The sequence below is a fragment of the Ambystoma mexicanum genome, chromosome 3p, assembly GCF_040938575.1.
Source record: "Ambystoma mexicanum isolate Mex_15411 chromosome 3p, UKY_AmexF1_1, whole genome shotgun sequence".
Classification (NCBI taxonomy): domain Eukaryota; kingdom Metazoa; phylum Chordata; class Amphibia; order Caudata; family Ambystomatidae; genus Ambystoma; species Ambystoma mexicanum.
The window spans coordinates 1179123221-1179411578 of NC_090925.1; positions in this window are offsets into that span (position 1 = coordinate 1179123221).

Genomic DNA, 288358 nt, shown 5'->3' on the forward strand with positions numbered 1-288358 from the left:
TCCCCCTCTACATCCAAAGCATAGTCACCCAATTCCTCTTTATCATCCTTGTGAGTTGACAAGTTCATTACCTGCGGACTCTGAGTATTTACTCTTTGGAGAAAGGTAATATAGTACTGCCACCTGTGCTACTCCAACTCCACCCCCTTAGTTTGTCTGCCTACATTAAAAGGACAGTAATAAGAACACTTTGGTGTGTGGTGGCCATTGTAATGACAGGGATGTCTTTGAAGAACTGGTTCCCAGCTGAATCCCAACAGAATGTTCCTGCTCCATGTAGAATGTCAAAGTCTTTCGGACTTGGGACAGTTAGGAAGATGAGCTTTGCTCTTCCTTCAGCTCAATGCCTTCACCTCTATTGTAGTGATCTATGGAGAAGACTGTACTCCCGACAGAGTTCCAGGTGAATCCTTGTTCTTTCAGAGACTAAAGGTGAATCAAGTAAGTCCCACATATTTAATAAGATTCATTTGCCTGGTGATGTCATGCCCAGAGTGCTCCGTTTACAGGAAGAAGGGAAGAGTACAGGATGTTTGGCATTTCTAGCAAAATGTAAGATGGTGTGACCCCTCTGTGGACTGAAGCTCTCTCCTATGCTACTCTAACTCCACCCCCTTTATGTGTCTGCCTTCAACAAAATGACAGTAGTATTCACACCATAGTGTGATGCAGCCATTTAATGACAGAGCTGTCTTTGAAGAACTGGTTCCCAGCTGAATCCCAACAGAATGTTCCTGCTCCATGTAGAATGTCAAAGTGTTTCAGAGCAGATTGAATAGAGAGGATTTCACAAATGGGACCCAAATGGTTGTTTTGGTTGAACCCACCAATACAAACTGAATACACACCAGGCCCTGTCATGAATGAGTCACTGCCCACCAAGCTGACGACGAAATGACATCAATTTCTTGTGGCTGGATAATTGTGCTGCTCCAGTAGCTGCCATGTTAATACCAGGCAAGGCTTATATTTATTTATATATATTGCCACTAATTATAATATTTAGAGTCATAGGTTCTCATGGTTAAAAAGTACCCCTGCCTGTTGGAACATTGGGTACCAGCAACTGTGGGTTCCAGCACATGTTTAGGAATGCACATGTGACCTTTGAATGTTGGAACTACGAGGCAGCTACTGTGGGATGCCAGTAGACCGTCACAGCAGAGGCACATATGTGCACTATACATTTTGGCATTAAGCTATATGAAATCGAGCTTGATTAGCAGAGCTAGCTTTCAGAGGAAGGATTACCCACATCCATTTGCTTGTAAAAATATATTAAGCCCAGGCTGTACTGCCCTCACAGATGGCATTCACAGAACCTGCTGGCACACAACCATGGGATTGGGTGCAAGACTTGAACCATCCATTTTAAACAGAGAGGCCTAGTGGTGCGGTGTCCTCTGTTTTCTATAAACCAAAATAAAGAGGAGGGAAAGCCCTGTCTTTTAAATGTTATGAAATCATTGTGTCAAATCTTTCCCTTTTTCTTGGTACAGGCTCTGAGAGATGCTGTTGGAGGTGGCGATAATTCTATTTTCAGATTTGTATTAATTGTATATGGTTTGCATGAACTCTTTACAATAAAATCCATTTACAATAAAAACTACAATACATGTCACATAAAACATCATGTTACTAGCACTTCAGAGAACAGTTCCATAATCATTGATAACACGATTTACAGTACAGAGCTAAAAAGGTAAAAAGAAAGTTCATGATAATACGCATCATTTTTTTAAAATTGAACTATCGCAATATACTGGGAGATGGTAATAATGTTTCCAAAGTTGTTTGATGTCAGTTGTGTTATTTGAGAAATACACGCCACACTTTTGAGTCAGCAACAAATGGAAAGAGAGAAATAATAATACCAAAAGGATAAACAATTCCAAGATATAATCTATTTGGTTTGGCCATCAAAGGTCTCCATAGGCTGAGAACATACTAGATGCATACCGTGATGAATATGTGCTTGCTTCTCCACTTGTATAGCATAGTGCTGCCTTATAGACTGTGAGAGGGGTCATTATCGCGGGGTAATGATCCAACACAAACCTATGGTGTGAACAACCCCTCCAGGGGTCTATTACCACATTGTGCTAATAGTAAAACATGTTTTGGTGATGCAATGAAATAAATTACTTTGTGGGTAAAGTAAATAGGCAAACTGAGTTAGTAAATTAAATGTGGTTTTATTTTGTAGTATTTAAGTAACATCTTTTTCCTCATAACGTAAGCATGTTAATTGCAACTTGGATTAACTGGAACAGGAAAAGGCTTACCATAAGCATGCATTAGGTGTCATGTAAAAGTAAATTGTTTCTCTCTAAGAAAGTGAAAGCAGTTTCCAAGGTTTTGGCTTCCTATTTCATGTCTTAAATAGTTTTTTTCAACAAAAAAGTTCTGCCGAGACAAGGTGGCTTGTTAAAGAAACCTCTTGACTGTAAATTACGTTGTTGTTTCCCTGTCTGCTTCTGAAGACAGAATGTTCAGAATGCAGTCAATACCAGGAGTTATTGACTGAACCTTAAACATTCTGATTGGCTGAGAGGAGATCAATAACATTCTCCATGTGGTAATTCATAATTTTCACATCTTTAAGCAGAGAAAGTCCACCTTATGGTCTCCTTTACAATCACACAGGAGCTCGAAAGCACCACTTACTAAGGTTGCGCCTTGTCTTACAGGTACAGCTCTATAGGAGTCCAACAGAAGGCAGTAGCATAAAATCCTATCAGATAAAATAAGAGGTATGCTTTAGTTGCAAAAATGAATAGTGCTGGAGCAAAGAAAATGGTTTTAAGAAGTAGTTGAACTACGAGCAAAACAAAAATATAAGTAGTGGAACTCATTTCCCATTTGTCATTGCTCACTATGAATTATGTTTTTTGAACATCCTCACATGCAGAAGGAGCAGTCATGTACCTGGAAGCAAGAACAGTGAGGGTGAAAAAGGAGGATTCTGGACACATAATTGCCATATTGCAGCTGAGAACCTGCAATGACTCTGTTGGTATGAAGACAGGTGCTAGACGTTTGTAATCCTTCCCGCCTCCCGCTAAAAATGGTACTTTAATTAATTAAGCACATCTGTACTTAAACATTGAAATGGTACAGTCCGGTTTCCCCTGGGCTTCACCTGCATAAACTGTGCCACGTCAGGGACAAGCTGAAATAATAATAATGAGCTTCAATGTATTCTCTGGTACAAAGAGCCATTGGAGCAGTTAGTTTCCACCCTCCAGTCTTGAGCGCTGTACAGCAGGTGCACTTTCAAGGGCTGTCAAGGGCCCCACCTTGCTGCCCTCCAAATTGCCATAGAGTTACCTGGATGATCCTGCCAACGAGTGTGGCAGTTCGCCATGTGCTGTAGAGGGACCGGATACTTTACCACCATGACTCGGGACTCCTTTTGCTAACACATCATCACATGGGCTGAAGGAGGCTGCTCCACAAGTTAATACCATTTGCTTAATACTCTGGAGCTCCAGTGCAGCACTCCCTGATACCATTGCAGTGCCACTGCTGGGCCTGTCATTGGCTCACCTCTTCCTCTTCTGGCCGGCACCATTTCCAAGTCTTCACCGAGGCACTCTGGAGATGTGGCCTAGGATATACTGCACATTGGCCTCACCTGCCTCACCCTTCACCCTGGCTGCACTAGGCAAATGTGCACGGGGCTTGAATACTGATGGGCCCCTCATTTGGTAGCATCTTCATCAGGAATGCCCTCTTCACGTGGCCCAGTCCATTGTCCTCTGGAGGAGCCTTGCTGCTGTCCTTTACCCGGGCCGCCCAGCTCACATGGCCTGGGCTACTCAGACTACCGCCTAGCTACTGTCTTAGTGGCCCACCACTGCCAAGAATCTGAAAGAACATGAAAAAGAAGACACTGCCTCAGACATACCTGGCCAGGAGGCCTTTGCCCAAGCAAGACTCTTGAACTCTTCATTCAAAGACACTATATTTTTAAAAAAGTGCGCACTCCATAATTTGAATATATTTTAACCGTTTTCTAATTTCAATTATTCAGATACGGTGAGTATGTTGTTGTATGGGGATTGTCGGGATAATAGGTGTTTTTAAAAATGGACTTGTATGTTTCTGTACCCCATATTTTATAAAACAACCAAGTACCAAGATGGTTTTGAAACACTGGTCAACAACCAAATAGCCCTCTAACTGGTATTTGCCAATAAAGAGGCAAAACAGAGTGGATAGTGGTATGCCAAAAGCAAGGTAACCCAGCTTTAATTGCAATGTAAAACTGGGGGAAAAACAAGATTAACAGCCAAACTCTCACTCAAGATTCTCTCCAACTCTCAACAGGAAACAGCACTTTATATAGCTATTCTGATGTCACAGTTATGACAACCTATCGCTCCTTGTCATTTGCTCCCTCTACTAAGCTAAATATATAATTCTATATGTCCAAATATTATGATTGGACAATCCTTTATCTAAGATCCCACCCATAAACCATCCCATAAAATGTGCTACATCATCATTCTTGAGTATTATTGGTAGACTCAAAATTACTTTTGTTGTGAAAAAAGACATGTGCTTATCGATTAACATGCATTTACACTCTCCGTGAACTGGCGGCATGATGACATATTTTATGTAGATGGGAAGAGAGGAAAAGCGTATCTTCTTTGTTCTTAATTAAATTAAACACCCCATGTTATCTCTGCCATGATGTCGCTGAGTCTCAAGGACCACTTCTAATAATTCCTGTCCTCCTCATCCTTGCAACAGTACCAGCGCCATTCTGTTCTTGACACATTTATTAATACTGTTATTATGAATCATTCTCCTTTCACCACGTGCACGGTAATTAGCCGCATCCGCATTTCGCTGTAACGCCTAGCTGATCGCTGAGACAGTAATCTGCCAACTACTTATGATATTTCCTGGGCTATTCAGTTCGCCCCATAGTCTTCAAGTAGTCTGCTGTGTTATCGTAACTTGATTTACCTTGACAGTTGGGTGCACACAATAGTATCTTGTTCCACCATGTAAACATCCTCTACGGAGCCTTGGGTTTTGACATTCCTTTGAAGCAGCGACCATTTAGCTGGCCACAGCATTTTTCTGAATTAAATGTATTTGTTCAAATAGCGTGCTTAACTGGGTCATCTGTTAAAGCTGCAGTGTTTAATTATCTGCTGTGTTTGGTGAAATTTTAAAATGGTAATTGCTTGTCACATTATTTTCCTCTGCAGGACACATTTGCTTGTTATTTACTGATTTCCGGTGCATGCCTGTCACATTATATCTCCCAATAAGTAGCAGCAACCTTATCCTGCCTACAACTGTCCTGCCCTACTTGTGTAGTCACTCCCTATCTTGTGTACATGCCTTCCTGTCACCTATTCTATTTTACAACACACTAATTGTGCAAGCTAATGACTTCTCTCTCCCCTACTTGTGTAACAAAAATAACTATCCTTTGTGCCAGCTGCATTTCCAGGAGCATTTAAAGTGTAGTTTAAAATGTGTCTTTTCTTATCTTATAATTTGGTTTCTTCTGAGGAAGGCAGGGGGACAGAGCCTTCAATAATTGCCCCACTACAGGTTTGACCAGTTAGACTGAGGGCAATGCCAGAGAATGGATAAAACAAAGAACAAACTAGTGGTGTCTAATGGTCAGTGTCTTATTTGTGTCACCACCTGTATATTTTATCTGTCATATTGTATAATATAGTGAAGAGAGGGTCCCTGGAATGGCCATTGTGTCCCCTATACGCATGACAGCCCGAAGAATGCCAAACGAGAGATCCCAGTCGCTGTTTGGCCAAAACCCAGGAGAGCCAGAAGGTCCTACGTATGTGAGTAGATATTCTCTTAGACAACCGTTCAAACCCTATCCAGCTGATGTGCTTGTGGATACAGGTGCCCCATCACTGGACCAGGTTGACTAATGATAAATATCCAGCCGTGCTGACGTCATTATTGACACCATGACATAGTAACGTTAGTCATGAAGTTACACAGACACGCACATGCACACACGAAGAACATGCATACACAGTTCTGCAGACAGAGGACAGATAGATGTACATACTGTCAGAAGCCTATTTCCCTTTCTCTAGCCAAATGCAGAAACACAGGAAAGCGAAAAGTCACACTGAGCAGGCTTCACCGCAACTTACTTTTTGGAACTACAGGGACGTATAAGGAACCTGGAAGGGTCGAATACTACTAACCCCTAAAACGAATAATAGAATATATATGTAGGGAGACCATATAATGACTGTAGTGATTTCACATGAAGCAATAGGCCTCAGAATAAGGAACAAAGAGATCCAGACTGCAGCATGAAGCAAAGGGCCAGTGGTCGCAACCAAGGACAAGGGCAGGTGAAACATCCCTGGATATCAGGGCAGGGAGCCACCTGCAAAATAACAGAGTAACTCCTCACTAATTGCAGACCGGAATGCTCAGTTTTGCAGTCCTCACCCACGTGACTCAGCCAATCTGAACAATAGCCCTTTACCCATGAGGGGAAGAGAAGCGGTGTCCTGCGAAGGCAGGTGGAATTGTTACATGTGTTGCCCAAAGAACATTGCAACTTGCAGGCACTCTATCAGGCTAGGTGGCTATACCAATGGAAACAATCGGGACACACAGTCTTTCTCATCACCTTGAGAAGGTACACTGAGTGCTTTCAACAGAGTAGGGTCCCCGCTCTGGGGCCACTCACTCCAGCCACCAATCAGGGAGCCCAAATCCTGGGGTGTTGTGTAATGGGCAAGGGTCAAAGGCAACTGTGCAATGTGGGAGCCCTATAGATAATAGTACCCGAGCTACGCTCTTAGGTTTTTGTGGAAGTGTTTGGACCTGTGATGTCATCTGGGGATAAAAGCTCATGACATGGGCTCAGGAGCTGTGAATTGTATTTTTCCTGTATGATCCCTGTCTTTTTGGAAAATAAAGGACAGTTCTAATTTGCCCTTGACTGACTCCTCTGTCATTTTCCAGGGGAGGGTTTGTTGGGCCCTGGGTACTCTGCTGAGCTGTGATTGTGTAGCACAACCCTGGTCCTCTGGCATGCCTTTACAATAGTGTTTGTTTTCATTCAGGGCAAGTTGGGACCATTTCCGCAGCACCCCACTTTCCTGCTCCTTCCTGCTACCCTGCCTCCTGCACCTTCTCTGCTTTTCAACATGGCACAGCCCATGGATGGTCTCCAGAGTGCAGGACCAACCAGGCAAGAGACACAGCTAAGAGATGGGGCAAGGGAAAGTAAGAGTGGGTGAAGAGATCATCACAGGTCAGGTTACCTGCCTGGGCAAAACCCCATATCCATTTGTCCTAGGTTGCTACATCGTCTGTAAATTCAACACTGGCATACTGCCTCTTACCATTTCCAGCACAGGCGTCTTCGTAATCTAGCCTATCTAGTCATTGACCACCGGGCCCGGGTTTCAGGCTAGCCCATACCCTAATCCTAGCCTGTGCCCTTCTTAACCAACTGCTGCTCAACCTTCTGAGGGTCTCTGGACTTCAGGACAAGCACGCAAGAGAAACTGGTAAGAGGTTGTATAAGATGGGATAACAGTGTATAAAGAGTGGGTACCTTACCCATCTACACCTGTCTCTGGCACTGAGTGCCAAAGACCAGCCTTCCACTACACTTGGACCACCTCTGCTAGAATTGGAGCAGCTATTCTGAGAAAATAATCATCAACAAAGAGAGTTTAACTTAACAACGTCTGCACAAGAACACATCGTCTATGGCCTGGCTCCTCGTAGTCGTTTTTCCTATTTCCCCTGCTGTAGTTGGGAAAATTAGTGGTACTGAAAGCTCTGCATTGCGCAGGGAAAGAAAGAAGGTGGATGCTGGTAAAGAAATGTCATGGCCGCAGGTGATTGGGTAGAGGCAGAATGTAGCAGGAACAGCTGATGGCAGTCAGTGGCTTGCAAAATCCTGAGTGCCATAGGATCTATGAAAATACTAGTGAATTTGGCCCAGAAGGCCTGGATTCCAATTTTCTCTAAGGAATGCAATGTGACAGGCCAGGTGTTCTTGATATATGAAGCCGGACATTTTAAGGCTATTATCAATCAATCAGTGTCTCTTGTCATTTAAGGCCGTCTTCAGCCAAACCAGTTAGCAACACCCCTAATCTAGGCAATTTCCTTCCAACTGTATTGACGGAAAGCCCTGGCAACATGCCATGGCAGCCTAGTATGGGGAGACGGGCCAGGCATGCACTGAGGGTCCACCTTCCAGTGCAGTGCAGCAGTGACATCATCCAGTGGAGGCTTAACAAGAGTGGCTCCTGGAAGCAGTCACCATAGCCTCCCCTCTGTTCCAGTGCAATTCTGTGCTCACCTTGCTGCCATCAGAGCTGGCAAGCAGGTTGCCATCATCACCCATTGGTGTCCCTGCCTCATCCTTCCAGTATCCAGTCTGGGTCAGGGGGCATATGACGTTCAACGATTAATACCCTGAGGCCTGGACATGGATCACAGGTAAGGTGCGGCGAAGGGGGCAGGGGGTGGAGTGTGTGGGTGAGTATGGGCAGTGGCTTGCATGTGAGGCCCCCTTTTTTGGCCTGCAGCATGGTGGACTCAGTGCAGGACGGTGTTGCAGCAAGTCGGATTTGAGCAGGGGTTTTCAGCTGGCTGGGGGGTATGGTGGTGAAGCACTTATGAGCCTGGGCAGAAACGTAGAAGCATTCTGCGTGCTAAGATCTGCACAAGCAAATAGAATTGGGAAATGATGAGCTATTTGGTTTTTTGATCATTATCATAAATCTCTGCCATGCAGGGATTATCTCTTTTCAGAGGTGCACAATTGTTACAGGATGTTGGCGAGGTCTGTAGGCATGCGGGAGGAAGCATCCAATCAATTTCTGTATGCTTTTTTGGCAGCCATGCGCTTGATAGGCCTGGGGATGTCTTGGCCCAGTTACAGGCCCCTGCAGGAGTGTCTGCGGAGGCATTTATTCCAGGGGAAGAGAGAGTATACCATAGGGTGATACCACATAGGCCAGGAGAAAATGGATACAGCCCAAAGTGGTATTCCTTACTCAGTGAAAAAGAAGAGTGTATCTAAGAAGGACCAACAGGTATGGGTAGGGGTGAAAAAGGTATCAGGCGGAAAAGGCAGGGGGCAGTAGCAGAACAAGGGCCACCATGCTGGTTGTGTTGGGCACAGAACCTGTGGTTCATTCACAGTCAGGGGCCTGTGATGCTGCCATCAGTCCCTCAAGCATCAATTGAGGTGGAGGTGTCCGGTTTGGAAGGGATTGACCCTAATGGATCTGGGGTTCTCCAGTCAGGCATAGGTCCAGCCCCTCAGGTGGGAGCGGGTGTGACAGGCCAGCGGATGAGGCCACAGGAACCATGGGCTTTCCCATGGGGCAATGGATGATGCCCGCAGCCATTGGCCAGCAGGGTGGAAGAAGCCATGGGGTGTGTTTTCAGGTGACTTGCAGGGTATCACACTTACATTGGTACTGGGACAACGGGGACCCCTGGGGACACTGTAAAATTATACTTCTCTCTGTTTGACCCTTATTTTATTGTAATTGATGGGTGAAGCTTCAGGCCCGTCCTATGGCAGTGTGCCAGCAGTCTCTGAGACAGAATGCCATCTGTGAGAGCAGTACAGCCTGACCTTTTTTTTATTTTTAGTAGCACAGTGATGTGGGTAATCTTTCCTCTAAAAGCTAGCTCTATAAATCAGTTGTTATAATGCGTCATGCAAAAAAGTATAGTACACACATGTACCTCTGCAGTGACAGTCTACTGACATCCCCTAGTAGCTGCCTTCTAGTGGCAACATGGCAGCTTTAAAAGTCACATGAGCATTCCTTCTCATGTGCTTGAACCCCCAGTTGCTGGAACTCAAAGCTCCAACAGGCAGGGGCGCTTTTTAACAATGAGCACTTCTGACTGTAAATATTATAATTGGTGGCAATATATACAACTAAATATAAGCCATGCCTGGTTTTAACATCACAGCTTCTGGGGTAGCATAATTATCCAGCCACAAGCAATTGATGTCATTTCATTGTCAGCTTGGTGGGGAGTGACTCATTCATGACAGGGCCAGGTGTGTATTCAGTATGTGTTGTTGGGTTCACCCAAAACAACCATTTGGTTACCATTCAGGAAATTCTCTCTTCAATCCCCTGAGAATGATTTTCACATTTTACACGGAGCAGGAACGCTCCCTGTTTTTCAAAGACAGTGCTATCATTACAATGGCCACCACACACCAAGGTGCAATTACTACTGTCCTTTTAATGTAGGCAGACAAATGAAGGGGGCGGAGTTTTAGTAGCACAGGAGAAAGCGTCAGTCAACAGAGGGCTCCCACTATCTTAGATTCTGCTAGCAATCCCAAATCTCCCGCACCCCTGCCCACCTCCAGCAGACAGAGCACTCTGGGTATGACATCACCAGGCATATAACTCTTGTTACAGATGGGGGGATTATTTGATGCATCTTTGGTCTCTGAAAGAACAAGGATTCCCCCAGAACTCTGTTGGGAGTACAGTTTGCTCCATAGATACCTCCCATAGAGTTGAAGACAGAGAGCTCTAAGGACGAGGAACACTCATCTTCCTAACCATCCCAAGGGAATATTTGGGGTGACTGCTGGCTGAAAAACACCTACTGCAGTTGAGACCACTACTGTCATTGGACCTGCTAATTGAGATGAAAGAACCCTGCAAGTGCTAGCTGCAAATCCTGTACAGAGAAAGAGGAAGAGATTTGACACATGATTTCATGATCTTTAAAATTCAGGACATTCCCTCCTTCTCTCGAATTTGATTTATGGAAAACAGAGGAGACTGTACCACTAGACTTCACTGTGCTTGACCCCACTTTTTTTTTAACATTGATGGTTGAAGCCTCACAATGCACCCTATGGCTGTGTGCCAGCAGTCTATGTGAGAGAATGCCATTTTTGATGGCAGTACAGCCTGAGTTTATTCTTTTTTTTCAGTAGCAAAATGTTGTGCGTAATCCTTCCTCTGAAAGCAAGCTCTACTAATCAAGTTCGATTTCACGATGCTTCTTGCCAAAACATATACTGCACATATATACCTCTGCTGTGACAGTCTACTGACTTCCCCCAGCAGCTGTGTTATATCAGCAAAATGCAGCTTCAAAGGTCACCTGTGGATTCCTTTACATGTGCTGGAACCCACAGTTGCTGGAAACCAAAGATCCAACAGGCAGGGGTGCCTTTTGACCATGAGCACCTCTGACTCTATCAACTCAGACTATCAGACGCAGCCCAAAGCATGTAGCCCACCTCTAGATGCTTTTTGTTTGTTTGTTTATTTGTTTGCTAATGCGCACCAAACCCTTACGTAGACGGGCGCAGCAGAACACAAGAAATCTTATAGCTTAGTTACAGTACATAGTAACAGTACATAGTACAAATGATTGCAATAGTTATGGTATATGGTAACGGTACACGGTACAAATGATTGCAATAGGCACAAAATAGAAAATCCATAAAATACTATATACACATAATAATACACAACAATAGCCTTGGTAAGTCCAGGAAACATTCATATGCGTATCAGTATATGCACACATACATATGCACATGTATGTACAACCTTGCATGTATACGTCGTTGTATATCCCTAGTGCGTACATATATGACAGAACAGACAACCATGCGTGCACGGTTAACCAGAGTACAGTGTGATTTAGCAGAAGCAGGGGTCAGACAGGGGCAGGAGAGGTGGAGGTGTAAGTCGTCAGTTAAGTGTCATTGGTATGTAGCCAATTAAGTACCTTATGACAGAATTTAGGGTAGGGTTGTTCTAGTCTCAGATCGACTGGTAGTTTATTCCAACATTGAGCGGCTTTAACAGGGAAGCTGGTTCCTCCCGTTGTTGCGCATTTGAACCTGGGAATCTCCAACATAAATGAATTGGCAGATCTCACGGGGCAGGTAGCTGTTCTCCTAGTTATTTTATCCACTAGGTATCGAGGTGCTAGGTTATTCAGGCATTTGGAGGTGAGGGATACTGTTTTAAGGAGGATTCTGTCCGTTATTTTCAGCCAGTTAACCTCTTTCATGAATTCGGTAATATGCTCTCTGTAGGGGATGTTCAAAGCTGCCCTCAGGGCATTATTCTGCAGTCTTTGAATTTTATCTGTAATATATTTGTTAGCTCCTGAGTACAGGGCATTGCAATAATCTAATCTCGACATAATAAGAGCATTGGATAGTGTGATACAGCTAGCACTCGAGAGGTATGGTCTAGATGCTCTGATGAGTTTGCAGGTATAAGTTGTGGATGAGGCGAGGGAGTTGACTTGCTTTTTGAGAGTGAGAGAGGAGTCCAGGTAGAATCCTAGAGTTTTAACTACAGGCATCACCTTGATAGGGTTGTTATCAATGTTGAAGGATGTGTAGTTTGGGCTAAGTTTTTGGATGTTGACTTCAGATCCTAGGATTAATATCTCTGTTTTTTTGTCATGCAGGCATAGGCCGTGGGATGCCATCCATGCCTGAATGAGAGTGTAAACCTAGTTTTTGACCTAGCTCAACTACTTTTGAGCCGCTACAGCAACTGTGGTGCTTCCTTTGACACACAAAGTACTTTGGTCCACTTACCGGCTTTTCGAGCCATCTCGATGCTGACTCGACCCATCGGAGCAGGTTATCCCTACTTACCTCAACCGTTGGCTCAACTAACTGGAAACCATCAACTCATCCCATCTTGAATGCAAATTTTGGGGGTTGTGGTTTTACATTATGTCTTTCCTACAACAGCGCAGTTGTTGTTTGGTTTGCTTCTTTACCAGCTCACACCCTTCCTGAAGTATACATCATTCCGTCTGCCCATGTTACTATAAGAGGCAAAGGAGGTATATCTGTTGGGTTGTGCCTGCTTCACCCTTATGACTAGGATCACTGCTAGTTTAGTAGTAATTCACGACTGTATAGGAGTTTCTTTCATGACTCATCCCTGTACTCCTATAGAACAGTCATTTAGTAACAGCTTCATTGCCCAATCTAAAGGGCAATATGGGCAATTGTCTGCCCTGAGCCCTCCTTATGTGTCTTTGGTTGGCTCAGTCAAGTTAGTTCAGGTTCAGGCCAATAACTGCTCATATTTGCCCCTGGGAATCTGCAATAATACCACTTGCTTATATTGCATTTCTAGCTCGAAGGGACAGTGTACCTTTACAGAGAACACTTATTCAAGAAGATGCAACTAGCACATACGCTGCAATACAAACAACAGTAAAGACAGCACACAGTACAGATTCTAGTTTAATAAAGCATGCAACTTTCCAAAGGAAAGTGCTCTTCCCTGCATTACAAACCTTTTCTCAAATATGTGAAAAAGCAAGAAAAATAACCTAAGTCTCATTATGAGCTTTTGATTCAGTGGACATTATAGGTAATGTTGGCAAATGTGACATGAATAAATAGCATTCTAACAGAACTTTTACCGGGAGGATAGCTCAGGGGCAACATGCTCGCCTGGGAAGCAAGATGATGCAAAGCAGCACAGGTTCGATACCCAGGTCTGTGGTTAGAAACCTCTGGGTATTAAGCGTGTTATATATAACTAATCATAACTTCAGATTAAATGATCACTCAGATCAGACCTCTATGGGGATCTTTTCATTGTTCCAGTCAGAAACCTGTTGCTCCAAGCAACACAAGTCTACGTGTATCTGATCAAACATGTCCATTAAACAAGTCATAATAACATTCAACAAATCATGCAAAGTCACTGAACCATTCCATTGTTAAATATTTAATGAGGCATCATTGTACAACTGAAAAACAGTATGTAAGATAAAGGTAATTATTGGAAATCATTTGAAGTATTCTGTGGGAGTCTTTTTATCTCATCAAAGGGCTGGTTAACACCACTATGTCATCAAACTAAATTTGCTAAAACAAGAACTAAAAGATTGGCTGAGTGGGCGCCGCTTTTTTATTAATGTTTTAAAGTAGGATTGTTTTAGTACATTTTCAATAGGATATTTGGTACTTTAGCCAACAGACCTCACATGCACTATGAGGTATGGTAATACTAATCGAATGATGGATCCTAGGTTGAAAAGCTAAGCAATTTGGAAGGACCCTGTGTGTATATTAAGACATTACATTACTGATATGTGTACTCATTGCACTCATCAGACAATTGTTGTAACTAAACTCCATGCCTGTGTTATGTTCACAACGATTGTGTATTAATTTTTTAGATTTGGGTCCCTGAAGATGGTCAGATTGTGTCTTTGAAATAAACACCTTTCTTGAAATTTTACATTGATGTCATGAGAAATCCATACAAGAAAAGACCATGAATTGTTGGAATGAAGTACAAATATCAATAATGAAACAGGGTCCCTCCAACTTCCTAGGCTTTTTACCCTAAGACAAAAACTACCCACATTCTGACATCCTTATGGAAACGGTACCTCAAGGAGTATGGGTCAGGGGCAATGGGACTCATTCTGAGTTGGACAGTCTGATAAAAAAAAGTGCTGGTATTCGTGGATACCAGCACTTTTACTGGACCACCCGACTACAGGATTGCCGGTGGAGCACCTAGATTACCTCCAGCTAAATGCTGGAGGTAAACCAAGAACCCTACCAGCGAAAAAAGCCCTTGTTCCGCCACCAGCTTGCCGGTGGCGGTAATGATGGAAAATCCCATGGGGATTTACAGCGTACAGCAATGCCGCTGGACCGAGTGCCGGTAAAGGTGAGTACCAAATGCCGGTATCCTGGCGGCTCCACCACCAGGATACCGGAAGTGTTGAAATGAGGCCCAATGTGCTCACCTTGAGAAAAGGGCAAAGCTGTGAAACGTGAGATGGTTATAGGTCAAAGGTTCGAATCAAAAGGTTCGAAATACAATAGGTTTGAATCAAAAGGACCGAAAACAAAAGGTTTGAAATTTCATTTTTTGGGGGGGGCCTCCAACCCCCGTTTTTGTGGTAAAAAACACTTTTTACCTATACGGAAACCCAAAAAAAATATATCATTAAAAAAAATTAAACCTTTTGTTTTCGATCCTATTGACTCTCACCTTTTGCATTCGAACCTTTTGTATTCAATCCTTTAACTGGACACCACGTGAGATCATTCAACGGTCTGGAGTTTAGCAGCTATATAGACATCAACAATAAAATAACTAATATGTAAAGATTCAGGTAATACACCACGTGCTTTGGGAATTACATAAAGGGAAGTACATATTTGTACTAACCAAACCTGAACCAAAGATATGCCTACATCAACCTCAGGAAAGTTGTCTTCGGGGTGGCACAATTGCTCCGACCCCTGAGGAAATCTTCCCTGAAGGCAACCAACCAATGGGCGATACAAATGTTTGCTTCAGTGCCAGGAAACAATGGAAGTGGTGAATGTTACACTCCACAAACACTGCTTTGCAAACATAAACAAGATCAACATGAAGAAATAAACCCACACACTTAACTTTAAAGTCATTAGTCTAAGATACAGGCATATGCCTATAGTTTTACTGATGTAGAGGAGGTGCCAAGTCATGGACCTTTGCCATACACAATTGCCTTAACTTTCCCAGACCAAGAAGCAGACTAGAGGCCAACCACAAAGAAATAATTGACACATGACCACTGAGGTGATGATTGATTGTAACAATAATTGGAGGGAAGCTGGAGTGCAGATGAACTCCCTGCACCTGACCGGCTATTCTGCACGCTGCTAAGCGCAAGTGGAAAAGTATGAGTGGGGTTGATGCCAACCCAATCATAGTGGACCGTGTAATCTAGGGTCCTATAGTTGGCAGACCCAATGGGATGTCATACTTTTAGTGATGTTTACAGTAGCCATTTTGAAGGAAGGCCTTAGTTGCCCAACCGACATTGTTTATCCAATCCCCTTTCCCCGTTAGCATATGCAGATGTAGTACCTATACTATATTGCATGCTAAGTTTTGAGAGTTACACGTCAGTGATGATGAGTTTTTGGTATAAATGTTATGTTTTTTCTGAAATGAATTGGAGTTGAAGCGAGAAGGAAGATCGAGCTATGGCTGATATTCATTGAACACCCCGTTTTTTGTACTTGTCATTTAACGGACTCCCTTTGCCCAACTACTGAGTTGTCATTATTGATTTGGTGCAAGAGTATGAATCTGCATCCCCATCCATCTCAAGGGTGCTGCTGCTCATCTTAAAGTGCTGTTTGGAAACACCCAGTCCTATGGGCCGGCTGGGGTCCATCCTGCACACTTGGTAACAGAGATTGATGGTTATCAATTAGAATAGATTAGATAGTACACCCATTGGCCGTCAACATAAGTAACTTCGGGTCCTCTGCAATATCAACGGTCCTTTGCCATTCGGCTCAGTAGAACGAGAATGAGAGGCTCCCCGTAAATAGTAGTTAGACTAAGAAAAAACTCTGCAGGTTAGGTCTGAAGGGACCTTTGCTTTCCCACATAAACCCCTTCCCACTTCTATGAGTAGCTAATCAGACGAACGGCACGGAGAGGCGGTAACAAAGGCGGTGATCCTGAGTGTCTGGAGAGGAAAAGAAATGCAAACGGTGAGTGAGAAAAGACTGAATACTTTGGCAAAAAGTTGTATGCCTTAGAACAAGTAAGGGAAGCTAACGGAGGGAGGTGGGACAAAAATAGCACAGAGTAAGGGTATAGTATATATATAAGGGGAAAATATTGACTTGAGGGTGGCCGAACAATAGAGAGATACCGGGAGAATACCCGAGAATAGAGAGAGGTACCGGGAGGGTACCCGAGAAAATGAGAGAGGAGTATACGCCCAGATACCTCGGTTTTAATATAGCACCAGAAGAAGCCTGTATTCAAAGTCCTGAACTAATAGGACGACATAGACGACCAGAATCGATTAAGAGGCGATCTGAAAGAAATGGGCTTACATTTCATGTCGGAATAATGATAAAGGAAGAAATGCATCTGAGGAAGCAGATGGCATGAGATTTATGTAGCAGGCCGGAGTCTGTCGTGTCTGTCTTGTGTTTTTCTTTTTTCTGAAGTCACGAGATAAGAACATTTTTGGGGGAAATAGCATGAAAATTGTGCGATTGAAGAGACAAAATGTTGTATGACATGAATTGATGGTTGTTTTTTGAAAAAGTAAAAGTACAATTTTTGTTAAAAAAAAAAAACGGGATTGGAGCTTGCCACGATTGGTGCTCGCTCATATTGTTGATCTTGTTTGTGAAATGTATAGCATAACAAAGTGTTATATATAAGGAGAGGACAAACAGATTTAAGCATGGAAGAAGTTACCCTGTCAGTACACTTGTGCAAACAGTTGACAAAACATGCACCTAAGCTGAAGAAGTACACTGCAGAATGGGTTAAAGAAACCACAAACAAAATGTTTATGCCATGGCCCCGGGCGGATCGCTATCTAAAACGGTCCTGCAGCACATGGTGACATATTTGCACGCTGCTTATACTGGCAAAAAGTTAGATAAACGCCTAGCTAGTTTAGAGCTTTGGAAGATGTACCAAGAGGAAAAGGAGGAGGAACCACCATTAGATTGGATACTTAACATATGCACAGAGGGGGGTGAAACGCCTTCTGTGCCACCGCCGCGTCCGAAACAAAACACAAAGCTAGTAAAGATGAAGGATTATACCCGTTGAGGGTGCTTAAAGCAGCCGTGGGATACAGCAACCCGTCATATGAGTCACCTACGGAAAGTAGTGATGAAAGCCCAGACAAGGACATAGACAGAAATATTACCTCCAAAGTCCTGAGGAACAAGAAGAGATGCGAAAGGGAAAAAGGAAACCAAGCGCAAGCAAGTACATCTCTAGATACAGGTAGAGAGGGAAAGCGATGGAAAGGAGATGAGGATAGGACTGATGAGATGACATGTACACAGATCGAATGGATGGGAGGTCAGATTTAATTGAAACTCGATGGTAAAGACATTGAGGACGTGAGACAAAATGGAGAGCTAGACGATTCAAAGAGAAAAGAGAAGCAAAAGGAAAAAGGATTGAGAGACGAAGGAATCAGAAAAAGGACAGACAGAAACGAGAGCAGTTATATCGTGATGAGCAAGAAAGGAAACATGATCATAAGCAGAGAACAGCTAATGATCAGGACAGGCAGGAACAACCGAGAATAGAAGAAGAACAAAAAATATGAGAGAAGAGAATAAAAAGACAAAGGGATGAGGAAATACGAAGGGCAAATGAACAAAGAGATGTGAGGAAAAAAGAAGAAGATAGGGTCAGAGAGGAAGCGAGGAAGTGAAGAGAGTTTGATTACGACATAGAACATAAGCGAAGACTGAGAGCACAGGATCTTGAATATCTGGAAAGAGAGGTTAAAAAACCCGATCCAGTAGTAGACTGGAAAGACATAGAAGAATTATTTCCTGAGTACGATTTAGTACCAGGCACGTCTAGGGCAAATATGGACGATGACTTCGACACCAGAAGCATCGGAGAAACAATCGATAGAATATATGATGAAATGGGGCTAAAACAGGTAACGCAAGGGAAGGGAGAGGACACGTGTCTGGAAAGCACTCAGTTGTACAACCCTGAGGATGCCTCCCAAAGTAGCAGAAATAGAGAGCTGTCCCTAGATAGGTTGACGCTAAACAGAAATGAGGAGGATGAGAGAAGTTGCACCGGTTAGGCACAGACAATATCAGATGCAGAAAAATAGGAATGTGAGGAAAGAGAAGATGAGAGAAGACACAAAAAACGATTCTCTAGAGGAAAAGGACTAAAATGGTCAGATTCTAGTGGATTTGCACCAAAGATATCAGAGTCAGACACATAATCAGACCGACACCAAGGAGTATTTTACGGTCAGAGGGGGGTGTCTCCACCACCCTATGTGAGCAGACTAAGGACATTGCCAGGTAGACGGCGATGTGGGAATATTACCCCTGTAATGGATAGAAAAATGATGAGGGAGGAAAAGGAATGCCATGTGTTACAGTTCCCGTTAAACGAAAAGGGAGAGAACGAGGGCACAGTACATACCCTGGCCACACATGGATCGAGAAAATCTGAAAAATAAGCTTCCAATGCTGACATCGGGAGCCGGAAAATGGATACATGAGTTAGAAAAGATGACGGGAGGGAACACGTTAGCTATCAGGGATATTAAGGGTCTTTTAATCGCCATACTTGGTGATAGAGCTGACGATGTGTGGACACCTGCATGTTACCCTGGTGTGACTACAGTTAATACCGCGCATGATGGAGCACTGTATAACAATTGCAGAGTCGCGGTATGGAAAGCATTACGAATGCTATACCCGGACACTTCAGACATGGGAGCTATAATGACTCGTAAAATGAAGGAGTCAGAGGATCCTTTGCTTTGAATCCAGAATTTCCAAGACGCCTGGGTGCTGGAAACACGTGAATCTTGGGGGAAATCTATACCTGTTTTTTACCATATATTATTGCAAGAGCTGCCAGATCAAGTACAGGAGCAGCTCAAGAAATTAGTAGGAATTGAGGCCAAACCGTGATCTGAAATACAGTTGACCATAGCACACTATTGGAGGCTGCTGCAAGAGAAAAATCGCAAAAAAAGAGGCTGCAGGAAAAGCTGAAGAGGCTAAATTAGTGCAGAAGAAATTGTCAAAATATGCCATTATATACTAACACAGATGGATCATTAATCAAGGGCAGGGTGATCAAGGCAATAACAGGTTTTACCCAAGGGAGAGGCTTTCAAGGATAAGGATGGCAGAGTAATCAGAGAGGTTTTCAAGGTAATCAGGGAGGTTTCCAAAACATGCAAAACGGAAATCAGGATTTGTCAAACGGGAAAATAATCAGACCACCACCAATATGTTGGAGGTGTGGAATGACAGGGCATCTAGCATGCACATGCAGAAGTCAAGGCATGGTGCAAAATGACCAAGGAACAAGAGTAGGGATGGCAAATCAAGCTGTGTTTTTACAGCAGGGTGGAAATGGAGTTGCACAAAATCACATGGTGCAGCAACAAGCGCCAGGAGCACAGCAAAGCTTGCAACCTTGGAATATGACACATTTTCCACAAGGACAGTCTCAACAGTCGCCGATGCAACTGTTACAAACAACAAGTACAGGACAGATACTGAATTCTGGAATAAGAAATAACACTGGTGATGGAGGAAGTCCATTCACTCAACATGGGACAAAGTTATATATGGATTAGGACAGCTCACTGGAAACCTGATGTGTTCTATCCTATCAGTGACACCAAACCCTCACGAGGAACCAAGGGTAGATGTCCTTATAGGGGATAAAGAATATTCTTTCTTAGGTGACACAGGTGCAACACGCTCGTGTATACATGAAGGCAAGTTTTCTTTTCCGGTTATGGCATAAATAGTCAGGGCTTCACAGGAGCAACAAGTCGTGTTTCTTTTACAAAAGAACTTCCAGTTTCTATGGAAGAATGTGGCATGAATGCGCCACTGGTGTATTCAAGGCAAACCCCAATAAATATATTGGGATGAGACGTAATGACAAAGTTAAACATGACAATCTTGTTCACGGAGAGGGTCATAGTATGTTCCACTCCAGGCATGCATTAGTTGAACGTATGTAAAATGATTAGAGCATACTCAGGGCAAATGGCTAAGAGAGCTGTTACATTGGAACCAGAAATATTTGCGTATGGATCGCACATATTGATGTCATGGCTATCAGGCCTTGCAGACAACCAATGAGAACTCCAGATGAGTTTCTATTCAGGCCAAGAATACCAATGCATCAGGAAAAGGGACAAGTGTTTCCCTTGGCAATACACACAGCCATAGTGTGAGGAAAGATTGTATTGAACGATGGTAGTGATGACAAAGGCAGACATTGGTGCACAGTAATCACCATTGAGGAAGGATACAGATTGATTGACGTCACTGATGATGATCTGTTTGAAGCGCAAACAGGTGTAGATGAAACAACAGTTGAGGTTAATCTCACTTATTGGGTGAAAATGATCAAAAGAGAATTGCCCCAGTGAATGATGCTGGCACAAAATCGTCCTGAATATTTTGATGATGACATGGCAAAGGTGCCTGTCTCAGTGTGGACTACAGGCCCTTATGACGTAGGCTTGTTTTAAGGGGACTGAGTAGTAAAAATTAAATTGAAGCCAGGAGAAATTTTACCAAAAGCACGACAGTATCCCATGTCTAGGGAAGCAGATGAAGGGATTTTTAAAACAATGGCCCTCATTACGACCCTGGCGGAAAGTGACTGACCGGACCGCCACAGCGTAAATAGCGTTTCCGCCATTGCACGATGGAGCAAAGTGCGGCCCATTCCGACCCATCGGGCACGAGCACCACGGCATGGCGGAAGTGCAAAGTCCGCGATGGCGGAAATGACCCCAAAACGGCCCACACCGCCGCCGTACGGCGCCCTAGGTGCAATACCGCCACCCATCATAGCGGACACCGCAGTGAGCGCCAACCGGAAAGTACGGTGACCGTAAATATACGGAAACGGAAGTAAAAACATGGGCCCGGAACGGGAAACAACACGCCGTACACCTATAAAACCACAAAATCCACACAACCACTAAAAACACTACCCTGAGACACATCCCAACCCGTCATCCAACCTAGTGAAACCAAGAAAAATGGGAAAAGTAGCGAAGAAAGCAGGCGACCGCAAGCGGCAGGTCCACTTCTCCCGTGAGGAACTCACCGTGCTTACAGAGACCCTCCAGGAGAATGCCGCTGCCGTCTTCTCCACGCAAATGACCAGGACGGCACTTGCGAACAAGAAGGCCATATGGGCCCTGGTGGCACAGCGGGTAAGTGCGGTGGGGACCGCACCCCGCAACCCACAGCAATGCAGAAAGCGATGGGACGACCTGCGGATACGCGTCCGTAGCATACTTTCTGCCAACCGCAACATTGCCACAGCCACCGGGGGAGGATCGGAATCACCCATCAAGTTGACCCCCTGGGAAGAAATCTGTGCCTCCACCATTGGAATGGAGAGCATAGAGGGAGTCGGAGGGATGGAGAAAGGAGTGCAGACATCCGGAGAATCAGGTAGGTGGCCCAAATAAAACCATGCCAAATCCACAATGTCCAATCATGTGAATCACATGTGTCCACATAGCGCAACAGCAACACATGGCCAGGAGAACGTCCACACACATTGGCCTGATAGCGCACTTTAAAACTCACAATAAATACATAAATAATTAAAAACCCCAAAAACACCCACTACACGTGCAGCAGGCACACCCTAACTGCAGGCTGCCAAACAACTGCACCCTCACTCCACACACAAATGAAAGCACCTCCGAGGCCCCGACCCAAATCACCCTCAGGTACCACCCCAATGCATGTGATACATTGCCATTCCAATTCCCACAGACCCATTAATAACGCTCGCCCTCCTTTACTCCACCACAGGGTCCGATCCAAACGACGAGCTTCAGGACACCCCTACCAGCACACCTGCAAAGAGGGCCAAGACCGACGGCCAAATACCCTCCACCTCAGCTGCACGCATCAAGACACGGCAGCAGCACAAATCAAGTGGCAGCACAGAGGAGGGAACATCAACAGGCACCCCAGCAGCCAGCATGCCCACAACAGCAGCACCACAGGTCCCCCCAATGGATGCCACAGAAGGCACTGCCTCTGGTGGCAGCAGCACCATAGGTGACACCCCATTAATGGCAGCATGCTCCGACACAGAAGACGGGGATGTCGAAGTCAGATCCATCCATGACCTGTCCCAATCCCCCTGTCTGTTCCATCCCGTACACCATGAGGATACCACGCAGGGGCACCCACAAGACGACGACTGGCCATCCCCCACAAGCCCTGTGGCAGGGCAACATGAGGCGAACAGCCACTCTGTGACACCACCGCAAATGGCCATGGCCCAGCAGAGGCAACAGTCCCTCGACCAGTTAATCTTGCAACAGCAGCAACTGGCCACGCTCCTCAAGGACCATGCCGATGAATGTGGGGGCACTAAGGCAGACATAGAAACATCAACTGAGACACTTAGGGCAGAAATGGAGAGAATTACAGAGACACTAAGGGCACAAATGGAGAGTAGCACCGAGTGCCTGAGAGTACAAATGGAGAGTAGCACCGAGAGCCTGAGAGTCCAAATGGAGAGAAGCACCGAGAGCCTGAGGGGGGAACTGCATGCGACGTCCAAAGACGTATGTGCCGAACTTGCCGCAGTGCGCCGTGTGCTCACTGAGCTCTCACAAACCCTTAGGGGCATGCATGGACGTGAGCAGGCAGAGACATCATCCGTTGCAAGTTCCGTCCAGGGCAGCCCCCAACGTAGATCTGGGAGGAACCTGCGCTCCACAGGCAGGGGTGCCCCTGATACCCGCAGAGGGGGCTTGCAATAGCGACTGCCCACTGACAATGAGCATCTTTGGACACTGGTGTTCGGGGGGGAGGTAGGAGGGTGGAGGGGGGGTGTTGGGCTCACTTGGGTGGCGGGTCGATAGGGTGTTCAACATGATATCACATATGCCATAAACAATGCACGATCAACCAATGAGATGTGTGGACAATGATCTTTGTGTACTAGGCCATCATAGGCGTACAGTCCATATTGTGCATGTACCAGACACACACAGTGCCACGAGTCCCGTGTCCATGTATCAGCCACCAGGCGTGAGTGCTAGAAGCATGCATCAATGAGATGCTGACGAATGTCACGGCCCTCCTGTGCCTCGCGGACTCCTTGAGGTGCTGCCACATCCCCACCCTCATCATGACCATCTTCAGGTGCTTGCAGTTCTGCGTCAGGGGGCATGGGCACATTTCTACGTACGCACATGTTGTGTAGCATGACACATGCCATCACCATCTTTGCAACCTTCTCATGGCGGTACAGGAGTGCCCCGCCAGACCTGCTGAGGCACCGGAAACGTGTCTTCAGTAGGCCGAATGCCTGTTCAATGACTACACGGGTACGTGAGTGGGCATGGTTTTAGTCCTCCTCATGCTGGTCAGGGGTACTGCAAGTCTCCTTCGATTTTCAACAGAGTCCTGCAGATGTACTTAAGCAATATTACATTAGAGAGTGTTGTCTTGCAATATGTGGATGACATCCTAATTTGCTGCACAACCGAAAAAATGTGCAGACACGATTCTATTCAGCTATTGACTGCATTGGCTGGGAAAGGATATAAAGTTGAAAAAGAGAAGTTACAATATTGCTAACAAGAAATGCTGTACATAGGCCAGCTAATCTCACATGAGGAGAAAAGGGTTACCCCTGAAAGGGCTGAAGCCATATTAAACACAGCTAAGCCACACACGATAAAACAAACGCAGAGTTTTCTAGGATTATACAATTATGTCAGCGCATGGGTCTTTGTCTACAGCTCTTATACCAAGCCCTTGTTACAAGCCCTAAAGAAACAAAGGTGAAGAAAGAAAAAATCGAGTGGACAGAGACTATGGAAGAAGGGTTTGTTGAACTAAAAAAGGCTATTTGCACGGCACCAGTTTTAGGGATTCCTAATTATGCAGAGGAATTCTACCTGTTTTCACACAAATGTCAGTGTCATGACGTCAGTACTCACACAGAGAACCATGTTAGGATACAAGCTGCTGGTATACTACAGTGGGAATCTAGACTCAGTGATGAGGGGTCACTTACTGTGCGAACACAGTTTAGCTGCCACAGCGTTCGCCATAGAGAAGGCTACAACCATTGTGATGGGATGCTCAATGAAGTTTTTCGTCGGGCACGCACTATTTGCCATTCTAGAGAAACCGAAAGGCACATTTACATCTCAGAGAGCTTCAGCTTATCAAGTGATCAAATCAAATCCATCGATTAAAATATTTCGATGTAAGATAGTGAAGCCAGCTATGTTTATAGCAGAGCCAGTCACTGAAGGAGAGCAAATCCATGACTGATCAAACTTATGAAGAATTTTATGATGAGATTCCCAGAGTGAAAGAAAATGCATTAGCAGAAGCAGAAATCGTCTTCTTTGACAGTTCTTCGAGAATCGATCAAAATGATGGACAGAGATATACAGGCACCGCTGTGATGAAGCACATGGCAAATGGAGAATTTCGAGTACTCATTAGTGCACGATTACCATCTCATTATTCAGCACAAGGTGCAGAATTATTGGCGTTGATACTCACACTCGAGAATGAAGCAGACCAGAAGTGACAGTGTACAGTGACTTCGCCTATGTGACATCAACAGTACACGCAGGCCTAGCATGCTGGAAAAGGAGGGGCTACCTCCGAGCGGACGGCATGCCAGTGCAGCACACAGCCTTATTGGACAGGCTCATTAAGGCACTACAACTCCCAGTGGGCATAGCGGTCGTGAAATGTGCCGCCCACACAAAAAGGACAGATTTGATTTCACGAGGAAATCAAGCAGCAGACACGGAAGCCAAACTTGTGGCAAACAAAGATGGAATAATAATGAATGTGGAAATAACTGATGTGCATGAGAGAATGATTGTTGTATGAAGTGAACCTGAAGGTTATTGTAATATGGAGAAAACCCAGTTATTGGAGCTCTAAGGGGAGGCACCACAGGAAGAGAAGACCCTCTGGAAGCGGCGAGGGTGTTCTTTAAACCCCTCCAAGAGCTTGTGGCGACAAGACATCACTGGTAAACCAGTGATGCCTATAGACTTATTAAAGATAGCACTGGAACAGTTACACTTTCCAGCACACATGACAAAGGAGAATCTAGCAGCGACAATTGCAGAAGTTTGGTTCATACCGAACTTGGCAGAACACGTTGCATTTTTTATAGTGAACTGTATAATCTGCCAACAGTTCACGGCTGGGCATACACTATGTGTAATTAGAGGAGTCATCTCAAAGCCCAATGGACCTTTTCAGCACTTGCATGTCGATTATGTCGATAAGATTCAAGTATGTAACAGGGACAGGTACTTGATTGTTGTGGTGTGTCCATTCTCTAGATGGATAGAAGCAGGTACATGTACAAACCCAGACTCTACCTGTGTGGCCAAATATATGGTGAGGGAGGTATTTCCCAGAATATGTGATGTCATGAGGTCAGACAATGGACCTCACTTTGTTAATGCAGTATTTGAACAGATCAGCTTGTTGCTTGGTATAAAGCACAAGTTTTCTTCAGTGTATCAACCTCAAGAAAATGGAATATGCAAGAAGCTCAACGGTTTGTTAAAGGAAAGGATAGCCAAGTTGAAGCTTACTCTAAAGAAGGGATGGCTACACTGCCTTCCACTGGCCCTGTATGCGCTCAGAATCGGCCTGGTTCTGACCGCCATCTCATGCTGCATGAAAGAAATCATGACAGGCAGAAGGATGCACACACCACTACCACCCCGAGATAGAGCTGGATGTGATGCTCAGCCGACAGGGGAAGTCTTAGGATCAGAAATGCAAAATTACTTGCATTGCATGACATCTTGTCTTACTGTAATTTCAGGACAGCTGCTTCGATGACAAGAAGGGTGCAGGGTAGCACAGAACACAGAAGGAGATACTACAACAGACCAAGTTCAGGGTTTAAGTGTACCACAATTATTCCCTGGGGACACGGTCCTGGTGAGAAACCACATGGGAAAAAAGTGGGACGAGCCAAGGTTCAACAATCCTTTCAGAGTGGAGGACGTCACTCCCTCTGCAGTCAAGTTACAGGGAAGAAGAGCTTGGATCTTCTTTGGTGACATGAAGCCATGCAACGGAGAAGACCCTCTGTCCTCACCCCAATGCGTAGAGACTACACAAAATGGGAAGAACCACAGCATGTGCCCGACGAGATCCATGACGAGGAAGAAGGGCGCATGACCAGCAAAGCAAAGGCAAAGAACTTTTGTGCAAAGTTGTGGCTTATTTTGGTCATTTCCTCTGAGTAAAACAATGGGATAAGGACATAAACACGGACACTGTGTGCATCCTAGTTGCAGGGTGAAGAAGAAAATTAAACGAATAAGCCCCAACATAGTCTGTTGACTTTGAACTTGGGACTGAGGTACACTGAAGCCTTGATAAGAAAAGGCTATGCCAAATTTTGATCGAGGACATGTAAATTGGAAGAAAATACAGTATCCAGACTCTTTTAACACAGAGATTTTATTCGGCCTCACTTATGGTGTCACTCATTAGTGACATCACCAAGGATGTATTGATCTTTTTCAAGTTAGTATTGAGATCATACCTGTAGTAGGAAGGCTCATTAGCATCACTGAATGTCCCTGTCACCAGAAGATAGTAGATTAGCAAGCAATGTGTTTTTTCGCCTGATTGAGGACTTTCCAGAGCTTGTGGGGAGACCTGCCAGTGTTGATGTCTTCATCTTCATCAGAGAAGCAGCAAACTCTACACAGATGAGCATGCTCCTGAATGGTATTGTAATGCAGGTCAAACCTTCTAATCATCATCACAATTACCGGAGAAGATTGTACATTTTCCGTCGAGGGACAGATCGCGAAGGTGTTACCAGAGGACTTCACTCCTGCTTATGCTGACAACGAAACAACATGCTGTCTGGAGTGAAACATATAAGGAGCTTGTATATTTTGAACACGCAAATTAAAGACGTGCTGAACTTTTTACCTTTTTTGACATTTTTGTATACGGAAAAGAGAACTTTTTCCAGAGACAAGAGACAATCTATTATTCAGGCAAAGAAAATAATCATTCCAGTATCTGTAACCTACAAGCAGAAACTGCAGAACCCGGATATAATGACAGTACCTAGAATGTATTAAAGAGTTTGGGGGTCATTACAAGTTAGGAGGTAACCATGCAGCTATTAGCGGCATGGCTTCCCCCTTACCGGTCACCGGGTCTGGGTTCCTTGAATGAGGAATTACCGGGCCATTCCGACCTTGGAGGGCCCAGTAATTCCTCATTCAAGGAACCCATCCCCATTCCCATTCGCGCCCCCATAGGGCTCAATGGGAATGGGGAGGGTGCTAACAACGGGCCCGTTAATGACGGGTCCATGTTAGCACCCTGGTCTGCTCGCGGGACCCGCTTAGTGCACCTGGTAAAACCAGGCATCCTTAGCGGGTTCCCGCGAGCAGACACGTAATGGGGCGGTAAGGGGTTGACAGCACCGTTAAGCCCTTACCGCCCAACTCGTAATGACCCCCTTAGTCTTATTTCCTTAGATGATCGAGATGGGCAACCAAAATAGTAATCTTGTCCTCCCTCAGGAGAGAGGTGCTCATATTGGTCCAGAAGTGCTGTAAATTGGCCTAGAGAGGAATCATTTACCTATACATAGTATTCATTATTGTCTTACTGTCACTGATGATTCGAACTGCATTTTTGATTGGTGCACAAAGTGTCCTGATGTCAGTGCACCCACCTAATGAGGTATGCATGAAACCCATTAAGGTGCCCAGACCTTACATAGTCATTTCAGTCCCTAGAAGGTCTGATAGAGGAATGAGTGAACTTGAGATAGATGTGATGATCAATGATACACACACAACACACACTTGTGGTAACAAACAAATTGAACTGCCGGAGACAGGGTCAGCAGAGCAAGCATGAGAGGGGGTTAATGAAAAACACACACATGCAAACGATGAGTGCACATACACCTGGTCTAGTTTCTATAACTGCAGAACCACAGTCCAAAGAATGGGAGAAGTTTGGACAACCTGCGCTGAGAAGCTCCACACCAAGAGAAGTCAAAAGATACATGGAGAAAGCTGAACTTTTAAAGAGACAAAAGGAGTTGGAGAATAAACAAATGGAGACAGCAGTGACAAGCACCCCCAATCCAGCAATGAAAGGGGCAAGTACAAGTCCTACAAAACTATCACGTGCAGAGATGATAGCAGAATCAATATGGCCATTCATAGCCAAAGCCAGGAGAAGACACAGAGATAAAGAAGGACTAACAGAGCTTTCTACTACTCAGAGAGCCCGGATGGAGATACATGAGAATGCTCCAGCAAGAAGAAGTTATATGGATGCAATTAAGGATGTGATGATAGATAACTACAGAAAAACCTTAAGAATCAGGAGAAGCACACAAGAAGACAATAACAAACTAAACGACTACTTGGATAGGTCAGCACACTTGGGAAATAACATATGGTACCTACATATGAAAGAAGTTGGAAGACGAACTTCAGAGGAAGAATGATTTGTTTGTGCACTCTTACCATACAGCATGGGGAAGTCGAAAATCTTAGTAGCTGTGGAAATTGATGCCCAGGCAGCCCACTGTCTATCACACATAGCAATGTGCAAGACCAGAGTCCAGTTCATGGGAAGTGATGCTTCACTGAAATGGGCAACTGAAGCAACTGATCCAAATGAAGACGATTATGTCCAGGACATAAAGACAAGAAACAATGGAAAAACAAACAACATTGTGATCAGATATGGGAAGCCTGGAGTTAAAGGAGCAGAGATCAGAAGAGAGACAAACCAAAGACTGAACATTCAAGGAAAAACTCCAGAAGAAGCTTGGAGTTGGAAGAACAGAGGTCAAATGAAATTTGGGGAACAGTGCTTTCACCAGACAGTTTGGGAGAAAGGAATAGTGATCTGTAGAGCATGGATGGTGATTGGAGCCTGCAAAGAAGCAATTGAAAATGCGCAGAGGATATCCAAGCTATTATGGCCGAGGCTTGCAAGACTGCTAACATTGGTCGAAGACAGAGGTGGACCCTTGCAGATAGTGCCATTGGAGAATTCCAAATTGTGCTTCAGAAACAATGGTACAAGAAAAAAGGGAGAACATCAGAACTGTGGACACATCTTTGATGCTGCAGGAATGATACATGGAACTACAGTGATCATGGATCTTTATTGGGCATGTGGATCCAAAGCATATATCAGACTGCAAAGAATTGTGGAGGTATATGCACATTAGTAAATGTCCATGTCCCAGCATTGGTGATTCTAAAAAGTGATCTGAATATTTTAGTCAGTTTCCCGAAAGAAGATGCTCACCTGAGAAAGAAGAGATCTGTGGAACTGATGAGCCGAATGAAGAGAGAGAATGACTTTTCTGCTAAATCAGAAGACTTTCATGCAATCCCATATGAACATAGGTTGTTCAGCCTCACCTCATCAGTGTTCACGACAATTTTGATGCCAAGAGTTCAGGTTGGAGCAAATACTAAATGGTTGCAGATAACCAGATGGGAGTTACTGCAGACCATTAACACAACCATAAAAGGATTCAATGCAATCAAGGAAGAGTTAAGGGCGATTCGACTAATGACTCTCCAGAACAGAATGTCCTTGACATGATCACAGCTATGGATGGAGGTGTTTGTGCAATAATTGGAGAATCATGTTGCACATTAACACCTTCACACGGTGATGAGAATGGAACTTTAACAGATGCCATAGGTATGCTGACAAACCTAGAGAATCAGATGATAGACGAAGTTGATGAAGCTGATGATGACAGTTGGTTTGGATCAATGTTCTCATGGGTTCCACAATGGATGACAGATTAATTCAAATTCCTAGGAGCCCTGCTAGTGATGATATTGCTTGGATTCTGTTTTATCAAGATCATAATATCTCAGTGCCAGGAAACTGCAAAAAAGGACGTAGGGAGGAAGATCATGATTGATGCCGAGTCAGGATGGAAGCCCAAGGACCTGACTGATGAAGAAATAAGAGACTTTGTGAAAGCCAGCATTTATGCAACAGAAGGAACAAAGTTTTGGTATCCAAGGAAACACAGCTATTATGTGGGAATACGGATCTATTGTAATCCTAGTGGAGAATGTCAATTAATGACATGGAACAAAGATGAGCACGTAAGGACAGCAGGAAGCTTGAAGGGAGTTATAAAGATATGGACCCCAAAGAGATATTTCTTCAGACCTCTATGTATGGATCCAGAGGATGAAGAAAAGGTGGATACAAAGGAAGAAGTGAAAGTGGTCGATGAATCGCCCAGAGGGTGGAGTGTAGAAGAGGTGCCAAGCTCGATTCGCACTCCAACCGCCCATTTTGAAGTACCAGAAACGTTCACGCCGAAATATGTGACATATGATGAGCAATTAAACCAGCAGAGAGCCGCAATTGGGCTCTGTCCAGTACCTATCAGAATAACAGCACCTGTTGAAGTACCGACACCTAAGAAAACCTGGACAGTAAGGTACCCATTGAGAAAACCATATTGACAAGTGAGACAGATCGACTATTGTCAGAATGTAATACCCGAAGAAGGTAAGAAAGTACTGAAGGAAGACAAATGATGTTGTCATGAGAACCCGGACTGACTCACATATAGAAGATATAATGACCTGAGAATGATGACAAACGAGATGAAACACCATGGATAAGTGACATCCTAAGGTTAAAGGGAAACAATTGATGTCAAGATGTCAGAAACGTATGTCATATGCACAATGAAGATATTCAGTTAGTTTAAATGTGTACATATGCAAAGTAACCACAAGAAGCACAGAAATTGTGAGGCTTGCTTATGCTAAGTAGTAAGATAGATTGCGGCAAGCACCACCTATACATACATCTACCTCAAAAGAGCACTTTATATAAGTATACTTCTACTACGCACAAGAGCAGATTCAACCAAAGGTTATTAAAGGACTCAAGAGGAGAGTTTTGCAGCAAACAAATTGAGAATTAAAGACAGAGAGAAACTCAGACGAAGGTAACCATACCAAGAAGCCAAGGTCGTATCGGCTGGAATAGGCCAACAGTGGATACAATTAAGAGAAAGAAGAACAGAGTATCCTGTTCAGAAAGGTCAAGATAAGCCACAGATGGCAGACAACTGGCAGAATTGAATCAAATACACGAAATTGCATGAAGGATAAGACGATTTCACGGTGTCGGACTCACTTGACCAGACCAGCAGGAAGGGATGAAACTTTCACACCTATGCATAGTCCTTTGCCATACACAGACGCCATAACTTTCCCAGACCAAGAAGCAGACTTGAGGTCAGCCACAAAGAAATAATTGACAGATGACCACTGAGTTGATGATTGATTGTAACAATAATTGGAGGGAAGCTGGGGTGCAAATGAACTCCCTGCACCTGGCCGGCTATTCTGCATGCTGCTAGGTGCAAGTGAAAAAGTATGAGTGGGGTTGATGCCAACCCAATCATAGTGGACCGTGTAATCTAGGGTCCTATAGTTAGTAGAACCAATTAGACATCATACTTTTAGTGACGTTTACAGTAGCCATTTTGAAGGAAGGGCTTTGTTGCCCCACCTGACATAGTTTATCCAATCCCCTTTCCCGTTACCATATACAGATGTAGCACCTATATTAAAGTTACCTTCCTAGAACCAATCAAGTTGCATGCTAAGTTTTGAGAGTTACATGTCAGTGATGATGAGTTTTTGGTGTAAATGTTATATTTTTTCTGAAATTAATTGGAGTTGAAGCGAGAAGGAAGTTCGAGCGATTGCTGATATTCATTGAACTCCCCGTTTTTTGTACATGTCATTAAACTGACTCCCTTTGCCAAACTATTGAGTTGTCATCATTGATTTTGTGCAAGAGTACAAATCTGCATCCGCATCCATCTCAAGGGTGCTGCTTCTCATTTTCAAGTGCCATTTGGAAATCCCCAGTCCTATGGGCTGGCTGGGGTCCATCCTGCATACTGCTACAAATGATACTTCTATTCATAAAACACATACAACCAAAGACATATACCTAACTGTGCATCAATATCCCTATGGCTTACAACGACTGTTCAGTTAAACAGCTGCAATTCATTCAAACACCCCTCCGGGTAAATAGCAGGGATCAGAACAACCTTAACTTTGATACTAAGGGGCATATTCAGGGATTCGCCATGCTGCCACCATTAATGTGAGTAGGTAAATGCAGTACAGGTTGGGCAACATACCGGGAGGAGCTCACATGGCATCAGGCTCAACTGGGAACATACATAGCAGGGAAAATATACATTGAATCGCATTGTCATGATTTCTTACAAACATACAAGGATCAACCAACACAGGGCACATTTGTGCAGCACTCCAGCTGGAGCAGTCACTTTCCCTCCTCCCCTAACCCTTCCCCCTGCTTTTAGCTTTCTGTCACATTCACTTGGGGCTTACATGACTATACCACACAATGTGAACCATTCCTCTCACTAGAACTATCATACACATATGGTCAAACCTAAATAAACTTACCTCCACCACACTTCACTGCCTTTGTTTACCTACCTTCTACTTAATGCTTCTTGCTCCCGATGTCTCCAACTCTCTCTCACCCATTCTCCTCTTCTCAACATTTAAGAAGATCTGGAAACAGAGCTCTGTACAAAACACAATGGGCCTCATTCCGAGTTTGGAGGTAGCCATGGCTGCCTCCAGAACCGGGTCCGGCACCGGTCTGGTTGAATGGGGACTTACTGGGACATTCCCACCTGTGCTGACCTGGTAAGTCCCCATTCAACCAACCATTCCCCATTCCCATTTGAGCTCCCATAGGGCCCAATGGGAATGTGGAAGGCGCAAATTACTGGCCCGCGAAAAGCAGGCATGTAATTAGCGCCCTGGTCCCTTAGCGGGACCCGTAAAGGACGTGTGATCAGACCACTCGTTCTTTGCGGTTCCCGCTAAGGGACCTCGGAATTGGGTGGTAAGTGTTTACTGGCACCGGTCTCTTTACCGGTGCCCGGTAACCCTTACCACCCAACTCAGAATGACCCCCAATATCCACTTGGGGGAACCTCTGTGCCAGTAGAACACTATGGTGCTAATGGGCAGAGTATACATGACTATTACATTACATAGAATAATATATGTACCTGCATGAATGGTGCAAAAGAACCAATTAATTTCTTTATTAATAACATTCCTAACATACTTTCAAGATATAGGTGCATGAAGCATTGCCAAAATGTTTATGAGTGTTGAACAAATTGGCCTTACTGCAGCTATCACGTCCGCCTGGGAACCTTGAGGCAGTTTCAGACTTCATTCAGGAGTATGACTTATCTGCTGTGCATGCCCAACACTTATGTGCTAACGTGAACATATAGCTAGGCATTTGTTTATTTTTTTTATAACGATTAACAGAGTGTTTCGAAGGAACACATGCTGTCCAATGAACACTTTAGAGCAATGCAGTGCATGTGTATTGAATTTGTCTGGTTCTAAAATTTGTGAGGCCCTGTTCGGCAAAATCCATGCAGAGCCTCTGATTTTGCATGCGTGTTCACATGACCCTAAGTAACATCACAGAGCATGATGCCACCGGGAGTGACAATAGCCGTGATAGTCCAGTGAATCATGAAGAAAGTTCTGCATATAGTATTGTTACAGATAGTCCAAATATTTATAGGTAACATTGTTTCTGCTTGAAAATTAAGCCTCTTGAACTTACTGGTAATTATTGCATTTGTTTGATTAAATGAGGGCCCATAACAAGTAATAGACATATTCTCTTTCAGAAAGAAAAGTAACAGAAGAAGAAACGTCCACTCATAACATCCTGAAAATAGATCCAGGACACGTATTGGTAAGAATCACTGTGCCTGCAAATTGGAGGTGGTTGAAGACACTTTCCAATGATGATGTGGCAAACACTCACTGACAATCTTGTCTTTATACTCCCCCACAGGATATCTCCTTCGAGACGTGAATCAAACATATGGAAGAAACGGTATTACCCAAATTGATCGTTTACAATTGTTCGAATTAACAATTGACCGAATTTAAACAATTGACCTTCACAATTCGGTCAATTGTGAAAAGGTCAATTGTCATTCGAACAGTTGTAATACGAACAATTCGTATACAAACGAAGAAACACTGAAAACGTGTTTACTGTCGAGAAATCTATTACCACCTGTTTTATTGCATATTCTGGCCTCATGAATGTCCGCAACTGGTTGTTATACAGTGCTGGAAGGGCGAAAACACTGTATTGATGGTTCCATGTCTTAAAATTGCGGCAAAAATGGCAATGTATACAAAGAATTGCTGCAAAAATGCTGTGGTTTTGCCGCCACAATCATGTAAACGATGCGGGGGACACCCCTGCAACCCCTGGACCTATTATACCATTTAAGAGGAGCGGGGGACACCCCCACAAGCCCCGCTCCCCTTAAATGGTATAATGGGATACACCTTTACCGGGTCAAACCACAGCATTTTTGCCGCAATTTTATTTACCGGCAACATCTTTGCTGCTATTTTATTACCTGATATCGTATTGACAACTATTTTAACATATACCATATGCCTACAGCTTGAGGTATATAGTCATTCTACACTGCACTCTTCTCAAGTGATAACAGTTGGAAAAGAGAATACCTTACTAGCTGTCTCTGTAATAAGACAGCGTTATAATACAGTGAATATTTAAAGGGTATATATTTTCCCTTATGGTTTGTTTAAACATAATATCTGAAAATAAGTATGTGTTACACTTTCGAGTTGTTTCTGTTTGCTTTAGAGAATTTGTATCCACTTATAATAAATACAGGTATCTTTAGAATTACATTTGTAAGGTATACTATCAATAAAAAGATGGGGTGAAATGGTATGTTATGTTATTTGGCATTTTTTTAGCGCTCCATATGTCATTGGTATGACCTCAAAGCGCTGGTAGGTTGAATGCCCTCGGGGACCCTAGTCCAGGTCAGTAGAGAGAGTAGGGTGTCATAGGGTGTTTGGGTGCACCAGTTATATGTGCATCTGATGTGATTGCGTGGTGGAAGCTGCATCCTAGCACTAGGTGTGGTGTAATGATACCGGTTGAATGTGTGCAGTCAGGCGGGTGAACACCGAGACTGGGTTCTGGCTGCATTAGGCCTGTCGGACGCTTATGTGTGCAGCTCGGCCGGTTTGTCATGGGGTATTGCTGCATTTTTTTAGAGTGATGAGGTGTTCATAGGGTAATGTTCGTATGTGAGCAGCTAAGCCGAATTGATCGAGGGGTATAGCTGCACTCTATGTGAGTGGTGGTGTAGAGAATAGAGTAGGCACAGTGATATGGGAGGAGAGCATTTGCATGGACTAATGATCTAAGGAGATCGATATTCTGCATTTCAGATATGCGGTTGCTTCTTAGCGAATTGATAAGCATATTCAAGGATGACATTCTCGGGATCTCCTTGAACATTACTCATCAGGTTGCTATGGTTCTGTTTATTTGGGAGGACGTGGTTTGTGTTACGGAAAGAGCCATGTTTTTAGAGCTTTGTGGAACGTCATAGCATTGAACATTACTCATCGGGTTGCGATGGTTCCGTTTCTTTGGGAGGACGTGGTTGGTATTACGGAAAGAGCCACGTTTTTAGAGCTCTGCAGAACGTCATATAGTCTGGGGTGTGTCGAATATAAGGGGGAAGTGAGTTTCACAGAGTTGGGGCCAAGGTTGAGAGGCGGATCCTCCGATCCTGACAGAGCTAGAGGATGGAATCACTAGAAAGAGTGCAGTGCTTGATTTTATGGTGCAGGAAGGGAGGTATGGTCTAATCATATCCTGTAGGTATATTGGGCCTGTCTTGTGTACTGCACGATTAGTGATGCATAGGGTCTTGAAGGTTGCCCTTCATCCAACTGCGAGTCAGTGGAGGGTTAGTAGGGCAGGTGAGATGTGGGCTCTTGGGCCTAGGGCAAGGAGCAGTTTTGCAGCAGCGTTTTGTGCTCTTTGTAATTTGTTGAGGTCGTATGTCGGTGCTCCTAGGTAAAGGGAATTGACATAGTCGAGCCTCGACATCACAATAGACATAACTGCAGCAAGTCTGTTAGGGTAGGAGAGGTAGGGGAAAATGCATCTCAGCAGTCTTAGGTGGTAGTGACAGGATTTTGACACATTGTTGATCTGACGGGAGAGGCTCAGGCTTCAGTCCATACTGCAGCCTAGGTTTTTCACTGAGTCGGAGGAGGCTGGAGGTGGGTCAAGGGACGAAAACAAAGGGAGCGGATGTGGTAGAAGGGCAGTATTGCCACACACCATAATTTCTGTTTTCACAGGGTTCAAAAGGAGGTGGTTTTTTATCATCCATCGATCAATATCGCAGAGACAGGTTTCAAGGTCGGGAGGGGGTCTGTGTCTGACTTGGGAGTTCTTAGGATAATTTGGGTATCGTCAACATAGTTGTAATAGGAGATGATGTGCATATGGATGATTCCAGGTAGAGTGGTCATAAAGAGGATGAACAGGAGAGCACACAGGCAAGCGCCTTGGGGTACTAAAATGTTCACAGGGCAAGCAATTGAGAGATAATGGGCGAGGAGGGTTATTTGTTTCCTGTTGCTGCGGAAGGAGGCAGAACCATTTCAGAGCAGTGCCACAGATTCCTAGGGAATGAAGGAGGTCAATGAGGATTGAGTGGTTAACCGTGTCAAAGGCTGCGGAGAGATTGAGGAGAATCAATGTTGCGCAGCCTTCAAAGTCTGTAGTGACCTTGAGATCATCCCAGATCGATATCAGAGTGGTTTCAGTTCCATGTCGGGGTCTGAAGCCTGATTGAGCAAGGGGATGAGGAGGCAGTTTGATTATACAAACGAGTTGAGCTTAGAGTATGCAGTCCGGTCAATGAGTTTTGCGAGAAATCTGGTGTTAGAGATCAGTCTGTAATTCTTGGGGTAAAACGAGTCAAGGGATGTCTTTTTTAGAAGTGGGTTGACATGCGCAATTTTGAAGGCATCAGGGAAGATGCCAGAGGTGAGGCATTCGTTCAGAATGGATCTTGCATGTTCGCCAGTGCAAGTAGACGAGAATATTTCTTTCAGGAACGAGACTGGGCAGGGGTCGAGGGGTGACCCGGAGGGTTTACTGGCTGATAGTACGTCAAGGAACTCGTCTCTGGAGATGGGTTTGAAGGAGTCGAAGGTAGGGATGTCGGGCGTAGGGTTAGTCGGATCGGTGATGGGGGGGCGGGAGGAGGGACAGTTTGGTGTTAAGAAATGCCGTCCTGTCAGGAGCGGTGTTGTAGAAGTGTAGGGAGAGGGAGTTGCACAGTGATTGTGTGGGAGTGGATTGGGTAGAGGAGTGCGTTTGACGAATTCAGATTTGTTCATGTGGACTTCTTTGCTGCAGTTGCCACAGTGGAGAATTTGTTTATTGTAATAGGCTTTTTTGGATTTTCAGATTTCGGCTTTGTAGATATGATGGTGCATGGCGAACATGGATCAGATTTGGATGTTCACCATTTGCATTAGAGAGAGTTGTTTTGTTTTTTGGCACTCCTCAGGAGGGGTGGGAACCATTTGGGGGACGGTTCATTGCGTGAGGAAGTGGGGCCTGAGAGGTGAGAGGAATTAGAGAGTCATTAAGCCAGAGTCAAAGCAGTCAATGGTTTAAGTTTTGTCAGGGGGAGTTGCAGGGGGGCAAAGAAGCAGGGCATTGGCTAGGTCTGGGAGGATATTGGGCCTCATCACGACCCAGGCGGTAAGGGGTTTACGGCGCCGTAAACAGCGCCGACCCTTACCGCCTGAGTACGAGGTCCCTTAGCGCCATGGCGAATTTAACACTTGCTTTTAGCAGGTGTTAAAATCCATGGCGCTAAGGGACCATGGAGTTAATTACGCCACCGTAATTTACGGTGGCGTAATTAACGCCTTCCCCACTCCCATTATGCCCTATGGGGCAAAAATGGGAATGGGGAAGGGTAAATGGGGATTGGGGACTTACCGCCCCGCCAAGGTCCGAATGGGGCGGTAAGTCCGCCAACCACCATGGCGTAAACGTAGTTAAAGTCACGGCCCAGGCGGTAACTTACCGCCTGGGTCGTGATGAGGCCCATTGACTTTGTTCCAGCTTTTGAGATCCCTGGGGGGTGCCTGGGTAGGAGTCAGAGGAGGGGCAATGGAGTGGATAGAGATGGCGTAGTGGTCGGTCCAGATGAGTGGTTTGGGATGGATAAGTAAACCAGGTCATGTGAGCTGAAGATTGCATCAATGGTGTGCCCACCTGAGTGGGTTGGATCAGTCATATGAAGGAAGAGGTTGAGCGCGTCAAGGCTATCAATGAGCAGATGAGTCATGGGGTTAGTGGGGATATCGAACCAGATATTGAAGTTTCCTAGGAGTGTAAGAGATGGGTGATTTACTTGAATGGTAGCTATCGAATCACAGAGGTTGTTGGCGAAATGTCTGTTGTATCCGGGGGTCTAGAGATGAAGAGGAAGCAGTGGGTGAAGGTCAGTGGAATAGATAGTTTTACTAGTAGGGATTCACAGGAAGCAGTGCATGTCTGGGATTCGACGAGTGAGACGGAGAAATTGTGATTGAAGAGGACTGCCTTTCCCCACCTCTGAATTGTCTATTGTTGGTGATGAGCGAGTAGCCTTTCTAGGCAGTGACATGTTTAACTATGCTTCAGACATATTATTAGACAAGACCCTGACCAGGGGTGTTGAAAAGAAGTCCCCTACTGAGAAACCTCTCCCAACTCTCTGTGAGAAATATCAGCATACAGGTAATTAGTGAGTGCAGAATGGTAATCAATGAGAGTTCCTTTTTTTATTACAAGCATACTATCAGTACTCTCATACTGATCATGCTCTTTACTCAATAGAACTTCTCCCCTTTATTTAAGTCAACTATGGTATGGTTTTGGTTTTGGACCCCTCTACTTTGAAAATCAATTTGACACATATCTCTCTGAGGTTAGGGGTTTGCACAAGTGGCTATTCATTAGGAAGCTCCTTGAATCAGAAGATTTTTGTAGAAGTATTTCTCAAGAGACAAATGTCTTTTTGGAAGCCAACACTGGATGAGGACATTCTAGAATGTTCTAGTGCATGTGCATATCATTATCTAGAGACGCTGTAACTAGCCTTTTGTCTCCCAGAAAAGCATATATGTCAGTGTTCAAACCAAATCAAGTTAAAACTCTGATGATATCCTGGAACTGGAAACTACTCTTCCTAATACATGCCTTTCTGTCATAGTTGGTGATGGTTGTTCTGTGTTATATCAACTCTTTAGTCTTGGTTAACTTTGCAAAGGTAATGGATACTAGCCTTAGGCATTTTGACCCCCTGGGCCTTGTCATTCTCTTTGTGTGGGATTATCATCATTGCATCCTGATCCCCCCCAAAAGCTCTACAATGTATTTGAGCTCTTATCTCCCTTACCAGGTTTCAAATTAAAAATTAAAACTCAATGCTCTCACGTTTCATATGGAATTCTCAAGATTACCGAAGAGGTAACAGCTCACAAAGAAACCTTTGGTTTGCAGTCTTCAATTGCTGGATCTCAGATTACACAGGTGGACATCCACTCAGAATCCAATTAAAAGCTTCTGGCAGACACATATTTCACCTCATATTCAGTCACTCTGACACAGTGACTCATCACATTTAGTTTTCTTATCGAAACATTTTGTGAAATATATTCAGGTTAGGAGTGTCCTGAAAATGAATTTTGATATTACCCTGTCCACAAAGACACTTAAAAACCTTGATCTCATTTGAAATCTTTAGTAACAAATCAATTGATATTTGTTATGCATTACTCAACAATATGATGAATACTGTTCCAGCTAAACTACTTGATAAGTGGGGTACAATCATTCCAGCAATAGATATTCTGTCTACGTTTCTAAGGAATCATTCTATTTCAATTACATTGTGTGAGTGCTTTATAACAACCATTCTATTCTAAGGTACTTCATTTCATGGACTACCCCACATCTCTAATTAATGTACAGTTTCCAGATGAACTGTCTGGCTGCCTCAGATGTAAACAAGTCTCTGCTAGTATCATTTGTATGTTCTTGGAATGTCATCTGCCCATGCAATCATATTAGCATTCCTGTCACAGGATGAGGGATTAGATCTCTATACAAAAAATTGATTGCATAAAGCTATAATCTTAGCTCCATGTCAGAGTCCAAAGTGCATTAAATATGCTTGTCTCAAAATCACTCCTCTTGGCTATTAGATTTGCTGGGGATGCATTCAGGCACGTTAGGAGATTTTGAGTATTTGATGATTTTATTGTTAAGGAGTCCTGCTTGTAATAAAAACAATTGAAAGTTTAAATGCTATGGCAATTTAACATGTAGTCCTTCTATTCCATTGAAATATTTTTTTTATAATTGCATATTACATTTTATATAAAATGTGGTATGTAGCAATCCTTTCATGAATAGAAAATAATCTTGTTAGCTGGACTGCATTTATGAACCTTAAGTGATTTTGTGTGTTTGATGATTGTCTGTTGAGGAACTTTGCTAACTAATTATAAAAATTGAAAGCTTAATCAAATGCTATTTAAGATAATTGAACAGGCGAATGCTTAGAGGCGAGAGCATGAAGACGAGAGAAACTCGACACGTGTCTGTTATTTAAATATATATGTTATCTTCAGGAACAATTTTTTAAGGTCTATTTCTGAAGGATGAATATTTACAATGCAATGGCCCTCATTACAACCTTGGTGGAGGACCATGGTGCTATTAGCACCATGGTCCATGCCGCTAAGGTTACGATTCCGCCATGGTGGATGGCGGAATTACCGCCCCATTACAAGGTGAATGGGGTGGTAATTCCCCATTCACCAATGGCCCCTTCCCCATTCCCATTTTTTCCCCATAGCACATAATGGGAATGGGGAAAGGCGCTAAGTACGGTGCCGCAAATTGCGACACCGTACTTAGCACCAAGGTCACTTTGCGGCATGGGTTTTAACGCCTGCAAAAAGCAGGCGTTAAAACCCGGGACCTCTTAATCAGGCGTTAAGGGTTAACGGCGCCGACGGCGCCATTAAACCCTTAACCCCTGACTTGTGATGAGGCCCAATATAATTTTAGTAATATATGTGCACTTTAATAAGGCCGGTACTTAGGCCTTGTCATGGGGAAGAAGAGCCCTTCTCAGCTAGAGATGGGAATCCTAGCGAGAGGTACAGTGACTTGGGATTCCTCAACCCTAAGAATGTTAACAAAAAAAGTATTGTAGGAAGGAAAAGTATTGCCTCCTCTAAATTGGCCTTACAAAATTACACAAAGGCCTGTCCATTTCTACAGAGAAATCACATTTCCTACAAAATAAAGTTAACAGTGCAATTAATAGACATAGAAAACTGTTTGCCACAATCAGGAATGTAAGCAGTGCTCACAATATAACTCCTAAAGTTCGGCCTGTGATTAAATTGGCAAATTAATTCAATATTTCTTTGTAGATAAAACCAACGGAATTATGCAAGGAATTTTAAAAAATATAGGCACAAGTTTCATTTTCAGTATCATTCATATGTGGATGATACAAACATGTATTTACATTCAATAATTCCACAGACTAATTTCACAACATAGTCTTCTGTATGGAGGAAGTCAGATGATGGATGTTTCTTAACAACTGCATACCATGAAAATAGAGATTATTGTGTGCGGACCCAAACATTTTGTTACAAATCCCTTAATAAATTCCACCTTCCTTACCTTTATTTGAACATTCAACCTCCTTTGCTCTCTCAGTGAAAAATCTAGGCTGCTATCAGCAATCAGACCTGAGCTCTGACAAAAAGGTTTGTGAGATTGTCAAGTCCATTTATTATAGAATTCCATTGCTACACTCTGTCCTTCTCTTTGTACCAGTTACTGATTGTTCCACTGTGGTTGGGGATGTTATCAACTCTAAGCTGGACTATGCCAATGCTGTTTTAGTTGGATTCTCACCACAGCAATTGGCTCATCTGCCATGTGCGAAAATGCAGCTGCCAGACTTATTTACCATCTACGAAAATTCACTTATATTTTTCATTTATGAAGGTCCCTTCACTGGCTGCCAGTTGAGTACAGGATAGAGTTTAAAATCTTCTGCCTCATTAAATGGTTGCATGGTCTAGCACCAGGTTATCTTGCTAAAATGATTCATCCTTATTGGCCTACACAAAATTTTCAATCTGCACAAAATCTTTTGTTAATAGTGCCTACTTCCTGCTGTGCATCTCAAGGTGACCTACACATTGATGTTCTCAGCCCTCGTCTTTGAAATTCCCTCCCTATTAGCTTGAGAATTCTGGAGTCTCTGAACTCTTTCAGGATAAATAGCTAAATGACGTATTTGTTATATAAGCGGTGTCTGCGCTATGTTCTCTTTACTGGAATCTCACATCGTCCAGATGTAGATGTTTCTGCTTGGCTATTCGTGGCATACATTGATTAAATCAATCCTAACGCTGAGACTGGAAGCAGTTGAAATGGTCCCAATTCCACCCTTTCCTTTTGTGCCAGCATAATTCTGTGTAGCCCCTACTTGAATTCTTCCATACCTCACGGAGATGCTCGCCAGACATTTTCTGTTTATTTCAGAGCCTGCAAAGCCATCTTGATACCAAAATCAAACACCGTTCGGCAGCTCCGCATTGCAGAGCCTAGAGAGGCTAAGAACCGTCTGAGAAACAGCAACCCTCTAGAGCTTTGTGACACCGACATCCCACACCGGGGGAAAGGAGATCAGGAGTGAGAGAATGAGGGTCATTACGAGGTAGGGGGTAACCATGGCTACCCCCTTACCGGGTACCGGGTCTGGGTTCCTTGAATGAGGAATTACTGGGCCATTCTGACCTTGGAGGGCCCAGTAATGCCTCATTCAAGGAACCTAGACCCTGAACATCCCCATTCCCATTCGAGCCCGCATAGGGCTCAATGGGAATGGGGAGGGTGCTAACAACGGGCCCGTTAATAACGGGCTCGTTGTTAGCACCCTGGTCTGCTCACGAGACCCGCTAAGGGCGCCTGGTAAATTCAGGCATCCTTAGCGGGTTCCCACGAGCAGACTCGTAATGAGGCGGTAAGGGGTTGACCGCTCTGGCACCTTTACTGGTGCCATTAACCCCTTACCGCCAGGGTCGGAATGACCCCCAATATGCTGACCAAGCACCTGTTAAATGGTGGTAAGCTGAGCTGCACAGAGCGTCTCAGCGCCTGCTTGTATACCTTGCTGCCAGAAATATGGCTACTAGACAACCAGACACATTGCATTTAAACAAACAAGGACATTAACCTTACTTCGGGAAATATCAAACCCAACAAGACTTGGACCATCCTGGGTAGCCATTTCTGTTCTACGGTTAATCAGCTTCGAGAAAGGGGTGGGGCTTACACTACTTTTTGAATTTCTCGGTATTGATAAAAACCAGAAGGTAAAAGGCAGGACCTGATTGGACAGGAACAGAGGCCCAATACAGATCGAGAAAGGTGGATGAAAGAGCCCTGCAGGAAGCACAAAGTGTAGGTTGTTCGGGTGAGGTCAGAGGAGAAAGAGGGCATAGACCAAGAGACCAGCAAGAAGAAGGCAGGAGTTGCATAGTGTGGAGGTGTTAATTGGAGAAGGGGAAGTATTTGCTTATACAGAGCAAGGGTACTTCTGTTTGAGTGTGTGTGAATATGTGGTGAGTGGGTTAGGAGGGTTAGTGTAAGGAGCGAATGTGAAGTTAATGTTACAGAAGGACAGGAGGGTGTTTGAGTAGCTAGGTGGGAGGAGGGTAGTAGTGGGCGAAGGAGGGTAGTAGTAAGAGGAGGGGAGTAGTAGTGGTGGGAGGAGAGTAATAGTGGGCAGAGGATAGTAGTAGTGGAGTGGAAGAACAGTGTAGTGAGAGCAGAACTAACATCAAAGGGTGGAGGCGAGAGACAGGAGAAGTAACACTTCAGAGGGACAGCAGAGTTGTGCGGGGAGAGAGAGAAGGAGTGCTGTAGTGACAGTAGAAAGGAAGAATTGAGCATGTGTTTGAATGAACCAACCTGAATCCAACCCAGGAAGTGCAAGGCACGATCCCAATTTCCCATTAGCACACATACCCTTAGCTAGTGCAGTAACAGTTGGGAAGTCCCTGAGGGAGTTTAGGTAGCCACCAGTTAGGGAAATACCAGAGAATAAGATACGAGATCAGATAGTGGTCAACATTTAGTCTTTGACTGAACCTCTCCAACTCTTACACTCTCATGCAAACGCTCTGTTCATAAGCAACCAGTGTTCTCACAGTGCTGTTGGGTTGGGCATGAGGAAAGAGGTTGACAGAAGTGAGCTCTCCCTTTATCTTACCCATTCGGTACATATACAGTAATGCTGACATTCATAGCTGTTCTCTTTATTTATAAAGTTCCTACCAAAAGTACGGTACATCGATGCTTACAGGAGGGTATGGAATGACTCTCGGAATTGTACAAGGTGTTACATATGCCACTGGCTTGAGGTATCAAACCATGAACAGTGGCCTGAGATGGAATAGGACACAAAGGCACACATACAGCCTCACGTTCTTGAAATCATTTAAGAAATAAGCAGTCTCAGCCTGAAGGAAGAATTAATTTGTATAGGGGCATGAGGCATGCCACAAATCTTCCTACGTGCCAAGGCTGCCTGACGTCAAACAATGTTGTCTCGGAGGGATAGCTCAAGAGCAATGTGCTCGCCTTCGAAACAAGACGACACGGAGCAACATAGGTTCGATCCTTGGGGCCGCGCTTAATGACCCATCATATCAATGTTCAAAGAAAGTGTCTCAGAGTAAATCATTTTATAAGAAAATGCATAACCATTGATTGTTGAATTTCTGCAATTTGTATGTGTCCAGCGGGGATATCCCTGAAATGGAACATGCTCCCAATTTTGGTTCCAGGTGAGACAAATCCTTGTGAGGTATTTCTTAATTGGTTGGTGAGCAGTTGCTCTTGGTCATGTGACATAAGCCCCACCCACCTGTCAATCACTGCAAATATGTTGTCTTCTTGGTTTGCCAGCCTTTCCCCCTACTTAAGCATCCCTCCACTCTCTTTTCCTTTGCAGTTAGTGAGCAGGTGCAAGTGGATCTTGGACATGTTACCTAAGCTCCACCCACCTTTCAATCACTGCTCATCTGTTAGTCCCTTCTTGATTTTCTTACCATTTTCACTACTTAAGCAGACCTGAGCTTCGTTTCCTTTGGTGTTGGTGAGCAGGAACTAGTGTATGTTGATCATGTAACCTAAGCCCCACCCGACTGCCCCTTCATTCCCTTTCTTAACTCTTATATTAAGTGTGCCTCTCACCCGGGCTTTGGAAGTGAAGGGCAGATATGAAAGGGTAAATCCTGTTTGGATATGTGTTAAGAAGGATTTCTGAACTCTGACCAGGAGGGGCAGAGGTTCAGAAGACCAACCTAGTTTCTTGGAACAGGGTAACCTCTGGACAAGCCCGACAAATCAGGGCTTGTCCAGCAGGCGGTCAAGACTAAGTCTCAGAAGGGGCAAGGGTGACTGAAGGACCTCGATGAGCACACAGAGTAAGGACAATTACAAATGATTCCAGACAAGTGCTATATTCAAAATATAGACACATTTATTACAAGGCCTTTGTAACATAGACCATAGCAAAGAATCACAGTAACACTAAATAAACCAATACATCACACTCAATACAATATATATACAAGACCAGGGGGGGTCTAAAAGGGTGACTGCACAAAATATGTCGACAACCTAGAGGGGAAGGAAACAGGCAGTGCAGTTAATCTTTAGGCCCAGTTCAACATCAGTTATTCACCTAACTAAGAGGCAGTCCAAGCCCTAAGAAGAGGGGAGCCTTGTGCTCAATAGTACATGTAGTGCCAGTGCACGCGGTTGTTCCAATGGGCAAAACAGGGTCTCTTCAGGGGTTTCTAGCAGCTCGGGAAGGTGGATAAGGTGATGAAGAATAAGTTCCCACTATTCAAGAAGGACCTCCACTAGAAGGCAGAGGCAGTTTGAGAGTTCAGGATGGAGTCGCTATTTCACAATAGCAGTGGACAGGAGAGAGCCCCCCCAGGGGCCACTCATGCATAAAAATGGACTCTTGCGCTAGGGGCCACCGGTTGGGCTATTGATTACTCACCGGTCCCTGATGCAAAGAGATCCAAATTTCGGCAGGTTAGTCCAATTCGGTTGCAGGTTCGAATGTGGCAAAAAGGACGTCTAGGCACCTTTTAGTTCCTGAGATCCAGCGAGGATTCCCAAACGGGACAGTGCTGATTTCTCTGCTCCGGTTGGATGAATCGCCCCAGTTTCACTGCAGCAGGCTTCAGAGGCAAAAGGGTCACAAATGCAGTGGACTTGCCAAGGATGTTTCCGCAGCAGGGCAACACGGTAACCGTGTTTACTCCGGTCCAGGTGCACTCGTCTTACTTCAGACGTGGGAATGCCAAGTGTACAGAATTCAGTGTGACGGTGCCGTGCACACAGAGCTAGCAGTATTCCAAGTTTCGACTGCCTCCTCGAAATGACGGCAGAGACAGAGCAAAGATCCTGCGTAAGCTAGTCAGCCCACTGGTTGACCCAGGGACACTTCCGAGAAAGCTGACTTGCAGGTTTTGGTGAAGGTGCCGAGAATAGTTGGTCCCTCTATTCCAATGGGTCGTCGAAGCGTCTTTGCAGACCTTCTAGGATGACCAGATGCAGAGGGGTCCCACAGGACGACAGCTGGCTCAAGGTGCCAAACCTTCCAGCGGGTCACCAGCGGTTCCTCGACCCAGCTTTGTAGTTGCAGGATACTTGGATCCTATCCTTTGTTCAGTGAGAACTCAGGAGATCGACATGGTAGTGGTGTTTCCAGCCTCCTCTTATCCAAAATTCTCTTTGTGCCAAAACGGAGAGGACCCAATGGGAGATCTGCTCACAAACCCTCACTCCATACGTGGTCAATCACAGACCACGGTGGTCTCAGGCATTCAGGACACTCCAGTCTCTCTGGCACCCAGGATGTGTATTGGGACCAGACATCCCAGCCCACATCTTGGAGGCACACACACAAGGCATGCAGAAACCCGCTAAAGTATTGGGATTCGCGGGAAAATGCATGACCAAATAAGGACTGGCCCGGGTCGACTTGACCTGGGGAAGGTGAAGGGGCAAGATGGCCAAAGGACAGGACAAAGAACCTTGTGGCATGGCCCTTTTGGAGCATGGCCACCTATTTGTGCCAAAAGCGGTTAACGCGGTTAACATGGCAGGAAAGAGTGAAAAATAATGTGAAATGATAGCTACCACCAGTCCTGTCCCTGACACATCTGCACAGTTCATAAATAGTCCAGCGAGAGTATCTAAGGCCTTTGGAAAAGACTATAGACCCAAGCGTGTTGTATGGTAAGATACATTGCACACTTGTTACATGTTGCACAAAAGTTGCAACATGAGGAAAGGACTAAGGGAAACAAAAGTCTCCCAGTACTGACTGTCTTAAGGGCATGTCAATGTCCCCATTAAAAGTGAGCGAAAGCCCAGAGGAGTGCAGCTGAAGGCTGTGCTTCTCTGGCAAAGTCAGTCAATGGTGTCTAAACAGCAGCAAAAAGTTTGGGGGTTGACACATGGAGGGAAAATTACATACAATTATGAAATCTTTCCTAACAACCTGTACGGAACGAAGGACCCAGAACCAGTAGCCCTGCTCTTTTAACATCAGGTAAGCTCCTTTGGATATGTGTTTCACTCCTCTGTCCCAACAACTCATCCCTACCATCACCACTCAATGTCAACCACAACTCTCACCAGCAAAATCATAGAAACTACATCCCAGCAACCTTAACCGGATCACCACAGACCGCATCAGCACTCCAACATCCACCACTACACAAACACGGAGTCTCACCAATATCCACTCAGCAATCAACCATGCAGCAGACATCACTGATTCCGTCACCACACATGACCTGGATGCCATCAACATTACTGACACCTGGATGACATCCACCTCCACTCACAGACTAGATGTCCTCAACCTCATTGGCTACAGAATTCTACAACAAGACTATCCCAAAAATAATCTGCAGTTGCCTTGCCATCATTCACAAGTTATCATGGCCATGCATCGAACTGGACGTTACCACCATTGGCTCTTTTGAAAACGTTGGATGCAGCCACTTTTCACCTCATCTACACAGCACCCAAGCCCAACACATACTTCATAAAAGACTTCATGGACTTGGCCACCCCAGTGTTTCTCACGCATACCAACATCAACAGCAACTTCAACATCCCTGGCAACCCAGCAACCAAGTCAATGAAGGAATATCTCCACTGCCTACATGACACTATGACCCTCACAGCACACAAAAGACCCACCTCACAGAAAAAGGTAATATCCCCAACCTCATCATCACGGCCCTGCTCCTACTCCACCACAGCTCTCCAAACCCGCTCGACAGATCAGACTATCTGGCAATCCCCATTGATATTAGTCACATGACACCAATCACACAAACCCATTGGTAACCCAACAAACAAGCCTTCATATCATTCAAGAACTTCCTAGTGGAGTGGGGGCTCTCACAGAGGACCTCACCAAACTCCACCTCACTGTCATACCGCCGCTTTCAAGGTACTTTCCCTGGCGCCTCGGAGACCGTTGGCCACTTTGTCGCCATTAGAATGTTCCATTCCGGAACTTCCTTTTCCTGCATCTGCAGTCTAGTCTTTCTCTCATTCCTTTCCCTGTTTCCGTATTTAGCCCCTCCTTCATGTTTCGTTAGGCGCGTTGCAACGTTTGTTTGCTGAATGCTCCGTACCTGCTGTGAGCCCGCTCTTAGCTGTTTTTGCACTTTTTGTTCTCTGGTCTTTCACCGGTCTCAGCCCGTTCCTTCTTAACTTATTTTGTTTTATCCTTCACTGTCGTTTTCTCCCGCTTTGCCGCTGTTGAGGCTTTCATTTATCCCACATTTATTTTTCAGCGGCTTCGGCCCGGCTTTCCTCTTGGCATCCTTGACGCTCTCTCCTCTCGTGTCCTTCTGGCAGTCCTTACCTGAGCTCCTCCTGGTCTCTCCCCTTTTTTCTTCTTTGCCTGCCTTCCTTGGCCTCATCTCTTTTGCTTCCCTCTTCAGCCTTCTTTTCGCAATCCTTCCTCCAATTCTTGCTTACCGTCTGGACCATTCCAATGTTGTGGATACTCTGATGTCACATTTTGAACTGCATCTTCCGGAGATGCAGGAGGAGAAATTCCCTTCCATCTCTGTATGTTAAAAGAGATATCCTCTGCATCGATTCAGTCTACAAGTGACTCTTCGCTCCATGGTCACCGAAAGCCTGCCTTCCAACTAAAGATTCTAACAGAGAGGTTATTTTGAGCCTGTGCTTTTTTCCTCTCTATTGGCTTCTTCGGTGGGAGGTCCCTTGCATCCGTGTGTCTTCAAGGAGACAGGGTGGCTTCCAACTGCAGAAAGCCGTATCTCTTCGCAAAAAAGAAAATCACCAGAAGAAAGGGGCGAAGACAAGAACTCACATCTGAAGAATCAGGTGAGGAGGAAGGGGAACAGGGTTCAAGCAGTTCCAATTCTGAGAAAGCCTGTAAAACTGGCAATAAACTTCACAGATTGCAACGCCAAAAACACCCTGCAATGGCAACAGCCAAACAAGTGCAAGAGTTACTCACCGCCGTTCATAATCTTACCCAAGAACTCCAGACTGTTAAGGCTGAAAATGCAGTACTAAAAGAAAGGGTGGACAATCAAGAAAGGGGAAGGGCGGAACTACCTCCCATGCCTCTCGTCTCAGGCAAATATGACGGATCACCACACAAGTTTGAAGAATTTATGGAGGCGTGCATTATCCACTTCACTTTCAGACCTCAAACCTATGCATCGGATAATTCCCGGATTGGCTTCCTGATCTCCAACCTAACAGGGAATGCCTTGGCCTGGGCTATGCCTCTTGTCACCTGCGCAAGTCCCTTGCTCCAAGGCTACAGTGGTTTCACCGCTCAATTTAAAGAGACATTTGAAAAACAAGAAACTGCATTGGTGGCCAGCACAATGCTGCTGGATATTCGTCAAAGAACCTCCGATCTTTTGTCAAAATTTCACGCTTTAAACGAGTCGCCGAAGAAGCTGGGTGGCAAGAGTCAGCCCAGTACACCATTTTCCGCCGGGGGCTTCGAGAAGATCTCAAAGATGAATTAGCCCGAGTGCCCAGACCCGCATCCTTGGCACATTTTTACAACTGGACTTCTGTCTTTCCGAAAGACGGGCCAAACGCAAGAATGGTGGAGTTACCGTTCTGCCTTCAGAACACTGTTCACCCGCTTCCTCTGAAATTCATCAATCCAAAGAAGAACCTATGTAAATAGGTACCACTCGAGGGCCCCTAACCTCTGAGGAATGAAAGAGAAGAAGAGACAATATTCTATGTTTATATTGTGGGTCAAGTCAACATCTATTAAGAGACTGCCCTAAAGTACCTCCACGGTGTTCAGGAAAAGCCACCCCTCGGAGCTAATAGGGACTACTTTCCGAGGTAGAGTAGTGGGTCCCTTCGTTACCATGTCCATTACATCAGTGACTCCCGCAGAAGACACTCGACTGATGGTGGTGGCGATACAACTCATTCTGCATGCGAAATCCTATGACGTACTACCATTATTAGATTGTGCTGATGCAGGATGCTTTATGAACATAATGTGGGCTAACAAGGTTGGTATCGAGCAGGTGGAAAAGTATGAAGACCAGAAAGTCAAAGGGGTAGATGGCAAGCCTCTGAGTTCTGGCCTGATAACTCATACTACTCCCCCGATGACCATGAAGCTACTACAACACCCCAAGGTCATCCAATTTGATCTTATCAGAGCAGCTCACTTCCCAGTAATTCTAGGTGTATCTTGGTTAAGAAAGCACAACCCGGCCATCAATTGGAAGACCAACCAAATGTCTTTCATATCCGACTAATGCATAAGATCTTGTCAATCAGTGACCACTTATACTACTGTCCGTGTCTTTTCCGATTCTTCATCCACATCAAGTAGCCTGAGAACCCATACCTTACTGGTGGAGTTTTCCCAGTACAGCGATGTCTTTCAAGACCTGGAGAGAACTACCCCCACACCATCCCGAGGACTGTGCTATCGATTTGGTACCTGAAGCCTTGGTGCCATTCGGTTGCATGTTCTCCTTGTCTCTTAAAGAAAAAGAAGCGCTGAAAAGATACTTGGACTCTAACTTGCAAAACGGGTTAATACAGCCATCTCGCTCTCCGGCAGGCGCTTCTTTGTTTTTCATCCCAAAGAAAGATACCACCGAATTAAGACCCTGCATCGACTACCGGGAATTGAACAGAGTCACCATCCGGGACCGATATCCAATGCCCCTAATCACGGATGTGTTGGAAGCGGTCCAAGGGGCCTGTGTTTTTTCCAAGATTGGCCTAAGGAATGCCTTCCACCTACTACACATCCGGGCCGGAGATGAATGGAAGACCGCATTCAGAACCCCATTCGGGCACTTCGGGTATCGGGTGATGCCTTTCGGCCTGATCAATGCCCAGTCTGTATTTCAACAATTTATGGACCGTACCTTCTCAGACCTTTTGTTTCACTCTACGATCATCTATCTGGATGATATACCGGTGTTTTCCAAGACCCCGGAACTTCACGATCAGCATCTCTGACAGGTCATTCAAAGACTTAAAGAAGCTAGCTTGAAAGCCAATCCTGACAAATGTGTTTTTCAGGTATCCTCAGTTCCATACCTTGGTTTCATCCTCTCCGCAGAAGGCATACAGATGGATCCTCGCAAAGTTGCTGCCATCCTGCAATGGCCAAGTCCAACCTCTATCAAAGAAGTACAACGGTTCCTCGGGCTGGCTACATTTTATCGCAAGTTTATCCCCGGTTTTTCTCAACAGGTACTGCCTATTACCAGTTTGTTAAAGAAAACCTCAAAACCATTTGTATGGTCAACCTTGGCAGACGCGGCATTCAAACAACTCAAAGAGGCTTTCTGTTCAGCCCCAGTTCTGCGTCAGCCTGATCAAGGGAAACCTTTTTTTGTCGAGACGGATGCTTCTTCCGCAGCGGTGTGGGCTGCACTGCTGCAGGAACACAATGGGATTGAATATCCCTTAGCATATGTTTCCAAGACTCTGACAACTAGTCAGAGTCATTACTCCGTGATAGAGAAAGAATTGCTGGCCATGAAGATTGCGTGCGAGGAGTGGCGACACCTCCTACAGGGAGCCACCTATCCATTCGAGTTACGCACTGACCATAAGAACCTGCGAGTTATTCAGAATATGGAATGCATTAATTCTCGACAGGCCCGCTGGGCCCATTTCTTTTCTCAGTACGACTTCAGTCGGACCTACCTACCTGGCACAAAGAACATCACCCAAGCCTTATGCTTCCCTGGACCAAGGTGATATGTACAGCAAATTCTTTCCTGGAAGAAGTTCACCACACCTCGACCTCAATCAATCCCCCATCTCCCAAAGCCTCTTCGGAGCCTCTTATCCTGAGAGACGGATGGTATTTTTTTCAGACAATGATTATACCTACCGGAAGTAAAATTCAGACAGCAGAGTTGAGCAGTCTTTGCAGGAGACACCCCGGCTGCCTCTCTCTCTGTGCTCCATTCTACAGCCACCATTTTGTGGGAGGACCTACAAAAGCTTACCCAGCACCGCGGAGCAGTCGCAGACTTCGAGCAGAGTTGAGCAGTCTTTGCAGTCCTTGTCAGGACTGAAAGGCTGTCAGGCTGCAAGAAGAAATGAACCCAGAACCCGCGTACCCCGCACAATCTTCGCAGGGGAGACCAACAACAGAGGTCGAATAACCGGAAAAAAGATATCTGAGGAGTACTGGCCCGGCTCCACCAATACTTAAAACCTCACAATCAACAAACCAACCAGCCACAAAACAAGCACCTAAAGCACGCTTACCAGCTCAAGCAAATCCTGGCCCTAAATCCCCCCGCCCTACTCTCAACCACCTCAAGCGGGACTCCCAGCGGACGCTCATACTGCATCTTTAACCCTGCAGCACCAAAAAAAGCCATGTCATTGGCTAAAGACTTTCAAAGCATTCAGTCGTCACCTGCGACCGAAGCCGGCGTGACAACGCACCATAATTCGGCCTCTCAGCCGCAAATCACAAAAGAATCAAATGCGGAGCCGAACGAAGACCCGACCTCGTGCCAACTCCCCCCTGCCGAGACCAGCCCATTTCAGCAGGTCAGAGGACAGGCAGTGAGGGGCTTCGCCCCAGCGGGGGGAGAAACCGCGGATGAGCCCGCTCACAACAATAACACGAGCGCCGCAGGAAAACCGAGAAATCTCACCGGCTCCCAGCACCACCTGCGAAGGACGAACGCGGAGGCTTTCGACCAGGTCGCCGGCAGCTCCAGCTCCCGCGGAGAGACCGGCTCGCAGCACTGTTGCAGCTATGGTTCACGTGTTGGAGACCGCGGAGGAAGCAGCAGAAGCTGAGGGCTGGGAGAATCACAGCATGCCTCCCCGGCCCCTCGCTCCAACACCCCCGCAGTCTGGAAGAGCGCCCCTAGAGGCGATCGACGGAACTCAACCAAACAGTGTTTGGGAAGAGTTCGCTCCAGGCAAAAAAGTCATACCTGAAACAGACTCAGCACCCGGCACAGAAACTAACAAGAAAAAAAAATGTCTGACACAGCCTGAAACACAGAAAACCAAGCAGGCTAATGGCTGCCAGACAAAAAGAAAAACAAAAAAACCCAGCAATCAGCAAAAAACGATAAAAGGGAAACAGGACCCCACAAATGAAGCACTACTAAAAATCACCTTCTGCAATTCCCTGAAAGACTTTTTCTCCAGACAGGGGAAACGTAAACACGATATTCTCAACGAATTAACTGACGACGAGATACTGGAGGCCCTAACTGACCCAGGGCCGACAACTAAAGCTCGCAAAACGACATCCAAGGCCCTAGACTTAGAGGAAAAAACGTTAGTCATCGCCAAACAAGGTGACCAGCCTAGTCCAAACTCCAACCGCATAACACAGGACCCGACAACGCCAATTGGCAAACTCATGGACAAACCACCACCAAAATCGGCAATCATAGATGAACACCCACAGCACTCTATCTACCCTCTGCCTCAAAAGGAAACCAAGTCACAGCTGGACGAAGATGCACCCTCCCAAGCCAATGGAACCCACTCAGAAGCAGAAACAAACATTGGATCCCAAACCAAGCCGCCGGAATCCCAAACTCCCAAAACAGCAACAAATAAAATCATTTATCAAAGACAAGACCCACCAGCTCCAGCAGTCGGAGCAGACTGGGAAATTTTGCTAACGCCAAGACCCATGAGAACAAGTACCCTAACAAGGGACCAAAGAGGAAGTTACCTGCCACACAATCAGACACAAGAAAGATCAAGATCTGAACAGCCCCAAACATGACCGGCTAGACCCGGCAGAACAAGCCTCCCTCAAACAACAGAAACTCCGTCAAGGAAACCAGACATGATGACCATAATGTCAGCGATAACCATAGCTCTAGCTCCTTTCGGCAAACTTTACGAGACCCTGAATGACACGCTAAAAGACAACACAACCCTAATTGCTCTCATGCACACGAAACTAATCTTTCTAGAAGGCTTCATCACGGCCAAGGAACAAGAAATAAAAACTAAAGACCATACTTCTAGAGCTGAAAACGGAGAACAAAAACAGTACTCGACTGCAGAAATGCAAACAGAGCAACCACTATGCGCCCAGAACTTCAGTTTCCGAAGCAGACTACCAGAAGAGCCCAAAATAAAGAAAATCCTTGGAACCAAAGGAAAAGAAACACGCAAGAAGAATCAGTCACACAACCAACACAACAACAGATCTACCGACCCAATTCTCAGAAAAAAATACACTGGCAGAAAATCGCACAATGACCAAAGATTCAACTACCGATCGTGGCAGACCAGAAAAAATACTTCTTCCAAAACAAACTACTTCTACTAACAAGCAACCAAAATCACCCCCCACTCATCAACTGGGACAACAATCTATTCAAAAATCGCCAAGAACAACGGAAGACTTCTTGGCGGATACAAACTTAATGAACCTGTCCATACACTTAACGCCTGATCAAGATGCTGAAGAGGTCTCAACAATCAGCATCGACTCAACCCCACCAAAATCAAAGCAACAAACAAAAAGAAGACGAAAAAGCGCAACACCACATCGTACCACCCCAGAGTGAATTTACGATATCCGAAAGGACCGAACCTCTCCTCCCAACCAAAGCCAACCCTGCAAGTATCCCAAAAAAGTCAAGCCCTAGTCTTGGATGAAAGATGCAACGTCAACAACAAAGACACCCCCAACATTGAAAGAAATAAAACCAGGAGGTCAAAGGAAAGAACCCCTCGACGCAGACCAATAAGCCGATCCCGATCAGGAAAAAAGGCCCCTTGGAATAAGCCCAGAAAAGAATGGACCTCCCGCGCATTAAAGAAAAAGAATGATGAAAACTGCCAGACAATAATCCTCAAAATGGAACAAACAGATCACAACTCTGAAGCAGTATCTCTAAATAGAGGAACGATAATGAAAATTTTCAGAAACATCAAGTCCCTTAGACACCTGAAACCAGAAGACATCCATCTAGTAGAACCATACCACAAAGCCCACAAAGCAAAAGCATACATACACATAAAAAGGAATGCAAGAATCACCCAGCCTAAAGAAACGGACACAGATCTACGACAAATACGGAATACTGGACCGACAACCAAACACCCAACCAGCAGATCCAGTCCAGCCCGGACAACTTCCAGTCGCACCGCCTCAGAGCTAAGAGAAAAGGTGATAACACCACCGGAAACACCACGCAAAAAACCTGTCATCTAACGCTGAAAACCAGTCGAGAAGGCGAGAAAGAAATACCCCATCAACTGAAACAGAGAGAACCCAGAAAGATAAACAACGACGCCGGCAACGAAACGACAGCAGAAAAGCTCCCAACACCAAGAATCAACCTTAAAGACAAAGAACATAAAAGGACAACCGGACTCTCCCTTGGACCAATAAAACAGCTATGGTCCTGGTTTCCTAAAACAACCCCAAACAGGCCTACTAAATAGCAACGACCAACGAGAGCAGAGAAAGATTCACCCTTAGGAAAAACAACAAACCTGCTCTCAACGACAACAACTTTGAAAATGGCATTGTGGAACACCCGAGGATTCAAACACCTAATGAAAACAGGAAAAACTAATCTAGGAGACTTCGACATTATAGCACTACAAGAAACCTGGCTTACAACCTCGCCAGCTTTAGATGGCTACGAACTGACAACCTCAAAAGCCGTAAGAGGAAAAATGGGCCGTCCATCTGGAGGCCTCCTGATCGCAGTTCGAACAGGAAGCCGTCTGGAAATAGACAAAGAGCTATCTTCCTCACAGAACCATCTAACAATTAAGGTGAAGTGGACCCGACAAAACACGATCACGAACAAAAGCTGGGAAACCCCGATCGTAATAATAACAACGTACTGGAACCCAGACAAAATCTCAGATGACGATTTTCTTCGTATAATTGAAACAGAAATAGACGAGACCCAAATAAACTCCGAAACCACCGAATTAATTATCTGCGGGGACCTGAACGGTAAATGTCCCCATAAAAGCTCTTACCCAACAGCACCCAACAGCGAGACAAGAGGAGACTCAAGAGGCAAAAAATGGCTAAAATTAATGGACTCCAAAAACCTCCACAACACGGCATTGCTGTCAACAACAAAACCCCTAATTCCAACTTGGGAAAGAGCATCTCAAGCGGGAACAATCGACTATATATTCGCTTCAGAAGGTATGTTAGAACTCTTAACCTCATTTGAGGTCCTACGCACAGAGGAAAGCGATCATAACATCCTTCTAATATCATGGACCACACAACGCCCAGTCAAACACGTAATGTCGGAAGAAGTGGAAGTAACAACCCAAGGCAATCGCCTAAGACTGAACGCTGAAAGGATAAAAGATCTGGCACAAAACTACAAAAAGAAACTTGCCAAAGAGCCTAATCGGTGTAAAACTGAACCAGACTACCAACCCCTGTTAATTCAATACCAGACAAACCCCACAACGGGTCAGAAAAAAGACAACCCCCAAAGACATCATAAGTACGATAAACTATTGGTACTCAAGCGCCGTGCACTAAGGAAACTAAAACACCTTGCAGCAAAATCAAGATCGATACTTATGGAAAAAAAACTAAGAGAAGAAACAGCAAAATATAAAGCTTGATTAAAATCTTACTGCATTCTACCATACCAACAAGACTCAGAAGAAATGCTCAAAAAGGTAATGGGAAGAAACTCCAGAGATTTCTGGTCACTCATAAAAAAGATAGACAGCAACCAGGCCAACAACCTAGCCAACACAGTGAGTGAAGAAAGATGGACGACCCACTTTTCCACCCTATTCCAAAACCCCAACGGACTACAAACCCTAAACACCGCCAATGAAAATTCAAATTGGGAAGACATCTCCGACATTGAAGATATAGAAGATGCAATCCGCAAACTAAAGCCTAGTCGTGCACCCGGACCGGATGGAATAACAAATGTAGACTTAAAAAACAACCCAAAAGAATGGGGCGAGTTTATAAGCCTTGTTTTCGAAATGGTAACAACCTCAAAATTGATACCCCGCTCATGGACAAAGGCCACAGTAGTTCCGATCTTCAAAAAGGGCGACAGAACTGATCCCACTAACTACCGCCCAATAGCACTATTAGATACCATCGGGAAAATCTTTGGCTCACTGGTGCTAAAAGGCTTCCAAAGGTGGGCTTCAACCTCATCCAGCTGGGAACCCCTCCAATCAGGCTTTACGAAGAACACTAGCACACAAGTAAACATCATGATACTCAATATCATAAAGAACAAAACTCGAGCACAGCAACGTAAGGTCTTCATAGCCTTTGTGGACTTAACACAGGCCTTTGACAAAATCGACCGAAGCAGGCTATGGGCAAAACTGGAACAATGGAAATGCCCACCCCAATTACTAGAGCCTATAAAGGCACTGCATCAAGACACATCAATGAGGGTAAAACTAAACCACGCTGGAACTCTATCAAAAGAAATCACAATCAGCAGAGGCGTAAAGCAAGGATGCCCGTTGGCTCCAGCACTTTTTACGGCTTTCATTGGGGATTACAAAGACTCTGGTAAAGATCTCAGAACCTTCGCACCAAAACTGGGTGATATCCCAACTCCAAGGCTTCTCTACGCAGATGATATTATACTCCTTGATCAAACCCCTGTTGGGCTGCAACGCCAACTAAACAATTTAGCAAACTATATTTCAGAAAACAACCTCAAAATAAACAAGGAGAAAACAAAAATTCTGATCCTCGAGAAATCAACTGCTAGAAAAAAAACATTCCACTGGTCAATCGAGAACACTAAAATCGAAGTGGTAAAAGAGTTCAAATATCTTGGAGTACTAATTGACAGCTCAGGCAACGAAGTAAGAATGCAACACAATCTTTGGGAAAAGACCAGAAAACTAACAGCCCAGGGTCGAGCAACAGACAGGAAATTTGGCCGCTTCTCTTTGCTCCCAATCATAAAGTTTTTCAAGGGCAAAGTGGTTCCAGCGCTGACATATGGTGGGGAAGCCTTCCTGACAATCCCAAAAACCATCTGGGACAAGTTGGAGGGCTACTTTTGGCGAGAAGTAATGCGATTCCAAAAATCAACAGCGATAGCGGCAATCCGAAGAGAACTAGGACTAACTTCATTGAAAGCGACAGTGGATGCAAATGAAATGTTGCTATACAGGAAAATAATCATGCCAGACGCTCCAAGTCAGTACAAACTAATCAATCAAGAAATTCAAAGATGAAACTGCAAATCGTTATCCGCCTGGACGAAAAAAAAGGAAAATACTCTGATAGAACTCGGTTTCACCAAAGAAGAACTTTTCTTCACTCCCAACAAAATCAAAAAGAAAATGGATCTACAAGACTGGATACTCATGCAAGAAAAAGCAACAACGAATAAACTTCTCACCCATTTGCTGCAACACACAAAAAAACTAAACGATCACCCACTAATCGTGAGAAGATTTGCTGACAAAACAACAAGACAACTGTTTTTAAGGGCACGACTAAACCTCTTACCAACAAATGAAATTAGAGCATTGAGAGGTCTGTCCAACGTGAGTACTTGCAGACTGTGCAAAGACTGTGCAAAGATCCCACACAAACCGAAACAATACGCCATCTTTTAATATCCTGCACAAAAACAATCGACCTAAGGCAAGCCTTTTTACTCCCGCTACTAAAGCCCTCTGTTTTACGAGAAGAAGAAGTCTGGTGGAACCGACTCATAAGTGGAAACAAAACATCTTGGACGATTGCAGCAGCAAAGATCATAGACTTATCCTTGGCAAAATGCCTCAAAGAAGATAACCTCCAAGCATCACAAAAGAAAAAGATCTTTCCTGCACAGATCGAGAAGCTTTTTGTAAAATCAAAGAAATTTGATAAACACAAAATAAAAAAATAAAAAAATAAAAATAAAAAATAAAAAATTCAGACAGCAGACTCTAAGATGGTGTCATGACAATCCAGTGGCCGGGCATAGAGGGGTTAGGAATACTCTTGATCTCCTGAAACGCCATTTCTGGTGGCCCAATTTGAAAAAAAGATGTTGAGGAGTACGTATCTACATGTCCAACCTGTTGCAGATCAAAATACAGCACCCAGAAGCCTGTGGGACTTCTTCATCAAGACAAACCACCTGGAAGGCAATGGGAGGTCATCTCCACGGACTTTATCATCAAATTTCCCCCTTCGAATGGGTGTTCTTGCATCATGGTAACAGTTGACTGTTTTACCAAATTGGCGCATTTCACCCCTTTGGCTGGTCTCCCATCCACTTCTGAAATGGCTTCAATCTTTTCTAAGGAGATTTTCCGGCTACATGGAATACCGGATAAGATTACCTCTGACCGAGGCACTCAATATGCGTCTCGTTTCTGGAGAGACCTTTGTAAGACTCTAGAAATAGAAAGAGCCATGTCTCCTGGATTTCATCCGCAGACCAACGGCCAGACGGAGCGGATTAATGCATTATTGGAACAATACCTTCACTGCTTTGTCAACGGCCAACAAGACAATTGGGTGGCATTACTGCCTACAGCAGAATTCGCTTACAATAGCTCTTCCCACAGTGCCACCAAACTCAGCCCTTTCTATTGTAGCTATGGGTTTCATCCCAGATTTTTACCATCCTTACCTATCACTCCCAGTAATACTCCGTCAGGTGAGGCATGGCTCTCTCACCTATCAGAAACACACAAGATGGACCTGGATGGCTTGCAGGCAAGCTAACTGCTCTACAGCTCCTCAAGACATAGCCAACGTTTGCTGTCACCACAGTGGAAAAGAGGTTCTCAGGTCTGGCTTTCCACCAAGTATCTCCCCCGATGGTTACATACCTCCAAGCTAAGCCCCCACTGTTTGGGACCTTTTACCATCCTGGACAGAATAAATCCAGTGGAATTCAGACTTCAGCTGCCCAACCACATGAAAAGGATTCATCCAGTGTTTCACTCATCTTTGCTGAAGGAGTATCGTGAGGACAAATATCAACGTCCTTTACCTCAAGGTCTCACGCTCAAGGATACACAACCAGAAGAGTATGAGGTAGAATCCATTTTGGATTCCCGTTACAAGGCTAGCAGGTTGGAGTATCTTATACACTGGAAATGATAGTCACATTCGGAAGATTCTTGGGAGCTGGAGTCTCATGTACATGCTCCTGGTCTGGTACAGAAATGTCATCGCTACCACCCCGGCAAACCAGGGGGGTTTCCCCTCAGGAGGGGGCATACTGTTATACTTCCGCTTTCAAGTTACTTTCCCTGGCACCTCGGAGACCGTTGGCGACTTCGTCGCCATTAGAATGTTCCATTCCAGAACTTCCTTTTCCTGCATCTGCAGTCTAGTCTTTCTCTCGTTCCTTTCCCTGTTTCCGTATTTAGCCCCTCCTTCATGTTTTGTTCGGCGCGTTGGAACGTTTGTTTGCTGAACGCTCCGTACCTGCTGTGAGACCGCTCTTAGCTGTTTTTGCATTTTTTGTTCTCTGGTCTTTCACCGGTCTCAGCCCGGTTCCTTTTTAGCTTATTTTGTTTTAGCCTTCACTTTCGTTTTCTCCCGCTTTGCCGCTGTTGAGGCTTCCGTTTATCCCACGTTTATTTTTCAGCAGCTTCGGCCCCGCTTTCCTCTTGGCATCCTTGCCACTCTCTCCTCTCGTGTCCTTCTGGCAGTCCTTACCTGAGCTCCTCCCGGTCTCCCCCCTTTTTTCTTTTTTGCCTGCCTTCCTTGGCCTCATCTCTTATGCTTCCCTCTTCAGCCTTCTTTTCGCAATCCTTCCTCCAATTTTTGCTTACCGTCTGGTCCATTCCAATGTTGTGGATCCTCTGAGGTCACATTTTGAACTACATCTTCCGGAGACTGCAGGAGGAGAAATTCCCTTCCATCTCTGTATGTTAAAAGAGATATCCTCTGCATCGATTCAGTCTACAAGTGGACTCTTCACTCCCTGGTCCCTGAAAGCCTGCCTTACAACTAAAGATTCTAACAGAGAGGTTTTTTTTTTAGCCTGTGCTTTTTTCCTCTCTATTGGCTTCTTCGGTGGGAGGTCCCTTGCATCCCTGTGTCTTCAAGGAGACAGGGTGGCTTCCAACTGCAGAAGGCCGTATCTCTTCACAAAAAAGAAAACCACCAGAAGAAAGGGGCGAAGACAAGAACTCACATCCGAAGAATCAGGTGAGGAGGAAGGGGAACAGGGTTCAAGCAGTTCCAATTCTGAGAAAGCCTGGAAAACTGGCAATAAACCTGACACTCACATGGGGTGATATGCCTCTCATAAACCAAGATTGGCACACATTCTCAAAGTACTCAACAGAACCCTGACAACATACATCAACCACCATGTCCCAGTGAAACAATGCCCATGAAGCATAAACCTTCTGTCCTTTGATGAGTAAAGGACTCTGCAAATTCGACCATATCATAACAGCCATTGCAGGGACGTCATTTCACCAAAATGCCAGGGGTAGCGGAAGTGACATCACATGACTCTTGACCTCTGATGACATCACAGGAAGTGATGTCATTTGTCCCTAACCCAAAGAGACATCATGGGAAGCAATGGAATATGACCTTTTCCCCCTTGACAAAACAGAAAGTGGCATCACATAGCATTATTTAAGAAAATATAATATTGAAGAAAAAACATTTAAGAAAAAAACTTTTCTAAAATGTTTTTTTCTTAAATACAATATGTTGAAGACGACACTGTACAAAATTGTTTTGTTATTTTACTTTTATTGAATTTATACCAATGTTAAAATTGACTGAGGTAGTCAACTGAACATTTATTTATCTAGTAAATTGCTGATGAAAGATACTTAATAAGATTCTGGTCACTACTTTGATACATAAAAAACTTCTGTGGAAGATCTTGAATATTATTATAACACAACATTATTTGACTGAAACTATGTTTCATTAAAGATAGGTGTGCATGGGATGGGAGTGTCCATTAGGTATCATCTAGAAGGCTGTCACCATGAAGTCCCCAAGCTACCTCACTGAGAATCTCAGCATTTTAGGAGGTCTACGACTCACTAGAAATATGGACATTTGCAGACTTGAACTCCACTAGTGCAGGAAGGACAGAACCAGAATACAGGCCTTCTCTTTCTACACCCCAAAATCCTGGAACCCACGGCCCCCTGATCAACATCAGACACCCCCCTCGCTTTTACAGTTCAGGATGGAGCTCAAGAGACTGCCCTTCAAAGAATGGCTCTTCTCTGAAACCTAGATTCACACACCGTACATTACAGTGGGTGATCTGCTCCCCAGAGTTTCCTCTCCTGGTTGCTTGTAGATCCTTGTTGCCAAATTGCCCACCCATTCCCTCCCCTATTGTTACCTCCCAGCTGTTTCTCTGCTTCGTTAACTTAGTTTTCCCCCTTATGATAGTAATGCCCTTGGTTGCTTCCCAAAGCTAGGTTCGCTCTCAATACATAACCTAATAATACAAATAATTAAAGACTTCCCACATGTCTGCTTTCATGTAAGGAACAGTTAACATAGTTATATGCAAAACTTACAAAATATTTTGGCCAAACCTTGCACCATAGAATGTACTTTCTGTCAGCAGGACAAAGAGCAGCTGACACATATATGAAGAAAGGTGAGCTGTGCACACTGGGAGGCAGTTTCTAGGTTTTTAACGCAATATAGTGGGGATGTTTTCCTATTAAGGTTTTTTTTTCCTTTGCTTACACAAAGGGCTTATTTAACCCTAAGATGAGTGGCCCCCCCTTTTGGCACACTTCAGGTGGAAGCCGCCCTATAAGCAAAATGTTAAGACAGTCGGGAAAACGGCTACGAGGTTTATAATATCATAATCCTGCTTTCAAAAATACACTAGGAATAGACTGCAAATCCTCCACATTACTGAGTGTTTTTTTATTGCTATTTCTAGTAGTATTATAATTGGCATGCAACTTTCATTTGATAACATAAAAATAATTCAACACATAATTATGGTTCACATGGCTTAAAACACACCCAAAGTTACATGTAGGATGGAACCCGATGGTGCTTAAAACAAAAATAATAGCATTGTGTAGGCAGTCCCTCCGACCATGTTAATAGTGCAGGACCAAATGTATAGTACATTTGATATTTACATTGAAACACCGTAGGATATTGGCAAAGATCAGCCACAGGCTCAAATTCCTGCAGGGCTAAGAATGGGGGGAAAGAGAACTAAAAGGTATCGCGGGGCAGGTGATAGCAGAGACATCTTCTACTTTCAGGAGTGGGTGGGCCAAATATGTGCCCACAATGTGAAATGGGTGGCATTTACCTCTGATCCACCTTATCCACTTCCGCATGCTTCACGGAAATACTGATATTGTGTGTGCCGAATATATACATATTCTTGCTGTCACAGCTTTACTGGCTGCATCGCTCTGTACTCTCCCTTTCACACTCTGCCTTCTGCCTCGCTGCCCATCCTTTCTAATCCCGAAACCCTTCTGCTCTTTCTCGCTTCCACTCCCTTGCAATTGCCCCCATTCGCTGGAGCGCTCTTCCCCGACCGCCAAGCGATACCACCAGTGCAATTGCTCAAGACCCGGTGCAAGCTCCACCTAAAGGTCACTGGCCCTCATTACGACCCAGGCGGTAAGTTACCGCCTGGGTCGTACCCTTACCACCATGGCGTAAACTACGTTTACGCCATGGTGGTTGGTGGATTTACGGCCCCATTCCAAGGTGAGTGGGGCGGTAAATCCCCATTTCCCATTTTACCCTTCCCCATTCCCATTTTTGCCCCATAGGGCATAATGGGAATGGGGAAAGGCGCTAATTACGCCACCGTAAATTACGGTGCCGTAATTAGCACCAAGGTCCCTTTGCGGCATGGGTTGTAACGCCTGCAAAAAGCAGGCGTTAAAATCACCATCCCGCAAAGGGACCTTGGAATCAGGCGTTAAGGGTCGGCGCCGTTTACGGCGCCGTAAACCCCTTAACGCCTGGGTCCTAATGAGGGCCACTGAACGAACATCTCTTGCTCACCACTACACTTCTCAAACTCATGTCCAGCCTGTCTGTCGGTCTAATGCACATTAATCATACATAAACTCTGGCACCGGGCCCAAATTGTTCATCTTATATAGGTCTGCTCACTAGTCACTGCCTGCACTCTATTTTCTAATATATTACTCCTTCATCAGCTGGTTTTAACCATGGCGCATTGTAAAGGCAAACTATGAATGGAATTCCTCTGTCATCTGTAATGTGTCCTATGCACTTCATTTATGTTAGAAATGACATTACTAATGTTCAATACATAACAACCTAGACGAATACATGTGTGCCTACTGCAAACGAATGCAAACTTTCTAGAAAATGAATCGTAAATTAATCTAAACGATGCCCTGCCACTGACCCCCATTAGCACTGAAGCCCACGGTAGTACAGTACGTTACTGTATGTGATTATGTGTGCCTCTTGAGTATTGATGTAGTCCAATTAACAAGTGTGATAGCTAATACATTGCAACACATGAGCAATTTGTGTTAGCTGTTGTCATTAATAATCACAACCCTAAGTCAACCAATTGTGTAATGATGCCCTTCGCCTTTAAGTGTTTTAAATGTGTGTCACGTGACAGTACAAGGAAAATACACCCTGAAAGGTAGAGCCACTCACTGCAGTATAATTGCCGCCTAATTGACATTAGAGTATTATATTATATCTTTCTAGACCTGCAGCAAGGGCCGTACTGGGCGTTATGGGCCCTGAAGACCGAGTTTAACGAGGTATGAGGGACCATAACGCCGGGTATGGCCCGAGCTGCAGGTCTAGAAAACTATTAGAACACCCTCACTGTTTAATTAAAGTTGAATAAATGAGACATGCTTAATTGAAGTACAAAAATTTTCAAAATGGTAAATAAATTTTGCAGACATTTTTTGTACTTCAATTAAACATGTTTCATTTTTTTTTATAGGGTAGTGGAAGGTCCCAGGGTGGGAGTATTATCATAGTAAAGTGGAATTGGGTGTGGGTGTGCCTGCCCCCTGTTCTAATTAAATTAACTTCAGGTGTGCCCCCGCCCCCACTACACAAATGTTAGGCACTAGTTCCTCTACACAAACATGCAAGTTAATAAACTTCCGCATGCACATACATTCCATTTAAAGCCACTACATTTACTTTCTGCACATTCAGAAGTGCCTGCAACATTTACTCTCATTTCCTTGCTGAATATAAAGTGCTCCATATGTTCTCGGTTACTGTACAGCTCATGTCGTCCTCTTTTCCATTTCAAACTCTGTGAAAGCGTTTCCTTTTCTTTCATTTTCTTTTTTATGTCCGTGACTGTGGCTCCGAAAGCGTTTCCTTTGCTTTCCTTTTTGTCAGCCTTGCATGGACACGTTGGTCTAGGAACGTGTATTTCGGAACGGAAAGTTAACTCTTTCCGTTCCGCAATACACACGCAAACCAACATCCAATTCTGTATGCTTCCACTCCCGCCCACAGCTCTGCAACTCCTTTCAGCCCGAACTACGGGCTGTAATCAATCTGCGGGCTATACCAGTGTGTATAGCCCGCAGATTGACAAATCCACTCATGGAACACACGCTAGGGTGTTCTAATAATTTATAGTTTAAAGAAGTGTTGCACACAAAGAACACTTATGCATTGTGAATGCTTCTCAGAATAATCCTATTGTATTCAAACAACATTCGTTATGTCAGTGCAATGTATTCACACTCAATTCGTCACAGTATTTCACAGAATGCAATAAACCATGTCCTGCACAATAACAACAATGTTCAGTTGTAACACCAAGGTTCTCAGATATTGTCGCTGTTTCATCCAATGCCCTACACAATAACAGTAAAGTTCAGTTGTAACAACAAGGTTCTCAGATCGTGTCCCTGTTTGGTCCGAGACGTGTTTCTACACATGTGGGGTGCATCAGAAGGACTCCTACTTTTCAAATTGTGCATAGTGCTTAGTCAGATGCAGAAAAAACTGTGTTTCCCATCCTTTGCCATTATAATTAATGGCTACTGTTGTAGCCCTCCTGCGGCTTCCTCTGGGAATCCTTCATGAAGGGACCAAATCAGTGTGTACTGGTCTCAATTGTATGCAGATGCCTGACTAGCAACGTGTTTAGGATTATTTTTAGTGTATTTCTGTGCTGATGCAATTCCTTCAGTGGAGGTGCAACATGCCTGATGACTGAAGGTCTCAGACGCTTGGAACAGATGGCGACATCTTTCTTCTTTTCACACAGTCTGACAGGTGCTCATCTCGGCGAAGCTGACGGGCCTAGTTTCTTCATGTGTGTCCCGTTCACCAGCGGCGTAACACAAAATGTGGGGGCCCTCCTGCGAGCCATGCTGAGGACCCCCACCCCCAATCTCGTTAACAAATCACAGTCGTGTCACACTCTGGGCAGGCCTACATTATCACGCTTGCACAATACGCAAGAAAACGTGCTGCTGGAGGGCTATGCCGCGCTGTACTAAGAGAAAGATATAAATATGTGTTTTAATGCAATATACAGCACACTTTCTGAGAATAACTGGCTAAAAAGCCAGAGTGTTTGCAATTGTTTTGTAGGGTAACACCAATCCAATATATGCAAGTCACCAATAGTGCACAGGAACATTAATGCTTTGCTATTAAAAATGCCATGCCACATTGAAAACATGTCCCACTGGCTGCACAATGTAGACCAGCGTAGACATGTTATAATATTACAGTAAAGCATGGCAGGCTACATTTAGACTTACCTAGACTGGTTGCACAAAAATGCCAGTCGAAGCAATAACACTCATCAAGAAGAGAGCACACATTGAAGCCCGCGTCTCTGCTGCCTCTAACAACACATCCAAACTCTTTAAAATCTGCACGCAACTGGTCAATCCTATTGTGGTCTCCACCTCTCCTGTTCCCTCCCAGGCCCTCTGTATGGCTCTGGCCTCTCACTTCTCAGCTAAAACCCAGGACATCCTGTCCACTATCTCCTTTTCCTCTCCCTCTTCCTCTCTCGGCCCCCCTTTGGCCATCTCTACTTTTCCTCATCCTTTCTCCTCTTTCTCTCTGACAACACCTGACAAGGTTTCTAGACAAGTCCGATCCATGAAAGTGTCATCCAAACAGGTGCTCCCCTGCTCCTCCAGAACCATCAAGGGCCATATTGAAACCTTTGCTGCACCTTGGGCGATTTCTGTAATCACTCTTTCACCAATGGAACGGTCCCCTCTCCCCTTAAGCACACCCTTGTGCACCCACTCCTCAAGAAGCCGTCTGCCGATCCTACCTGTCCGGCAAACTATCGCCCAATCTCCATCAACCCTTTCCTGGGCAAACTCTTGGAAAAAAGCTGGCCATCTCCCAGCTTACTCTCCACATTTAATCTGTTGGTTGTCTCCATGACCATAAGTCTGGCTCCAGAGCTCCCAGACGCACGGAAACATCTCTCCTGAACACCTGGGTTGATCTGCTCTCTAATCTTGATTCCAGCATTCCTTCTGTCCCAATCCTCCTTGATCTTTCCTCTACTTTTGACACAGTCAACTACGCCATCCTGATCAATCGACTATGTGAGAACCTGGGCATCACGGATCAGGCCCTAGAGTGGCTGACCTCCTTCCTCTTGGACTGCCCCTCCCAAATCCAACTTGGTCCCTTTTTTTCCAGCCACCTCTCTCTCTTCCTGTGGCATTGCCAGGGCTCTATCCTCTCACCTTGGTTTTTGAACCTCTACTTGGCCTCTTTGGCCCACCTGATCTCTACCTTCTCCTCTAACTTTCAGTGTTATGCAAATGGCACTCAGCTGTCCTTCAGGATCCTCTCATCTCTTGCTCATTCCTGACTATCCATCAGTAATTCTGGATTGGTGGACCTCCAATGATATCTACGTTAGTGCCATTAAGAAGGAGGTCCTTCCCATTGGGACCCTTGCCCCTGCTTTCCCTCTCTCAATCTGGCCTCCCGCCTCGGGCCCTCTTCCTTCGCTCTTCTGCGAGGCAAAAAACGTTTGTGTCATCTTCGACTCTACTCTCTCTTTCTCTCCTCGTTTCTCGGATGTTGCCAAAAAGTCCCACTCCCTACCAGCTGCTCCTCCTCAAAGGGACTCTTCCCTTTCTTACTTTCCCCCAGAAGCTCACTGTCTCCAGAGCCCTGTTTCTCTCTAGGCTGGACTACTGCAACAGCCTCTTTCTCAAGCTGCCTTCCTCTACTCTCAGCCCTCTGCAACTAATCCAGAACAGGACAGCGAGAATTGTCCTTGGCCACAAGCCCAGGGATCATATCTCTACAGCCCTGAAATCTCTCCACTGGCTCTCGGTGGTTGCAAGAATAAAGTTCAAGGCCCTTTGCGTTGTTCACAAGGCTTTCTGCGGTCGGGCCCACACTACATCCAACGCTCTCTTCCAAAATACCTTTTTTCTCGAGCCCTTTCCCCGGCTACCTCTAACTCTCTAAGGGCTAGATGCTACCTCAGGCAGAGAGTGGGTGGGTAGATCTCTCTCCTCTGCAGATGCCTCCCTCTGGAATGGCCTCTCTGACCCTCTCAAACTTTAGCAGACCACCTGATGTCCGGAAGCAGCTCAAAACTTCCCTCTTCTTCTCTGCATTCACTTTTTCCCTCCCCTGTTGACCTACTTGACCTACCTGTCTGCTGTACTGACTGTTTGATTGGCTACCCTGAGAGTCTCACTGAGTCCAGGCTCTTTCTTGATCAGTCACCCTTGCACTGCCGACGGCCTACCACACACTTAGGGACTGTAACTGTAACCGTACAGTCCTTTGTTCTCCTTGCACTACCCAGAGAATGTCCTGGCTGCACTTACTCAGAGCATTACGGCCCTGTTTTCCCCTCCCTTCTTCCTTGCACTCCCACCCTCACTTTCCCCTTGCATTTCTCATTCTCGCATTTGCACGATTTGAATGACACAAGGCCTAGTAAGATCATTTGTCTTGTCCACCCTCTATCTTCACTCCATTGCTTTTCGCGCCAAGAAACACTTGTGTACAGGCGTGTTATAATAGACTTCTATCATATCATTTTATCACAGATGCTCAAAAAAATATACAATGCTGCAGTAAGAAATGGCTAGACTGGCAGCACCAAATGCCAATCTAGCCAGGTAATTACACTTAGCAGGACTGCTTTATTAGAAATGCCCAGTTAAAAAAAAGTCAACTAAACTGAGGAATAACTAGAATGGCCACAGTAAAATGCCTCTCTAGCTACTAAGCCCACATATCATGCCTGCTTAGCCTGGATATGGACAATCATTATGATTTATCACACAATCCCACCCCCCCACACATCCCCTCTCCCTCCCATGCCCTACCCCAACCTCCAAAATCAGCTCCTTGGCCCAAAATTACCTTCACATCCCTCTTCCTTGTCCCAGAGCTTACGTTTGAGGCTCTTTGCCTCACAGGTAAGAATTGGGATGAGGAAGAGTGGGATTTGGAGTAATGGAGATACCGGTAGCTAAGTCAGGCATTATCTCCATGTACCTCTACCTCATCCCAGTGCTTGTGTATGAGACATAGTGCCTCATACACAAGTACTGCCTCATACACAATTACGGGGACAAGGAAGAATAGGGCTAGGAGTAATGACGATTACCCATAAATAATTTAGGCATTAAACACAAGTAGGGGCTTAACAATATTCAGTTGACTGGGCTGCAGCACTTGCCCCCAGAAATTGTGGGCTATGTTGACTCAACCTGGCTGACCTTCAGAGCAGTTTCCAGACACAACAGGACACAGATGTTAAACGGCACCTGGGTTTCGCTGTTAACAAGGGCCAAGCATTTACTAACGTAAAGCATTTTACTGTCAGTACCTGCATTCAAATGCTACATGTTTTAGGCATTTGAAATTGTGATGTGTGTTTAGCACTTTCATGCCAGCGAAGTGATTGGAAGTGTAGAAAGAGAACAGGAGACCGTTCATTCTCACAACAGTTCATAAGTGGGTGCCTTCACACTTAAAGGAGAGAGTTAACTGCTTGTAACATCGAAGCCACACTAGAATAGTCCATTAAAATGCATAAAGAAGTTAGATGCCCCCACACAAATAAGTTTGCATCCCCCACCACCATTTACCATATACACGCATGCACACCAGCCATATTTACATTTAAGTGTGCACTCTTTCACCATGCAGGCACACCCAGGCAGCCACCTATACATTTAAGTGTGCACCCTTTCATCGTACACGCACACACGCACACCCAGTCACCCATACATTTGTGTGCACCCTTTCACCATACACACACACAAACACACACACACACACGTCATGGGGTTGAGGGGAGCCCTATAACTTCAAAAAGAAATTGGGCCTCAGTATAACGTTGCCGGTCCGGTAACAACGGTACTGGTAAGCTTGCCGGTACTGTTGTTACCAGACCGGCAAACTACGAGTTCTGCTCGAGTGTGCTTTCCTGCCCACCTGACCTGGCGGGCGTACAGGCACCCGTGAGCAGAGCATGTCAGATGCACCGGCACCATTCTGAATGCCCCCACAAGAAGGCATTCTGAATGGTGCAGGTGCATCCAATCACCCCATTCCCATTGAACCCTATGGGGATCAAATAGGAATGGGGAGCATTTTTTTCTGGCGCCCGCAAATGGCCAATTACCAGGTCCGGCCGGGCCGTAATGACCCTGTAATTGCCCATTCACAGGTGCCGGAAAAAAGCGCAAGTTTGGCGGCAGCCTGCCTATTTTACCAGCAAAGCTAACACCAAACTTGTAATTAGGCTCATTGTTTCTTTTTGAAGTCACTTTGACTTTATAAAGACATTATTTCTATTACAGAAATAATTTCTTTATGGAGGCAAAGTTATTTCAAAAAGAAATGTAAAAAAAAATATTTTGAAAAAATATATTTTTTTATTTTTTTTCCAAGTTGGGCCCCCTCCCAGGACATGTGCTAGCGGGGCCACGCGCAACGCGGGGCCTGCGGGGGCCCCTGTTACGCCAGTTCCGTTCACTCCTGTTCCTTCCAGACGGCCAAGGAAAAAATTCACATAGCAGTACAAGCACATTGGCACTAGTAGGGACATAGGTACAATTTAAAGCCATGTTCTGTTGAATTCTTGGGCGCCACTCCGTAGCACTGTGTTGACAAAAGACGTGGCGTATCCTAGTGGAACTCTGAATGCATTGTAAGATGAAAGCAAAGAATGTAAACGCATCTTTTCTGGGTCTGCCATCTTCCAAGTCCCAACAACAAGAGTCCCTAATGTAGCCTAATGTTGTCTCTTGCCCTGTTTTCACCTCATCTCCCTCACAGTGAACAGTGCCAGGAGAAAAAAAATACAGTCGTTCTGCTGGGCTGCGACAGTGAAAATAGGGAGTTAGAGTGAGTCATACAATGAGAGAATACTGACCTTTTCTGAGTCTGCCATCTTCCAGGTACCAAAACATAGTCTTCTTGTGGGGGCATTAACACTGCCATGACACCTCTCCCTGCCACTTGACTCTTCCAGGGAGAGTAAAAAGACAGTGTTCATTTAGGTTGGGACATAGGAGAGAGTGAGTCAGAGTGAGAGAGTGGGAGAGAGACAGAATATCTATGAGTGGGAGAGAGAGAATACATATTTGTTCTGTGTCTGCCGACTTCCAGGTCCCAATGACAGGGTTTACTGGCAGAGCCCCAAAACGGTCCATTTCTCCACCATTACCACCTCTCCCACCCAGTTGACTCTGCCAGAGGGAAAAACAAGACAGTCAGTGAGTGTTGTAATGGTTTATTGAGAGACCACCCTCAACACAGGGAGTTCCTTCCCTCCCCACTCAGGGTCACGCAACACACTATTTAACAGATTATTTTATTTAGCCCTATCTCAGACACATATCATGCCCCTTGGATCCCTCCCACTGAGCTAACAATAAGCCAAGAACCAGGCCTGTGTACGGGAAATATATTGGTATTTATTTAAATTAAAAGTCATAGGATTTCGTACGAAAATGTCAAAAACCACTTTATCTGTGGCACAACACAATCAACTTCTCTCAGCATAAATAAATCACAAAAGTGAATGAACACAATCACAATTATACACTTGCTCCAAGTTTCACTTTGTGAAATAATTACACTGATCAATAACAAAATTAATTCTCATGTAGTGTGTGATTTTGATTTTCCTGCAGGCGTAAAAGTAGGATTTCAAGATTGGTAAAACTACATATGGCAATTAGGATTTTGCCCACACTTTTGCTTTGAAATAAACACAGGGGCCCTCATTAGGACCCTGGCGGAGTGGGTTTCCGCCAGCGCTAATCGCGGCGGACCCGTCCGCCGTACTACGAGTTCCCTTAGCGCCATGGAGGTTTTCTCCGCCTGGTTTTACCGGGCGGAGAAAACCATGGCGCTAAGGGACCTCGTTGTTAATTACGCCGCCGTACTTTACGGCGGCGTAATTAACTCCTTCCCCACTCCCATTATACCCTATGGGGCAAGAATGGGAATGGGGAAGGGTAAAATGGGGATTGGGGATTTACCGCTCCGCCAAGGTCGGCATGGGGTGGTAAATCCGCCAACCCCCATGGCGCTATCGGCGGCTTTCCGCCATGCTCCGCGGTGCATTTAGCACCGCGGATTCCGCCAGGGTCGTAATGAGGGCCAGGGTGATTTAGCGGTTTGTTTTTTAGACCCCCCCCCTTGTTTTGGTCTATGTTGGGAAGTCAGACAGAAAAATTGGAATGGTTTTGGGCAATTCTGGATTTCATACCCCCCTCCACTTAAAGGCCTGTGTTGGGCAAGTTGGATAAAAAGGTTGGACTGACTTTAGAACAAAGACACCCGTCTTCATTGAAGAAGTCGGGTCAGCTGGACAACAAGGATTACCCAATTAATGTATAGGCTAGTTTTCAGCACACACTGGGAAGTGAGCTTTGTTAATTAAATTCACCCTGTAGTCTTCTGCTAAATGGGGAATTAATAAAATTAATATTTTTGGTTTAATAGGCTAAGGATCTACACAGTTATGCCCCCCACCCACTATAAAGGGACAGGAGTCAAGGCAAGCAGACTCCCCACCTTTTGTTTCCCAGGGCTCAGTTCTACTTAAATAGAAAGCATCTGTTTACAGTTCAGGAAAGTCAGCTGCATCTCAGGACATTCTGGAAAGATAGGACAAAGGTCTGGTCACTTCCCTCAAAGATGGCTTGCTGCTCTCCACCATAGGACCAGTCACCTTTGAGGCCTTCCTAGAGATAGAGAGCTCCACCCAGATGCACTCTCAGCAATCTCCTCTGGTGTTTACATCCAGCTGTCAGATGGTAATTTTCAGAAGCCTTCCTGATGGTCTGTCTGTCCCTGTGTTTCTCCCTCTGTCCTAGTGCAGTCCTACTTATATAACAGTGATGACACCACCAATTTTATACTTCTCTCTGCTCCCCAACCCAGCCTCCAAGTCAGGATTGGTTTAGTGGTCTCGAGCAACATATGGCAATTCCCATTTGTAATCCCCCTTTGTTCTCCTTTCAACTTTTTGGCAACAACTTGTTATGTATCACAGCTTTGTAATTTTACTAGCAACTGCCATGATAAACATATTTTCTGATTCAGCTAATTATGGAGAATTAGATAAGCCAACCACCAAGTCTGTACCGTGTAGCATGGCCATGTGGCACCTTTCTGCCGTTTCCAAAAAAACACAACAGTTATGGATATGTAAGTTATTACGCATATCTCTAATTTCATTTTCCACCCGCTCACAAACTCTCATATTTCAAACATGTTCAGATCAGGCAGAAACCTAGTTGAACTGGCCATTACAGTTCCCTGTGTCGCAGGTAGATGAATTTCATATCTCCAAAATCTCCTGGAAATCCATCCGCCTTATGATGGCTGAAAAAAAGGCCTAAATGATAATAGTCCTTTTAAATGAACTGTGAATATTCATGTGGGACAAATGCCTTATGGCCATTTGTTTTCACTGGGACAGCCTGTACCCAGAGTTTTTTTTGTTTTTAAATCAGTCTCCTTTGTGTTGGAAGCTTGCTCTACGAAGTGGGTGCCCTTATTTTCACACATATTAGTCATGCTCCAGCCAAGGGAAACTTCTGTTCCAGTCAATGCTTTTATAGCCAGCAGATCTGGAGGATACAGATTTTCAACACCTTTAGCAGGACACCTTATTATGGTTGGTCATTAGATGGGAGATGTGACATCCAGCCTGGGAGTGGGAGATTTCTTTGTGAAGTTTTGCCCAAAGCCAGCAAAAGGGTCTGCCTTGGGCTGACATTTTTTCATGAAGACAAAGTGGCTCTTCAAATGTCACTGGAGTTTTGTAGGTGAACCATAATATACATTGCTTTTTGTCAACCAGCACATCATGTTTTGGTTTCCTGACATTTTTCTGTCAGCAGTGATACTTTTCACTTTTAAAACTGCTTTTATTTGCCACACATGTGCAAGCCGTTTTTTGTCAATGTTTAAAAATCCTATTTTGCATGTGACAGAGATCTTTGATTCCTCCTTCCTTTGTAAATTAAAATTCTGTTTATCCATTGGTAATGACAGGTGGGCCCCTTTCCACAAGGCTCTTTAATTTAACTTGAAAAACAAAAACAAAGGCCAGGTCTTTTTTGTTTCAGTGTTTAGAATCTTCTGTTTGGGGCCTTTAAATGCACCCCACATGCCCCCCCACCCCTTTTCTTGACTCTTTGTTGGGGAAGAGCAGGGCAGATCAGGGTTTTATTAGGCGTAATCTCCTTCCTCAGGGAGTGGGCACTCCAGTCTCCCCTTCCATCTCTGGTTTGGGGGGTATGGCATAGCACCCCCTTTTCTTCCTTCTTTTGGGAGTGGGCACCCCAGCCTCCCCTTCCATCTTTGGATTGGAGGGTATGACACAGGCACCCCCTTTCTTCCTTTCCAGGTCCCTGAGGTTCCCACTGCACTCCACTCTCACCTCCAGGCTGGAAGATAAGGAGGATAGTTCTCTAATAAAAAATAGAAAAAGTGTTTCAGTACTTTTTACACACGCATTTCCCCGGTAGATTTATATAGAATTTACAACAATAACAACAACCTACAATTACAACCTAACATTTTCACCATCTCACAAAACACATTTTATTTTCTTCATTTGCACAAAACACCAAGTAAATTACTCCCTGTTATATATATCTTAGTTTCCATCTGATTTTTCATCCTTTCTTTTCATTCTTCAGATGGATTCCTCTGCTTGACTTTCATTTGGCTCATTGTAAAGCATGTCTGGGATAACAGCTTTTCAAATGATTGATCTGGACCCATTTTTCTTCTGTCTGTTCTCCTTTTGGGAAGTGGATCTTGTAAGCAGCAGGTGATAGTTTAGCTACAATTTCAAAGGCACCACACCAAGATGGGAGGAATTTCTGCTCCTTGGCCTGATTCCTTTGAAACTGGTAGAGGTAAACCTTCTTCATACTCTTTTTTAGTGGTCTTTAGATCGTAGTGGGTCTTTATTCCTTCAGCCAACTTTTCTAAATTGCTCTGAGCATAAGCAAAAGCATGCTGGTGGTGCTTCCTTCAATTTTCAATGTACTCACGAGTAGTGGACGCATTTATTAGTGTCTGCTCCTGAGTCCTGAGTCCTATAGAGCAGATGCTGTGGTAACATAATTTTCCATCCGGTCATGAGCTCAAATGGAGACATCTTTGTTGCAAAAGATGGCATAGACCTAATAGCCATCAGAACAAGCACCAATCGGATGCCCCAACTGGGTCCAGAGTCTGCCATTAACGTTTTTAAGATACTCACAATTTTCTGTTGTATCCCTCCACACCCCGCTTGAGGCCCGGTGGTAGGCAATGCAGAGTTTTCTTTTTACCCCTAGAATCCCCCACATCTTTGCCATCAACTCACTGGTAAAATGACTTCCTCAGTCCGACTCAATCATTTGCGGGAGGCCGAAACGAGAGAAGATGTGGTTGATCATTAGTGCAGTAGCTGTCTCTGCCTTTCAATTCGAGGCTGGAAGACATTCTATCCACTTTGTGAACAAGCATGTCACAGTCAACATGTACTTGTTTCCTCTGGGGGAGCAAATCTCTGGCCCCATGAAATCGACTTGCAGATCTGACCAAGGGAGTGTCATTCCCCTTTTTTGTGGGGGATATCTGTGTGTCAGTGAACTGGGTTGGAATTGAGCACACACAAGACATGACTTTAGGTAAATGTTGGCCAGTAGGCAACCTTGCACAAGCTTTCCAATGTCGTATGAAACACCCTATGACCACCAGTGGCGGCGTCATGGGCATGGCTCAAAATTAGGCTTCGGAATGAGGTAGGTACCAGTGCCAGATAGGGCTCTCCTTACCAACAAACCGTCTTGGATCCAGAACATCTTGGAAAACATCATCAACACCCAGAGATCCTGTTTACCGGCATAATCCGACTCTGTTAGAGGAAAGATTACGGGGCCTTCAATGTGTCTATAATATTTTCCAATGATCGGGTCCTCTTTCTGTGCAGTGATAAAATCTGCATCTGGGGTATCTTTACTCCACTGGGCTGTTCACAGTTTGCTGTTAGCTCTAGTTGTGACATGGTGAAGCTGCCATTTGGATTTCATCCAGCAGGAATTTTGCTTCTATGAAATCCCCCTGCAAAGCTCTGGTTTTAGCCAGCTAGTCAGCCAGGTCATTCGCAGTCTTATCTGGCCCCTTTATCTAGAAATTACCTCTTATCTTCTTCCAATAGATGGTCATCTCATTGGAGGTCACCAGATTGTCGATTGACTGGATCACTTTGGCATGCTTTAGGGGTTTGTTCTTGGCAAAAAGCATGCCTTGATTCTTCCAGTTAATCAGGTGCTCCACACACCCATTCTTGACATAATCAGAGTCAGTGATTTTGACCAGTTCATTGAGTTGGTGGTGCATTGGAGTGAGGATGGCTTGATGAACAGTCATTGACTCTGCAACCTGACTACTTTGGAGTCCTATTTTATAACCAGCAAGGTTCTGGGGTATTATTCACCCAGGCATTCCCAAAGTCAGCCACCAGTTATTTTTCCCTGCTGTTATCACCATGGTAGGAACACCCATCCACATAAACTGTGAGTATCCCCTAACACTTGTCTACTTCATAGACTGTGTGTGGGGAAGTTAAGTATGCCTCCATGTTGTTGTTGGTCATTAGACTTTCGTCCTCAAGACAGTTTTCTTGAGCAAAATCATGCAAGTCCACAAACCCTTGCACAAGGGGCCATATCTGACCTCCATAGGAAAGCCTTGCATGGACACTATCCATGAAGTCATTCTGGAATGACTAACCCGAATTCTATCAGATGTGTTCCTTCTGCATGAATGGGCAGTCATTTTTCAGCACCCACACCATTATAAGGAGTTCCTTCTCACAATCATTGAATTGTTCCTCCAAAGAGGACAAAGTCTTGCTCGGGTATGAGATGACATTGTTGACCTTGTTATGCTTTTTGTACTGGACCAAGGGTTGAATGACATCTGCATAGTCTTCACTGAACTTCAACTATAATTAGTAAGTCCAAGAGGGCTTCTTAATTCTCACAGTGTGGTAAAGTCTTTTAATTTCAATAAGGCTTCCACCTCCTTCATCTGGGGATTAAGACCCTCAGGTGTGATCTTGTGCCCTAAGAAGTTCACTCGGGTCTTACACCACTGTGCCTTCTGAAAGGACAGTTTTGTTCCGGCCTTCTGCAACTGGGTTAGAACTGAGTGGATTTCTGCTATGTGTTCCTCCACAGTTGAGCTCTTGATCAAAACATCATCCACATAGGCAAAGTTTCCCCTTTCGCCTAAATCGTGCATTGCCTTATGTAGGAAGATGTTGAACTCAGTTTATGTATCCAAAGGGATTTTGGGTCCATGTATATTGCTGGTCTCTGAAGGTAAAGGCAAGCTTGCACTGGTCTTCACTACTCACGTGTACTGTCCAGTAACCATTGGTCAAGTCAATGGTGACCTTTGACCCTTAGATCTGGGCCAGTCCCTGATTGATGTAGGGAAGGGGACATCTTGACATTTGGACCTGTTTCTTCAACTCCCTCAGGTCTGCACATAGTCTCCATTGGCTGTTTGGTTTGAGGATCCCCAGTGCCGGGTTGTTGAAGGTACTGTGGATCGGACAAATTATCCCACAGGATTCTAAATTCTTAATAATCTCTGTGAGTGACTCCATGGATGCGAGAGGTAACCAGTATTGTTTCACAAATCTGGGAGCCATCTTGGGGTCAGTGGGAATGGCCATTGAATTAATGGATGTGCGTCCACAGTCATATGAGTCCATTGAAAAGATATCTTGGAATTCCAAGAAGACCTGTTTTAGCTTGTGTCTTTGCTCCTTGGTCTCACAGGCATCAGCAAGATTGATCCTTTCCTCAACCATCTGCTTGAAACCTGGAAAGACCTCAGGCTTTGCAATTTCAGCGGTATCCTCCTTTTGGGTGGGGGGATCTCTTTGAGGGTGTTGACGTGGACAGGGGATTCTAGGTAGTGGTCCCTGACTCTGAACACTACCTCCTCCCTCCTAATGTCACAGGTCACCTCTTCCACACCATAGGGGCAGGAAGAGTACACCAGGAAATTCCCCCCATGCCTAATACAAATCTTTTCTGGAGGAATAACGTTGCTGATGTCGAAACAATAGTTTGGGGTTGGTCCCATGATTTCATTACCTAAATTAATAGAAACATGTTGGGCATCAACCACTATTCCAATAAAAGTGTCGGCGCCCAAAGTGATACCCACCAATACTGTTATCCACCAATATTCAAATGGTGTTGTGTTATAGATCTATTAGAGGTGTCATATTAAAATATTAACCTTGTTGTTGGAGATGGGAATTTAGATTTATATATTTTTGCTGATGTTTGAGGTTCTGTCCACGCTTAATTTGAGGGGAAGAGTAAATTGGCGCACCTGCCTTGGGATGGTAACCTCTTCTCGCACTTGACACCTCAACTGCATAAGACAGCAATTGAGCTGACCCGAATACTTTTTCAATGTTGTCAAAGCCCATGGGATAAGTACCCCAGTGGGGACCAGGCTTTATTATTAATTAGGTCCAAATTGATTGCGAATCGTTTGAGAATGTCACTTCCCAGATAAAAGGTGGAATGGACATAATTCTGTTGCCAATAGAAATGTTTAGCATACACCTGTGAGGCAGGAGATGTTTTGAATTTGGGGATTACAGACCTACTTCCCATTTGTCAATCAATTTAAATGTGGGAATGGTCTGATCTTTTGGGAGTTTCCTGAATAATACTTCGCTGAAGAAGCTCCTTGCATTATTCAGGCATACTCCTCCCCCTCATTTACCTGAATGGGAAAAGACAACTGCTCGCCCTTTTTCTGAATGTCCGTCAGACTTTGAGTGGACTCTTCCTAGTCTGGTTTCACGGGACTCAAGTTTTCTGCTCAATTTGGACTGGTGTACAATTTTAGGGTGTTCCCTTCCAGTGTGGATTCCCTCTTAAAACTGCGAGAAAGGTTGATTTTCAAGAATGTAGAAGGGTTCCCATCACCAGTTTGTTCTACAAAGGTGACTGTGATGTGTGGGACTTAGTTATCTTTGAAATGGAACTCTACATTCTCAGAGCGTTGATAAATTACATGACAGGTACCATTCAGGCTTACATAATTGGTACTCATTTTTAATTTGATAGGGTGGTTAGTCTGAGTTCATAGGTCCTTGTTTACACAGTCGATCGGAGGTGGTAACCTCCTCAGGAGATTTTTCCCCAGTAAACAAGGTGTGCCCTCTCCATTCACAACGATCACCAGATGTTTCAGCCGCTGCCGTCCAATTATTATGTCCAGATCTGCAGTCCCTTCGAAGGAAATAGCATTCCAGTCGACATTTTTGGAGTTGTCGGGGAAGTGGTGTAAGTGGAATGTGGTGGCCTTCCCCCCATCGTGAGTTTAGTTGGTCAAAGACCCTTTTTGACAGGAATATGGCTTAAGATCCAGTGTCCACCAGAGCTGATAATTCACACTGACCTTGAACCTTAACCGGTTCATAAAATCGGCCTTCGTTCTCCTCCAAAGAACAAAGAAAGTGTGAGTTATTTGACAGCCTAGTGGTCATTTTCTTAATATTGAACTCCAACACTGTGTGATCTTGGGCAGTTTTCTGTGTCGGAGTTCGTGAATCTGTAAAAAAAGCTTTACAACTTGCAATGATTGTTGTTGGGGAATCCTTCGTTTCCTTAGCTCCTTGGCTGAACCCTGTTACCTGGCAACAGTTCTCAGAACCTGTTTGGAGAAAGGACACCCCCTTTGTTTCCCTTCAGTGTGGTTCACATGTTTGGGTTGAATAGTTTCTGGCTCTGAGTCAGTCCCACCCAGGGTCTTTTGGGACCCATTTTTCTTTGGGAGATATCCCCCCGTTTATGAAAGAGAAGGTCTACTTACCTGAATCTTCTAGGGATTCTTCTCTTTCAAAGGGGAAAATCCAGAGTTCCTCCACAAAGTGGGTTCTTCTTTGGCCTCTCCTGCGTACCCTTTGCTCTTTGGGGTCAATCTTTTTGGGGGTATAAGAGACTCTTTCAGGCTGAAAGGTTTTTAGGGGTTCTGTTTGGGTGAGAAAGGAAGCTTTGTCAAGGGCTTGTTATCTCCCCTCCAGCCGGGACCCCTCCTCAAAACCTGTGGTTTGGCAGAGGTTTCTTCCCATCATTTCCCCCTGCAGCATCAGACCTGGGTGTTGGGGAATTCTGGGAAGCAGGGTTAGGTTGAGAGTTGGAATGAGCCTTCAGCATCCACCCCAGATCATTATTCAGTGCTGAACATGTCGCTCCAGTTGCAAGACCTTGTCTGGGTGGTAGCGAGTTCTCAAGTCATACCTCTGCTGCTCCTGAAAGGGGTAACTTCCCCTTCTACTTCTTCTTCTTCTTCTTAATTATCGGAAGCGTGGGCGGACTGAAGTGGCTCAGGCACTTGAAATTCCCCCCATAATTTTCCATCCTGAATCTCCCCTTTCCCGGGTTCCGGGATCTATTGTCCTGGAATTGGGGAGAGAGAGGAGGATTGTTTTGGAAGTTCTGGTTTGGGGGATACATGGGGAAAATGTTCAGATTTGGAGGTGTAGTGATACTTCTCTGCTGAGCAAAGTTTGGAAGGAAGTTTCCCCGGGCAGTACTTACCTGATTAGCCCCCCACCTTGCGCCAGGGCATTCTATACATACCCCAGGATTAGTTTACTACCCTTGTACCTAGGACTTATATAGGTGGCAAGCTCAGAGGGATCCTTGTTCTGGGTCCCCATTTGACTACCATACAATTCAGCCGGATTGTCGGGTCCCTTCTGCTTTCCATTTTGCTTGTTGGCAGGAGGATTACTGTTAGGCCCTCCCATCTCCAGATCCAAAGGAGGGGTCGTTTTTCAGGTGTGTTAGATGGTTTAGGGGTTTTGTTGGTATTTTTACTCTCAGCAGGCTTTTGGACCTCATAAATCCTGGTGGCCTGTTCAATCACCCAATCCAGAGTCCTATGCTCATGAAAGTCAAGCACCAACTAAGTCATTATGTATTTGGGGAGTGCATGGAAATATATAGTTATAAACTCCCTACTATTGGTGTTCACCTGCCGGGAAGTCTGAGCAAATGGCCCACTTTAACTCCTGCACAAACTCCCTAGGCACCTGATCTTCCCCACACTTCAAGTTATATGCAGCCTTACGGGCCTCCTTTGGGTTCCTATGGGTGGAAAACGGTTTCAGTATGGCCACCTTATTTGTGGATCATTTATGATGATCCTGGTGCTCCAGTCCTGCAAAGAAACTGAAGTAGATAGGTGTGAACGTACATTTAGTACATGCTATGCAATTCACATTCCTGATCGAGAATGAAGCCATCATCTGCTCATAAAGTTTCACGTGCTACCATAGCGAAACTTGGTATTCTTACGGTATGGGGTCAGGAAGCTCTTTATGGCCTTGATTTGTCTTATTGGGTATTTCACAAAACCCTTGCTCTGCTTTGCTGTCTTTTTCTTCCTGTGCACCTGAGTCCATTTACCTTCTGACTCAGAGCTGCTAGTGGTACAACCTTCCCTGTCTTCTCTGTGCTCCTTATCTCTATGAGTCTGAGAATACCTCCCAGAACCATGTGGTCTGAAATCCTCTCGCCTGTACCAAAGTGAACTCTCAGTGTCCCTCTCCCTGTAGTTACTTTCAGGCCCAGGATAAAACCTCGTTTTCTCATCCCTTCTACCTGGGAGTCTGGGGAATTCCCCCTTCCCCTTAATATACAGAGGTTTTTAGAATGCCCTTCCTAGGCTGAGGGTCTGGCTTTTCTCCTTCAGTGATGCGGGCAGGGTGATCTCTTTGTAGTCACATCTTCAGCCAAACTATCTCCCTGACTTTCTCCACATAAGAGTTTTAATGGTCTGAAGTACTTACCGTATTATTCCTTACTACCCGTGACACACTGGTCCGGCCACTTCCCCTTCTCTGTGGTAGAGATTAATACTCACCAATATCAGACAGAGACTGCCCTTCTTGATCAGTTGCACTAGCCCTGGCTAAGTCTAGCTGCCTCATGTTACCATGCTCTGGATAGGTGGCATGCATGAGGTCAGTTCCCATGTGTGCATGAGAGGTTGTAAATGACTGGGATGAAGCCCCTGCTGGGAGGGGCACCATACATTGACCAGTGGGCCTTGTCCCATATCATGATTGGTCAGGGTGCCGCAGATACTGTTTATAATTTTCGATGTCCTTGGTGAGGCTCTCATACCTGTGTCTCTCTTTATTTATTTGCTGTTGGTAGTCAGAGAACTGACCTTTTAATTCAGACACTAAGGCCTGATTAATCTCATGCACCCTGCTCTGAGCTACCAACCAAGCCTTTGTTTGCTGCACCTCATCCTGAAGTGATTCATTCTCCATCTGTGAGCCTTGTAAGCTGCATGCATATTTAAGGCACTTTTCCTTCAGGAGACTAATCGCTTTCTCTTGTTTATCCCTAACATTCGCTGCTTCTGATAGTTCAGCCTATATTTGTCTCACTCTCTCTACAAGCTCATTCCTTTCTTCTCTCATTCTGGTCAGTTCCTGAGACCCTGACTGACTGTTCTCTAACTCCATTTCCAACTGATTTATCCTCTGTAATAGAATACTGTTATCCTGATTAAAGAGGTATTTTTCCTGAATCAGTTGCATCCTCTGGTGTTTCAGAGTACTTACCTGCTGATATATCTGATCAAAGTAATTTTGGGAATGAACCCCTTTGATAATTAATTGACCATTTTAAGCTTTCAATTGGTTTATTCCGGATTGGACTGCGGTAATGTCCTCCAGGAAGACTCTATTATGAGCAGACTGGTCATTAAGCTTGTGTTGCAGTGTGCTCAGAATTTTTACACACTATTTTTGTGCATTCTTCAGTGCAAAAAAACAGTGTTTCATGCTCTGCACTCTCTTGCTACAGTGTGTTTAGCTCAGCTTTGAGTTGTTGACAAGATCCTGGGCCTGGGACAGGTCTCCACCCTGATTCATCCTACTAGCCTTACTATTTTGCCAACGCTCTTCCACTAAAAGCAAATGAAAATGTAACTGAACAGTTAGCTGTGCCATTTGTATTTATTCATCATAAGCAGTTGTAATATACAATGCCTCAAGTGCTTTGTGCAATTTTCCGCCTTCAAGCCAAATATCATTGCTTATTGAGGTAAACTCCCGCACAATGCTAGTTTGCTAGTTTCCTGAATCGTCTTCAACCCATTCTCCTTTAAGAAATAATTTAGCTAGGGGATGCTCCCTGGCTTTACCAATTTGTACAGAATCCATTTTCACAATTAGCTTTTTGCACCTTAGAAAAACTTTCATTATGCAAGGGGAATCACCCTGTTCCTGCTTGATTTCCTCCCACAAATACATTCTTACACCATCTTAATTTTTCCTGTACACCTCCCTGGAACTCAGGGGTCAAGTCCTAGGGGCATTTTAACAAAACAAATGGCATCAAAATGGATAGTCTATCACAAAAATCCCGGTCCAAGCCCCCAATTTTTAACAGTTAATTAAGAGACCACACTCAACATGGTGAGTTCCTTCCCTCCCACCCAAGGTGTCATGCAAACAAAGTATTTAACATATTCTTTTCTTTAGCCCTATCTCAGCCACATATCATGCCCCTTGGAGCTATCAATGATCCAATAACCAGGCTGGTGTACAGGAAATATATTGATATTTATTTAAATTAAAATGAATAGGAATTTGCACGGATATGTCAAGCACTGATCAATAACAAAAGTAATTCTCATGTAGCGTAGTGCGATTTTGATTTTCCTGCAGGCTTAAAAGGTTAGCAGTAGGATTTCAAGATTGGTAGAAATACATATGGCAATTATGATTTCGTCCACACCTTTGCTTTGAAATAAACACAGGGTGATTTAGCAGTTTGTTTTCAGACCCCCCTTGCTTTGGTCTATGTTGGGAAGTTAGACAGAAAAACTGTAATGATTTGAGGAATTTTGGATTTCAGACCCCACCCCACTGAAAGGCCTATGTAGGGGAAACTGGATAGAAAGGTTAGCCTGATTTAAGAGCAAAGACGCCTCTCTTCCTTGAAGAAGTTGGGGTCAGCTGGACAACAAGGATTACCTAATTAATGCATAGGCTATAGTCTTCAGCACACATTAGGATGTGAGCTTTGTTAATTTTGAATTTTAACCAAATTCACCCCGTAGTGTTCTGCTAAATGGGGAATTAATTAAATTAATATTTTTGGTTAAATAAGCAAAGGATCTACACAGTTTTGTGCCCCCCCACCGCCACTATACAGGGTAAGGATTCAAGGCAAGCAGACTCCCCCACCTTTTTGTTTCCCAGGGCCCCGCTCTACTTACATAGAAAGCCCCTGTTTACAGTTCAGGAAAGCCAGCTGCATCTCAGGACACTCTGGAAAGATAGGACAGGGGTCTGGTCACTCCACTCTCAAAGATGGCCTCCCGCTCTCCACCATAGGTCCCAGTCAGCTTTGAGGCCTTGCTAGAGATAGACAGCTCCACCCTGATGCACTCTCAGCAATCTCTTCTGGTGTTTCCTTCGAGCTGTCAGATGCTAAGTTTCAGCACCCTTCCTGATGGTCTGTCTCTTGTCTATCTGTCCTTGTGTTCTCCCTCTGTCCTAGAGCAGTCCCCCTTATACAGCAGCAATGACACCAACAATTTTACAATCTTGGGGAAATACCCTTCAATAATTCCTGCCACTAGGATTGGACAGTTACCCTTCTTTTTTAAATTAATTTTATTTTTTATTTTTTTATTTATTGATACAGCTGAATATACAACTTTACAATACATGTATTATGATAAAACATCAGTTTTTTAATAATATAATATTTTAATAACCATACATATATGAAAAATTCGTACAAGCCTGTGTATGTTTAACTTCCTTACCACACAAAATCCAGATCAGATTCGACAAGCACTTTTAGAAACACTCTGCACATAAATGCCTCACAATCTGGCTCGAAGTTGCGCATGAACCCAATGAGGTTACTATAAGTGACAAGACAAGAGTTACCACCCTCATATGATGATCTTAGATTTTCAATTCTCAGTTTATGTTAAACGAGTGTTTGCAGGCTCCAAGGATACATCTAAAAGGACCTATTTACAATCGCATTCGTTAGTACGGTTCCAATTTCTGCAGTTAATTTCATGTTCTGTACAACATAGATACAATCATATGACAATTGCAATGTCGTGTCAGAACATGGGGTAAAACAACTTTCAATGTCAGCATGGTACTTGAGTTCAGCAACCAATTGTTTCGTTGTCTTGGTATTAGTAATCTCAATTTGAACCATCACATACCCAGACATTTTGATTCAAATCTTGATCTAATTTTCCCAACATTAATTTTATTGAGCCTCTGTAAGGTCCCTCTGATTCAATCTGATAACATCATTCGGGTTGTTGATGTCATTTACTTTATTTTAGCCTTTTATCAACTTCCTGTCACTCCAAAATCATAGACATGTTTGTGGCAAATGATTTATATTTAAGCTGTTAATGGCAATCGAGTAGATACCCGCTCAACTGATGTTACTCGCTGCAACTCTAAATTACAGTAGTGACAGTGAATTCAAAAAAGTTCATTACAGCAATTCACATAGAAATGAGAGTAGTTGAGAAAATCATCTTCCATTGTTCATCAGCGTTCAACGTTTGATATTGCACAAAATGGTTGGAAAAGTATTTGTCTCTTTTATCTGATAGTTCATGGCACTGTAATATGATGTGCATTAAAGATTCTTGTTGATTAATATTATTACAAAATCAACAATAGTTCAAATTTCCATTAATAATTTTACGTTTTGCTAAGAGAGATCTTGTTGGCCACACATTGAATCTAAAGCATAGTAGAGCTGATCTTAATAGTACTGATGGATAATGCATCAATTATGGTTCAGAAGCACAGAATTTCTTTTCCGGGAAAGGGTTTTCTCTGAAGTTCCTATATGAGGAGCATTGATTCCGTGTCTCAATCCAGTCTGCTAGGTAAAGTTTTATTTTAGCTCTGTTTGGATCGTTTATGAGAGTATCTAGAGTACTGTCAGCTGCAGCCATAATGCTATAAACAGATTTTCTCCAGTTAGTTACACAACTATGAAGAGCTAAATATGCAGCTAAATATGTAGTCAGATAAAGTTTTAATTAAAGTATTTGGATTGCTGGCTAAAATACATTTCATGAGCAGGGCACATAGACACCAATTATATAATGCATTCAATGAGATTAAACCAATCTCATATCTTAAATAAGTGATTGGTAGGCATTGGGGTAAGTTTAAGACCTGTCGCCAGAATTTACCCTCCAATCTTTGTAAAATCATTTTATTTAGAATAGGCCATTTGTCTAGGCCATATTACAGAATTGTGGTGGTGTTCTAGTTATAGTAGGTAGTCACTGGGAGCAGTGAAAACTTGCCATATTTGTACAAATTATTTTAGTTTGAGAAATTGCAGTTGTTAATCTTGTTGTTAAAATGTGTAAGTGCATTCTATTGTGTGGCTGGCTGTCTATGCACATGCCGAAGTATGTGTATTGTTCAACCAGTTGTAGCTCAACATCTTGGAGAATCCACCTCAATTTATTCCTGACTGACTTTGTACAATTACATAACATGATCTTGGTCTTTTGGATGTTAAAAGTTAATTGGTTGTTATCTATGTAGTTTGCTAGAGACTGCATTAGGCTTTGCAGACCTATCGGGGTCTTTGAGATCAACACCAAATCATCAGCATATACAAGCGCTGGCACCTTTTCTCTTCCTAGTTTTGCCGTGTCAGTTGAGATGTTCTTGAATGCTTCAGGCATGTCGGAAATCAAAACATTGAAGAGGGCAGCAGCGACAATACACCCTTCTATCAGCCCTCTTTCGGTCCACAAGGGGAGTGGGAGTAATCCTTTGAGTGTCAATCTGACCTGAATAGAAGTGTCAGTATAAAGCCCATTTATCATATCGATTAGAGTGGCGGGGCAGTCTGCTTTCTGAAGTTTATTGAATAAGTCGAAAGCGAGGTGAAAATTGACAAAAACTAGGTAAAATGGTTGTTTTGTCAAATAGGCTTGTTGTTTGATCGCTTGTAATGTCAATAAATTGATAGATGTCCCCATTCCCGTTAAAAACCCAGTTTGATGTGGGTCTCTTTTATGATTTTGCAGAGTCCATGAGTTGAAATCTCGAAGGGCAAAGCGGGCAAAGGCTTTGCCGGCCACGTCCAACAACGCTATTGGTCTATCATTTTCTGCCAATGATCGGTCAGCTTTTTTGTAAATAGGGACTATCACTGATTTTTGCCAAGAACTTGGTACAAGACGTTCTTCATTGATGTTACTGAAGATGTTATATAAAATTATAGACCAACTGTGAGAGAGTGCTTTTAGCATTTCATTATTTAGACCATCTGGACCAGAGGCCCGAGATCCACTTGATTTCTGAATAAAGTTTTAAATGTCTTCTTTTGTAATTTGTAATTGCCAGGATGTAGAGGGATTACTCGTGTTCAGAGAAGTCTTCGGGCTTAAGGCATCATATAAGGCAGAAAAGTTGTTCATCCACTGTTGCTCTGTGACCCCTTTAATTTGGGTTAATGTCTGAGAGTTATGGGTTGCCAGATTTAATAAGGACCATGTTTGTGTAGTATTCTTGTTTGCAAGACATTGTAACATATGTTCGCCATCACGCTGATAAAGAGTTGCTTGTCGACTACGGGTCCAATTTCTATAACTACATTTAGCAGAGGTTAATGCTCCCGCTCTCACTGCAATTGGTAGCATTCGAATGGTCCTCTTAAGTCATCGATATTCACTTTTTTTTCTTTTAGGCCAATATCAAAGCAGCGTGCCTTCTTTTTCAAGTTTAAGTTCCGGGCCTTCGTGCCAATTTTAAAAATGTTAAGGGCAGTTGCATAGGGTGTTTTACTCTGTTTCAGGTGGAATTGTGTGATATTTTCATTGAGTCTTGTTAGTTTTGATTCTGTCCATTGAAAACGTGTTTTTGCATTGTTAACATTTAATTCTTGTGTGTAACATTCTCTTCCTTCTGCAGGATTTTGAAGGTTCCAGGTCCAGCAGAATGTTACATATTATGATCACTGTGGTCCTGTTTGACTATTTCAAATGTATCTGCTTCCGAATATAATTGTTGATCCACGAAAAGGTAGTCAATTATGCTTTCCAACAGTCTGCGGGACCACGTGCTTCATGGTGATAAATCTCCTGGCAGAGACACGTTCATCATTAAAAGGCAGCTCTCGGTCATAATTGTTGTCCATTTGATTATGTTGTAGCTATGTCTTGTCATTGGACCAAGAGAACGCATATTCAAATCGCCAGCAATGATAGTGTTAGCAATTGTTGGGTCAATAGCAATTGTATCTAAGATACATTTCTGATCCTTGTAAAATCGATTATCTGATATTACAGCTGGGTTTTTGTAGATGTTTAACAAAGCCAGGACTCTTTCTTCATAGAAGATCTTGACCAGTTGCATAAAGTTTTTTGGTGAGGTCCACGGTTGTAGTGTTAATCATGTGCCTACTTTTACAGCTACTAGCAGCCCAGAAGTTGGTCGACCCTTTAGTGCAGCTATGGCTGGTATTAGGGCAATGTTGTGGTCATTCCAGGTTGGAGCATGTGTCAACCACATTTATTGAAATGCAAGTATATCAGATTTATTTATCAAATTGACAGATGAATCCATTAGATGCCCAAGATTGATTGTTCTTTTTTTGTATTGTTATTCTCTTTATTTGTTTGCCATTGTTTTTGCTTGCTTCTGTCGGATTGTTATGCCTGGATCTCATCTCTTCGCATCTGTGACTATAAGTTGCAACAGACACAGCTGGGTTTGTTTGATAGACAGATTTTGCTGGATATTAGCATGGGTATGGTATCTTTATGATGGTTATCTTGCATGATGGCAAATCCTAGGGTAAATAAGTCCATCCTTGCCAAACATATAGCATTCAAAACGATTCCTGAAGGGATCCATAATCTAACAGTTGTTGGATCATTTGGGTTTATGAATTCCACCTGATCGATATCAATAGAAGCAATGTCACCTAATGAGGGGGTATTGTCAAAAATGCTCAAAATATTGGCTCTACATAGTTTCAATGATTAATAAAGACCTGGTCTGCATTTCATTATTGAAGTGTGGTACAGTGGTTTCATTTTAATACCTTTAGAATGTATAGTTCTGTTATAAACCATTTAAATGTTTTGTAATTTCGATCTATTGCCCTTAGGTTAAGGTTGGGATGTCTTTATAGGCAAGGTGTGATGTGATTTATTTGCAAAAGTGTTTTGTTCCATAGTTAAGGTGTTTTGTGTACACTTGCTTTCATTGGATTGACTATTAGGGAGAATTCCAGTTTTATTCCCAGAAGGAGCACATTTTTGAGCATATTGAGTAGGTAAGATACCAGGCTGTTTTAGTTCAGAGGCTAGGTATGCATCAACTCCTTCTTTGATTTTGGTATTTCGTGATTTGGTTGCAGCAGACTCTAGACCGATACTGGTCTTTGTTTTTTTTCCACCATGAATGTCATTTCCTGCTCCACTAGTTGCTGTGTCATTAGGTTGGCCTGTGAGGGCATTTACTAGCTCGTCAAGGGGTGGATGTACTGGAGGGCTTCTTTGCTGTAACAGCATTATATCCTTTTTCTCCTTGAGTAACCATTTATATTTTCTAGCAATGGGTGACCTTGCATTTTGATTTTTCCTTTGTGAAGTCACTAATGTTCGTATGCAATGTCTTGTGGCCGAGTTCTTAGTAGAGCATATCGTTTTTAAATTCTTCATCATCTTTAGTTGTGTCGTTGTAGGCGTCTTACTCTTGTTAGATTTCACAGGCTGTTTCTGTTTCAAATCAGAGTCAAAAATTCCAAACGTTTGAGTAGGTTTCTTAGCATTCACTGGTATAGCTCCCTGAGTATCGGAGCTTGCATCCTCCGCACTTTTGTTCACAGGTATATGGACCGGTTCATCATTTAGTGGTCCGATAAATTGCTGGGAACAAAGGTAACGCAGATGTTATATTTTGTGCATCTAGAGGGGCAATTTAGGGCAAGCATCTTTAGGGCATGAGTAGTTGTTTATCCAGTCAGTGATGTGTTGAACTTGTGTCGATTGCAAGGTAATTCATTGATCCAAGGTCTCAAAGAGTTTAGTTAAGCTAATTATAGCCATATTAATTGCTGTTAGTGTGATTTCCAACTTAGAGTATTGGCTTGGGTTACTCTTTTGTTTTGAAGATGTTTTGAAGATGAAATCGGTCTACGCGGAGTTGGAGCAACAAAAGAAACTGATATAGCAGACAGATCACACAATACATGGTCGAACAATATAGGAGATTGTGAAAGGTTCTGGATACATGCTGAATCGAAATGGCTTGCATGAATAGATATATCGGATATAGAGTGGCAGGTCCGGTCAGTCCAACCTTGAGCAGGCGTTTGATGATTAAGAGGTGAGCACTTGTTGTTTGCTTGAGTATCTAACGGACATGCCACAGCAATAGCGGAAGTTGCTCATTCTGTGCCTGAATTTGGTTTGGGAGGCACATTTAGCGTGCCGATTTGTTTGCTGGTGCCATGAGCACAAATGTCTTCAATTGCTGAGATGTTGCATTCGTCCGGCGTACCACTGAAACCAGCAGAAATGAATGAGTCCATTGTTAATGGTTTTTCAGTGTACGTCTCAGCCGAAGCTATAGTTTTCTGACTAGTTAGTATAGGAGAATGCATGTTCGAATTAGCAGAGTCCTTTTGCAGCAATTCTTTGGAAAAGTTACGAGAAGTACAGAACCCACGAATATCAGCACGTGGTGTTGTGTTAGAAATCGCTGGTGAGAGCATTATGGCTTTTTTAGATACGCGTCTCACTGAGTGTGGGCTTGCCTGAGTTGCCTCTAAGAGAGCTATGGCAGCCGGCATGTTAGATTTTAGCATATAACCAAATGTGAATTAACACCATGCATTCCAAGTGTACCTTAACTTATATGATTGGTTTAAGATTAGATTCAAATGCTTATCATGTAAAGTAAAGGTGCGGGGGAGAAGAATAACAACCCTGACATATGGGCTGTGGACAAAGTAAGAACAAGGTAAGTTCCCAATTGGGGAACTCCCATCCCCTGCACACTATCTAGGGCTATGTAGCCAAATATTTCTCGGTAAATAGTTAGATGTGCACACTCTTTGTAAAAAATATATATGTATAGAGTAGTATAATCATAATTTTTTTTAGATATTACAAAGTAATAACAATAATTTTTTCATGTTGTACAAAATCAACTTGCAGCTTGGTTTTTTAATTATTCAGGATTTATTGATCCAAAAAAGGTTGCCCCACTCGTTTCGACTAGCACCTATAAGACCAACAAGATCACCAGGGCCCACAGATAATACTGAGAGTAACTACATCACAAGTGGAGAACATGATATTCCAAACCAGACACTGTCAACAAGTCAAGGAGGCGGAAGTACCAACACCAGCACACCCAAGCATGGCACCCATAACAGCTATAGACCCTCATTTTTTAGAAGGAGGAAGGCCCGAAGAGGGCAAAAGAAAGCAAAAAACAAAAAACAAATAACAGAATCAATTGTGCTAAGTATATCATCTAAATAACTAACAAAAACCCAAATCTACACCCTAAATTTGGGACTATCATTTATCCCGACAAATAATACCACAATTTTTGGGGAAGAAGTGAACTTGTTTAAACTCATAAGAAAAATGGAATTGAAAGTATTCTTTGATTCACTTCCAGAAACAGCTGAAAAAAAGAAAACATCAGATTATTTAGAATTAAGAAACAAAAGCTCATTTCATCCAAAGGTTAACCATTCTGTGATCAATATTTTTAACCTCAAAACAGCAAAAGATCTAAGACAACTTAAAAACATAACTACTAACAAAGCCAACATTAGGAAACACCAACTTAAACTAATTAAGGAATAATTAAGGAACTAGCTTAGATCCATCTATTACTCTAAAACCAGAAGACAAGGGCGGAGCATTGGTACTAATGGACACTGAATTTTACAATAAAGGATGCTGAACTTGTTGTATGATCAAAGTACTTACTTGGTTTTGGATGCTGACCCAATGCTGTCTATTAAAGACCTAGTGAAGTATATCATTGACAAAGCCTTGGAAATGGAATGGATAACGGATTACACAAGTGACTTTCTAACAACAAAACAATTCTGGTTACTCCAGTATTTTACTCATTACCAAAAATCCACAAGAACAAGACCAATCCACCGTTCAGACCTATCGTAGCAGGAACAGAGAGCATATTCCATCCTTTGGCAATTTATTTAGATCAAGCCTTACAACCATTCGTGCAAAAGACTTCTACGTATCTAAAAGACACGGCACACTTTCTCAGGTTGCTCAAAGAAACACAGATTGATGATTCACTTCACTGAAACTGCACTGATTCTGCAACTGGACCACTCTTAACGGCCTCGGTCCTGGGCCCAGCCACTCTCCACTTGCACTGATGCCCTAGAATCCCCTCTGCACTGCGGGACTGTCTCTGTATCCCTACAGCCCCCCCCTTTTCCAGCACTTGTTCTGCACTTACCTTGCACTTGCCACCAGCTGGCCCTATTTATTTATTACTTTACGCCACTTACCTTGTACTGCACTTCCCCCCCTCCCCTTGCCCCTGCACTTTTCCCCCTCCCCCACCCCTGCACTTGCGCGATGTGAATGACACCTGGCCTAGTAGGATCGTTGTCTGTCTCCCCTTGTTTCCTCCCCTCGCTGCCTCGTCGCGCCTTGAAACACCTGTGTATAGGCGCGTTACAAATGCCATATCATATCATATCATATCATTCCTCAGTGATTCTATTCACCCTAGATGTGAATAGCTTATACACTTTACTCCCCACAACCAAGGTATAGAAGCACTCGAATGGTTTCTCCTAAACCACCACAACATTTTCATTCACAAACTATTCGCAATAGAGTTGATAAACATCATCCTCTACAGCAATCATTTCCGGTTTGATGGGAAATACTACTTACAAATATCGGGAACCTCGATGGGGTCAGTGGTAGCACCATCATATGCAAACATCTTTATGGTCCACTTTGAGCAAAGACACGTTCTTAACAAAGACCCATGGAAAAACAAAATGATCTTCTGTAAATGTTTTATTGATGACATTTTTGGGATCTGGCAAGGGACGGAAGAAGAACTACAACAATTCTTCGATTACCTCAACAAATGCCACAAAGGTATTACTTTCACCTTGGAAATAGGCCGACCAAACATACATTTCTTAGACGTCAATATTGACAAAATGGGGACAGACCTCATTACTAGCATCTACAGAAAACCTACAGACACCAACAATACACTCCATTTTGGGAGTTTCCACCCAACACACCTGAAGGACAATCTCCCCTACAGTCAATTATTACAGCTCGAAAGAATTACCTCCGACACAAGAAATCTTCAAAATGAATATAAGGACATGAAACAAAGATTCAAAAAAGAGGGTTTCCTGATGAAATCTTGGATAAAGCCATTCAGCATACAGAACCTCTGACTCGGGCAAAACTTCTGGAGGAACAACCAAAGAAGACTACCACACAATTTATCCACACCCTCAAGTTCTCTAGCTAGAGTTTTAAGATAAAAAGAATCATTATCAAAAACTGGGATCTCATTAAATCTGACCCTATTTTGAACCGTTTGTTCCCAGAACCGCCAATGTTGGCATATATGAGAGGTAAAAACCTCAGGGACACCCTTATCAGAGCTGAGAGACCAAGGAAACCTACCAAAACCATTCTAAGAAAACAGAAGTCTGGGACATACCCATGTTTGAACTGTCAACATTGTGCTAATATAATTAAAGGTGATCACATAAGCCATCCAAGCAGTGGCAAAAATACTCTTGAAGGACTTTGCGACCTGTGACAGTAAGAATGTGGTGTATGCACTTCGATGCCCTTGTGGTAAATACTACATGGGCAAAACCATTCGGAAAGCTAAGGAATGCTGGACGGAACACAAATCAAACATCAGAACATCCAACAACAAATTGCCAGTGTACAGACATTTCAAAGAGAATGGACATAACATCACCCAATTGAGATGGGCAATACTGGAAGTAATCCAATCCGTTGCCAAGGGGCAGAGACCTGGCTAAAAGGTTATCCCAGAGAGAACGTTTTTTGGATACATAAACTTGACGCATTGACAACACATGACCTCAATGAGGAATACTATCTAGGCCCTTTTTTGTAATCATATCAACCTTTGATGTATATATCAGAAAAAGATATACAAGAATTAAAAGCAAACTATCACCTGTTAGGTGTCCATATCATACTTTAACTTGTCATCAGTATCCAATTAAAACTTCTGTTTCTGATGCAGCTGACTCAGGAACACAATCACACACAAATGGCCCTTTGAGAATGAATAAAGATGCCTCACAAGGATGGGTATCATTAGTAATGACTATGATCAGATGGTGAACCTCCTAAAGAAACCAGCATAGTGATAATACTTACCGTTATGTATTTAACAGATATCAAGGTATCTTATTGGACAATATTGTGGAAAATGGATTTTGATCATCTAGAAAAAATGTTATTCTTACTTCCTAGAGAAAAAAAACATAATGATAACAATGTAAGTTATGTAATTAACAGGCATCGAGGTGTCTGTATGTTCAAACATCACAGCGATAAATGGACTGTAATTATTTTTGATGAAGTGTTTCTTTGCAATGCGTATGACTAGACTGTGAACTCCAGAGGAGACACATTAAACAATAATAATTGTAGCTATGTATCAAACTATGCCATAATATGCATCTAAACTTGATTTTCTTATATATCTCAAAATTGACAATTTTTCATCTAACTAGGCAAATTACCTTAAGCAGCGCATATTGTATTGTACTTTTGGAATATTACAATATGGCACTATACTATGAATGTGCTTCCATAAAATTACTGAATCAGGTAGCATTAGCGCTCTTAAAACATCAACCATAGAGCAAGGTTAAATTATCATAATCCTCATTTTCTACATGTTATTTTAAAAAAATAACCGCAAAAATATGATCATCTATTCATTACCGACCGCTTCAATATCTTTGGTCTGGTGCTTCCCTCATTGGTATATACCATAAACATACACATTAATTTTCCCACCTTTCTAAAGTTTTTAATTGAAAGTTAAAGGTCTGCTTCCTTTATGGACACTGAGGCATTCACTAAATCCATAATTGTTAAGCTTAGACACTTCTAACAATGTAGACACCATCACCCCGGGCACGCGGACATCATTTGTTTACATTCGTAATGTCATGTACATAGGTAACGTGATGACATCATACACAAATGCCGTCAATATAAACGCCCATCTTGTAGAAATGACAACATCCTCTGATGGACCGGCAAACAAAGAAGGACAGAATAGGAAACCAGGTGAAACAATAAGTATTCTTTTGGGGAACTATACTCAACTTAGCCTAAAAGCGCTTTTAGAATTTCAACCCTTGGGCTTTCTAATCCCTAGGTTGTTTGACAACAGCATCTGAGTGCACCTCCATAAGCAGATGTCACCTGGGGAAAAAGCATAGCTGATTTACCATACCCCATCATAAACTACTACTTAGTAAGTGTTTGACCTATAGTAGCCCCATTGGCTAGAACAGAATGGGCCAACTATTATTGATTCTCTTAAACTTGTTGCTCCCCTTTACCTTTAAAGAGGGCAGAATTGTATTGACTATACCACTGAGACTACCCTGATTGAATCTTTCTTCCGCTTACTGAGGCTACCTTGACTGAACCATTTTTCTGCCATCACAGGCTTTTTTCTACGGTAGGACCCTTATTTTAACTACTTTCTAGATGGAACACATACCAAATTCAGTCTCGTGTTTCAGATATACTAGGCTAATTTCCTAAATTTGTACAATATGTCCTAGATACCACTGAAAAATATTGAGCAAATTGGAACTGAAACTGTGACTTATCCATTGAGGAAGGAACATATTCATCAAACTGTTTAAGAAAAAGAAATAGGGTAAGACCATTACCTGTTCCAGTCACCACTAGGGGATGCACTGAATCTTTATGACATTTCTAAAGGTAGCAAGAATTGGGCTTGCGATTAAGATGACCTCTTAATAAGTAACAGCCAAACACTGTGTAACAAGCATATCATACTGAATTAAGTTCTGATTTTGCACTCTCTCATTCAATTATGTTAAAGCTTTCTATCTCTCTCTCTTTATTTTGATTTGATGATATTATCGGTCAACATTTTATGGTATTAATTTACTCTAAATCTATATGAAAAATTTGAATGGAATCTTTGTTTTAATAACAGTTTTTTGAAATGTAAAGACAATGAAGTTTGTGCCAAAAAATCGAATTTAGAATATTGTGGAATTTTTCTTGATTAGATTTAACGTATGATTTTCATAATCAGCCCCGGAAGAAGAGAACCAATATCGAAATGCGCTGGGCAACCTTTTTTGGATCCTAAATCCTGAATAATTCAAAAACCAAGCTGCAAGTTGATATTGTACAACATGAAGAAATTATTGTTATTACTTTGTAATATCTAAAAAAATTATCATTATACTAATCTGTACATATATATTTTTTTACAAAGAGTGTGAACATCTAACTATTTACCTAGAAATATTTTGCTACATAGCCCTAGATAGTGTGCAGGGGACGGGAGTTCCCCAATTGGGAACTTATCTTGTTCAGATTTTAGCGTATGCATACTGGAGCTCGTGCAGACAATTGACAACAGACTTAAAAAAAAGAAAGTATAAAAGTTTACCTGAGCAAGTAAGAATCTGTTTTGAACACAGTGCTTACAAGTTCGCCAAGCCACCTGTCGCCGCCGCAAAGCCTCAAAGCGGTACTTGACGGTACTTGCGCTGGTGCGCGTGTGCTGGTGCGTGCGTGTCCTGGTTTATCTAGAAAATGTAGACAAGGGGGTGTGGCCACAAGATTCAACTGCAATACATTCCAGAAACAAACCGAAGCATGTAAGTACGAGAGGAGTTTAATATGCTGTCAAATACACAACTAATAGAGATATAGGGTAGAGCCCCTCAAGAAGAGCAGTAGCTTTGGAAACATAGGGGGTGTTCATTATCCCTGACGGAAGCACAATGGAGACAGTAAAGCACTGGAAAGTCAGTGATGCCAGCAGCATTACTAAAAATCACAGTTGAGCAGCTGCATTACCCCTCTCACATAAACAGAGAAAGTCTTTCTGCCACCATTGCAGAAGACTGGTTTGTCCCCAGTTTATTGGAACACTTTACACAGTTCATTGTGAGTTGCATCATGTGCCAGAAGTTCACAGTTGGGCATACACTAAGAACAATCCGAGTAGTAATACCCCGTCCAAATGGTCAGTTTCAGTATTTCCATATCGACTACGTCGATATGTTGCAGACATGTAATGGATATAGGTATATATTAGTGATGGTGTGCCCCTTTTCTCTATGGATCGAGGCAGATCCTTGTACACATCCTGATGCCACCTGAGCAATAAAGCTTCTAGTGCGCAAAGTATTTCCAAGATGGGAAGTGTGTGAAGGATTGAGGACAGATAATTGTTAATGAGCTGTTTGAACAAATAGGCCTTGTATTGAGCATAAAGCATATGTTTTTGTCTCCTTATCACCTGCAAGCAAACAGGTTATGTGAACGGCTCAACGGCTTCTTTAAGGAAAGGATAGCAAAGATCAGATTAACTTTGAAAAAGGGATGGCTGTATTGCCTACCCGTAGCCTTTAATGTGCTTGGAAATCAGCCAGGTTCGTACCATCACCTTACGCCCCATGAACTAGTGACAGGGCACTGCATGAGGACGCCCTTACACCCCTCTAGAGTCAGGGGTGATGCCCAGAGTGTAGTGCAAGCTCTAGGTCATGAAATGCATGATTATTTGACATGTATGACTACTAGGGGTGTACAGAACTTCCAGCTTTGAGTAAATATTCGGCCGAATTCCGCCTGAAAAAAAGCTAATCGGCTCCGGCCGTATAGTTTCTAGCTATTCTGCTCTTGCCGAATACTTTGACATTCTCATTTGAATACAATGCAACATGAACTCCGAAAGGCAAATATAGACTTCAGTTTGCGAAACTGAATAGAATTAATCCAGACAAATTGCTATCACACAGCTGAAAAATATCTTATATTGTAATCTGCTCTTTAGGACATGTTTTGTTACAGATTCTTAGACAAAAAAGGTGCTCATCTTTTATACTTAGCCTGCAACAATACAGGAACATCTTTTCTTTTGGCAAATGTTTACATGCAATGTGCACTTTTTCAGTTGGAAAAAACAAACTGAAAGAAATGTTCATAGATACTTTCAGTTCCTGTTATGTCACTTCCCATTGCGTACATCATAGTCCCCCCTTTTCTTTTTTTAAGGGCTTGAGTCCTGAGTTTAATATTATCTGATATTTTATCAGGAAATTATAAGTTGCATATGTTTGTGTATTGACGAGAAAGAGTGGCTAGCATAAGTGAAAACAGAGCAGCATTTGTTTGGGTGGGGTGAATAGGTGTGAGATGGGATTTCCTCTTGACTTGTGTCCTGCATGAGCCGACATGAACCATTTTATACATTTCTATGTGAGTTGCAAAGAAGTTTCGAAACTCAACCACATCGACTTTGCAACTGGATAAAGAATGCACTGCATCTGATTCACTGGGGCAGACCTTTTGCATTTGTGAAGCCACCTACTTTAACTGGCACTGAATATGCAACAATCTTCTGTAAATTCGTTCCCTTCGTTTTGGTTAATTCTGCTTTATTTCTGGCTTTTGTACTTTAAATAAAGATGCTACATTAAATACAATGAAGAGAAATAAAAGTATAGAATGCTTTTAAAATGGTGCTTTATTTGTGTTTTTAATAAGTGTGTTTTTGAAGTTTGGAACATGATTTATTAAATAAAGCAACTATTTGGCTTCATATTCGGCTTCGGCCGAATAGTTGACAAACTATTCGGTATTTGGCAAATTCCAAATATGCTATTCGGTACAGCCCTAAAGACTATCAGTGTTTCTTTCATTGCAGATCAAGTCAAGCATCGAGGGAGGGGTCAAGGAACACAGAAGAGGACGGCACCGTAACCAATCTGAGTGAATTATTGCCACCACCAAAGCTGTATGTTGGAGACTAAGTGTTTATTCAAAAATGTACCCGTAAGTTGCACTAGCCAAGGTTTATTGGAGCTTCATGTGTAGAAGAGGTTTCCCCTACTGCAGTTAGGGAATCTGGAAGAAGAGCTTGGTTAAATTTGACATAAAGATCTATAAAGGTGAGACCCTCACTCTAGTACCGGCTGACCAGAAAGCAAGACAAGAAGAAGAAATGCCACGTGTGCAGACTTGAACGATGACCAGAAAGAAGGATGATAAAACAGTGTATGATTGAAAAGATGTTTCTTTTGGACTGGAATTCAGAGAACACTCCTTAAGCATGCACCAACATGTGTTTACTCCCTCTGTCCCCACAGGCCATCCCCCCCCCTCTGGTCCCCCCATGAATTTCTGTGTGTCCTCCCTTCGTGCACACGTGTTGCCTGTTTTGCTTGATTCTTCTATCTAGCCTCCCTCCCCCAGCCTACTTCTGCAGGAGTCTGTCCTAATACATTCTAGTTTTACCATCACCATCTTGAAGCCAATGCTGGAGTTGACTTTTATGGACTACATTGATTCATGGTGCGTCACCCTAACTCAACTCTCATGCTGAACTTCCTTTGCATCTTGTACTCATAGTGGCCCAGAATCATGCTGTTCCCATCTTCATCTTGCATCCTGGCTTGCAACATTATGTGTTACTACTGACTTCTGCAATTGTATTCGCTCTCCACCCTTGCTTCTCCACTCTTTTTGACAGTTTACTCTCTGTTCTCTCTTTCATCTCCCTTTCTCCCTTTTCCTATCTCCTCCCCACCTCCCCTGCTCCCCTTACTATCTTCTATGCACTTTCTCTATCAGAATTGTCCCTGGACCTAGTACAATAGCAACCTCGTCTGTCTCCTCCCCCTCCCCCTAACCCCCCCCATCACTATCTGAAATATCATCAGGCCTAGTACAATAGTAGCTTGTTTTGTTCCTCCCCTCCCTTTCTGCAACCCTCTCCCTCACCTTTTGTTTTTGTCCAGCTCTACCAGAAATGTCATCAGGCCTAGTACGGTAGTCGCTTGACTGTTCCCATTTTCTTGCCACTCTCCAATCCCTTCCTTACCTATGTCTTAGCTCTTGCAGTATCTGAAATGTCGTTAGGCCGAGTACGATAGTTAATTTCACATCCTTACTGTTCATGGCCTGTCATTGTATTTTCTCTTGTTCCCTCCCTTGCCTTGAAGCACTTTGAAACACATTGGGCCTCATTACACAGTAGGCGGTAACCATGGCGCTATTAGCGCCATGGTTGCCGCTGGTATTTTATTGTGTCCGACTTGGTGGATGGTGGAATTACCGTCCTGCTCCAAGGTGAGCGGGGGCGGTAATTCCCCATTCACCAACGCCCTTGCCCATTCCCATTTTTTCCCCCATAGGGCATAAATGGAATGGGGAAGGCGCTAATTACGGTACCGCAAATTGCGGTACTTTAATTAGCACCAAGGTCCCTTTGCGGCACCGTACTTTAACGGCTGGTAAAACCAGCCGTTAAAGTCGGGTCCCGCAAAGGGAACTCGTAGTAAGGCAGTAAGGGTTAACGGTCACCGGTAGTATTACCGGTGATCGTTAACCCTTTCCGCCTTCCGTGTAATGAGGCCCATTGTTTATAGGCGCTATATAAATAAACTATCATATTATATCATTAGCAGGAGGTGCATGGACTTGCAGAGAATTCCAGAGCTTAAATGTACTTTTAGAGAGCTTTCGGAAAAATAATGATAAAACAAAATCATATTGATACTATGCCCAAGCCCCAATTCCTTATTCGAGATTAGAACAGAATTCAATACCCAGATTCATTTTTAGCAGCATATTTATTTCAAGGATAATACATATGCCACCCATCGACAGTGACACACATAGGCTTGTTGTTGCCATTTTTGTGTTTATACTTCAATCATATCCTACCCTTTTTAGGAGAGATGTTAATATTCTCACGTTTCTTCATGACCCAAAGAATAGTCCAGTTATAAAAAGGCTTCTAATCGCAATAATTGAACAGATGTTGCAACTACGAATGTGAGTTGAACACCTGTACTAAAAATGATTCAGGATGAAGAAAATGCAGTTGTAGGGAGACTAGCACTTCAAAGAGAAATGGTGTGGCACACAAAATGTTTTTCTAGACTCTTATGCCTGATGTATATATGCAAGTACTTTCTCTTTTTCTTTCTGTATATTACATTTCAAAGTCTTTATCATGCTGATGGTTCAATTAAAAACATGACATATGATTTTTCCAAGTATTAGTACAAATGATGATCATTTCCTTGACCTATTTGGGCATGTCAGACGACATAGGAGGGATGCAGACGAATGTAACCAGGGGATAAATACATATCTTGATATTTCAGCTAACCTGGGAAATAATATGTGGTACTAACACATGAAAAAATGGGGGAGGGAGCATCTGATGAGAGCTGCCATGTCTGCTCTCTTATCCCCTAGGGCATGAGCACAGTAGGAAAATTAATTTCAAAGGAGATGCCGGTCCATGATGCAAAGTACCTCAGCCATCTAGCAGTATGTACTACCAGAGGACAGTTCCAAGGGAGCTGGGCAACCCTGTGATGGCGATCAAGACAGCTGTTCCGATATCAGGATGATTGTATAAAGACAAAGTAAATGGAAAAAGAGCCTGGATGGATAGACAAGATGCTCGTATATCCTTCTGCAGGACAAGACAAGGATGATTTGATTTGAATCATTTGTAATGCGGACACAACAAACTGAATCGAATCCTGGCGCAGGTGAAGATATAACAGAATGTAGAAATTAATCGCCTACTGATGATATCATAACAGCAGGTCTGCTTTGAATGCCAGAAAGGAGTTGGCCCTCCATTAGTTCAAGGGGAGGCTATTCCACAATCTGGGACCAGCAACAGAGAATCTGCAGTCTCCTCTTGGGGCGCACTTTGTCCTTTGGGTAGTAAGCATCAATTTGTCAGCCGATCTTAGGGCCCGGGCGGGACAGTACAAATTGAGTGTATCCCTTTAGTAGCTAGGTGCAAGTCTGTTAATGCATTTAAACACCAAACAGCCGATCTTACATTTTATGTGATCCTCCACCGCTAACCAGTGCAGGGAGCGGCAAAGGGCAGAGGTTAAAGTGTTTTTAGGTGCACCAAACACTAATCTGACTCCTGCATTTTGGGCCTTTTGTAGGTGATGGATCTTTTTGGCTGGCTCACCAACAAGGAGACCATTACAGTAATCCAACTTGGAGTTGACTACGGCTCCAACAACCTCTGCATGGTCACATTCAGGTACATACAGAAGCGCCTGCCGCAGCTGCCGAATAATATAGATGACTGACTGCACTTTAGCTGACACTTGACCAGCACAGCTGAGAGCCGCTCTGCCAGATACATCCCAGGTTTTGTTTCCTTGAAAAATATTGAAGTGTGTAGTCCAGAAACTGGGGTGGAGGCAGACTACTGCTACCTTCCAATAAATGTTTTGGTCCGAAGAGAACCACCTCTGTTTTTTTGGGGTTGAGCTGTAGCCAATTGTGTAATTGGGCCTCATTACGACCCTGGCGGTAAGTGAAAAACGATGGCGGTAAATGGTTACCGCCATCGTTTTCCGCCAGGTCCGATCATGACTCCTGACCGTAAACTACGATGCCAATAGCGGCATCGTAGTTAACGCTGCCGCTAACTGCGCTAAGGGTGCGCGCACGCGACCGCCCACACCGTACTTAGCGCCATGGCGGAAAGGTACGCAAATGCCGACCCAAGCGGACATGCACCTAACGCCATCACCGAGGCCGCTAAGTACCTTACCGCCATGGTGCAAATAACGCCATCGCGAACCAACCGTAAAGGGCCAATTCAAGTGAATGCAGCTGCCACAGGTGCACAGAAACAGCACAGGTGAAGGCAATACAGACTCAGGGGAGTACAAAAAGAGCACACCCCACCCCTACCCACACCCAGTCACACTCCACAATGATGGCAATACGACTAGCAATGTTGGGGCTGGAGGACCTGATAGCAATGCATGTGCTACTACAACAGCAACAACAACAACAACAGGCAGCACAGAGGAGACACAGGAGGAGAAGGAGGGCAAGGCAGGCCCAGCAAGCCCCACCAGCACAGCCAGTGCCACCACGCAGGCAGCCCCCAATCCCACGCATCAGAGCCAATCCAAACAACCTCACTGCTGAGCAGATCCACACCCTGTACCGTTTGGACCGGGACACCATCACCGCCATCGTAGACATGACACACGACGACATCGTCAGCATGATAGAAAGTCCAACCGCCATCCCCCCCTACTGAAGGTAGTGGCTGTACTCCACTTCCTTGCCACAGGCACCTACCAGCACACAGTGGGGCACCTGCATGGCATTTCACAACCATTATTCTCACGAACACTCATCCAAGTGCTCGATGCCCTCCTCAAGCACACAGACGACCACATCTCATTACCACGGACTGCCCAGGAGATTGCAAACACCAAAGTGGGTTTCCATGCACTAGCCAGCATACCCGGTTGCATTGGTGCCATCGACTGCACCCATGTGGAATTGGTGGTTCCACGTGCCATGGAGGTACCGTACCGCAACCGGAAACAGTTCCACTCTATCAACGTGCAAATGGTCTGTGACTCCAACAAGATCATCACACATTGTTGTGCCCGATTCCCCGGATCAACCCATGATTCAATGGTCCTGAGGAACTCCACAATACCACGCTACATGGAGCGACATGCAGGCCCAAGATCCTGGCTACTCGGTGAGTGCAATGTCATGGAAGTGGGCATGGGAATGACGTACCAGTGCATACTCCACCTGGCAGAAAGGGGGGGGGGAAGATGCATACTTCACCTGGCAGAAAGGGGGGGGGGAAGATGCATACTCCACCTGGCAGAAAGGGGGGGGGAAGATGCATACTCCACCTGGCAGAAAGGGGGGGGAAGATGCATACTCCACCTGGCAGAAAGGGGGGGGGGGTGCATACTCCACCTGGCAGAAAGGGGGGGGAAGATGCATACTCCACCTGGCAGAAAGGGGGGGGGAAGATGCATACTCCACCTGGCTGTGAGTAACACAGAGAACGGATACAGAGGAAGGGCACTCACAATGCACAAAACCCCTCTGCATACATAGGGTGATGGCATGCAAAACAGGCCATGGCAGCAATGAGCATATACTGGTTGCATAGTGTGAATCAATTAGTGCATGTAGAAGTGAGCCAAGGTAACAGTTCCATGCCAGCCATGGTGGAACATCATGTTCCTGATCAGACAACATGACTGACACATACATTCTCGCCTACATACAGGTGATGCAGCCTATCCCCTGAAGAGGTGGCTCCTCACGCCAGTCCGGAACCCGCAGAACCAGCACGAGGAGGACTTCAACCGTGCACATACACGTACTCGTGTGGTCATAGAGCAGACATTCGGCCTCCTGAAGGCACGGTTCCGAAGCCTCAGCAGGTCTGGTGGGGCACTCCTGTATGGCCATGAGAAGGTGGCAAAGATCGTCATGGCATGTGTCATGCTGCACAATATGTGCGTCAGACGGAATGTGCCCCTGCCCCCTGACGCAGAACTGCAACCACCTGACGATGAGGATGAGGAGGGTGCAGATGGGGCGCCACCACATGGAGGAGGCGATGCACAGGAGGGGCGTGCCATGCGCCAAAGTATCATCGACCACTGCTTCTAGCACACACGGCTGGTGTTTATCGCATGGAGACTGCACTTGGGGCACTGTGTGTCTCTGGGACATGCACACTGTGGACTGTACACCAATAAAGCACACATACGCAATGAAAATGTCCACACATTTCTTTTTTTGAAAGAAAAAAGTGTATTGGAACTATGAACTGTCGTGTCACACCCCCTCCCACCTCCCCCCTGCACACCCCAACACACCCCCTCCCACCTCCCACCTCCCCCCTGCACACCCCAACACACCCCCTCCCACCTCCCACCTCCCCCCTGCACACCCCAACACACCCCCTCCCACCTCCCACCTCCCCCCTGCACACCCCAACACACCCCCTCCCACCTCCCACCTCCCCCCTGCACACCCCAACACACCCCCTCCCACCTCCCACCTCCCCCCTGCACACCCCAACACACCCCCTCCCACCTCCCACCTCCCCCCTGCACACCCCAACACACCCCATGTAGCTGTCAACAGATGCATGTGGCCGTGTCCACAGGCCGTCACAAGCCCCCTCTCCCGGCACCCGGGGCACCCCTGGCTGTGGAGCGCAGGTTGCGTCCAGAACGGCGCACGGGGCTGCTCTGCGCAGAACTGGCAGTGGAGGATGTCCCTGGCTGCCCATGTGCATGCAGCTCCTGTCGTGTGTGGGTGAGGTCAGTGACCGCACGACGCAAGCCCGCAAGTTCGGCACAGATGTCCCTGGACATGGCCTGCATGGCATCCCTCAGGGTGGCAGTGCTCTGCGCCACTTCCGCCCTTAGTGTCTCCGTGGCCTGTTCAATGCTGAACCTAGCCCCCACACATTCCGCGGCATGCTCATCCAGCATTGCGGACAGTTGATGCTGCCGCTGAGTGATGTCCTCGAGGGACGGCTGGCCGTGCTGGCCCATGGCCAGTGCAGGTGGAGTGATGGAGGGGCTGGTCCCCTCCTGTGGAGTGTGGACAGGGCATGGGGTGGAAGGCCACTCCTCTGCCTCAGTGTGCCCCTGTGTGTCGCCCTCATGGGGGCTGGCGTCTGAGAAACAGGGGGAATGTAGTTGGTCAGTGGGGCTTCTGACCTCCTGCTCCATGTCCGAGTCAGAACATGCAGCTGTTGCAGCTGTCTCCCCGATGTTGCTGCTGGCCGCTGACCCCCTGCCTTCTGTGGCAGGCAATGTCGGTGGAGGTGGAGCAGCTGCTGCTGGCCTGCTGCCAACAGGGGTGCTTGCCGGTGGGACCTCCGGTATGCCTGCAGTGGGACCTGCTTGTCGTGGGGTCTGCCTCACTGCAGCTGAGGTTGAGGGTGCAGGGAGGTTGTCGTTGGACTTCGCTCTCTTCGGCGCAGGGGTGTCCTGGTCCTCTGGGTGTGATTCTGTGCCTGTGGTGGAGCAAAGGTGGGAGGGCGTTATTGATGGGTCTACGGACTTCTGAATGACAATGGTTGACATTATTTTGGCCAGTGGATGAGGCAGATTTCAGGCAGTGCCATGCAGGTTGTCTCCTTTTGGTGTGGTATGTGGATGCAGGTATGCGGGTGCCAGCAGTGTATGCAGGGTGGTGCTCGCATGTGGCTATGGGCAGTATTGATTTGTGTTGCATTTACACTCTAGGGCAACCTTGTGCTACACATGATTGGACTGCTGTGACTATGGCATGTCTTGTATGAGGCACCTACCTTCATCGCCTGATGTCGGGGCTCCCCTTTCCATCCCTCCAACGCCTTCGATGGATTCCATGCCGATGGTGGTAGCACAGATCTCCTCCCACGGTTGGAGTTTCAGGGGGGATTCCGACCCTCCACCGGTTCCCTGGGCAAGGTTGCGGTTTGCCGAGATGACGGCTCTGACCCGTATGCGCAGGTCATCCCAGCGCTTCCGGCACTGCTGTGGGGTGCGGGGTACGGTCCCCACCGCGCTGACGCGCTCAGCCACCAGGGCCCAGATGGCCTTCTTCTTCCCGATTGCTGTCCTGGTCATTTCAGGGGAGAATACAACACCTGCGTTGTCCTGCAGGGTCTCCGCTAGCATGCAGAGTTCCTCCCGGCTGAATCGCTCCTGGCGCTGGCGGTCACATGCCTTTTTCACAGATTTTGGCATTTTCGGGTACTTGGATGGGTGGGTGTTTGGTTGGGACAGGTGTCAGGGTTGGGTCTGGTGTTGTTTGGTAGGATGGCGATGGATTGTGTTTTTAAAGATGGCCGACGGGCTGCTTCCCGTTCCGGCGCGATGACGCTATTTCCGGTTTGGCCTTTTACGGCCGCCGCTAATTACGGTGGCCGTAAATTACGGTGGCCGCTACTTACGCTGGCGGAAGGGCACCTTGCTCGCTTAGCGATGACGGTAGGGGCCTTTTCCGCCATGGCGTTAATTGCATTTCCGCCATGGCGTAATGCTCGTGCGCGATGGGTCGTGATGTGGCGCTCTTTAAACATCGTCCCACGGCGTAAATGCTCATTACGCCATGGCGGTAATGACGGGCGATTACCGCCAGGGTCGTAATGAGGCCCATTGTGTGCCATTCTACCCATATTTCTTCCAGGCACCTGCCTACGTTAACAAGAGCATTTTCCACATCATCAAGTCTGATGTACATCTGCGTATCATCAATATAAGAGGGAACCTGAGGTGATGTTTCTACAAAATGTCCATTAATGGGCGAAGCTAGATGTTAAATAAAAGGGGAGAAAGTGCAGAGCCCTGTGGTACACCACAACATTGTGCAAGGATTTCAGATATGAAACATCCCACCTGTACCCGCTATTTGCGTTCTGCCAGGAATGAAGCAAACCAGTCAAGGGCACATGTGTCCACGTTCCCTATATTTTTTAGGTGATCTAACAAGTGCCATGATCCACTGTGTCAAATGCACCAGATAGGTCAAGCATCACAAGCAGGGGGAGTTTGCCCTCATCCCCTGCCTGTAACAACTCGTCCCATACCGCCACCAATGCATTCTGCGTACCAAATTTGGGTCGGATACCAGATTGTAAAGGATGAAGAAGACCGTTGTCTTCAACAGAATTTTGGAATTGGCATGTGGCCACCTTTTCCAGAATGTTTCCCTGGCCAGGGAAGGCAGGCAATGTGGCGGTAATTCTGGTAATCCTCAGGATCAAGGTTGGCCATCTTGAGCATCGGGGAGATGACTGATAATTACAAGAGGTCTGGGACCACCTCCTGCGTAAGAGATGCATTAAAGAACTTTGTTATAAAAGGAGTTAACTCCGACAAAATCCACTTGGCCACAAACGCAAGAATAGGAAAGAGTGTATTATTGGTAGGTTTAAGTTTTGAAAGGAGGTTGCAAATGTCCTCCTCTAATAACTGTTTAAATGTAAAAGTGGCAGACCTAGTGATTACGTCTTCCAGAGGGGTGGTGGTCTCAGTCATAACGGTCGGGTTGTCATATTATCTGACTCACTTTGAGACCTGATATTATACTGAATGTTTGAAATGTTGTCCATAAAGAATGTATTCAGGCCATTTACATGGTCTAAGGATAGGTCCTTCACTGGGGCAATCGTGTTAGGATTAACAAGTGTGCGATTTTCTTTGAATAGCTCTTGGGAGTGGTTTGCTGCCACTGTAATTCTTCCACCTAAGAAGTTGGATTTTACTCTGAAATGGCTTTTTTTTATAATTGGTCAGCGTTATCTTCGTTGACAGGGCATGTTCGGGCCATTTTCAGGAATACCATCTGTTCTCCTGATGTTTATTTTCTATTTTAAACTGACAGAGCTGTATAGTGTACCAAGCTTTGGAAGTTCTTCTGGGGATGCTTGTTCTCAGAGGGGCGTATTTAGCACATATGGTGCTCATTATTTGGGCCCCTTGTTCAAACAAATCATTACATTCCTAAGAGATGAGGCACAGGGACTCAATGCCTCCCTGTTAACACTCAAGTACACAATAATGGGGGAAGGTGTGTCAACACTCTCCCCCGAACCACAGAAGCCGAATGTAGTCGACCCTCCACCCGTGGTTGGCACAGATACCTGATTTATAATTGCAGGATACCACGTGGCAGCCATTGGGGGGAAGAGGGCTAGGGAGAGGTTGTGGACGGGAAGGGGAAATGTAGGAAAACCGGTAAGAGGGTTAGGGAATGCCTAAGGTGGATATGACCGGGGACGTAACAGGGGACAAACCCTACACTACCTCCTATCACCTTTTGTACCATAGACCAGCACAGAAAAACACTACACACCAATAATCCCACTTAATACTGGGTACTGATGTTCATCCTAGAAAACACTTGCACATCCCTAATACCCCTTAATACAGGCACAGGTTGTCATTCATTTACATGGACCACATATAGGCAAGCAATGATGAAACAGACTGTTGGGATATCATTCCCACATGAAGAATGTAACACATGGCCCTCTGGGCAAGCAGTTGCAACATATATATATAATATAACACATGTAAAGTCATGGATCCCAAAACGTATATGGTGAACACACACACTGTGAGAGATCGAGTTGGCAGCACTGATACTCGAGTGTAGTCTATTGTCAGACCCTAATGAGAGCAACCAGGCGTTTTATATACATATGCACAGCCCATTAATAGAGCTTCCTTAACTCTCACAGAAAAATGAATCCGCAAAAACAATGGAGTACCAAAACCCTTCCCGTACTTATCTTTTCGTCTGGGAAGCCAATCAGCATTCCCGGAAGTAATCTCGTATCGCCTTGATAGCAGCGCGGGTCCTACATTCTGCACTTTCGAATCTGGCATCAACATGAATACACAACATCAAACCCTTCCCGCACATATCTTTTCTTCCGGGAAGCTAGACAGCCTTCCCACATGTAATCTTGTGTCACCTTTAGAGCTGCGCGAGTTCCTCTCACGGCACGCCAGTTCAAGAAGGGAAAAAGCAATTGCAGGCGCATGCAGTGTTCCTCAATTCTCTGGCATGGCTCAGGACACAAACCGAATAAGCCACACCTGCCGTGCGCCGTTGGCCCTTGATAAGGTGTAGCTAATTAGTGTCAGCTGGCCAACGCACGCACGGTAAGAACTACTCAATGTCCAGGAGACTGCTGGGAAATGTAGTTTATAGCCTTCAACATGTGTTTTAAGCCTTTTTGAAACCCTGGCACAGCTTTCGTCTCCACCAGCCCATATTCCTAACATTACCTCCTCTCCCATGGTCGTTCCGAGGGCCTGTTTTATCCAGATGTTGCCGATGGAATCATTTGACCAACCTTGGAGCGTGTACCGCATCTGCGGGTTCCCAAGAACAGTCTTCTGGTCCATAACCTTTCCACTGAATCAGATACCAAAACTGACCATTCCTTTTCTTTACATCCAGAATACGCTGCACTTCATATACTTCTTGGCCTTCTTTCATGATAGCGGGAGGTCACTTCGTAGTCATGTCCGGAGCTGCGGGTTTAAGTAAAGATACATGGAACACCGTGTGTATAGGCAAAGCTGTAGGCAAACGCAATTTCATAGCAGTTGCAGAAATACATTTACTAATCTCATAGTGTCCAATAAACCGAGGTAAACATTTTCGTGACCCTGTTAATGACAGATTTCGTGTAGACAACCACCCTCTGTCCCCCACTTTATATTGAGGACCTTTCTGACGATATCTGTCAGCCTGCTCTTTATACTGCCTCTTGGCTCTCTCCAGATTTTCTCGTGCCCTCCATCTTTTCTCATGAAGCAACTGTTTGCACTCTTGTAACACTGGCATATTTTCCATTTCCGGCAAATGTTCCGGTAACATATTCAATTCATGACCATATAAACATTCATTAGGTGTCATTCCCAAAGAAGTATGATATGTTATGTTATAGGTAAATTCTGTCAACCATAAAGCCTGTACCCACAAATCCCTGCCATCACCCAGATAACCACTTAAATATTGCTCAATAGTTTGGTTCACTCTTTAAGTCTGTCCATCTGTCTGGGGATGATAGCTGGTGGAAAGCGCACAGTTAATTCCCAGCATTCGACAGAAGGCACACCAAAATTTGCAGGTAAATTACAAACCTCTATCTGAGACAATATTCTTTGGAAACCCATGCAGCCTTACCACATGTTGTAGGAATAACTCAGCCAACCTACCTGCCCCCGGTATTCCCTCACAAGGAATGAAGTGGGCTTGTTTTGACAGAAAATCTACCACCACCCATATGGTATCATATTGATTATCGGGCGGCAGATCAGTGATAAAATCCATACAAATGTGTGTCCAGGGTTGCTCAGGAGTGGGTAATGGCTGTAGTAAACCTCTTTTCTTAACATGTTCTGCTTTGTTACATGCACAATTCTCACACAATGCCACATATTTTTCCATGTCCAGTCTTAATGTGGGCCACCAAAAGTATTTTTCTAACATGGTCTGCATTTTTCTCAACCCTGCATGTCCTGCTAAGGGAGACTGATGACAACAATATAATGCCTTGTCTTGCAACTCTTTCCTTGGTAAATATAATCGCCCCTGATGACATGTCAACCCTTCCCGTATAGTTTGTGCCGGATGACTGTTCCGCCACTCTACCAATTGTCTTGAGTTTAAGGCTTTCTTGACTTGTTCAGTGACTTGTGTGGTAATAGCCCCAACAATTTTCTCTGGTGAGATAACTGTTTTCACTTCACCTATTGTTTGGTCCAAATTTTGTTCCCTAGAAAGTGCATCTGCCTTTCCATTTTTGCTACCTGGTCTAAATGTAACCACAAGATGAAATTCATTAAAGTACTGAGACCACCGCAGTTGTCTAGGACTAAGTGTGCGAGCTGTTTTAAAATATTGCAAATTTTTGTGATCAGTTACCACCATCACCTGGTGTCCTGATCCCCATAAATAATGTCGCCACTCAATGAATGCAGACCGAATTGCCAACAACTCTTTATCAGTTATGGAGTAATTTTGCTCACACCCTGACAATTTTCTGGAATAATATGCCACAGGGTGCCGTACTCCCTTTTCATCTTTCTGCGACAGAATGGCTCCTATCGCCACATTACTTGCACCTGTTTCCACTTGAAATGCCCTCTCAGTGTTAGGATGTTTTAACACGGGAGCAGTAGTGAAAGCTACCTTTAACTCCTGAAAGGCTTTCTCTGCTTCAACACTCCAAGTAAATCTCACCGCCTTTTTTAACAAATGCGTGATTGGAGTGACAATTTTGGAGAAATTGCTGATCAATCGTCTATAAAAGTTGGCAAAGCCTAGAAAAGATTGTATGTCCTTGATGCATTGTGGCGAGGCCCAGTCTCTAACTGCCTGCACCTTCTTAGGATTCATCACAATTCCTATATTAGTCAAAATAAATCCCAAAAATTCCACCTGTGTCACATGAAATGCACATTTCTCGAATTTAACACACAGGTGACAATCCTGTAATCGTTTCAACACTGTCCTTACGTGTCGTACATGCTGTTCTGGAGATTCAGAGTAAATCAAGATATCGTCTATATAAACAATGACAAAAACATCAATGAACTCCTGCAAAACTTCTTGCATAAAGAACTGAAAAGTGGCAGGAGCATTACATAAACCAAAAGGCATTACCAGATATTCAAACAAACCAAACTTAGTTCTAAAAGCTGTTTTCCACTCATCTCCATCTTTGACCCATATCAAATGGTAAGCGCCCCTTAAATCCAATTTGGTGTACACTTTAGCAGACCTCCCTTGATCTAAAAGAACTGAAATCAATGGCAACGGAAATCTGTTCTTAATAGTTACCTTATTTAAGGCCCAATAATCAATACAAGTACGTAAAGTGCCTTCTTTCTTGGGAACAAAAAATAAAGATGAGGAGACTGGGGACGTGGAATGTCTAATAAAACCCTTAGCCAATATCTCATCTAAATATTCCCGTAAATACTGATTTTCCTGTTCTCTAAGTGCATAAATTCTGCTGCAAGGCAATTTTGCTCCTTCCTCTAAAGCAATAACACAATCATACGGTCTATTCAGAGGTAATTGTTCAGCAATTCTCTTGTCGAAAACTTCACTAAACCCCTGGTACTGAACAGGGATTCCCTCTGTCACTGCTCCCACAATCTGATCTTCTGACCTCTTTTCAACTAACCATGTCGCTGGTCCTGCTTCTGAAACAATATGCTCTTGACACCTCTGCTCCTCAAACCACACTGTTTGTTTTTCTCAATCAATCCTTGGATTATGAAGCACCAACCAGGGCATTCCCAAAATTAATCCAAATTTAGGGGCTGCTATTAGATCAAATGTAATTTCCTCTTTATGACCATATCCACAAATCATTTCCAATTTTTCTGTCTGCTTTTTTATAGGCCCTGATACCAAAGGAGAACCATCCACTGATTGCACTCCTTCCACCTTGGTTTTGTCCAACAATGACAATCCTAACTGCTCTGCCAAAGTAATATTCACAAAGTTTCCCGTAGCCCCTGAATCCACCATTGCCGGGACCTCATGTTTAGTTAACGCAAAACATAACATCACCAAAATGTTTAAGTGAGAAGACTTTCCCCCCCACTGTATTCGCAACACTTGTGGGGAACTTGATCTCCATCGGGCCTGTCACCTGTGTTCCCCTTAAGGCCGGCCAATCTCTTTTCCCGCTTCCTTTGTACTTTTGTCCCCTCCTCCACTTTTCTGCAGGGTATTGGGACATGTGCGTATGAAATGTCCTGCTTGTCCACAATAGAGACAAAATTTATTAGCCTTACGCTGTTCCTTCTCTGCTGGTGACAAAGGTCCTCGTATACTACCAATTTGCATTGGTTCTACCTCATTGGTCCTTCCTCTACTCTTGTCTAACCGCACAAAAGGCCCTGTTTCTGGTCTCTTTTTATCAACTTTCCTTTCATTCATGCGATGATCCAACCTTAAAGCTAAATCAATCATGGCTGTGCAAGTGCTTGGTTGCAGCTCCACTTGAGAAATTGCATACTTCAGTTCCTCGCGTAATCCCTGATAGAATAGCACAGTTTGTTTAGCCACAGGCCACTCAGTCTCAATTACCAATCTGTTGAACTGGGTAACGTATGTGACTAAATCTCCACCGCTCTTTCGTAGTCCTAACAACTCCTTATCTTGAGCTAATAAAACCTCTTGGGAATCAAATAGCCTGCCAAATTCTCCTAGAAACCATCCCAATTATATAGCAAGGGGTTGTCTTTCTGCACCAACGACATAGCCCATGCCGCTGCATCCCCTGTCAAATATGAAATTATGAAAGCCGTTCTAGCCTGAATAGATTCAAAAGCAGTAGGTTTACACAAGAAATGAAGTCACACTGAGTCAGGAATGTCATGTACTTCCTAGGATAACCTGAAAAGCGCTCTGGCGCTGCCAATGGAACACTACTAGGAGGTTGGACAATTACTGTGGGATTCTGAATCTGCGAACCTCTCGCAGCACTAGCCCCCTCCAACGGGCTTCGCTGAGCTACCAAACTCTGTACTTGTGCTTTTACCGTATCAGATTCCTGTCTTGCTTGTACTAACTCAACCTGAATATCCTGAAGTGCCTTGAGCACATCGGCCAAGGCCGGAGTGGTCACCTCCATTTGGCTCGGGTGGCTGTAAGTATCCCAATCTGGGAGTGGCTTATTATGTTAACACTCAAGTACACAATAATTGGGGAAGGTGTGTCAACACTCTCCCCCGAACCACAGAACCCGAATGTAGTTGACCCTCCACCCGTGGTTGGCACAGATACCTGATTTATAATAACAGGATACCACGTGGCAGCCAGTGGGGGGAAGAGGGTTAGGGAGAGGTTGTGGACGGGAAGGGGAAATGTAGGAAAACTGGTAAGAGGGTTAGGGAAGGCCTAAGGTGGATAGGACCGGGGAAGTAACAGGGGACAAACCCTACACTACCTCCTATCACCTTTTGTACCATAGACCAGCACAGAAAAATACTACACACCAATAATCACACTTAATACTGGGCACTGATGTTCATCCTAGAAAACACTTGCACATCCCTAATACCCCTTAATACAGGCATAGGTTGTCATTCATTTACATGGACCATATATAGGCAAGCAATGATGAAACAGACTGTTGGGATATCATTCCCACATGAAGAACGTAACACATGGCCCTCTGGGCAAGCAGTAGCAACATATATATATAACATAACACATGTAAAGTCATGGACCCCAAAATGTATATGGTGAACACCCACACTCTGAGAGATCGAGTTGGCAGCACTGATACTCGAGTGTAGTCTATTGTCAGACCCTAATGAGAGCAACCAGGCATTTTAACATGAATCCGCAAAAACAATGGAGTACCAAAACCCTTCCCGCACTTATCTTTTCGTCCGGGAAGCTAATCAGCATTCTCGGACGTAATCTCGTATCGCCCTGATAGCAGCACGGGTCCTACATTTAGGCGCTGCACCTTTGAAACTGGCATCAACATGAATACACAACATTAAACCTTCCTGCACTTATCTTTTCGTCCGGGAAGCTAGACAGCCTTCCCGGATGTAATCTTGTGTCGCCTTTAGAGCTGCGCGAGTTCCTCTCACTGCATGCCATTTCAAGAAGGGAAAAAGCAATTACAGGCGCATGCGTCATTCCTCAATCCTCCGGCATGGCTTCAGCACACAAACAGAATAAGCCACACCTGCCGTGCGCCGTTGGCCCTTGATAAGCTGTAGCTAATCAGTGTCAACTGGCCAACGCGCGCACATCAAGAACTACTCAATGCCCAGGAGACTGCTGGGAAATGTGGTTTATAGCCTCCAACATGTCTTTTAAGCCTTTTTGAAACCCTGGTACCGCTTTCGTCTCCACCAGACAATATTCCTAACACTCCCCTACCTTGTTACCAGGTATACTATCCAGCTCCTTTTTCTTGCAGACTAATTTAGTACCAGTGGATATGGAAGCACGAGTTTCATACTTGGCTACCTTGATAGAAAAGAGCCTAAGGTGATGGTCTGTCCATAACATCAGTATAGTATCAGTCATAACAATCCCCCTCTCCTTGGCTAGAACTGCATCCAAGTAGTGGCCAGAATTATGTGAGCCAGTTTGAGTTAGTGCTAACGACTCGTGTTGATTAAGTATTTCCCAGAGTTGTTCGGAATCTGACTTAGTATGATCTTCCAGCCAGACGTTTAAATCACCTACACATACTAGCTCTTTATATTTGATGCCTATAGTTCCAAGGAAATCATCAAAGCCCTGTCGGAATGTTGTTGCCGGCCCTGGAGGCCTGTAGACCAACAAGATTTTTACAGAATATTTTGGGGTGATGGTAAGCGTCATTAAACGGATCTCAGAGGACTTATCCCACTGGATGGATTTGATGTGGGCTATCGCCAAATGGGATTGGTAGATGACTGCAGTACCCCCTCTCATCTTACCCTGTCTATTAATATTTTGAATATCATAACCCTCGGGAACTAGGCGTTGAAACATAGCGTGCAAAGTATCCGTAAACCAGGCTTCTGTCAAAATTAAGTTAAAGGTGCCTAAACTGTTTCTTTAAAAATAAGAATAAAGCAACACAGTCTAAAAGCCAATCAGCAGTATTTAGTCAAAATAAGATAATTCAATTCCTCGTATGAATTTAACTAGCTATGCGCAAGCATATTAAAATCAGCAGCACAAATTAGTAAAACACTCAATGCTAAATCGTAACGTAGCAGGGGTCTGCTTACCACTTCGCGCTGATGTGCTGAAACGGGCCAGTATGTTTCTTTAAATATAAGTATAAAGCAACACAGTCTAAAAGCCAATCGGCAAGATTTAGTCAAAATAAGAGCATTCAATTCCTCATATACATTTAACTAGGTATGTGCGAACATATTAAATTCAGGAGCACAAATAAGTAAAACACTCAATGCTGAATCGTAATGTAGAAGGGGTCTGCTGTTATAATCGAAGAAATGAAAAGGATGAATTGCTCTGACAAAATTAAAAAAAACGGAATGCTTGGATGCTGGGAACTCTCACAGCTGTTCATCTATGGACGAGTGATTACAACTAAAGGATGGGAAGTTCGGATGATGTCATGTGCAGCCTATGTACTAAGGAAGGAACAAGTGTACGGGGGTGCAGAAGGTGAATGATGAGTGCTTAAAGTCGTGGGCCAAGAACTCTTAACGGCTGACATGGGTAGAGGATGAATCAGGACCACTGGCTGTGGTCCCATTGATTAACCCAACAACGTGCTTTTGAAGCACAGGTAAAATCAGAGCTGGAGAAAATAAGGGGTGCAAGAACATATGATATGATAGGTTATTTATATCGTGCTTAATACCCAGAGGTTTCTAAGCGCGGACACTGGGACCGAACCCGTGTTGCTCCGTGTCGTCTTTCTTCCAAAGCAAGCACGTTGCCCCTGAGCTATCCTCCCGACATAATTGATATCCCAGGAATGAGGAAAGGGACTGCTGTCCTAAGGTATCGATATTGGGCCTGCAGATCTAGAGCATATATGAAGTCACCCAGAAACTGGGGAGGAGTCTGTTCTATAGTACTCATTCATGTTCCAGCCTTGGTGATTCCTAAGAGTGACCTGAAGAATGAGGGATTTCCACAAGTGGATGAGCACCTGAGAAAAAGAAGGTCACTCGCACACCTGCAGATGAAAAGAGAAAATTATTTCTCATTGAATTCCAGAAAGGCATATGAAGATATTCCTGATAAGGACAAGTTGTTTAGCAAGACTGCTATGATAATGACATCGATATTCATGCCGGGACTCCTAACAGAAGTGAATGCCAAATGGCTTCAGATTACCAGATGGGAGCTGTTACAGACAGTCAACACCACTATTCAAGGTTTTAATGACATAAAGTAAGAATTGAGGGCCATAAGGTTGATGACCCTCCAGAACAGGTATGTCCTTGACATGAGAACAGCAATGAAAGGATGCGTTTGTGCCAAGATCATGCTTTCTTGCTGTACTTCCATACCATCCCATTATGGTGCGAATGGGACTCTGATGGATTGTAAAACTATGTTGACAAAAATGCACACAAAAATGGAGGAGGAGATAGAGGCTATTGGAGATGATGATTGGTTCTCCTTTCTGTTTGCATGGATTCTGCTGCAACTGGATGCTGAGTACAATCAAGTTCCTTGCAGCAATATTGGTGATGATCATGTTCGGATTCTGTGTTATGAGGATAATAATTGGACAATGCCAGAAAACAGCAAAAAAGGCAGTGGGAATAAAGATCATGATTGATGTGAGGTATGAAATAGAAACCAATGTGCAGGATGAAACTATAATTAGCATACAAGCAAGTATTGTGGTACCTGAAGAAATGAAATTCCTGTATCCAACAGATCATAAGAATTATGTGGGACACTGTGTCTTCTGTAACCCATGTGGTGAATGCAATTACATGACCTGGAGTGTGGACGAACATATCAAAAGTGCGGGCACCATGAGGGGGTGACGAAGATATGGATACCAAAGAAACCTTTCTTCATTAAAAGATCAAATTAAGCAGGGGAACTCGAGGAGGTGATCAGGACTCAACCAGAGGGGGGAATGAAGATGTAAATATCTGCAGTAGATCCTACCCCCCTAACTCCCCTTTATTAGAGCCATGAGACCATGCCCTGTCTAACCTCAGCTACTGTACCAATAATACAGGGAGCAAACAGAAGATGGTATCCATTAAGACAACCATATTGAATGTACCCTCGAATTGATGACAGTCTGCAGCAGGAACTCCTTAAAGGAATATGAGAAAGAGTTAAGAAAAGGAACTGACAAAGTCATAAGAAAGTGTGCACGACGTCCTGATGTACTGAATGAAGATGATGTATGGATCCTAGAGGGGAAATGACAAAGTGGAGACAAGTGAATCTTAAAATGGAAAAGGAGAAGATTACACTGTAAAAAGTGCTGTAGAAATCAGAAGTTTAATGAATGTACAGACGCTGAAATGCAAGATAGATTAAGTCATTGTATAGGCTAGCTATAAGTAGTGAATAGAATGCAGGCGAAGCCGTCATTGTATATAAACTGGACATTGGTATCATGAAATATTAAGCCAAAAAATCATTGTGAAAGAATGAAAATCTGTGTGTCAGTAGAATAGCAGGTTATTGGAGGTGGGTTGGGAGGCTCTGAAGTCAAGAACTGAAAAGTCGAGGTCAGCTACCTACTCTGAAAAAGGACGTTTGTGCGGAGGATGAATCCTCTCACGTTAAGGTGCAAGAAGGAATACAAAGGATGCAAATCTTAATTAATTTAAATGAAATTCAAGTGAGTGCAGGCTACCACACCCATTAATACAATATGGTATGGATAGGACCAACAGTGGACAGGGTGAATGAGTCACCTTGTCATTAACGATCAAGTAATCATCAGAGAACTGATAAAACAAAATGTATTCATAATTCAAAATACACCAATTTTAAAGCAACACACAAATGCATTTCTAGTAAGTTTCAAAATCAATTCCACACACAAGAACAAAGATCACAAGAATATAGTGAGGTTAGTAGTTGAGTGTGCTGATAATGAGTACAGTACATAAAGTCACTTAAACTACTAACCTCGCTATATTCTTGTGATCTTTGTTCTTTCATGTGGAATGGATTTAGAAACTTACTAGAAATGTTGCGAGATACACATTTGTGTGTTGCTTTAATATTGCTGTATTTTGAATTATGAATACATTTTGTTTTGTCAGTTTCTCTGACCATTACGTGATCGTTAATGACGAGGCGACTCATTCACCCTGTCCCACTGTTGGTCCTATCCATACCATATTGTATTAAAGGGTGTGGTAGCCTGTACTCACTTGCATTACATTTCAATGTACTAGTACCTCATGAGTCAGCCCCCCCGATAACAAAAAAGAGGGTCGATACCCATATTATTATTTATGTTAATTACTTTGAAGCATTTGAAAGCTTGCTGAATGAATAGAATTGTGGGCTCTTGTTACATGAGTGAAGGATACAAAAAGAGTTTGAACTTGGAGTCCCAGACACTATAGCGAGTGCCCACACTCCCATGTATTCCCAGGACGAGAATGCTCTGCAAGACTAAGTACAAAGAACATTTTGTGGCAGAAGGCATGGGTGATGAGTGATGCTGGGCTTATTGGGTGGTAGGGCAGCCTCATGTCCTATCTACCTGCACCTGGGTCTTGGCTTACATGCTGCTAATTGAACCAAATGTTCCAGACAGGCACACGCGTGCCAAACAAATTGTATTAGTGCATATAACGTAGGACCTTATAGCTTAAGGTATCAATGAAACATTGTGAAACTGATTTGTCTTGAAATTACACATATGAAGATGTAGGCATACGTTTTCCACTTTATATCGGACAGCCAATAACACACCTAGATTCTATAGGATTGTATATCTAGATGTGTCCCTTAACCTATCCCAACCCTTGATAAGGTTTTTCACTATTGTGACGTAGTATGATGTCATTCTGACACATAAAGAAGTATATAATTGTATTTTTTGTGAAGATCACTGAGAAAATGAGCGTACCTCCTTTGATGTTCATTGTAACCCCCCTTTTTTAGATATTTGTTAATAAAACATAACTTGCCATCTTCTTGAGTTTGTCCGATTATTTGAAATCAGAATTATTCTGGTGTAGTCCCATCCAGCCATAGATGCACTTTCCAAGGACCATAAGCTCACAGTGTTTGCTTGTCCAGTGGGTGGTGGTGCAATAGTGACTGGTGCTAGTATGGGGGCTGCATGTCCAGTACCTAATGGGGATGGTAAACTGGTTGCTGGCACTGGTCTGTTGGCTGCTGCCTCTGGTCTGGTGACTGCTGGGGCTGTCTCCCTTCTGCACTTCTGAAGAGGTGGCAAGGACTCTTCCTCCCCCTCCTTCTCATGCTACTGTCCTCCATGAATCTGAAATTCTGAGGCTCCCTCATCCTCATGAATGACCCTGGGTTGATATCTCTGGAGAGCAAAGGAGTGGCCATGTGGTTCTTTTCTCTGGTCTCTCTTAATATGGTGGCTTGATATGTGTCTGAGTAGGACTGTAGGCTGTGCAGGACTAAAGAGCATGCTGTCACTGAAGCCAGTCTTTGACAGACTATATCACTGACTTGCATCTGCAATGGTGATTCTTGTTGTCTGGATGTTTCTGTCATTTCAATCCCTTGCTCCGTCTTCTGAGATGATGTGCTGTCTGCTGACGGAAATTGACTGACTCCAATCTATAAGAGAAACACATAATTAAAATGTAATACCATAAATCATATTAGAAGGAGGAAAATGTGGGAGAAGAGAGTAAAGTGGTGAAAGTTAAGAAGGGGGAGGACAGAAAATGGGGAAAGGAAGAAGAGGGAGAGGGAGAGGGAAATGGAGGTCAAATAGGGAAAAGTCAAATAAATATGGTCTCTTTTCTATGCAGGGGCCTCTTCTCTTCGTAATGCTGGGGAAATGGTGCTGCTGCTGCAGGTGATGGTGTTTAGGCTGCTGATGATCCACTTCCTGTTGCCCTACTTATGTGGGTGGCCCCTGACTCCTCTCCACTGGCAAGTGGAATAGGTATATTAACTGGGGAGCAGTTAGGCTAACTTACATAGGCAGAGTTTTCACTTCACTTTGCAAGATCTAATTGGTGAAACAAAGCAGGACGTCATGTACATCCATGGTCAAGTAAAGCTTTTGGTTCACCTCACTTAAAGAGTTCAGGAAAAGCTAAGCATGTGTATGATGTATCGGTATGAGTGTGCAAAGCGATTGACGAATGGTGATGTTATTCACATACATGGTGGGGCTAAGCGTTCATGCCACCATTTTGTGAGGCTTTGTGTTGTCATTTCACAAAACACAGTGAGTTTGGCAGAAGGAGTTAAGTCCTGCTGTGATTGCAAAGGAGATAGATGTTTTTTTATGAACTCTATCAACTGTTTGCTCTCCCTTTAAGGCTCCTGAGCAGCCTACAAAGGAGGATCCTGGCGCGTAGCGGAGGCATGTGAGTTTGGCAGAAGGAGTTCAGTGTGCTTCAGTCAGGCTGCCTAGATTACTTAATAAAGATGTAATCCGGTAGCATGCATACCAGATGTAAACTGAGATTGCAGGACTTGACAACCCCTGTGTGTTCATTGGAACCAGAGGTGAGCGTGATCTCCCCATTAACACACAGTGGCAAACTGCTCCGTCGGCTGTCTCCACCTCTGTCTTCCCTAAATGTATCTACTGTTGCCACGGACATGACAGATGCTGAATTATTAGAAGCCAACAGATCTGCTGGTGTGGCAACTGATGTCATATTAGGGCTGAACAATGCTAGCCTGTCCGCCTTTGCGGGGTGTGAAACGAGTGAGCCCATTGACACGATCATGACCACTCCTAGGTACTCCACCTCAATTCAGCTTGAGGAAGAGGAGGGTGCCTTACTTAAGCACCTAGTTGATACAACAGGGGTGCTGGAATTAAAACATCCAGAATGTAACACCCCTTCTACTTGTGGAGTGGAGGGGCAACCCTCACTTTTGGCCACCCTGATTATCTCAGGCCATTGCAGAGATCAAAGTGAGGCTTCAGCAGCAGGGGGTGCCAGGAGAGTCTGCCAAAACAGTCAAACCTAATGTTTGCTCTCTCCAATTTGATCAAACATTGATAAATGACCAAATCAGATTCACATCCTTGGACAAGCAGCCAGCAACTTGTCTGCTGGATTAAAAGAGGCAGTAAATCAGAGTGCTTGTTTCGTGCAAATCATTTCAGACAATGTGCCTGTGACTCGGTCAGAGTCTTCTAGTTCATCGGCCCGACAACGCAGAGTGATTCTTTGCTTTCTCCAAATTTTAATTGACATGGCACACATCTTTCCGCCGCTTCTGTATTTCAATTGCAAAGCAACATAATGTCCGCCTTAACAATTTCTTTGGCCACTCTTTTGAAACTTTACAAGACCATAAATGACAGTTTCAAGGACCAAGCCACTTTACTGGCTATGATCCCTTCAAAATGATTTTTTAAGAATCTTTTATGACAACCGTATCGTGAAGCCTACCTCTCCTCACAGTGGCAGGGGAGACCATGCGATCTAACTAGAGGTGAAGCTGCAGACAAAAACCTCTTGATGGATGCATTCATGGAATCTTTTAAGTGGGTGAGAAATATTTATGAAACAGGAAATCTTGGTGCCAGCTCGCAGATTGCGGCTGTTGCTGCGCCGTCCAGCCACAGTTTACCCTTGGAGCCATGTTTGAAAGATGTAGATGTTTTAATACACCGGGCCGAAAACATTTCTAAATCAATGGTGATACATAATAACCTACCAACTTCAACTGAGCGCACTAACATGGGGGTAACCAATGGCATGGCTGATATTAGAAAGGACCCAGTTTCTAAGAATGAAGGCCCGATACCTGGTCCTGGACTATATGCAATGATGCTAAATGACGAATTAACAGATTCTACGGATCTAGTAGAACAGATGGACGAACAACATGCTCCCATTAAGGACTTCACAATTTTGTGTAAATTGAAAAAGCAAGGGCAAATGATTACCCTGGGCAATGATTCACAACAAAAGAAGAAATCTAAAAACATGAAACCAGAACAACGATTCTAGGAAATGTTTGCGCAACTTGAGGAGAATGCCTCTAGCCTTGGGGCGTGATACCCTTTATCAATCACGGGTGGAACAGACCAAAACAACTACATTCAAAAAAAGACTAATCACCAATCTACTTATATGGATCTCCTTCAATTAGAGAACTGTCTAGATGACCAAGTTGAAGACACAGAAAGAAATGTTTTATTGTACTTATCAATCTATTCTAATGACACAGCAAATGCTTTGACTGAACTTGAAGAATAAGCTAATATCTTAGTGACTGGAACACGTGTTAATTCCTCAAACCCTTCTGACAATGAACCTGGGGGAGTGAGTAATCCCCCCCCTCCAGATATTCAGCCTAATTTATTCAGGGGTGAAGACAGGTCCCTTTCAAAAACTCCAGGCTGCATGCTTAGAATATAAAATAAAAGAAACTGATGCTGCATTCATACTTGCTAATCCAGAAAACAACTTTAAATGGGACATCGCGCAAAAAAAGAAGTGACAAACACGAGGAATAACATTATCCTAAGAAAGAGTATTATTTGTTGATGATGGTTTAATTTTGAATCGTAGGAACGTTTTAAGATTACTCCATCATATTCCGAAACTACGTTACATTAAGACGGAGGATAGACAAGTGATGGAATTTGTGAATGAGTCAGGTATGGATTGGGTATTACTCCATCTAAATTGAAGCCTGGTGAAAACTACACTCTTGGAGGCCACCTCAGCATTGTTACCTTTGGGGTTTGTATTAAGGGACCACACAAATGTGATGCAGGCATTGGTAATAACAGATAAAGGAAGTGACGTTAAGGAGTGTACTTCGAGATAAACCCAGCCTGACATTAAGAGAAATATGAAAAAAGCCCAAATCCTAACCGCAAGCTACAGGACACAAATTTTGAAGATACGTTGTCAAGATCACAAGGAGAAAGGAGTTGTCCTTTAAGAGTGACATTCACTTGTGCAAAGGGGCAAAAACGGAAGGTTACTGAGATGCCTGATGTCCCTCCATTGTCGATGGAGAAACAGGACTGGGCAAGGATAGCGGGGGTGTTAACTGCTACTAATAACAAATAGTATGAGGTTGGGAAGAGCAAAGGGGTGTGGTAGTTGCTGTTGGAATACTCAGGGTTTCTTACATCTGTTTAATGCTGAAGACATGTGCCTGGAGTCTTACAATGTCTTGCGCTTACACGAAAAATGGCTACGGTCTATCCCAATATGCAATGGCTTTTCTATTTATCGAAATCCAGTCAAAAAAGGAGCTATGGGAAGACCGTACTCAGGTTTGGTAACATTGGCGAAACATGGGAAGGGGTTTACTGTGTTAGAGACAAAGAACCCGAACCCCTTTGTCCAAATGCTGGTCCTGAGTATTGACCAAGGAGACACTTGCAGAACTAAAGTAGGTGTAATATTTAACCTGTATTGGAACCCTGCAATGATAGAGTTCGATAACTTTGCTGATTGTGTAAGGGACCTAATGGACAAATGCTACATTAACTGGAAGACCTGTACATTATATGTGGAAATCTAAATATAAGATGTGTTGAAGAGAAGGGTAAACAATTGCTGATCTTTAAAACCATTGTTGTCCAGTTTCAACAAAGGGTGGCATTATGGACTTCAGAACTAAAAAGAGGAAATTTCACATGTTGAATCGTCAGATCAAGGGAGTCACCCCCGGAAGACCAACCTGGCCCCGGAGACACAATAGTGCTCCCTTGATTACTTCTTTTTTTTTGGGTAATCTGCTCTCACTGGTAGAAACGCTTCTGATTGTTTCAATGAAGAATGGTGATCATTGCCTCTTGAAGATGACATGGAAGGGAGGAAAGAGCAGGTGAAGAAAGAGCTATTGATAGCATTCTTGTTTCGCAAGGGAGAAACAGACTGATCATCAGATCGCATGATGTAACCAGTCATTTATCCAAATATAAGGTGAACTTAGCTAACGATTAATCAGGCTTAAACTATCCCTATGTACTTCTTGATTTTGAAGAAGTTAATAAAAGGCAGAAGAACCTAATTTTCAGCCTAAGCATATTTTGAACAAAGTCTTAGTTGAAGAATGAAAACTGTTTTGTGCCTACATCAGAAAGTTAAACTGATTACCGAAGAGCTCAAGAGAAGAACAAATAAGGAAAATGAAACAGCGTTATAGAAATTGGGTGATCTCATTTAACGTGCAAATATCGCAATACGAGGCTGAGTTAATGCTTAGAGCTATTTGTAAAAGAAACACACGCCACATTTGGTAGTTAATTAACAACAATGGATCCTCTCAAGCCTTGTTTTTGTCAAAATTGGCACCTGGGATTGCTGGGTTGAAAATTTTAAGAGCTCTGTTCACCACAATTAAATCCATAAAGGAGAATAATGAACAGGAGCGTGCTAGGCCATGGTCCTTTAACTTTAAGAAAGAAGACATTGGAAGCTTAATTGTAAAAGTGATCTCCTTGCAAGCCCCTGGGCCAGATGGCCTTACTAATAGTATTCATAAGAAAGCCACTGGCTTATGGGATGATTTTACTGAGTGTGAGAGAGGTACCTAACACTGGGAAATCGGCACTAATAGTGCTCATAATCGAAAAAGGGCGATAGGGCGGACCCAAAAAAGACCACCCTATAGCCCGCTTGGACACTTTGGACAAACTCTTTACTTCAGTGATCTTGTGCCACTTGACCAAATGGCCAATGGCAGCAGGATGATTTGATCATCTCCAGTTGGGTTTTGTTAAAGGAGTGGGAACCAACGTAAACCTTTTCCTGTTGAACATACTAAAATTACGAGCTATCAAAAGCAGTACACATTTCTTTCTAGCGTTTGTGGACCAAGAGCAAGCTTTTGATACTGTAAATAGAGAAAGGTCATGGAAGCAAATATGATCTTGGAACTGCTCATTGGACCTGCTGCATTCCATTAAAGCATTATATTCATCCACTACGATGCAGATCAGACTATATTCGCAGGGATGCCCCTTGGCCCCTGCCCTATTTAACCTATATTTGCCTGACCTCTGTGATAGTTTGCTCCAAAAATGAATGGAAACATAGTGTCCTGGGTGCTCTATGTGGACAATTTGGTCCTTATTGCAGTGCAGGTTGAAACAACTGCAAGACTACATAACAAGAAATGATTTGAAGATAAATGCAAAGAAATTGAGGATAATGACTCTGAACTCGTTAAGGGGTAAACAAAAATGCACCTTCAAATGGTATGTGGGACAGGAGAGGTTGGAATGTGTAGATTCAATTGTTTATATAGGGATTTGTATAAATCGAAGGATAAATGACAACCTGTGGGCCTGGGAATTATGATCTAAAGTTTTAAAAGTCTGGCCACTCAAGCAGTAGCGTTGCATGCGAGGTATGGCAAAATTACTATTTTACCAGTTTTGACCTTCTATAAACAGAAGGTGGTTTTAATTCTAACCTACGGGGCAGAGGCTGGTCTAAATCTTCCTTGCAAATTTGGAAGGTTCTGGAGGGTGCTTTTTGGAAGAGGGTGCTTCGTCTTCCAAAGGGGCTACCTTCTTTGTCTATTGCATGTGAATTGGGACTCCAATCACCTTATTCAGTAGCACTCTGACGGTTTACCCTTCCTCTGCTTGAAATATTAAGAAACCTGAATAACAAGGAGGCTGACTAGAAACCTGAACAACAAGGAAGCTGATTGACCTTTGGAGAGTTTGAAGTCCAAATGTATGAGTTCGTAAGATAGCCTGGAAACTACAACTGACATGTTGATAGTAAATCCTGGTGCGGTTAAAGAGGAACTCTGGCTCCAGAACTGGATAGATACTCAAGAGAAAAGAAAGGACTGTAAGCTGTCATTAAATCTTAATAACGAATGTCGATCTGCTAATATGGTTCCAAAATATTTAGTGAAGTTCCCTAGTTCTTACCATAGAAACCATTTAATGCATTTGCGTCTGAATTTATACCCAACCAAGGAGTTATTGACTATGCGTAAGCTGTTTGATTGGAAGACTCGGCCTGTAGGTTCTGTTCAAAGATAGGAGTGATCCATATGGTGAAACACATAGTTTTATGTTGTAGTGCCTTGACACCCTTGAGAACATGCTATTTATGTGGTTTTGTTGACAATGTAAAAACTCTAACGGTAAAGGAATGTTGGACTGTGTTCTTGATGGGCGAAAAAACCCCTATGATGTTTGCGGTGTTAAAAGTTTTAGATTAAGTTTTTAAAATGTAATAGTGATATTGTTTAGATTTGTATTCATATTTCTATAAAATTAGGAGGTTTGTTGATTGAATTATGTAATTTCGTATTCATATGGAATTGAGTAAATGTTTTATGATTTGTGGAAATGTGAAAGGTTAACCAATCATAATTTAAAAAAGAGGAAATAAAACAGAGTTCCTTAATTTTGCATAAAATGGTGTGTGGTGAATTTCATGTGCTTCTTTGCAAGACATTTGCGAGGCTGATATTTGTAAGTATGTGCAGACCTATTCATCAAGTTCTCAAATAACAGCTCTCATGCAATGGCTACTCACATAGCAATCAATGACATTGAGGTTGTAATTGAAAAAATATTAGCATCATTTAATTAGTCTTTTATATGGGCCAACAAATCACACAAAGGCCTCAGAGCACTTGATGCAATAATAAGGAAGAACGGTACATTCCAAATGACACCTTCGGATAAGGTCAATGGCAAAGATATTGATAGATAGGCCCTGTACCAGGGCCTTAACATGGATACATTGATAGAGCTGGACATCTAAGGTCCTGGTTGTCAAAAGATTTTCCAGGCATAAACTTGACTATGATCATTCCTGAACTATTTCTGACTTTACAAAATGTGCTGGGATGGCAGTGTAGGATAAGGAATTCCAAAAATGTGACTAGTACTATTTCTGACAGTCCACATTTATCATAAAAAAATACAATAAAAAAAGAAATGCTCCCTTCCAAGTCTTTCTTTGATGATGGGAATAGGTTGTGTACAAGAGCAGAAGTATAATTTGTGGAACTTCTGAAAAAGGCAAATTTTGTACACTTCTATGCATTCCCTTGGAAAGTGCAAAAGAAGGTGGCATCAAAGATTGCAAACTTGCCACAACCCCAACGGTTCCTAGGGCATACATATTTCCGTTATGTGCATGTAAGACCACACATGAGGGAAAACGTTTTTAAAACAGTTGGCTTATTTTACAATGTTTACCTCCACCTCTTTGGTGAAGGCTGAAATTTGGAGGAGTAGCAAAGAGGAATTTTGAAACGTACCTCATAATTTGGCAGACAGAACAAATAGGCAGCTTTTAGTATTATGAAGGGTGATCCAGATGTGGACCCATTTCTCTCTGTGCCTATGGCGACACAGTTGCATCTCACTGAGGATGGCCATCAAAGCAGAAACACATATCTGGGTTTGCTGTTGGTATTCTTGTTCAGAGGATAATTGCCATACATGTTGATGCTGGACTGTACCAATGTGAGGGATCACACTGAAATGCAAGTGGATGTTGGGTAACAGTGGGCTAAAACTTGATTGTAGACCTACTGAGTGGGAACCTTCCAACGGAACAGGCTATTTTAGGCGTGCCCACCTTTAGCAGAGGGACTCTCACATGTTTGGCTAATTGTGAATTAAAAAGCTGGGATTTCACTGTACGTTTAGAAGGGTATTTCATACATGGCCACCTTGCTCTCTGTGCCAAGAAAACACAACTTCATCTCTCTTATGGCCCACAAGGCAGAAACCTGTGTTTGGGGTTGCTTTTGGTTTCTCAGAGGAGAATTGATTAGCATTTCGGTGCTGAAGGATCCTTTTGGCAGAACCATACTGATGTGCAAAGGATAGGTCTCCTCTTGTCAGTTACATTGAGCTAAATTGTTATTGTAAGCCTTCCCGAGTGGGTACCATTCCCCAGAATAGACTTGTTAAGCCTCCTTCGCCTTTAGTAGAGGAGCTCTCACATATATGTGTATTACACATACTGCCTGTTTATGCTGTTGCCGCCCAATTGATAAGTAGGGCCTTACTCTTTGGAAGACTTGTAATTTATGGAAGCACAAATTACACCCTATTCAAAATGTTTATTGCTGTGGCACTGCACAAAGTAATAACACTCACTCAGAATTAGAGTGGGTTTTGAGAGTGCCTAGCAGTATTAGGGCATGAAAATTGTTCTAGTATTCAATGTTAGGAGAACACATACAATATTGTTGTTAAACCATCAAAAGCTAATTATGTGCATGGCTAGCAGCCTATGTGATGTATTTGTGATCTGTAAGCTCTTGTCCACCGATCCATGAATGCTCAATGTGCTCCTTCCAAAAACATCACATACATGTGAAAATGCTAGTTTGAGTTAAGGGATGGCACAAGGGAAACTTTGATGTGTTAAGCATGTCTTTTCTTCAATGCTATACTGTTTTTTTTTCTCCATATATAACTCACCCAGAGATCATGGGAAAATGGCTCCTGCCATGTACAGGATACAAAAGAAATGTTATCTTAATGTCCCAGCACCTTTGCATCAATGCCTCAATGTGGCCAGCAAGGGTAACCCGAAATTTAACAGGGGTTCTGGCAGACAGAACATTGGTACAGTCACTGCTCCACATGCCCTTGCATAATCAGGACTCACACACTCTATCCGTCTAAGTGGGAATCAACAATGACAACATCAGCAGATACTGGCACCATCTGCGGCAGAATCCGCAGTGGTGACCTACATCGCTGCATGGTATAGAACGGCAGTGAAATTAAACCACGCCTCTGGAGAGATTCGCACCCTGGGAAGTTTACTTCAGTACTGATTAAACTATATGGGTTAAGCTCAGAAGATAGCTAGCTCCTACACCAGTCTGTTGTTGGACTGCTGCCTACACAATTAGCAACCATGTTTGGTGAGGCTACCCTTCCACCATACTGTGGTCTTATACCCTAGATGCTGGTTCCTCAAAAATGAAGAAACATGATTAATCAGACCTCCATGTGCACATTTTAACTAGTAAGAATCTTTAGTCTATTTGTACTGTGCTACCTTAATTGTGTCTACTTACAGAGCCCACTGTACATAATGAGCAAGATAGGAAAATAATGTACCTCTGCACTGAAGAGCAACACAGCGGGGCTTTTCCCTGAATACTGTGGCATCACAATGCCTCCACTTACTAGAAAGTTACACTAAAAGGAGAATACCAAGCTATTTTACCTGTGGGGTACATTGTTATAGGCACTGCCATAAAACCACATTTTGACTACCACATTGCCTGGACCCATGCACCTCACATAGCTAGGGCACATCACATGTACATGTTTGATTTGGAAATTAATCCACTGTGTTTCCTGATAAAATCACACTGTCTCCAGAAACATCTACAAAGGAAACAACGGGGATGGAATCTCTCTTGCTACATTTCACTAATCTAAATTTGTTTATGTATTTAATAATTTTATTTCTATGCACATAGAAGAGCTAATACAAAGACAGACATACAAAAAACATCAAGCAAGATATTCATACAGGTAGTCAGTTCCGATAGTCATATTAAAGAATGTGTCATGATGCCTACCTCCAAGGAGCCAGACCAGGCCCAGCTACCCCAGAGGCAGACATCATGTCCCCGAGGGAAGTCTCAGCAGCCCCAAGTAGGGGCCCTTTGGACTCAGTCCTGGTGCTTTTGTCGCCAGGCTCATATTGGACAACAGTCCTGGCGCCATAGGCGCCAGGCTCATAAAAGATGACTTTGGCCCTCATTACGACCCTGGCGGAATACGAAAAACGATGGCAGAAATGTAATACCGCCATCGAATACCGCCCGTTGCGATCATGACCCGTCACCGTAAAGTACGATGCCATTAGCGACACCGTAGCGAACGCCAACGCTAACTGCACCAAGTACGCGCACGCGCGCCCTGCAAAACCGCAATATCCGCCATGGCGCAACGGTACGCGAATGCTGACCCCAGCGGACATTCACCTAACGCCATCAAGCATGGCGGAAAGTACCATTCCGCCATGGCGAGAACTACGGCATCGCGAACCAACCGTAATGGCCCTACTGAGTGCCTGTACTCCACTCCCTGGCCACATTGCACAACTCCTCGTAGGCGCAATGCAGTCACACCATGCAACCAGCGAAATGTACAAGTCACCCATGCATGCCAACGAACAAATGCATGCAGGGGCCCCAAGTGCCCTGTGAGTGGCCATCCACAATTGGCAACACACCATTGCCGTACTGATGCAGCACAGGCATCTGAAGGTGCAAGTACACCAAAACGAACAGAAAATTCCATGACACAAAACAACAACAGTCCCCCTATCGCTTGCCACCAGTGCAAATCAACATCCAAAGCAGTAACCTGAGGGAGACTGCACCAGCCCTGTACACATGCCAGTAGTCAAACCAACCATCAGCATAAGGACGTACCACACAACTGTACCCAGAAGCAGGAACCCAATGCAGAACACCTCACAATACATTGCGCCACAAATCGGAATATGCCACATTACTAGCAAAGAATAACGCTACACGGTAAATATCTGAATATAAATTTAATGCACATCAAAATCACCAAGCCCATACAGCCATTAGAACATAAAATCACAAATGATCAGCATTACTGTGGGCTGCATCCGCAATAAATGACCAGCTTCCCCATGTGTGACGCCCTGTACCTTCATGGCACACAGGGGCTACATCAACGTCCAAAAAGGCAACATGGAAGCGCCTAGGACCACAGGGCCGTCCCATGAAGTAGGCACTAGTCCAGCTGGAAGCTAGGTATGCTGCACCTAGCCACTAGTACTGCGTAAGGGCATGTGGGCCATTGGCGATCGTCCCATAAGATCGTAATGGTGCTCCACTGATTAACTCGAAGCTGCAGGTGTCGACTGTAGAAGCCATCTGCAGGAGTGGCGTACAGATGGCAGCGGCAGAAGGGGAGGAGATACCTGTCACCCAAATGAAAAAAATGATAGTATGGGCATCCGAACTCCATATGCATTACTCACTTCATTCAACACACCAAACCTACAACCATATGCATGCCAGCCCACTCATAAGGACCAATTGCACCCAAAAATCACTTGCGAATCATTACGACACAAATCGAGGTGAATACACTATTTCAAACGAGTGTCTGTGTGCATGCGCCTGTCAGAACAGGATCCATCAGATGGGATCATCAACGTGCATAGACACAAGTGATTGAAGGCGCGTCGAGACAGGGAGGGTTCAACAAGGGCAGACAGACGATGGTCCCACTATGGCAGGCTTGCATCACATAGCGCAGGGGAAGGGGACAGATTCCAAATAGGCATGTACATGGCAGACTCCCAATTAAATCATCTTTCCATGCATCCATTCATCATTCCCTCATCCCGTAATGAAAACGCCTGAATATTCACTCACATAACATTCGAAATTTCCATAGAGTCTGTGCGTAATGCAGCCTTCAAAATCCACTGTGCTCCTGCCCGGATTCCTTGTGTAGTGAAGTCACATGTATTTGGGAACGTCCTGCCTTATCGTCCACTACGCCATGGCGCATCCCATTCAGACCATATCAATCATTGCATTCCCGTCATGGGCCCTGTCCCAAGGACATTCAACAATAGAACGTTACATTTCCAGTCAGACCTGTGGGTGTCTCCACGCCGCTAGTTGAAAACCGAAAGCGCTGTCCTTCGAATTCCTCATTTGCAACATCACGTTGAAAAGGCATCTGTGAACGCTTGTATTCACAAATACATGTATGCAGTGCGGCTGTGTGTGAAAATGGTAACTGGCCTCAATCACTGATGGGACTCCCCGCCATCGGAGGACGTCGGTACAGTGCTGCATGAGGGTCCACCGTTGATCGAGCACTACATTCCACTGACCCTTCACAAGTCTGCTCGCGAATGCAAATATAGTATGTGCAACAATGGGACCATAGCAGAATTAACATATAAACCAATATTCGACAGCCATCGGGATTAAGAACATGATTGCAAATGCAAGATGCCATGCGTCGAATTGCAGCGTCGTGTGCGGGACGTGCTCGCACGAAAGGCATTGCAGCTGACACAGGTGGAATGAATCACCACAGGTGAAGGCTATACAGCCTGAAAACACATAAATTGCATACCCAAACCCCTCCCACAACCACACCCACTCCAGAATGCTACCGGCAGGACTAGCGATGTTGGGCCTGGGGGACCTGATTGCACTGCAAGTACTCCAACTTCAAGAGGAAGATGAACGCCAACGACTGCAACAACCGGCCGCACAGAGGAGACGCAGGAGGAGGAGGAGGAGGGCAAGGCATGGCCAGCAAGCCCCACCAGCACAGCCACTACCACCACGCAGGCAGCCCGCAATCCCACGCCTCCGAGCTAATCCGTTCAACCTCACAGCTGAGCAGATCCACACCCTCTACCGTTTGGACCGGGACACCATAACCGCCATTGTCGACATGACACACGCTGACCTTGTCAGCATGATAGATAGCCTAACCGCCATCCCACCCCTACTGAAGGTGGTGTCTGTACTCCACTTCCTGGCCACAGGCACCTACCAGCACACAGTCGGACAGTTGCATGGCATTTCACAGCCACTATTCTCACGGAAACTATTCCAAGTGCTTGATGCCCTCTTGAAGCACTCAGACGACTACATCACTTTACCACGCTCGGAGCAGGAGCTAACAAACACAAAAGTGGGATTCCATGCACTTGGCGGCATACCGGGTTGCATTGGTGCCATCGACTGCACCCATGTGGAATTGGTTGTCCCACATGCCATGGAGGCCCAGTACCGCAACCGGAAACAATATCATTCTATCAATGTGCAAATGGTGTGTGACTCCAACAGGATCTTTACACATTGTTCTGCCCGATTTCCGGGATCAACACATGATTCTATGGTCTTGCGGAACTCTAGAATACCACGCTACATGGAGCGACACGCAGGGCGCCGATCCTGGCTACTCGGTGAGTCTCATTTAATGCATGAGTATGTGGGGTAGGTGATGCGTGAATGACCTGGCAGGAAGGGGGGGGGTGCGTACGTAGCAATGACATTCCACAAACATCCTTTCTTGTCCACATACAGGTGATTGCGGGTATCCACTGAAGAAATGGCTCCTTACACCAATCCGGAACCCACAGGACCAGCATGAGGAGGACTACAACCATGCCCACTCACGTACCCGTGTGGTCATAGAACAGGCATTCGGCCTACTGAAGGCTCGTTTCCGCTGCCTCAGCAGGTCTGGCGGGGCACTCCTGTACCGCCATGAGAGGGTGGCAAAGATGGTCATGGCATGTGTCATGCTACACAACATGTGCGTACGTAGGAATGTGGCCATGCCCCCCGACGCAGAACTGCTAGCACCTGAAGATGGTCATGATGAGGGTGGGGATGTGGCAGCACCTCAAGGGGTCCGCGAGGCACAGGAGGCCCGTGAATTACGGCAGAATCTCATAGATGCATGCTTCTAGCACTCACGCCTGGTGGCTGTTACATGGACACGGGACTTGTGGCACTGTGTGTGTCTGGAACATGCACAATATGGACTGTACGCCAGGATAGGCCTCGTACACAGAGATCAATGTCCACACATCTCATAGGATGAATATGAAGATTTGTTTTGCAGATGTGAGAAGACATTACACACCCAATCGACCCGCCACCCAAAGAAGCCCAACACACCCCCTCCACCCTCCTACCTCCCCCCCGAACACCAGTGTCCAATGACGCTCATTGTCAGTGGGCAGACGCTATTGCAAGCCCCCTCTCCGGGTATCAGGGGCACCCCTGCCTGTGGAGCGCCGGGTCCTCCCAGATCTACGTTGGGGGCTGCCCTGGACGGAACTTGCAACGGATGATGTCTCTGCCTGCTCACGTCCATGCATGTCCCTAAGGGTTTGTGAGAGCTCAGTGAGCACACGGCGCACAGCGGCAAGTTCACCACATACGTCTTTGGACGTCGCATGCAGTTCACCCCTCAGGCTCTCGGTACTTCTCTCCATTTGTGCCCTTAGTGTCTCTGTACTTCGCTCGATTTCTGCCCTAAGTGTCTCAGTAGATGTTTCAATGGCTGCCTTAGAACCCCCACATTCATCAGCATGCTCCTTGAGGAGCGTGGCCATTTGCTGCTGTTGCACTATCATCTGCTCGAGGGACTGTTGCCTCTGCTGGGCCATGCCCATTTGCGGTGGTGTCACAGAGGGGCTGGACGCCTCATGTTGCCTTGCAACAGGCCTTGTTGGGGTTGGCCAGTCGTCGTCTTGTGGGTGCCCCTGCGTGGTGTCCTCATGGTGTACGGGATGAAACATACAGGGGGATTGGGACAGGTCATGGATGGATCCTACATCTACAGCACCGTTTTCTGTGTCGGAGCATGCTGGCATGAAAGCAGTTTCACCTATGGTGCTGCTGCCACCAGAAGCAGTGCCTTCTGTGGCATCCATTGGGGGGACCTGTGGTGCTGCTGTTGTGGACATGCTGGCTGCTGGGGTGCCTGTTGATGTCCCCTCCAGTGTGCTGCCACTCGATTTGTGCAGCTGCCGTGCCTTGATCCGTGCAGCTGAGGTGGAGGGTCTTTGGCCGTTGGTCTTGGCCCTCTTTGCAGGTGTGCTGGTAGGGGTGTCCTGAAGCTCGTCGTTGGAATCGGACCCTGTGGTGGAGTAAAGGAGGGCGAGCGTTATTCATGGGTCTGTGGTGATTGTAATGGCAATTGTATCACATGCATTGGGGTGGTACCTGGGGGTGATTTGGGTCAGGGCCTTGGAGGTGGTCTCATTTTTGTGTGCATTGGGGATGCAGTTATTTTGCAGTCTGCAGTTAGGGTGTGCATGGTGCACATGTAGGGTGTGTTTTTTGGTTTTTTGAATATTTAGTTATTTGATCTGACTTTTAAGGGGCGCTGTCATGGCATTGTATGTGGTCGTTCTCCTGAACATGTGTTTCTATTGCACTATGGGGACACATGGTACTTCACATGGTTGGTAATTGGGGATTTGCCATAGTTTTATTTGGGCCACCTACCTGATTCTTCTGATGTCTGCACTCCTTTCTCCATCCCTCCGACTCCCTCTATGCTCTCCATTCCGATGGTGGAGGCACAGATTTCTTCCCAGGGGGTCAACTTGATGGGTGATTCCGATCCTCCCCCGGTAGCTGTGGCAATGTTCCGGTTGGCAGAGAGTATGCTCCGGACGCGTATCCGTAGGTCGTCCCATCGCTTTCTGCATTGCTGTGGGTTGCGGGGTGCGGTCCCCACCGCACTTACCCGCTGTGCCACCAGCGCCCATATGGCCTTCTTGTTCGCAAGTGCCGTCCTGGTCATTTGCGTGGAGAATACGACGGCAGCGTTCTCCTGGAGGGTCTCTGTGAGCACGGTGAGTTCCTCGTGGGAGAAGTGGACCTGCCGCTTGCGGTCGCACGCTTTTTTAGCAACTTTTCCCATATTGATTTTTTGGACTGGGGTGGCTAACGGGTTGGGATGTGTCTCAGGGTCGGATTTTAATGGTTGTGTTGGGATTCTGCTTTTATAGGTGTACGGCGTGCTGTTTCCCGTTCCGGCCCCATGTTTTTACTTCCGTTTCCGTATATTTACGGTGACCGTATTTTGCGCTGACCGCTCATTACGGTGACCGGTAAGATGGGTGGCGGAATTGCACCTAGGGCGACGTACGACGGCGGTAAGGGGCGTTTTGGGGTCATTTCCGCCATCGCGGATTTTGCACTTCTGCCATGGCGTAATGCTCGTGCCCAATGGGTCAGAATTAGCCGCACTTTCCTCCATCGTGCAGTGGCGGAAACGCTATTTACGCTATGGCGGTCATGTCAGTTGATTTCCGCCAGGGTCGTAATGAGGGCCTTTGTGTTTAAAGGTGCTTGGTGTAAACTTACCTGATGCAGACCATGCTGCAACATCCGGGCCATCTCGAGGCCTGAATGGGACTACTTTCTCTTTGGGGACTACTTAACCACACAGTGTGGCCGGAGGAAGAATACATACCTGAGAGGAAGGATACATACCTGGAACTACTTTGAAGGCTATTTAAGCCACGCCCAAGCAGCAACTCACGCTTCGCGTTGTTCTGCATCTAGCAGCTGGACACTCACCGTGTCTGCTCCTGCATCCTGACTTCTGCCACGCCCGCCAGCATCCTGGAACACCTGCAAAGGGAGAAGAGAAGAGAATAGGAGAAAGAAGAGTCCTTACCTGCTAAATCCGCATTCCGGAGACATTTCGCCGACGATCCTGAAAAGGAAGACATTCATTTTAAAAGCACATCGCATCGATCGCTGCAGCGCCGCAATCCAGTCACCTTTACTAGGCGCCTCCATGTTCATCAGCGACCATCTGGATCCGCAACCACATTTCAGCACCTAGGGAGAAAAAGACAAGAACAAAGGTGAGCTAGGGAAGAGAATAAGAAAACCTTAATTTGCCATCATAAGACTTACCTGTTGGGTCATTCCCACATCATTTCGGGTCGGTGCCGCATCCTGGCATTTCCAGACCCCAGCCCCTAAGGGGAAAAAGAGACATCAGCGTTAGTGAGCGAATGCTAAGACATTACCTGAACGCTCATTAAAGACTTACCTGATATCTACTGGAACTGCACCTTTCACTTCGGGTCGGTGCCATATCTCCAGCATTTCCGAACCCCGGCCCCTATGGGGAAAAAAGACACAAGCATTAGTGCATTAATGCAAGGACACTAAAGAAACCTCTCATCAAACAACTCACCTGAGTTTCCTTCGTCGGTTCCATTGCTCATCTCGGAATCTTTGTTCTGCACCTGAAATAGAGACAACGGACAATTATTATTTTGGGCTCATACTTATAAACAGAATTCTCACAGTACTTTACCGGGAAGGTCAAGCAAACTTCAACTCTCTACGATCCATGATCCAGTGAAGTAACTGGATTACAACGCGCCCCTGTATCAGAAGCAGGATGGCGAGCTTGTCCTTTCAGACCCTAAGGTGAGACTTCACAGGGAATCGCAGAAGAGTTTCGTGGAGGGTGAGAAGGGAGTGGGGGGCTTACACATTATCCCGCAGATTGTTAATACTCTCTTTTCACACACAGAAGGATATTTCTGCGAGTCAGACAAGCCAGATTTGAGGGTCCGGTCCTGTCCATCTTCCGAGTCCTGCGCTTCACCATAGAAAAGGCAACAGCACTCCAAACCAGGCCTTCGCCTCGGTGGGAGTCAGGTGAGCGTAACAGAATGTTAGACATAGAGGATGGTTTTCAGGCTGCGCTTGAACACCGCTAGCGAGGAGCAAGCCCTTAGGTCAGGAGGCAGGCCATTCCACAAACGTGGTGCTTCAGAAGACAAGGATCCTTCAGAGACGAGTGACAATTTAGATTTTAGGGGCAAGAATTTTTGGACCCAAGTGGTCTCCTGTTAGGAAGCCAAGACATCCTGCTGGATAAATAGGCTGGACATTTCCCATGCAGGCATGTATGAGTAATGCATGAAGTCCGAAATGTGATAGGTCTGCTAATAGGTAGCCAGTGCAGGGATCTCCTGGCATCAGTTACATGATTGGATTTCCTCAATCCCAATACCACACAAACAGCATTGTTTTGCACTACCTGAAGTCGGTTGATTTCAACCCTACCAATGCTTGGCAACAGGCTAGCGCATTAATCAAGACAGGCTCCAATAATAGTGTGAGCTAGAGTGGCGCAATTAGAGGGGTCAAAAAAAGGTGTTAGCCAGGAAAGTAGCTTGATATAGTAAGAAGTGCTTGATACCAGGCTATTGATGTGAGCCTTCATGGTAAGGTCTTGATCAAGAACTACGGCAATAGTCTTGACTTTTGGTAGGGTGTCCAGAGAACACTGTGCAATTTGAAATAAGCATTGACCAGCTTACACAACCTGGGTGCTGTACCTGTGATCATAATCTCCATTTTGGCATTGTTATGTGCCAGCTCGTTGTCAATCATCCACATGTGGATAAGATCATAAATGCCATTGATATTACTGGTGTCCAGACTGTGGTTGCCTGAGAGTGGTATAAGGCACTGTGTGTCATCATAGTTTGCATACACTATGCCCTCTGCTTCCAACAACTCAAAAAGCGGAAGGGTGAAGATGTAAAATAAGGTGGGGGACACAGCGGATCCCTGGGACACTTCACAAGATATTACGTATCCTTCATCAATGGTATCCCCTTTGTGGACTCTGGTTGTCCGATTTGTCAAGAAAGAGTGGACCCATCTGGAAGAAAGAGGCACAATCTTGCAGTCTGGCTACAAGAATGGAGTGGTCCACTAAGTCAAAAGCCGCCATCAGGTCCAAAAGCTTCAGGAGAGTGGTATTCCCTTTGTCACAGTTCTGCATGATGTTAGGTTTGAGGTCCAAAAGAGTGGGTTCAGTACTGTGAGGACATCTGAAGCTCGATTGCTTTGGGCCTAGGATGTCATGGCGGTTTAGGAAGTCTTGAATCTGTAAATGAGTGGCTTTATCCAGAATCTTTGACAGGAATGGTGTGTTGGTAATGGGACGATAATTGTGTGCAATGTTTGTATCCAAGGTGAAATTGTTTAATAGGGGGGATATCCAAGCCTGTTTGATGGCAGGTGGAACATGGCTTTCTTGGAAGGAAAAATGTCTACCAACAGTAGATGCCGCTACATTGGAAACACACACCAAGATTACAATGTCGAAAATTGAAATCTGCAGATACACAGATCATCTAACCAAAGTGGAGGACATAGTAGGTAAGGGGGAAGAGATGTCAGATCACATCTAAATTCTCATAACACAGATGAACTGAGGACACCGCTCAATGACCTTGAAGGTCATAGTGGGTGCCATAACCTCCTTTTTTTCAGCTTCCCAGAGAAGGTAGATGGGGAAACCACTGTGTCTTTTCCAGGAGAATGGATACTGGGACATTGCATCTGAAGTTTGACATGCGCCTACAGATTCAAAATGCGCATAGAATCAGGTACAAAGAAGGAACTCCCAAATAGTAACCCTATGCCACAGATTGCTTCTTTTCGATGACAGCAGCAAGTCCACCAAATACAAGCAGTGGCCAGAAAGACAGGTTCTGTAACATGGAATAGAGAGAACATTCTTATATCAGGAGACTTTTCCAAATTGATGAGGGCCATCCGAAAGATACTTGTTGCAACTTGATCCAAAGTCCAAAAATCAGACATACAGAATGGATTGCTCGAACAAGCTTGGAACCAATTACTCAAGATACAAACAAAAACAAAAAGGAGTTTACTGATATGGGGTAGTTATGGGAATATATATGGGAAAAGGGGGCGGTGGTAAATGCTGGCACACAGCCTGCAAAACAACAACAAGGACTGGACCCTATCACAAACCAGAAGCAGAATTGGAGAAAAGAAACTCCCTCCTCTGTGCAGTTTAAAACTAGAAGGAGAGTGCCTTAAGTGCAATCAACAAAGAGAGGGAGGTGTCATTAGAGAAATCAAGTTTACCCAAAAATATCTGCATCAGAAAGCCCCTGGAAACTGACCACTTGCTCAACACATCCCAGGGATTCACAGTGACTGATACATGAATATATTCTAGCTTCTGCTCTATCATACTTCCTTATTGTCCAAAAACTGTCAAATGCCAAAGACATTGAGTAGACCCATATTACATTTCCTGTATGCTAGGAAGTGACTTGAGAGATGAATTCTGTTCCAAGTGATTGGTATCTCATGCTCCTAAAGACTGGAACCTGAGCCACATCACATGCCTAATAGTTTAGGGTGTGCGGATGTCCTCTCATTTTACTGGTTTTCCCTTGTCTGATATTATGGGCATGGTGGACGGATGAGGGGGAGGTTGCTTGTTTTGAACACCACCAGTACATTGCATTGGAGTATTCATGTGGTGGTTATATGTGCCACTCCCCAAATGTTGTTTTTCCAGAGGTAGAGAGTGATGGATTTATCGCAGCTATATGGACAAGGAATGCGGATTTTACAGACAGACATCTATCTGGTTTTGCTGATTTATTGTACTCAAATCATATTTCATGGTTTTATACAGTTATCAGGTGACTGGTATAAACTACTTACAACTTCATTACAATTTTCTGGAGGATTTGGGTAGAATCTAGCCACCTTCCAAGACAACTATAGATGGATCCCATGAGGTGCATGGGAGCAGGCATCGATACACACAGCAATAATGGCTAGTACTTTGAAAATCATGTCTCTAAACATTTTTATCTCCTTCCTAAGGTCCATAAAAATGTGCTTCATCCCCCGGGCAGACCTATCATGTCAGCTATTAATTCCATCCTAGAGCCCCTTTCCATCTACGCTGATTGGTTTCTTAGACCCTTTGTGATAAATATGAATTCTTACGTGAAAGATACCACCAGTATGATACATTTGGTGGCTTCAATTCATCTAAACACTACAGATCTTTTGGTGACCTTGGATGTTACGTCACTTTATACAAGCATCCCACAGGGAGAATGCTTGTGTATTATGGAGACATATCTCAACAAACATACTGACACCCTTCTCAAAGTACCTACATCATTTACCATGGAGTGCATTAAAATCGCCCTCACTGAAAATGTCTTTCTTTACGATGGCATCTGTTACAAAAAAATACATGGCATGAGTATGGGGGTAACTTTTGCCCCCGATTTGGCAAATTTGTTTATGGACCATTTTGAATGTACTTCCATCTATGACCCTTCCAATCCTTTCAAAAATAACATCTTAAAATGGTTACGATACATAGATGATGTCTTTATGGTCTGGCAAGGGGACCTTACTCTTCTCCACTCTAAATAAATAACCACAATCAATACATCAAATTTACAATGATGTATGATCTAACAACTATTCCTTTTCTTGACCTCTCTATCTTTAAAACCGAGGAGGGCCTTTTGAAAACTAAGCAGATAAAAAACACACTGCTTAAATACAACAGTTTTCATCCCCTCAGCTTACAAGAAAATCTACCCATCGTGCAATTTCTGAGGCTGAGGAGAAATTGCCCAGACCTCGAGCATTTCATTCAAGAAGGCAAAGACTTGAAACAACGTCTTACCACCCGTGGCTATCCCAAAAAATGTATCAACCGAGCCTACAAAAGAGCGAAATATGCCAATAGGACTAGATGCCTTCACCCAGAGCCCACAACTGTAGAGGAAAGGATCATGTGCGTAAGCACCTTCAGTCCCATTAGTAATGCCATACGGAGAACCATTAAACAACAGTGGCATATTTTGGCCACTGACGATTTCCGCCCGGCCCAACCCAGGTTCGCCTTTAAACGCCAGAAAAACATCAGAGACTTTCTTGTTCACACTTATCCAACAACACCCAGACTTTTGACACAAACCACTCTTTGGAACCTTCCACCGGTCTTGGGCCATTTTAAATGTGGCCATTGTTCAGTTTGCCCCTGCAAATCAGTAGAACGTAATGGCAAAACATGGAATCTTCGATCTTTTTCCAATTGTGCCTCAGATTGGCTTATTTATGGCATAAAATGACCATGTAATTTATTGTACATAGGCAAAACCTGCTGAGCTATACGTCTAAGAATATGTGAGCATAGGTCTTGTTTGAAAAACAAAACTGAACAAACCTTTTGTAGCTCACTATTTACCTGCCAACCACAAATATACTGAGTTTCAATGGGTCGTCATTCAAAAAATCTCATCTTCTCCCAGAGGAGGTAACAGAGACTTATCTCTCAGTTTGGCTGAACAAAGGTGGATTTACAACTTAAACACAGTAAGTCATGGCCTAAACTCTTCTGCAGAGTGGAACAGTCTGATCTCCTGATCTCTTGATATCGCACATCTGGTAGCACCAGCCTCCCCTTACATCGCTGGGCTCCTTTCCTCATATAGATATGTGCAGTGTTTTTTTTGTGCTCCTACCGGGCAGGTTTGTAATTATATATCTTATGCAGTTAGACAATGCTTTAACCAAGTACCCTCACGTGGAGGACATTTCATTTAGACATGGGGTCTTCATGTTTTTCTTTTTTTCTACAGTTGGCCCCTGACGCACAAACTATCGTGGTGTAGTCAACCATTTGGGTTTGTGCTTCTATTAGCACTGCTCTGTTAGCCCAGACTTTCACATCACTTTCCGGTGTCCCCTTCGAATCTGTGCACTACCTCTTTAAGAAGAGGCCGGCCTTTTTGCTTGCATGTGATACCCATACGTCTGTAACGCCACGACGTATTTAAACTCATATCCCGTGTGCTTTCTCCTACCTGCAGAGTCACACCAGGTCTGTGATCAGACGGCTTCCGCTGGGAACCGCTAATGTTGAGGTAAGCCTCTTCTCTTCGTTTCCTGTCACCCACCACGCCCGTGCTTATGTAGAGCCACGCTCCCTTAGCCTGGGTCATGCTTTCTCTAACACCCAGCGCCTGACTAGGCGTGTCTTTTGTTTTGTCTGTAGATTCGTGCTCTTGACACGACTTTAACAGACAGCGCTGTTGTCTATTTTTAGGAACACTGTGCTACAACCAGGACTCCAGACCCAGAAAGCAGAGCTGTAGCCAGAACCCGTCAGATCCCATTCAAGAGGCCGCAGATCGCCGTGCAGTGCTGAACACAGAACCTAGAGGGCCTGAGACCTGTCCGGTGGCGAGTGAAGTCAAAACCTGACCAGATCAGTGATGAGGCCCATTTCCATTCCATTCCAAAACTAGGAGTGAGTATTTAGTCTAGAACTGTGCATAGCCATCTTAGTCTAAAGTAATCTTATCCCATCCATTTCAACCTGTCCAGAACTGCATTCAGAATTTTGTGTCCATCCTGTGATTTCAAATCTGTAAAAGCGTCATCTGTCATTCTGAAAGCTTGACTTTATTTTTGAAGATCTACCTCCACAAAAACATTCCAACGCCTTATAGTTTTTCCGTAAACGCAATTTACGCACGCGGAAAAAGTGCTGTGAATTGCAATTTAGCTCCATTTCATTTTCTGTCAAAATAGCTGTCTTTTGCTTGCAACTGATGACTTTCGTTTTCAATCTGATCATCATTCATGAAGCATTGTTAGTGTTGACCTGTACCAATCCAAAGTAACTATCACCTACCCTGAATCTCCTTTAGTGAATTAAAATCATTTTTAGCATATTTTTTCACTTCATTGCAATCACATCTAAAAGGACTTTGCCTGCTTTAAATCAAACCTGTTCTCTCTAAGCATGCTGGGGGGAACTGGGATTGAACTGCATTATTAATTAATTGTATTTTTGAAACCTGTGTGTCCTCATTTCCATCTCTTCTTATTGCATAAGGGGGGAGTGAGTTGTCACAAGGGAAAAAGTGATCATATTATCTATAGCTGAAACCAGATCGAGTTAATTTCTGTGTTGCCTTCTTTCCCACTATTGCCTTTCCTTGAACCATAAAAGTATTCTCTGCTACCTTATCCTTTTTATACCAACTCCTAAGTGATTAAAGAGAGTGTGCTATTGTAATATTACCCATTGGTGACCACTATTATATTCATACGTATGCTATCAGATATTATTTTGTTCATAAAAGTGTGATGATATATATATATATATATATATATATATATATATATATATATATATATATATATATATATATATATATATAGATATATGCAGTTTAATTTTTCCAATAAACCTTTTAATTTGCAAAACAAACCTACTTCTTGGCTCAGTGAGGTCAGGGTATTCAAAGAGAGGGGCGTTATATAAGGGTTCATCATCCAGATTTAAGAACTTTGACAAAAAAATATATATAAATAAGGGCTTCCATTGGGCATCCCAGACTAGGCATTGACTTAGTTGGAGTGCTGGATTGAAGTCACTTACAGAGTGGGGGCTCGTAGCTGGGACTTCTGGATTAGGTCTACCACTTGTGCAGCTTAATACAGTGTGCTAACTGACAGGATACATAAATCCTGTTGGATCACCATGCTGTGTTATGCTGTAAAAACACCCCTCAAAATGGAATGCTCTATATGTGAGAGGTGAGTGGACTCAGCAGGACCACAATATGTGGTTGCAGGCAATCACACAACAGGTCTCTGCAACTGAGTTAGATATTTGGAAAGATCAGGGCCCCTTACACGTGGCCCTGAGTGAACTATACATAGCCCCTAAGGCCAAAGATGAGCACGACAAGATTGTCAGGATAGCAAATATATATACATATATATATTTGCTATGCAGCCAAAGCCTACAAATATATATTTATATATGAGAGCCATATAGGACAAATGTGCTGAAGGTCAAGATCTGGCAAGTAGGCAGCTGATGGCATTAGAGAAGGCCCAATCTGACCTGGACTCTTCTGAGCAGAGGCTGCACAGGAGCCAGGAGTCAGAAAATGATAGTAGACAGTATATCATTAAAATAAAAGAGGACATGGGTATCCTGCAACAGGAAAGGCCAGACCAGGATACCAGAATTCTAGCCTTGCAGAAGGAGCATCAAGAAGGTTTGGACTCCCTACTGCAGAGACAGAAAAAGCTGGAGCAACAGATAGATTTCAACAGGGCATGCACACAGCAGGTAGCCACCCTGCAAAGCCAATTGGATAAAGAAAAAGAGGAGAGCAATACATTGATTTTGAAATACCTGGATACCCAGGCAGAGTTTGATGAAGAGCGCCAGAAAGCTGGTGCCCTTTAAAGGCAGAGGGATGACCTGGTGGAACAAAAGCAGGCTCTTACTCAGGAAAGGGATACCTTAGGCCAACAAGTCTGGCACTTAAAAAAGAAAATGGAAGAAAATCACCTGGCCCTCCAGGGACTGGGTGACCTCCAAAAAGAGCATCTGAACTTGTTAGAGCACACCAGACAGGTGGAAGATGGTCTGGCAAGAAAGGAGCAGGCCAGTAGGGATGGGACTCAGGAGGTAACCCTCCTGCAGCAAAGACTGGCCCAGTACTCCAAGACTAACCAGGAAGCAGAGAGAGAGAATGAAGCTCTCTGCCAGCACACTGATAGGCTCCAGCAAGAGGTAGCCATGCAGGAGAGACTGATAGAGTCTAGTAAGGCCTTGATTGAGGAACTGAAAGCACAGGCTCTGGCAGGGCAACAGGGAGCAGGGGCTGATAGAGATGAGGTTCGCTGGGAAAGGGAAACACCTGAGCATAACCTCAGGAGCCCTAGTACCAGAGGCCTCCATCTCTCCCAGGCCCTGGACTCTGCCACCCCCAGGTTCCCTGGCGCACATGAGCCCAGGGCCAGGTGGATGGCAGATTACTATCCAGTCAGAAATATGGGGCTCATAGGCCAGTACCCCCCAGGAATGGATGGGCGGGCATCCGGGTATGGGCACCCAAGTACAGTACAATTTAGTGGGGAACCCGGGAGAGTAGGCCCACTAAGGGCATCCTGAAAACCTCTGCCCAGTTAGGTCAGTGGGGGGGATACCCATCAAATCCAGGCAGCAAGGAGGAATCTGAAGACTCCTCTGAGCGTCCCAGGACATAAGAGACTAAGTCCCCACATTCTGCCAGCCATTCCGAGGCTCGCAGAATGCGGGAAAACCTGTAAGATCAGACAGGCACCTCTGGGAGCAATGCTTCTGAGTCAGAGGATGAATGGACCAGGGTTACCCGAACCAAGAAGGCCAATAAGGCAAAAAGGGCCTTGCTTAAGGACCCCTTAAAACATATCAAAGCAATAAGGAGTGTCATCACTCCTTACCATAAGAACTCCAAGTATTCTGTTTGGGAACACTTGGAGCTCTTTGAGCAAATGATGGAGACTTTCCATTTGAAAGATAGCAGTAGCTGCATTAATTACGTAAAATGGACATTCTCCCCAGAATACTCCAGTTCCTTTGCGGGCTGGAGGACCAAAATCATTCCAGATGGTCCACATATTGGGCGGCCATCTTGAAACATTTTTCTGTTCACGGGAATCTCCAAGAGGCTCACAAGGCAGCCTACAATTTGCAATGTGGGGAGGATCAGGCCCCACAAGAATTTGTGCAGGAGTTGAAGCGTGCTTTTGCTCAGACTACCAAAATGGTGCGCATGCATAGCAAAGAATTTGTTAAGTTTTTCCATGCCTTACCCAAATACATCATGACCCAACTAGTGAGAGATTTTCATGAGAAAAGTTCACTAGACTGGGTCATTGAACAGGCCACCCGTATCTATGAGGTGCAGAAGCCCATAGAAAATAAAAAATAATGCCCAGAAAAACCCCAAACCAACCAGCACCCCTGCTGCTGCCAAGGTGGCAGAGGTAAAGGTTGCCCCCATTTTAGATTTGGAGATGGGGGGGCCTAAAAACTTGCCTGCACAGAAAAATTCCAAGCCCAGAAGGCCCTTAGGCCAGTCACAGACAGGGAGTCAAGGAGGTAGTCCCACAAATGGGATCCCTCACTCCCCTGATTATGTAAGTCCCCGCTACAAGGGAAACCGACCCATCCTGGGTTATGTGTGGATTCCTCCAGCCAAAGCGGGGGGATCCAGCCAAGCACCTAACCCAGGGAACTTCCCTCCTGACTTCCCACAGGAAGGCAGAAATTCCCCAAATCCTGGGCAGAACTTTTTCCCCAGGAATCCACCCAACTTCCAATCCCAAAATCATCCATCCTTCTTTCCCCACTTCCCTGAGCCCAGATCACTTAATCCGGGAGAGGGGAGGCCAAGGGTGGAGGGGTACACAAATCTTCCCAACCCGGGGAACTACCAGAGAAGGGATAGCTACCCTCCCCGGGATCAGCCCAGGGGAGAAAACAGAACCCTGTATCAGCCTGAGCGGGTTTCACAGTTAGAGCGCCAGGTCCAAAATATGGCACAGGAGCTGGGTCACATGCTAAGGGCTCAGCAGAACCCTCAGATGGGCATGCCGGCACAGAATGCCCCAAACTCTGGACCTGGTGCTCCAGAACAATGACGGGGGCAGCACCCCGACAACCCACCGGTTCCCAGGGAGGAGGCACAAGGGGAAGGGGGGTGTACAGCTTTAGAGAAGCTTCCTTCCCCACTTGTAAACAGCCCCTGGAAATCCAGGAACCGGAAACAAAATCTCCTACCCCTGAAAGTCTGCCACCCAAGGAGCAGAGAGGAGGTAGGAGAAACAAAGGACCCAAACAGACCCACTTTGAGGAGGAGGTACGGATCTTCCAATTTGAAGGAGAGGGATCCTCAGAGGATCCTGGGAAAAGAATCTTCTCTTTCAGAGATGGGGGAACTCTTCCCAAAGAAAAATGGGTCCCAAGGGATTCATCCAGACTGGGTAGATATGGGGACTGAGCTAGCGCCGCCCAACATCCTACCCCAGAATCAACAACATGAAAATCCCCTGGTTGAAACCCATCCTGGTGACTGCCTCCAAAAAGGGGGAGGATGGGGGCACCCAGAAACTGAACCAGGGGAACTCAAAACTTCTCCTATCTCCAGTTGCCAACTTTTTCTTTCAGATTCCCAAGACTCTCCACAGAATTCTGCCCAAATCTCTTCTCTCTCCATGTCCAAAACTAAAAAATGTGCCCACCAGTTGTCCAAAAATGTGCATTATCTGTGCCCCCTTGTGGAGAAGGAGGTACGATTCTTAGCCCCGGTACAAGTACAGGGGCAGGGCACAATTTTGGCACTGGTGGACACTGGATCCCAAGCTACCCTTCTTTCCAAAAAGGCCTTTGATTAACTGAATTCAGGTAGGGGGGAGAAATACCAAATTTCTCTCACCCCTCTTCCTGGACAACTCCAGAACTTTGACGGGAAGGAAATTCCCATCAAGGGGACTGCGGATTTGGACATTAAAATTGGGCAACACAAGGTGAAACACCCGGTCATAGTAGTGACTCCAGAGGGCACCCCTTGTTTACTAGGGAATGACCTCCTGAGAAGGTTGTCACTCCTAATATATTGCGTAAACAAGGTCCTCTGGACCCAGACTAGCCGACCAATAAAATTAAAACAGAGTGTCACTCACGTTAGTTTAAACAGCACATGCCACATGGTTGAACAAAAATCTGACCAAGTAGAATTTCACTTCCAGAACAACCAAATTCCAGATGTGACAGTAATAGCAGTAGGACACAGACTGGTGATGGGGGGTCCTCTCTATTTCTGAAAATCAACCTTCCTTCCAGTTTAAGGTGGTATTCCACACTGGAAGGAAACACTCTGAAATTCTTTACCAATCCACAATCCGACATTCCCACTCCAATAGTCCAGAAATATGTGAAATCAGCTCAGAGCCTGGCTGATATTCAGCAAATTGGAGAACAGTTGTTCATCCCTGTTCAGTTAAATGATGGGAAGGACTCTGTTCTCGCCCAAGTGTGTGTGAACAACGGTAAGAGCTTCATCAGCGAAGCCATGTTCCGCCAACTCCCAAAAGATCCAGCCATTCCCACATTCAAACTGATAGACAAATGGGAAATGGATCTGGAAACACCCAATTCCAAACTTCTCCTGCCAAACAGGTGTATGCTCAAAATCTCCATTGGCAACAAGAGCATAGTCCATAATTGTTGGGTCGTGCGAGACGTCACTGCTGCCTTTTACTTAGGCAGTGACATTCTCAATCGCTTTGCCATTAGTTTGGACCTAATAAACTTCAAAGCGTGGTCCCGATTAGCGGATAATCCCATGGGCTTTGATGACCAAGAGAAAGCATTTAGGTCAGCTCAACAGCTGCCTTATGCAGTTGAAATTCAGATTGGAGAGGAAGTCACCATCCCAGAAAGGACCCGACAATTCTCCCTGGAAGTGAAAGTTAAAAGAGGACAGAAATTGAAAAACCCTCATGCTTATATTCATCTAAATGCTTCTCTCCAACAGCAAGGGTTGGGGGTAAACCCAACACCATTAGTCAACATAGAACATGACACCATTCCAATTGAGGTGGATAACAGCGACTTAAAGAGTATCACTCTAGCCGCAGGCACCATTATTGGAAAAGCGGTTGATGACTGACATTTTTCCATTGATTTAGGGAATGAACTGTTCGGACCGATCCCCAAGGACTGTTATGACAGTGACAGTGATGATAACACAACGCCAGACAGGATCTGTACCCGGCATGGGGGGAACTTCCTGGTGTATACTTCCTGCCCTTATGGTAAGGAAGATGTGACTTGTGACTTCAGGAGGGATGAGGTGATTTTCCAGGTCCATGACGGCTGCCTCTCCCACCTGAAGCCACCAGTCCAAATCAGCACTCTGACCAGGGACTTCTCCACCCAGCTGGAGGAGGCTGCTGAGATAGCGAAACCAGAAGTCTTTCCAGGCTTCAGGCAGATGGTGGAAGAGAGAGTCAACCTAGCTGATGCCTGTGTGACTCTGGAACAGAAGCAAACGTTGAAACAAGTTTTCTTGGATTTTCAAGATCTCTTTCCGGTGGACTCATATGACTGTGGTCGCACCGACATCCACACAACAACAATTCCCACGCACCCTGGCATGACTTCAGTGTTTGTGAAGCAATATTGCTTGCCTCTCGCATCCATGGAGTCCCTTACTGAAATAATTAAGAACCTTGAGTCCCGGGGGATAATCCGTCCAGTCCACAGCACCTTCAATAATCCGGTGCTGGGGATATTGAAGCCAAACGGCCAGTGGAGACTCTGCGCCGACCTTATCGAGCTCAACAAACGGGTCCATACTTCCCGATGGCCTCTTCCCTACATTGATCAAGGGCTGGCCCACATCCAGGGGTCACAGGTATTCACTTCAATAGACCTAACCAATGGATACTGGACTGTGCCTGTCAGTAGGGAGGACCAATACAAGCTGGCTTTTACCTATGGGGGCCAGCAGTACACATGGACCCGGACTCCCTTCGGATACCTCAACTCCGGCAATGAGTTCAACATTTCCCTACATAAGGCCTGCCCTTATGGTAAAGAAGATGTGACTTGTGACTTCAGGAGGGATGGGGTGATTTTCCAGGTCCATGAGGGCTTCCTCTCCCACCTGAAGCCACCAGTCCAAATCAGCACTCTGACCAGGGACTTCTCCACTCAGCTGGAGGAGGCCGCTGAGATAGCGAAACCAGAAGTCTTTCCAGGCTTCAGGCAGATGGTGGAAGAGAGAGTCAACCTAGCTGATGCCTGTGTGACTCTGGAACAGAAGCAAACGTTGAAACAAGTTTTCTTGGATTTTCAAGATCTCTTTCCGGTGGACTCATATGACTGTGGTCGCACCGACATCCAAGCAATATCGCTTGCCTCTCGCATCCATGGAGTCCCTTACTGAAATAATTAAGAACCTTGAGTCCCGGGGGATAATCCGTCCAGTCCACAGCACCTTCAATAATCCGGTGCTGGGGATATTGAAGCCAAACGGCCAGTGGAGACTCTGCGCCGACCTTATCGAGCTCAAAAAAACGGGTCCATACTTCCCGATGGCCTCTTCCCTACATTGACCAAGGGCTGGCCCACATCCAGGGGTCACAGGTATTCACTTCAATAGACCTAACCAATGGATACTGGACTGTGCCTGTCAGTAGGGAGGACCAATACAAGCTGGCTTTTACCTATGGGGGCCAGCAGTACACATGGACCCGGAATCCCTTCGGATACCTCAACTCCGGCAATGAGTTCAACATTTCCCTACATAAGGCCTGCCCTTATGGTAAAGAAGATGTGACTTGTGACTTCAGGAGGGATGGGGTGATTTTCCAGGTCCATGAGGACTGCCTCTCCCACCTGAAGCCACCAGTCCAAATCAGCACTCTGACCAGGGACTTCTCCACCCAGCTGGAGGAGGCTGCTGAGATAGCGAAACCAGAAGTCTTTCCAGGCTTCAGGCAGATGGTGGAAGAGAGAGTCAACCTAGCTGATGCCTCTGTGACTCTGGAACAGAAGCAAACGTTGAAACAAGTTTACTTGGATTTTTTCAAGATCTCTTTGCGGTGGACTCATATGACTGTGGTCGCACCGACATCCACAAAACAACAATTCCCACGGACCATGGCATGACTCCAGTGTTTGTGAAGCAATATCGCTTGCCTCTCGCATCCATGGAGTCCCTTACTGAAATAATTAAGAAGCTTGAGTCCCGGGTGATAATCCGTCCAGTCCACAGCACCTTCAATAATCCGGTGCTGGGGATATTGAAGCCAAACGGCCAGTGGAGACTCTGCGCCGACCTTAGGGAGCTCAACCAACGGGTCCATACTTCCCAATGGCCTCTTCCCTACATTGACCAAGGGCTGGCCCAGATCCAGGGGTCACAGGTATTCGCTGCAATATACCTAACCAATGGATACTGAACTGTGCCTGTCAATAGGGAGGACCAATATAAGATGGCTTTTACCTTTGGGGACAGCAGTACAAATGGACCTGGACTCCTTCCGGATACCTCAACTCCGGCAATGAGTTCAACATTTTCCTACATAAGGCCATGCCTGACCTAGGTGAGAGGGGTATCCTGGTTTATGTAGATGATGTCCTCATCAAAATTTCATCTGTGGAGGAACACATAGAGGAGATCTGTTATGTTCTGACACAGTTGAGGGCCGCCGGAGCAAAACATTCCTTTCAGAAAGCACGGTGGTGTAGAACCCGTGTTAATTTCTTGGGGCATGAGATTACTCCACAGGGTCTCTATCCCCAGGAAAAGAAAGTGGCCCCAGGAAAAGAAAGTGGAAGCACTTCAGAAACTGAAAGACCCCACAACTCTGCGGGAACTAAGGAGTCTCCTTGGACTGACTAATTACAGCAGAAAGTTCATTGAGGGCTATGCAGAGATCACTAGACCCCTTATTCATCTTTTGAAGGGGGGGGTCAAGTGGGAATGGGGTCCAGAACAAGCCGAGTCAGTAAGACAACTCAGAAGAATCCTCTCACAAGCGCCCTGCCTAGCTTACCCTGTCAGAAACAAGGAGTTTTTCTTGGAGACAGGGTTCTCTAATACATGCTTGACTGCAGTATTATATCAAAATCATGACAAGGTCAATAAACGAATCCCCTATGCGAGTAAAACTTTATGCTCTGTGGAGGAAAAATTCAACGATTGTGAGAAGGCACTCCTGGCAACGGTGTGGGCATTGAAGAATTACCCCCCGTTTATCTAGGGGGAACACATCATAGTGGAGAATCCACACCAGCCTCTGCAATATCTCCAAAGTGACAGAATCTGGGCCGGAAATGTGAGTAATTCCCGAATTACTTCCGGGAATCTGTCAATGAAAGGCTTTCCTGTGGAGGTCAGATATGGCCAAAACAAGAAGAGTCCCCTCGCGCAAGGTCTGGCTGACTTGCATGATTGTGCCAGAGAAAACTGTCATGAGGACGAAAGTCTAAAAATCAAGGACAACATGGAGGCATACCTTAAATCCCCACACAAAGTCTTTGAAGAAGATAGTGTGAGGGAATGCCCATTGTCTATGTGGATGGATGCTCTTACCATGTTGACAACAACGGGGAGAAAGAACTTTTGGCCGGCGCAGGGAATGCATGGGTGAATGAGTCCCCAGAACCCTCCGCTGGGTACAAGATTGGTTCCTGAAGTAGTCAGGTGGCAGAGTTGATGGCTGTGCATCAAGCCATCCTCACTGTTGTCCAACATCAACTCCATGAACTGGTCATAATCACAGATTCGGATTATGTATGGAACGGGTTCGTTGAGCACCTGGTTAATGGGAAAACCAGAGGCATGCTATTTGCTAATAACAAGCCCTTGAAACATGGGAAGTTAATCCAAAATATTGATGATCTGGTCACCTCGAATGGGTTGACCATCTACTGGAAAAAGATCAAGGGTCATTCCAAAGTAGAGGGACCAGACAAAACTGGAAATGACTTAGCGGATCAGCTGGCCAAAACAGGGGCCATCCAAGGGGATCTAATAGAGATCGAGTCCCTGTTGGGGGAAATCCAGGTCACTGCTATCAGTTGGTCCCAGACAAATGCTCACAATGATCTTTCAACTGCACAATGGAGTAAGGAGACCCCAGGTGCTGATTTGATTACGGCTCAAAAAGGGGATCCAATAATTGGTAAGTTTTACCAACACATTGCGGACCCTGAGAACTTTCCCCTGACGGATACCGATTACATTGGGAAAGAGGACCTCAGAGTGTTGATGAAATGTCCAAAAATGTTCCGAATCCAAGGCGGGTTGTTGGTAAGGAAATCCCAAGCTGGTCATGGTCAGTGGGTGGTTCCTACCTCATTCCGAAGCTTGATGTTAAGTCACGCCCATGATGCGGCCACAGCCGGTCATAGGGGGTTTCATACAATACTTGAGATCTTAAGAGAGGTTGCATACTGGCCACACATGGGGCAGGACCTCGACCAATAATTGAAGGGGTGTCTTGTGTGTGCACAATTTCAGCCAACATCCCTCACACACCGTGCGCCTCTCCAAAAGAGGGGGATGACACTCCCATGGTCAGATATGCAATTCGACTACATAGGGCCAGTGATTCGCTCCTCTAGGGGGAATAAGTACATGTTGACAGTGATATGCTTATTTACTAAATAGGTGGAATGCTCCAGCCCCAAACTGCAAGGCAGAAACAGCAGCTGCCCTGATGATCAACCACATCTTTTCGTGTTTTGGACTACCCCAAAGGATTGAGTCAGACAGAGGTAGCCATTTCACCTGCGAAGTAATGACAAAGATATGGGAGATACTGGGGGCTAAAAAGAAGCTACACATTGCTTACCGGCCAGCCTCTTCTGGTGCAGTAGAACGTTACAACAAAACCATTGTGAGCATCTTAAAAAAGTTTGTGGCAGATTCTGGGCCAAGTTGGGATATCTGATTACCTCTTATCCTAATGGCTATCAGATCTACCCCTTCATCTGCAACTAAAATGTCACCATTTGAGCTGATGACTGGACGCAGGATGGTGCTTCCCCAGCATCTGCTTTACAGGACCCAAGGGCAGACATTGATCAATGCCTCCACAACTCATGAGCATATTGAAAATTTCAGAAAACACCATCAACATGCTTTTGCCTATGCTCAGCAAAACCTAGAAAGATCAGCCGATAGCATGAAGACCCACTATGATTTAAAGACTACCAGGAAAGAATACAATGTAGGACACCGGATTTATCTATACAATTTCCAAAGGAACCAGGCCAAACAGCGGAAATTTCTGCCTACTTGGAAGGGACCTTTTGAAATTGTAGACAAGATCTCACCAGTCGCCTACAAGATCTGCATCCCCAAAGGCAGTTTGGCAGAGGGGGAATATAAGTGGGTCCACATTAATCAGCTAAAGTGTTGCCATCCCAGGCACACCCTGCAGCAAATGGAGCAGTCCTCTGGATCCCCAGAGGGGGCCGCTCCAGATCAATAAAATTCCAACCCTAAAATATTTCACATATAGGCTATAAAATATAATGATAAGAATGCAAATGTCTCCTGATTTACTACATTAATAGTGGTGGGGAAATTTCTATGAATATGTTGCTGCCGCTTTGCTTTGTCATCCTAGGAGAGATAAACCATGGAGACTGACCAAGGAAGACGACCCGGGGACTGGGAGCATAGATCTGAGGGGCCTGGAGTACCACCCAATACTCCCATCAGGACTGGCGAGGAGAACCGATCGATCCACCCCTGATGGAGGAAAAGATGCTGAACTTTGCCATCTGCGTAATCAGAAGAAGATGAGGCTAACATCCCAGTCTTGCGAGTTCCATTGATGGAAAATCAACACCATCACAAGAGGGGGGCTTGTGGGATGGTTCCACCCACGCATCCAAGCCCTACAACAGTACTGTGAATTGCTGTTAGTAGAAACATCAGAATGGCCACTGGAAAGCATGCTGCTCACCAGAAATCCTCAAAAAATGTGCAGTAAAAATCTGAAAGATAGGCTGCCATCTACTTTTGCCATGTCAGTGAGCACAGGAGATCACTGCCTAAATCCACCATTGGGATACCCACACAGTAGCCTGAAACCACTTTGAAAAAGCAATGCTGGTTGCAAAGGAATACAGATCTGTTCAAAAATCTGTTTTATTTGGTGTCAAAAATTGCTAAAATCATGGCTCACAAAACCACCAAAAAGATCCAACCTTCTTGGGGGTTGTTCCACATTACTCTACTGCAAGAATCCATATCAGTACAATATTAGCAAGAATCCTATGCTATCAAAGTAAAATCCCCTTTTAAAAAATAGACAGCTGTCAAAATGGGTACAGTACCATTGCTTGCCTCCGACAGGCGCTGGCGATCTAAATTCTGACAGGAGAGCTGTATTTCAGAAGGTAAATATGCCAAGCAAGAGAATTTCATCAAAATGCCATATAGAGTGCCACCCAGTGATTTCATGTTGAAAAAGACTTGGTTTAAGGAGATATTGCTTATTTTAAAGTTTATAATGTTATATTTTTTTTATAAGGAACTAAGTTGCAAGTGACTAGAAGGCAGCCTGATGCAGTTCAGACTTCAAAACGTTTGCTTTCCCATGAGAACCCTTCACACCTCAGGCCTATACACCAGAAGGCAGGATATCACATGGTCATGTTAATCAGATGGAGAGTGGCACCCTGGTCTGCTGCCCTCAGTCAAGACAATAGACTCTTTCAACTGAATAGAATATGCTGATTTGGGTGTGCCTGAACAACACTGCTCTGGGAGAAACAAGACATGTGACCTCTGAGTCAGAGCCAAGCTTCTGGGGGAAGAGATAAACCAATGGTTGAATTCAATTGAGAGCAAATATATGTTTTATAAAATTGCAATTTACAAAGAGTTCCAAGCTGACAGAAATGTACTACTTTGAGAGTCTTAAAATGAAAAATGCACTCACAGTTCAAGACTAAGTTGGATGCCGTGGGGTGTTCTGAGGCCAAGCCCCGTAATTATTAATATTGTGGATGCAGTGTTTATGCTAGAAACCTAAGAACTTCCAGTAATATGCTCATAGAGGGTGTGTAGGTCTGTGTAAAATTGGGGGCCGAGCGAATATTGCAAAACCCACTGAAATCGCGAATAAATTGTCATTTCTGAACTAAAGCTCTTAGGAAAATCAAAGTTGGAACAGAATGTACCTTAATTAATCTATGATGTGTACATGTATTCTCAACAACTTGTGTATCTGGGAAACCTGGTTGTTATGAAAAATGGATTTTCTATGGGAAACCAAAGGGGAGGGATTACAGCTAAGCCATAAACACAGCATCACTCTGACACACTAATTCTTTCTACAGTCAGGTCACAGGGAATCCTCTAACCTATCAAATCCTTAGTGGGCTGGGCATGAAGAGTCAGCCTCCACACCCACTTTGAAAACACATAAAAAGAGACTGCTTTGGACAGGCAGGGAGACACTCACTTTCCACTTCAACTGATTCCTGTGCAGCACTTTGCCCGACTAGATTCAGACAATATCCAGAAGGACTACAGGCTCCAGAACTTAGACTGCAGATAGATCCAGAACCAAGCTCTAGAACCCAAACTCTAGAACCTGAAGCAGAGTCCTAATCCACAAGCTGAACTCTTCCCAGCAGGCTTCAGAATCTAGCATCCTGATTCTAACCCCTAAACTTATAGGGGCTCTCACCTTCAACTGCCGGGCTGTACTGTTTGATTCTAGCCAGGAACACTGTGCTAGAACCAGGACTCCAGACCCAGAAAGCAGAGCTGTATCCAGAACCCGTCAGATTCTGTTCAAGAGGCCGCAGATCGCCGTGCAGTGCTGAACACAGAACCTAGAGGGCCTGAGACCTGTCCGGTGGCGAGTGAAGTCAAAACCTGACCAGATCGGTGACGAGGCCCATTTCCATTCCATTCCAAAACTAGGAGTGAGTATTTAGTCTAGAACTGTGCATAGTCATCTCTTAGTCTAAAGTAATCTTATCCCATCCATTTCAACCTGTCCAAAACTGCATTCAGAATTTTGTGTCCATCCTGTGATTTCAAATCTGTAAAAGCGTCATCTGTCATTCTGAAATCTTGACCTTATTTTTGAAGATCTACCTCCACAAAAACGTCTGTATCTTTTGAACCGCAATCGCGATTTACGCACTTGGAAAAAGTGCTGCGAATTGCAATTTAACTCCATTTCATTTTCTGTCAAAATAGCTGTCTTTTACTTGCAATTGCTGACTTTCGTTTTCAATCTGATAATCATTCATGAATCATTGCTAGTGTTGACCTGTACCACTCCAAAGTAACTATCACCTACCCTGAATCTCCTTTAGTGAATTAAAATCATTTTTAGCATATTTTTCACTTCATTGCAATCACATCTAAAAGGACTTTGCCTGCTTTAAATCATACCTGTTCTCGTGCTGGGGGAACTGGGATTAAACTGCATTATTAATTGTATTCTTGAAACCTTTGTGTCCTCATTTCCATCTCTTCCTGTTGCATAAGGGGGAAGTGAGTTGTCACAAGACAAAAAGTGATCATATTATCTCTTGCTGAAACCATATCGAGTTTGTTTCTGTGTTGCCTTCTTTCCCACTATTGCCTTTAATTGAACCATAAAAGTATTCTCTGCTACCTTATCCTTTTTATACCAACTCCTAAGTGATTAAAGAGAGTGTGCTATTGTAATATTACCCATTCTCGACTACTATTATAAGTGTGCTATCAGATATTATTTTGTTCATAAAAGTATGATATATATATATATATATATAGTTTAATTTTTCCAATAAACCTTTTAATTTTCAAAACAAACCTACTTCTTGGCTCAGTGAGGTCAGGGAGATTTAAAGAGAGGGGTGTTATATAAGGGTTCATCATCCAGATTTAAGAACTTTGACATACAAATATATATAAATAAGGGCTTCCATTGGGCATCCCAGACTAGGCATTGACTTAGTTGGAGTGCTGGATTAAAGTCACTTACAGCTCCATCTGAAAGGAGGTGTTATAGATGGGGGAGCTTGGCACACCTGGCATCTGACAAAGAATGTTTTGCTGTACATATTATATGTAATGACTGTGGTATGAGAGGGCATATTGGCCGGTGTTGCAGAAATTTTAATCCTACTCCTGGTCATGTGCATGAGGTCAGTGTAGATTATGAGGATGATCCTTACAGTGAGAATGGTAGAGAGGTAGTGTTTTCCGTGAATGCCATTGATGGTAAGATAAAAAGGAAATAGCCATATGCAATTGTGTTGGTTAGAGGAGTTCCAGTATCGATGCCTATGGTAGTGGAGCAGATTACACTCCCATAAGTGTACAAGTGTGGAAGGAGAAGTTTGGGTGTTGTACCTTGTAGGAAAACACAGTCAGAGTGAATGCATATGGAGAGATGCCTATAGAGATCATAGGAAGTGTTGAAGCTGAACTGCAATTTAAAGATAGGAAATCGACTGGGACTGTACATGTTGCCAATAAAGGGGGAGAACTACTCTCGTGGAGTGATCAAGCCAAATTGAGGATAAGACTAGAAGCAAGTCATCCCGAGCAGGTGTTATCGGTGAAGAGTGAAGGCTTTACCAAGGCACATTCAGATGACAAATCCAATAAGGTGGGGTGCTTGAAGGGGTTTGTGCACAAAATCTGATTAAAGAAAAATGCCATACCCAAAATTGCGGAATTACGTACCATTCCCCTGGCTCTAAGAGAAGATGTAGAGATGGAGTTAAGAAAGATGGAAAGTGATGGAGTGATAGAAAGAAAAGATGCCTCAGAGTGGGTTATTCCCATAGTGGTGGTCAAGAAATACAGTGGATCATTGAGATTATGCATCGATCTCAGGAATTTGAACAGTATGGTAGTAGCGGACAGGTTTCCCTTGCCTAGAATAGATGACTCATTGGTGGGAGTATCTGGCTCTAAAGTGTTTTCCATCCTTGATCTAAAATCAGCCTACCACCATGTAGAGTTACATACTGATTAGAGGGATCTCACAGCCTTTATCACACCCATAGGACTGTTTAGATGTGTTTGCATGCCATTTGGGTTGGATTCAGCGGCGAGTGTCTTCCAAAGTATAATGCACAGATTACTTGGTGGAGACAGAGGCGTCATGTGTTATCAAGATGATGTTTTGGTGTGTGGGAGCAATGAAGTCGAACATGATGAACGGTTAAAGAGAGTCTTGGACATACTGAAGGAAGCAGGTCTTACTATAGCTGTAGAATTATTTATTTTCAAGGCCGACAAAGTGGATTACTTAGGTCATGAAATCACAGGGGAGGGTGTTAAACCCAAAGAGGGGGCCATAGAAGCGGATGGAAGCGCCCAAATCAAAGGGGGATGTGTTATCTTTTCTTGGTTTAGTAGAATTTTATGGTAAATTCATCAGAGGCTTATCAAATATGTCAAGGAATATGAGAAAGCTTACTCACAAGGGAGTTGCCTTTAAATGGAATGACGATTGCAGGGAAGAATTTGAGAAAATAAAAGGGTCCATTGTTAATGCACCCATCCTGAGGAATTTTGAGGAAGGGAAGCATACTTTACTCTTTGTCGATGCCAGCGACTATGGTATTGGTGTGGTACTCATGCAGGAGGATCAGATGGGTTTACATACTGTGGCATTTGCCTCCAGGTCTCTCAAGGGACCTGAGGGCAGATACACTGTTGTGGAAAAAGAGGCCCTGGCATGTGTTTGGGGAGTCGAGAAATGTAAGAGGTTTCTGTGGGGCAGAGAGTTCACGATTTGCACTGACGACAAACTTTTAGTTGGGATTTTTACTAAAGGTGGTTTGGAAGGAGTATCCAGGCACATCATGAAATGAGTAACCTCCCTTAAAGGTTTGCAATTTACCATGCTTCATGTTAGTGGTGAAACCAATGTGGTTGCAGATGCCTTATCGAGATCAGTGCACAGAGAGGCTCAGACTGATGATGGTAGTTTATTTTCAGAAGATAGTGTTGAGATATTTCAGGTACATGAAGCATTAAAGAAGAGTGACTGGGACACTTCTTGCGGTGAGGATTCCACTTACCAAAGTTTATTGCCATTAGTCATGGATAGAAATATAAAAAAATTACACTGGTGATTTGTGGTGTTTCGCCAAAGTGAAGGAGGAATTGTGGCCTCAGAACGGCTTTTTGCATAGAGGACATCAAATGGTTGCCCCACTCAGGATGAGGAAATTGATTATAGATTTAGCCCATTTTTCAAATTTTTATCAGTGTGATCTCCTGAAGATCCTTGTGAAACTAACAAAGGTGAAACACGTGTAGAGAGAAAAAATTGAAAAAAGTGCTGTATATGAAATAAATGAGAGAAGTAATTGAAAAAAGTGCTGAATATGAAATAAATACACCAAGGATTTTGAAAAAGTAATCAAGTGTGAAGAAAATTATTTGACACTCATAAGAATTTGAATATTTTAAGGGGAGTCGGAAGTGGAAATGTATAAAAATTTGAAAAATGACCTAACCCTACCTAAGGCAATCTAGGTATTGACACAATACCACAGCTGACAAACCCTACAATCATAAAAAAGCTAAAAAGAAAGAATTCCCCGGGAACAAAGTCCAGTAAAGGTTGCCAAAAGAGTGTTTAAAGTAGATTTAGCCCATGTTGGACATTTGGGTCTTTCCAGGACAAAGGGTATGGTGAGGTCTGAGTTATGGTGGCCTGGAATCGACAAAGATATAGAGATACAGATCAGAGATTGCATGGAATGTATTGAAGGAAACGTAGGACTCAGAGTACAGAAAGTGCCCATGAGAGTGAGAGAGTGTCCCCGGGTACCATGGGATGAAATTGCATTGGATCTGTTGGGTCCATTTAGCATTGGTGGTGGAAGAGACAGTTACCTGTTGGTGGTCATGGACTTATTGTCAAAATGGCCTGAAATATGTGTGTTAAGGGACTTTTCCAGCAGAAGTATAATAACATTCATGGAACAGGTATTCTAAAGAGAAGGCTTTCCCAGAAAATGTTTGAGTGACAATGGTTCCCAATTGGTGTCCAAGGATTTTAGAGAATTCTTGAGTAATCATGGGATAGAACGAGTCAACACGTCTCTGTACCATCCCCAGGGCAATGGGTGTGTATAACGCTTCAACAGGACCCTCATGGATTCCATTAGGTTTGCGGTTGCCACTGGTGGGGATTGGATTAGGGCAGTGATAGAAAGACCTTTCCAATACAGACTAGCTCCCCACAGTGTTTACGGTGTATCTCCATTCGAGATACTACGAGGAAGGATGCCTAATTCCCACATATGTCCTGGATGGATGGGTAGGTCCAAACTGGTAGGAGTTGACTTAGAGAATGTGAGAGGGAAGATTCTTGAATCAGGGTTGAAATCTAAAGAGCGGTATGATCAAAAACATTGCTGCAGAGAGTTCAAGGTTGCGCAGGGTGATTGGATTAAAGTCAAAATTCCCACCAAGGTACGCAAGGGGGCCTCATTATTTTATGAACCCAAAAAAGTCAGTAAGGATCTAGATCCTTCAGTCTTAGTCAAAGGAGGTGGTGTTTGGAACAAGGAGAGAGTGGCACTTTGCAGGTCAGTCAAGAGGAATGTAAATGGTGATAAAAGAAGGTGAATGAGAATTGCTATGATCCTGGAGATCCTACCCAGAGAATTTTGGTTTAGTTCTCCTGGAGATCCTACCCAGAGAAATTAAGTTCAGATCTACTAAAAAGAATAATATAATAAGATTAGGTAATATTTTTGTTTGCAATTTTTATTCCATCTCATTTTCTTTCTTATTTTTTGTTAAGGAGAGGAGGTGTTGGGATGGGTGGTTGTCGTGATATACAAAGTGCCAATTTGCTAATTAGGGCTTTAGATGACAGCATTAGCCACTGTAAGCCAATAGTTCATTCAAAGAATGTGCTAAATGCTGAAAGTAATGTCGACAGTAATCTGTGGTAACGCCTCCATTATGCACTAGTGAACTACAAGGAATATGCAGGCCTAGTAGGGGTGGTAGGTCAAATTATGCATTGTGCATAGACAGGCAGGGCGGAGGCCCCAGTGTAGTAGCTAATAGAGACATTATTGGAGGGATTGGAGCATTATAGCACCTATATAGCGCTTAGATCTTTGAAGCGCTATGGGCAATAAGCTATGAGTGCATGCCTTTTAGAGTGTGCTCACATGGGGTTAATTCATCTCGGCTTCCCTTAGAATATTCTGCCTTTCTGTAGCTCTGCATGGCTATGTAAACAAATCCTCTTTCCCTGAGACGGCCTTGCACTCACACTGATAAGAAGACATTCCTGTGCTTTCGCAGATGAGCTCCAAGCAGGGAGGGGCACAGAAAGGAGCACAGTGGAAATTCACTGAGCTGGGTTTTTCCATAAGTAAACTTATTTCTTGTGCGAGGATAGTGAGTCATGGTGACTGACAGCACGAGATTACAAAAATGCATGCCCACATGAATCAGGTGGGAGATCGATCCGTGGACTTGGTTCGAGCAAGAGCGAGTGTCCGGAACCTGATGCTCTGTCGGCACCCTGCAGCGCTGTCATCTGAGCAGGGCTGGCAACAGCTAGCTTATGAGGGCCAGTGTCTCCTAGCGCTGATTGAAGGGGCGTAAGACTGTGTTTCTCTATGTTTCTCTATATTTTGTATGTTCTCTAAATTGTGTAGTTTTCTCTATACTTTGTAATCTTATCTAACTTGAATTCCAAAGTGCTGCTAAATTTATTGTTTATGCTTTTTGTCTAATAAATGCCAAACATTTTGAAGGTGTCTTTTTTCACTAGCATGAGTTCACTGCTCAGCACGATAGAACCTGTATTTTGGGCTGAATTGGGTAATCTTGCTTTCAAGGGCTTTTCCCGAGGAAGATTTTCCCCTTTTCAAGACAGTGGTCATGTATCTTTCATCTCAACAGGTCTGTCATCCACCTAACATCCCATCTCTGTCATCTGATTCTTGGTTACAGCAGAACCCAGATGACAGAGATGGGTGAACCTTTCAGGTTCTAGAAGAGGGATAGAGAGTGTGGAAAAGAGGAGGACAGTTGTGCCACTCCTGGCTGGGGGTCTCTCTCTTTGCATGTGAACTTACATGAAATAAACAAGTTGAATATTTCCACAGTTTCCACGCGCATTGGAATTGCACATTGCCCTTGCACTTGGATGGAGGCATAGAATCTACCTTCTTTCTCCTCCAATGGGCAAAAGTAATGGGCGTTCTTAGTAAGCTGGATGGTCAATTTACTTATTTCTGACTCCGACAGTGGGATAGTTGGGTCAAGAGTTGGTGTTGGAGTTGTGGAATCTGGCAAAGGGTTTTGACACACCGCTATTTGGGGAGTTTCAGGCTCCCCTTTTTCTGACTCTGGGCTGCCCCCCCCTTTCTGGAGGCAGTCAACTGAAGTGGTTGGTGAGGTTTGGGGTTCCTCTTGTGCTGGTTCTGGGCTGCCCCCACATTCTAAGAGGTGGTCCCCGGAATGGAGGTGGCTGGTTTGGGAATCTGAGCAGGACATTTCACACTCAGAGATTTGAGGAGTCTCGGGCTCCTCCTTTTCTGATTCGGGGATATCCCCCCCTTTGTGGAGACAGTCACCAGAATGGCTTTGGGGAGCTAGGGAATCTTCTTTCTCTGGTTCTGCCCCCCCCCTTTTTGGAGGCAGTCACCAGAATGGTCTTGGGGAGCTGGGGAATCTGCAAGAAAAATAGGACAGTTGGTTATTGGAGTAGTTATGGGCTCCCCTGGTTCTGATTCTGGGCTAGCCCCCACCCCTTTTTGGAGGCAGTCACCAGAATATTTTTGGACAAAGTCGTTTTCCAAGCAATCATTCTGGGGTTCAATTATGGGCGGTTCTAACTCAGTCCCCACATTTACCCAGTCATTATTATGATCTCTCGGGACCCATTTGTCTTTGGAAGGAGTTCCCCCATCCCTGAAGGAGAAGATCCTTTTCCCAGAATTTTCTGAGGACCCCTCTCCTTCAAATTTGAGGACACTAACCTCCTCCCCAAAATGGGCCTTTTTAGGTCCTTTATTTCTCCTACCCGCCCTCTGTTCCTTCGGTTGCAGACTTTCGGGGGCAGGAGATTTTGGTTCCGGTTCCTGGGTTTCCAGGGGCTTTTCACAAGTGGGGAAGGAACCTTCCTCTGAGGCTTTGCACCCCCTTCCCCGTGCTTCCTCCTTTGGAACCGTTGGGTTATTGTGGTTCTCTCCCCGTCATTGCTCTGGATTACCAGACGCTTGGTTTGTGGAGTTCTGAGCCGCCATGTTCATCTGAGGGTTCTGCTGAGCCCTCAACATGCGACCCAGATCCTGGGATAAGTTCTGGACCTGGCGCTCCAGTTGGGACACCCACTCTGGTACGGGGGTCTCTGGTCTACCCTAGGTGGATCATGGGAAGGGTAGCTATCCCTTCTCCCATAATACCCTGCGTTGGGATAGTTCTGGTAACCCTCCACCCTTGGCCTCCCCTCTCCCGGATTGAGCGGTCTGGGCTCAGGAAAGTGGGGAAAGAAAGGAGGGTTGTTTTGTGGGTTGAAGTTTTGTGGGTACTGGGGAAAGAAGCTCAACCCGGCATTTGGGGGATTACTGCCCTCCTGGGGAAAGTTACGAGGGAGGTTTCCTGGGTTGGTAGCTACCTGGTTGGATCCCCCCTTAGGCTGGGGGAGTCCACACATACCCCAGGATGGGTTTGTAGCCCTTGTATCAGGGGCTTATGTATTCTGGGGAGTTAGGGGTCCCATCTGTCGGATTACCTCCCTGACTATCTGTCTGGGATTGGCCCGAGGGCCTTCTGGTTCTTTGGTTGCGTAAATTCTGTATCTGTATATTTTAGCCCCCGCCCATCTCCAGATCTAAAATGGGGGCAACCTTCACTTCCGCCACCTTAGCCGCAGAAGGGTTGTTGGCTGGTTTGGGGTTTTTATTGGTGTTTTTGTTCTCTACAGATTTCTGCACTTCATAAATACACCTGTTCAATGACCCAGTCCAGTGATCTCTTCTCGTGAAAGTCCCTCACCAGCTGCGTCATAATGTATTTGGGGAGTGCATGGAAGAAGGTGTTAATGAATTCCCTACTGTCTGTGGGCACCCTCCTGGTGGTCTGCGCAAAGGCACGTTTAAGTTCTTGCACACATTCTTGTGGGGCCTGATCTTCCCCACACTGCAGATTGTAGGTCGCCTTGCAGGCTTTCCATGGGCTGAGAAAACTTTTAAGATGGCCGCCCTATAGGTGTAACTTCTTAGTGGTTCTTATCCTCCAGCCCCGCAAAGAAGCTGGAGTACTCAGGGGAAAATGTCCATTTTACATATTGGGTGCAACTCTGACTATGTTTCAGATGAAAAGTATCCATCATCTGTTCGTATAATTCCAGGTGTTCCCAGACTGAATACTTAGCATTTTTGTGATCGGGAGTTATAACACTCCTAATGGCCTTGATCTGATTCAGGGGATCTTTTAATAGAGCCCTCTTAATTGTGTTAGCCTTTTTGGCCTTAGTCACCTGAGTCCACTCATCCTCTGACTCAGAGGCACTACTAATGGAGGTGGCTATCTGATCCTCTAGACTCTCCCTGATTCTGTGAGCTTGAGAAGGGCTTGCAGAATGTGGGGGCTTAGTTTCCCTATTCCTGCGCTGCTCAGAATAGTCTTCTGACTCTCCCCTGCTGCCAGGATTGGCAGAGTACCCCCCCCCCCATTGCCCTAGCTGGGAAGAGGTCTTTAGGATACTCTTTTGGGGTTTTACTTCTTGGAGTTCGCCACCAAATTTAACTAACTGGTCTTTTGGAAGGCGGTAGTTTTGTGGATCCAGTTCCCTGACTCTCCCCTCACAGGAGTCTTCCTGATCAAAGAGGTTAGCCCTAACATTTGGGGATATGTACAGAGATGCCCATCCATCAATTTCTGAGAGGCACTGATCTGTCAGTCCCATCTTACCCATTCTGTGAAAGTCTACCATCCCCATGGCCCCTGGTTCATATGAGTCAGAGGACATGAAGGTGGCAGAGTTCATTGCATTGAAGGAGTTGGAGTCCCTGAGTACAGGGGTCCTGATGTGAGGACCAGGGGTTTCTCTGTCCTTCACTATATCTTCTCTTTCAGCCCCCATTCCATGGTGATATTCCAAAATCTGAATCTTTTGTTCCTCTATCAGAGCCTTACTGGTCTCAATAATTCGCTCTTGCATGGCTATCTGTTTGTGGAGCACATCATTCTTTTCACAGAGAGCCTCATTGTCTCTCTATGCGTCCTGTCTAGTCTGAAAATACTGGGCCAATTTCTGCTGCAAGAGACTCAGCTCCTGAGTTTTAGCATCATTGGTCTGGTTGTTCTTTTCCAGAGCATCGTCCACCCGCCTGGTGTGTTCTAGTAGCTTCTCATATTCTGTTTTAACTTCCTTGAGCTCCTGGAGGGCCAGCTTTCTTTCCTCTAGCTTGGTTTTTAATTGGCTTACTTTCTGGCCTAATGCGTCCCTCTCCTGACTTAGAGTGCCCCTCTGTTCAGCCAGGTTGTCCCTTTGTTTTTTAAATGCACTAGATGTCTGGTGCTCCCCATCAAATTCCTCTTGAGAGTGGATGTCTTTAATAATTATTTATTATTTTCCTCTTTCAAGGATTCTATATGGTTTTGCAAAGTGACTATCTGTTCTGCACATGCTCTGTTATAGTTTAACTGTTGCGCCAGCTTTTGCTGACCCTGTTGTAAAGAGTCAACCCTTTCCTGACACTCATCTTTCAGTGCCTGAACTTGGGTATCTTGCTCTGCCTTCTCTTGCTGTAGGAGAGCCAGATATGCTTTTAGTTTTGTCAGACACTGCCTAGCTTCTGTCTCTGAGTCTTGGCTCTTCAGTAGCCTTTGCTCTGCAGAGTCTTGATCAGCCTGGATGATTTATAGTGTTTCCACTTGATTCCTTGCCCGAACTCTGTTCTCAGCATGTTTTTCCTGCATTACTCCTAAGTGAAGGTACAGGTAGGCTCCTATTTTGGCAATTGTAATCTGCTCCTCTTTCACTTTTGGGGCCATTAACAGGTCACTAAGAGCTTGGTGTAATGGGCCCTTGTGCTGCCATGTATCTCAGTCCCTGTCAGTGACCTGTACTTTGATTTCCTGCAGCCAGATCTGCTCATTCTGTTCTGGCCACTCACCCCTGACAAACAGTTTGTGCATGAGGTGTTCCCTAGCCATATTCATTTCTACTTGGATCACCATTTTAGAAATATCAATTTCCTTATGACTTATGTTAGGGTTAGTTTACTTTTACTTTTACAAACAGGCCTGATTTCGGAGTATTTATTTTGAGAGGTGCTTGTATAGTGTAGCAGAGTAGACCAACCCAACAAGGTGTCTGTACCGTGCAGGCTAGTATGCTGTGTTAGACTGTCATGGGTGGTAACTCAAACTCAAAATCCTGGATGAGCCCCAAAGTCTGCTAAGGATTTCAATCAGGCAATACACCCCGGTGTTGCCTTGCATCTAATGCACAGATGAAATACTTATTTAGTGTGTCTATAGGTTTAATATTCTGAGTGATATACCACTCAAATCACACCCTTCTCAAAATACACCCCCCCCCACACCCCCGGTCACACTGAACCAGGAATCCGGGTGGTTGGTAAAGGTAACTATTTATTTATTTATTTATTTAAAATTCAAATCATAAATATGTTTTAATATATAAGGGGCAGCAATCAAACCAATGTGGTGACAATACAAATCAGAAATTTAATAAAGCAATTTAATTCACTTTTGAGCAGCACAGCAGATCAAACACAGGGAAAAGAACAGTTTTGGCTTGTGAAAATATAGCATTTAAGTTAAGATTTCACCTGCAAAGTTCCCAATTCACAAATGAGAAATTCTACACAGATGTAAATAAGCAGCAGGTATTCAGGAGTAAAGAACAGGATATAGGGTTTGAATGGAATCTTCCCTCCCCAAAAAAGAGAGAAAAGCGTTTTGGAATCTATGCACTTTTAAAATGACAGTTGAAAATGGCTTTGTGAAACAATGAAAAGTGTGCAAAAATCCTTAAATTGATATAAATTCCTATGGGAGCAACATTGAGCAGGTTATAACAAACATAAGCTCCAATATGAGCAACAATACACACTTTAGATCAGAATGGGAGTTTGGAAAGACTTTGAATGGGAAAACACACGTGGAAAGTTTTTGTAAAATTGCGAATTCCCGCCTAATTATCGGGAATTATAAACTGTTACAACGTGGTAAAGACATGAAAATGAAAACAGGAATCAGTTTTCACAATGACAATTATGCTCTAAACTAGGGTATTCAGGCTGGTTACCAGTTTGAAACACAGTAAGCCCCAGAGTGGTCTGCTGAAACCAACCGCAGCACCTCTGTGTCCACCTTGGAGGACTCAGTCGGATTACCTGTGGGATGATTTTTAAGGGTTTGAGATTTTCACAAGACAAAAGGATTTTCAAGAAATGATTACTAGCGCAAGAAATCAAAGCAAGGTTTCAAAACTGGTGTGACACTATTACAAGTTCTTAGGTTAAGAGAGGATGGGTTGAGATTGGGGTAGGACAAAGCAACTATACTATGGGTGACTATGATTCCTGTTTATACTTACAGTCCACTGTAAATTAAGATTGGACCATCAGGTTCTGGTCATCGCGGATTGGTTCTACCGGCAGCAGGGCACTTCTGGCGAGATGGTCAGCTGGACGGTTCTGGTCAATTGGACTGGCACCTCAACTGGATTGGATTGGGTTGGAATGGCCCTTGTGGTCACTGGACACTGTAGATTAGCAGTATGGCGAGTTTCAGCAGGCAAGCTTGAATGGAAGCAAGCCAGACTGGATCAGATTTTGCTTCTCTTAAGTGGAGTGGTTCAGGATTTGGGCCTAGCTGAAGAAGAGTTCAGCAAATGCCGAGGCCTTGGTTTGCAAAGTAGTCTGGATCAGGACAAGATGAAGAATTCTGGAACAGGATGAAGAAGTCAGGAACAAAGCGCCGCGCGGAAATCATGATGTAGTCAGGAATCAGAGTGTCTTTGTGTTGTGAGGTTCCCATATTTATCATGCCAAGTGACATCACTCAGTTTATGGTAGGGGCAGAATTACAAACCACACCCACACGGTTGTGATAGTTCAACGGCACTTGCCTTTTTCTGGTTGGTAGAAAGAGCTGTCATATTTTATGCTGTGACTTGGGAACTCCCACAGTGATTTGGACCAAAATGTACCTTTTCCACAAATACACATTTCTATAATTATGCCCTCTAATTAAATTGGACACATGCATTACACATTTTATGGGTTACGTTTACCTCCAACTCCTACGTCCGTGAGAGCTGGCTTTGTCTTTCTGTGGAATTTTGTTAATTTTAATCATAAAGATTTGGCCTAACAATTCCTAATTCAGTACATATCTGTACAATCACCACTAGAACACGGGTATACAATATTAGACTTTCAGCATTAATAGTTTTGGTGCAATCAGTGTTTCAGTATAACTTTTGTTTCTTATGCAGTACCAGGTTCACACACGTCTTCAAATATCTAGCATGAGTTTACATTCATAAGTATGTATTTTTCACTTGTGTACTTATTTTGGCTGCCATGTTAAATATCATGAAGGTCTGTGGCAACATAAGTAATTTCCATTCAAAAATCCATTTCAGTTTTTTTTCTTTTTCTTCACAAGTGAGCAAATGGGCAGTCCTTTTGAAGTTCACTGAGAAACCTCGCCCACATCCTGCCCCTCCTCTGAGAGGATGGGGGTCCAAGCCTTCTTTTGCCTGTGCCTGAAGCAAAGACGAATTTCTAATGTGGGCCTTTGTTCTGAGTATGCAGGGCCACCCCATAGCAATTAGGCATTCCTGCTAGCAGTGAGGTGTTACCCATTCCCAAGCTGAAGCTGTCAAACAGAATTGCAATGAACTCCAAACTGGGTTTTACTTTAAGCTACCTACATCTTTATTTAAGACATGTAAATGAACACAGTTTGTAGGTGGATTTTGACATTGAAAGAGTTAGGCCTTTCAACAAAAACATGCTTTTTAAACAGGCAATTTTGCACTTTTCTTCCTGAAAAACACATTTAAACTGAGTCTTTTACATCAGATTTTCCTCTGCAGAACACACTTTTTTAATTCAGCATTAATTCAGTCCTTGAGTGCTGGGATTTGTCTGCAGTCTGTAGATATGTATACAGCCTTTGCTTGGAGTTCTCTCTGCATAGCTGAAATTGTTACATATTGCCATTTTAGCCACATTTTTCCTGTGGAACTGAAAACAATGTTGCTGGGCTGCCTTTTTCATGAAATACATTTCTTAGCTGCTGTCAATCAGTGAGGCCCTTCTCCTCTGAGCCCCTCAATCCAACACTGGATGATCTGTAACCCTTTTACTATCAAGGATTCACTGGAAATGAATGGATCTAGCTTGAAGAGTGCAAAGCTGCATTTGAAAAGTCATTTTCGGTTTTTAGCCCAATTCTGTGGCCTTGCTTCATGTTGAATGTAACAGCACCCACTGGCATGCTCCTGCAGTGAGAATTCTGTTTTTACCCTTTAAGGATAAATATGGGGATTTTAATGCCAGTGGGTAATATGCAGCATGGAAATGCAGCCAGGCTCAGTTTTTCAAACTGCAGGCATTATTTTTAAAAGCAATTTGTTTATTGCCAGTATGCAATAACTAAATGCAGCCATTTCAAGATAGATGCACAGCAGTTTTCAGTAACAGCGAGCAGGCAATTTTTCAGAACATTCAGTAAAATGAAGAGGTGCACATTTTTATAAATTGGATGTTTTCATGTGTGAGAACTGCATTAGAAATACATAACTAATTAACCTTGTACTAACTGCCTTTACTAATATATTAATTTCAACCCCTCTAACGGTATTAATGCAGTTTTTATGCACAATGAAATGCATTCTATGTTTTTAAAATTCACTTTATTTTCCATGAAGAGTTGCACACTCAGACCATGCGTGTCACGACCCTCGCCCAAAACCCCCTCTGGCAAACCCATTGGCCAGGTGGAGTCAGGACTCGGGCCTGTAGAGCCTGGCATCCTCTTCAAAAGCCCTCATGGGGCCAGTCCTGGTGCCTATGGCGCCAGGCTTATACACCATGAAAAACAATGTGCTTGGGAACTACTTTATTGTATTGTCAGCCAACATGGAGGCATCCACATAGCTTGGTTCCTAAGAAACAAGCTATGCGGTCTAGTGTTTTGGGTGTGGCAGCCTAGGGACTACTTTACCTGGACTATTTTGTTGGGGCTATTTAAACCACACCCGAGCAAGACAAAACGCTTCATGCTACTTTGCAGCTTGCAACGTGACGCTCACCGTGTCCAGCTATTCCCTCGAACCTCGGAGAAGCAGAACCTGCAAGTAGACAAAAGGAACATAATTAGCAGCAGCATCACCTGCAGTCTTCATCTTTAAACACTCGCAGCTACTGAGACAGCTTCCTCGAATCTGCACTCCTCCCGGACAGAGCGACCTGAAAGAGGAAGATAGAGGCAACATTAAAGAAAGCAGTAGAGACATTTACAAATTAGGAGCTGCTCAAAAGGCTTACCTGGCTGGTCGTCTCTCGGTTGGCACCACTCCGGACATTCCACCCGCACTGAAGAACACAGCGACCTACAAGGAAGGAAAACACAGGTTAGCAAAGGCAAGACTTTGCAGCGCTGCGCATAGTGCTTACTTACTGCATCATAGCGCTCTTAATGTGCCATCATTTACCAGCGGGGCTCAACCAAGCCAGTTCACTGTGCTGAAGCTCCGCATGCCTAAGGAAGAAAAAAGAGACAAAGAAAGGCATGCAGGATAGCAACAAAACTAAAGAACAGCAATAAGACCTACCCGAACAATATCAAACGGGCCGGCGTCAGTGAAGTAACTGGACCGCACTCGCCCATGAAAGACAACGTGCCCCTGCAAAGAAGGCAGGACGGAGAGCACACCTAATTCTACCACAAGGTGAGGAGAGGGTGCCATAGGAACTGAAATCATACGGGTGTGGATGGAGGATACTTACCTCGGTCAGTCTTGAACACAGTCCTCCTGTATTTTCAGACAGAACCTTCCCTGCAGACCACATCAGGGCAAAGCTGAGAAGCATACCAGCAAGTAACCCGGCTGGGTAGCGTCCCTGTGGATACCAGGTGAGTGTAACAGAACGCGAAGCATACCATAACAAATCCACCTGGGTGCCATGGAGACATCAGAAATGGCCCAATTGGCCCAATTACTAGGAGGTCTTCATGCTGAGGTTCATTCTGCCTGACAAGAGACTAATGCCCTCCGGAGAGACCTAATAGTGACCAAAGAACGCACTGAAGAGATTAGCAGGCAATACTTGCAATCACAGGCAGGACAGACGCCTCTACCTGGAAGCAATCCAATGATGCAAATCCCCGCCATACCATCCACTCCGGTACAGATCACGTTACCTGGAACAGTGCCCCTGGCACCACCAGAAAGGTTCTCAGGCGACCCACGGAAGTATGCGGCATTCATCAATCAGTGTCGTCTTCATTTTCTTTGTAGGCCTGGAGCATTTCCAAACGACCAAGCTCGGGTAGCTTTTGTTTTAACATACCTGAGTGGTACTGCAGCAGATTGGCCCGTGCCGTTGCTAACCCATGACGATCCTCTTTTACATGACTTTGGGGGGTTCCAGAGAGAAATGGAAAAACGTTTTGCTCGCCATACCCAGGAACAAGCAGTAGACAATGAACTGTTGTCCCTCTGACAGATAATCAGGACTTCTTAACGTACATTGCTACCTTCAACAGACTGGTTGCCGAAGCTAGGTGGCCAGAAAACAAAAGAACCACGTTATTCCATCAAGGCTTACGGGACGAATTAAAGGACGTCTTAGCCCAGACTGTGCAGAATTCATTAATCTGGTCGTGCAACTAGACCACCGGTTGCAGGACTGAAAGGCAGACCGGTCTAAGACAGACCCTCGGACCGTGCATGTTCGACCAAGGGAAAACACAGCCTGTGTACCTGAAAATGCTGTAGAACCCATGCAGATTGGAGGGATATGGCCTCCATTAACAAAACAAGAGTGGGACAAAAGAATACAAAAACAGCTTTGTTTGTATTGTGGGAAACCAGGACATTTCCTGAAGGACTGTCCAGTAAAACCCACAAGAAGAACAGTCAGGCCACAGAGAAGGATGAAGCTAAGGAATCGGAAAACTACCAAGCTCGACAAACATAGAGGTCAGCTTGTTGAGTGAGAAGAAAGAGTTGCTGACCTCGCACTTTGCAATACCAGTGATCTTAATTAACCACCAACAGTCGTCAAGAATGCATGCCGTTGAAGCATACATCGATAGCGGAGCAGTTGGAAATTATATCGATCAAGAACTGGCAGCAGAGATGGGGCTTCCTTTGTGTTCTAAGCCAACTATGGACAAGGTAACCACTGTGGATGGGACAGAAATCGCTTCCGAAGCAGTAACCCAGTGCACAGCCAGGGTAACCTTGCTGTGCCAGGACGGTCATCGGGAGTCTATTTCATTCGATCTCATCAAGGCACCTCAGTTCAGGCTAATACTAGGGATGCCATGGTTGGTTGCTTACAACCCTTTGATAGACTGGCGGGCACGAAAATTAACCTTCCCCGGTGACTGCTCCCCTGCCTGCTATTACCAAGAGGAGAAACCCGATGTCTGTATCCCCATGACTCCCGGAGCGACAGTATCAACACTGGGAGCAACTAATACCTTGCAAAGTGAATATCATGATTTCCAGGATGTTTCCTGAAAGGACCAAGCCAATACATTGCCGCTGCACAGGCCCTATGACTGTCAGATCGACCTTGTTCCTGGTGCACAAATCCCTTGCAGCAGGATCTATGCTCTCACAGACAACAGATAACCACACACTTGTGGATTTCTCCCGTCCCCTGCACACCCAAAAAATATTGTGAACACAACCAATTAGTGAATGATTCCTATATGTTCAACTCTGTAATTCAAAAATAACACTTTGCTAATAACTCTTGTCTTATAAAAATTCTTTACTCAAAGAAATGTATATATACACACTTATTCATTTATGTTAGACCATACATAATACCAAACTGTTGAATTTCAAATTTTACTTTGTTGATCATTTCACAATTCGAAATAGACAATATACAGTATGACGTTTGATTATTCAATAATAACCCATCTGGGCAATATTTTCTAGAATAACAATCCGTTAACTTGTGTCTCTACGCGTTTGGGGGTGTGATGCTCCCGTTCTTCAGGAGTTGTCTATTCCCTTGAAAGGTCTTTTAGTTCCATCTATAATAAACAATTTAGATTTATAAGTTTTAAATTCCATTATTCTTTTGTTTTTCACTGTCACTGTCACTTTAATTATGATCTCATAATTAACTAGGTGATTTTGACTAATTCAGTACGGTTTCTCACTCATTATCAGAATTGCCTGTTCAACTTAATGCCAACAATACCAGATAAATAAGAATAGTTCAAACCTTTTACACTAATCCAGTTAAAAATATATACACAGATGGGGTGTCCAGATTTTAGCATGTTAACTTCTTTAGTTAGATCCATTAAAATATTCACCTGTGTGTTACTTCCAATGGTGTCTCCCACTTCTGTTTGGAATCTCACCACTGCTTGTGCAGTAAGCTGCCCTTGGTGATGCAATTAGGTCCCTCCTAGTGCCAATGATGCCCTTTTGATTATCTCAATGTGTAGACCGTTCTGTGAATAAAAGTTCACAATTTGTAGTAAACTGTCTCCTCAGTTATTGTAATACAAAGATTGTAGAGACTTTATTGCTTACCTATCTACTTGGTTGTTGATGAATTAATGTTGGCTGAATTGTGCCCTTCGTGATCACTATTCGGAATTTGGTTCATCTGAAAACTCTCCTTTAGTTCTAAGGGGAAAAAAGTCCTTTATCACTATATTGTCCTCTTAAAAATGGGGGAGGGGGGTTGAACTTAAGGTCAATGTCATCATACATGTAAAACTCTATTTTCTATCTCCAGCATTTACCTTCTCAGACAGAAGTCTCTGTATCTCTAACTCCCAAGCGCCAAATTCGGCCGCCGTTTTATTTATTTACGTTCTATGTGTGACATCATCACGTGATAACGCGATGACGTCATACACACCACCGTTCTGTCTTAGTTCGATGTGTTCGTTCGATGTGTTCGTTGTTTATGTTAATATCTCATGGTTTGTCGACCTGCATGGATGATATCATCACATGCCGCTGTTATTAATTGTGGCTTTGTCCTTTAAGGGTGGTTTAAAAAAGGCCCTTGTAGTGTCATTAGGCAAATTACTATACAATGGGTAATCCCGTATTTTTTCACCAGGGGTGTCTCAAGTTAATTCTGAGATCATAAACGTGCTCACAATTTGTTTTACCATTTCTTGGCAAATGAAGATGAAAGTATATCCAACCATTTGACATTAGTCATAATGTATTGTTCGTTCTCTTCTGTACATTCTGAATTGTGTATATGATGTATTCCCGTTCCTCTCCATGATGTTACCACATTTCAATATGATTCGTGTCCATTTTTTCATTTGAACTATATTTTTTTCCATCATAGATATTATATACAGTAAGAATAGATATACATTTTAGTACTTGATACTTTCTTGGACTCACCAGTTACTTTACAGACCATATTTATATCAATTTGTACTGTAATCTGAGTTGTTAATAATGCTTTTTATCTATGATCCACCCACATTCCAGATCTATTTGGTTTTTATGGTAGTCTATATTGCATGTATTCTACATGTAGATTCACTTGCCTTTTGTTCACAGAAATACCCCAAGGTTGTATTCTTCATTCATACCCCTAGGTGACATGGAGTCCAGTTTCTCAATCCAATATATCTCTCTCTGATTTAATTTTTTAGTATGATTTCCCCCACGTGGAGATCTTTTTACTACTTCCAAAATGATAACCTTTAGTTGTGAAATATTGTGTTTGTTCTCATTAAAGTGGCGTGCAACTGGTGATCTTATATTCTTAGTTCTAATGTTGCTCTTATGTTCATGCCAACGTTCGTTGGCTTTTCTGTTCGTTTGACCAATGTAAAATATTCCACATGGACAACTAAGTCCATAGATTACAGATTTCGTGTCGCATGTGGCATAATCCCTAAATTTAATCCTCATACCATTGTATGGATGTCGTACATGGGTGCCTTTGATTATGTTGTTGCAATGTCCACAGTTTAAACACGCGAAGGTTCCTGTTTTTCTTGTTTGTTGAGACATCTGTTTCTCTTTTGGTGGTCTTTCAGCATGTACTAGCTGATCTTTAAAATTCCGGCCTCTTTTGTATGCTATGATTGGTGGTTTAGGGAACAATTTATTCAACTGTTGGTCCATTTCAATAATTCTCCAATTCTTCTTGATCATCCTGGCGACATGATGGCTGTGTCCTGAATATCTTAAGGCATATATGAATGGTGTTTCACTTGATTTCACTCTTGGAGTGAGTAATTCTTCTCTTGTTAATCTCTCTGTTTTCTCTCTGGCTCTCTCTATGATATTGTTTGGGTATCTCCGTTTTCTGTATTTCTCAGTCATGGTGAGATTTGCTTATTCCAATGTTGTTGGTGTCGAGATTATACGCTTCAAGCGTAGAAATTGTCTGTATGGTAGATTGTCTCGTAGGTGTTCTGGGTGGTGACTCAGATAATGTAGTGAATTGTTTACATCTGTTTTCTTATGGTATATGTTCGTTGTTATGCCTTGTGGTCCTATCTCCAATTCAACGTCCAAAAAATGTAATTTGGGTGTACCCACTTCCATGGTAAATTTTATTCTATCGTGAATTGAGTTCAGGAAGTCTAAAAATAAGTCGACATCTGTCCTTGTTCCTCTCCAGACCACAAAAATGTCGTCTATAAATCTCTTCCAAATTACCAGGTTGGACATCCATCTTTGTTCAGTTAATATTCACGTGCTCTCCAAGAAGTACATGAATAAGTTTGCATATGCGGGTGCCATTGATGACCCCATGGAGGTGCCTGCTGCTTGAATGTAAAATTGATTACCATATCTGAAGTAATTGTTGACAAGTATGATCTTACTTAGTTCCAATAGGAAGACTTTATTGGCTGTGCATTCGTTGGTGTTAACTACCATCCATTCTAAGGCCTCCAGTACATCTTGGTGGGGAATCGAGGTGTATACACTTTGTACATCAAATGATAATAGTGTATCGTCTTCCCTGATTTCTGGTAAGTTCTTCAGTATGTTTACAAAATCTGTGGTATCTTTCAAATATGTCGTAGTGGTCTGGACTAATGATTGTAAGGCCTTATCTACATAGACTGCCAAGGGGTTAAAGATACTGTCAGTTCCTGCTACTATTGGATGTAGTGGTGGTGTTTGTTGGTTCTTGTGTATTTTAGGCAATCCGTAGAATACCGGTGTTATTGGAAATTCTTTGGTGAGAAATTTCTTGGTCTTCTCAGAGATCCATCCCTCCTCTGTAGCTTTCTCCAATGTTGTTTCGATAATGTCCTTTATTTGTTTAGTGGGGTCTTGTGTAACCTTAATATAGGTTCCTTCGTCATTTAGTAATTCTTTAATTCCATTGTCATAATATGTTGTATCCATTATGACTATTGCCCCTCCCTTGTCAGCTGGTTTCAGAGTTAGACTCGCGTCATCTGCTAATTCTTTAATTAGTTGGCTTTGGTGTCTTCTGATGTTCTAATTCCTAATTTTATTGAAGCTGACCTTCTTGAGGTCCTTTTGCATTTGTTCCTCCAACATTCTTATTCCAATGCTAGTCACCTGTGGGTCGAAGGTACTCTTCGGTTTTATTTCCAGGTATTCATGTGGTGCAATTGGTTCCCCCGTGGTCGTGTTAGTATCGAAAAATACTTTCAATCTCATTTTTCTGGTTAATCTGTGTAAATTGACCTTCTCTTCTAATAAACTAGAATTCTGTGTGGGTATAAAGGACAATACTAGATTGAGAATGTCTAGTTGTTCTTTGGTTAATGGTTTGCTCGAAATATTAATCACTAGTTGTTTGGTTTCTTTTTGGGTCTTAGATTTCCTTTTGCCTCTTCTCAATGTCTTCTTTCTAAAAAAGAAGAAGAAGAAGGTTCAGTGTTTGAAGTTGTCGCTTCTTGTGATGTGTGTAGATTCGAAGCTTGTCTCGGGATGTTCTCTGCGTTGGTACGATCTTCTCCACTATTGGGTGCTTCACTGCTCAGATCACTAGTGTTGTCTTCAGTATTCCTCGGGTTCGGTGGTTGTCTCTTCTCTGGTATGGGTCTTCTTTGAGCGTAGTGTTCCTGCCAGGTATATACAATGTCCTGTAAATAGACCAAATTATCTCTCCTGAATGTACAGACTTTACATTGTTCTATTTCTTTCTTATAATTCTCTAGGGATTCATTGACCTCTGTTAGAATTTTATTCAAATCTTCCTTGTTTTTAAACTTGCTTAATTGTTCTGATAGATCTTCGATTTCTTTGTCCAAATTATTGACTGATTTCGATAGTTCTTCAATCGTCAAGAGAATTAGATCCAGTGAACATTTGTTTAAAATGTGTTCCCATTTTTCCACAAACTCAGCATTCTCTCTGCAAAGGGTTGGTTTCAGATATACGCGAAGTCCTCTTGGTATGCGTTGGGCTCGGAAGTACTGGGCTAACGTGGTGGCATGCAGTTTTTGAGATATTTCTCTTCTAATGGTGCGTTCCAACTGATTTATTAGTTTCTCTGGATTGCTTGTTGTTGGTATACTGGTCTCTATGTTCTTCAAAAGGCCAAATATCCGGTTGGCTTCTTCTTCATTGAATGCTAGAGTGGTAGCATGTTTTTCTGTTAATGTGTTGATTTTGGAAAATGACATCTCCCGATGTCTCTGGCTCTGTGGGTGCTACTGAGATTATAGTGTCACACCCTATCAATAGGGGATTTACATGAAATCTCTAGCCAATTTATCACAGTGCACTCCTCTTATTCCTTAAAATTTGATAAAGTACAAATTTAGTAGTGGGGTGCCGGGGAGAAAACCAACCCTGACACTAGGTTGTATAAACTATACTATAGACAAACGATAACCACACACTTGTGGATTTTTCCCGTCCCCTGCACACCCAAAAAATATTGTGAACACAACCAATTAGTGAATGATTCCTATATGTTCAACTGTAACGCTCACCTGGCTCCCACGGAGGCGCTGACCTGGTCTGGATTGCTGTGACCTCTTCAAGCGTGATGCACAGGATTCGAAACACCGACTGAACTGGACCCCCAAATCTGGCTTGTCTGGCCCGTAGAAAAATCTTTCTGTAGGTGGAGAAAGGGGATTAACTGTCAGCAGAGTATTGTGATTGCTTCCCACCTCCCCTTTGCTCTTCTCTGACCACCTCCGAAATCCCCAATCAAGGCTCACCTTAATGTTTGAATGGATGAGCTCTCCATCCTGCTTCTGGTGCAGGGGCGCGTATTTGACCAGTTACTTCACTGGTTTCGGAAGGCGAAATGCCGTAAGTATGCAGTTTAAAAAGTTCCAGAGTAGAGTCTTCTCTTTGTTTGCTTTTCTTAACCTGCGATCTGTCCTTATTTTCAGGTGCAGAGTGGAAGTGATGCTTCGAGGGATATTGCCGGAGATAAACTCAGGTGAGTTTGTGATAAAATGATCCCTTTAAATGTCTTTGAATCCCTCTAGTAATGTCTTTCTTTTTTCCCCTTAGGGGCTGGGGTGCGGTACCAGGCCAAGAAGTGGCGCCGACCCGAAATGAGGAGTGGTTCCGTCAAATATGGCCAGGTAAGTCTTGTGACGGAAAATCAGGCTTTCCTCATTTGTTCCTCCTGCTCACCTTTTGGCTCTTCTTCTCCCCTGCAGGTGCAGAGATGTGGCGGAATGCCCAGAAGGTCGCGGTGGATAGTGAAGAGCCCACGAGGCAGGTGAGTGATGTGCGGCGCTGCAACAAGTAGCGCAATGCTTTTAAAGAATGTCTATCTTCAGGATCGCTAGCGTGATGGTTCCGGACACAGGTAGGAAGTTAGATTAAGTTCTTGGTTTTCACCTTTTCTCTTCCCTTCCTTCCTTTCAGGTATCCCAAGATCGAGGCGGGCGTGGCTGGAGGCAAGATGCAGGAGCAGGCACGGTGAGCGTTCAGCTGCTAGATGCAGAGCAACGCGAAGCACGTGTGGCAGCCCGGGCGTGGTTTAAATAGCCTTGGAAGAAGTTCCAGGTAAATATTCTTCCACGGTCCCCACCCAAGTAAAATAGTTCCTTTGATAAAACTCCCTCCTAAGCCTCATTTGGCTTGAGGCTTCATGCAGCATGGTCTGCATCAGGTAAGTGCACCAACACCCTCTTTTATGAGCCTGGCGCCCATGGCGCCAGGACTGATGTCCAACAGGAGCCTGGCGCCAAAGGCGCCAGGACAAAGTCCAAAGAGCCCCTAATAGGGGCCGCTGGGCTTTTACCCGAGGGCATGATGCCTGCTCCCGGGGGTGCTGGGCCTGTCCTGGTGCTCCGGGGGTAGGCATCATGACATCAACTCTGTAATTCAAAAATAACACTTTGCTAATAACTCTTGTCTTATAAAAATTCTTTACTCAAAGAAATGTATATATACATACTTATTCATTTATGTTAGACCATACATAATACTAAACTGTTGAATTTCAAATTTTACTTTGTTGATCATTTCACAATTCGAAATAGACAATATACAGTATGACGTTTGATTATTCAATAATAACCCATCTGGGCAATATTTTCTAGAATAACAATCCATTAACTTGTGTCTCTACGTGTTTAGAACAGAAATTAGAAGAGAAATATCTAAAAAACTACATGCCACCACCCTAGCGCAGTACTTCCGAGCCCAACACATACCCAGAGGACTTCGTGTATATCTGAAACCAACCCTTTGCAGAGAGAATGCTGAGTTTGTGAAAAAATGGGAACAAATTTTAAACAAATGTTCACTGGATCTAAATCTCTTGACGATTGAAGAACTATCGAAATCAGTCCATAATTTGGACAAAGAAATCGAAGATCTATCAGAACAATTAAGCAAGTTTAAAAACAAGGACGATTTGAATAAAATTCTAACAGAGGTCAATGAATCCATAGAGAATTATAAGAAAGAAAGAGAACAACGTAAAGTCCATAAATTCAGGAGAGATACTTTGGACTATTTAAAGGACATTGTATATACCTGGCAGGAACACTACGCTCAAAGAAGACCCATACCAGAGAAGAGACAACCACCGAACCCGAGGAAAACTGAAGACAACACTAGTGATCTGAGCAGTGAAGCACCCAATAGTGGAGAAGATTGTACCAACGTAGAGAACATCCCGAGACAAGCTCCGAATCTACACACATCACAAGAAGCGACAACTTCAAACACCGAACCTTCTTCTTCTTCTTTTTTGGAAAGAAGACAGCGAGAAGAGGCAAAAGGAAATCTAAGACCCAAAAAGAAACCGAACAACTAGTGATTAATATTTCGAGCAAACCATTAACCAAAGAACAACTAGACATTCTCAATCTAGGATTGTCCTTTATACCCACACAGAATTCTAGTTTATTAGAAGAGAACGCCAATTTACACAGATTAACCAGAAAAATGAGATTGAAAGTATTTTTCGATACTAACACGACCACGGGGGAACCAACTGCACCACATGAATACCTGGAAATAAAACCGAAGAGTACCTTCGACCCACAGGTGAATAGCATTGGAATAAGAATGTTCGAGGAACAAATGCAAAAGGACCTCAAGAGGGTCAGCTTCAATAAAATTAGGAATTAGAACATCAGAAGACACCAAAGCCAACTAATTAAAGAATTAGCAGATGACGCGAGTCTAACTCTGAAACCAGCTGACAAGGGAGGGGCAATAGTCATAATGGATACAACATATTATGACAATGGAATTAAAGAATTACTAAATGATGAAGGAACCTATATTAAGGTTACACAAGACCCCACTAAACAATTAAAGGACATTATCGAAACAACATTGGCGAAAGCTACAGAGGAGGGATGGATCTCTGAGAAGACCAAGAAATTTCTCACCAAAGAATTTCCAATAACACCGGTATTCTACGGATTGCCTAAAATACACAAGAACCAACAAACACCACCACTACGTCCAATAGTAGCAGGAACTGACAGTATCTTTAACCCCTTGGTAGTCTATGTAGATAAGGCCTTACAACCATTAGTCCAGACCACTACGACATATTTGAAAGGTACCACGGATTTTCTAAACATACTGAAGAACTTACCAGAAATCAGGGAAGACGATACACTATTATCATTTGATGTACAAAGTCTATACACCTCGATTCCCCACCAAGATGGACTGGAGGCCTTAGAATGGATGGTAGTTAACACCAACGAATGCACAGCCAATAAAGTCTTCCTATTGGAACTAAGTAAGATCATACTTGTCAACAATTACTTCAGATATGGTAATCAATTTTACATTCAAGCAGCAGGCACCTCCATGGGGTCATCAATGGCACCCGGATATGCTAACTTATTCATGTACTTCTTGGAGAGCACGCGAATATTAACTGAACAAAGATGGATGTCCAACCTGGCAATTTGGAAGAGATTTATAGATGACATTTTTGTGGTCTGGAGAGGAACAAGGACAGATGTCGACTTATTTTTAGACTTCCTGAACTCAATTCACGATAGAATAAAATTTACCATGGAAGTGGGTACACCCAAATTACATTTTTTGGACGTTGAATTGGAGATAGGACCACAAGGAATAACAACGAACATATACCAAAAGAAAACAGATGTACACAATTCACTACATTATCTGAGTCACCACCCAGAACACCTACGAGACAATCTACCATACAGCCAATTTCTACGCTTGAAGTGTATAATCTCGACACCTACAACATTGGAAGAAGCAAATCTCACCATGACTGAGAAATACAGAAAACGGGGATACCCAAACAATATCATAGAGAGAGCCAGAGAGAAAACAGAGAGATTAACAAGAGAAGAATTACTCACTCCAAGAGTGAAATCAAGTGAAACACCATTCATATATGCCTTAAGATATTCGGGACACAGCCATCATGTCGCCAGGATGATCAAGAAGAATTGGAGAATTATTGAAATGGACCAACAGTTGAATAAATTGTTCCCTAAACCACCAATCATAGCATACAAAAGAGGCCGGAATTTTAAAGATCAGCTAGTACATGCTGAAAGACCACCAAAAGAGAAACAGATGTCTCTACAAACAAGAAAAACAGGAACCTTCGCATGTTTAAACTGTGGACATTGCAACAACATAATCAAAGGCACCCATGTACGACATCCATACAATGGTATGAGGATTAAATTTAGGGATTATGCCACATGCGACACAAAATCTGTAATCTATGGACTTAGTTGTCCATGTGGAATATTTTACATTGATCAAACGAACAGAAAAGCCAAGGAACGTTGGCATGAACATAAGAGCAACATTAGAACTAAGAATATAAGATCACCAGTTGCACGCCACTTTAATGAGAACAAACACAATATTTCACAACTAAAGGTTATCATTTTGGAAGTAGTAAAAAGATCTCCACGTGGGGGAAATCATACTAAAAAATTAAATCAGGGAGAGATATATTGGATTGAGAAACTAGACTCCATGTCACCTAGGGGTATGAATGAAGAATACAACCTTGGGGTATTTCTGTGAACAAAAGGAAAGTGAATCTACATGTAGAATACATGCAATATAGACTACCATAAAAACCAAATAGATCTGGAATGTGCGTGGATCATAGATAAAAAGCATTATTAACAACTCAGATTACAGTACAAATTGATATAAATATGGTCTGTAAAGTAACTGGTGAGTCCAAGAAAGAATCAAGTACTAAAATGTGTATCTATTCTTACTGTATATAATATCTATGATGGAAAAAAATATAGTTCAAATGAAAAAAATGGACACGAATCATATTGAAATGTGGTAACATCATGGAGAGGAACGGGAATACATTATATATACAATTCAGAATGTACAGAAGAGAACGAACAATACATTATGACTAATGTCAAATGGTTGGATATACTTTCATCTTCATTTGCCAAGAAATGGTAAAACAAATTGTGAGCACGTTTATGATCTCAGAATTAACTTGAGACACCCCTGGTGAAAAAATACAGGATTACCCATTGTATAGTAATTTTCCTAATGACACTACAAGGGCCTTTTTTAAACCACCCTTAAAGGACAAAGCCACAATTAATAACAGCGGCATGTGATGATATCATCCATGCAGGTCGACAAACCATGAGATATTAACATAAACAACAAACACATCGAACGAACACATCGAACTAAGACAGAACGGTGGTGCTATGATGTCATCACGTTATTACGTGATGACGTCACACATAGAACGTAAATAAATAAAACGGCGGCCATTTTGCGGCCGTTCGCACGCGAGGCTGCAGAATTTGGCGCTTGGGAGTTAGAGATACAGAGACTTCTGTCTGACAAGGTAAATGCTGGAGATAGAAAATAGAGTTTTACATGTATGATGACATTGACCTTAAGTTCAACCCCCCCCATTTTTAAGAGGACAATATAGTGATAAAGGACTTTTTTTCCCTTAGAACTAAAGGAGAGTTTTCAGATGAACCAAATTCCGAATAGTGATCACGAAGGGCAATATTCAGCCAACATTAATTCATCAACAACCAAGTAGATAGGTAAGCAATAAAGTCTCTACAATCTTTGTATTACAATAACTGGGGAGACAGTTTACCACAAATTGTGAACTTTTATTCACAGAACGGTCTACACATTGAGATAATCAAAAGGGCATCATTGGCACTAGGAGGGACCTAATTGCATCACCAAGGGCAACTTACTGCACAAGCAGTGGTGAGATTCCAAACAGAAGTGGGAGACACCATTGGAAGTATCACACAGGTGAATATTTTAATGGATCTAACTAAAGAAGTTAACATGCTAAAATCTGGACACCCCATCTGGGTATATATTTTTAACTGGATTAGTGTAAAAGGATTGAACTATTCTTATTTATCTGGTATTGTTGGCATTAAGTTGAACAGGCAATTCTGATAATGAGTGAGAAACCGTACTGAATTATTCAAAATCACCTAGTTAATTATGAGATCATAATTAAAGTGACAGTGACAGTGAAAAACAAAAGAATAATGGAATTTAAAACTTATAAATCTAAATTGTTTATTATAGATGGAACTACAAGACCTTTGAAGGGAATGGACAACTCCTGGAGAAGGGGAGCATCAAACCCCGAAACGCGTAGAGACACAAGTTAACGGATTGTTATTCTAGAAAATATTGCCCAGATGGGTTATTATTGAATAATCAAACGTCATACTGTATATTGTCTATTTCGAATTGTGAAATGATCAACAAAGTAAAATTTGAAATTCAACAGTTTAGTATTATGTATGGTCTAACATAAATGAATAAGTGTGTATATATACATTTCTTTGAGTAAAGAATTTTTATAAGACAAGAGTTATTAGCAAAGTGTTATTTTTGAATTACAGAGTTGAACATATAGGAATCATTCACTAATTGGTTGTGTTCACAATATTTTTTGGGTGTGCAGGGGACGGGAGAAATCCACAAGTGTGTGGTTATCTGTTTTCTATAGTATAGTTTATACAACCTAGTGTCAGGGTTGGTTTTCTCCCCGTCACCCCACTACTAAATTTATACTTTATCAAATTTCAAGGAATAAGAGGAGTGCACTGTGATAAATTGGCTAGAGATTCTATGCTCTCACAGAACCAGAAAACCTTCATTTGAAATCCTAGTTAGACCAGTACCTTACAAAAGGATTTATCCGTCCTTCGAAGTCCCCCGCAGCCAGTCCTTTCTTCTTCGTACCGAAAAAGGAAGGAGACTTGAGAACCTTTATTGACTACCGCGCACTGAACCAGATCACCGTGAAGAACCGCTACCCCTTGACACTTATCCCTGAGATACTAGACCAAGTTAAAGATTCCCAGATTTATACCAAATTGGACCTTCGAGAAGCGTACCACCTGGTCCGAGTCAGAAAAGGAGATGAATGGAAAACCGCCTTCCATATTAAGTACGGCTTGTTTGAATATCAGGTCATGCCCTTCGGGTTATGCAATGCTCCTGCGGCATTCCAATATTTCATGAATGACGTCTTAAGGGAGTTAATTGATGTGTGCGCCTTAGTGTACATAGACAATATCTTAGTATACTCAGCCTCGCAACAAGATCATGTCAGGCACGGTCGTTCAGTTCTCACCAAGCTCTGTCAATATCACTTGTTTGCAAAGCTTGAAAAATGTTTTTTTGCGTCACCAAAGTAGAATTTCTTGGTTTTATCCTTACTCCAGGAGGCATCAGAATGGATGTGCACAAGGTAGATGCCATTCTGAAATGGCCTTCACCGACGTCTCTGAAAGGGGTACAAAGTATGCTGGGCTTTGTGAACTTCTACCGCCGGTTCATCCCAGACTTCTCTCAGGTTGTGCATCCAATCACAGTACTATTACGAAAAAACAATAAAATGTTTGCTTGGACCGAAGAAGCAGAAGAAGCCTTTCAGGAACTTAAACAAAGGTTTACCTCCGCTCCAATCCTGCGACATCCTCGTCGAGACCTCCCTTATGTCATTGAAACTGATGCGTACAATCTCGCAATGGGGGCTGTCCTTTCACAGAGAGACCCGGAAACCGGCAAGCTACATCCTGTGGCCTTCTGGTCGAAAAAGTTCTCACCTCCAGAGATTAATTATGCCATCACGGACAAGGAACTCCTGGCTATCAAATCCACCTTTAACGCCTGGAGGCACTACCTTCTGGAGGCCAGACACACCATTACAGTCATCACAGACCACCGAAACCTGCAATATCTCAAAACAGCCAAGGCCCAGTCCTCGCGCCAATTACAGTGGGCCCTTTTCTTCACCGAATATGATTATGTAATCACATTTCGACCAGGAGTCAGAAACAGAAAGGCGGATGCCTTATCTCGCATGAGCATAGATGAAATAGTATATACAACTCCAAACCCAGTACCTATTATACCTGAAGACAAACTCTTGGGTATCACGACAGCCTTAACACAAGCAGAACTATGAAAAGAAATCCAACGGACAATGAATCCTGATGCCTATCTCGCATGGCAAACTCAAGGAGAACAATATACCATCAAGGACCATCTACCCTTTTTTAGGGATCGCCTATATGTACCCAAGAAGGAATTACAACAGCATATTATTTCACACTATCACGATTCACTGATCGAAGGGCATCCTGGGATCGCCAAAACCCTAGCTAAGGTGGAAGAGAACTTTTGGTGGCCTACCTGGCGTAAGGACATCATTCAGTATATTCAGTCCTGCGGTGTCTGCGCACAATATAAATCACAGAAACAAAAACCATCTGGTCTGCTACAACCATTGGACATTCCTCCAGTTCCATGGCACACTCTTTCCCTTGACTTCATCACTGATCTACCTCCAAGCCAAGGGTTCAACACCATCCTTGAAGTTGTGGACTTATTCTCGAAGGTGGCCCATTTTATTCCTCTCAAAGGCCTCCCCGACGCAGTCACTTTAGCGAAAGTGTTCCTGGAGGGCATGGTTAAGCTACATGGCTTCCCTTCGGTTCTGGTCTCTGATCGAGGGAGCCAGTTTGTTTCAAACTTCTGGAAAAATGTCGTGCAATGGCGCAGATTGATGTTCGGCTATGTACTAGTCACCATCCCCAAACGGACAGCCAAACCGAGATAACCAATCAGACAATCGAGCAATATTTACGGTGCATGCTGCGCCACGGACAAAGGAATTGGAAAGACCTACTATGGATAGCCGAATATGCATATAACAATTCTTTGCATTCAAGCACGGGACAAACAACCTTCTATACCCTTTATGGCAGACATCCACATACCTCTGAACTAGACCTTACAGCCAGCTTGGAAATGCCAGCAGTAAAGACTCTACACACAACCATTACTGAGGCTTTCAAAAGGGCAAAGGAACACCTTACTCATGCCAAAGAAAAACAAAAGAGATTCGCTGACCAACACCGGATAAAGGCCTCTGATTATCAAGTAGGAGACAAAGTTTGGTAGGCCGCTAAATTCGTACCCATCAAGGGAACCCGGACCTTTCATTCCAGATTCTTAGGACCCTATAGCATTAAGGCAATTATCAACCCAGCAGCCGTGAAACTGGATTTACCACTTAATCTACACATCTACCCAGTATTCCATGTGTCCCTCCTGAAACCAATGCAACCCGGCACACGGATTGGGACACCACCTAAACCCATACTTGTTGACGGAGAACCAGAATTCGAAGTCAAAGATATCTTGGACTCTAAATACTCTAGGACCAAGCTATATTGTCTCGTCGATTGGAAAGGATTTGAGCCACAAGATAGAACCTGGGAGCCCAGTGAAGAATATCCACGCATCACGTCTAATCAGGAAATTCCATCAGAACTTCCCAACCAACCCTGGGCCAGACAGAAGGAACACCATGGGAGGGGCCTTAGGGGGGAGTGCTGTCATGACCCTCGCCCAAAACCCCCTCTGGCAAACCCATTGGCCAGGTGAAGTCAGGACTTCCATCCTATTCAAAAGCCCTCATGGGACCAGTCCTGGTGCCTATGGCGCCAGGCTCATACACCATGAAAAACAATGTGCTTGGCAACTACTTTATTGTATTGTCGGCCAACATGGAGGAATCCACATAGCTTGGTTCCTATGAACCAAGCTATGCGGTCTAGTGTTTTGGGTGTGGCAGTCTAGGGACTACTTTACCTGGACTATTTTGTTGGGGCTATTTAAACCACACCCGAGCAAGACAACACGCTTTGCGTTACTTTGCAGCTTGCAACGTGACGCTCACCGTGTCCAGCTATTCCCTCGAACCTCGGCGAAGCAGAACCTGCAAGGAGACAAAAGGAACATCATTAGCAGCAGCATCTTACCTGCAGTCTTCATCTTTAAACACTTGCAGCTACTGAGAACAGCTTCCTCGAATCTGCACTCCTCCCGGACAGAAAGACCTGAAAGAGGAAGATAGAGGCAACATTAAAGAAAGCAGTAGAGACATTTACAAATTACAAACTGCTCAAAAAGCTTACCTGGCTGGTCGCCTCTCGGCTGGCACCACTCCAGACATTCCACCCGCGCTGAAGAACACCGCGACCTACAAGGAAGGAAAACACAGGTTAGCAAAGGCAAGACTTCGCAGCGCTGTGCATAGCGCTTACCTACCGCATCATAGCGCTCTTAATGCGCCATCATTTACCAGCGTGGCTCAACCAAGCCATTTCACTGCGCTGAAGCTCTGCATACCTAACAGAGAAAAAAGAGACATTTTAAACAAAGAAAGGCATGCAGGATAGCAACAAAACTAAAGAACCGCAATAAGACCTACCTGAACAATATCAAACGGGCCGGCGTCAGTGAAGTAACTGGACCGCACTCGCTCCATGAAAGACAACGCGCCCCTGCAAAGAAGGCAGGACGGAGAGCACGCTTAATTCTACCACAAGGTGAGGAGAGGGCACCAGAGGGACTGAAATCATTCAGGGGTGGAGGGAGGATACTTACCCCAGTCGGTCAGTCTTGAACACAGTCCTCCTGTATTTTCAGGCAGAACCATCCCCGCGGACCACATCAGGGCAAAGCTGAGAAGCATACCAGCGAGTAACCAGGCTGGGTGGCGTCTCTGTGGATACCAGGTGAGCGTAACAATGCGAGCATTTTTTTTTCTCTGTAGGGAGCAGAAATATGCACCAGCAGGAAAGGAAAATTGAAACAGTTATTTTGTGGGACTGAAATCTTCATTGTCTTGGAAAACGAGGGCTGGTACAGAACACATTCTTTTATTCTGATTGGTAGAGATGGAGGGTGGATGGGCCACGTCAATAGAGGGCTGATCTAGAGTTTTCTCAAGGAATAAGGCAGGCGGAAGAGTTCAGATGGCGCTGGGACAGAGAGACAGACGGTGCTACATGAAAAAGGCTGCTGGACTCCATGTGGGTGTTAGCGCTAGCTACAAACTTAAATCAGCTGGCAGCTCCCCACACATGCAAAGGAGTTCTTAGCCCTGGGTCTGCAAGGCGGCATGGTCGTACGGAGAAAACGCAGATAACGAGAGTTTTGGACTTCACTGACTCGGATGAGTTAGTGCCAAGTGAGGAAAAAAGGATGAATGGGATGACATAATTTATTGGCAGTGTAGGGAGTTAAGAAAAAAAATACTGCATGTTCATATTTCTCTATATTTATAATGCCAAACATCAAATTCGTTTTTTTTGCAATGCCTGTTTGTTTTTCTGTTCTTTTATATATTGTATGCTATGCTGCGACATCATGTGGTAAGATGTATTTCTGTTTATAATTACTATATAATACAGAGTGTAAAAAACAAAGGCTGGGATTTTGGTGTCATTTATGCGTCTGTGAATCATTTCTATACGGGGGAACCACAAGGGTTTGATGTTTATATCAGAGCGGTAAAGCATTTGCTAATTTACCACTGTAGCTAAAATAGCAAGCAAAGAAAAGTGAATAACTACCTGCCAGGTAGGAAGGTATGTGGGTGTTGTGAGGGAGCCTTTCTTTGCATGCTGGAAAGAAGGCAGTGTCAGATAAGACACATAGGGCCTCATTACGACCCTGGCGCTAAGTGTTTAACGGTGCCGTAAAAGGCTGTGGCGCCATTAAACACTTAGCGCCTTACTACCAGGTCCCTTTGCGGGACCCGACCTTAACGGCTGGTCTACACCAGCTGTTAAAGTAGGGACCCGCAAACGGGTCTTTAGCGCCGGTGTTGTAATGAGGGCCATAGATTACTGGATGTATATAAGCCAGTAATACCAGCCACAAACCATAGGTGGAGTTCTCAATAAACTATTGGGTTCTCTGAAGTGTTATAAGTTTGGGGGTTCCCTACAGGCGACCAAATGACATTCTAATAGAGAGGAAAGGTTTGTTTTATGATGGGGTTGTAGTATACAAAAACATGCTCACCACTATACCACAAAAATAAGGTAATTCTGAAAATACTACAGAGTAAGATACCACTAAAATTACCACCAACACAAGCTAATAATATATTATCACCAAAATAGAGTAATACTAAACTATTTCTAAATGTAAGACCAGTTTACCACCAATTTACCACCAAAATATTACGGTAAGAGAAATATCGCCAAATCCCAAATTTACCCCAATAAGACAAAACCTCCTATAACCCCCACTTTGACTGTGTGCCAGGGGTGTGCAGCCTTTTCTGGATGTTACCCATACGCAGTTTTGCAGATTTTTGCGTGCACAGGGGTTAGCGTATCCATTTTTGGCTGTTTCTTTCCCCATTTGTAAATTGATGCAATGGGGCATATCGAAAAGGGTCAAAATATCCCACATAATAAAGGTGAATAGACAGATTGTGCTCCAAAATCCTCAAACCAATCCTGATGGGGAGCAGAGAGAGAGAGAGAGAAACTGTCCAAACCTCGCGGCAGGGATAATCACAGGGTACTTTCCCTAGATTGTAAAGTTAGTGATGTCATTTCTGCTATATAAGGGTAACTGTACTAGGACTCAGGAGACACAAAAACCTGGGAGACAGGAGAAGGAGGACGGAGAGAAGGCTGCTGAACCTTACCATCTTTGAGAGTGGATTGACCAGACCCCTTGCTCTATCTGTCCAGAGTGTCCTGAGATCCAGCTGGCTTTCCTGATTCATAATCCAAGGCTTGCTATGTAAGTAGCATATAACCCCAGCCCTAAAATGCATACGCCCTTCGTTTTAGCAGTAGTACATCCAATATTTCCCTTTGAAAACCCCAATTGCCCATGTAGTCCAGTCATCTCCCCATAGAAGAATCTCTTGTCTGCATGTAAACCTTAACATATCCCCATTAAGAAAACCCTGCATTTGTCTGTTTAAACCCGTAGTATTTTTCTAAGTAAATCAATGAATTCCCCATTTAAATTCACAGATCAAGATCGTTGCAAGATGAAATAAAAAATCTTGTTCCTAGTGTTTTTATTTAATTGTTATAGTCATTAAAGTGTTGCCCCAAAAGAAGTATTCCCACTGTGAGCTGAAAACCGAATTTGTCTGTGTATTGTGTGCGTTACCCTACAAAACCCTATTTGCACCTGTCAATTTAAACCCCAACTGGTTTCATTAGTGTGAGCATATAGAAGTCTACGTGTTATGTGCCTCTGTCCTTGTCACTGAAAACCGTTTTTCCTATTGTAAGCTAAACCCCTTTCCCAGAGCCTACCTGTCATTGTAAGCCTCAGTGGGCCTCATTACAACTCAGGCGGTAAGGGGTTTACGGCGCCGTAAACAGCGCCGACCCTTACCGCCTGAGTACGAGGTCCCTTAGCGCCATGGCGGATTTAACACCTGCTTTTAGCAGGTGTTAAAATCCATGGCGCTAAGGGACCATGGAGTTAATTACACCACCGTAATTTACGGTGGCGTAATTAACGCCTTCCCCACTCCCATTATGCCCTATGGGGCAAAAATGGGAATGGGGAAGGGTAAATGGGGATTGGGGACTTACCGCCCCGCCAAACTCGGAATGGGGCGGTAAGTCCGCCAACCACCATGGCGTAAACGTAGTTTACGCCATGGTGGTAAAGTCACGGCCCAGGTGGTAACTTACCGCCTGGGTCGTAATGAGGCCCAGTGTAAACAAATTCCATTTGCCACTGTATTTTCCCTTTGCATATGCTATCTCCCAAAAAACGATTTTCCTACTTTATTTCTATTTGCCCTGGTGTTGATTAGTATTCTCTAAAACGTGGCCTGTCTCCTAAGTGTAAGCAATACAAATGTTCTTCTATTCTGTCCCTTAGCAGTTGTGAGAAACAGTAAAACCCCATGCTTCTATTTTGCTCCAAAAGCAGGTTTTCCCTTTCTTTGCTGGCTTCCCAAATTGTGGTGGTGGGCTTTACCCCATATCCGATTTTCCCTCTATATTCCTACTCCTTTCCACTGCCTTCCATTCAAAGGAATCAAGCCCAAATTGATGTTTGTGGGTGAGTGTTTCGGGGGGGGAGGGTGCTTAACTTTAGGTGCTATCACTTTATTGTAAATTGTTCTTTTTCTGTTTTGCCATTAAAAACCTGAATTAACTGTACCAGGATATCGTATCCTGATTGTTTTTTTGAGATTATTGTATTTTTTATTGCCACAACATTGGTGGCAGTGTATTTGATTATTTTCCTTTTTCATTAAATAATACATTAATAAATATCTTATTGATACACACCAGCCTGGTTCCTAGTCTTTTGTGACATGGGGAGTTTGTGGAGGGTGGGTGCGAGACAGGTTGGAGACCTACTCATAAAGAATCCATAGTATGTTAAAACTAAAAAGCATTTTATTGTGCGCCACATTCCTGGTAGGGGAAGGAGTTCCCTTAGCTGGCGTGCGCCATTTAATAAACCTGTGACAACACAGGCAGTCTAATCTTCCCCTTCTGGGGGTTCTGTCCCAAGACAAATCCACACACATAACAGCATTGCTGCACATTTGTGAGATGCAATGTTCTCTACAGACATCACGCACACATCATTGTGCAGTGTTTGTTGGTTGCCATGGTGAACATGTACCGTGCACCATCACTTTTTATGAGGCCTGCTGACAGATGCTGGGTGCATCTCAATGCTCTATTCAGTTCAATGCACATTTGACCCAATTCAATCAAGTCCCGGTGAAGTCTGCCTTCCCTTGCACTTTCCTGTTGCCTGCTTCATTTTGTGTGTGCGTGTGTGTGTGTGTATGTGTGTGTGTGTGTCCTTGGCCTCTGTTTCTCATTGCTTTCTCATGTCTGCTTGTGAGTGTCATGCCAGTTGCCTTGGTGCTCTCCCTTCCAGTCTGACAGCAGAGCTGCCTCTGTGAAGTGCTGCCTTCTGCAAGATCCTGTCTTCTATGCAATTGGTGAGATTTTTGGTTCACTTCTTCTTGTCCTTAGCATCATCAGCTCCCCTGCCAGTGTTTACTGCACTGTCCCCCTGCCACTTTGATGAGGGGATGGCATATCATGGCATTGAGAATACTACCAGGGTGCTCCTGGTTTCCATCATTTCAGTGGTCTCTTTTTGGGGTCCACTCAGTGTCATGCTGACTGTGGCCAGATGCGTGTGTTGGGAAGGTACCATCAGCATGATAACGGGTACTTGTAACATGGTCCTTCACTGCATGTCACTCGGGGGGCAGCCAGTGTAGGTGTTATTGGTGGGTGTGGTGTCATTGTGTGGGCTGTTCATTTTGCATTGTCATGAGGTGGGTCGATGCAGCTGCATGTGTGCCAGGACACATAGTGATGGGTGGCTGGTGAGTTATAGTATGCATTTGTTGGATGTCACTAGGGGGGGCACATTTGCTGTTTGGTTGGGTGCATGGGTGTGTTGCTTGCAAACACATTTATTTGTATTTCTCTACAGATGAATTTTGGCATGGAATAATGGTTACAGGAATTGTGGAGGAAGTTGCTGTTGTATGCGTGCACAGGAAACAACATAAGTGTTTGGTTGTTTCAGGCGACAGAGGGGGTGTTTGTTGGACTGCACAGTCCAGCTGCTGCAGGCTCACATTGTATGAGGTAGGATATGCATTTCTCTTGCAGTACACTTCTTTTTTTTCTGATTCAACATGACTGCTTTGATAAGAGTGTGTATTGTGAGTATAGTGGTTGCAGGGAATGGGTTGGCCACTGAACCTGTTTATTGCTGTGTAACACACATTGTGGGTCCAGGGCTGTCCTCACATGAGTTTGTTAGCATCAATTTCATACTGTGCCTTCCTCCTTGTGATCTCATGTGTGTGGTTTGGTGTCTACATGCAGTACAGTTGTTGTCCTCCATGTGCCGGTGGTCAAGGACTTTGTTGCTTGTGCTGTGTGCTTTTGGGTGTACTACATAGACACTGTTGGTTCAAGTCGCTATGCCTGTGTTGTTGATGTGTGCACTGTCATACAGATTAGGGGCATGATTCACAGTTTGTTTTCATGTTTGATTGAACCATTATTTGACAATTCTGTGAATGTAGCCTTTGGGGTGTGTCAACCACTTTTGCTCACTTGCAAATAGGCATTTATTCAGTAGTTATTTTGATATGGGGTGCAATTGTGTGTTTGTTTTTTATTATTTCTATAGCACACCTTAACCCGGAGGTATCTGGGCTCTTTTGGCATTTGCAAATGCTACAGGAATACAGGGTAATGGCATACAGAGTTACACATATTACAGATGTTATACAGATTGACACAAATTACAGATGTCAATTGTTATTGCTTCTCCACTAGCCATTTGATAGACTTACTTCTGAAGCTAGAGAAGGAGTTTGTGGTTTTCAAGGAGGGGGGGTGAGTGAGTTCCATAATTGAGCAGCCATGACTGGGAAGCCGCTCCCCCCTGCTTTTTGTAATTTGTATCTGGGGACTAGTAAGCTGAGGCTGTTGGAGGACCTGGTGATACTGGTTGAGGATCTGAGGTTAAACTTTTCTTTTAAATAAGGAGCAGCTGCGTGGTTCAGAGATTTATGTGTGAGGGACATAGTTTTAAGTTGGATCTCATCATTGATAGACAGCCATTTGTGCTGTCTTCTTGTTTCAGATAGGTGAGCTCTTCTTGAGATACTTAGCACAGAGGCATTGTTTTGCAGGATTTGTAATTTATTGATAACATATTTGCTTGCTCCCAGGTTAAGTCTGTTGCAGTAGTCCAGCCTGGACAGTATTCGTGCTCTGGTGAGGGTAATGCAACTATCCTTGGAGAGCTGTGGTTTACATGCCCTGATCAGTTTCCCCATGTAGGCAGTAGCCGAGGCTCTGGCATTCACTTGTTTATGCAGATTTCATGTAGCGCTGAGGTAGAAACCTAGAGTTGTTACCTCTTTGTCCACTGGGATTTTTTATTTCCGTTTATATTTAAGGAGGCGTAGTCTGTGTTTAGTTTCTTCAAGTTGGCTGATGAACCCACAATTAGTAGCTCAGTTTTATCATGAGTGGCCATCCATGCCTGAATGATTAGATACATTTTTATTCACTAATAATACATCATCATCATAGACGCCCGTCAGTGGAAGGAGGATCTGAGTGTCATCTGCGTATTTAGTGTAGGTGATACCCAGACGGTCCAAATCATCGAATAACGGCTTTGTGAAGCTGTTGTACATAGTGGGTGATACACAGGAGCCTTCAGGGGCATTGTCCTGTTTTTAAGGTACATTTGTATCCAAGTAATGGCATTCTGAGAGAAATGGGCTGCCGAGGCAAGGTGGTTGCATAGTACTTTATGGTCAACCAGATCGAAGGCCGCCTAGAGGTTTAAGAGTAGTAGCAGTGCCAATTTCCCATTGTCCTTAAGTTTGTCTATCTGAGCTTTTAAGTCAATTAATGCCATTTTGTTTCCATGTAGGGGTCTACATCCGGATTGTCGCGTTCCTAAGAGGTGGTTAGTGTCAAGGTATACCTGGATTTGTAGATAGGCTACCCCCTCTAGTATCTTCAGTAAAAAAAAGGGACTGTGCTAATTGGCCTATATTTTGTCGGGATGGTAGGATCTAGGGTTTGTTTTTTAAGGAGGGGTAAAACCCACGATTCCTTTAGATTGTTAGGTACTATACCAGTTGTGAAAGATGCATTGATTAATTTAGAGAAGAATGGAGCCAGGTCTCTTGCAGCATCTTTGATTATTTGTGCTGGGCAGCTATCACCTTGGCACTTCGCTGGTTTCAGTGAAGCTATAGTTTTTTGTACCTCTAGGATCGAGACTTTGGAGAATTTAAAGTCTTGGGGGGGTTTGATTGGTAGGCTTTGAGTTGTTGTGGTAAATACCTGAATTTTGAAGGTTAAGGCGTTTTTCATCAATTTTGGCTTGTAAAGTTGCTATTTTGTTAGAGAGAGCATTCTGTATGTTGGTACACCAGAGTGTGTTCTTGACACATGTGTCTGTAGGGCTGATAGCCGTTTCCATCTCTTTGAGGATGATGAATAACTCTTTGGTGCTGCAGTTAGCTTGATTTATTCTATTATTGTAGGAGTCTCGTTTTGTGCGGATTATTTCTTCTTTGTATTGTGCAGGTAAGTTCATTAGATTGGTTTTGTTCTCTGAGGAGGGGAGGTGCTTCCATATTGTGCCCTATTCTCACCCATGTGTTAAGTACCGAAAAGGACGTTAAAAGGCTTAACAACCTTTTCGGTACTTAAGACCTATTCTGAAGGTGGCGCATTCTTTCGAAGTGGGAAAGAACGCGCCACTTTCGGAATACATGTGGCGGTTGCTAGGATGGGTTGGAAACCAACCTAGCAACCGCCACATTCGTAAACTGGCTTTTTGGAAGCATATTCTTGTGGCACTCCTCCAGTTTAATATGTGCACTAAACTAGCGCACATTTACGGTACCCTTTTGGTGCCATTAAACTGGAGGAGTGCCACAAGAAGCCTTGTTTGGTGTAAATGAAAGTGTCCATACACCTGTGTTGTATATCGACACTTTCATGTACACCAAAGCAAGCAGCTTCACCGTTGCTGCAACGTTGAAGCTGCTCGCTTTGTTGTACATTAAAGTGTTCATATACAACACACGCGTGTATATGAACACTTTCATTTACACCAAACTGAGCAGCTTCAACGTTGCATCCTGCATTGTTCATTTAGTGTGCATTGCGTGCTTTATAGGCATTTGATCCTATGCGCGTTGACATTTACGCCTGCTATCATGTGGCACATGGGTTCCAGGGTTTGGGTGTGCTTTTTGCACGACCCAACGTTCACAGTTCAAATCCATGAATACGGTTTGCACGGGTATGGGTGTCTGATTGCTTGGCCGTACGTGGACCATCCCTCAACATGTCCACATTTGCGCGTGTTCTTCCTCATTCTGCATGTTCCACCCCCTGTTTGAGTCGCTGCATATGCCTGGCCCCCACTCTGCTTGGAGTCTCACGCAAGGCCCTCGTCCACTTGCAGAGACATGCCGGTCCGGCGGGAACTCCACACAAGTCCTGGAAAAGTACTGCACAGTCTGTTCCATGAATCGCCAAATGGGGATTTGTGCGCGGATTGGCACGCAAATCCCCGATTTACCACGAATTTATTTCCATGACTCAGGGCCAATATATTTACAACATATAAACACGCAGCAAAACACCCACTATTGAATTTTTTAGATTTTAGAAAAATGCAAGTGGAGAGCAAGTCATTTTTAAACTTGCAGCGCTTTCCCCGACCTGTTGTAATCAACCCGGATCCGGATGATGATGGTGCAGGTATGAAATTAGCTCAGCTTCCGAATTCCGTTCAAAGACGTCCCGCCCCCAGGCGCCCACTGTCTTCCGCATCCCACAACTATGATCATTCTCCTCGGGCCAATTTACCAAACAATGCTCTTGGACCAATCCTTTGTCCTGTGAGTGTGTGTGTCTCTACGGGGGCTGTGGGGGTGTAGGCAATGCGCGTGAAACGCCCACTTTGCCCGTAGTCTTCGAATTGGCGTGAAAAGTTCATAATTAAAACATGAATACAAGAAAAGGAACGCATACACTAAATCGCACGAATCCCACAATTACCATACGTTAATGAAGGCAGAGAGAAATTGCGCACATTGCCCAGCGAACTTTTTAAAAAAAATGAATGTTCATACTTTCAGGCTCGATAACGTGAAAGGATTTCTTGCGCATTGCACAATTGCACGCGCGGAAGCCACCCCCCGCCGACCCTCGAAGACACTGAGGGGGAGACAGCTGCTAATGTCACCACATCAATTTGTTAGCCATTGGCGCGTGACAAAACACGGCTCCCCTGGCTACCGTGCATTAGCATGTAACTTGAAGACTGCGGCCCAGCTCCGGGGCCTTCGGCCGTTTGTTAATCATTCCCCTGTTTGCCCATCAGGTAGTGGGCTCGAGCTGTCCAGGTCGCTCCTCTTCCCCTTTTTGTTGGGGTGATGTCACGGATGATAGATGGCCCAACGCCAGCGATAAGTCAATGGGTCTCGAAATAGCCCCCTTCGGAAATAATAGAGAGCAAATCACTTTGTTGAACTAATCTGAATTATTCCAAAGGTTAAAAAAGCAAAAGGGTCAGCGTCTTCTTTTTTTGTTGTTATTTTTTTTAAATAAGCTTGTATGTTTTTGGGACCTCGGCCTGTAAACACAATGCTTGCAAGACGGTGGAAATAAGGACATTGTATTTAGTGTATGGCTGCCACACGACCAAATTCAAACTGTGTATTTATTTTTGGTGCACCAGTGCACATGCACACCAGTCCGGTTAACGTGCAGGTTGCCATCTAGCATGCTCTTTGTGCCCACAACAAGCCTCCACCTTTCACCTAGCACCCCCCCTTTCTTTAAAATTAGGGGTGTGTTGGTTGGCAGATGTAAGTTCAGTATTGAAAGAGCAAAGGGTCGCATCTTTGTGTCTGAAAATATGAATGAAGGGGCACCCTTGAGTTCAATATACCATCACTTGTGGGCCAGCAGTCTGTACCACCATGTGATCATATATCCCAAATATTCTTCACAATGGTGTAGGTACACTTATGGTGACCGAACAATACACATTAGGATGCCCTCAGCGAGCGCTCGACCAGGGGACACGTGCGTTGAGAGCACAGCATTCTGGGATGCCCTTTTGTAGCCGTTGTCATGTAAATCCTGGAGTACTTACTTCTGTGCCAAATGCCAAGAAAATCAAAAAGCACTCTGTCATTCTTGCTCCCAGTCCCATTCTCAAACCCCCTCAGAGCCTGAAATCCACCCCTCTGCCTCTCCGCGCCTCCGCTTCCTGCGGTAGTGTCATGCCCATGTGGCGCTCTGTCATTCCCAATGTTCAAGCCCACAACATGTTGTTTACTGCAACGGGCATTTCAATGGATGGATTCCTTGGTAGTGTCAAGAAATGCTCTTTGACATAAAGAGTAGTAAGGCTTAGTTGCCTCTCTGCCATTATCTCTATAAAAGGTCTGTTCAATACAAACTGTGGACCTATATGGCAGTTCGTTTACATATTAAACAATTCTAAGAATTAAAACTATGATGACAGAACTGTTATGAACCTGAAAGTTATTCTCATCAAGTCGTTCATACTTCTGTTTACTGTACGATTATTTGACGTTCACTTGTACTATGCTAACTCAGCAAGTAAACAATTCCAATATATAAATTGTGTAACACCAGTTCATACTTAATAGCTATATTCTCTTGCATTAGACCCACAAAAAGAACATGGAGGGTTAAACAATGAAGCAATTCCTCTTTTGATACCTCTTCTATACAGTTAAATATAAATACTTTCCTAACCAGCAACAACAGAGGATGTGATGCTAGGCAAAGCTCTTCCGTGGAGGACGTCCCTGGGGGTGCCTCCTGAAATGAGAGCGCACATCTCCCCTGATTTCATACTCAGATTCGGGGGATTTGGAGCTACCCTGCGTCATGGGAGTGCAATGCTCTTGGGATGAACTATCTGGAACTCATGAGATTCTGCTCTGTTCTATACAGGCAGAACGCGCAGCGTGTGACTGGCGGGAGAGGCACAGTCCAATTTCCTCAGCGTCTTCAATTGTCGAGCTTGAGGGTTCTGCGCACCCTGTAGCTGCTGAATAGAGCTCTGGAGAAGCCAAACAGCATTGCAATTCTCTATTTTTGATGAAACAAACCTTTTAATGAACATGACTTGTGGTGGAAAAGAAAAATAATATGGGACATACCTTAGAAGACATCGCTTAAAAAAAGCAGATTGATCAATTATATTTATGGTTGGTAGGAGAGATTATGCCTCGTCACGAGTTGGGTGGTAACTCTTAAAGGCAGCAGGAACACTATCACTGCCACATTTAAGAGTCCGCCCAAGCTGGGTGTAAATGCGGTGACTTAACACCTATTTTCACTATTAGCACGCGCTAATTGCGCCAAAAATTCCCCATTGGGCCCATAATGGACCCAATGGGGAATGGGGATTTACGTTTACTGCCTAACCCGTGATCTGGCCGTAATACCGCTGGACGGGTGGGTGGTAACGCAAATACATTGGGCCAGTATTCCATTTGGGATACTGCCCAGCTCGTGATGAGGCCCAAAAAGTTTTATCAAATTTGACTCCTAAATGTGTTCAGTAACCACCAAGGTTAAAAACACAAACCAGTCAAAATAAGGGGGAACATAGTGCGGCCAAGTCCTCAGACTTACTCCCATTCAAACTGAGAAAGAATGGAATGAATCCAATGGTCGAATGCTTCCAAGCAAGATGGAAAGTGGGAGGCAACAACACCTCGATCGAGGTCGATACAGAGGGTGAACTTGGAAATGTTACCATATATATTCTATACCTTCTAACAGATGGTACAAGAAACACTCTGAGTCTCTGGGAAGTTCCAAGGGTTTGTATTATAGACTTCTCGTTCCCTAGGGCCATCCCCCGCTCTCTCTCGTCTGAATGCACATCCTCTAAAACCCAGGCAGCCATAGCCCTAAATTAGTAGATCCCAAGTGCTTCACCCTTAGAATGTTAAACTCTAAATGAGCTGCTGTGTTGACATAAAGGACTGTGGCTGCATCTGTCTAAAGTACCCAGGGGACTTCCTAACTTTCCTTATTCTACCAAACGGATAGTGCTATAAAGGGAAGCAGGACTGTACCTTCAGACACTCTGCCTGACTTGGTCTCTTTCTCTCACGCCCACTTCTTCCTTGCCCTCTCAATATCGGATGGTCTTCTGTATCCTGATCTCCTCTTCCTGACTCCACAGACTTATACGCACACCCTCTACTACCCCTCACCTATCCCTCGTGTCTCTCACACTCCGTCTAATTCTCAACACCACCCTTTGATGCTACTACACAACCACGCCACCCGCACTACTCATCCCTCCTCCACACAACTACTTCCTACTATACACTACTGCTCACTCAACACACTACCATTACCTCCTCAACTACTCCTGATCCCCCTACCTTTACCACACCCTGCAACTACTATTCGCCCTCAAACTATTACTCTGCCCTCCAACTACAGTTGTCTTCCACCTTTTAATAATGATTGTCTGTCAACTATTTTTTAAGGCACGCCTTTACTCGATGTGACAGTTAGCAGGGTGTTTCCACTTGATGTAACGCAAGCGGCAAAGTAAAGAGCAGTTGTGCTCATTGTCTTGTACCAGTCTTTCTAGGATTCCTATATTCAGGTCCTCAAAAGGAGTTCCTCTATCTGAGTCAAGGGATTGAAATGCTTTTTCTGCTTCCCCAGTTTAAAGTGGGGCCACATATTGGCCCACTGATCACGGTGCCACCCATTTGAAGTTGATTAAAAAGTCTGATGGATCTTCTCCTGTTCCCAGGAAAACTGCTACTGCAGGTTGTTCTCTTCTGTAAGCAATAGCACCCTTCACTGTGTTGATGGCTTCTTGATGATATCTACTCATGGCTAGCTGGCCATCCATGAGGGCTCTCAAAAGGGCTTCCATTTCTGTCTCTGGGTGACATTGTAGCCCTGAGATCTTCTCAAATCTTGATGTTACTTCTACCTTTTCTTCTTTGCCAGAGCTAGTGGGACTCTTTCACTGCTGGAAAGAATCCTCTGCTTCGTCGGACACTGGATCGAGAGTTTACCATTCTAGTTCTTCTCCTATCTCTGTAGACAACGTGGTCTTGTAAAGCTACATATATGTTGAATAATAGAGAAGTAGAGCTGAAGAATGCGATTCGACCACAGGTGAAAGACTGACAAGAGAACTCGGGGGGGGGGGGGGGCAGAAAGGCACTGGCTGGCTCCAGTCCATGATATAAGACGAAATCCACTCAGATGCCAGACCTGAAATACAAATCAGGTGGAGTTATGTGAGAAGTAGCTTATGATCAGCAGTGACAAAGGCAGCTGACCAGAGGCAGATAGGTCAAATACAAACAACACTGTGACGCCTTCCGTGCTCATAGAGTGAACAGAACTTGGACGAAGACTTGTTGTAAGCAGTTAGGGTGGAGAAAACCAATAGACAGCTAAATGGGAGGAATAGGAACAATAATTGGTTTCTCTTACATTGCTTTTAATTTAGCGCTGGTTTGTCTAAACAGATGTCAGTTTACAGGTAACTTCTCTGCAGGGTCTTCTGTATCATCTTGCAAGTTCAAGACATTTTAGAAAAAAGAGCAACTGGCATGTCAATTTACATTTTCCTTTCAGTACAATGCAGTATATATAACATATTAAGTTATACAAGAGTTTCATACTTTTTAGTATGTATTATGTAAAGAGTTCTAGTGCCTGCTAGGGTTGTCAACAAAATCAAATCAAGGAAAGGAGGAACAGTCCTGACTATATAATGTAGCAGAAGATAAAATAATGTCTCCTCTGTACTGGCCCTTATACATTTTATTTGATCCAAATTGGCACAGGTAATTGTATTTATGTGATTAAATATTTTGTACACGTTTGAGCTAGCAAGAAATGAAAAGGGGAAACATTAACAATGAAAGTATACACACACTGAAGAAACAAGGTATTTATTTTGTCCATATTTGGCCTGCTATAATTTTTACAAATAACTAAATTTGTGATGTGATGAGGTCCCTTGCCTGGCTTTGGGACGAAGGGAGTGGCTCATTGGGCTAGGTGACATTCTCCGCCTCTGTTTGAGGAGCCTGGGGCAGGTATGTGGAGGATTCCATGGCAATCCTCTTGTGGTCCCCATTACGTGGCAGTTGTTAGTCACAGAAAACCCTGCCATGGACCCCCTTTAAAGAGAAACTGAAGCTCTCTCTGGGCAGACTCAAAGACCCAGAGAGGAAAAACAAACAATTCCCTTTAGTCAAAGACAATTTTATTCACCCAACACTAGTAGCGTTGGTTCCGATACAATGTTTTAAGTTAGCTACTTTCAGACCACTCGTTTCTCTGCTGCATTGGAAGTGTCACTTCAAATGAGCGGCAAGTTTCTCTCAGTGACGCAATGATCCCTGCTTGATACAATGTTTTAAGGTTGCAGTTTGCCGACTGTGGATTTCTCTAACAAAGTTACCCACTCATTGTCTCCCAACTGGGTCTTTCCTTGCAGAGGGTACAATATTGCAATCCGCCATGAGCCAGTATCTTCTATCCATTCAGAGACTTGTAAAAAGCTTATCAAGAGTTTTTCCAACATTCCGTTCACTTGCTGAGGATACTGGGGACCGAGTGTGACGAAATCACTATCGCCCCCCAGGAGTACAAGAATGAGTAGTGGCTAAGCTGCCTCCTCAGCCCTCACACGTGTACATTTCCATAGCTTGTCCTTTTAGTATTCTCTAGACATTTTAAACCCAATAGAACGCTAATTAAAAAAAAACTCAGACTTGGCTGGTGGAAACAATTCTCTAGAGTGAGTCAGACTTCACAATTGCTGTAGATTTAAGAGATAAATTGTCCATCCTATGCTTATGTCAGGTGTTTACCGTACAATAGAGCAGAATATGCCTCTTAGTTAACTGTTATGTGTGTGGATGGTGTCAGCTGACTTCAATGAGATTGCATGGCAAATATTGTAGCTGGGAGTGGTAAAAAAAACAGCCTTGAATTTTGTGCAATGTTTGGTTACAGTAGAGCAATGGTGTGTTTCTGTTAAGTTCTAATCTGTCACCTATATTCTGTGACTTGGACAAGCAGAAGTGGGTGTTGCATGAAAAGCAGTGAATCGAGATGGACAATAGGCCTCATTATGACCCTACCGGTACGGAAACATGGGTGCCAGTAAGCTTACCGGCACAGTTGTTTCTGGACCGGCATATTACAGGTCTGTCTGCCGGAGCTGCCATGGCCAACAGGTCTGACCCTCCCGGACGCAGCGCCCATGTTAGGCAGACATATCACGGTTTTCTTCTTTTTCCATTCCCTTCTCTCTACCTCTGCCCTCTAATTTCTCTTCGGTTATTTATTTCCACTTATATTAAGTTAGATACCTCTTTTTCTATCTCTACTGTTCCATCTCTTCTGAATCTTCTCAGGTTCGATCGCATGTCTTACTCTCTCTCCCATGTTGCCAGTTATCCCTCTCTCTCCCTCTCCCTCCTCTGTCTAACCGCCCCTCTCTCTCGCTTTCATGTTCTCATCCAATTATCTGTCCCTCCCTAGCTTACATTCTACTCCTTCTTGCTCCCCTTTCACTGTCCCTCTCTTCCATTCTTTCCTCCTTCCTGATGTGTTTCTTCTATTTCACTCTGATTCTCTTTATTCTACTCCTCTCCATCCAACCTGTGCCCCTTTCACTTTTCCCTTTGATTTATTTCCCTCTCCTCCCTCTTTCCTCTACTTTTTTGTATTTCCTCATTTAGTTGCAGGAAGTGGCTCTCCATACCTTCTTACCAGAGGAGTGTGGTGCTGGCTACTACAGGGAAATACATTCAGCATAGAGCTGGCTTTCGTGCTGTTTATTTTCTCAAATGGTCCAACCTGTGGTGCTCTTTCTTTCTTCTGTGCCCTGATGCCCCGTTCACTTTGAGATTTCAGTGGTCCCTACGGTGAAGATAAAAGGGGAATGATACTGTTTTTCAATGCATATTTACATATTTTCTTTTTCTTTTATTGTTTAATCAATTTAAGATTTTTACAATACTGTCGTCCATTTACACTTTACTGTTTGATTTGTGTCACTCGTATCGGTTCAGTTTGTCGTTTTGCTTGATGTTACGAGATCCTTTCTTTGAAATCACTGGCTTTCATTCAGAAGGTTGTTCATAATATATTTCAACATTTTTGCTGTGCCAATTTGCCAACTGGTTCTGTCTCCCCCTATAAGTCTGCACCACCACATTTCTTCCTCTTGTAGAATCGCTATGCCTGCCACATGAGAAAGATAGCGATGCCTTATTGCTCGAGTTGCTGAGCAAGCCATCAGAAGATGGCGTATCTTTTCCTGTGGTGGTTTGCTTCACAGATTAAGATCGGTGCCCCCAGAAGTGGCAGCAGGCTCTCAGGGGGGGTTCTCCCAAGTTGGAAAAACAATCGCCTAGAACATGGATCCGCAACCATTGGTGTTCCATATGTTTTGGACTTCAACTCCCATCATCCTTAACCAGTATAGTCAATAGCCAGATGTCATCGGAATTGTAGTCCGAAACATCTGGAGAGCCAAAGGTTCTAGACCCCTTCCCTTGATAGTCGCCATCAGCTGAGCACCAAATGGCACGATTGTGTCACTAAAATCATCAAATATGTTGAAATGCAAGGCTGGGGTCCCAACAAAATGTTAGTCTGTACCAGATCTCAACAACTGGACTGCAATGGGCTGAAAAACCAGAACGGATTAAGATCAACCTATACGTCTCAGCATGGATCCACAAAAACAGGGCAACGTATGTCTCACCAGTGGGACTGTGCAGAACTGTGATTACGAGCAATTTTCCTCCTAAGTATTTTGCAGTATAGAATGGAGAGAACAGAAACAGTTTTCTAACCAACTATGCTGCCCCAAGAGTTTGTATTCAGTTGGAAATTGCACAGAAAGTTGAAGAGTCATATTACGTTGGGAGATCACTTAAAGCACCAGAGTACACATTGACAAATAGAAGGCAGTTATTGCTTCTAATTTGGATGAGCCAAAAGGGTCCACACCGAGACAGAAATAAAAGAGAACTCTGATGAGGCAGAACAGAGACATGGTGGGGAGATGCAGACCATAATGCATTGCTGCACAGGGACAGGATTGGTTGCCGCCTTCAGCAGCTAGTTGATGTGGGTAGTAGCAATCAATAACAGTCATTCTCCCAAAGGTTACTGGGCCCCATTATAAGTTTGCCGGTCTGGGAATTACGGTACCGGTGAGCAGGCCGGTACCGTAGTTCCCAGACTGGCAAACTACGAGTTGTGCCCGGGGGTGTCTTTCTGCCCGCCAGGTGCAACCTGTGTCCGACCGAAGCCCACAAATGGGCAATTACCAGGTCCGGCAGGGCCGTAATGACCTGGTAATTGGTCATTTGCGGGCGCCGGGAAACATTGCAAGTTTAGTGGCAGCCTTCTGGTTTTACCAGCAAGGCTACCGCCAAACTTGTGATGAGGCCTATTGTCTTTCAAAAATGTATATTCATTTCTATTTATGTTGTATTGAAAAGTTGGTAAAAATCAGCTATGCCAATAAAAAAAAATACTAGAGTCCTCTTGGTAGCAGTGGAATGCCTTTTCCAGGGCATGCTCACGATTGTACATCCGACCCAGCCTGTCCTCATAGATTGTCCGGCAGCATAGGGAAGGTGTGCAACATCACAGGATTATATTGATGTTTGACTGTTTTGAATGATTATATTTGACACTCACAGGTCGTGTATGTTACACAGAGAATTTAGGAATTACATTGTGAGCGGGTCATTTGAGCGATCAAATTTGACACCAACAAGTTGAGTAGGTTACACTGCGAATTTAGGATTTACATTGTGAGTGGGTAATTTGAGCGATCAAATTTGACACCAACAAGTTGTGTAGGTTACACTGTGAATTTAGGAATTACATTGTGAGCGGGTCATTTGACACTGACAGATAATAAGGGAACTATTTAGTTGGTCCATAAAATGTGATTGATGGATATTTACATTATGGATGAAAATATTTCACATTACTTTAGAATGAAACCTTCATAAAAGACCACTTTACGGTTTTGGAATTTGACATTAATAGTGACACTCATTTGTTGTTAAATGATACGTTGAACAGTACTACACATTACTAAGTTGTGGAACATGTAATGCCTTAACTCACCTTCATTGATACTGTATAGATGAGGTGTGAGAAACCTCAGAGGAAGTATGTCAACTTTGCCACTTTAGTCACATTAGCTTGGCTAGTTGGCAGTGTGGCTCGCTAGCGTGAAGTGAGCATTAGTGACTGAAGAGGTGGTACTCGTTCTGTTGGATTGAGGATTAGCTACTTGAACTATTAGAAATGTATAAAAGAAAACATGTCTATCCTTGGTTCGTTGTCTTCATTAACAATTGTGAAATATTGCAGCAACGAGATTCGCCAATTGGATCGAACTTAAGTCATATAAAATATATCATTATAAATGAAGGATCATCAGTTTGAAGTTGGAATTAATTGTGGTTACTGCACAATTGTTGATTCTCCTGCAGCCAGGCATAAATCAAAGGAACAACATTGTGGAGAGATGGGTTTCCAGATGATCACTAATTATCTTCTGGACATGACCTGAAGATTATTGAGTTAATTTTCAGAAACATCACAATTTTATGTGAGGCTTTTTGTTTTGTTTAACAACTTAGAAAGATTTTTGGAATACTTCATGTCCGAGTACATATTGATTGAGGTTACTTATCGTTACAGTATTACCACTCTAACGTGGCGGCCTTCATTGTGGCGTGAATGGCTACTATCCTTAGAGTATGTGACACTATTGAATAAAGCTTTAAATACTGCAGGGAGGCGGCCCTAGACCGGTTCACTGGATTATCGCCTGGTGTTCATTGGACAAGTTCATAGGTGAGATGAATATGCTTAATATCTACTTCAACATGAGTATTGATGCTCTACGTGTTAATGTTCTAAAGCAGGTGTATTGATCTGTAGATGATACTACATGGGATCTACTTTGAAGCGTTCTTCACAGTTGGATACTTGATTAACTGTAACACATTCTTGTGAGCATTGCTCTCTTCACTTGTCTATTTATAGCTGTAGTGCAGATTCAGAATTAGAGTTTATGTTTCAACATATACCTTTAGTGGCTTATGATAATCATTGAGTTGGGCTTGGTTACATCTATTGGCAGTGGATCGGTGTGTTCATTAGTGGCAAAGGCTTTAGCATACAAAGGGAAGCCATTTTGATGAACTTTTAGTGCCCTAATCGACATGCTTTGATGATACCTACCATTATTATGTGACCATTCTAACATGGCAGCCATTTCGTTGACCCACAACTAACCAGGACCTGTCTTCTTGATTGTGTGGATGCACCGATAATGGCTTTAAATGAGGCGGGAGTGGGACACAGGACTGGTACGCCATGTCTCTGCGTCGTATCCCGCGTATTAGAGAGGGGGCTGCACGTGATGTGCGTTATTGTATGTAAACAGACGTTTTACACACTGATGTGTTGAAACGTATATGTTTTATTGTAGGTCACGCTTCATGTGATTTTCTCTAGAGGTGATGTTCGCACCAGTAGATTCACACTAATTGCATCATATATCGGTGAGCATGACATTAATCATTTACTTGGCAAAGATTTTAGGCTTCAGGACCCTGGTTGAACATACATATTGGCCTTGATTCACAGATCGTTTTCCAATGGGCTTGTGCCATTATGAACTGATTCTATGAATCAGGCCCATTGTCTCTTGGGTTCGAATGGTATTTTCAATGTTTGAATAAGGCATCACTGTATTGGAAGCAAATGTCATGATTTCACTTGATAAAGGATTTGTGATTATCCAAAACGTGTCGGGATAAAGAAAAGGCCGATGGATGTTTCTTCTACGACCTCATGCAATTTTACATACTGCAGCTTAAATGGTGGTATTTTATGTAGAGAATGCCTTTGCATTTTGAAATTTATTGTATTAACTATGCTTCAGGAAGATTATTTTCTTTTCTCACTAATATACGTTTGGGATTTTTTTGATACAAAAGTTCTTATATGGAATCAGTTTACCTTGGCTTCTAAATGTTTCTTCTGACTTTATTGCAAAGTATTGTTTCACTAATTAATAGCAATTGAGTAAGGTTGTCCTCCCTCTATAGGAGTGAATATAGTTTGCACATTGGTTCAATGAGACTTTTGGTTGTTTCTTTGGCCTAAGGTATGACCCAGTTGCACCAGAAGTCATCTTAAATGTTGACAACACCATATATTTCGAGAACGAATTTCAGTAACCATTAAGCAGTGCACCCCCATTCTTGATATAGTTATACCCCCAAAGGTTGCCAGAGGCATCTCTTCCTGGGCATGATCAGAACTGTGGATCTGACCCAGTCTGTCCCCATAGAGGAGGCTGCGGCTGGTTCCACAGCAGATTGGGCACAACTGTGGATGGTGTTGAGCCATGAAAGCGCAGAGGGTTGCCCACAGGATGCAGCCTGATTATTAGTGCTAGCCAGCAAACACAAACATGGTCACTGGTGCCCAGCAACCACGGCTCCCACCTACTGGCAACTATATCCTAGAAGGCAGTGGCACGCACTCGCCCTCTGAAACACAGAAGCCCCAGCTCCATGTGCCACCTTTTTTTGAATGGCAGAGAGAGGCGAGACAGCTCACAGACTCACTGGATTCTGAGGACGGTCAATGGGTGGGGTAATGTAGCTTGTCAGCAAGAAGCAGGAATTGGTCATTCCTTAAGGGTCACGGGGCACCTGAGAATCAAGAGTGGGCTAATCCTGGCATTTTATTTACCAATATAAATCATGTACATTTGAATATCGTTGGTCAATATGCTCAAGCAATCATGATGGGAAGTGCAGTGTTTCGCTCTTACTCTTCCACTGGTCTCAATCGGCTAGCTTTCAGGTGCTTCATGCATTCTCAGGGTCTCCTCTGGGCAGGCAGGTGGACTCCAGGTGATAGGCATCACAGCAGCATTCCCTCAAAAGGTAATGCATTTCCGTAGAGCAAGTCGAAGGACTTGTCAGACCACAAGGGGCAGAGTGGGGTCCCCTCATTTGCATATGAATTGAAGTCACTGGAAATCCTACGAGTCTTTGCTTTTGGTGGGCATTGGGGGAAACATACCGCAAGGCATCAGTAAAATGGGTTACATTATAAGATTGCCCTGCATTTCAAGATTCGACATGTTGGCCACCTATGTTTAAGAAGTAAAAGTGGGGGCAATGTTCCATTATCTTCTCTATATGACCACTGAGGCGTGAAGGTGCATGGTATTACAAATCTATCTGGTAAGATCTCAGTGAGCATAGCACAGGGTCACATGTATGTTCTGTATAGTCACAAGGTCCGAATTCCATCCTCCCATGGTTGACAATGTGAATAACATAGTGTAGGGGAGTGCTACTAATTATCCAAGCACGTACAAGTAATACGGATAGTGGTGTGCCTTGAAAATGCACCCTGACATGCAGTTTGCCTGATCCCCCTATGACTACCCTTTGGAGGCCTGGCCAACTTGAAATCATCATAGGGGATAGAAGACACTCGGAAAATCCCTTTATGCGAAGAAAAATAACTTCCTATGTAACTCTGGGCCTCTGGTCCATCATTCATGAAAACTGGGCCTTGGGCTTCCATCCCAAAATAGTGCCCTGTTCTGCTCCCATCAATGATATGATATGATATGATATGGCATTTATAACGCATTTATAACGCACCTATACACAAGTGTTTCAAGGCACGACAAGGCAGGGGAGGGGGAACAAGGGAGGACCGACAACGATCCTACTAGGCCAGGTGTCATTCAGATTGCGCAAATGCATGGGAAGGGGTAGGAGGAGAAGTGCGAGGGAGAAGGGGGATGGGCAGTGCAGTACATGGGATAAGAACCAAACAAAAAATAAATAAATAAAAGATAACTAGTAAGTAAAAGTACGGCCCACAGGTGGCAAGTGCAAGGATAAGTGCAGACATCAGGTGTCAAGTGCTGGTGGTGGGACTGTAGGAATACAAAACCAGTCCCCAAGTATGGGGGTAGCCGGGAAGGCAGTGCAGGAGTGCGACTGGCAGGGAAGGGACCTGGGCCCGAGATCAGAGGGTGACCAGGTAACCAGTGCAAACTCAGTGTCAGCCAGGAAGTCAGCCATGGAGAGGAGGAGAAAAAGCAGAAGTAAAGAGAAAGGTTTTGAGGTGCTTCCGGAATCAAAGATGATTCTCCTCAAGTTTCAGGGAGGCAGGGAGGCTGCTCCAGAGGGAGGCACCAGCTGAAGAAAGATATCTACCACCAACTTGTTGCTTGGAGAAGCGACTGACACTGATGGAGTTTGAGGTAGATGAGCGAAGAGCTTGAAAGGGAAGGTGTTTAGGGTGAGAGAGTTTAAGTTATTGAGGCCCCAGGCCCCAGAATGTCTTGTCGATGATGCAGAGGGTTTTGAACTTAATCCTCGCAGCCACTGGGAGCCAGTGCAGAGATTTCAGTCCTGGAGAGATACGATCTTTGGGCTTGAGGCCAAGGACAAGTCTTGCGGTCCTGTTCTGGATAAGTTGCAGAGGGCGGAGAGTAGAAGCAGGCAGATTTAGGAAGAGGCTGTTGCAATAGTGCAGCCTAGAGAGAATCAGAGCTCTGGAGACATTGAGCTTCTGGGGGAAGGCGAGGAAAGGAAGTATAGCTCTGAGGAGGTGCAGCTGGTAGTGTGACTTCTTAGATACATCAGAGATGTGAGGAGAGAAGGAGAGTGTAGAGTCAAAGATGACCCCAAGGTTTTTAGACTTGCAGGTGGGAACAGGAAGAGGGCCAAGGGAGGCCGGCCAGAGAGCTGAAGGGAAGGAGAGAGTGGGTGTTCTAATGAGGAGAATCTCAGTCTTACTGGGATTAAGGCAGAGGTCATTGGCAGCACACCACTCCTGGATAGCAGACAGACAGTCAGAGATGAAGGTAATGTAGGAGGAGGCAGAGGGTAGCCTGAAGATGAGCTGGGTGTCATCCGCATAGCACTCAACATTGGGGCAGAGAGCGGCAATGCGGTGGGCCAGGAGTGCCAGGTATTGGTTGACAGCCAGGGAGAGAGGTTAGACCCCCATGTAGAGTTCACTTACTGACACACATCTGTGTTAGGGGCATGGAACAGGAAGCTAACATAATTATAGACCACCATAGGTGTTTATTCGTAAGAATGCATAAATCTAAAACAATGGTTTAATTAGACCATATTGGCTATCATTAATTTCATGTGTTAGCCAGAAAATTATTTACATAGTTTCAACTGGAGGTGCTGTGACTAACCCAAGAGAAAATTACCTTTGTGATGTACAATGATTGAATAGTCAGTATTACTATTCATGAGGCATGACCTTATTAAAGCATTAATGAGGTTTAAACCATACCCTGTGTGAACGTAATTTCTACTATGGATGCACATTTTTTTGTGTAGATAAGACACACAAGACCTTCCCATGAATACACACATTGATTTAATGGTGAATCCAGTATTTGTACCCCTTGTGCAATTTAAGCACTTGGCCACATACAAGTTGTAGTTAGTACACATATGTTGTTACATTTTGAATGTCAAGAGCTACAATAATGAATTCAACTTTGCAAAATGAATTACACAATTCACCTAATGAAGCAACCTTACAATGTATACATTCTTGTTGAATCATATTAAGCCAAAAGAGTATGACAGTAGGCTTACTTTCCACATAACGAGAGACATTTTCAAAGAAACATTGTGACAATGCCCCCTAAATAACAACATTCTTTTCAAACACATTCAGATTGATAGACTGATGTTAAAAAAAAGTAAAAATGTCCACAAGCAAACTCTTTCTGTTTGCATCAATCTAGCAGACACTGTGGATCTAAATTAGACAGTTTAACAAAGAAATGTTTAATTTGTGACTCAGAATTGTCTTGGTACTAAGTAGGAGCACAATTGGGAAGGTAGTTGGAGTTGGGTGTGGACTTTTACAGAAAAAGTTACATTTATAGTTCCAATCACCTAAACATTCATACATAAAGGAATGTCCTATTGATAACGAAAAGAAGCGTTTTTTAAAGCTGTTTGTTATGCCATTTTAAAATTGCAGCTAGAGTATGGTGTGTCCCTCTAAACTGTGTATTACTGGCATCCTTCACCTTATGAGATCTCTAAAACCAAGCCAGGTTCTGTAAGTGACCAACATTTCATGGATTTGGGGATGTGGGTGTGTTATTGGAAGCTCAAGCGTAATCAACCGATTGGTGTTGAGTGCCTGCACATGGGGTGTCATCACATATGTCCTTATATCATACACATTTTTATGGATGCAGATATTAAAAGATAGCTTGTGAATGTGGATTTGCCTGGGCATGTGCCTTTGTGTTGGTAGCTGCACAAGCACTTTGTATTTTGTTTTTAGAGGCAGTCTGCCATGTCGTGTGTTGCTGTTGTGAAGTTGATGTGCAGTTTGGTATTATGAGAAGCTTAATGCACAGCCTTGCCTATCAGAGCCCAAACTAGTACGTAGCACAAAGTTTTGTCCCAACTCACTGGCTCCCTGATTGAATAAAGCTATAATTATGAATGCCTGGTATAACATGACACTAATGCATGGACAGTGGGTATTGACTGGCGACAGTCTATTTCAACACTAAATTACTTGACACATTCTAGAACAGAGCCTCAATCCCACCTGGGATGGTGGGGGGAGGGTGATGGGGGTGACAGGGTTGGTGTTGCAAGAGCTCCCAGCCTGAAATTCTTCTTTCTTTTTTAAAGGGGAGGTATGGAAAAGCAGGGCTGGGGGGAGCCCTGCTCAGGGGCGGCTCCTCCATAATGGGAGAAGGGGTGTTGGCCCAGTGGCCCCTCACTCATTATGTAGGAGCCAGCCCTGTGAAATACTGAGCACTCCCTCAGTTGCTTTTACCAGCTGAGGGAGCGCTCCTGGATTGGCTTAACTGTCAAAGAGAAACAGTGTTTTTTTTTTTTAAACTTTATTTTTGAATTTTACATACCCTCGAAATACAATCGCACCAACAAGGTGCACGATCAAAACTTGAGGAAAAGGAAACGGGGAGGTGTAGAAGGTGGAGGGTTGGGAGAAAAGGAAGGGAAGAAAGAAAGGAAAAAAACTCATAACATTACCCATTAACTGTTCCCCCCAAAGCCGCCCCTTCCCCTTCCACCCCCGCATGAAATTAGAGCCCAATTTAATTCTTCGTCAGTGTCCGAAATTTAAAGTTAAGAGGGATGTGGAGGATCTCAGTTCCATAGTCTCCTTTCAGGTGCCAGACGAATCAGAGCCTACAGATTCATTACTGTTTAGCAGATATGCGATATACGGTCCCCAGATGTCTGGGGTCGTGCATGCAATGGTAGGGTTCTTATAAATTCGCTTTCCACATTCTGGCAGGATGTTATGTCTCTTTTCCAGTCATCAAGTTTGGGTAGTGGGCCTCTGCCCCATGACATGGCGATCCTCCTCCGGGCCAGCACCAGAAGAAGGGCTGCTAATTTACGTGATGCAGCTTGAAGGTATTTAGTGAGACCCATGAGTGGCCCCAGCGGAAGCGGGGTCACCTGTTCGCCTATGATGTCAGCAGTTATTTGTAAGACTGAGTTCCAGAAACGTCGTATTACGGGGCAGTCCCAGGCCAAGTGGAGGAAATCCGCATGAGCCGCTGCGCATCTTTCGCATTGGGGCGACGTGTCTGGATGATGTTTAGACTGGGGTATAGTATATTTGGTGTACAAAGTCAAAATGTATTCATTTGTAACGAGTATTCAGTCCGACCTTTTGGGTTTGGTTTAGGATATAGGACCAATCTTCTGTGGATATCGTCTCCTGAATGGCGGTTTCCCAATTTTGCTGGGTTTTAGTGTTGGGTTTCCCAATATCGCCCACCATGGATTTATATAACAGCAAGACCAATCTCCCTTCCCCCTGCGCTTCAATTGTGTTATGTAGTAACTCCCAGGTGGGGGGTTGTTTAGGAAATTAGGGAAATAGCTATGTGTAAGGTATGGCGTAATCTAAAATAAAGGAAAACATCTAGGGAAGTATTACCCCCCCTATCTTTGGCCATTTGTGGGGTTAGGAAGGTGCCCTCAGGGAACAGGTCTCCGAGTGAGTGGACATTGACCTTGTCAGCCCATATTAGAAACACTTTTTCATTTGTGAGGGGAATGCGGGGAATAAATCTGATTGGAAGTAGAGAGGAGAATCTCACGTCTACTCCGTATTTGGTCGCCATCTTTTTCCAGATTGCGTATGTAGACAAGACTTTGTTAAGCGTGTTATGTGGGACTGGGATTTTGCTTATAATGACAGCGCTTAGCAGGTTGGGTGAGGCCAGGGATTGTTACACATGCACTGGTGGGCGAACGAAATTATCTGCGTACCAATACCTCAGGAAGTGAGCCTGGGCCGCCCAATAGTATTTTTCTATATCTGGGAGTGCCAGACCCCCCTTGGATGTTGGCAACACCAGAGTGCTATACGCAACACGAGCCAGTTTACCCGCCCATATGAGCTCTAGGACTGCCGTCCTGATTTTTTGGAGAAAGGATTTGGGGAGGAGTAGTTTATAAATAAATACAGAAGTTTAGGAAGAATGACCATCTTGATCAAGGATACTCTGCCCCATATCGTTAACGGTAATGATTTCCACCTATGGATACGTTCTTGCATTGAGTTTAGCGTGGTGATATAATTATCTTGGTAAATCTCATGATGGTTATGTGACATGTAAATGCCCAGATAGCGCACCTTTGAGTGCTCCCATTTAAAGCCGTGATCGTCTATAAATTCAGTTGTATTGGGGGTCAAGGGAAACACTACCGATTTGGAATGATTCATTTTTAGCCCAGACATTTGGCCGAATCTTATCACTTCATGCATTACACGGTTAAGATTCTCTTGGGGGTCACTGACAAACAATATAACGTCATCAGCGTAAAGAGAAACAATCAATCTGTGAGGACCTAGTTTAAGCCCTCGGTGCAGTTGGTTTTCTCGTAATCTCGAAGCCAAAGGCTTCATGATAAGGGCGAATATCAGTACTGAAAGTGGGCCGCCTTGTCTTGTTCCACGCTCTAGTGATATGTTGTGGATCTAGTGTTATCCAGAGTGACATATGACCGCGGGTCGTTATATAACAGAGACACTAACTTGATAAAGAAATTACCAAAGCCCATCTGTCTAAGCACTGCCATCATGAATGGCCATTCAACAGAGTCGAACACCTTCTCGGCGTCAAGAAGTACCCCAATCGCCTGTTGTGTTGGATCTATGGCCTCGATGACTCCGAACAGTCTTCTGATGCTGTATGTGGTACTGCGTCCTGGAATGAATCCGGCTTGGTCTCCAATCACCAGGGCTGGCATGAGAGGGAGTAGTTGTGTTGCAAGTATTTTGACAAGAATTTTATTGTCCAGGTTGATTAAGGAGATCGGCCTGTAAAATGCGCAGTCGTCTGCGGGTTTGCCGGCTTTATGTAGTACCATAACATTGGCTTCGCGCAGTGTGGGGGGAAGGCTTCCATGCTCAACTGCTTCTTCGCAGACGCGGAGCAGGAGTGGGGCGAAGATGGATGCGTGGGCTTTGTAAAACTCTCCAATGAGCCCGTCTGGTCCTGGCGCTTTGGAGTTTGGAAGGGATTTTATTGCCTCCAGAATTTCTTCCTCTGTTATCGGAGCGTTTAGTGGTTCTCGCAGGTCTGCCTCCACCCAGTATAGCTCAGTGTCGTTAAGATACTCCTGTATAGAGTTCAGGTCTGAGTTACCTTTGGAACTGTACAGGTTCTGATAGAAATTCCGGAACGTGAGAGCGATTTCCTCCTCAGTATATACCCGCTGTCCTTGAGCGTCTTTGACACATTCAACTCATGTCAGGGTTTTGTCCATTGACAGTAGGCGGGCCAACAAGGTGCCAGGTTTCTGTCCCTCCCCATATTGCTGGATCTGGTGACCATGACCCAGGAATTTTATCTCCCGTTCGGCCGTTTCCCTGAACTTCAGTAGTTCCTCCTTTAGGTCGGCTTGAGTGTGAGAATTTGGAGCAATGAGAACTTGACGCTCTAGAGTTTTCAAACGCTTCTCACTACTTGAGAGCTCTCTCCGGATCAGTCTTAGTATGCCGTTTTCTTTGGCCAGGCATATGCCACGTGCAAAGCATTTTAGAGCTTCCCAAATGGTGCCGGGGGAATCGACAGATCCAACGTTTGTCTCGATGAAGGCCATTATTTCCTTGCGTAGTTCATCTGCAAAGACTGTGTCGGCGAGAGTGCCATGTTTGAATCTCCAGTTGAGTCCAGGAACTGTTGTGCTCGCTAGGGAGATGTCGAGTGTGACCATTGAGTGGTCGGACAGGGTGTGTGGCAAGATTTGACTCGTCCCCCAGACGAATGGGCTGTGGGAGGATGCCAAGATATAATCAATCCGGGAACTGGTGTTGTGGACGGCAGAGTGGAATGTATAGTCCTTCGCGTCACGATTATGCTGCCTCCAGGTGTCAATTAAGCCAAATGTCTGGCAGATCTCTTGAACTTGAGCGCTGGCTTTGGACGGGTTTCCTGCTGTGTTGTGGGATTTGTCTAGTCTGGGATCAATTGGTGTGTTGAGATCTGCTCCCCATATAATGGTTGCCGCATTGGTTTTTCCCAGTTGGGACATCACCCAGTTAAAGTTGTTTGGACCATCGGTATTCGGTGCGTAAGAGTTCACAATTACTACTTCCTTTCCCGCGAACATCCCCCGCACCAATAGGGCTCTTCCTTCAGAGTCTTTCTGCGAGTTTATTACACTGAAGTTCGTTCTCCTATCTATTAAAATTGCGACTCCTCTGGCATAGGATGAGTATGATGAGAAATACCTATGGCAGCCCCAGGATCTGGCCCAGTGCAGTTCCAACGATGGCAGGAGATGTGTTTTCTGCAGTAAGGCAATGTTGATTTTATGCCTTCGGAGATATTGGAAGACTTTCCTTGTTTTTGCCGGCTGGTTACCCCCACGAATGTTCCAGGTGGCGACCTTAAGTGTTGTTGCTGCCATCAGGGAGGTCTGGTGAATTTATATTTGATGGGTTTGGATGATGTGACTGATGAATAGATTTGTGTGAGATTCTGGAGAGCTTTGAGCTACGTGCTCATTGCGGGGCGGGGGTGTGGGGTGAAAGGCGGCTGTATTGAACTCGAATCCCTCCCTTGGGTGGGCAACCCCCAACAGGCCCATGACAAACAATCCCTTATAAGCCAAACTGTCAACATTGCTGTGCACGGGCGGTAGTAGCCCTCCAAGACGAGGTTGCTCCCTCCCACTGTTGCATTTCTATTTTGTGGAGATGAATGTATTGCGTCGGCAGAGAGCGGGTGAAATTGATTTGTGTTAGCTCCCGGCGATAGCTTTATGGCGGGTCTCTCCTCGGGCGGTTCCCTCTCTGTGGGAGACCATTGTTATGGGCAGGCCTACAGCCGTTACGATCTAGATAGTCACTTGTCTCTTTGGGAGTGTTGGAAAATTGTGTCTTCCCTTCGAATTGAATGCAGAGTTTCGCCGGGAATATCATTGAATATTGAATTTGGTTTTTCACAGCTGTGAACGACCGTCTTTGTGTCTGGACTGCTTGTGAAAAGTCTGGGAAGAACTGTAATTTATCTGCATCGCATTGCAGATCTCCTTTGTCTCTTGCGGCCCTGAGGATTGAGTCACAATCTTTATAGTTCAGCAGCTTAGCTATAATGGGACGTGGGTTGGTCCCGGGCATAGGTCTTGAGTTAGGTATTCTGTGAGCTTGTTCAACTACAAAAAGCTTGGACAGGATATTAGGGCTGAACAAGTCAGTGCAGATCTTCTCTACGTGGTCCTCCATCTTGGTGGTCAATTGGTGCTCTCTGACTCCGACGATCCTTATATTATTATGCCGGGAGTGACCTTCTAAGTCCTCATTTTTGGCCGTTACTATTTTCATCTGCGCTTCGAGTGAGGACACTTTGCTAGCCATGGCTGACGCCCTGTCGTCAAGGTCTGAGACCCTCTGCTCGACTGCGTCTAGTCAGTTCGCATGCCCATCCAGCCGGTCTTGGAGCTGGTCCACTTTGGAAGAAAGTGTGTCTAGTTTGCTACTCAGGCCTCCTATGCCGGCTTTGAGGTCAAGTAGTATTTCCCTGATATCGAAGTCCTGTGATTCTTCTCCGTCATGAGGTGGAGCCTGGGTGGGGGATTAAGACCTACTGTTAGGGGGGGCCGTTTTGGTAGAGGAGCAACTTTCAAAAGGCAGCTTTCTCTGCGACCTATCTGGTTTCCCCATTCTTGTTGTGGACAGGCGCATCCGCGACTCTGGAAGCTGTGTGGTGCTGGTCCGTGCGATCGGGCAGGGCGATTGTATTTATAACTTGCCGGGCCAGGTGGCGGAGCGAGCCGGCCTGGAGAAAGGGCCTTGTGTCACCTCCTATGATATGGCGTCTTCGTTATGCACCGGATATTTGCTGCTGGGTTGAGGATAGGTGGCAGTGCTGTTGGGAAGTACGCTTCTGGGTTAGCACCGGGGGCCCGGCACCACGGGAAATCTATAGCAATTCTCAGGGCTCGGGACCATATGGGGTGCCTCTGTATGATGACCGGAGTTCCAGGACCAGCAAGGCATCCCAGTGTGTTTCAGCGCTGGGGCCCTGGGGTGCCGCTCACTGCCGAATTCTTCTCCCCGGACTCTCTGACATGCATACCCAGGTCGCGCCTCCCGTCGCTTTCTGCTGCTTTCTGGACTTGGTTGCAGCGGGTTTCCAGGCTGACGTAGCCTCAGGAGTTATGCCTCGTGGTCAGGGGTCGGCGCCGCTCACTCCCGGTTCGCTGTCACGTGACCCGTTAAGGCCCTGGCAGTTCCGTTGACTTGCCTGTCACACGGGGGAGCTCGGGATTTGCTGCCGTTCCGTCACGCGTGTGTATGCGGCAAGGGGAAGGGTTGGGCGCTCGTACCGCGGTTGCTGCTGGTCGTGGGCGGCTGCCTCGACTTTCTTCCCCGCACCTCAGAGCCCGCCTCCTCCCGGATGTTGCAGTCGGGCGGCAGGCTCCTCACCGCCGAATGATTTTCCACGCTCCCAGTCCCCCGCATCCGAGCAGAGGCCGCGGCTCCAGGCCCGCACGGGGAAGAGGGGCGGGGTTCTTCTCCACCGGGAGTCTCAAGGCGAAGCGTCAGGCAGCAGGCAGAATAATTGTGGATCCTGGTTCGAAAGCGCCTCGCCCAGACAATGCCGGCATCAGAGCTTAGTTTCACCAACACGATAGCAATGATTCATCAGGATTTCGTGGGAGCTTCACGGAGCTCACAGGGAGGCCGCCATCTTGGACGGCTCTCTAGCGCCCTCTCTAGAAACAGTGTTTCCCTTTGACAGTTCAGTTCCCCAGTCACACATGCTGAATGAGCCATGCAAGACTGGGGGTGTTTTGCTTCACTAGCCTTGCACAGCTCATTGGAAATGCTGGTGTGGGAACTGCACGTCTGAATGTGCGAGGGGGAGCTCCTGCACCTCCTTGCACTTACAGGCAGAGCAGGCTGGAGATGGGCATTTGAGCACCCACGCTCAGGTCACTGCACACATGTGCAGTAGCCAGGAAGCTCTTGCTTCCCATTTCCTGTTCATGATGCAGAAGCTGGAGCACTGGGGAGGAAATTCAGGACCTGGGCAGAAAGTAAGTTTATGTTCATTTCTTTTTTTATTTAAAAATGTGTATGGATGTGTGTTTCCTTGTGCTATGAGAGAGTGTATCGTGATGGGTAGTTATGTGAATGATAGAGCACTTGCTGTTTGAATGTGTGTGTGTATGTTGGTCCGTGGAGCTTATTTTAGTGAGTGGGGGAGGGAAGGTTGTACTAAAAAGGCATTTTGAAAATGCCTTTGTTGCACAATCTCCCTACCAACCTGCCAAAATCATCTCTCCTTCTGAGGCGCTGTAGAGCCCAGGGGACAGGGAAGGTGTTTTTTTACTGGACATCTATCATAGATGTCCAGTCAAAAATACCATGCTTTACCCCTGGGCCCCCCAGCGCCTTGCATAAACACATAATCACTTTGATTGTGGCGTGGGTTAGGTGCTGCGGCGAGGCCCAGGGGACAGGGATGCTATCTTTTAACTTGACATCTATCATAGATGTCCAGCAAAAAATACCATGCCTGACCCTGGACCCTCCAGTGCCTGAGATACACACATAATAGCATTGTGTGTGGTGTTTTAGGCACTGTGGGAATCAGGGGACAGGGATGGTATCTTTTTACTGGTCATCTTTAATAGATGTCCAGTAAAAAATATCATGTCTGTCCCCTAGACCCCCCAGCACCAATTGCAAACTGTTTGGCTTTTTACACAATTTTATTTTAAAGTATGACTAAAATGCAACATTTTAACCCACTATTTTAACAAATTTCCTTGGGAAGAAGCCCCCTGAATATCCCTGGATTGGTTTGGGCTCCCTCGCTACGCTCGGTCACTATGCTCAGTCACTATGGCATATCTGAGGGAAATATGTATGCCCCTCCACTTAAATAATTCTCCAGCCACCACTGGCCCTGGCAGCATGGTGGGAGCAGGGAGGGGGGAGCTTAGGGACTGTGGTGGGAGCACGGTGGGTAGCGACCAGGGACTTTGGTGGGAGTAGAGTGGGGAGAGCCCAGCGACTGGGCTAGGAGTAGGATTAGGGAGCTCAGGGACAATACTGGAAGTAGGGTGCGGTGACGGCACATAATTGTTCATAGCCATTTGGACTTAATGACCATTTGGCATTTTGGCGGGTCTGGCCTGCCACGTTTTGCTCTTGGGTGCCCAGGCCAAAAAAATGTGAAGACCACATCCTAATTCAGAGAAAAGAAGCCACAGGGATTATGCATAGGCCTGATACACAAAGCATTTTTGCAGCCTCTGACAAGTTCAGTGGAAGACTCCTGTCAGAGAAATCAGACTCACACATCAATTTCCGGTTATTGTAAATAGAGGGATCTATTAATTGTCACGCAAGTCAAGGACACTTGCAACAAAAGCAGATCCACCTAACTGACCTAACCCGCCCCCCAGACTCGTTAACTTTATAGATCATAGGTCACCTAACCAAAGAAGGTTTGAGAAAAGCCCTGCCAGGCCTTCTGGCACAGTTATGCCTCCTACTACTACAACAATAGACTCATTCATATGATTCTCGTGTCTGCCATTAATGTTCATAGATGGAAATGACATTAAATACATTAAATGACGTACTTCTGGTCAACCATGATGTGGTGTGGGGAGGAACCTCTTACTATGGGATCTTTTCCGGTCTCGGCTCATCAGAAGAGGGGCACAGGTCCTTCACCACCATGACAACATCTGACAGTAATCAACATTCTATCGTTCCATCCAGTTCATGCTGGATCGTACCACTAAGCTCAGGTCTGTGACATTGCTCCAGTAATCCTGAGGGGACAGAGTCTGCAGTCCTTCATCCTGACGAGCATGCGTCATCCAGTTCATGTAAAGAAATAATTCCCGTCAGCCAGCATGGGGATGGGTAGCCTAGTAAAGAAGAAAGAGAAACTAAGGGCATACAAGTGACACAGTACCATAAAGTGTGTAGACTTTGCCTTCATTTATTGGGTATTTACGAAGTAGCCCTGTAAAGGAAACCCACCACATTATCTAATTTCTACGTATGCATGTATTTATGTATGTATTTATTTATTAAAACAACACTCTACTTCCAAACCCCTCACAATGAGAATAAAATGTATCTGTTACTTAATGGGTGAAAAAAGGGCGTGATTTTCAAGGACTGTCAGTGACTTCACAATTAAATGAGAGTCGCAGCTATGCATGCAAGCAAAGGTTGATTTGAGAACTTGCCAATTGCACATGAACAAATGTTAAATTATAGAACATTTTCCCTTGAAAGCGGTTGAATTCCTGAACAGACTTTTTCACTGTTCACGTACCCATGGTTTGTTTCACTTCCATGCACCTGGTGGTGAACTCTATTTGGGGGAATTAGGACAATTTTATTATGCAAAATGAAGCAAACGCATATAGAATTATGTGTGAATCACCCAGCTTGCACGCTTTCTGGTGTTTAAATCATGTCCCTTTGCTACTTAATTAACAACTAAGGGCCTGATTCATGGAAATGTGTGCAGAAGCCCCACAAGGGCCACGTGCAGAGAAGGACACTCTGCGAGCATGCATGCAGAATAAAAAAGGTGCACCTCGTGTATTCCTGAAATTGTTCATGCAAAGTAACCATATTCACAAGTAGCGGCCGGAACTCCCTTTCACGTTCACATGCAAAGCATAAACAGCCAGAAAAGCTACCTTTGAATGCTCCCCCAGGTGCGGATACATGCACCCTTCAAACAGGCCTTGGGGTCCCCCGCAAGCAGACCTGCATCTCAGAGACCCTGCGCAGGGTCCCCCGTAACTGTTCCTGGCAACCCGACAACCTGCGTATGACAAATATTCACTCGGTCTAAACTCGGAAAATCTGCGTGTGAACCACCATAAACCATTCCTTCATCCCGCTACCCTACTTACGCGCACCCCTAAGTTACATCGGAACCCCCGGTTGAGTACACGCACCTGAAATCTGACATGAAACCCCATCTCCTCGCTGCCAATCCTACACGCAAGTGTACCTACTCCTGCCTTCAGGTGACAGATCGTATGAAGGACTTGCACTGCCATTTCCCGGCTGAGAGGTTGCGTGATCGAATCCATGAATACGTCTCATGCCACCCAATTGTGGGCGTGCGATGGACTGCCTGGAGGCCGTCCCTCAGAATGCCCACTTTTTCGTATGTTCTTCCCTATTTTTGGTGTTCCGCCCACTTTGCAGCCTTCTACGCAAGCCACGCCAACTCTCTGTTTGGAGCCTCGCGCAAGGCCCTCAATGGCTCGCACAGACATGCCGAGCCAGCGCAACCTCCAGACAAGTCCAGGAAGAGTACAGCGCATTCGATTCCATGAATCTACAAATGCAGATTTGCATGCAGTTGCATGCATAAGTACCCTGTTTTACGCACAAATAGTTCCAGGAATCGGGCCCTAAGTAACTCAGCAGCATTTCTGTGGGTGTATGATTTGTGTTGCCATTGCTGTGGGATAGTGATACTAGTCATGCACCATGTTGGCAGCCTCTGTTGGCATGCTGATTACATCAGATTAAACCCTAAACCTGGGGGTTCATGGTTCATTCCTCTACAGGCATGTTGGAAAGTCGGAAGACTCAACAGAATTTGACATGCAGAGCACATCATAAAATCACTCCCTGGCTGGTTGTATTTCCTGAGGGGTATGCGCCATGCAAATGTTTCTGCAAGGAGTCTGCATACAGCAATGGCCTGTCATTCGTATTGCTGCAGCATTGTTATGAAACAGCAGTGCCATTGACCGCACTTGTGTACAACCTGATGCTGCGATTGGCAAAGGCATGGCGTGCATCATCTCTATAGCTTAGCCACCTCATACCATGCTGCAGCAGAGTTGTTGTGGAGCTGTGCTAAAGGAGGGACAGACCACTCAGGAAGAGGTTTACATCAGCACATTTATTGAGGAGGAACCAGAAACAGAAACAGACCGGAAACAGTTGCCCCTCTCATTACGACCTGGTATTCGTCAGCCACGATCTGTGCCCTTTCATAGCCAGGACTGGAGCTCCTCGCCTCCTGAGTCGGAGCTCTTCCTCACAGACTCCCTTTGTCCCTCCGATGTCCACCTGACTACTTGCGTGCTGACATCACTCCCTGCGTGTGACGTGTCTAGTCCATGTCTCTCTTCTACTGGCGTGCCCACCCCGTGCCTACCCCGCATCACTACCCTATACCCTTTTGTGAACAAAACTAGCAAACAAAATATAACATACTGCAAAGTATAACATAGTGTTAATCCATGACGTAGTCCTCGCATTTATTTGGTGGCCTTCTCACCGTATTGGTTCTCTGAGGCCACATCTCTTTGCCTCCATCACCGCTCCCCTTCCCTGGTGTTTTCAGATGGTCTCCTTCTCTCTGCCCTTCCTCTTCGCCAATCACTTCTGTGGCTCCTTCCTGCATGAGTGGGTGTTTTAATACTTGTTCCTTTTCCTCTTGTGTATCTCTGCTCTCTTCTCTTGGACCCTGCTCTTCGCAGGTCCTCTCTTCAATCACGTTGATTCCCTTTCAGTCTTTCTTTTCTTCTTTTCATCTGTATAGTGCTATTCTGTCCTTGTTTCATTTCATCCCATCTGCTATCTGGATGTATTGCTCATGTACTTCCTTGGTCTGTACCAGGGCACTGCACTTGGACATCCTCCATTTGTCTTTGTTTGGCATCCTGACCTTCACCCAATCTCCTCGCCTGATACCCTCTCTCTTCACTGCTCTTCTTGTGACATGTCCTTCCTTTATTCTTTTGTGAGTCTCCTTCAATCTTGTTTCCACCTCTCTTCATTTCTTCTCTATTGTCCATTCATTTTTTCTTATTTATCAATTGCAGAGACAACCTTGTATTTGCCAGTCTCCTCATCATGTAGAATAGCGATACTGTTGCAATGCTGTTCGGAGTCATCCCATGTTCTTCTATAATGTTACACACTTCTTCTTGACAGCCCAGTCCTCCCCTGTATGCTGATTATATTTCTCCATTCACTTAGTGCTTCATTCTTTCCATCTGCCCATTTCCTTGGAGGTGATATAGCGTGGACTTCTTGTGCCTCACATCATTATTCTGCTGGTGCTCTTTCATTTACTCTGAGATTAACTGTATTCCATTGTCCGTAACGACAGTCCTCGGGTATCCTTCTCTCCTCAATACCTCCTTGAAGCATGTTGTGGCTGACCTGGTCGTCGTTTCCACCATGAAGTGAACTTCTGCCTATTTGGATGTATAGTCCACCTTTACCCCAGCATAGTTGTGCTCTGCAGGGGGGTGCTCCATGGGTCCTATGAAGTCTACCCATAGTTGGTCCCACAATTCTTTGGGCCATTCTACTGTCCCCAATGGTGCTACTCTTGTCACCATTCACTTGTCCCCTTCTTTGCAGAGGGTGCAGTTCTTCAGGGTCCTCTGTTTCTGTGTCCATTTGAGGCCACCCATATTGTTCCCTTATCGGCCTTTTGGTGAGTGTCATCCCTGTGTGACCTTCATGGCCAAGCCATATTACCTTGCCTCTGAGGATGGTGGGAGGTATTACCATGTTTTCTCTCAAAAGGATCCCTTTTGTGCTCATGAAGTTTGAGTTTTATCTTCCCGTATCTTTGCATGTCGGGTCCGAGCGTTCTTTCTCCCTGCCACCCTTCCTGAGTGTACTCCAGTGCCCTTACTATGTTTTCATCCCTTTCTGATTCTCTGTGCCATTATTCCAATGTTAGTGCTTGGTTACCCAACATGCTCTCTAGTGGTTTGTGGTCTGTCCACAACTTAAACCTTCTTCCCCACAGGAATGGCCTGAAGCGATATACTGCCCATGTGCAGGCTAGCATCTTCTTTTCTTTCACAGAGGTTATAGGTCAAAGTGTCAAATGAGAAATTATATTGTGCCTCCTATTGCAATGAATATATGTATATTGGCCTACACCAAGCTGCTTATAAGTCACTTGCGAGGAAATCCATGTTGCTAGGTCCTAACCTTAAAATCAACATAAGCCGCCTTTTTTGGATCATCTGCCATTTTAGGTTTGCTTTGTAAAGTCACCCTGTGCGTTAAAATGGTGGACGATGTCATTCCAAAATACAACATGGCTGTCTTGACCTCTGTATGTAGCTAATATGTAACTTGCCTGCAGGCCACTTGTTGAGGTCATGAACTGAGACCTTGGGCCTCATTACGACCCAGGCGTTAAGGGGTTAACGGCGCTGTAAAAGGTGTCAGTGCCGTTAAACCCTTAACGCCTCATTACGAGGTCCCTTTGCGGGTTGTACTTTAACACCTGCTTTTAGCAGGCGTTAAGAAATGAACCCGCAAAGGGACCTTGGAGGTAATTACGGCACCGTAATTTACGGTGCCGTAATTACCACCTTCCCCATTCCCATTGAGCCCTATGGGCCAAAAATGGGAATGGGGAAGGGGCAATGGTGAATGGGGAATTACTGCCCCGCCAACCTTGGAATGGGGCGGTAATTCCGCCATTCACCATGGCGGAATTCGGCATGGACCATGGTGCTAATAGCACCATGGTCCACCGCCTGGGTCGTAATGAGGCCCCTTGTCCTTCGTTGACCTGTGTGTAAAAGATTACTCGTGCAATGAAACTAATCCACAAGCATATGCTAAGAACAATGTATTCAAATACTGAACGTAGAACACTTGTTTAACTACATTGTATTAATGTTTGAGAAGACCTGCATGGGAAATCCCAGAATACACAGTTTCCGTGTAGGCTTGTTGATATATGTATTAAAAGCAAACCAGTTACATGTGGATGTGCGGACTTGGCATGAACCCTAGATCAGTAATGTATTAGAGGAATATTAACCCGAAGTAGGGTTGGACATCGTGTTCGCAAATAGTATAAAAGAGCCATAAATTCTAATGTACAGCGTCTCTCACTGAACACACTGAACCACGCTGGAGTTTGCTGTGTTGCACTGAGGGTCGTTAGCTCTCTGATTTTGCTCTGTTCTTCGTAACTGAATTCAGTATAAAATAAAGTACTTTGTATGTTCCTTTGTAACCCGTGTTTGGTGTATTTCCTTTTGGGGTACTCAGCCTCGATATTTTGACTTTGTTTTCACAGTTGGTGCCCGAATAGGGACCCTCAAGATTGATGCCGGATTGTCGAAGGTTGACGCAGGCTATCGGACCGGGATCGGACAGTGTGACAAAACGGGGCCCCACTGAATGAGACATGACACCTCAGCAGCGCTGCATGATCCGATCCCTGGATGATTAGCTTGTGGTCTGAGACGGCATCTTGACGAGGGTCCACTTATCGAGGCGGGCTCCTTAGGCTTGATCAGGTGAGTCGTGACCCGACTCTTAATATAATCCTGATAATTTGATTTTGGTGTATTGTATCTGCAGACACAATTATTGACCAGGTAACACCAATAATTTGATATGCCTGGGAAATTGTCTACCTGCTTCAGGGCGTTGTTCCACAGCGATAGACAATCTTTGGAATTTAGCTGTCCGGCACCACAGGAGGGGTCGCCGGCATGTACTATGTACTGTAAGCATGGCATTGGAAGTATAGTGTTTAATGACATTTGGCACAGACAAACCAGACATGCCTCCAAACTTCAGTGGCCAATCAATGGTAGTTTTAAAATCCCTCGTATTGAGTATTTAGAGTCAATTCTATTAAAGAAAAAGGCTAGACCCGCAGCATTTGATATTTTGCGGAATTGGAATAAAGAAGCGCTGCTGCAACTTAAAAGTAGAGAAAAACATGCGCGCCGTCATAAGACGAACGCCGAAAAAGCATTATTGTACGACCAAGATAAACATTCTGAGTCGACTGGGAATATGGATAGGGCTTTCTCACTTGGAATTCAGAAAATCTATCCTTCTAAAGACCTCCATGCTTCCGACAAATTCATAGACAAATTGTTAAATGAATGAAGGCTTGGTGCCTCTGCACCACCTCCGTATGTTCCTCTTCCTGCTGCTTTGCCTCTTCGTCCTGCTATTCCTGCTCTACCTGCTGTTGTTCCCGTTGTTCCTGCTCCTCCTAATGTTCCTCTTCCTCCAGCTCCTCCACCTCTCCTTATCGCACCTGTAACAGTACCTCCATTGAATTTGCCTTCTCCATCTCTTCCAAGTGGTCCTGAGCCGCTTGCAGTTGATCGAGGTGCACGGTCGAAGGTTGTCACTCGCAATACCGTACCCCCAGAGAAGAAACGTGATATGATTGCATGGGCTAAGCATTGTAAGGAGAGGGATGATCAAGCTAATGTTTTTTCCACACTTTGTAATATGGACAATTTTACTGTGAAAAATGTTTATTATTGAAGGTTTAGGGATTCATTTATGTGTAATGTGTGGTAAATTAAATAATGCAAATCTCCCTCAAGGGATAAGGGATCTAAATACTTTAGCGTTTTTTAGAGACACTGTGGAGAAAGTAAATGAGCCTGTTGAGAGGTTATTTGGGTATAGAAAGGAGTTAGAAAGGTTACAGAATGAGGATGACGAGGGGGAAAGTATGTATGTGCAGAAACGGCTCCTTCCTTGTCGTAAATCGATATCTGAGGAAGCACGAATTTGTACGACGGACGTACTCAGATAGATTTCAGATATGTCGATAACTCCAGTTGAAGTATATGACACATATAGTCAGTATACGCCAGAAATGCAGAGGAAAGTGATACAGGTAATGATAGAGTACCTACAGGATGATTGTGTAAAAAGAAAGATTAGTTGTCCCACAGAGTTATTGAGTATTTATAAGAGAGCTTTTTCACTTGACACCTCTTCGACTGCTTTAGCGCTCGACTTAGCTCTGTTGCTTAGTAAGCGTTCAGAGTTGCCTTCTTCTCAGTTGCCTATGAGAGAGGTTCCTCCGACATTTGTCCCAAAGGTCGAGATTGCGGCCGATGCTGCATGGGGTATAGTCGCTGTGGACATTCCTGCACATTATGTATCGCAGTTTGTTCACGTCCCTTTCTCAAGACAGGAAGTGAATACTATTAGACAATCTATTCCTGATATTAGGAAAAATCTGACAGGATTCAATAAAGAAATAGAGTACGTCTTGCAGTCCTCAGTGTTGACCTTAGGAGATCTTGATCTGTTATTTCCTGCCCGTAGATTTGTGGAAACAAGTTAGAACTATAGATGACGTGCCAGGGTTGGGAGATACATGGGCGAATATATAACTAGACTCGATGGAGAAAGGCCAGCTGGTGAAAGACCGCCTCAGGTGATACTAACTTTGCCTGATAGAACCATTGCAAAATTGAAAACTATAATTCCAGAGAAAAGAATTATTTGGGACAAACTTACGGCCTGTGTCCAAGGGAAGACTGAGGGTGCTACCGAGTTCTTTAATCAGTTTCAACAGGTATTCTCGGATTTCAGCGGAAAAGACCTAGGCACAGATCTGGGAAAAGGTTATTTGCGGACAAATGTGTGCGTGGATTGCTGCCTGACATCCAGTCACAAATGATGTCTTCTGCCAAGATTGTCGCCAGCTTGTATTGACTGCATTGCTAGTATTGATCCTTACTCTCCAGTAATTCCATTTTGCCCATAGTGCTAACAGCCACTCCAGGTTACCACTGCCCTAAGGAATAAACGCCAGTTAGACTCACTAGTCCTTATTGTCAACCTACTCCAACATGCACATCCTACCACTACTCATATGCATGCTAGGCACATTGCTCACAATGGATCGCAGGCCAGGTGAAGACACCCACATGTACAACAGCAGCCTTAACTTCAACGCCATAGATATCCTGCCTAGGCCCTCCCAACACACCACGCTAGCAGCCATGCACCCCACTACACTGCACTCCAGCCTATTCAGACTAAGGATCCGCACTCAGCCTATGAAACTTGCCACCATACCCTCCTCTATCTCACTCAGAAATAAGCACCTAGGATCTAGGACCACCCGTAAAATTAACACCAATCACATCTGCCCAACTAACTCCACCACTAGCAGCACCAAGGTGCGCCACCAGACTCCCTAGTACAAGAATACTAAACAATCCGGTTCTCCTCTTAAATCAGAAATCAAAGAACATACTAAAACTAACCACCAACAGATTCACTACAAATGCGCCCTACTCAATATTCGCTCACTCAATGCCCATGTGCTAGAAGTCAATGATCTTATCACCATTCAAGATTTAGACATAATTGCCATCACAGAAACCTGGCTCCATGAAGCCTCCGGCCCAGCCATCACAATCGCACTTCCGAAAGGTTACTCTATCCTCAGACAGGACAGGCCAGCCAAAATAGGAGGAGGAGTTGCCCTTATATTCAAAGAGAGCATATCTATCAGACCTATACCCCACCAGGAAGAAGGAAAGGTAGACATACTATCCGCCAAAATAGCCTTATCACCTAATAGTACCATAAATATACATGTGGTTTACCGCCCTCCAGGAACTCCGTCAGACTTCTTAGGACAAGTTACCCACCTTCTAGGAAACAATATAAAAAAATCCACCAAAACGCTACTCCTAGGCGACATCAATCTAGGTTTCAACAACGCCAATGACAAAACCGCCACATCCTTCACGAAGGAACTTAGTGACCTTGTCTTCTCTCAGAAAGTCACTTCTCACACACATGCAAAAGGTTGCATCTTAGATTGGATTATAGACCACAACTGCGACACAAACATGGTTTCGAATACTGCCCTCCGATGGACAGACAATAACTGCTTGCTATTCACCATCCCCATAACGCCATGCCCTAAACCCACCACTACAGCACCGGCCACAGTAGCCAGAAGTGCAAAAAAACTCACTGCAGAGAACATTAGTGCCTATCTCAACCTCCCGTACCTAGCACCACCATTCTCTCCCGACCCTGTCATACTAGCGGAACTATTCAGAGACACATTAACTAACGCCATCAACACAGTCGCCCCGCTAGAAAACAAAAAAGAAATCCTTCCACTCCAATTCGTGGTTCACAGAAGAGCTCCTTAACCTGTGCAACTCCAAACAGCAGGCACTAAAAACTAGGCAGGCTAACCGCTGTGACACCACTAAAGATATCTTCCGAACCATCACAAAAAAATACAAAGAATCTGCATTCAAAGTCAAATCAGAATCCTACAACAATAGAATCTCATCAGCCGACTCACACTCCAAAGAGCTATTTGCCATCTTTAAAGAATTAACTGTACCTCCCACCTGCACGGACGAAATCGTTAAAGATGCAACCTGGTGCTCCAGCATACAAGCTGCCATGCTAAATAAAATAGACCTCCTGCAGAACAAAATCTCTGACCATTACAAAGCATTACCTAAACAGAAGCACCAGAAGCAAACCCACCACAAGCCTTCAGGCAACATCCATCCCAAATTCTCCTTCTCTGAAATATCTGAGACAGATGTCTTAGACATCTTAAAACATCTCAAACCATCGCTATGCAAGGGCGATGTATGCCTCCCAAAAATTATCAAAGAATGCGCAGAGCAGCTCGCTCCACTAATCACCGCCTTCATAAATGCCTCATTCAAAACAGGTATAGTCCCGAACTGCCTCAAAGAGGCATGGGTACGTCCACTCCTAAAAAAACCTACACTAGACCCCTCCCAACCCAATAATTATAGACCAATTACAACCGTCCCATTTCTTCTTAAAATATTAGACAAGGCTGCCCACAGGCAAATCCAACTGTACCTCAAAACCAACTCTATCCTCGGTAAGAGACAATCCGGGTTCCGTAAAGGACACGGAACAGAAACCGTCTTACTAGATCTGAAAAACCAAATCACCTCCATCCTTGACATGGGTAAGCCTGCCTTACTCCTGCTCCTAGACCTCTCAGCAGCGTTTGATCTCATTGACCATAACACCCTCACCAACCACCTCACGCATGCTGCGCATTTCTCCAATCACGCAGCAACATGAATCACGTCCTTCCTACAAGGCAGAGCCATGAAAGTGTTCTCCAATATAGCAAATGCTGAACCCACTATCATACACTGTGGTGTTCCCCAGGGATCCTGCACTGCCCCTACGCTTTACAATCTATTTACGAAGCCTCTCTTTGATAAACTGGATGCACTTGGGATCACGTACACAAACTATGCTGATGATACCCAGGTGCTCCTTCCCCTCACTGGGAGCTATATCAAAGACGCTTCTACCCTTCAACAAATTTACTCCATAATGCAAGCCTGGATGGCCACCAATGGACTATGCCTCAACGGGGACAAAATTGAAATCCTCATTCTCGGTCAAAAATCCATGCTAGCCAAATTGGGTCCATCCTATCAAAACTTTTGCATTGACTACTGAATCATCCCAGTCCTTTCGCCAGTTAAAACGCTCGGAGTCCACATTGATGCTACTCTATCTATGGATAAACAAGTTAGCGCCATTGTATCAGTCTCCGCTCTGAGAACCAAACTAATCAACACCATAAAGCCGTTACTAACAAAAGATAATTGCCTCTCCATTGCGAGAGCCACAATAGGAGCAAAACTGGATTACTGCAATTCCCTCCTAGCGGGGACATCAAAAAAAAACTTAGCCAAACTCCAAACCACTCAAAACAACTCTCTCAGAGCAGCTCTAAGTATTCCCAAAAGAGAGCACATCTCCCAAGCAAGAAGAAACGCTCACTGGCTACCAGGTAAAGACCGAATCGCCTTCAAGATTCTTTCCACCGCACACAAATGCATCAACCTAACGGCACCCTCTTACTTATCGGACTCTCTAGTCAGAACACTATCCGCTAGACCCACTAGACTCGAGTGCACCAACCAACTCACAGTGCCACGAATCACCAGGGCCAAGGCAGGAGGTCTAGGATTCCCATACCTGGCACCTAAACTCTGGAACACGCTACACACAGCCCTCAGAGCGGAAACCTCGCATCAACCCTTCCGAAAAAATCTAAAAACTACGCTTTTCAACTAGCTGCTAGCGCACTGTCCATACCTGCGCACCACTATGCTCCCTGCACCTATGCTCTACAAGCTACAATGCCATCTCATTCTGTATGTTTTTACGTGATCACTGTAACTAAGATATGAACTTCTACTGTAACCAGCGCCACAATGCCCACGGGCTGCTGTGCGCTTAACATATGTGAATAAATAAATAATGAGAGCGCTTGGCAGGCGAAGTCCCAATCAGAAGTGCTGCATATGGCTCAGTACTACGAGAACCGTGTCAATAATGAAAAAGATAGAGTTGAAAACGAAAAGGTGATTTGAAGACTAAAGTGCTATTACAGCAAATTGTTAGAGGCCCCAGAGGGGGTTGTTCGCAGATTAGAGGTCAGTATGTTCCGCAAGGGAATATGCCCTTGGGTCCTGTGAACATTAACCAGTGCGCCTATTGTCGTCAAGAGGGTCATTGGCGTGCACAATGCCCCGTCCTTCAACAAAGGTGAATAACACATTTGGGAATATGGGTAGACGATCCAGGGGTCGCCCGGGTGTAGGGGGCCCTGGTAGAGGTCACTTTACACAGGATCCTCAGGAACCATTTTCACAGGATAATCAGACTCCGAGTGTGGATACTAGGAACATATTTGATCATCCATCTGCTGCATATTTATCTGAAGAGCTTCCTTTTGATGACATTCTGTTTCATTAGGATTGCCCGAAGCAGGGTTTGGAACCTACACCTATTCCCGTCAATCAGAAAGGTCCCTACGTTGAAATGGTGGTGGGAAATAGGAAACATCAGTTTTTGATAGATACTTGAGCACAGAAGTGTTCCATTGATCATTCACGGGTTCCAAACATTCCACTGTCAGGACAAACCAATGTTTCTGTAGGGTTTTCTGGCACGCCAGTTGTTTGTCTGTTTCTTCGCCGGTACCCATTTCTTTGGGTCCCTTTACGGACCACTGTCCATTTCTGTTGACTTCAAATTGTGGAGAGAATTTGCTGGGGTTGAACCTGTTAAAAAAATTAAATGCAGTGATTGATTGTTCTTCTGATGAAGTGCACTTGACGATTTCAACCAAGCAAATTTCTGTCTCACAATTCTTGACTAGACCTTTGCCGCCAGAATTCATTAATGTACCAGAGAGCTTATGGGCTGTTGACAACAATGATGTCAGTGTTTTACAGATTGAACCTGTTAAGATAGTTTTGAAACATGGAATTGAGCTGCAACGCATTCCCCAGTATAAGATTTCAGTTGAGGGCGAGCGAGCTTTGAAATGCATTGTTTCCGAGTTTGTGCATCACGGGGTGATTGAAGAAATTTCAGGAATTTTTTGCAATAGTCCGATTTTACCCGTGTACAAGAAAGGCGATAATGCAATTCCATTCCATTTCATAATTGATTTACGTGCCATTAATAAAGTTGCTGCTCCACAATTTACAATTGTGCCTGATGTGACGACAATATTAACCATGATTCCAGCTACAGCTACTTGCTTTAGTATTGTGGATCTAAAGAATGCTTTCTTTAGTATTCCTATACACAAGGATAGTAGACACTTGTTTGCGTTCACCTTAGGGGGACGCTCATTCACATTTACTTGTGCACCTCAAGGGTACACAGAGAGTCCGTGCATCTATAGTAAGGCTTTGAAAGAACAGCTTGATACCCTTGAATTGCCCTCTACTTGTACATTGCTCTAGTATGTTGATGACTTGCTTTTAGCTGCTGACTCTGAGAGCACATGTAAGGAGGGCACTGTGTTATTGCTTATCCATCTAGCTAAGCATGGTCACAAAGCTTTGCTTAAAAGGTTTCAATATTGTTGCCAGGAGGTCGCCTATTTAGGCTATCTCCTGTCAAAGGAGAGAAGAAGATTGACACCTGAAAGAATAAAACACATTTCTGGCATGTCTGTCCCAAATACACAGAAGGAAGTTAGAGCCTTGATAGGTATGGCTTCTTACTGTAGGTTGTGGATCCCAAATTTTTCACTAGTGATCAAACCGATGTTTGCTTTGAAAAAGAAGGGCATTTCTTCGCCATTGCTGTGCAACGCGGAACACCAGCAATCGTTTGACATGCTCAAGACTGAATTATGCTCTGCACCAGTTTTGGGCACACCAAACTCTGAAAAGGCCTTTGTATTGTTTGTGCATGAATGTGATGGATGTGCTTTGGCTGTATTAACGCAGGTACATGGAGGGAAGAATAGGCCGTGCGGTTACTTTTCTTCCGCCCTTGATCCTGTAGCATGCACTCTGACAAGATGTTTGCGAGCTGTCGCTGCTGCTGCTGCATCTGTAAAACAGAGTGAGGGAATGGTCCTAGACCATGATATAACCCTGAAGGTGCCTCACTCTGTAGATGTTCTACTGAACCGAACCCAAACGCAATACCTCACTTCTGCATGGTTGATGAGATATGATTTATCTTGTTTGCTCCCCACATTCAAATTAAGAGGTGTTGTGTTCGTAATCTGGCTAAACTCCTACCTTTCCCGCAAAGAACTACTTGCGGCGATGAAGAGTCACATGACTGTCTGTATACTACCGAACAAGAGACAAAGGGTAGAATTGATTTGAAAGACACTCCTTTCGATAATCCGCAAGGAGAGCTGTTTTGTGATGGCTCCTTCTTCAAACTTCCGGATGGTACATCCACAGCTGCTTATGCAATCACCATATTAAGCACGGTCGTGGAAACCAAGAGAATCACGCATAACTCTGTGTGGCCCGCAGAGATTATAGCATTGCCCCGAGCTTGTGAGCTTTCCGAAGGGCTTGCAGTAAACATATATACTGATAGTCAGTATGCCTTTGGGGTGGTTCACAACTTTGGGAGACTTTGGTCAGAGAGAGGGTTCTTAACTTCACATGGCACTAAAATCCAACATGGCTCCCTAATAGTACAACTACTCTCAGCTCTTGGGCTCCCTACTCAGTTAGCTGTTATGAAATGTAAAACACATCGAAAGATTACAGATGACATAGGGAATGGACATGCTTTCGCTTATCAGATAGCTAGACAAACTGCTACCGATCCCCTTATGGAGATGTATGTTTCAAGGGAGACTGTAAATGCTTATGCAATGGATGAGGGTGTTGGGTCTGTACGGGATATCCAAGCTGATGCCACGTTAGAAGAATCCAAGAGGTGGACTGAAGGCTTGGGGAAACTTGATGATGTCGGCTGTTGGGTGGATATAGTTGAACGGAAATGGCTACTCCCTGACGCGTATATAATGATGATGATCATCATGGCCCATGGTCCTACGCATGTATGTGCCCAGAAAGTGACAAAAATGTTAGAGAAAGTGTGGGCAAATGACAAAATTTCGAAAATTGCCCAGAGCTATGTCCAGGATTGCATGATTTTCCTACAACACAATGTGGGAAAGGGGACAGCAACTCCAAGGGGAAGTTTTGGGCCACCCTCTGTCCCCTTTGAAGTTATCCACTTTGAATTTATTGAAATGGAGTGGTGCAACAATATGAAATACGTGCTGGTGGTCATTTGTGCTTTTAGCAAATTGGTTGAGGCTTTCCCCGTCAAAGATGCTACAGCCATGACTACTGCAGAAACCATGTTAAACGAATATTTTCCTCGGTTTGGGCTACCAAGAGTTATCTGATCGGACAATGGTCCACATTTTGTTGCTGCTGTAATTCTGCAGATATGTGCGGCATTACAGATCGGCAAACGGTTCCATTCGGCCAGACATGCTCAGAGCGCCAGACTTGTAGAAAGACACAATGGTATCATCAAGAACAAGCTCGCAAAGACTTGTGCCGGCACTAAATTAAAATGGCCGGATGCCTTACCGATCGTGTTATTATCCATGCGTACAACCCCTCAAACTAAGACTGGGCTCTCTCCATTTGAGGTGGTAATGGGGAGACCTGCCAATATCTGGAACCTTCCTAAATGCAGATTGTTAAGAAATGTTGAAAATGTATTACTTTCAGATTATTGCAGCCAGTTGACTAAAAACCTGTACTTAATTTATCACCAGGTAGAAGAGGCTTTACCTGTGCGATACGAGGTCCCGGGCCACAGCAGTATACGGCCTGGAAGCTGGGTGCTCATCAAGGCGTTTGAGCGCTCTTCTTGCCTTGCACCTCGCTGGCGGGGCCCGTTCCAAGTCTTGTTGGTCACCCAAACAGTGGTGCGGGTTTCTGGAAGAAAGAATTGGATCCACACGTCCCACGTCAAGAAACTTCCTCACCCTGTGCCACACGATATAGAAGAAACAGAACCCCTCGCTAACGCTGCAACCAATGATCCCAAAGCAGTAGATAGCGCTGAGAGTGTGTCAGAGAATCTTTCTGAGCCCGTGAGGCTTGGGGAAACAGCCATTTTGTCTCCCCACTCTCCAAACCTTTTGCATCCGGAAACTGCTGTTTCAAATTCGGCATCGTCACTTGTCTCTGATACGTTGCTTCCAATGGGAAGTGACGACACATTGTTTCTGGATCAATCAGTACCGGGAAAAGCAAGGTACAATCTGTGTCCAAGAAAATAGACTTGCGGCACGATTCTGCTCTGCATCTGATAGACTTACGGCACGGTTCGGCTGTGCATTTGGAGAACAAAAGTATCACTGAGGGCTTGTTTTTGCCCAAATTTGAGAAAGGGGATTCTGTTGGCTAGGGTTGTGGAAGGACTAACATTGGGGTTTTCCCTTTGAAGACTACAATGCCTGCCACCGCTACCGCTCGTATGGGACTTGTAAATGATGGGGTGACCAACCGGGACAATGAACAATGCACCTGGGCCCCAAAAACGTATTGCAGTGTTTTTATGATGATATTTGGGTTTTTGATAGTCACTGTCTTAGGTTTGTGGTACCTTGAGGAAACTCATCCTTTAGAGTCCTTGTTAACTTCTGAAAGTGTACCTACTGTTCCTACTCCCTTTGTACATTTGCATACTCTGTCCCCCAGGGACTCTCAGCATAGACAAAGGTACCACAATAATACTCTGCTACTTATCATGAACGCTACGCATGCCATTTTTAATAAGTCTAACTGTTTGGTCTGCTCACATTTACCGCAACACAGGGATAAAGTGCTAGGTTGGTATATTCATCCTTTACCTTTGACAACTGCTTGTTATGCTTCTCTTAGAGCACTGTTCTTTGGCTGTTGGAATGATAGCATCTCAGGGAACTTTGATGGCACCAATTTGAATAGTTTTGAGAAATGTGTTTTGACTCCCCTGGGATGCTTGCTTTTTGCAAACAGGAGTAAACCTAACGTTGCTTCTATTAGGCCTTAAGATAGATTGTCTCGTCCTTTCCAATCTTTGATTTCCTTTAAGATGGCTCTGATAGGCAATAAGGATGCCATGCCTCCTTCTTACACTGTTAACCATAGCCCCGATTCAGTTTCTTTTTGCATACAGAGGAATGAAACTCAGTCAATGGGAGATTTTCTAGGTTGTGCCAACATTGCAAATTTGACTGGGGAAAACAGACATTTGTATGTAGGTGAAGCTGTCTACTTTGTCTGCGATAATGTAGCATTCCCATGGTTGCCTAGGGATTGGCACGGAACCTGTTATTTAGGGATCCTGTTACCTGGGGTGTTTATAGCTAGTACAATACAAGTTTCAAAGGCTCGTCCACGGCGGGACGAGAATGGTGACACTCCAGAACAAATCTTGGGAGACATAGCAAAATTAGTTGTGACATTTTGGAGGCAGATAGCGAATTCCGAAGATATCAGAATACTAGCGAGAGTACTGGAGAGAACCATCAACCGGATCACGGACATACTCTGTAATATGACATTAGAGCAGACGGCAATAAGACTAGTAGCACTTCAGAACCGGATGGCATTAGATGTCTTTCTTGCTGAACGTGGTGGAGTGTGTAAAGTAGTGGGGTCCGCTTGCTGTGTTTTCGTACCAGATTCCTCCCCAACCATCTTCAAGGCAATACAGAATCTGCACGTCCTTAGTTCAGAAGTGCATGTTCTTGAGGGAAACTGGGATTTTAGCGCTTGGTCCTGGGACTTCTTGCGATCTTGGGGTTGGAAAGTACTTTCGGTCTTGCTGAGTATTTTGGGAATCCTGTTGTTTCTTTGTTGCTGTATTCAGTGTCTACGTAGTATATGTTCGATGCTAGGGGGATTTTGCACACAAGCGATAGGTACGATAGGACATAAAGTGTATGCCCCAGACGAAACTTCAAAAGAATATGTGTTGAAAGAAATTTTAGCGAATGACCTGATGGCAATAGATATTTCCGACAGTGATTCAGGGTGCATGGACGATGATGCATGGAGTTATTTGCAAGGAGATCCAAAGTAGTTTTAGCACTTGGCATAGGCCAAAAGGAGGATTTGTCAAATGAGAAATTATATCGTGCCTCCTATTGCAATGAATATTTGTATATTGGCCTACGTCAAGCTGCTTATAAGTCACTTGCGAAGAAATCTGTGTTGCAATGTCCTGACCTTAAAATCAACGTAAGCCGCCATTTTAGGATCATCCGCCATTTTAGGTTTGCTTTGTAAAGTCACCCTGTGAGTTAAAATGGTGGACGATGTCATTCCGAAATAAAACATGGCTGTCTTGACCTCTGTATGTAGCTAATATGTAACTTGCCTGCAGGTCACTTGTTGAGGTCGTGAACTGAGACCTTGCCCTTCGTTGACCTGTGTGTAAAGGATTACTTGTGCAATGAAACTAATCCACAAGCATATGTCAAGAACAATGTATTCAAATACTGAGCGTAGAACACTTGTTTAACTACATTGTATTAATGTTTGAGAAGACCTGCATGGGAAATCCCAGAATACACAGTTGCCGTGTAGGCTTGTTGATGTATGTATTAAAAGCAAACCAGTTACATGTGGATGTGCGGACTTGGCATGAACCCTAGATCAGTAATGTATTAGAGGAATATTAACCCAAAGTAGTGTTGGACATCGTGTTCGCAAATAGTATAAAAGAGCCATGAATTCTAATGTACAGCATCTCTCACTGAACACACTGAACCACGCTGGAGTTTGCTGTGTTGGACTCAGGGCCGATAGCTATCTGATTTTGCTCTGTTCTTCGTAACTGAATTCAGTATAAAACAAAGTACTTTGTATGTTCCTTTGTAACCTGTGTTTGGTGTATTTCCTTTTGGGGTACTCAGCCTCGATATTTTGACTTTGTTTTCACAAAAGGATCGAATCAAAAGGATCGAAATACAATAGGGTCGAATCAAAAGGACCAAACCCATTTTATGTGGTAAAAACCACTTTTTTATCCTATACGGAAACCCCCAAAAATATATATATTTTTAAAAAAAATGCAACCCTTTTGTTTTAGGTCCTATTGACTCGACCCTATGGCATTCGATCCTTTTGGATTCGAACCTTTGACCGGACACCATCACAGAGTAGTGTTGCTCCTTGCTTGTCAGTGCTTTCGATGGAATGTCACTGTGAATATCTCCACACATGCCTGCTGTGTCAGTGCTGCTCCAAATCTCATAAGAACACGCATCAACAGCTGTGATCGTTCCATTTCTTGCAACAAAGGACTTGCGGTTCATTGTTTCTATGATGTCCTTATTTACGTCATTGAAGGATCGTCTGCATCACTACAGCCACTCATACTTCTCCCCTTTCCTCAGCAGCTTCCTCAGCTCTTCTGTTTTGTTGGAGAAGTCCTTCACTAATTGTGTGTAGTATTCCACCATTCCTATGAAGGACTTCCATTTTTTTTTGTCAGGGGTTCCAGGGCTTGTGCTATCACCTGAACCAGGCTCTATTTCAGTTCCATGCCTGCTGCAGAGGCAGTGTACCCCGTAAAGTCTAACTTCTCCTTGTGAAGCTCACATTTCTCTCTCTTTAACTGGAATCCTTTCATCCTCATTCGTCGCATACTTTTTCCAACACTGCATCATCCTCCCTTTTCGTGTTGCCATAGATCAATATGTCATCTTGGAAGAATTTGACGTTCCCTATGCCCTCTAGCGTTTCCGTCATGATTCTTTGGAAGACATAGATGCTGCTGAGCACAATCCAGAAGGCATGCTTTTGTACTGATACATGCCGTACAGAGTCACAAATGCTGTCAGGGGTCTAGACTTTGGAAATAACTTGTCCTGATGACATGCGCTGGTGATGTCCAGATTCAAAAAATATGGCAGCCATCTGTAGGGACGGCATCATCTCTGATTTTTTTGGCAACAGTAAGTTGTTGCTCACCACTTCCTGATTCAGAGCCCTTACGACTATGCACATCCAAAGCTTGTTGAATCCATTCCCCTTGGTTATCACTAGTGTGCTAAGCCATTCTGTGGATTCCACTGCTTCAACGGTGTCTTCTTCCAGCAGTCTCTGCAACATCCCTTGCAGTTCTTCCCTGTCTGTGACTGGCACCAGTATCACCTTTTGCTTGACCGGTGTGGCTCCTTTTCATAGTTTGATCTAGTGCATGTCCCCTTTTAGTGTTCCCATCGTGCCAACAAATGTCTCTGCATTTTATGCTAGTATGCCTTGCACCTCCATGTTGGTTACTGCCATCACTTGTTCGTTGGCGTTCAAATCTAGCTTGATGTCCAATTTGGTTTTCTGTCGCCATTTTAGGAGTGCATTTCTTACATCTGTGAGGTATACCCTTCCTCTGGTCTTCCTGACCTTGAACTGTATGGCCCTCATTACAAACGGGGCGCAAAGGGATATTGGGCACCGGTAATAACACCGGTGCCGGTAGTCCCTTTGCGGGTCCTTCCTTACCGCCTGGTTTTAGCAGGCGTTAAGGACGGGACCCGCAAAGGGATACCGGGGTCAATAACGGTACCGTAATTTATGGTACCGTTATTGCCACCTTCCCCCTTCCCATTGAGCCCTATGGGGGCTCAAATGGGAATGGGGAATAGCTTTTCAAATAGGGACTTACCGGTCCTGCAATGGTCGGAATAGACCGGTAAATCCCCATACCACCAAGTCGGTGGTGGTACCGGTATTGGTGCTAGTCATGGCGCTAGCAGCACCATGACTAGCACTGACCTCAGAATGAGGCCCTATGTCTGTCTTGACGTATCTGAGTACATTTGTTCCTTGCCTCTATAGGCTACTGGTTTTGATCACAACTTGTTCAGTGTTGGTATCTCAGTTTTCAATTTCCATTTCTGTACGTAGTGTTCCCCCGAGATTATGGTGAGGTCTGATCCTGAGTCAGCCATCATTCTTATGAGTTTGCCTTTGATTTGCACCTCCCAGTATGGTTTCCTTACCATTTTATTGATTATGTTGATGCTCAGTATTTTAACAGGCTGTGGTTTGTGTTCTTCCTCAGAGTCCTTGCAGTGGCGCATATCTCTTTCCACTAGTTTCACTGTCTTGTTTCTGCACATTCTCGCAAAGTGGGCCATCATCTGACAAATTGCGCATTTCTTTCCTCAAGCAGGACACTCCCTGTTGTGTGTTGCATGTCTGCTCATACCGCACTTGTTGCACTCTCTTGGATTTCGTGATTCTTCTGCCTTCTGGTACTCTCCTCTTTCCATTTTCTCTGCTCTTCTTGGTCTGTTGCTCGTCCAACATGCTTCGTTGATCTGCATGACTTCCTTCTCAGCGTTCAGTTTTTGCTCTTTCTGTTTGTGCAGTATGTTCTCTTCCACACTGTGTGCTACATTCAGGATTTCTTTTAGTGTCGCGGTCTTGAAATGCAAAATCTTTTCTTGTATTATTGAGATCCTTCACCCAACCACCAATGAATGTCTCAAAATGGTGTCTAATGTGTCTCTGAAGTGGCAGTCTGTTGCTAATTCTCTAAGCGCTGTGAGATAGTCATCTACAAATTTCTGCATGCCTCCTTCCGTTCGTAATAGTGCAGCCAGTATCCCTGGTTGTTTCCTCTGTTTTCGAAATGCTTCCTCAATCTTCTGAGGGCTTCTTGATAGGGGCCTCTATGCTTCACCCATCGCTCTCTTTCTCTATTGGAAGCATCTGAAATATTTGTTGATCTTCTATCCCCAAGGCGTTCATCAATATGGCTGCTTTCCTTCTTTCACTTAGTTCTTGGAGCCCTGATGCCTCCATGCAAACATTGAAGCTCTGTATCTATTGTTGCCAGGGTATGGATGGCGTGCCAAGGTTTTGCATGAACACAGAGGGTGTTGCCACGTGCTGAGCCATTTGCTTTACTTCTTCTAGCCCCATTTATTTATTGTTATATTTGATTTAATTAATTCATGTATCTATATATGTTGGGCTTCCCTTCTTTTTCTGCTCTGGTGGCTCGCTACTTACCCTTTCATTGATCCTGGTCGGTTCTCCTCGTATCCCACCGCCGTTGCCATTGTGGGATCTGGGGTAAAGACGGGACATATCACTCAAGAAGAGGTTTACATCAGCAGATTTATTGAGGAGAAAGACCATCGTGATCAGAAACATTTCCTCTCTCATTAGGTCCTGGTATTCGTGTGCGCAGACACGTGCTCCTCATAGACGTCAATGGTGCTCCTTGCCTCCAGAGTCTGATATCTTCTTTGTGGTCTCCCTTTGTCCCTCCAATATCCGGCCTATCTCGTGTGCGGCGGATTTAGAAAGATTGCTCCATGCGGTCATGGAGCGGTCTTTCCATATCGTTCTTTTAGTGAAAATATCTTTTAAAAAATATCTTTTCACTTAGGACCAATCCAAAGCTTCTCCAAGCAGAGAGTGGGGGGTAGATCTCTCTCCTCTGCAGATGCCTCCCTTTGGGATGACCTCCCTGGCCCTCTCAGACTTGCACCGGATCTCCTTAAATTCATTCAGCTTCTCAAGACCCTCCTTTTCTCTTCCTCCTTCCTTCTCACCCTCCTCTGCTAGTGTTCCCCCTCCGCCTCTTGACTCGGTGCTAATCCCTTCAGATTCCTATAGGGCACCAGGCACTCCCCAACCAGTCTACCCCTGCACTTGGTCTCCTCTGACCACACAGCCCCACAACCTGCACTTGTCCTTCTGGGCTCCCTCACCCTGTACTAGCCTGGCTGGGCCTGCATCTCTGCGCCCTTCCAGCCCTGTTCCTCACACTTAGCACGTGGATCTTCTGCCCCTATACCCTCTTCTCCCTGGGCTCTATCCAACTGGCCTCCCCTTCTATTCGCCTAACCCTCAGGCACTTCCCATCCTCCCCTCTCCCCTGCACTTCTGTTACTGCACTTGCACAATACAAATGTCACAAGGCCTAGTAGGACCGTTCTTTGTTTTGTCCCTGCCCCCACCCCTGTCTTGTTGCACCTTGAAACACATATTGTGTATCCGCGCATTATAAAAACCCGATAAATACATAAATAAATGAATAAAGCCAATTCATTAAATTTGAATTGTGTAAAGCACCCAACGGGGGATGACATACTCCCTCTGAAAAAAAGTGGGGGCACATCCTCCACCCACCTGTACTCTCGACTTGTGCCCTGGTGGCGGGCAGAACACGGCATGTGAGTCTGAGTTGTATTCAGCACCATTAGAGATGCGTTGGGCTGCCTCTGCCCTATTGTTATTGCCCTTTTAGGTCACTCCCTGTTGTATTTGCACTTTGACCTTGTGCAAGTTGTGACTCGCACTCGTCTGAATCCCTACAACCTTTATATTCATGAAGCGTAACTGGACTACGTCTCTTTCTTTCACTGCCCTTGCTTTTTTCTTCTTTTTCTCTCACTCTTTCTGCTTGCACCTTTTCCATCACTACTTTTTAATATCATTCGCTCAATTTTTCACTCTCACTCCATCTTGCTAACTCAATCGTGCAGTAATTCTATCTCCCACTCTTCTTCTCACTTAGTTTCTCTCCCTTGCCTACTTTATCTTTTTTCTCTCCCACTCCTGTTTTCTCTCTCACTGTCGTTATCTTTCTCGGTTCTTGCAATAGCTAACATTGCTCTCTCACCTTACTCTCCCTGTAATGCTCTTAAGTGTTCCCCACACATTTTCTATTTGGGTTTCATGTTCACTACCCTTACGTATAAATGGCGAACACCAAAACAATGCCAACTTCCCACTCCTTTACCATTCACATCAACCGTGACGACACAGGGGAGGCATTAACTTTGATCGAACATGTCAAAGAGGTATGCCACAATTTAATGATGGGAATCAGTACAATATCTTAACTTTCGAAGTCCAAACCCTAAGATGAATGGGGCTTTGTGCCCAAAAGTCAGAGTACAACACAATGTATCTCACATGTATGTGTTCTCTTTAGAAAGGGTGCAATGGGCTTGGGGTGGTGAAAAGTTTCAAACTAATAAAAGTTCTACAATAATTAACCAGAAGATGGGCATGTTTTCTCAGTTCCTCCAGACTAAAGGCTAGCCCCAGGGCAGGATACCCAACCCAGGTTCAAACTGGAAAGTATGGAGGAGGCTGGGTTGAGTGAGGGAGACAGGCACACTGATGGTTACTTACTCAGCTGTCTCCAATTAACCCACATTTCATTGTGGACCGTCTGCAGGTCGCTGGGTCAGTGTGTTATGAAACATTTCTTTTTTGGTAACTTTCCCTCCATAGTTCTATGGACCCCCAAACGTGTTGCTTTTGTTTTTTAACCTGTCCTGGCTTTCTGCAGGGCTTCACTCCCTTGGCCCTGAGTCATCCACCGATCTTCAGTCGGCTGCTTGTCTACAAAGGATACTTGGCTCCATCGCTGATCTGAAGAAATGGCTGAAGGAGTCTTCTTCTTATCCCAAATCCAGCCTGGAAGGTTGTCCTAAACTACCAGTGCTAATGCTCTGCACCATTCAAACAGCCAGCAGTGGTCCAATCTAGGACCACTGTGGGTTTCACTCATGCCACACACCTAGACCCTCAGGCACTATGGATGTGGAATGGGACTAGACAATCCCACTCCTTTACTGGGCCATGCACACATGGCCTTCTATAGATGACCTCACCCCTCTACTGAAAAGACAAGGTTCTATCTGAGCCTCAAGGTACGTATGCACGCATTTAGTGAACTCCGGCCACAGGCACAGCTACCTACCCAGATGCATTTAGAATGTAGCAACCACCTACGACACAAATTCAGCTCTAGCTGGACACATAATGCTCACCCAGGCTTAAACACTGCGCTCATCACCTATGCGATCAGAATGCAGCTGGACACGTATTACATTTTTCTTGCTTTCACACATAATCCTCTCTAACCAGCACCCATTCACATGCCTGACCTCATGGGTAGCTTTATGGAGCCTGACCAGCTCCCCTAACTCCTTATCTTGGCCAAATGCACACACACATTCTAGCCTTCACACAATTTCCCACACCTTGGACTCCGGTCCCCCAAGGGCGTTCTCAGCACAAGCGCGTTGAGGCCATATTAATGAGACAAAGACGATATACAAATGACTACTACTTCTACACAGGCAAGCTTAAGAGTTAAGGAAAGAAAAGCACAAGAAGCAGACCGTAAGCATACATAAGCAAATGTGGACAAAGGAAAAGTGCAGACAGAATGAATTGGGGGAATTGAAAATGAAATAAAGCTTCCAGCAATGAGATCCTTGAAATAGAAAATAGGTGTCCATGACGAAATTAGCCTCACAAACACTGTGCCAAGGTGTACAAACAACATGGAAACAATGTAATGGCAAGAAATAAAAGAAGCAAAAAATAAAATCCACAGTGATTGTAAAGCAGACTGAAAGTTTTGAGCACCTGGGTGAAAGGGGGTGTTGTGGAGGTCAGCGTTGCTGCTGAGAGGGACAATATAAGAGGCGCGACAATCAATGTAAGAATGAAAGAGTTGCGAAGATTCACACAAATATAGATTTTGCTTCAGAAATCGGGATTGGGTCATCTTTTGAACACATCTTTCTCTGCCCCATACAAACAATGGAATCTCAGAGGATAAATGAGAAAGGTGGCAGGAGGAAGCTGTGGGACCTTTTGGGAGAGGTGTGGCAAAACAGAGACAACCAGGGACAGGAGTTATGGAATGTCCCTCATGGGGTAAACAAAAATTAAATCTTTGGGGTAAGGGGGTGCCCCTATGTAATGCCTCCAAGCCCTCGAGTGCAGAACTGGAGACATCCAGAGAAGGGTTGGGTCCACGAGTCTGGAAGGATGGAGGTCCATGAGGATGGTGAACATGCACAATTGGTAGTCTGAGACACAGGACGAGTGGGAGAAGTAAAATGGAGCACCATGTGATCTACCGGCACTGTGAACAGATAAGGCAAGTGGGCGGGTGTGGGAATATTGCAGGCAGACTCATTGGGCCCGATTCATGGAAAAAGTGTGCATTCTCCCTGCAAAGAGCATGTGCTGAGAACGACACTGCGTGAGCCTGCACTCAGAATAAAAAATGCACGCCCCGTGTATGCATGGAATCCACTGAGCAAAGTAACGGTATATGCAAGTCGTGCCTGGAACGCCCCTGACACGCCCCCATGCAAAGCAAAAACAGCCTGAACAGCTACCTTTGTGTGCACCCTTTGCCGGGAATAGATGCACCCTTCAAACGGTGCATGTGGTCCCACGCAAATGGCCCTGCATCTCGGGGCCCATGCACTGGGTACCCCGTAACTGTTACCAGTACCGCGACAACATGCGTACGATGTATCGTAACTCGGGTAAAAAATGGAAAATCTGCATGCAAAACTCCTTAAACCATTCCGGCTCCACACTACACTGCGTACACGCATCACTAAGTCTGATTGGATAGCCGGTTGCGTACACGCACCAGTAAATCCAACATTGAAACCAACCTCCATGCTGCGATTTCTATGCGCAAGTGTACTTATGCCTGCCTTCGGGTGGTGGAGAGATAGAGGGATTTGCATGGGCATTTTGCAGGGGAGAGGTTGCATGGTTACATCCATGAATACGCTTTGTAGTGCACATTTGTGGGTGTGCTATGGACTGCTTGCGGCCCATCCCGTCCCCTGTGATGCCCACTTTTTCCCTTGTTCTTTCCCATTTTCCGAGTTCCTCCTCTGACTCCGCCCTCTACGCAGGACTCACCCATGGTCTGAGTGGTGTCTTGCGCAAGGCACTCGACCGCTCGCAGAGACGCGCCAAGCCTGCACAAACTCCACACAACATGTAAAGTGCTGCGTAGTCGATTCCAGTCATTGATAAATGGGGATTTGCGCACAGAATGGCATGCAAATCCCTGATTTTCTGCGAAAATAATTCCAGGAATCGGCCCCATTTCTGGTAGAAAAATACATTTCCTCAAGAATCATTGCTATTGCGTTGTGAATGCATATTTCTATCAATAGACACTGTGGAATGTTACTAATATGGATTACTGATGTCACTGATTTGCTTTTTAATCCCTTGATGGCTTTGTCTGTTGGGATTAATTATGGCACCATATTTGCGCTAAATCACAATGGTATTGTCCTTGATTGCATGCATGAGCGATAACCACGTATTGGGATATCAAAATTTTCTCTGGACAACATCTTGAGTGGTGCATGGTGGTCCACCAGCATGTTGTGCAGGTCAGAAATATCTGTGTGACCCAAATATCCCCACATTATTTAGGAGGCCCCATAGATATATTGTTCTCAATAATGATGATGGACTGCATACACTGTATCAATGTGATGTATGTTTCTGTGTGTATGTTTTGAACATTTAATCTGGTCAATTGAAGGGGGAATGTGTCTGGTGAGATAATGTGTGCGACAGTTCCCATCATGCACTACGGGGGAATTACGTTTGATGGCGCCAGATGGTGATGTTTGCGCCTGATAAGGGTTCCTTCCTCTATACTGCCTGACAGGGCAAGCCCATTTCTGCCATGGGAAACTGTGAGTTCTGAGTAATAGCATGAATGCACCGTTTACCGGGTTCAGATGTATTTCTTTTGACTCCCACATGCTGAGTACCCGGACTTCTTTTTTTGGGGACATTTCAAGCATCAGTCCTAAAGTACTGTTCTCCACAGGCCTCGCGGCGGCTCCATATTCATAGGCATGGGTGAGGAATGCCGCTCCATGAGCGAATTGGATTGATGTGTGCAGACATTCTGATGGACAACAATGCATTCGCCCCGACCATCTGCCCAGTTTATCGCTGAGATGCGCGGGTTCGACACAGTCTGGCGGATACTTGCGCGCCCTGCGTTTCGCTAATGAAAGTCCCCATCCGCACCCTCCTTTGGCCTTTTGTCAAGCCGGCATGTGCAGCTGCGCACGAGATGGATATTTCCCACTGCACGCCTTCCAGGCTGTAAGTGCTTGTCATGTACTGTGGGATCCACAAGCTTTTTAATCAACGGGACAATTAGAATCATATGTTAACGGTAGAAAGACACCGCCTGTTGATTCGTGTGAAGCTTGATTCATACATTGCAATGGCATGGCCTCACCCTTGAGTTAGGCGGTGAGGCTCGAGACCATTCCATTCAGAGCCTTTGCTCCTACACGAAGCATCCCAATTCCCTCGGGCAAGCCTCGCTTTAGGACAATAGCTCGCCGTGTGACGGCCATGGCCGCCATTGTTACGGAGTACAGATGGGTCAGGCGTTTTCAATTCTGGTCAGGCAGCATCAGTGTCTTGTTGGCGGAATGTACAGCTAGGAGCTTCATTTTAGGACATTTTGTGGTGCGAGAGGCAAAAATAAAAGAACCAATTCAATATACAAGGCATGTTACACTTGTATTCCAAATGCCTCCACGCGCCTTTAATTCCCGGTGACGTCACTGGAAAGGTGTGCGAGATAAAGCATGTATAACGCATGCCATAAAGCAGCAAGATAATGCAATTCCAAATGAGAGGATATGATATTTTTCTTTTTGCGCTAACGATTTAACATAGAACCAGTTATGTTTTCTCCACATGTCTTTCCATAGCAGCGCTTGCATTTGATTTACAAAGATTGAATAGTGCCGATTTGCCAACCCCCTTCTGTTGGTTCTCTCCCCTACACTGGGCCTGGCATGCTGAATATTGAAGTTATGGGCGGCACACGCTATGACCTGGCAAGATCCAATGGATAATGGCTGTCCGTGCTACCACCTAAATGTGAAATACTGCCCTCCTCCGGGAGAATCGTAGCCTCTGGAGTCAGGCGCGATAACAGACAGATAGGGCCGCATGCGCTAAATCATGCTATCTTGAATTACTTCCGGTTCAACTTTAGGTCCACCGGTGCACGGAGAGTGCTCCCATGCAGGGTGTGGAGGAGTCCCTTGTGGATAACAGTGGCCCACATCATACAGTGATATTAGGTGTTGCTGCCTCCAGCAGGCACGCATGAGTTTCAACACCACCCGCATTTCGTATCCAGTGATAAAGTCGCCCACAAAATCCCGCGGCTGAAAAAAAACCTTTCCTCCCCACTTTTCAACGCACATAGATGTGGGGGGTGGGTTAGGGTAATCATTTGTAGTAAGGGGATTATGGAGGGGGGCTACAGGGAGTACCTGCCTGCATATATATGCATTGAAAAGTGCAAATAAAACAGCTTTTTAAGCCACGGGATTTTTGTAGGCGAGTTTATCACATGGAACCCCGCATTTGCAGTGTCACAGATCTGTTCACTACATTCTTGGGAGACTGGCATCAATGTGTCTAAATGGGAACGCATTGACCTCTCCTTCCAGTCACAGGTGGCATGCCCAGGGTGCGAGCTTGTCCCTGGGGATGTTTACTTTTAAGATAGGGCCACTTGTCGGTTGACGAACAACAGAATTCACACCTACCAATGCACTGATAATTCTCATCAATCGTGATGACATTCTTGTGTCAGGTCCTGAGTATATGGTGCGCACCTGGGGCCAGATTACAGAAACTTTGCACTGGTGCAATTGCAAAGTTTGCACGGTATTAGCACTAGGGCAAAGTTTGCCCTGATGCAAAAATGCACACCAAATGTATCTTTTTAGCACTAGGGCCATGTTAGCCCTGGTGCTTTTAATATGCCAAACTGCACTTGTCGAGGTGTAATGGTTTTTTAATGTGTCCCATTTTTTTTTTTAAATCGGGCAAACTTTGCACTAGTGCTAATACTGTGCAAACTTTGCATTTGCACTGGTGCAAAGTTTCTGTAATCTGGCCCCTGAAGTTCAACCCCAGAAAAACGTCATCCACCAAAAACAAAAGTGCATGGTCCTATCCAATCTTTGCTCTGGGTCAAGGTAACTGAAGTTCTCATGCCTCGCCTGACCGTTGGTGAATCGCCTGACTTTTGGTGAATCGCCTGACTTGATGAATCGTCTGACTGTTGGCGAATCGCCTGACTTGGTGAATCGTCTGACTGTTGGCGAATCGCCTGACTTTTGGTGAATCGCCTGACTTGGTGAATCGCCTGACTTGGTGAATCGTCTGACTGTTGGTGAATCGCAGTGCTTCTACAAGGAACCGTTTGCTAAGAAAGCACCGGAATCCTGAATTGGGCGGTCACTTTTACACTGAGTCCAACCCTTCCACACTGCCAAGACCTTCAAGGCAACAGCACCTGTCCTGGTTTTCTTTCATTGCAGTACAGGTAGTGCTTTCCTAGAAGACATGCCTAAGTCCTCTGCTTCCTGCGGTTTAAAGTGTTTTTATGTTTAGAAATGTAAAACATATCAATAGTATTATGCATTACCATCCAGTAGATAAATAGATAGATCGATACAACTATAATTTTTATAGATAGATAGCATGCAGGACTCATCAATAGGCAACAGATAATGGTTGCATTACGTCAACAGGGATGGAACTGTTGTGGCTCACCTTGGAGGCCTGCATCATCGTCCAGATGCAATACCTACACAGTGTTATGGAGAAACCGAATCACTGCCTGGCAGAGAGTGTAGACATCCCTGAAGGACTCTGAAATGCCAGGCACCACTCTCCTGCAAGGTTGCCACTTCAAAATTGCAAAAGAGAGAAGACCCGCTGCCAAGCTTTCTCGGTCTAGTCACCACGATCGAGGAAGAACAGCCCCTTTCAGTTGAAAGCTGCCCCTTCCTCTGGCAATCCTGAGCTTTCACGGGGTAAAGGAGAACACTTCCTACAGCAGCTGAGAGCGCCAGACAAACAACAACTCTGTGTTTACCACACAACCAAGGCACAACACAGCAACATTCCCATGCTTGACTGGTACAGAGGAGTTTCCGGACATGCATTTCATCTGACTGCAGAATCCCTGCATGGTGTCTGCATTCCTGGGGTGCTTGTGCCAACTAGGGATGAGCTTTGTAAAGGCCCACATAAAATAAGAGACTGTGGGATAATTTTATTCTGTTACCTGGGACGTGCTGTGTGGTTCTCTGAGTACTTACACTGCAGATTATGGTTTTGGCCCTTGTCCACAATATGGAATGACGTACTTCCATCGCGGGATGTTTTTTTCATGGGGTTTTTTACTTCAGATTTTTTAACAAAAAAAAAACATTTTTAGGGGGTTTATAAAAATATATATTTGGGATGGGGGTGTTCGGAATATATACAAAATTAAAGGAGATGGGAGTTTGGGGGTACCCCCCAAAAATAAAAAATAAAAATTCGATTAGTTTTTTCATTATAAAATCAGCAGTAAAAACCCTGCGAAAAATCTTTCCACCAGTTCTAATTGATTTCATTTTATCATGGTTGTGAAATACGGTTATTGGACTCTTCTCACCGCTCCTTTTCCGTAACAACAACCTGATTCAGTGCCAGATTTGCCATGGGTTTTTAAAATTCGTTGTGTTCTTTTCTCTCATGTGATGCGGATGGTACCGTTTTGGCTCAACCGGACATTGCTAAAAATTGCAAACTTCTTTCGGAGATGCACCACTCTTACAAATACACGTGTTTCCTCATTCACAAGGCTTTCCTCATTCAGGCAGGGCCAAGCTGGTAGCACAAATGCTACGGCTCACGGCATCCATGATCGAAATTTGAGTTAGGTCACTACACACACTACTCTCATGCATTCATAGACTACCAGCATGCAGATGGGTGTAGTGCTGGAGGCTGCAAAATTCCGCAGGGCCCACCCCGCAATGCTCATATTGCGATGGCACTTCCTCATGACCGGCCCACAGGAAATCGCAAAAATACATATATTTGCACTCTTAATATTGGAGTAGAACTGTATTGGGGACAGGGACACCTCATGCTGCTGTCCTGAGGTGAAGCCGTGCACAAATGTGTCACACATGTGCCTTCTGTGAATTGTGCATTCCATGCAGGCATTGCACACATGTGAATGCACACCCTTAGCTCACATTTCTTTGACCAATCTGTTTTAAATAAGGGAAGCTTACGTGAATGTGACCACATCCCATCCGGTGCATATTTGAGCATATGTGGACCGGGTCGTAAGCCACTCCAGAATGTGGTCATCGGCAGTGCCATATTTACGGACTCCCTTATGAATCGGGGCAACCACATTTTTGCACATTCTTCCAGTTCCGCGCATCCAACCGCACAGGGATGTTGAATAAGAGCTCTCTACACCAGGCGTTAATTTGGCCATTCTGATTGCTCTAATAATGTCTCTGGGCCTACCAGGTGTCGGCAGGCCACTGCTGTAGATAGCGAAGAAGAGGAAGCATTGCTATAAGCAGCTATATATTATTTTGCAAACATTTCAGCCAGTTCTGAATATATCCCCTGTGTAGGCAGTAAGAGGGTTGCCGAGCCATGCACACCTGTGACGAGTGCCGGCCGCCACATCATGGAATTTGATTGAATTGATTGTCCGTGTGTCGCCAGCATTCTGATAGAGGCTAATTGATTCGCTCAGGCCATCTGCCTCTTGATCGCTGATGTGCCTCACCGCATCTCTCTGATTAAATCCCACCACCCCATTGCCCTTTGGGATTGTGGAACACCAGAATGTGTCACAGGGGAAGAGCAAGTGTCTTCCACTGCATCATGTCGGTTACCCCAGTAATTGATCATTTATTAAGGGAGGCATCACATGTTTACTAATCATCACCATACACAATTCTTTGTTGTTAGGGAACCTGTGCTCTATTGATGTTCATGAATCCAGCATGCACTCTATTGAGTGAGCGCAGCTGGGACATCTCAAACTCATGGATAGGGTTCAGCCTTTCCAAAGTGAGTTCTTTGCACTTGTATACCGTGCCCCCTTCTCATTGGGGATTCATTTCGTGAGCAGAGTTGGGCAGAATTACTGCCAGTGAAACACAATTGGCAAAATTCGCCTTGAATTCTATCTCCCCATTGGGGCAGTTTTATTTTACCCGCTTTCCCATATTGTTGAGCAAATATAATTTTCTTTACATTTTGCTGTGTCACAAAAAAAAAAAAAGTGTGAAACACAATTGGCAAAATTCGCCTTCAATTCTATCTCCCCATTGGGGCAGTTTTATTTTACCTGCTTTCCCATATTGTTAAGCAAATAAAATTTTCTTTACGTTTTGCTGTGTCACAAAAACAAAAAAAAAGTGTGTAGACAAAAACGAAATTTCAGGTAGGAGACTAACCGAGATTTCGGTCTTTCCATGAAACTTCGTTTTAAAAGCCTGACACGTTTCATGGCCACCCAAAATAATGAGTTCGTGAAAACAAAGACATTTCACACCAATTGACAGCATTGGCGAAGTGATGAATTTTGTCCTGAATTCTCCAATTTTTCAATGGAGTGAATTTGATCAATATTGCCCACTCGTATGCATGAACATGTCCCATTCAAAATAGTACACCCATGTCAGGGGAGTGCAGCACCGATTAGTCGTACGGTTTCAGACGTTGTCAAATAGTTGAATTTTGAAGGGCGAGAATGACAGTCTGAGCTATCACACATGAGCCTGTGACGCTTCAGGGGCTGGCTAAACACATAACCAGTTTACTATTCTGCCAGTGGCTTACTGTTATCAAGAAAGGGAATGTTAAGTTCAAAGGCTTTTGTACTGCACCAAATAAACACTGGCATGGTTTCCCGGTGCAGAGGCTTGTCAGGAGAAGGGCGCACTGGGCCTGTGCCCGGGGTAGCCAGATGATGTTAATCGAGCATCAAGTGGTGGGGGGGGGAGGGGGGAGAAGGCAAGGTAATAGGATGGATAGTGTTTGCAATAGTTTGGATGCAAGTGGATTCCGCACAGCTGGATGCAAGGAGTACTGATTACTGTACATTAATCCTAATGCCTCGCTGCTACAAGACACTACAGCATTGAGGGAGGTTTCTTAGTTATAAGTAGTTAGCACTAGTGGTGAGTGGGTGTTTAATGGGCTTGAGACGTGCTGATGTACGCTCTTGAAGCCTGGGGGCTTTCTTTTAGATGATCTGTTTTGGCCCACTTTCCTGGGCAAAAGGACATCTCTAGGGCAGGGGTCTGAAATCTTTGGCTTTCTAGGCTATGTGGGCTAGAAACACCATGGTCCCTCATCATTGACTATACTGACTAGGGCTGATGGGAGTTGTAGTACAAAACATCTGGAGAGGCGAAGGTTGCTGAGAACTGCTTGAGAGCCTTCTCGTCCCCTGCCTGTTGGATCTCATGGCAGTTTGGTTAGGGAGCATTAAAGGCCTAAGGGGGGATCTGGGTTATGGGAAACAGGACAAACACCACTGCCTGTGCTCCTTAGCAGTGCTGTTCAGGTGGGCAGCCATTTCAAATCAGACAAGACTAAACACAACCTTCCATTTTGCAATCTCCAGGGATAGACAATTGGCATGATAGGGGTGTTTGCTAATTAGCACCCGAGGAGCATATGCCGTTATGGAATGTAGGACAGAAGCCTGAGTTTAGGTCTGAGGCCAGCACCTTCCTCCTTGAGTTGAAGGGATTGCGCCAAGTTTTGGTGCCCCAGAGCCCTTCCGTGGCACTTCTGCACACCTGCGCCGTCGCCCACCACCATCATCACCACAACTTCCTCTCCGGTTCCTTCCTAAGCATCTCCTCCTTTCTCCTCCACCTGGCGCCCGTAGTCTATTTGTATAACAGGCTTTTCTGTGACCCGCAAGCACGCTGCAGGCTCGTGTTTTCTTTCCTTTTTTCTAACACAGGTAGCACCTCCGCGCTGCGCCCCATAGCGCCAGTTGCAACCTCTCAGTTCACGTGTCCCTTTAACTTAGACTCTGCTCATTACTGGAAATACCAGCACACCACCACAGGTGTCATTACCCAATTACCTTGTTTGAGGTTTTCTATCTGGCTCTTCAGACCTGACATGGATAGAGGAAACTATGCAAATATGCGGACACCTGCCTTTACCAATCATCATGCCACATTCGTTTTCTCACTATATATATATATATATGATAATGGGTAATTAGCATAATATGACCCTGTAAATTATCTATTTTTTTTACATCTACATCCCTTTCAATCTGCAAACATGCTAGCATTAAATGCAGAGCCACATTGGAAAGTGCCACGGGACATGAAACGCTGTGTCCTCCAACGCATGATACATGCGTAAATACTCTTCATTCATTTACACCTCAGCCCTTGACCAAAACCAAGGCATGCGTAAAACCAAAGCCATAATTAAGACATTCCTAGAGTATCCAAAGGTGCATGCACTATATGCTGAGCCGCAGGACACATTGCCATGCCGCACGGCCGCCCATCATGCACACCCTATGCATACCTAGATCCATATGTGTACACATTCCCAGAGAAGCTCACAGCACCATGAGGTCCCAGAGTTAGGTGGGCCCCATACAAAAACAATTATATAAGATTGTCTGTTTGGGGATATGTTTTGCTAAATATTCACATTGTGTGCATCTTGTGGAGCCAGGGGCAACGATAAAATACTCAACTCACAGCCCAGTGCTATCTGAACATTCAAAAACAAAACACATCCTCGTCTCGAGATCTGCCAGAAGAGACATCAAGGTTTTTTTGACAATACCACGAAATAATACACTTTGACATCTGATGAAAATATGCATTAACGATGTACAGGATATTATATATTTCGTATCTCATGAACAGTTTCACATCGACAAAGATGTTTTATTTTTTTCTGAAAGCAAACAGTGAATGCCATTTTCTGGAAGTTCTCACTATCGAATACTTATTGGGAGGATAGCTCATACATTAAGCGCTCGACTCTGAGATAGTTTAAATCCTGGAAGGGATTACTCAGTCATTCATCCTCCCAAGCCTTATTCATTAATATCCATTACATTGGGCAGTAAATAACAACTATTACAAAAGATACTTACACTTCATTAAAAGCTCTTCTATTAAAGCGAAAGGCCAAACTATTCAACCAGGCTTTAAATGTCACCTACATGGCCTCTTTGGTCGATATTAGGTGAACAAGTACTAATCAGGTCGGACCTTTTTGTGAAGCAGGTCAATGACTTGTTTTTGGAGTTAAGTTGGTATACTGACCCCAAAATATGTTCTAATTTTGCCATTGTAAAAGGTGCGTTGGGACACAGAGTGTTAAATTGGGACTGGATTAATAACTATAATCACTTATCCTAGTTACACCTGTACCCCATTGTTGCTCAGGTGGTCCACAAGTATCTACGAACACAACAATATTTATTACTCTGCCCTGACCCAGCTGTACGCAGATTTCATCTAATCATGCGAACAAACCAGTTGCCTGTGTGTGCAACATGCGTGGGTAGGTAGAACTTACCTCCAGAATCTAGATTCTGTCATGTATGCACTATGCGAAGCAACAGAGAGCCTGTAAAGCACATATTCACTGAATGCCCATGGATGGGACCACTCCATGTAACCATGTTGGGAAAATGTGTCCATGATTTAAATTTGATTAAAACTGATGAATATTGGCCAGTCTGTCTGAATTCGGATCTGGTCACATTGCATTTTGCACTTTATAGAGTCTGGTTGGGGGCCTCAAAATACTTCCGGCCTTGTTAAACCCCAAGTGTGGGTGATATTGGAATTATCTTATCAGGCTCAGTTTAAAGCAAAGGTGTGAAATTGCGTCAAAACGGAAATACATTGTGAATGTTTTAAATGATTTTAAACTGTATAAAATGATACACTGAATGCCAATTGTAAGATGAAATATTAACAGTAAATGTATTTATCAGAATGTATATTTATTTTGGAGTGAAACTAATGAATGAATTGTACATAGGTAAATTTTAGGTTGCATGTGTTACTAAGGCAACTTGATATGAATTGATCAATAGATATACATTGTGTGATTTATAATTGTATTTGTGAATTGTAAAGTTCTTGATAGAACTATATACAATAAATAAATACATACATTATCAAAAGAGCTTAGAAACAACTTGCACATCAGGACAGAACCACTACATAGAACCTACAATATCATCATTATTAGTAGTATAGTAGGAGTATTATGAGCACTCTATTAAGGGACTGCTGGACACAATGTTATTATCGCGTATGAATGATATTTGTAAAAGAAGAGCTCGTTTTCATTCAATGCAAATACAAAAAGAACATGTGGTGGTTTTAGAAACTGGTAACAAAGAGCTTGCTTCATGAAGTTGCACTTTATGGGGGCACGTACATTAGTCCCAGATTAATATGACCATCTTTCATGAGGATAGTACAACTCTTTTATTCATAATAGGGTTTGTTCCAAAACACACAACATTCGAAATATAGATATTTAAATTGGTAGCTTCTTTTTCAAAAGGGCGAGAGTGGCTCTGAGTAAAAAAAAAAGGCGCGTGCCCGCCACCTGCTGGAGATCATAACAAAGCCGTTCACTGTGGAGTTTTTGAAAATGGGTCCAGAAAGAATTAAAAATTCCATAGTACGCTTGATGAAGCTTTTCCGCCACCTGCTGGATAGTAAAGAAATTACGTTCTTGCCAGACAATGTTTATAAAGGCCAGGAAGTCTTGAGTGCCAAGAAAGGTTTGAAAAGCCTATGAATTCAGTTGAAAAACGTTTGTAATTCATTGATTGAATGCAAAATTAATCATTTTGATTGAATGTGCCTTTCAATCGCGTGATGGTAGAGTGTAAAGCCCAGGCGAAATTGCCTTTAATTCACTTTTCCACTACGTTACTGGAAAACGATAGCTTCCTCCAGCAATTAAGTATTGGGCAAGACATGTACAATGGATTCCTATGGAGGCCTCCTGCGTTTAAAGTATGGACAAGTCAGGTGTTCCATATGAATGCACTGCATTGCGGCCTGCATGAACATCACATGCTCGCGCTAAAGCACACAGATGTGTCAGGGGGAACAGGCAAAGGAGGCTGACCTGTCAAGTCCTCTGTGCTCTCAAAAGCTGCTTGGCAAAAATAATTGAACCTAACGCTGCTCAGAAAAAGTGGTGTTAAAAGTGTACTAGCCCTTTTTCTGACAGGCTGCAATGATAAAATGAGCACCATACGTGAGCCTGGGAGGTGGTTTGTGCTTGAAGACTTTTTTGTCTACCTGACGTTGATAAGGCCCTTAGTATAGCAAACGGGTCGTTTGAGAAGTTGTTGGCCTTCACATTTGGTCACTGAAACATGGTGCTTTAGTTTTAAGCACTTCCTGCTATACAATCTTAAGTGACACCTCAGAAATGTTTGTGTCATTCTGGTTGCACACGTGGCCATTTACATTCAACCCTTTTGCAATGGGTGTGAAGTACAATTAGTTTAAACAAGAAGAATTTTTGCAGTGCTTTTTAGGTCTGTGCATTTGCTATTTTGAGCGGCTCTCATATCAATGACATTAATTAGGTTGTTTATTCCTAGATTGCCGATCACTGCATCATCCCAGACTGCCTATGTGTAATGGCCTGGTTTGCATTGGGTTAGGCTATGCTTTTGCATGCTCTAAAAAAAGTGTTCACTACATTCCAAACCTTTTCGGATCCGTTGTTCTGAGTGACCAGAATCAGCAGAGGGACACTGCTGTGTTAGGTCCAAGTGAATAAAACAACCTGGTCCAATGTGTGACCAGCGTGATGAGTGGGGGTGAAAGAACAGACAGGATTGTCCTAGCTCATGTACAGAATCACATAGGTGCATGGTATGGAGGTGATTTTTAACCTCCAACCAAAAACGTATGTTGCTGAAAACGAGATCGATTGAGTTGTTAAGAACAATCGAAGGATATCCACAAGGCCAACAAGAACATTGTGTTACATATTTGAAAGTCTGTAGATTAATAGAACTGCTCATGATCTCCTTATAATAATTTAAGAACAAGGATATCACAATAAATCACTGTTTATGCTACCAGTGATTCTAACAGTGGTGCCTAATGGAGGGCATAAACAAGACTGCCACTGAGCCACATTCATATTAGGAGGGACAGATTAATATACGTTGTCTAATTTCAATTCAATAATCACCTCAATGTTTAATGCCTAATTTGAATAGACCATTTTAAAAATGATATGATCTGAGTATAATGGTATTGCCATTGTAGAACAAGCGGGGTTCTGTGATTGCCTCTATCGGCACGCTGCCATTGCAGAACACTTTTATGATGCTGCCTGGTGCCCACAATATATGTCATCATTGCCACTGTAAATGACTTTCATGGCACTTGGGTTTACAATATATGTTATAAGTGACATTTTAAAACCCTTTCCTGTTGCTAGTGTCCGCACTGTTTGTCATTGTTGTTACTGAAAAATACTTTCCAGACACTGTTTTATAGGCTATATGTCATCATTGCCACTATAGAAACTTTGCAAATGCTACCATCCATATGATATGCCGGCATTCCCATTATACATCACTTTAATGACACTAGTATCTGCAGTATATGTCAGCATTTCCATTTTAAATTATATGTTATGAAGGTGGTGCCACGATATATTTGCCACTTTACATCTCTTTCATAATGCTTGTCCCCAATATATGTCAGAATTGACACTTCAAATCACTTCAATGAGGGTGCTTTCACCAATGTATATTATGTTATGTTATCTTGTATTTCTGTAGTTCCCTCCGGCTACTTGCTACAGTGTTGAAGCACTGTAGGTAGGATAGCCCCGAGGAATACTGTAATCTGATAAGACAAGAGAAAGAAGCACACCAGTGCACGCAACAGTGATTGTAGTTTTAGGAACTGTTCAGCCCTGCTCAGGAAAAGCAGAGATGTGAAGTGTAGGTACATTAGAAGAAGAAGGGTGACTAGAGAAGAGGTGCAGGTTGTATTGAAGTGGTAGAAACTATGTGACAGATGGACCACATGTTTCATAGAGCTCAGCTGTATGCTATGGGGCATTGTGCTATAGGAGGAAAAGTAGCAGAACTAATAAGTCTATGGCCCACAGGACAATTGTCTACAGTTGAGGGCTCTGCTACAATTTACGTGCATTGTACATGAATATGGCAGAGACTATGTGACTGCTGGATCGATTCTTGTGTGGGCCCGAAGCTGTATGCTAATGCAGAGTGCTACTGGGGGAAATGTAGGAAAAAAATGTATGAATCCATAGAGCAACTGTCTATATTTGAGGGCTCTGCTGTACGCCATGTGCAGAGTCCATCCAGAGTTATTTACCATGCAGACATATGCACATTAAAGAACAATTGTTGAACGACGGGAATGCATATAAAGCAAGTTTACTTGATAGCCATGCAGGATGCAGGGAGTAAACAAGGACCCAAAGTCTGCTCGAGGCACAGAAATAAGGAGCCAATATAAAACATAGAGAGACCTTTATAAGAGAATACATTGAAATAGTCTTATCTTGTGGGTCAGGGCATCTGCATCACTCAAATTGAAGAAAACGTGAGCTGAATGTTGGAAGCATACCCTGGACGCTCCCGGTAAGTAGCTTAACAGCTCCTTTATGTATTTTTTTGTAATTATTTTCTTATGAATTGACCAAACAATTTGCCTTGCATAAAATGAGTCTTGCATTTTTTAAATGACTCAACAATTAATTAATGATTCATCTTCCAATACTTATAACAAGAATACAAGTTCACTAATACTGTAATCTCTAAAATCAATAAAATCTACAGTCAATAAACACAGCATCAAACAAATAAGATATATAAGATACATCAATGATAAATCCAGCACTTAAAATAAAATAAAAACATACCAAATTTGAGCTGAGCTTAATTTCATAACCACTTTTAAAAAACAAATCACACTGAATAGGTAGGTAAGTAAACGCCCCCTGTCACCCTGGCTGTCGGGCATAACATCCCTCATTACTCCGTCGCAGTTTTTATGTGTGCTTACACACATCTGTGCTGTTCCCCTTTTGTGTTAGTGTTTGTGCCCCTAATACGGGATTCATAAGAACTCTATGAATCCTTAATATGTGCTATGCCCACTACACCCAGGAATTTCAATAGAGCGATGATTAAACCAACCTCCTGAATCCCCCCCCCATTGTACAGAAAAACTCCCCTATTTGTAACCACTCTTCATTTTTCACAAACCTGAGAAAATGCGTAAGTCTCAACTTTTGTACGGGCAATACATTCGAAAACAAGGTTGTGTCTGGTCTGGCTCATCCCCAGGATCTGGCACAAACCGCACCATTCACAAGTGGGAGTGATTCCCGACCTGATAACCCATATTTCACCGGTCAGGAGCCCATTCAGCTAGAAGCACATGAATTGTTGACACCTGTAAGGAGGAGGAAAATGTGCTTAATAATGTGGTAGCACGTTCACCGGCTTGATGATCCAGGTCAAGCTCTTATAAAGGGGATACAATCAAATCTTTTAGATTGCTTCAATCCAGTCCTCTCTAAAAAGTAGCTTCTTCACAAGGAGTGGCATGGTTATAAGTTAATCAGTGATGACTTGTATCTTACATAGGATATCAAATGCATAGCGACAAAATCGGCCAATCGGAGTCAGCAGATTTATTGCTTGTGCCTCTCCCTGGAAATGTATGGATGGAGAACCCCTACAGGGCTTAACAATGTGGCAAAAAAGACAGAACCCTTCACTGATACCAGTCCTTAAAAGAAATCATACCCATTAAAAACTGCAAACCAGCCATTGGGACACATGTTGGAAGCCCCAGGGTCTTCCACCAAATTAGTCCTTCACTTAGAATTCAATGTATGTCTCATTACAGTTGAGATGTCCTCTCCGTGAAGGAGGGAGGGCACAATCTTTGGTTCATAGTAGTTTAGAAGTGGCTTGATAGTAAATCTGCAGTGCCTTGCCTTGCATACAACCATGTCACTAGGAGACACCCATTAAGACTTTAGTTTTATGAAAATCAACAGCCTTGGATTTCCTCGGGTCAGCTCTAAAAAACATACCTAGATATTTCATTTCAGAGGATGGAGATACAACAATGCCATCAACAGTCCATGTGCATTGAAAGGACTTGTTTACATGAGAGGAAACCCTAAGTATGACCGTCTTGTTGCTGTTGATTACCAATTCATTTTCCATTGCGTGCAACACCATATCATTTATCAGCCTCCGCAGGCCGACCTGTGTACGATCTACTAGAATGATGTTGTCCGCGTAGGACATAAAGGACACCCCAAGCTCTCCCAGCTTAATCGGGACAAGGTTCTGAGGCTTCCAAATAAAAATGAAGGTCTGCCAGATAGAGGCTAAACAGGCAAGGGCCCAGTACACAGCCTTGGTGCAGGCCACAAGGGATTTTGAGATAATCTGTTAACTGCCCCAGCCTATTCAGCCTCACCTGGATTGAGGAATTCACACGGATGCACATCAGAATAGCCAGTCGATCTTCAGGGATATGCCATTCATGCAATTTAGCCTACTGCCTGTCCCAATTAATGGTATCAAATGCTTGCGATAGATCGATCGCAGCCATGTAAATGGAATCCTCACTAGCGATCTTGGCCATTTCTTGCATACAATTAACTAACTGCAAAACCGTTTATGTTGGTTCCCATTCCTCTACGGAAACCGGTGTGCATATTATTAAAAATCCCAGCAGATGGGACCCACTTCTCTAGTTCGACTAGCAGCGGAGAAGCAAAGATCTTACTCTCTGGGTCAAGGAGTGCAATCGGACTGTAGTTGGTAGGCACAGATCTGTCCCCTCTATTATAAATTGGTGTTATCACCAATTTCTGTCACAAGCTCGGTATCAATATTTCCTGCATTATATTCTGAAATAGTAAATGCAAAATAGAGGATCAAAGTGGCAGGTCAATCTTTATAATTACATTACTCAACCCGTTAGGGCCACATGCATTCGAATTTGAGGCTGCTTTAATATCCTCAACAGGAAAAGAAAGAGACCAATGACAATTTGAGGGAAGTACGGAGATCGCAACATGAGGAGGCCTACGTAAGTGAGCAATGTGAGTCTCTCAATCTTTTGCGTTCACTGGGTTAGTTTGTAGGTCCTCTTGAAAGATTTTTGTTGCATTCAATATTGCCCAGAAATTTCTTGCATTCTTTGACAGAACAATCTGAAGCATTTCTTCTCCTTCTTTTTGTTTTCTGTCAAATTTCTCAGAGCGTAACTACTTCTGGTAGGTGGATTTACAGTTTTTCTTTACTGCCTTCACATATTCCAAAGCATTGTCAAAGTGGAGACCTTTAGCCATCTAAGTTCAGCCCTCAATACTCTCTTTCTGTCCTGAGTATGGACATTGTAACAACAACGTCTCAGTATTCCAACTGAGGGGTGACATTGATGATTACTGCTGCAATTTGTGAGGAATGCTGGAAGAAAACGTATGAGAAATCATTAAAAACATTTTCTCCAAATTAATGTTTTCTGCAAAAGCAGCACCTCCTTTGACAAATTTCAATTTCTGGCCCATGTTCAGAAAGAGGGTACTCACCACTTCGTACTCAAAGTCACCAATGCTTAAGTAAGTTACTTCTGAAGACCAGTTATGAACTAGCCACCATGAGTACGGGTTGAGTACGTCAAAAGCCTTGGCCGACCCTGGCCCGCTGCCCAGCTGCACAGAAAACCAAACACACAGGGTGAAAAACTGCATGCGCTCTGACCTGCCTGGGGTTCAAAATGGAAGAGGACGCCTCCTTATGCATTGACATAAATGACAGACTCAAAGTCTAAGAGTCTCACGCTGCTGCTGCTTCAATATCTACGAAACACACTGCACGACACACTGCATTACTCTTCAGTCCATAAGAGTACATGAGAGGAACCCACTTGCACCCACCACCCAGGATACATCTCTCCAACTTCCTGGGCTTGAACGCCAGCACCCTAGCATTCTCTCACTCATACATCAACATTCTCACCTTCCAGCAATCTCTCTGTTCTCATGCATTCCATACTAGCTTGCATCCGTCTATTCAGAATAGCACTTCACAACCCACCTCCCTTCCTTACCGACACACACACATCATTCACACTCATACATTCAACTCCAAGACTTACATTGACAGAACTATGAAATTAATGAAAAAGCGACAAAGCAACACTAGCGTCACTGCAGCAACCAAGAACTAGTGGAAGACAAATAGGGCCTGATTCATAGAAAAGTGCTAACTTCTCCCGCAAATGCCAACCGTTGAGAACGGCACTTCACGACTCATTACGCAGAATGATAAATGTATGCCCGCATATTTATGGGATGTAATGCGCAAAGTAACCGTATTTTCAAGTCACACCCGGAACTCCCCCGACACGCCCCCATACAAAGCATAAAACGCCATAAAAGCCACCTTTGCGTGCCCCCGGGTGCAAATACACGCACCCTTCAAACAGTTTGTGGGGTCCCCCGCAAGCAGCGATGCATCTGAGGATCCCTGCGCAGGATCTCCCATAACTGTTACAGGCACCCCGACAACATGTGTGTGAAAATTCATAACACTTAAACTCTGAAAATCTGTGTGCAAACCCCCATAAACTGTTCCTGCACCCCGCTACACTGTGTATGTGCATGGCTAAGTTAGATCAGAACCCCAGTTGTGTACACACACCACTAAATCAGACATGCAAACCCCCCTCTGCGCTGAGATTCCTATGTGCAAGTGTCTTTGCACATGTCTTTGGGTGGCGTAGAGATCAAGGGATTTGCGTGGCCATTTCTATGCTGAAAGGCTGCGCGGGTGGTTCTATGTATATGTGCATTTGGCACAATTGTGGGCATGTGAGGACTGTCTGCGGGCCGTCGCTCAGAAAGTCCAGTTTTTCACATATTCTTTCCCTTTTTTCTGTGTTCCGCCCTCTACCCAGCCCTGTGGGCAAGCCATGCTCAGGCTCTGCGTGTTGTCTTGCATAAGGTGCTCGACTGCTCTCAGAGACGTGCCAAGCCTGCACAAACTCCATGCAAGTCCTGGAAAAGTTTCCAGCATTCAATTCAATGAATCAATGAATGGGATTTCGCATGCAGTTTGGCGCACAAGTTCCCTATTTCTCGTGCAAATAAGTAAATGAATCAGGCCCAAATTCTCTAACCACAAACACCAGACCGATAGCACCGACAAAACAACTAAACACACCTGACGTACACGGAAGTAAAACTAGATACAACACATACTCACACCGCTCACCATTCAACTTTTAAAAAGTAATCGTGCTCTGTAGATACTTGGCATACAGATGCCTCAGGACCCACCTGCACGTGTAGTCACATCTCATTCATTCGACCCACCTCCACGTGTAGTCATCTCTCAATCGACCCAACTCCACATTTAGTCATATCTCATACGACACACCTCCACCTGTAGTCACCTCTCATTTGACCCACCTTCACGTGTAGTCAAATCTGATACGACCCACATCCACATGTAGTCACATCTCATTTGACCCACCTCCATGTGTAGTTACATACTCTTGTACTCCAAGAGCACAACACTCTATCACAACTGACATGCTCACTGGTTTCTCTTTTTAGCTACTTGCATTCAGTCCCTCTATCTGGTAACTCACAGAAATAAACACTCAGCATGCTCCAATCCATATCTGGTACGACAGGGAACATAAATAACCCAGCACATTCCAATCCAAGTCCAGTACCACAGGGTACATTAACATTGCACACACCACTCCAAATCCGGTACTACTCACATAGCGCACACATCTGGTACTGCACAGGTAGCCTAAATTCATCCAGTACTACTCATGTAGCACAAACACACAGTGCTACCAAAGTGGCACAAAAATAACTGCAAAATCAACAAAAACCTGACATCAGGCACACATTCTAGAACTGCTATCATGTTGCAAGGTACTCCTAAATTTGCAAGTATTTCCGAAAAGACCACTTGATGCTTATGCAGCGCTAATCTTGCAAATCCTGTAAGGTTTTGTTGCTGTCGTTAAACACTGTAGAATTGCAAGTATACCAAACTCACCAAAGTTTACTTGCTATACCTCCCAAAATGTCCACACCAAAACAAGGCATTTTATTTGACTTTGCGCCCATTTCCTGACAGTTTACCATATCTACTAACTCACTAAGCTCTCCATCCAATGCATTGTATTTAGAATATTTTTCAGAAAGTCAATTTTAAATTCTAAATTTTTACCTTTAAACCCTGCAAATAAATGGCATGGCATCATACACAGATAGTTATCCACACAAACACCTCAACTTCCTACATAACACCATTCCAACCTTTGCATCACACATGCACATGGTCTGAGATAACTGGGCTACTTATACTCTGTACACTCCCATATTCAGAGCAAACATTTATCATTACAATTCCAGTTCCCCACAACCCTAAAACACTGCACTCCTCAATACTCAGCGGGTCCTATCGATCTGTGGTGACTAGCTAGCAACATCTTCATGATAGACTCCTGTGCGCACCATTGTCAAACTCAATGCACTTTCAATCCACTTAAAATTGCTGCACCACTGCACATTGTTCACCTCACTGGGCCATTCCCTTCATGGCGCAACACCACAACAACCTTCTCACCGGTACCGTGTCTCTCCCTGTCATGTGCTTGCACTCTCCTTGAACCCTCACTGAAACTTCCACCAATTCCATGGATTATGCTATTTCGTTGTTTTGTGTGTCAGCCTCTCCACTCAGCAAGGTTCCTTCCTTTAATTTAACTGTTGACCATCCATGGACGTCATCACTTCGTACTTCCAGACTAGCTTGCATCTATCCTTCCAGAAAAGTTCTTCACAACACAGGGCCCCTTGAGACAAAGGAGAGAGGAAAAAAGCTGCAGTAGAAGAGGTTCATAGACCCTTATGCTAATCTCCTTGTAAACACCAGTCCCACATGCCATGGTCCAAAAGGCTGAAGATCTTTCCCTCCACAGTCTTAATCCGGTTGAAGTTTTTCAAGATGTCTGTTGGCATGGTTTGGATGTACCCGGAGTCCAGTATCTCAGCCAGTATTTGTCCTGTGCACATCACCAGTTTCGTTTGTATGCAGCATCTAAACTTGTCCATGAAAAGGCATATTGTGAACACAACAGGGTGTCATCAGAACCTAGTCTATGATAGGAAAGACGAGTGCTGGGAGGTGTAGTGAAGGAAAGGAGTAATGGGTAATGGAAGCAACAATTTAGTGAGGAAAAAGCATTTAGGATGAGGGAAGGGCAAATGATTGCGGTATAAAAGTTATGTGTTGTTTAACAGCGATTAGATCTCAGTCACTATGAGCGAAAATGCCCATAATACATAGGTTTAAAGCAGTGCTTAACTGTCATGGCGATGTCTATGCCAGATGGAGCAAGGTACTGGATGTCATCTGTGTGTGGTGACTTGATGAACTTGAGAGGCTTGCATCCGACAGGTTGTGAGAAATAATCCCTATATTAGGATAAGAACTGGGCTTGACCAGCCAGCTGACAGGCATGGAGGGGGACAGGAAGAACATAATATTGTGTCCCTCAATATCATGGTCCAAATAATATGCACAAGATATAATTTACTGTAGTTTTGAGAACTGCCATATGGCAAGGATGTAGATGTAGGGTAAGGTGGCCAGCATTTCAATTTATCATAATTATCCCAACCACATCAAATTGATATCACATATGGGTCAACCCTCTGAGCCCAGTTAGGCTGTGGAAAGGATACGTGTATTCCCCCTGCCAGGCTGTCCTTGCTACAGTCAGCAGGATGGTAGCCATAGGGGTGCCTCTATTTGTTCCTTGGAAGGGGAAAGTAACACCCTCTCCTGACAGACATCCACTCCACAGGAAGCTGTCCTTCCTGTGAACAGGAATCCAAGGGCACATCCATTCACAAAAGGGCAGCCTCAAACCAGAGTGCCGTATACCAAAGGGGCTCTGTTTCTATTGAGAATGTTAGGGGATCAAGTTTGTGTAGGCAAAGGAAGCTTTTACAGCTGGAGGAAGGGTCCCCCATCTTGTTTATCTCTGCCTTTATCTTTCCTTCCTGTCAACTCCACTTTCTGTAGCACAAAGCACTTTGAGTGGGATGTCAGAAGGCAAAGTACACTTGTTTCAAGGACAGGGACTGGACCCCTAAATCAGGCTTGTTTTTGTCCAATCACCTGTAGACATTTGCATTTAAAAGAAGGTGTTTCTGACCACTTCTTTGAATCATCTGTGGACTTCAAACCTTCAAAAAGATCTTAATGGACCCTGTTGGGGCATCAGTCCTTTCCAAAGTCCTCCGATTGTGAGGTTTAGGCAAGTGTTCCAAAGCAGAGGCAAACTCTGTCGCCTAACCATCCCCAGCAACCATAGGGGGTGTACCGCTGCTGGAACAAGACATACACCTCTGCCATCCACACCGCTGCCCAGAGCCTTTCTGTGCTGAAGGTGCCCTGAAAGTGTGTGCCATCTTGCAACATGTTTTGGAGCCTGCGAAAATGACTCATTTGTCCCTGAGACTTTGGAGCAGGACTCACAGCTTCTGAGAGCCAATACAGCCAGACTTTCTGCAATATGCAAGCTTCCGTGGAAGGAGGTGGCATTGGAGGAAAGGAACAGGATATTTTTAAATGGAAGGAAAGGCATGACAAAGTTGTACTATCAGTGCCAAAAGTAAAGCATCATTAATTAGCATAGTGGAAGGAAACAACTAGAAAACTCCAGAAAAATGACAAGCCTCATCAATCACCAAAATTCCAAAACCAGGATCAGTAACACTAGTAAGAACCAAAGTAAGTCTTGTTAGAGCAGATTTCCCTATCTTTGAAGGGGGGTGAAATGCTGAAGACGAGGACAGCTGGGTGAAGCTTGTTGCAGGAAGCCAAAAGGTTGAAAAGGAACATAGCAATAGGGTGATACAAATGTGAATTCAATCAGATGCATTTATGTAGGCAGAACCTCTCGAGTGAATTCATAGGTGACTGAAGTGTGGGGTGGAGTTGCTCAATTGTATGGGGGTCTGGTCTGCGTCCTCTGTTCATAGCAAACGTGTGTGATGAAAGGGCTAATTACCATTTTAGCCCATACCATACAATTGGGAATAAGGGAAGCACGAAATGCCTAGTGAGTCAAATAGCCAAAATGGGAGTGCTTGTCCCTGATACTCACAGAATAATAAAAGAATCTGGTGCAGCCCTGCCAGGGGAGCAAGCGGGAGCTTCTAGATCATCATACACTGATCAAAATTCCTCCTATTGCTTCTACTAGAGCCTTTTACTCAGCTGCCAACAAAGGGAATAATGCTAAGCAACAGCAACAAGAGGAGACAAAAAGAAGCCCACTTCCCCACCATCCCAAAATATCCTCACTGCATAGGAACCCAGACACATTATTGCCTCTGGTGAAAGGCATCCACATTGAGCCAATATAGGCACATAATCACTGTGGTATTGGTGCAATGGAATCTAAGTTTGCCTATTGTGAGCCCAATACATTTCAGGTCGACCCCCTACCCCTGGTATAGAAATATTACATACATGCACAAAGCCAATCTACAATACACCCTACTCCCATGGAAGTGACCAGCCTTATGGATATACAAGGTGAGCTGCTAAACAGCCACTAAATAACAATGACCATCCAGCAACAACAAAAAACCAAACCACATACACTAAACAACATCTCAACATCCCCATATCCCCCCCAGAACAATTTCAAAATGTCAATGCAGCCTAGCATGCACACATGCACACCATGTGTACAGTTTGAAGCACAAACACACAAGACACAACACGAAACACTCAACATACGATGAAACCAAAAAAGTGATGGGTGGAAGGTTTTGAATTAATCTGAGCCATTGGCATTGCTCTGGGCAACCTTCCATACCACTGTTTTTAGCCCGTATCTGCTATTACAAAAGCGGTCCAGCCATATGCAAATCAGTCAGGTACTGCCCCCCAATGGTAGTAGCCCTGCCCGAACTGCTAGGCCAGGTTCCTGTTGTGATTAACTTTGCATTCATCTGGTGCAAGTGACTAGAATCTTGAGATGGAATGCAGGGCTTAGAATGTTTATCTATGAGTGAGTTCCAGGTTTGTTAGTTGCAAGGATGTAAGCCCTGAGAGAGGATGCCGGTGGGTGTCCTATGTCCCCTTTTACTTACCTGACTCTAAGAACTGTATTTGGTTTACCTAAACTTAAGTAAATAAGTTAACAGTTCACTGGAGTGCCAGAGTCATTTGTGGCCAAACCCTGAACTCAACACTGGCGACGAGGATGGGATCTGGCTGTGCTGGGGGGACAGCACCAAAGGGAGACACCCACCGCCCCCCCCCCCTCTGAGAAGTGATCCTCTCTCAGGTAAGAGCGCTGGATGGCTGTGAGGCACTGCAAGTGCAGTGAGGGCAATTGAGGTCCAGACAGAGGTGCTACAGAGGCAGAGGGGGCAAGAAAGGCCCAGACAGAGGCGCTACGAAGGCACTGGAATAACAGAGCAGCTATGGATGTAAAGGTGCTGCATGAGGCAGTGGAGAGGTTCTGCCAGGGCAGTGAGGCGCTACAATGGGCAATGAGATGTTGCAGAGGCAGTGAGGCGCTGCATGAAGAGGTGCTGCGAGGGCAGTTAGGCGCTCCAACAGGCAGTGAAGAGGTGCTGCAGAGACAGTGAAGCGCTGCTAGGGGCAGTGAGATGCTACAGAGACAGTGAGGCGCTGCATGAAGAAGTGCTGCAAGGGCAGTGAGGTGCTGCAACAGGCAGTGAAGACGCGCTGCAGGGACAGTGAGGTGCTGCGTTAGGCAGTGAAGAGGTGCTGCGTGAGGCAGTGAAGAGGTGCTGCATGAGGCAGTGAAGAGATTCTGCAAGGGCAGTGAGGCACTGCAAGATGCAGTTAAGAGGTGCTGCAAGAGGCAGTCAAGAGGCGCTGCAAGAGGCAGTGAGTGGTCGCTGCAGAGGCTGTGAAGTGCTGCATGGTGCAGTGAAGAGGTGAGGCGCTGCGAGGGCAGTGAAGTGCTGCACGGGGCAGTGAAGAGGCACTGCATAGGGAGTGAAGAGGCACTTCAGTGGCAAGGGTGTGCTGCAAAGGGCAGTGGGGACAAGAAGTTCTAGTGTTGAAAGGTACAACGGTCTGCTGTAAAGTGCAGTGGGCTCTGTGAGACTTATGGTTATTAGAAGGAGCTGTGAAGTTCATTGGAGCAGCAAGGTTCATTCATTCATTGGCATGGTGAAGTTCAAGGTGGCAGTCTCTCATAAAGCATTTAAGAGAATTGAGACTGTACAAACATTCAGAAGAGTTGGAAGTTGTAAATGGATCTAGGAGGGGCCTGGGGCCCATGGACTGTGCAAACATCTGTTGCGCCAAGGCTACAAGCTATTGGTCATAGTGAAGGCAGCTGAGATCACTGACAAAGTTATCCGATGTCAGCGCTTACCTTTGACTGGAACCGAAGGTTGCTGCGGTTGGCTTGAGTGGAGTCCTGGAGTTCGGCATGAGTGCTGCAGTGGGAGGCCTGACTCAGTTATGAATTTTGATGGGGATGGGAGCTCTGTGTTCCTCCGTTACTCTCTATGCAATGGTGAAGTAGGAGAGAATGCAGAGGTGCTGGCGATTAGAGTTGAGATACTAGAGCTGATATATATTAGTTTATTAGAGTGATGTTGTAGGTACATGTCTCTCTCTTTAATTGAGTTATGTAGTTTAACATATTTCTCTCCACAGGCGGACTACTGTCCATTACATGTGTTGCATGTGTAAAAAGGTGCAATGGTTGAGGTGAACCGTTGAGCGGACTACTGTCCATTATATGTGTTGCATGTGTAAAAAGGTGCAATGGTTGAGGTGAACCATTGAGCGGACTACTGTCCATTACATGTGTTGCATGTGTAAAAAGGTGCAATGGTTGAGGTGAACCGTTGAGCGGACTACTGTCCATTACATGTGTTGCATGTGTAAAAAGGTGCAATGGTTGAGGTGAACCGTTGAGCGGACTACTGTCCATTACATGTGTTGCATGTGTGAAAAGGTGCAATGGTTGTGGTGAACCATTGAGCGGACTACTGTCCATTACACTGTCTGTATAAAAAGGGAAATGTTGTTCCTAGACTTTGGTGCCATTGTTTTGGCATATGTTGGTAGACATGTATGCGGTGATGTGTGAGTGAAATAAGATATTAAGGTTTTGAGTGTTTATTAAATCTTCATTAGAGTTATTAAGTTGATAACAGTGTTCATCATTAGCTGTTCTATGTAGGCATATTATTATGTTCTCTCCACAGGTGGACTTTTAATTTTAATCCACAGATGGACATTGATGTTAATGTTAATAGATTTTGAAGTGGTGACAGGGTCTAAACCTTTTGGAGTTGGTTGTGGTTATATATGAAATGCTTTGAATAATCTTTTGTTTTTCAGGTGGGACTTTACTGGACAAATCTTTTGATGAAATATTGATCTTGCCACCGATACTTTACTGTTCTTGTTGTTGTCCCTATAGGGGAAAGATGTGTTGTGATTAACTTTGCATTCCTCTGGTGCAAGTGACTAGAATCTTGAGATGGAATGCAGGACTTAGAATGTTTATCTATGAGTGAGTTCCAGGTTTGTTAGTTGCAAGGATGTAAGCCCTGAGAGAGGATGCCGGTGGGTGTCCTATGTCCCCTTTTACTTACCTGACTCTAAGAACTGTATTTGGTTTACCTAAACTTAAGTAAATAAGTTAACAGTTCACTGGAGTGTCAGAGTCATTTGTGGCCAAACCCTGAACTCAACAGTTCCCTCTGCACAGAAACACAAGCAACCCTAGACATGTTTCGGCCTCCTCAGTAAGGTGCAGATTGGTTACCTTTGGTGCAGCGAGCAAGGGACCCATGTCTGGGCATACCCTCTCCCACATAGGGGGACAAACTGAAACCAAAAAAGTGATTGGTGGAAGGTTTTTAATTAATCTGAACCACTGTCATTTCTATGGGCAACGTTCCACACCATTGTTTAATAGCCCGTCTGCACCATTTCAAACTCGGTCCAGCCATATGCAAATCAGTCAGGTACTGCCACCAATGGGAGCAGCACTGCCCAAATTGCTACGCCAGGTCCCCTCTGCATGGAAATACAAGCAACCCCAGACATGTTTCGGCCTTGTTGGGCCTCCTCAGTGAGGTGCTGGACTTCCCCTTTTGGGGTGGGACCAAATCTGATTTTCATATGGTCTTTCCCCTTTTGTAATGGTTTGGCAGGCAAAGAACAGCGGTCTGGAGGGTTACCCAGAGCAATGCCATAGGTTAGGATTCATTCCAAACCTTTCAGCCATCACCTCCTTTGTTTTGTGACACTCAATTTGTGATAACAATGTACCATATGCTGAAAATGGCAAAATATAAACAACTTCCATGAAATATTTCATCAATATTGCTCGATTGTAAGTATTGCACTGTAAAATCAGCAAATACTCCCTCCAATGGATACCAGCACTGATCCAAGAGACAAAGCTCTAAAGACACATCAAAATTGAGAAATAATGCCAGAGTACTAAATCAACCAAAATCATGCAAGTGAGCACCCAAAAAATATGCAAACGCATAACACAGGAAACGTGTAATATTCCAAAACAATAAATAATGAATACAGAAACTGGATGAATAGATTTAAACATGGATATTTAATAATGCTTTCTTACCTTGTTTTGGAAAACCCGAACCAGTATCACTTACCTGGTGGCCATCTATCCACATGGTCAGAATTGTCATTTTAAATCATATTCATAATGCTGGTTGCCCTAATATTGTCACAGACAACAGGTCCGCGACACGGCAGTGGTCTATTTGGCGGTGCTGGAAACTGGCGCAATAGGTCTGGCCAGTACTGTCATGCTATTCTTGAAGCCTGAGGTACTGGCCCAGCTTATTTCAAGATGGCCACCACCCACACTCCGGCACTGCTGGGACCATCTATCAGACCGCTGTTCGGCCTGCTCACTGGGTCGCAATTCGGTCTTCCGCTGCTCCTGTTGCTCTTTGACCTAAAATCCTCCCAGTTGTTCCCTTGATTCACGTATCTGCCTGATTCCCTTCTGTTGGAGTGCCTCGTCCACTTTATTGCTACCATCCACCCTGCAGCTTCTCTGTTGGAACATACCTGGAGTCCTTCATTTGAATATTGCCTCCTGCATCTTCTCTGCTGGGCCTTACCTGGAGTCCTTCCTTTGAACACAGAATCTACCTCTTGGTTTCTGTTCTGCCTTTCCCCCATTCTTGTGGACAATCAACTGGAAGCCCCTCTTGCCCTTCCTGTTACATTCAGGAGGACACAGGGGCATCTAGAAAGCATCACCCTTACCTATTTTCATCTCACCTGCACACAAGACCATCTCCGACACCCACTGGTGAGAAATATATGTCAGCATTGCCAATGTAAACCAAATTAATTGCACTGATGACTTTTATGAAGTTAGTGCGCCCGAAACATATGTCACTGTAAAGCTCTTCTATGACACTAGTGCTCCCCACTATATCAGTTTGCTATTTGAGATTTATTTCATGACACTTTTGCTCCAATATATTTTTGTACTGTCACTTTAAATTATGTTCATTATGGTGGTGCCTCCAATATGTGCCAGCTTGTCACTTGGAATGTTTCACGAAACTGGTGTCAACAATAGAGGGATTCTAATCATGAAGCTGGTGGCCCCGATATAAATCTGCACAACCTCATTCAAACATTAAATCACTTTCATGATGCTGGTGTCCAAATATGCTATCAGTTTTGAATCAAGTGCCCCCAATATATGTCAGCACCTAGGCCACTATTTTCATTATGTTGGTGACTCCAATATATGTCAGTAATGCCACTTTATATCACTTTCATGGCACTTGCGCCTCCCAAATTAAGTAAATAGTGTACATTTTAAAAAGTTTCATGACCACAAAACATATTTTTCAATTGATTTAGAACTAGGAACTCCACCTTGAACCAGGAAGCATCAGGGAGTCAAATGCCAGTGCCCCGGGTATGCAGAGATTGCCCATGTCTGATTCTTTGAAACTCAAAGGCTCATACCCTTCCAATGTGGCTGCAATGTGAGGACCTGCTAGTTGGGTAACTGCAGAGAGAGCATAGCAGCAGCCCCACCCTGTGTGATCCAGCCAGTCATGTCCCACTGGGTATGCAGCGTTACTCAGGATTCCTGCAGTGAAAGGGAGTGTTGCTGTGCACTGCTCTGTTTTTCTGCTATTCTCTTGGCCCGCTCGCTCCTCCAGAATGGTCAGATGGTTGTCACATCACATCCAAACTGCACATTATGGATGAGCCTCCCAAGTGCACTTATAAGACAATATATGTTTCTTTGGCTCTAATATGCCCTGAAAGAGAATGACATCTGAGAACTGCACATTGTATTATCATGTTTTTTGCATAGGGAAATTATATTCCTTACTTGAAATTTCCTTTTTTTTTAAACTTCATTTTATTGGAGTTTATAGCAAACAGATTACACATTATACAACCAAAGTTAACAATCATAACAAGAAAGCAGATATTACAGTCAAATAGGAAGCGCGGTTGAGATTTAGTTTCAAATAGCAGCGAAATTCTTGCATTTTGTTCTATCAACAGTTAACTCCCCATTACAATATCAATAAGCATTGGTCGCTCTTCTCCCATTACCCCCCCTCGCTCCCCCCCTCCCTCCACCCCACAAGACTTTATAAGCTGCCGCCATGGGATGTACTGTCTAGTGTTTGGCGGATTGGTTGATAGGTTTGTCAGACCTTGAGGCCTACATTGTTCGGGAGATTATCATGATGTTTCACTACTCATGACATTGGTCATTCGCTAGGCGTTAGTGGGCTGTTCCGGGCATATATTTGTTGACAAACCCTAACCATAAGATGTTGCATTGCATGGCTCTCCCGTGTATAGATGCCGTGATTTCTTTCCACGATACACATATTGGAGGTCACATTAACCCATTCTTTTTCTGTGGGGGTTACAGGGGATTTCCATTTCAAAGTCAATAGAGCTCTTGCGGCTAGTAACAGTGGTGCAGCTATGTCTGTGACCCTTCTCAATTCATCCTCCATCCTCTCGAGACCAAATAAGATCAAGTAGGGGTCCGCTGTACGTTGGATCCCGTCTAGATCCTTAATCCAACCTAGGACTTCATTCCAGTATATTTTGCCCTGAGGACAACTCCACCACATGTGCCAGTAATCTGCCGCAGACCCACATCCCCGCCAACACATTGGACTAGATGACTGATACATCTTGGAGAGCCTGTGCGGGTCATATTGCCACCTATTCAATAATTTAATCGAGTGCAATTTATATTGGCATGATATCGAGGCCTTGGGTGTTGTCCTACATATCTTATTCCATATCTCTGGCTCGATGTCTTCGCCCATGTCCCTTTCCCTCTTTAGCCTAAGCGGTTCTGTTGAGCCCTTTCCCGCTTCCATTAGTGTTTTATACAAGGCAGATATTAACCCTTTCGTTTCCGTCCTGGAGTCGAGTATGGTTTCAAACGGGCTAAGTTCCCTGCTCAGATTTTCCCTTCATTCTGGTTTTGACAATACACCCTTAATCTGCAGAAAGTGGAATGCAGACAGTGTGCCTATTCCGAGTCCCTCCTCTAGTTCAGGGAGTGCAATGAAGGAGTCCTTCTTTAGGAGTTGTCCCACCCTCTCCAGGCCCGCCTCATACCAAGCTTGAAACCTTTCCACATTGGGGATCTGGTCATTCATGCCCAGTGACCAGAGGTGACTTAATGGCGATGGCCATGTGGTAATCTTTTCCATATCCCTAATCTCTCGCCATATATCCCATAAGGTTACAAACATCGGGTGTGTCTTAGATCTTTTCAGTACTCTCTTCCTAGGGGACCATAGCCATTCGGAGATTGTTGCCGGGGACAGGTAGTGATTGTCCATAGCAATCCACTGGGGTGATTTTTGGTTACGAAGATGGGGAATAAGAATATGTAATTGGGCTGACTCGTAATATTTATGGATGTCTGGGAGACCCAAACCGCCCTTGTCTTTTGGTAATGTCAAATTGGAGTACGCAATTCTGGGCTTTTTCCCTTGCCATAGGAATTTTAATATCGCCTTCTTGACTTCTGCAAAGAATTGACATGGCATCTGAATGGGGAGCATTTAAAAGGGGTATAAAAATCTCCGGAGACAGGTCATTTTTATTGCATTTAAATGCCCCAACCAGGATATGGTTAGGTTATCCCATCGGGCAAGGTCTGTGTGAAATTTCTGGAGGAGCGCAGGGAAATTGGCTTTGTATAAATCTTTTAGTGGTCTTGTGACATGTATGACTAAGTACTTCCTTTTTTCGTGTTCAATCATAAGGCCCTAGGACTGGTATCTTTCCGTGTTTGTATCCATTGATCCCTGTAAGGGGAAAAGGATGGACTTAGATTTGTTAACCTTGAATGCGGATACTTGGCCGTATTCATCTAAGAGGTACAAAGCGCTGGGAATGGATGTAGTGGGGTTCGTCACATGAAGGAGTAGGTCATCGGCATATAGCACTACTTTGTATTCCTCGTCCCCTAGATGCATGCCTGTTACTTGAGTATCCTGTCGCATTTTTTGGGCCAGGGGTTCTACGGAGAGGGCGAAGAGGATGGCCAATAGGGGGCATCCCTGCCGTGTACCATGTTTCAGCTCGAACCATCTCGAGTATTCCCCATTGACAGACACTGAGGCTTTAGGAGCGGTGTAGACTGCTTTTATCCCCCTTCTAAATTTCATCCCTATTCCCACAGCACGGAGGACTGCGGCAAGGAAGCCCCATTCCACTCGATCGAAGGCTTTCTCAGCATCAATGGAGAGCAAGGCAGGATCGTTGCACATAGTTTGGGAGGCTTCAACCAAATGGAGAGTCTTTCTCATGGTGTCCGTGCCCTGTCGTCCAATTATGAACCCTACCTGGTCAGGATGGACGAGATTGGGCATGTGGACTTCTAGTCTGGCTGCCAGGACTCTTGTGTAAAGTTTGGCATCAAGGTTGAGCAAGGATATGGGGCGGTATGATCCACATTTGGGGTCTCTGCCTTCACTGGGAATGACTAATATGAGTGCCTGGCGAATGAGTCAGGGACAATCCCTGTGTCAAGGATTTCATTAAATAGGGTAGTCAGGAATGGAGCCAGGAGGGTACAAAAGGTTTTATAGAAGCCGGCAGTGAATCCGTCTTCGCCAGGGGATTTGCCCAGTGTAAGTCGTTTGATAGCCTCGTGTAATTTGTCTTCAGTTATGGGGGATTCAAGGTGGGCCGAGTCAGCACTTGCAACTTTCGGAAGAGCAATGCTAGCGAGGTAGTTGTCTATCTCTTGTGAGTGTGGGTCTACTTCTGAAGTGTATAGGGACTTGTAGAAACTTGCAAACAGTTCTGGGATGGGGCATAGGTTGTGTCTGGTCAGGGGTTGGGTCTGTAATCTCTTTCACCCTACATTCTGCTCGCTGCATCCTGAGTCTAGCCGCTAGCAGCGCATCAGCCTTATCTCCCTTTTCATAAAATTTCTGCTTCAGTAGGTGTAGCCTACGTGCTATCTGACCATGTTCTAGGTGGCGGAGTTCTTCCCGTTTTTTCCTGGCCTCTTGGATTTTATCAGGGTCCGTGGTGTCCCCCACCTAGCTTCTCTATCAAGATGACATATTTCACTACGGAGCTTATTCTCAATAAGGGTTCTTTCCCTTTTCTTCCGAGCCCCTTCCCGTATGAGGATCCCTCTCCAGGTTGCCTTGGCGCCTCCCACACACTCTGTTTAGAGACCTCCCCGGTATCGTTGGCTTTAAAGTATTCTTTGATCTCTGTTTCGAGTTCCTCTTTGAAGACGGGGTCTCTCCATAGGGCCTCATTAAATCTCCACTTCCCGCCCTTAACTGGTAGATGATCCCACTGCATATCGACTGTGACCATGTCGTGGTCGGACCACGTTATCGGGGTAATCCCTGAGTCTGAGGTGGTGTTGGTCAGTTCTCGTGAAAGGTAGATAAAATCTATTCGGGTGAAAGTACTGTGTGGAGGCGAATAAAATGTATACCCTCTTTCATCAGGATGCATCATCCTCCATGCGTCTACTAGCGCATAGACCTGCATCATGTTTGCAAAATCACTGTGTTCTCCTCTCACAGAAACATCGACGTCTGGGCATCCCGCTTTCCGGTCTAAGTCATGATCTGCCCATAGGTTGAAGTCTCTGCCTAGAATAATATGGCCGATGGCTTCCAACATTATTTTGGGGACAGTTTTAGAGAGGAATGGGAGCTGTCCTACATTGGGAGAGTAGATTGTGGCAATCGTTACGTCCGCCCTCCCAATAGTCCCCACAACTAGCAAAGCACGCCCTTCCGCATCTGACCAGGTTTTGGAGATATGGAAATCAAGTCCCTTTCTGATAAGGATTCCCACTCCCCCTCTTCGCAATGCTCCCGAGCCCCAAAACTCCATGCCGAAACGTTTCCCCAGAATAGACCTCTCCTCCCCTTCATATACTTTGTTTCTTGTAAGAGTAGGATATCAATGGGAATTCCCGCAGGACTAACAACCTCTTAGTAGGTGAGTTAAGGCCTTTGACATTAAGCGTCCCAACTTTCAAGGGGCCTTGTATGCTTGCATTAGAAGTGGCCATCAGTATATGACAATGCAATATTCACAACAATGGCTCGCCATATCTTGTGTTCCGTACCCTCAACCAATCTTAGTGTCTTTCCCATCCAATCTTAGTGTCTTTCTCATCCCAGCAGCGAGTAAAAGTTCTGTAATAGTTGTACCCTTCCCCTTGTCTTGCAGATCCTTCCCTCTCCCTCCCATGCATGCCCCCCATACGTCGGCGTCCGAGCAGGTCCAGTTGGATGCACTGAACTAGCAGCAAACCACCAGTAGGGACCATCATCGTGCGGTCCTTTAATTAACAATAAACACCACATAAATCTGAGCCCCCCCCAACCCCGCTTTCACCCCAACTTACAACCATCGAAAATGACTTTAGTGTTGGACCTAAAGCAGCCCTTATCTCAAACTGTCATGATGCCTACCTCTAAGGAGCCAGGCTGGGCCCAGCAACCCCAGAGGCAGACATCATTTTCCCCAGGGAAGTCTCAGCGGGCCCAAGTCGGGGCCCTTTGGACTCAGTCCTGGCGCCTTAGGTGCCAGGCTCATAGTGGACCCCAGTCCTGGCGCCTTAGGCGCCAGGCTCATAGAAGAGGATATGTGTTTAAGTGCTTGGGTGCACACTTACCTGATGCAGACCTTGCTGCTTCATCCAGGCCCTCTTGAGGCCTGAATGGGACTACTTAACCTGTAGGACTACTTCACCACCCGGGTGTGGTTGGGGAAGGATACATACCTGATTGGTGGAAGGATACATACCAGGAACTTCTTCCAAGGCTATTTAAACCCCACCCGAACAGCCACACATGCTTCGCGTTGTTCTGCACCTAGCAGCTGGACGCTCACCGTGTCAGCTCCAGCATCCTGACTTCAGCCACGCCTGCCAGCACCCTGGAACACTTGCAAGGGGAGAAAGGAAGAGAATAGGAGAAGAAAAGCCCTTACCTGCTAAATCTGCATCCCGGAGTCATTTCTCCAATGGCCCTGAAAAGGAAGACATCATTTTAAAGGCATTTCGTTTCGATCGCTGCAGCGCTGCATTTTACTCACCTTTGCAAGGCGCTTCCATCTTCAGCAGCGATCTTCCGGATTCAGCTACGCCCCGGTGCCTAGAGGAAAAAAGACAAGAACAAAGGTGAGAGGGAGAAAAGGAATAAGGAAAGCTCAGTTTCCTTTTAAGTCTTACCTGTTGGATTATTCCCACTGCATTTCGGGTCCTGCCGCTTCCTGGCATCTCCGGACCCCGGCCCCTATGGGGAAAAAAGACAAAGACATTGAATGAGCGAATGCAAAGACATTACCTGAGCGCTCATCCAGAACTGTTTCACTTCGGGTCGGCGCCATATCTCCGGCACTCCGAACCCCGGCCCCTAAGGGGAAAAAGACATAAGCATTAGCGCTTGCTGCAATTAGACAACGAACATTATTATTAAGCTTGAACTTTTGAACAGAACTTTTACAGCGCCTTACCTGAACAGTCAAGCTTACCTGAACTCCCATCAATCCTCAATCCAGTGAAGTAACTGGGTTTCAACGCGCCCCTGCAGCATCAGAAGCAGGATGGAGAGCTCATCCTTCCAAACCCTAAGGTGAGGCTTCACGGGGAATCGTGGAGGAGGTATCGTGGAGGGTTGGAAGGGAGTGGGAGGCTTGAGCATTGTTCCACAGTTGGTAATACTCCCTTTTCACGCACAGGAGGGTATCCAACGAGCCAGGGAAGCCAGAATAGAGGGGCCCTTCCTGTCCATCTTCAGAGTTCTGCGCCTTCGACGCCGCGCCTCCATGGGAACCAGGTGAGCGTTACAGAACGCGAAGCCTTACCACAATTTCCCACCTGGGCGCTATGGAGACTTCCGAGACAGATCAGCTGTCCCATCTTTTAGGGGAATTACGGGTAGAAGTGCACTCAGCCCGCCAGGAGACTAATGCTCTCAGAAGGGAACTAATCCTATCCAAGGAAAGAACTGATGATCTGGCCAAAAGGTTATTGCAGGGCCAGGCAGAGCACACTCCTTTACCTGTTTCCGGAGATATTTCTACAACAATGGGTTCGAATAACCCGGTACAAATCAATCTACCTGGACACATGCCTTTGGCCCCGCGGAACGTTTTGCGGGGGATCCCAAGAAATATGCAGTTTTTATGAACCAATGCCGTTTACACTTTTTATGCAGGCCCGGGGCCTTCCCCAACGACCAGACCAAAGTAGCCTTTGTACTATCTTACCTCAGTGGCTGTGCTGCCGATTGGTCTATTCCATTGGTAAATCAGGATGATCCCATTCTCCGGGATTTCCAGGGCTTCCAGGCCAGCATGGAAAGATTGTTCGCTCGACACTCGCAGGGACAGGCCCTTGACAACGAACTGCTATCCTTACGACAAGGTAATCAGGATCTTTTGTCCTATATCGCCACCTTTAATAGACTAGTTGTGGAAACCGGATGGCCTGAAAATAAAAGGATCACATTGTTTCATCGAGGCCTGCGCGGAGAGCTTAAAGATGTTATAGCTCAGATAGTAGATCCACCCCAGGCCTGCGCAGACTACATAGACTTAGTGGTTCAACTTGATCACAGACTTCAAAATAGAAAAGCAGATCGGCTCAAGTATGAAACCAGAGTACCTATCAAGACCCACGTTAACTCCAAGAGTACTGACGTTTCCGGACCTATGCAAATTGGCAGTGTTAAAGGACCATTAACGCAGAAGGAACGAGAGAGAAGGCGACAAATGCAACTTTGTCTGTATTGCGGAACTTCCGGTCACTTTCTTCAAAGTTGTCCAGTTAAACCACCCAAGAAGGTGGTTGGAGCCACTGATAACGAGTTATTGACACCTGGTTCGGGAAACGACCTAGCCCGACAAGCGTAGGGGTCCGCTTGCCGAGCTTGAAAACAAACTCTTTGACCTCGCATTTTGTCATGCCAATGGTGCGTGTGAACCCAAAACAGCCTCAGCAGTTGCATGCTATAAAAGCATACATAGACAGTGGAGCTATTGGAAATTACATAGACCGTGAATTGGCTTCCAGGATTAAGCTTCCTCTCCGCCCGAAAGTAACCCAAGATGTAATTACTACAGTTGATGGAACCGAAATAGCCTCAGGGCCTGTAATGCATTCCACAGTTGAAATCACTCTGGTGGGTCAGGACGGACATCGGGAAGCAATCGTGTTTGATGTGATCAAGGCCCCACAATTTCAAGTACTTCTTGGAATCCCTTGGTTAGAAACACATAATCCGAGAATAGACTGGCGAGCAAAGAAGATAACTTTTCCTGATTGTGAACCAACCTGTTACCCAAGGAATCCAGCTATGGGTCTAGCCTCTGTAACTTCCACCCCTGTACAGCTACCATCTGAATACCAAGAATTCCAAGATGTTTTTCAGAAAGAGCAGGCTAACACCTTACCTCCCCATCGATCTTACGATTGCCAAATCGACTTGGTACCCAATGCACAACTACCTTGTAGTAGGATTTATGCTCTTACTGAACCTGAGAACCTGCATTTGCGCCAGTATTTGGATCAATACCTGGCCAATGGTTTCATTCGCCCATCAAAGTCACCAGTCTCTTCAGCTTTGTTCTTCGTACCTAAAAAGGAAGGAGACCTTAGGGCCTGTATTGACTACCGCGCCCTAAATCAGATAACGATTAAGAATCGTTACCCTTTGCCCCTGATACCTGAGCTTATCGACCAAGTAAAAGATGCTCGTGTGTACA